This window comes from Pteronotus mesoamericanus, unplaced genomic scaffold, assembly GCF_021234165.1.
Source record: "Pteronotus mesoamericanus isolate MK-2021 breed Mesoamerican mustached bat unplaced genomic scaffold, CSHL_Meso_final contig_73, whole genome shotgun sequence".
In the NCBI taxonomy this organism is placed as follows: Eukaryota; Metazoa; Chordata; class Mammalia; order Chiroptera; family Mormoopidae; genus Pteronotus; species Pteronotus mesoamericanus.
Genome location: NW_026555245.1, coordinates 3062166 through 3350523, shown reverse-complemented (window position 1 = coordinate 3350523; position 288358 = coordinate 3062166). Strand labels below are relative to the sequence as shown.

General features: G+C 38.0%; 1 protein-coding gene and 1 pseudogene across 4 annotated transcripts; one reads left to right on the top strand and one right to left on the bottom strand.

Annotated features, from left to right (window-relative positions):
* The first annotated feature begins 3767 nt into the window (after positions 1-3767).
* On the top strand, positions 3768-4591 carry LOC129078481 (nucleophosmin-like; annotated as a pseudogene).
* An 89411-nt stretch (positions 4592-94002) lies between these two features.
* On the bottom strand, positions 94003-241098 carry AGTPBP1 (ATP/GTP binding carboxypeptidase 1). 4 transcript variants are annotated; one of them, XM_054582946.1, is made up of 26 exons: positions 240896-240981; positions 222428-222492; positions 204882-205006; positions 199408-199475; positions 195616-195679; positions 195075-195221; positions 192980-193111; positions 190642-190735; positions 184053-184090; positions 181145-181353; positions 179427-179604; positions 166220-166317; positions 164000-164116; positions 149919-150634; positions 142600-142683; positions 140956-141042; positions 140722-140870; positions 122126-122213; positions 119551-119695; positions 116316-116469; positions 115036-115216; positions 113614-113743; positions 112201-112332; positions 109741-109917; positions 106537-106697; positions 98379-99054 (listed from the first exon to the last, which is right to left on the bottom strand). In XM_054582946.1, the coding sequence occupies exons 2-26, from the start codon at positions 222457-222459 to the stop codon at positions 98880-98882; spliced, it is 3681 nt and encodes a 1226-aa protein (XP_054438921.1). In that variant the 5' UTR covers positions 222460-222492; positions 240896-240981; the 3' UTR covers positions 98379-98879. The 4 variants fall into 4 exon arrangements, with proteins under 4 accessions (XP_054438920.1, XP_054438921.1, XP_054438922.1 ...); XM_054582947.1 differs by lacking the exon at positions 240896-240981 and adding an exon at positions 240712-240869; XM_054582945.1 differs by lacking the exons at positions 98379-99054; positions 222428-222492 and adding an exon at positions 94003-94596 and having other exon boundaries at positions 240896-241098.
* Between the last annotated feature and the right edge of the window lie 47260 nt (positions 241099-288358).

Sequence of the window (288358 nt, the reverse complement as noted above, 5' to 3'; positions counted from 1 at the left end):
TCATTGGTGAATAGTAAACAGAGCTCAATTGGTAAATAAAGATGGAACCGAATGCAGAAATGTGCTAAGAATCAATGAGATCATGTATGTGGAAACCAATATGTATTGCAAGGTGTATGTCTACATTAGCTAATTTAACTGGACTTCTCATTCCCCAGACTCTCTTTAATAGATTTAGACACCATAGAGATATGTGTTTATTCACTCCTGATGAAGGAAGATAATTCTCCCAAGGGCCATAGCTTGAACACTGGCCAGAAGTTTGGAAACTCCATACCCTCTCTGTTGGCTTCCCGCTCTTTCATTTGACATGGCTTCAAGCCCCACTGAGAGCTGTCCTTCCCTAACTTTATTCAGATTCTACTCACAGGCACTAGCTGCTTTTGATAGGACCTCCAAGAGCTTTCACACAAAACCAAGCAAGACTGGGAGAGATATAGTGCTGGCCTTCTATGGGTAAGGGGTCAGCAATCTAATGTGCAGATCTGTGGTTGAGGATCCAATTCCAGTAAAGGATACAGCCCCTGCAGGGATAGTGTTCAAAATGGCCACATTTCCCTAAAAAGTGATTTTAAAACACTCTTTTTTAAAAGATTTTATTTATTTGTTTTTAGAGAGGGGAAGGTAAGGAGAAAGAAACAGAGAGAAACATCAATGTGTGGTTGCCTCTTGCACGTCCCCTAAGCATGAGCTCTAGACTGGGAATCGAACCAGTGACTCTTTGGTTCACAGGCCGGCACTCAGTCCACTGAGCCACACCAGCCAGGGCCCTAATTAAAACCATGTGAGGCCCTGGCTTTACAGTGATGACTGTGTGCCTGTGTGTGCTTGTGTGTGATTAGAATATTTGAAGTTTGTCAAAAAATTTGATTGGCTTCGGCTATCTTTTGCAAGGTGTTCCGCTTGTCATTTTGGAGAAAGGACAGTAACAGTTTTAATTATTGGAAAGCTCCATTAAATAAATTGTAAAGAGACATGGAGAAGCAGATAAAGTTGAATTTTGCTTACTCAACTGCCACAATTCAGAGGTGTCGGGGTAGGAGAGTATTTCCTTACCTTACCATTTCCCATCCCAAAGTGAATGTTGAGTCTCAGGTTGAAAGATAAAACAATATCACCTTGTTAGCAACACTCACTTGAAAAAGAACCCAAAACCTACCCAGGAGAGAACTCTAAGGAACCTAAGTTCCACTGGAATATTCCAATAATTGGAATACAATACCGCTGGGACTTTTCAAAGTACTTGAGTTGAACATAAAGAACTTACCCAATCCCCTCTTTGTACAGGTAAGGAATCTGAGACCCAGAAGACAGGTCACATAGCAAGCCCATGGCAATGCTGAGAGGTGAACCCAGCCTCATGTTTTCGGGCAGGTCCTGTCTCCACTGGACCATATCACATTCACCAAGCTATGGTTGTAAAGGGTTATTCACAAAGTAATGCTCACTGCTTTCAGTCTTTGGTTACTGTAGGTTCCCTTCAGAAACGTGTCACACTCCATCTCCTTTCCTCTCTCTAAGTCTGCTTGGGCTGCTGTATGTATTTTATATAATACACATATAAAAATATATGTAAATTATATAAATACATATAGACTGCATGGCTTAAACAACAGAAATTTATTTTCTCACATTTATGGAAGCTAGAAGCCCCAGATCAAGGATCTACAGAGCCAGAGTCGGGCGAGAGCTCTCTTCTTGCGTTGTAGATGTCCACCTTCTCACATGCCCTCTCCTCTGTGCATGCTCATGTAGGGGGAGAGAGAGACACGTGTCTCTCATCCTTCTTATAAATCTACCAATTCTATAGGACTGGGACCAATCTTAAGGCCTCATTTAACTTTACCACTAAAAGCTTTATTTCCAAATATACATGAATCTGGAGGAGGGGGACTCACAATTCAGTCCATAGTGCTTTCCCAAACCACTACTTAGGAATCTGATTTTATAACCCTTGAATTCCAGCTAAGCATTTGAAAAACATCAAATTGTATTAACAATACCATTTATTGTTTTCAAATACAGCAGGAGCAGGACAATTGCTACAACATTTATTCTTCCAGAGAACGCAAAGTATGCAATTAACTCAACACATCTGACCCTAATTTACTATGTCTAAGTAAAGTGAGTCTTGAGCATCTGTTTTCTGATTAAGGAAAACAAACAATTCAGTGTACCACTTTTTAATTTTAATAATGTCTGGATACAATATAACAACTATTGTATGTTTTGATGTACTGTTAAACTTGTTAAAGTGAGACTCAACTCGCATTGTTTTCACTGGCTACCAGGCTGCCAATTAAATACTGACCAGCCCCTGAGCTGAGTGTCTGATTGCAAAGCTCAGCAACCTCATTACTGATAAGGTTAACTTAATCAGTTACTTTTGCTAAGTGCCTATGAGTCATTCCCAAAATTCAAAACACAAACACAAAACACAAGCGGAAGCATTTCCCAAATGTGTGGTATTCCTCACGCCTCTCTCTGTCTACCATTTCCCCTGGCCTAGTCACGTACTTGCAAAACATCTCTGTCTACTGGCAACCAGTTTCATTTTATGAAAAATAAACTTAGAATCTCAAAAACAGGAGTAACAAGATGTGCCCTTTTTTACCTATTTGCAAATCTGGTATAGCTCCATGCATTTGTATGCTGTAGGGATAGTCCTCCAATCCAACAACTGGAAATGTGTTCTCAAGTTTGAAGCTCTGAAAAAAAAAAGGAAAATAAAAGACCAAGTTTAACTCTTATGTGGGAAACAATCTGTTCTGCAGCTGGCATTGTTTGGAGATGGGCAACATGGAAGAAACTTTGTTTGTGGTCACAGGTGTGTGAGACTCTGCAACCCAACCATCTGGGAGCCCCTGGTGTGAGGGCAGAACCGCAGAGTCCCTAGAGGAGGTTGAGCCGCTTCCTCCTCATCATCATCCCCTCAGGAGAACTTTTTCCACAAACTATCACTCTGACAACTGACTGAAATATATACATTCTTCTCATGGGCCTCAGGGAAAACACAACATGAGCATAAATGTAATTGTTCTAGGAGTCAAAAATAAATAAAGTTGGGTGTGCCAGACAGCATTATGGTGATGGCTCTCTTACTTAGAATTTGTGGAACCCAAGGCCTATCTTGACATTTAAGCTATTAAATGGTGATACTCACAGTTGGGCTCCAAGCCCAGGTGTGGATAACTATGTTTAGCAAGTACAGACATGTTTAATACAAATGTGTTCACTATAGAAATATAACAGTTCTTATTGGTCAGTAACCATCCTAGTGGCTATTTTACAAACTTAAATTAGAATGTAGTATTTAGAGTTGTATCCTGAAATAAAACCGTTCACCAAAATAAATTGTAAGTTTAAGATAAAACAATAAAAGGACTAGAAGAAAAAATGGACAGGTATTATATGATCTAAGGATAGCATGGTCTTTTTAAGTATGATACTAATGGTAGAAATTACAGCAGCAGTAAATTTGGCTGTCCAAAAACTAAAAGCAATTAAACAAATTAATGAAAAAAAACAATAATAGCCACAAACATCATGAACACTGAAAAGTATATCAACAAAATTTGAAAGCTTACAACCAAGAGAAAAAATGTTGAGAACATAGAAAAAAATAAAAAGTGAGTATACTTAATGTACACAAAGCAATTTATATCCATAAAAACTCTGGTGTGATTCAGTCCTGCACAATTGTCCCCTGGAACAGTCATTGTTTGTCTATATTCACCTTATCTCCCACCAAGTGTGCGCCACTATCCATGGACAATTAGATAGAGATGAACGTGAGCTCCCTGAGGTCTCGGAACTATTGTCCAGCTGTAAACTAAAGGCTGACAAAGATTATCATTTTAAGGTGAGTAATGATGAAAATGAGCACCAGTTATCTTTAAGAATGGTCCATTTAGGGACTGGTGCAAAGGGTAAATACAGACTGTTGAAGCAGAAGCAATGAATTACAAAGGCAGTCCAATTAAAGGAACACTGGCAACTTTGAAAATATCTGTACAATGAATGGCTTCCCTGAGGGACAATGAAATAATACCCCCTAAGGCTTATGGTTGAAGGATGGCTCAGGGCTTGTGCATGTTAATGGATAGCACGTATGGAAGATGCAGAGTCAGAAGACAGAGAAGGTGAAACTCCTAAGTATATCTTCCACAGAAAAAGTGAAACTAGCTGCTGAAGATGATGGTGGTGGTGGTGGTGGTGGTGGTGGTGGCGGCGGAGAGAGAGAAGGAGGAGGAGAAGGAGAGGGAAGAAAAGAGCTCCAGGGAAGGAATCTATATGATACTCCAGACAAAATGCACAAAATTCAAACCAGAATAAGAATGACTCAAAATCATCAACACCAAGATCAAAAGTTAAGAATCCTTCAAAAAACAGAGAAAAACTCCTAAAATGCCCAAAGGACCTAATTCTGTAGAAGACATTAAAGCAAATATGCAAGCAAGTAGAAAAAGGTGGTTTTCCTCCCAAAGTGGAAGCGAAGTTCATCAGTTATACATAGAATTGCTTCCAAATGACTGGCCATGTGGCTCTTCAAGATCTTTGGCAGCAGAGGGAGACTCTCTTGAGAAAATAGCTTAAACAGCTTGTTAAAAACATCCATCTTATTTAATTTCTGTAACAGTTGATATCTGGCTGTTCTTTTTATAATGCAGAGTTAGAACATTCCCTACCTTGTCTGATAAATGCTGTCCAGGTTCCATTGCCAAGAATGTGTTGTCCAAAAGGACTGTTTGGTTTTTAAAGATGGAACTCCACCCTTCACTTGGTTTTAAATATATATGGAATGTTATGATAAGACATAGTAGCAGCAGTGTCAGACAAATGGAAATGATAAGGAGACAAAACTATATATATATATATAAAATAAACTCCATTTTTTAAAAAAATCAATGAGAAAAAGATGAGCACGCCAATAGAAAAATATAATAATCAAAGAATATCATCAGAAAATTTACAAACACAGAAACCCAAATATTTGTTTTTTATAAAATTATAAAATCTTTAGTAATAAAAATAAAAAATAAATGTATATAATTTTTATTTATCAAATTAACAACTTAAAAAGAAATAATGGAACTCATTCTTGAAAGGATAGAGAGAGCCCTATAAACCTGATAATGGATCTGGTCTTTTTCTGGGTTGATATGTCGTCAATAGAAATCAAAAGTCCCCAAATTTGCATTTCATTTGGCATTGAAATTCCAAACATAACTTATGGAATAATTGTAGATAAATGTAAAAATGAAGTTAAAACATTCATCAGAGTGTTGTTTATAAGAGAAATGATATTGGGTAAATTAACTAAAGAACATCTGTACAATAGAATATTGGTCAGTGATTTAAAATTACATTGGAAAGGTATTCATGGAAAAAGTTGTATGGTAAGTTACTAAACAATATGATCCTATATTTTATAAACATTTAATATGTATGTATAAATAGATAAGTGTTATATGCTCATAGAAAAAGACTAAAAGAATATAAACTAAAATGTCAGCGGTGAGTATCTATAATGAGATCACGGATGATATTTATTTTGTTCTGTTTCCTTTTCCATAGTTTCTAATTTTCTTCAGATAACTTGTAACCTTCTATAACAATATCAAATGTTGTTTATTTAATAGTATTTTACAAGTTTAAAGGAAAAACTAACAGTCCTACAAGCTTATTTTTCTCCCACCAAACAAAATGGCTTTCATTTACTCCTTCCAAAGATCATGCTGCCTCCCTCTCTCCCCAATCTGTGTCCAACTCTGAAATAATTTCCTTCACATCATGAAAAAATTATCCGAAACCCCAAGCTCACTCATTCAATTAACTCCCTACCTCTTCCTTACTCAATATTCAATTAACATTGAATCCCTTTAAGTCTTGCTATTTTAAAACATACTCTGGCTAATCTGTTTTTTTAAACAGCCAGTTCTTCTTTTTACTTCTGAGCCTTCTAACATCTGAAGGCAAGAGGGCATTTGTCAACAAGGCCCTCCATTGCCCTACACAGCAACACCTCACCTAGCCTCCAGCGTCCATTCTCAAAAGTCCAGTCGGGGGTATAAAGCAGCATGGAACAACTGAGAAGCTTCCAACTTACAGCAGGCAGTGTGCTGAGGAAAGCAGGGCATGGCGTAATATGCATGAAATGCCTGATACAGGTAGAGGTCAAAATCTTTTTAAAAATGAATCACCCCACATAGTTGTGTAGGAAGCACCCTGCAACCCAGGCTGCGCTGTATGGGGTTCTGGCCCCTGTCTGCAGTCAGCCCCATCTGTGACTTCAGACAAGCTTAATTGCTCTGGGCAGTAGTTACATCATTTCTAAAACTATGGCATCATTTCTAAGATGACATCTAATGTGATGGATGTTCATGTCCTTTTCAGCCCAAATTATGTTACTCTAACAAGTCATTTAACTCTGTATAGCCAGCCAATCCCCCTTAAAGTAGCTCATAGCCCAATATCACTATAAATACATTTCTTTTCATTGCTGTGCATACAGAAGACATTTAGCTTACCTCACAAACTATTTCAACATTCTTCACATCTTATGATAATAGATTTCTTTGGCCATATTCCTCTGGTTCCTTCATCCTTCATTTTCTTTTCTAGCCCATCCATCTTCCCACATTGATTCAGGCTATTATGAGTCACTTATTTATCTCTGCAGACTAGGGATTCGCCCTTTATTTTTTTAATTTAAGGGAAGTCTGTCATTTGAAATGCTTTGATCTATTACAACTATTACATATGTTGTTATTTCAAGGTAAAAAAGAAGGAAGTCAGAAAACAGAAGAGCAAGAATGGTAAAATATATCATGTAGGTGGCCCAAGAATGGGACTGACTTCCTGTGAAGTTTGCAAACCAAAACACAGACCACCTCCCTGACTCCCTGATCAGGACCAAAAACAAAAAACAAAACAAAACAAAAAAAACTGAGCGCTGGTGAGGGTGTGGATCACTTGTACATCCCTGCTGGGAATGCACAATGGCACAGACACTCCAGAAAAGAGTGGGGCAGTTTCTCACAAAAATAACATACACTTACCATATGGCTTAACAATTTTATTCCTGAGCATTTATGCCACAGAAATGGAAACTTACATTCACATGAAAACCCATATGTAGATGTTTAGAGCAGCTTTATCCAACTGAAATGTCCTTCAGAGGATAAATGGTTCAAGAAACTGTGGTACCTCCAAACCAGGAAATACCACTCTGTAATAAAAAGGAACAAACTATTGATATATTCAACAACTTGGATGGATCTGAAGATATACTTAGTAAAAAAGGTTACACCTTCATGATTTCATTTACACAACATTCTTGACATGACAAAATTATACAGATGGACACGAGATGAATGGTTGCCAGGGTTTGTGGGGGAGGGGGAGAAGGTGGCTGTAGAGGGGAGCACAGGGATCCTTGCAAAGAAAATACCTTATATCTTCAAAGTGGCAGTGGCCACACAAATCTACACAGGTGGTAAAATTACATCAAACTAAATATACACAAATGAATGCACATAAAACTGGTGAAATCCAGATAAGTTCACTGGATTGTGTCAATATCATCAACATAAATTTCCTGGTTTTTATACGGTACTGTAATTACACAAGATGTTGAGAAGAGACACATACAGACAGAGATCAATGCTAACAGCACATACATAAACAATAAAGAGCTAGAATAAACTTACAGTATTTAATTTTTCCTGTAAAGTTTTATCATCAAATGGAAATGTGAATCTCTCCTGGAGTCCACATTCCCCAAAATTTTAAATTATTCCTAACTTTAGGTGTTCTATTTTGTAGTGGTTGTCATGGTGATGCTTAAAGAAAAGAAGAACTATAAAGTGCTATACAAAGATCCTATTTTCTCAAGTAGCTGGATTAGCATTTCCTTAGCATAGCATATGCCATTGGTTCCCCACCACATGGCTTAGCCAACCTGAGAGGTCACCTGCACAGAGAATTGGCACGGAGTTAACACTTCAGGAACAGCCTTCAAGCAGTAAAGGACAAGGGCTGGTGGGTAATGCTGCATCTTCCTCCCCAGCAGTGGAACGAACCTGAGGTGTAATCTATACCATCTCTCAAAGGATCCCCAGTAGGACTGAACGTCAGGTGCCCACAACAGTAATTTGCTCATGAGCGCACCTTTTATAGGTTCTTCCTTCTTTCCTGTCTTACCCTCGCCTCTCCCTCATTCCATCTTCCAAATAAGCCACTTGGACCCAATTCCTTGTTTCAGGGTCTGCTTTGGAAAATGCAGAAGCTCACAGTGAGGACACTTGGCTGCAGATTCCAGAGCCTGACCTCTGAGATTTCACTTTCCCTGATCAATACCAGACTCAAAAACAGACTGCCACAAACTTCCTAGGGATTTAACAACATACAATTTGTTTATTTAAAACTGATGACAATGCCCTCAAGTAAAGACAGTCTTGGGCATTTCTGCAGCTTCTCTTCCATTTGCTGGTAACAACTATGGACATTGGCCATGAGGCTGCTTGTTTAACAACCAGCTAGAAAGCCTTTTTCTCCACATTTGTTGAAGCAAATTTGCATTCAGTGCACATGTCTTTAGAAAGCTGACATACTTGGGTTCTAGATTCTAGAAGAAGACCATCGGGACCCACAAACCCAGCAGTGCCATCAAAAAGACTGAGGTGTTGGCCAGTTTCCAAGAGTTCACCTAAGTGACTTATGAAAGTCAACTTACAGCAAACTTTGGTCCTCAAAATGAAGGAAATGAAAGGAGGCTTTGAGATCCTGAAAATCCTGCTAAGTATAGCCCACCTAGACTAATAACCAGCTATAGTCCTTTTAATTAGCATCTCAAGTCTCTCAATTTTGGCTGATATCAAGGCTACCTCCAACTGGTACCATTTTCAATGGTTCTGCTATAAATATGTTTATGTCTGTGTGTGGCTAATTAAATAGACAAACATCTAAATACACTTTTAGAGACTTGGAGATAGAGTAGCTGAAAGGAAAATAGGCTTCAAGTCTGAATATTTAGAACCCAGCTCTGCCTCTACTTGGGGGTAAAGGAGGAGATATTTTGGCTCATCTCTTGCACTTCCTGGGTCTCTGTTTATCATCAAAATGAAGGGTTTGAATTAGATGAGAGGGTAAAACCAAGCTCTGTTGCAGTTTGACAAGTCTTTGATTCTAGACAATGTTTTTGTTCAGCAGAGATAGGATCCACTGATAGTACTACTATCCATGCACTGATTCATTTAACATTTACCAAACATCCTCTATGTAGCAAGCACTGCGTAAGGGACACAAAAATGCCACCATGCATGAAGTTAGGCCTGCTCCAGCCTCTGACAACATTCAGATTCTCACCTTCCCCTTCCCTTCAGGTTGGCTTCATATGTTCCACATTCAATGTCCCAGGATACCCTATCTAACAAGACAGATAAAACCTGTCTATATGTTAGTGGTGGCAGGCAACAGGGGATGGCTGTCACCAGGAATTGCCCACCCACCAAGATGACGCACAATAGAAAATTGCCTTAACAGGAGATCAGAGTTCTCAAAGAGGGGGACTTGGATGTTAGATGACACATGTCATCCCCATCTGCCTCCCTGAGCTCTCTGACACACAATGCAAATACGTATGTGCATCAGTAGGGGTGGGGGAGGAGGAGCAGAATCATAACCTTCATCCAGTTCTCTATGACTCTGCCTTAGGCAAAAGGAAGTTGAGTCCTAGGGTCTTTCGCACTAGCGGAAGATTGCTTTGCACTTCATTTTTCATAATGTTGTCACTTGAGGCACAGCCGTTAAGAAGCTTCTCAAGAATCAGAAAGTACAGATTGGGATCGCCTTTCTGGCTCTGACAGTCATTGCCTTGTCATCACCACGTCCTCTAAGAGGCCAGCAGAGAAAATGTTCAGGATGATATTCAGGACAAGGGAGGCATTCAGTGCCCAGGTCATGGGGTGCATGGGAAACTCGCCAGTGTTTTGTGGATGAACAACACTGTCTACCCAGTTGGCAGAGGATTTGGCTTCCTCTGATGTAATGGCATCAGGCTGCCATAGGTCCTTACACTTCTCATTGGAAGTTCTCTGTTTCCACCACTGCCCTTTGCTCCAACTCCCCTCTCACTAAGTAAATAATCAGTGTAATCGGAAGGCCAACATAAAAGAAACTTTGACATTTGCTCAACCCTCAAGCAACCAAACCTAAACTTGGTACAGTAATGCAAAGAACTTAAAATAACCAAAACGAGTTTGAAAAATATGTCAAAGTGATCAAATTATACTTTTAAAATATGTGTAGTTTATTTTAATTATATCTCTATAGAACTTTTTTTAAATGAGGGAAAATGCCATCTGGTATCGTGAACATCCCAGATAGAAGCCTGTACAAAGACTCGGCCGTGACATCATTTGTGGCTGTGTCCCTCCCAGACTCCACCCACCCAGAGGTAAGCATTAGCCTGTGTTTGGTGGTTATCATTTACTTGCTGTGAATGATGCTATGTAAACTTGCTATGGTGGTTTACGATAGATGTAGCTTAATTCTCTCAGTTTTTTACCTTTGTGTAAAAAAGTCATGTTCAACACATTCTTCTGCGACTTGCTTTTCTTGTTCTAGTGTTTGTTAGTAATATGCATGCATGTTGATGTGTGTAGTGTCAGTACATCTCTTTTCACTGCTGTATAGTATTCCAAAATGTTTTTATTCATTTTCATCTTAATGTATATTTGTATTGTCTCCAGTGTTCCACTGTTTCAAACATCACTGTCCTGAATTCATGCACAAGAATTTCTCCTGGGTACATACTTAATTATAGACTTCCCAGTCACAGCATATGTGTAACTCCCCCTTTACTGAATAATATGAAACTACTTTCCAAGTATTTGTATCAATTGACCATCTCACCAGTAGAGTAAAAGAGACCTGGTTGCTTTACATTATCAACAACACCTAACAAATGCAGGTTTTCCAATCTAAGCACCACATGTTAGTCTTTAGTTTGCATTTCCAGAGATTATTTCTTTGCATATCAGTTCTCCCTATGAGACGTTCCAATCCTGAAAGGCAGGAAGCATGCATAATTTAGCTTGGTGGATCTAGCATGTAGCAAAGTGGAAAGCTCACAGGGCCATTAATGTTAGTGAAATGAATAAATGATGCAGGCTCCTGGGCTTCCTGATCCACAGGCTCAAAAGGGAGCAAAATAAGAAGCCAGGATGTGGCCCTGGCTGGTGCGGCTTAGTTTGTTGGAGCGTCCTCCTGTGACTGAGAGGTTTCGGGTCCTATCCCCCACCCATGCACATACGATCCCTAGTCTGGCCATGCATGACCCCCAGTTCTGGCACATACAGAAAGCAACAAATAGATGTTCCCCTCTCACTTCCTCTCTCTCTAAAAACAATAAAAAAGTGTTTTGGGGTGAGGATTAAAAAAAATTTTTTTAAAGAAGCAGCAGCAGCTAGGGTGTGGAAGAAAGAAGGGCAGCAGATGGTTGGCTAATCCCATCACTTGCCAGGTAAGAGCTCACAGACCATGGCAGAAGAGGACACACACAGGGAAACACAGCACAGAGCCGCGCAAATCCTCTGTCACATGCATTTGGACCTCCTGTTAGAATAGTAAGTGGGGTCAAAAATGGAGGAGGAAATGATGCTACTTTATCATCTCTCTCTGCTTAATAGAGTGATTTGCACCCAGGACCAAGAACAGGAATTACAGGATCCTCCGCCACCTTGACCACCTTCCTCATCTAGGGACAATTTATTTGATATCTCCCTCCATTTCTCAGGCAGAAACCAAAGATGGGTCCCTTCTGGAGGTTGGACGGATGCTAAGTAAATCCTTTGAGATCTTGAAATCAGTCATCCAGCAATGCTGGTACTGGACAAAGCCTTCATGGCACCCACTCAGCTGCAGTGTTAGCCTCCCACCACCTGCCTTTTCCACTTGGTCCTCCCCAGCCACCAATGGCACATTCCTGGCAGCTGCCTCTTTGCAGAAATCTGCACCAAAATTAAACACATCAAACTGTCAGCCCCGTTGTGGGACTGCTCCCATGTCAGCCCATGTCATGACAACTGATGATAGAAATGCTGCTATTCAGGCTTCATGGGGAGCGGCTGTTTCCTTTTATAAATCTCTTTAAAAAGAAGCCTGAGCAAGGCGCTTGCTGTGCGGGGCAATGCAGGATGCTGAGGCAGGAAGGCAGGCTCTGTACCTGCTGGAGGCGGCACTTCCTCTGGAATTTCAGAGGGTGGCCAGGGTGGAGGGCAGGGTTCCCAGAGGCACAGCCTAAGGAGGGAGGGAAGAAGGGAGGGAGGGAGCGAGGGACTAGCTGGAGTCACCTCTTCTCCTTCTTGGGTCCTCCTTTAAACACCACCCATCACGTGCCTCTTTGTAAGTCCAATGTTGTGGCTGACTTAAAACTCAGTCTTGCATTCTCAGGAGGGTAGAGGGATGCCCATCATTTTGAGGGTCTTTGTCCCAGGACAACTCCAAAGCTTCCAAGAAATGGAGGCTTGTCTCCTCCAACCCCTCTGAAGGCACTGGCTTTGATGGCACCAAGGGGAGGGCAGAGTGAAGCTGCAGGCTTCTTATCCCAAACACAGACAAGCGCCCCTCTGACAGGCCCATGACTCAGGACTGCTCAGCGACATAAAACCTGGGGGGAAACAACATTAACTGAATCCCTGCTGCTTTCAGCCACCCTGGCCCCTGCCCAGGAACACACACACACACACACGAACACAGTGTGTATATTTGTGATGACTTAATGGCCCATGACACAGATGAAGCATATTCACATTCAGCATCTGAGCATTGAAGTGATAGGAAACTTAGCATCTCTCACTCTCTTTCCCCTCAATTTAGGAAGGAAGAAACTAAAGCCCAGAGAAGTCAAGTGACTTTTCCAAAATTGTTCAGCTTGTATTTGTCAACATCCAGGTTTTAAGCCAGCTCCAGGGGTTTCTGCAGACATAAGAAGAGACTGAAGAATGATGACAGGATGACAATACAACACTAGCACAAGCAACATGATGACAATACAATACTAGCTTTCATTTATTGAGGACACATCATATACCACACACTGTTCTAAGGGTCTCATGTTAATTGACATATTTACCTCTCACAGAAACTCTTGTGAGTAGACAATAGTCCTCTCATCTTCATATTTATGGATGAGCAACCTGAGGACTGAGAGTTTATATAACTGTTTCAAGTCATACAGCCCCTAAGTGTCAGAGCCCATTTGAAGGTCAGGGCCACCCCAAATCATGCCTTTAATCCTGTGGGTGTACTGGATGGAGGTCAAGAGATGAGCACTCTAGACCCACCTCTGCCATAGGCAAGTTGACTCACTCCAATTGTCCCCAGTGACTTCCAAAGAGGGCAACATTTTGGGCCTGGCTCCATTACAGGTGTGTGATGTTGAGCAAGTGTGCAGCAAGGGTTAGATGTTCAAACCCTGCACATTTTAAAGGCCTAACTGGCCCGGGACTAGCTTCTGGGAAATAACCACTGACTGATAAGAGTTTCTCTGCATGCCTGGGTCCTCAGGCCACACCTGACAGTTAATGCTATCAGTGTGATTTCCTGTTGGGACCTTGGACCACACTCCATCAGTCTGACCTCTGAGGGGTGGGCTGGAGACTGCATAGTTATGGTCAGTCATGTGGGTACCACAAGCCTACGTGACTGACCCCCGAGTAAGTGTCCTGGACACCAAGGCCTGAGTGAGCTTCTTCCCTGGTTAGCAGAACTTTGTATGTGCTGTCACACCTTATAGCTGAGGGAATTCACTGTCCCTGAACAACACAGGGAGACAACTACTCAAAGCTCACCGCTGGATTTTCCTGGACTCTGTGCCCTATGACACTCTTTCTTTTGCTGATTTTAATCTGAATCCTTTCTCTGTAATCAATTGCAACCACAAGTATTAACAGTTTTTCTGATTCCTGTGAGTCCTTCTATCCAATTATCAAGCCAGAGTGTGTATTTAATGATCCTTGACACACAAGTCAACTCACCCCTCTGGCCCTCGGTAGCTTCATATGTTAGATGAGGGAGCTGACCTACAGCCCTAGCTGATTTCCAAGGGTTCTTCTGCTCTGTCTTAAACCCTACTTCACAATTCTCTCTTTCTTTTTTTTTTTTTCTCATCTTGTGTGCCCTATTTGCAGTCTCATTTGCAGTCCCATTTGCACTAGGGATTTCCCTGCTGCTGGTCCCCACTGTCACTCCCAAACAGAAAAACTCTGTCTGTTTTTCTGACAGAGAAGAGGGCATCATCAAGTCTCAAAAAAAAAATGTGTTTCAAAGCCTGCTAGCTAAGCCCCAGTATCCATTGTCACCTCTGTCCCTAGTAATAAATCTTATTTTAGAGGGGTACCTAAAAATCAGGAATGAAGAATAAATTTCCCAGCTGGTATGAACTTAATGTTTGTGTCCTCCCAAAATGTATATGTTGAAACCCTACCAATGTGATGGTATTAGGAGGTACAATCTTTTTTTTCTTAATCTCAAGGACATACTTATTGACTTTAGAGAGGGAGAAGGGAGGGAGAGAGAGAGAGAGAGAGAAACATCGATGTGAGAGAGAAACATCAACTGGTTGCTTCTTGTACACACCCCAAATGGGGACCGAACCCGAAACCCAGATATGTGCCCTGACCAGGAATCAAACCCATTACTTTTCAGTTTGCAGGATGATCCTCCAACCAACCAAGCCACGTTGCCCAACTCAGGAGGTACAATCTTTGGGAATTAATACATGTTAAATGAGGTGATGAGGGTGAATGGGATGAGTGCCTTTGTAAGAGTCATGAGAGAGCTTGCTTCCCTTCCCTGCTCTCCTTCACATGAGGCCACGGGAAGTCTACAACCCACAAGAGGATCCTCTCCAGAACCCAATCATGCTGGCACCCTCGGACTTCCAGCTTTCAGAACTGTGAGAAAGAGATTTCCATTGTTTAGAAGTCACCCAGTCCATGGTATTTTTTTATAGCAGCCTGAACTAAGACACCAGCCTTCTTTGCAGCTAGAAGTGCTATGTGACTAGATATTGACCAATGGTGTGTGAGCAAAAGTGGAATGTGTGACTCCTGGAGAGGCCTTAATAGATGAGTACACCTCCTTCTTCTCCCTTCCTCCTTCCTGTGCCTTCAGTGCAGGCACAGATGGTGATGGTGGAGTCTGGAAGGCTTCCCTGCCCATCAGGAGGAAGCTGGGTTCTAGGGAAGGCCAAACAGGGAGATGGAAGGAGCCTGGATTCCATGAAGCCACCTGTCGGCACTGAACTATCTCCACCATATTTCTTTTTCATGAGAAACAAAGAGCATCCATCTTGTTGAAGCCATTATTATTTTGTATTTTCTGCCACCGCAGCTGAGCCTTTCCTAACCAATCTGATCCCATCTATTGCCTGTACAAGAAAGCAATGATGATTCATTTAAAAGCACTCTATTCATAATACTATCTTCTCATATTTCCTACAAATCAAATTACCAAGAGACCAATTGGATTTTTCAAGTCTTTCAAAATGTTCTTTTTAGATGTTCTTGGTATTAAATAGTAACAGAATTTAAATGGCATCAACAAAACACACAGACGTGACTGTGATGATATGTTACATAAATCTGTGAGGGAAAGAACCTCACCACAGCACACAGATGCAGCCGAAATGAGAAAACAACAAGCTGCGTCTCATAAATTTGCTTCTAGCTACTACCATCTTGTCCCAGGCAGCCACCTATTCAGACTGAGTACATCCTCCCTGTTTCTAGGGAAAGTAAAATTCAAACAGTTTGAGGAAGTAAAGGACTAGAAACTTTAATATTCTCATTTCCTAAACACCCACTGTCTCTAAACACTGAGCTCCCTGCAAACAGAAGGTGAAGCTGTATCTCATTTGTGGTTTATATCTCTTGTGCCAGAGCATAGTCCTGGGCGCTGAATAAGCTCAATGTCAGGGAGCCTGGCTTTGAGCCCCGCTCCATCAGCTACATGCAGGTGGTACTAACCACGGGATGAAAACTGAGCCCTTGAAAACATGCTTTTTGTAACCATTTATTGAGCCCCTAATATGTGTCAGGCACTGTGCCAAACATTTGACTTTCATCTTCTGTAATTTTTTACAGCAACTTTATGAAATATTAGTATTATCCCTAGTTTACAAAGGAAGCAAATGAGCCACAAAGTTCAATATCATGCCCAAAGTTATTCAGTTACCAAGAAGCAGACCAAGGATTTGAACTCAGGAGTCTGACTCCAGAGTCCATGCACTTAACCTCACTTCACTGTAAGTGGGAAGCATGACACAGATGTTGCTGCTGCTGTTGTTGTTACAGACTGCAAAGAAGGAAGGGAATTAACATTGGCAGGAAGTCTGTGTCTATGCCTGGATCAGAAATATGGTTGTCATTTTACCTACATTATTTCATTTCATTTACACAGACACTTATTCCCAGTGTATGGATAAGTTCACTGAGATTCAAGAAGGCTGAATAAATCCCCAAGACCTCGCAGCTGCAATGGTGGCATCTGGATTTAATTTCGGGTCTCCATGACTTCCAAGCCCATGCCTTTCCCAGTGCTCCCTCCTGCCCACCGCAGATGAAATGGCCTCCCACCATATGAGCTCCCACCAACTCTTCCTGAAGAGCTGACTTTTTTTTTATTCTAACAGAAGGCGATTGCCATGGGTGACAAAAGCTTTTTAGTTGTACTTATAAAATCACTTATACCCCAATCTTTCCAAAAATATTCGAAGCTACACAAAAGAACATGTAAAAGTTAATAAAGTAATTACTGTCAATAGGGAAAGAAGGTGTTGCTAATTGGTCTTGACAAAATCAGTTGGGCCTTGGTCTGGGACAGCCGTGGTTGCGGGTCTGCACTGGTAATCAGACTCGCAAAACACAGAGAGGCTCTACCCCAGTACATGGTTACTCAGCACTGTGGAAAAATGCCGAACACGAAATCCAGCAGGGGTAGCATTTTCAGCTCATCAGGAGGCCGCCCAAAGGCACCCCTTTCTCCCCCACCCATATGGGCAGGCATGGCAGCCAAAGATGAAAGTCAGATGTTGGGGGGCGGGGAGGCCACCTTGATTCAGAGCAGCATGGACCACCTTGACTTCCCACCAATCTCTTATACCACCCTCATCCTGTAGGCACAGGGTGTGCATGCCAACTCTCAGCTCCCCCAACCCAGATGAAGTTTCCCAAATCAGGGGTTTCACAGACACAACAGAGCCCATCTGCCTCACTTCTGTAGTTTCCACAGAACAACACTGTGAGAAGAAGAATATCTCTGAGGTCACCCAGGCTTGATGTCAACACTTGATTCTCAGGTATCACACTAAGAGGTAAGAACACTCAGAGAGGTATGTTGTACCATGTAAATTCTACATCAGCAAGAACTGAGCTGAGAGTAACAGAGCAACTAAACTAATGTTTCCTTAAACACGCAGGTTTGTTTTCCACAGAGCAGAAGTCCAGGGAGGCAGCCTGAGCTTGCACAGCCTCCGAGGGTGGACTTCTGAGGGTGTTGACTTCCATCCATGCTTGTTGCCCTGTGGTTGCCATAGAGATACTGCATCTCCTGGTCTCCCATCTGCAGGACAGGCAGAAGGAAGAACCTGTAACAGGAAGCAAAGGCTTTCTCCCAAATTCCCATCTAACATCTTCGCTCACCTCATTGGCCCTAGCTTGATTACATCCACACCATTAGCTGCAAGGGAGTGTGGGGAAAGTAAGTGTTCTTAGGTAGGCACAGAGCTGCCCCAAACAAAGTAGGGTTCAGTTAATAATGAATAAGAGAAGATTGGAAAGTGGGGAATTGGGCAGGTAATCTGCAGTTCCTGTCACATATGGCAAACTTGAACATAATTTGTCAAACCCAGCAGGCCCTGAACAAATTCAGGCCACCTGATTCATGCACTCAGGCCTCTTCCAGTGAGCAAACTCCCTCCCCCAGCTCCAGCCTCCCCCTCCTGCCCCACAACAGTGTGCTCACCAAACAAAGTTCTCTGTCCTCAGCACACACCCTCCCTCCCTATTCCCAAACTAGCCACCAGCCTTTTAGGGAAACCACCAAAGAATTTATATCCCAGGGTTCATTTTGGAGCTTCAGTAAGGGCTTGATTAGTGCAACAGGAATTGGGGGAGAATGCCCACGACCACAGCATTTCCCCCACAAAGTGGGGACCACCATTCCCTCAGAGAGGCCCCAGGATTTCTCAGTTTTCTTATTTTGCCAACCAGATACTAGGCCCTAAGTCATGCTTTGAACACACAGTGACTACCATGACCTAGATATTTCTCTGAATATCTCAGAGCTCCCTGCGGAGTCTACATTAACCTAGTCCAGTCAAAGTGGTCTTAGCAGGCAGTGAGCTCCTGGATGTGGGAGACAGCCAAGAGGTTGGCCAGTCCTTCCAAAAGGCGGCAGAGTGGGCATGTATTGGAGAAAGGATGGATGTTCCTTCCAACTACAAAAGTCAATGATTTGTATGTTTGTGGTGTTCTTTAGCTTCCCTCTTAAAATGGCACCAAGCAGAAATTGTGGGGCTCCCAAGAAAAGCAGCAAGAGTCACAGTGCTTGAAGATTGAGTTAAGGGAAATTTGGTAGTAAACTCATTTTGCAGTTGGCCAGGATGAAATTCTAGATGGTTCTCTTGGGTAGCAATTTAGAAGCTTTTTTTTAATGTCCTGAGAAGAGATGCCTCATAGCAACTTTGTGAAGGTAGTAAGTATGCATCTGGAGGTTGTCTCTCAAGGACTCCCCAAACCAGCTCAGATTTTAGAAGTTATGGATTAAAGGGATAAGAAAATATTGTGACTATGGTTAATTATATGATTGACAAAATAAAGCTAACCTCTCCTTTCCTTCAGGTTGGGGGCAGGGGGCCTGGAAATGGGAAGAGAAATCATTACTGAAGGCAAAAGAAGGCAGCCTTAGTGTAAAAATTTTAAAAATCTAATCCTAGAATTTTACAACCTAAAAGTTCTATGAGGGAGTTACACAAGTTCCTAACATACTGTGAATCAAACCCTCCTAATGTGCTTCTAAATCTTAATGTGCTCTAAATCAAATCAAACCTGCTTCTACACAAGTGGGTTCTAAACACACAAGAAATATTTGGGAAAGATAGATAAATAAATTTTTGGCTACTGGAGGAATATTTAAAAAATAATAACTCATATGTGGTAGAATGATTATAAACATGGCTTCTATAATTCATCATTCCGTATACCTACACCCTTTATCATGTGACCTGGAATCACCTCCTATCAAGAGATGGAGTCTATTTCTCCACCCTAGAATCCGGGCCAGGATCTTTGGCCAACAGAATGTGGCAGAAGGGATGGTGCATCATCTCCAAAACTGTGCCTCAAGAGACCTTGCTCATTTCTGCTCTCTTTCAGAATATTACTTCTGCCATGTGAACAGAGACAGGCTAGCCTGCTAAAGGATGAGTGACCTCATGGACAAGAGTCCACTGGTCCCAGCCAAGGCCATCCTACATCAACCTTCAGCCAGTCAGTCTCCAAACATGCGAGAAAGACCAGCTAAGGTTGCTGACTGACCCATAGGTGACCTCAGATTCATGGACTCCATCCAGGAGATGAAGAACCCATAGACTTGTAGGCAATAAGTTTTTATTCTTTGAAGCCTGGGTCAGCAAACTTTGTCCATAAAAAGCCAGATAGTAAATATTTTAGGCTTTACAAGCCACGCGTAGTCTCTATTGCATATTCTTTTAAAAAAAAAAAAACCTTGAGAAAAACAAAACAATTCTTAGCTCGTGAGTCCCACAAAAGTATACTGCGGGATGGGTTCGGCCATGGACAGCAGTTTTCCATCCCTTGCTTTGAGCCACTGAGCTTTGGAATGGTTTGTTACACAGTGATAGCTAACTAATATACCATGTAGTTTTGTTCACTATTATATCTTGTTTCCTTACAGACAGAGGCTAAACCATGAGGTTCATTGCCTCCTGGATGAAGAGGTTGGTTATAATTGGAAACCAAAAAAAAAAAAAAAAAAGCCATTGATCAACTTTGAGTCTCAAAGATAATTTTCTCAGTTACTTTAATAATACAATAGCCTGAAAAAACAGTCTTCATGATGAGAAAGATTTCCAAATTTCAGGAACTAGGGGCCAGTATTATGGGATTCCAGAGAAGGGTACCAGCATGTAATAATAGCAAAAAGTCAGATCAGACCAGTCTTACATGAGTGGAAGCTATTGCTGGAACAGACCAGAGCTATCATCATGTAGCAGAGATCAGCAAGAAGCCAGGGACAGAGTAAGTCTGCCCCTTTCTCTATGACCCTGTAGTCATGTAAACCCAATCCTCTAAACCTCTACATGTCATTCTAGGGAGATATAAAGAGAAGAAACAGGAAATAAGAAAGACTGAGCATTATCTGAGTCATGCCTACAGAGAATGAATAGACCATTTAAATCATTGATTTGGACTGAGTTTACTGGATTTGACTAAATTTAGCTTTCCCTTGCTATTCAGTAGATTGGAAACTTAAAAGAAAGATAGATTAGTTGTAAGAAACAATATGTCTGTTATGAATTGAATTATGCCCCCCAAAAAAGATATATTAAAATTCTTACCCCCAGCACTTGTGTGTAAATGTGACATTATTCAGGAATGGGGTCTTTACAGATGTAATCAAATTAAGGTCATTAGGGTGACCCCTAATCCAGTGTGACTGTCCTTATAATCAATACGATGTCCTTTTAAAAAGAGAAGAAGAGAGATACACAGGGGGAAGAAAGTCATGTGATGGTGGAGGTAAAGACTAAAATGATGCAGCAAGGAAATGCCAAGGGTTCTCAATGACACCAGAAGCTAAGAGAAAGGCTTGAAACAGAAGGCCCTGGGAGCCAAACTTGGTCCTGCCAGTACCTTGACTTCAGACTTCCAGCCTCCATAAATTTCTCTTATTTTAAACCACCCAGTCTGTGATACTTTCTTACATACAACAGCCACAAGAAACTAATACAGTCTATTCTTTTTTAAAGAAAGGAGCTGCATCTCTTAATTAACATCCATAATTATTTCCATGCTGTCCTTGAGTGTTCGTGAAAATCATCTCCAGAACGAACACTTCTGAACGCCGCTCTCAGAGATTCTGCTTCACTTTCTATAATGAAATCCAAGACAATATCTTTGGCAAGCACCTCCTAGAGATTCTGATGAAGCAGAGAGAAAAATCTTTCTCTGGAAACAGCCATGGAAAGACCCCAAAAGGTAAAGTGGCACAGAGCTTTCATTCATGCCCTGCCCGCCCAGGGAGCTGTCCCAGGGTGGAGATGGGCTAAAGCGGGAAAGCTTGTGCACAATGGTGCTTCTCACCTGTGCCATACCTTGGCGAGGAAGAAAAGCAGGGCAGAAGCAGCCTCGCCTCTGGCCCTCTCTCACCCTTCCCAAACTAGGAGGACCCTGGACAAGACTCTGAAGAAAGGCACCCCCTGGTGGCTATCTAGTTTTGCAGGTACCTCACTGGGCAGCCAGCCAGTAGCTAGCTAAATGTCCCCCACATAAATAGATGGCACTATATCAATAAAGCAGGGCAATGGAACAACTTATTGTGATCTTGACTCACATGGCAATAAATATGACATCGGAATACAGAAGCGGAACATCCACAGGAAATAGCAACTGCCTTTTATGGGTCTTAAATTTCATAACAGAAGAGAAAATCACTACCGGGCTCTGAAAAGCTGAAACCAGAGTCTTATTTTCTTTTAATCCGTTTCAAAAGAAAGCAAGACAAAATTGTTGAACACAGAGTTGAGCTGGGGGGAGGTCGAGGAGAGTCAAGCCATTTAGAAATAAAAGGGAAAAAATTTTGAGTAATGTAAATCAAAAGAAATTAAGATTTTTTAAAAAATGCATTGGATTTTTAAATGCAGCCAACATCTAGTATTAAAATAAACTGTGTTTTCTCCTTCCTACCCCGTCCAACTGATTAAATCACAAAATGGTAAGATAATGAATCTCAGAATTCAGTCCTGTGCCTCATCAATACCTGTCATTTGCAAGCATCTGTGAATTCCTTACAAAGTAATGTCATTACTTCACTGAACATCTCCTATGTGTCAGACTCTCATATATATTATCTCTAATCTGAAAAAGCCTACAAGGTAGATATTACTAATCATGCTTTTCAGGTGAACAACTGATGTTCAAAGGGGTCAAATAAGCTCAATAGCACTAAGTACAACTGGGGATTAGGGCCCAACCCTCCTGACTCCAGAGCTCAAGGATAATCTTCTCTGATACTCACTTTTCTGAAGAACTTGGAAGAGATCTTGGACCTCAATTTTCTGCAATCAAAACAATTCTGAGGACAGGGAATCCCACTAAATGGACATGCAGTATCTCATTCAGGTAATGAAAATGTTCTCAAACTGGGCTGTGCTGATGGTAAACTTACTAAAAATCATTTAATTGTACGCTTGAAAGGGGCAAAGTTTATGATATGCAAATTATACCTCAATGAAGCAAATAAAATACAATGTCCAAGAAGAATAATATATTGAAATCGAAAGTATAACAATGTGATATGAGTCTAAGGGAGGTAGATTTGTTTCCCCATAAACCGGGGAATAAAATTAAGGGTAGATCTGATGGAGAGACAAGTGCTCAGCACAGAACAGGCCCAACGTTTCATCATGAGGATAGTCTGACACCTTCAGATTCCCTCTGTGGCTGAATTTTTCTTCTCAGTTATAACCACTTTCCCACCAATATTTATGTATGGTTCCTTATTTCTCCCTTCCTACCAAAAAACCTGCTTGCAGACCTTTGGTTTATACTAACATGTAAATGACTGATTTGTGTTCAAAGGGCATCGCCTCTGGAGGAAATATGTAATTTTAAAACTCCAAATATTCAGTCATCCCCTCTCTGCTAAAAAACACAATGGCACATTTCACTTAGACATCCAAATCACTTCACAACCAACATGCAAATTATAAACCCATTATCGCATCTCCAATTATCCCACTAACCAGGCTGTCTCCCCATTCTAAGTTCCTATCTCCATTTGTCATTCACTTTTCCCTGGCCCCTGCCCCATCTGCTAACAGAAGTCTCAGCCACTCATAAACTCCCCCAGTTGCCGATTCTTCTGGAAAACCACAAGGATTATGTCCTGTGAGTTCTTGGATCATCTGAGGCTGTCACATGGCATCTACTATTTTTATCTTCTTCTGCTGCTCCAACCCACTCCATTAACTATACCTCATCCTCGGGGCACCAGCACCTATTTGCTATGGACCACCACTCCGGCCGTGCTGTTCCTTTGCCAGCCAGCAGCTTGCTCTTAATGGATGTTTATGTGTCCTCTGGACACAACTGCCCACCAGGGACCTCCAATGGCACATTGGCGACCTGGGACACCAGAGCTGTGTATGCTTTGTGTTGAAGTTGGAGAGCTCTCCCTCTCCATCCCTGCGCTCCCTGTTAGGAAGGTCCCAAGTCAGTCCTCTTCCTCCCTCCATCCCATGGAAAGAAATCCACCATTACAGCCAGGAGTGTTACCTGAACAAGATCTTCTACTCAGAAGAACCTCCAAACATATTGCTCTCCTTTAATAAATGGAATCACCAAATGGGCCATTTTTAACCTTGATGGACCAACCATCGAAGTGCTTTGCATTATGTCACCCAGAACAAAATCACCCTAGAGCCAGCTTTTAGAGTTCAACCTGCAGTGACCTGTCCCACTCCAGTGAAACCTCAGATTACCCCGGTGGCCAGGGGCCAGAGAAATTAACCCAAAATTGCTTTAGATAAACCAAGTGCTGGCAGGCATCAGAACAGGAGGGAGTGCTGCACAAAGCTCCTTATTAATGGGATTTCTTTAGGAAATCCAAGAATACATTTGCAAAGGTATTCCCAAAAGACAATTGACAGACAATTGTGTCAATTTTTTTTTTAAACAGTATATTAGCATTCTGGCAAGCTGCACTCCTTGTTGATCTGGATGGATTTTTTATTTTTGTCTCTTGCTTTCTCTTCTCTGAATTTAATCCTGGGCAACTCTCTGAGTCTTGCTTTTTAAATAAATTATTCTCTAGCAGCAAGCACTTCAAAAAAATCACAGTCAAAAGAAAACACAAAATTTGTTGATTACATCTGTGTCTCCCTGTGTTCTAAGGAGTCTAATGCTATCAGTTATAAGCCCTCCCTATGATCTGTTGGAAGCATGTATTTACTTGCATTTCCTCATTGTACTTATATACTTTCATTCTGGGGATTTCCAGTCCCCCTGTTATTAATTGCTCCTTTCTGTGCAGACAGGATTTGCAATATATTTTTTCCTAAACAGATTTCATGCTCTCATTTCAATTACTCTTTTGAGAAGGAAACCAGATGATGTTTTGGGGATTACCTACCATGTTTTAGGAAATGAGAAGAAAATGTGACCCCCAAGAAGTGTTATTGCGCCAAGATCCCACCCATCGGGACACCAGATGAAACAACTAAATACAGTTCCCTGCCCTGACACTCACAAGCTGACAATCCAGCGTCTCTGCAAAGGGGCCCAGGCAGAAGCAGACTTACAGCCACCAAGGAAAATCTCTCAAGCACCTTACACTCTGTGTGTCCTGCTCAAAGAGCACGCTGACATGGTTCTGACTTTGCAAAAGGCGAAAGTCTAGCTGGAGGCATCAAATCAACAGACAGGAAACAAGGAGGAAATAAAGTAGGGACGCTAAGCTACAGGGGGCCAATTCTTAGAAAATCAAGAGTTTGGAAAAATGAAGGTGGATCAGAGAAGACTTCAAGAAAAAGTAGGGCTTGAGCTGGGCCTTGAATGAGCAAGATCAAAAGAGGCAGAAGGGAATAGGAAAAGCACTTAGTGGGTGAGCAGTTAGAGAAAAGGTAGAAAGGACACTGGTACAAGTGGCAAGGAGAGATGGAATCAGTCAACAGCAGGAAGGAAAAGCAAGCCTGCTCAGACAGGGTGGAGAGCAGGATCAAATAACCACGACTTCTGAAGAGATGACAGTAGTCGTAAGGAAGCATGTGAGGCTGGGGGAGGGCGGTCTCCCAGGCCAGCAACCACGGGGAACTGTTGGAGGCCCTGACCCTCAGGCACAAGGAGAGAGTATGAGTACCAGGACCCGGAAAGGCAGCTCTCTGGAAAAGGACACCTGGCAACACCTGGGCTTTCATGGTGAGAGACAGTCCCTACCCCAAACAGAAGGCTGTGGGGAGAGAGCTGGGGGAAGGCCCAGCCTGACCAATCACAGCTGCTGCCATTCTCTAGTCGTTACTTGGTGTAAACTAAGATGAAGCAGATGCCTGAGAATCCGCTGGTGGCTCTAAAGATAACCAGTGGATACTTGGATGGAGAAGAGCAGAGAGTGGAGCAGGCAGATGAATCACCTGTAGGCAGTGCAACAAAGTCCTGTAGCAACTCTACCAAGACATCATAGCCTTCAGGCCAAATGTAGTAGATGAGGCCCCCTGAACAGGTGAACTACAGTCGGTCCCCTGGTTCCCCGAGTCTCTGCTCAAATATTTTAAATGAGCTGCCCCAAATGCCAAACATGTTCCAACACATCACCCCTGCTTAATTCCCTCACAGCACTCATCTGAAATGACTCTGTTCCCTTTGTCAGGTATTATCATCTGCTCCTGGGAGATGAGAGCTTCCCCCAGAACATCTCTTGTTGGTCACTGTTCTCCCAACACCAAGAACAAGTCTTCTTGGGGCCCCACCTGCTGAAATCCAGACAATGATTACTCATGGACAAGAACAAAACCCACAAGCCCAAGACAAACTGCTCTCAAACCAACCCCGAGTCTATAAAGGAGAAGCCAGGGAGAGGACAAGAAATGGGAAGGAGGGAAAAAGAAAAAACTTGTTTCCTTCCAAATGCCACAGGTGCTCACAGCAGGTGGTCAAAAATATGAGAGTTCAAGCTCTATGCCATCTCTTTAATGGCAAGCTGGAGGGAGCTACGAATTTGGCAACCCAGTCACCGCCTAAGTGGCCCATCTTGCTGAAGCACCCGGGGCAGATCTTAGGGCTCAGTGAGCCTTTCCGGTTGGAGGGTCCCCGGCCATACATGGGTTTGTGCTGCACCCAGTTCCTGGGGGAGGAAGCTCTGTTCTGACATCAAACAGTCCGTCAGCATCACTGTTCCAGAAACTGCTGGCATGATGTGTGGGCCACACAAAGGTAGCGGGTAACGATTAGCTCATCTCTAATTATATGGGATTTACGATTAGGCAGCAAGTTTATTTTGGAACATGGCAATAACAAGACGCACAGCACTGGCGAGGACGAGGGGGTGGAGTTCTAGATTGCCCTTTAGAATATAATAGCTTGTCATTACCATGGAAACCAGCTCCCTGGGAGTTTGCAGGCACCTTATTCTATAATTATAAGAGAGATCTGATAAGGGCTGGGGGGATGGTGGGGTGTGCGTGTGTGTGTGTGTGTTTCTTTATAAATTGTATTCGGTGGCTGAAAATAGAAGAACCTGGAGAACAAAGCTGTTATTAACCACCATCTGCTAAGAGGCGGCTATACTTCAGCTGCCTGAAGAGCCTCTTCCTGTAAGTTCTGCACATGTGCCCAGAATGCCAGTGGTCCACCAGGACTCAACATGCCCAAAATAGGAGGGTACATCCAGGCACACCAGGTGAGAACGTGGCTGTAGGCTGAAATGGCTCGTTCCGGTGGTTCGGGATGAACAGGGCCCACTGTCCAAGAGCTGGCTGCTCATGTCCCCCACCCCAGGAATCTTCATGGTCTCCTTTCTTCTGCCCTCTTAACCCTCATTCCCAGATTCCAGGTCCAAGTGGAACCACAGCCACCCCAATCGTGGAACTTGAGCTTGAGCAAATGTCTTAAGCTTTCTGAACCTCTGTTCTTTGGAGATTAAAGGTTGCTAGGAGGACTAATCAAAATAATAAAGACAAGGGAGCATGTCTGGCAAACCATAAAGTTTGTCGTACACAGCTGGCCTCTCTGAAGAACCAAATCAAACTTGCTTTGGGAGAAAATCATTTAAAAAGCAAGCCCCCTATTTTCCGGTTGAATGATTTCATCAGTAATTCCACAGTAGATATTAAAGAAAACAGGAACACCCTGTTATAATAATTATACAAAAATACCTTCCATTTGTATAGCATTTTATAGCTTGAAAGTGTTTTCACCATGTTTTATTGCGGTTGTATGTTGCCCTAATGGAGTGAGCGCACTCTGGGTTGATTCATTTATAAGGAGGCCCAGGCAGTTTGGAAAGCTTCCTCGCTAAAAGGCCTTCCTTTTTTAAAATGGGGCCACAGTCATTAAAAACTGGAGCCTACCAGTGTTGAGCATGGCTATGTATGTTAAGGGCTCTCAGTCAATAAAAGCACCAGGAGCTGTTTTCTAAAGCTATTCAAACTCTGAAGAGTTCATCCAGTTGGCCTCTAAAAGCAGGAAATGAGTGAGAAGACTAGAGAATGCTCCATTCTCTTCATGACCATAGTCAGCCTGTTGTCTGGAATTAATATTCTTTAAAAGCCACAGACACATTTGGGAGGGAATACCACTATCATGCTTCTTCTACTATTATATACAGCGCCCATGGATCACCCCATCACTTTTGGAAGCAGGGGAGTGTTCACTGCTTATTGTCTGACAACTGTTAGGATTCCACATGGTTCCAAGCAGTAGAATCCCAAATGAATGGGGGCTAAAATGAGATTATAATGTATTTATTTCTCAAGTAAAGCTCCAGAGGTAAACAGTCCAGAGCTGATATAGGAACTCTGCTCACGGACCCAGTTCACCATTCACTATCTCTATGGCCGGGCCTCATCCTCATGGTCCATCAAGGCAGCTAGAGTACTGGTTCTCATGCCCACACTCCAGGGAGCTGGATGGAGAAGACACAAAGAACAGGGGGACAAGAAGTGCAAGCTGCCTACCTTTTAAAGAAGGTTCTTAGGAGCTTCCATACAATAATCCTGCTCACATTCCATCCCATCTGCTTACAGTCAGGGGTTCTAGAAGTGGGGGGGTGCCTGTTAGGGGACAACCAGCAGTCTCCACCAATGTCTTTTACACTTTGACTCTGCCCCTACATCACTTTTCAGCAGGTGACACAACTGAGGTCAGCCTCAATTACAGGTTCAACTACGTGGAGCCAGGAAGTTTCTCCATGGCCTGAGCTAGCCTGAGGCCCTTGAAATAAGTTACTCAGCAAACACCATCTACACTCATGGATGCACACCTGCATTATAGGAGGGAAGGTGTAGTTCAAACCCCACTCCTACCCTCAAGGAACTTACCTTCTTTTGTGGTCCTCCTCTTCATTTCTCATCAGAAGATACCAGAACCTCAAAATCCAGAGTTGACAATAGCCAGAAACCCAACCCACGCTGATCTAAGCAAAAGCAGCGACTTACAGGAAAGATGATGGGATATCTCACAGGAGGCTAAAAAACAGGAACACACCATCTGGGCCTCAGGAGGACTGGAACGAGGCACTGCAAAGCCATGCAGGCTCTCGCTCAGCATGTGGATCTTGCTTGCTGATGGCCTGCTTTTCTCATGGAGGGCACAGTGGAGCTGCCAGTAGCTTCAAAGGTTTGTCTGACAGCTTCAGCCACTTATGAGAAAAAGTGACCAGATGTTCTCCTTGGCTCAAAGCTGGAAAACACCAGGAAGCCCAGCTTAGTCAGAAGTTGACCCCAATATTGTCAGGTGTACCCAGCTGGGCAGGGCCAGCTGAACCACATGGTTGGGGCAGGACAGGGAAGTTCTCCCAAACAGGTAGTTGGTATAACAGCTTAAACCAATGGGTATCCATGGCAACAGTCAGTCTCCAAGCTCCAATCATTGGCTTTCACAACAGGTCAAAATTCTCTGGGAAACAGCCACAGAGCAGTTGTCAGTGCTCGTTTATGAGACTCTGCCCACCAGGTTTCCAGGGACTCCGTAGCACCTCTTAACCTACTTACGTTCCCTGAAGAAATAAGCTCTCTTCCCATCACTCCAAAGGACAGATGTGTGAGCCCTTCCAGGGAATGATGGCCTTGTCCAGGGAATGTGCACCGCCAAATCAGCGAGATGTCAGACGTTCAGGAAGGTATCAAAGTAGATCATTTTGTCCTCCACCATGAATTTCAAAACAGACACAGGAAAGAGGCCTCTTAAAAAAGTGAGCCCAAACGCAGTCCCATCTGCCCAGGAGAACGTGGTACCTGGGTTGACATATGTCTCAAGATGATTAAGCCCCAGAAGGTACTCTGAAAATCCTCTGCATTTCCATCTCACCATTCAACAACAGAGAATCATGGAAAGCAGGTCAAACTAATCACTTGTGAAAATTTTGTTAAATGTATCCTCTTCCTAGAATGATTGACCCCCATGGCTGTCATCTCGATATGCTACATTAAATGGCCCCTGAGGTCATACGAGACAGGTCATTTTCAGAACAGTTCCCGGGACACTTGGGATTTCATCTTCCATCATTTTTTTTCAGTTCTTTTCAAGAGTAAGAAAAACAGAAAGGTTAAACATATCAATTCCATCACCCAAGTATTCATTATTAAGCCATATCTGTGGCTGTAGCCAGAACCTCTCTGCTTTTTCCTAAGTAGCTCCCCTCAAAAAAGCTTTGCTACTAATCCTCAGATCCCGGAACAGCATTCCCCTAACAGCCGCATCACTTAGTGACAATGCAGCAAATGAAAACCAGAGGTTACTGGAGGCGCTCACTTCTTTGCAAAAACTCAGGGCCCTGCGTTGGACAGCTTAGCCAGGCTGCGCCATGTGACCTTCAGCAGCTGAGCTTTCCTTCACCAGGGAGAGTCATGGCAGTCAGCTTCGGGAAAGCAACACCGAGTTCTGCCCAAGCTTCAAGCCACAGCTCCACTGCTTTCTATGAAACCCAAATTTACGTAACCTTTTTCATCCTTGCTGACCGCTAAAATAGAATACTGCCTACCTCCAGGGTTCGATGTTAGTATGTGAAAGTATTTTGAAACTGCAGGTTTTGAACAGCAGACAAAATGAAATGTGTTCAATTCTCTGGTATCATAATAAACACAGGTATTACAGACATAGCTAGTGGAATGAAGTATTGCTTACAAGAAGACCTAATGCAAAGAGACAACAACCTATATGGCTTTTCCAATTGCTAACGAGAATAAAAATCACAGGTCAGCCATCAGAAACAGGGCCAGCAATAGACTTCCAGTTCCCCAATTCCCATCTTCTTTGTTTTCTTTCTGGAGAAGCTACCTCATTGAGCTCCTGCAAGGGCCAAACCATCTCTATTTATGAATTAAATGGGCTTTTTTTGTTTGTTTAAAAATTGAAGGCATGATATTAAAAAATCCCTTTTTCACTTTGCATCACTGCTGCCTACTCCTAATGTATAAATTCTCAAAATAAAATCCATTTCACTTTCACTTTTAAAAACCTCTTGTATCTGCCTTGTCTCTGGCCTTTGAAGCCAAGTGACATACCTTTGAGCCAAGGACACACACACACACACACACGGGAGAGCTGTGGACACCCACATTCACCCACAACAAACACTGTGAGCTTCTCTCCTTTGTCTCTCACCTGCTTTCTCCTCAAAACCTCATCTCCACCTGTCAGTGACCTCCTGGCTCTTCAATTCCACCTTCGATATTGCCTCTAGACTTTGCAACTTGTTTGTTCAGAAAATATTTATTGAGTGCCTGCCCCGTGCCAGGCACTGTTTGTTCATGGTGAACAGACTCCTGGAAAACCTGTGGCCCCCTTGAATCTCAGGGTCTCACTGACTCCCGATTCCTAATGTTTGAATCTTGGTTTTCAATGTTTGAATAGTGGGTTCTGATCTGTCCGGACCTGGCATGGTTTGGTCTCTTGGGCCTCAAATGTCAATGGCATCGTCAAGGAAAGAAGAATTTGAACATAAATGCCACATGGAACTTTCAAGAAACCAGGTTTAATAAAATCCAATAAACTATAACAGGCATACAAATCCTGAAAATACAGGCACTTCAGTTACCACAGCCTGCTTCCAGGGACTATCAATAGAAAATTGTCAGTCAAGGTCATCTCAAGCCTTCTGATCCCTCTTCTAGACCAACAAGCCGGGCTGGGTTCCTTCCCCTCAAAATTATCTTGGATTTATCTTTTTGGCCCCACAGGCTATTCTCAAAATTCCTTCTTTAAAGCAGGAGTTCTAAGTAATTGAAACACCAAATTTACTTGTGTTCAATTTCTAGCAATTTTGATGCTCTCTCTACCTCTGAACAGTAGTTTGGGGTTCAAAAAAATTAAGTAAAGACCTTCATTTCTGGTACCAGTTTGAAAATTAGCCACTAGGTGGTAGGTTTTGTCAGTTTGCTTTTCTATACTTTAAAATGGTTTTTAGTTTGGCACGATGTAGAATGTTAAAAAGAGTAGCAGAACTTTCAGGTTAAGTGGAAGGCCAGCTAGTGACTATCGATGTAAATGTCCCAAGCAGCACATCAAACACTTATAAAAGCAAGAGATGCAAAGTTGCTATAACACTGGAAACAAAGGAAAATAATTCTCCAAGAAGAATTTACACTAACCAAAGTACAGATGAAGCCCTGGAGCGGGGTGGGGCAGGGGGGAGCAGGGAAAGGAAATCAAAAGAGATGTATGTACCCCCATTTCACTGCAAACATCTACCTCAGGGACATGAGGCCTTTGCTGCCCATAAAGCTGGTAGCCTCTTCCTACTGTAATGAAACCACTTTCGGAAATGACTGTGTTTGTTTCATAGTGTAGAAGTCATTAGTGCTGCATACCAGTATTTCTCTCTCTCCTCCTAAGTATACGATCAGATTGCACTTTCCCAACCCCCTGAAGATTAAACATAGACATGTGACTCACTTTGGCCAGAGAAAAGTGAAATATGTCACTTGTGCATGGACGATTTAGCAGCCACTGCACAATTAGCCGCACTCTTTTTGCCTCTGCTAAGGTAACCAGACTCCCTTCAGATGGTGGCTGCACCATCAGCCTGGATTCTGGAGTGATCCTGAAATACCACAGTGCATATTCAGCAGAAGTGAGAAACAAACCTGTAGTGTTACGGTGCTGGGCGTTGGGGGTTGTTTGTTACTGTAGCATGGCCTTGCCTATGCTGATTGCTACTCATATATCCTGAATTTTGCCAGATATTCCTCACAAAATATGTGAACCCCAGTGGATGCAAGGGTGAGAAATATGTATTTCATCTTTTAAGAAATCAAAATTATTTACATTTTGTAATATTTGCATTTTTAAAACTGTTCTTTTGTTCTATAACCACTATATAGTGCAAGAGTTGGCAAATTTGTCCATAAAGGACCAGAAAGTACAGCAATCAAAGCTGAAGAATAAATTAATTTCAACAGTTTCAGAGTTTCTGTTAATTAAATAACTGCGCTGGCTCCACAGGGAGAGAAATGGTATAGTCAAACTAAGAACTTCATTATAAAGGGAATTAGGGAGGAGGTGTTTTTTTTCCTAAGTGAAAGCCATCAAGTATTTTTTATTTGATCATGCTGGATATTTACTCTAAGAAATGCAGCATGTGCTAAGGCCACAAAAATGCAATATAAAAAATCATCCAAAAAACACATTTCCCTGGATACTTAGCATAAATATTTAATGTTTCTTTTTGTAAAAATTTTCAACTAAATATACTGGAAAATAATTTCTTATACAATGTGGATGTAATAACCTTTTTCAAAAAAAGTAACAATTTTTATCAAGTACTTAAATTTTCTCATAATGAAAGAAAGGGCCAATTTTCTTATTTTGAGCAGTGAATACATGACTGCAGAAATAAGTGAGTAAAATAGAGATGGGATTCTGGAACTATTGGTTATTGCAGAAGGATGTATTATTGCCAAGAATTCTTTCTTCCTCCCTCATCTTTGCCAAAGTCCTCCACAGTTCAGCTCCCCATTCCATTCATGTGGGGCTCAGCCGTGTGACTTGCTCTGGCCAATGGAATGTAGGCAGAAGTAACTCTGGCATTTTAGAGCAGAAGCCTTTAACCACCTCAGAACTGAAATAGAGTTTGTACCTACTAGTAGGACTGCTGAATTATAGGGATGTTTATGTTCAACTTTATGAAAAGCATACTTTAAAATATATATATATATAAAAAACAGAATTTAGAAGAATTTTTTAGATGTCAAAATTACAAACTCAAAACAAGAAAAAAGAGATAAAAAGTAGTCCATAATCCAAAATCTGATGAGGGTAGGAAGAAAACATAGACCAATCTCACTTATGAATATAGATTTAAAATCATAAATAAAATATAAGCAATTTCAATATAAAAGTACATAATGATAATGCACCATTATCAAGTTGACTTTACTCCAGGAAGGCAAGCATGATTAAATATTAAGAAAAAATGCATATAATTTATAAAAGGAGTCAAAACATAAAAGTATATGATTATTTCAATCAGTATTGAAAAGGTATTTGATAATATTCAGAATCTACTTCTTTTTTTTAAAAGACCTCTTTATGAACCAATACTAGAAAAATGGATTTTTAGCATGATGAAAAAGATCCACATTAAATTAGAAAAAAAGAATAGAATGCTTGCTTTCATTATTCAAACTAGTTTGGAGATTTCTAATATGTATTAAGAAAGTGAAAGTGAGGTATAGTATCTAAAGGAGACAAAAATTAAAAAGACAAGAACTTATTTGGAGAAGACATGATTTGCAAATGATTTTTCACCTAGATAACACAAAACTAAAAATCTGCTACTATCTAATTACCAATGAAAAATATCACCGTAATGGGGACAGACATACATACCAGCACTTGCAGGGTGTTCACAAAGACAATTTGTCCTACAATATTGGCAGTGTCTGTAGTGGAGCAACAGGCAGCATTAAAACGTGGTCATTTCTTCAGAGAAAACAGGCAAGTCACCTCCCCTTTCTCGTGCTCACAGATACAACATTATTGGATGAAACAGGGGGTGGAACTGTTTAACATTTACATCATTATCTCTTTCCTTTTCTCCTTCTGCCTCTACTTTTTTCCTGTCAGAGCAGACATTTGAATTCATGCACTTCAAATGCATAATATTCTGACATCATTATAAATAAAACCATATCTAATTATGCCCGTATGTAGATTCCGCTTTTACTTGATGCCAAGCTTGATGTAAAATTCAGCCCTGCTACAAATCCCACCTCCCAACAAATTATCTTCTCACACCAACAAAATTATTGATAAAAATTAGAATTTGCTAGGACGTTGACTGTGGGAGAGGCTGTTGGGTAGAATAACAGAGGTATATGGGAACTCTCTGTACTTTCCACTCAACATTACTGTGAACCTATACTGCTCTAAATATAAATTTTATTAATTAAAAAACTAGAATTTTCTAATCATGTAGCAAAATTTAAGAATTGACACTACATAGGACACATAATTTCTACCGGCACTAGCCATCTACAGCCAGGACCCCAGCTCTTGGCCCAGTTCTGGCTTCTTCCAGCTAAATCCACTTCCATGATTTGGGGTCTGCAGAGTCAAGGAGCCATCCTCTCTAGAGCTCACATTCTAGAATTTTCCTTTGTCCCTTCTACCATCTCTCTTCTTTTCTGCCCCTCCAGCATTCTTCTCCTTCTCTTATTTCATTTTTTATTATGACCAGAAAAGCTTCTCTTTACTTTCATGAAACCTAAAATCCAGCCACACGCTCATTTCGACCATCAGCAGGCTGTCACAGTTTTTTTGCAGTAAAACCAAGCTGTAGATTAGCTGCTGAGATGCTAAAATATTCTTTACCTAATTTACATATATAAGCATCAATTCTTTTTACATATCAGTATTAATTTGTTAGAAATATTAAGGAAAAGCATCCTTTCACATGTTCACAAGATACAATAACTAGAATTAAAATCAACAGAAAATGTGCAAGATTTATATGAAAAAAATCACAAACCTTTACTGAAGTTCCTGAAAGGCGCAAAAACGGGGGAGATATACTGTAGTTCAGATTAGAAGCTATTATATTATAAAGACAACAATTATCCCCAAATTAACATCTAATGGAATGAAACTTCAATAAATTTGCTGATAATTATACTTTTTGATTTTTTATTTTAAATAATAAAAGTAAATCGAATAATAAAATATTTAGATTATCCCGTAGTGAAGAAGGCCTCAGAAGCATAGAATACAATCCCAAAGCAACCTAAGAATCTCAGTAGGTTGAACTCATAAAAATTTAGTATTTCTGCATTAAAAATACCATATGAAAAAGTAAGAAAATGAAAATGTAAATGACAAGCTAAAATAAATTTACAACACCATAAAAAAAAAAGAATTGATATAAGTGGTATTTTTATTCAATAAAGTAAGTAACTAAAATTAAAGAAATTAATATAGAACATGAACAGGTCACAAAAACAGCCAAGAAAAATATGAAGTATTGGCCAACTTCAATAATAATAAAAATACAGCATTCTTAAAATAAGATATAATTTTCCTTTATCACTCAGCAAAGATTTAAAAGACGAGCATTCTCAAGGATTCAGGAATTACACATTCTCATACACCATCAGTGGGTGTAAAGTATGTATAGAATTTTTAAAGTTACTTTGCAGTACACATAAAATCCATAAACTGTTCATAACATTTGACTTCAGAGTCCTTCTTGCAGGAATTTATTCCAAATTAATAGTTATTTAAAAGGTATAATTATCTGAGCAAAAGAATTACTGTCTTGACTTTGATGAATAGTCAAAAGTTAGAAAAGACTTGAATGTCCATCATCAGTACAGGAATGGTAAATGAAGTGAGGTATAACCATGCAGTGTACTATTATGCAGCCATGAAAAGTGATGGTGCAGGGCCCAGCAGTGCAGCAACCAGGTGTCCACCCTCTGCACTGCAAGCACCGCCAAGATGCCCAAGAGCAAGGGCGATCCAGCTCAAGGGGCACTAAAGCAACTCTACAGGGTCAGTGCACTGGTCCACCAATTATTTCTGCAAATGTTGAAAGTAAGTCACAGAAATTCAACAAGAAAGAATCAGCCTTTAGAGTGCCAACAAATCAAAGCAAAGAGGAGCTGAAGGAAGAGGCTGGAGTGAGCCACAAAGAAATTAGTGACTAATCTGCGGAAAACAGAACAAAGAGGAGAGTTCACCCTATGATAAATATCATATCCCAAGTCTTCTCCATGATCCCTGTATGTCCTGTATTGTTCAACTGTTTTTTAAAGGAAAGGAATTTAGAAGCTCTAGAAATAATCATTAAGAATTTTTTACATATTTATATAAGTGTAAATACTTTTTCCTAAAAGCTCAAATCAGATGTAGTTGTTAATTTTTCTGCAAAACCAGGAATTAGAGAAATAATGAATTAAGGACACCTTTGATATCTTGTTCACCAATTACTATCTCATGGGCTCAGGGTGAGGAGGGTCATACCTTATAATATGAAGCCTAAGTAACTGCAACTCAAGCATAATCACTCACTTGGCACATCTCAAACATTTCAAATTGCTAGTCTTCTATACCCACGTTGTCCCTTGGTAGAATTATTTTCTAAGGAAACTCTTCCCTTATCTTCACTCTCCATCAGACTTGAATGCCCTTTGTGACATCTTTGGTCTCAGAGGCCCAGTTTATACTACAGCTTTGCTAATATGCTGTAAAAGATCAGACTTTTTTTTAGTATTTTGTAAATGTGATATTAAATCATGAATTAGTAGAACTTTAGACCTAACAACTTATCAATATTTTATTATATCAGTACTGATATCCTCTTTTTAAGAACAATTTACATCCAAATTTTAACTTAAGTGACCAGATAATTTTTAAGAAAAGGATTGCAACTGTGTTTTTAGATTGTTAATGCCTGTATAAGAATTATGTATAGATTCTTATGTGTATAGATTCTTATACGTAAGAATTGTGTATAGAGAGTGTACTGCCTGTGAACAGATCAGGCGGGAACCAATCAAACCTCAACCATTAAAAAAAAAGGTATATACATACTATATCTCATTGATTCTAAGAATCACATTTTTTGCATGGGTCCTGCTGTCCTAACTGCTTGGACATGCGCGAACTGAACTCCAGCAAAGCTTTTATATGATTGTGGGTGTAGCTGTGCCTACCCACTCCCATTTGTGCATACGTATTTGGGTAAGCAGGCACAAAATCCAAAATGTCAACAGGAATTATGGAAAAACAAGTGACTTTTACTTTCTTACTCATGCTCTGCTGTGTGTGAATATTTTTTACAGTGAGCGTTTTCTTTCTCTTGCATCTTCTTTGAACAGCAATTACACTTCACAGAACTGCTGCACATAATAATCAAGGATGTGCACAACAAGTCAGCTATTACAATGCTCCTCACATTTCATGTCTTGTACCCAGTATTTTCATTTCTGAGAATCTAGCCTAAAAAAGTAATTTGAGATGTGGACAAATATTTATGTGAAATGTTTTTCAGCATAGTGTTTTATAAAATACCAAACAGTTCTAATAACATGGGATAGTTAGATAAATTATTATACATTCATATGGTGAATATAGACTCTAACGTGGGCGTAGATTTTGAAGAATATGAGATGACATAGGAGATACTTACTAACACTGTCAAATGAAAATGTGTAGTACAAAACTCTAAATGCAGTATAAACCAAATAAAATATGCATAAAATAAATATATGAAATATATATGCAAGTAAAAAAGAAGATGTCCATAAAAATGTTTACAGTGGTTACTCCTGACTGAAATTATAATTTTTTAATTACCTTTCTGTATTTTCCAAATTCTCTAAAATGAGTATTATGTATTTGGTAAATTTCACAAAGCCATTTTTTTTAATCACCGCAGTCACAGACACTTATCCAGAGAGCAAACGTCTACACCAAAACAGAATCTTAATTCTAGAAAGAAACACAGGCAGTGCTCCAGGCCCAGCGTGGTAGCCCTTATACTCGCAGTAACTGAATGATGGCTTGTTACTTAGACCCTCTTGGGTTCATTTAAATGTAGTCCTATTACACCTGTTCCTCTAGTTTCCTTGCCCAAAACCCTGATGGAGACAGGCAGAGGAATTCAGTTGTCAAAACATACAATTAGTAAAAGTGAGGGAGATGAGAGGAAAAAAATGCTAGGTATTTTAGGCTTGTTTAGTCAGAAGGCATAGAAACCTATAAACCTGAGGACAAGAGTGAATTAAAACAATCCATATCCAGAATGTGATTCAAGTCATTAAAAAGTTCTATATATAACACTCCTCTGTTTAAAAGCTTCAAGTTAATAACATTTCATAGAAATGAGCAGTCACAGAAGTTAGACCAAAGAATTTTTTGCTTCTTTTAATTGCACAACATTTATTTTTATAGATTAATATTGTACTACCATATTTATGTATTTATATATAGAAAGCACATGCAAAAATTAAATTTTTAAAGTTTGCAACCATGTTTTACATCCAAATGAGTCATCTTATGTATTGCTCTGGTTCAGAATTCAGCAAATTAATGTTTATGGTGTTATAGTTTATTCACATTTTTATTACTAAACACTTTATTAAAACACAAGATTAATTAAGAAAATTATTTTATTCACATTTTAACTCAGAATTTTCCTATTAAAAAGAGGGAGGTGGAAGAAAGCAATGGCTGGCCAGTAATTTACCTATTTGCCACCTTATGATTCTCCTGGCAATCTTATAAGAGAGCAAAAGGACAGACATATCTCTAGGCTAGTAATATTAGATGATTAAAAGAGGCAAATTTTCATACATAATTAATCAATAGACTCCCTATCTCTTAAGAACAAAAGAATAGGTCATCTTCACAATACCTACCCTGTTACACTTTAAGGATTCTATGTCATCTATAGTCACAAATTTTCCTCAATATAAGCATCTAGGAAATGTAAACATAAAGGAAAGCAATTTTGTAATAATAATAACATTCATATTATAAATCACTACATAAATATATACACAGAAAATATATATATTTAATATGAAATATATATATAATGTGTATAGGACTCACACATTAGCATATATATATATTCCAAGGTATGGACATTTAAACTTAGAAATGATTATGGACAAAGATGAATTATCATGAAGAATTGAACCAATACTTACAATAATGTTTTTCCCAAAAGTAGCAGTTATGGAGAAATTATGGGGGAAAGTAAGTCTTCTTGGTAAGAGGTATTTACTTAGTTCTTTAAATATTACATGAATGGCTGAATAGTTAATGATTATCATTTACTAGTATCTGCGAAAAAAGTTTTACATTTTATGTATGTTATCCTCATGTTTCTAAAGTACGAAAGATACCTTTTGACAAAGCAGTTCTGTGATGAATTAAGTTTAGGAGAAACTTTCCTTTCTTGGAAATTGGATGTATCATTAGCATATCAAAGATCCTGAGAAGGCCCATGGCAAAAAATCTTTACCCAGTCTAGAATTGTCTAACATAGAATTGATCAAATGTATTTGATCACGAAACCCCTTCTTCTCCGCCATCTTCTAATATCTCATGAAACTCGTGTTCCTGGGACTCTGTGACGATACTTAGGGAAGCTTTATCTCCAAATTCAAATATAATGAAATTGACATGGAGAAGCTGGGTGGCCAAGATTTCACAGCCAGTAGGAGGCAGAGCAGGAATAGGTGCCCAGGCCTCTGACCCACAACCATGATCTTCCCCTGACAAGTTGTCTCTCATTCACTTTATGATTAATAATAAAATAACCCAGTGGAGAGGGAATCTACAAATACTCATTTAAAAAATATAGTCTCCTTGTTTTGTGATCTTTTCTGATTTTTTCATCTGAAAGTGAGTCTGGTCTGGTCAATAACCCAAATTATTGACGAAAAAATGAAGGACTTGTAGTAGAAAAATAAATGCCTTATGAAAATTGAAAAAGGAAGAAGAGGGTACTTTATTCTGAAAACTATTAGTTTTTCTTTCCTTTAAAAAAAATTGAATTGTAAGCATTTTTTCAAATAATGAAATGAACAAGGTACATACTTCATATTCCAAAAACCAATTCTTAAAACTATACAATGCAAAGAAGTAAAACAGCAATCACGGTGCTGATCAGTGGGCTTTTTCATGTAGATGAATCATGTCAAATGGCTCAAATATCAACATCTTTGTACTTCTCAACAAAAAAAAAAAAAAGGAGGAGAAAAACAACTTTAAATATTAACAAAACTCTTACTGAGTTCCTGCGATAGGTCAAGTACTTTATACACATTATCTCATTTAATTCTCAGCATGACCCTGCAAGGTGCATGTTCTTGTTCTCTTTTGAAAGACAGGAAAACAAACGCTCCCAGAGTTAACCTCGAGGTTAGGAGCTGGGAGCCCTGCAGTCAACGTGCCTCAGTTTAAAGCCTGCCTCTCCCTTCTGTCTGATCTCCGCGATGGACTTCTCTGTCTTTATTTGTAAAATGGGGACAATAATCCTCAAAGAGAGATTTTCGGGATTAAACAAGCCTCTGTAAATGTAGGTTCTTCCTGTTTTTCAGTAAATTTCACAAGTCCTCAGACTGGACGCTTACTATCTCTCAAAGCAGCAACCAGCTCCCTTCACCTTCTGAACTTAATATCTTGTAAGCGTTTCACATCTCCGTTCCAAGGCAGTGCACAGGTGACACTTCAGACCACGTCAACCAGGTTGTGAAAGGAGTGCCCGTCGGCACTCGGTGCCTGGAGTGCATCACTTTTACCCGCTGCTGGAAACCGCGGAGCCGGGACGCTTGGTTCCGAAGTGCAGGCTGGATGCTTGGACACACCCCTGAGACAAACGACTTGCAAAGTTTCTCATGGGACGCACCCATGAGAAAAACTGGCAAGGTCTGCATAACCTGCATAGATGTGAATCAACCAAGTGCGTGCCTGAAAGCATGGCACGTCCAAAAACAAACAAAAACATTTAGCAAGAAAAAACGGAGAATCTTGTCTTTAACATGCTAAACTTCAGTTTGCTGTAGTTTTGCGAAGGTGATAAGGCAGAAACATCAAAAAAAGTATTCAAAAAGCTGACTATGACCAGGAAGAAAATTCACTTCAGCTAAGCAAACATGTATTGAGTCTTACTTGATCAGACCCTGGCAGATGCAAAGGATGGTAGAACTAGACTTTTAAGTGGTTTACAATTGGACTTCCTATTAAATTTGGCAGGTTGCACACCTGTGTCCCCTCTCTGAATACCTCTAAAATTACTGTAAAAGAATTTTCAAAATGAAGAAATGAATTTTATACCTACCCTCTCAGCTCATCCTCCTCCTCATTCTCAACTAAAGGCCTCACTTCACAGTTTATGAAAAACTCCCCAAATTCCCATCAGCACATATACCCTCTCCACCTGCTGTAGCATCTGCACCCATGGGCTCTTCCTTCCTGTTGCTGAAAAGGAGCTGAGCGAGGGCACCTAAGGCCACCTTTTAGTTGTGAAGCTCCCCCTGCTGTGAGTTAATTAGGGGAACCCTCCAAGATTCTCACCTGTCCTATGTCGTCATTTTTCCTCTCCCTTGGGCCATCCCATCAGGATGCCTGGTAGTCTTCTTCCTCTGTTCCTACCCTATCTATCCATACAAAAGGGCTGCAAAGCCACCTTACATGCTATTTTATTCCAATTCCTCTCCCTTTTAAGGCCCACTCCAATCAAGCTTTCTAGCCCACAAGCTTAGCGTGATCACCAATTACACCCATGTGGCTAACTCCAAAAGTCAGTTCTGTCCTTTCCTTACATGGCAGAATTTATCACTCCCTCCAGCTTGATACATTTCCTTCCCTTTGCTTCTCCAACACCACACTCTCCTGACCTCTGCTCTGTCCTCCTATTCAGGGGCAATGTAGAGACCACATGTTGAACATGGTGACATCCAAAGATGGAAGGAGCTCAGGTTCCTGAATGTATGGAGAACAACCTCTTCCCCTGATGACTGACATTGGGAAATATACCTTTATTTTATTAAGCTAGCATGATAGGGAGGTTGTTTATTGTAGCAGCTGGCATAACTTAGCCTGACTAATATACTCAATCACTGTAATAGAAAGGCAATGAAAAACTTAACAAATCAAGAAATAGGAAATGAAGCAAATTATTTAGATATATGAATGTATATAGCAAAAGGAACAGGTAAAAGAGGTGAAAGTGGTACACCCAAGGAATGGAACTAAGGTGGGGAGGGGTAGGTGACTGCTGGTTTTCATTGTAAACCTAATAATAAAACTGAACTTTTAACTACACGTATGCATAATTTAAATAAAAATATAAATTATCAATCTAGAAGAGGTCAAAAAGGTCTAGAAGCAGATGAGTATAGATAATTACAGAATACATACTATAAATATCCCAAGTGAAGCATGATGTGTTATGAGCGAAACAAAAAAAAAAAAAAAAAAAAGCTCTTAAAATGAATCAAATACATTTGAGTACAATAAAAGTTGTGTTCAATTCAATTCAGTTCAGTTCTTTTGTTGTAGATTTTGAATATGAAGGCTTCCCAGAGGGTAGAAAATTTGGGAGCATTTTCTTTTCTTTCTTTGGAGGAGTGTAAGAGGAAGATATTTTAAATAGTAAGTGGAAGAAGGCAAAAAATCAGGGCTCTGCCAGCACATACTATTTTTGTGTGTGTATTTTTTTAAGCACCCCTTCCTCGAGATAACATTCATCTGTTGGAAAATTGCCTTTAGTGTACTTATCTTGTTAGAATGAGACACTTTACTGACATCTGGTGGATAAGCATCATAATAAATATTCAAGTTCAAATACTCCTACCTGCACAGTGATTGCTCTCCTTAGATGTGTGACTTGTTCCATGCACAAATGGCACAACTCATGCTTTGAGCATCATACTTCCTAAAATACCTGTTGACTGCCCCAGACTTGCAGACTCTGGCCCCTCAGTTGTTCCTATCTTGCTAACTCCTCTCTCCTTCTCCTTTCTCTCCTTTTCCTCTCTGGCCCTCCTGTTTAAGAGTGCCTCTCCCTTCTCGAAAATATCACCCCTTTTGTCTGCAGAGCAAAGGCCTTGGTTTCAGCAGACACCTAAACCTTCAGTCCTTCACCTTCTACTGAGAGCTTTATCCAAAACTAAGATGTAAATCCAGAGCGTGTTATTCATAAAAAAAAAAAAAAAAAAAAAAAACAACTATTTTCACCTCAGAATAGATGCAGGCCACAGTTCAGTATGTCTTTTAGCTCAAGGCTTGTGCACTCTTATGGGGTCCTGGGCTAGGGGGGCGTTAGGGGGGCAGGACGTGGGACGCTGCTCCAGACAGAGCTTTGCCCTGACGCCCTCCAGCTCCACCATGAAGACCATAAACGCTACTTACTTGGAAGAGGGTACTCACCACACCCAGTTGGGTGATTTTCAAGCTCCTGACTCCACCAGGGGTTAGAAAATCAATGGGTGTGCTTTCTTTACCACTTCCCTTGGGAATCTGAGCAAGTTTAGCTGATGGTTACTCAGAGCTCCTGAACCAGCTCAGTTAATTAAAAGGGAAGCCTTACTTATTTTTTTCTCCGCTTTTTTTCAGTTCCAGTTTACTCAATGGATTAGCTGATACATATCTGCAGAAAAACATACTTCATTTTTTCAAGCCTTTCTTTCCCTTTTTGGAAAATTGAATGAACCAGCCTATGCTTTGGGACTGTAGAGTGACCCAATCCCCGTTACATGCATGGTTTGATGTCACCAATATTCTGTATTGCTTTCTAAAACCAACAACCCTGGTTGGAGTAACAGATATATCTCCACTGAATACATTTTTTCCTGTCCATATCCCCTAACACTGAAGGGAAATGAGTTGCCTTCTTGAACCTCCCCATCTATTTTGTACCTAACATTTATGCTTCTTATTACCTGTACCTTTTCCTTCATTCTCCCCCCTTCTGCTCCCCACTGATAACCCTTCATGTGATCTCTATTTCTGTGATTCTGTTCCTATTCTAGTTGTTTGCTTAGTTTGTTTTTGTTTTGTTTTTTAGGTTCAGTTGTTGATAGTTGTGAGTTGTTGTCATTTTACTGTTCATAGTTTTGATCTTCTTTTTCTTAGATAAGCCCCTTTAACATTTCATATAATAAGGGCTTGGTGAGATTAACTCCTTTAACTTTACCTTATACTGGAAGCATTTTATCAGCCCTTCCATTCTAAATTATAGCTTTGCTGGAAAAAGTACTCTTGGATGTAGGTCTTTGCTTTTAATGACTTTGAATACTTCTTTCCAGCCTCTTCTTGCCTTCAAGATTTCTTCTGAGAAATCAGCTGATAGTTTTATGGGAACTCCTTTGTAGGTAACTGTCTCCTTTTCTCTTGCTGTTTTTAAAATTATTTTGATTCTTAAACATCCTGGTCTCTAAAAACAGACTGAATCCAGGGAGCGTTGTCTCCAAACCAGGTACAATATAAACTCAAATGTCTCTAGGCAATTTCCTAACATTCTGTTGAGTTTGAGTCCTGGAAAATTTTTAAGAAACTGGAATAATTTAGTCCAGAAAGAGAAAGAAGCCAGGGAATGTTTGAATGTCTTCAGATATAAAAAGAGTTATTATAAGCATCTTATTCTTCATTATGTCCAATAAAATTAACATCACTTGCAATTACATGGCAATCAGTTGAAGAAAGATTTTAAATGCGTGGGTGAGTAAGCTTTGGAAGGCCCTCCTCATTCAAACTAGAGAGCTTGTTGCTTTGCTGGAAGCCCCAGAAGGCAGGAGAATGACACAGCCCTCTGAGCTCCCTAAAGCCATAAGAGTCTACACTGCTCATTCCACAAATGCTTGATTGGGTGTCTGAATTAGCCAGACTAGTAAGACTAGAACTATAGAATTACTCAACTAGAACTTTGCCTGAAGGAAGCTCTCATGCTGCCGGTGGAATCCAGTTTGTGCAATCCTCTGATAGCAAGCTCAGTTTGTCCGACAGATAAGGAAAGTCACTCCCTTACACTGAATTCCTGCTGATCTGATCTTCTCTCAGACTCACCTGCCAATGTAAGTGTGGCTGTAATTTAGCCCAAATCATCAAACACCAGGATTCCATGCCCTCCCTGAGAAGACCCCTTGGCTTTTTGTTAGCCAGGCTGCATGGGAGGAAGGCCTTTTAAGTGTCCTCGAAGTACCTTTAATTAGATTATGCATTAGGGATGATTTAGGAGTGATATAGGGAAAGAAATCCGACCACTCATTAGGAAATTCAATGCTGATCTGTCTCTTCTGCAGCTGTAGTCGAAGCTTTGCCTACCTATGCAGGATCACAAGATTTGTAAGAAATCAGAGCAAGTGTAATCAAGACTGCACATACTTAAATGTGTCAATATTATCCATCCTCCTTAGCCCTCTTAGAATTAGGTTGATAATATCATGCTTAATTAATGAGAATTTTTCATAGGTCCTGTATCAGTCGGGGTTCCAGCAGGAATGACACAGCATGCTGAAATTAGGATAATTCAAGAAACAGTAAATAAAAAGAACAGTATAAAGTTATGTAGCAGAACCATAAGGAATAATGCAGTCCCCCTAGACTAGCAGCATTGAGACCAGACACTTGGATCTCAAGGGAGGAAGATGGAGAGTGTTTACTGACCAGACGGTGAAAGTCTTGTAGAGGATGCCATCAAGACAGGAGCTGTGATCTTCTGTCAAAGGACACAGCTATCCAAGCAGTGTATAGGGTGCAGGGATCCAAAAAAACAAATACCCCAGCCTCACTCTCCTCCCTCCTTTTCCATTGGCTGAAACTAAGCAGGAACTGGGAGGCAAGGAAGTCCATTGGTTCAGTCCAGAGCATCACCATGAGGAAGAGAGCAGGGCAGAGTACATGTGGTCTTCCTCTTTTTCTGCTGCTTTCTATTTTTCTAGCATTATGATAATTTCCAAGGAACCCTGTCTTCTTAGGTGCCCAAAGTAGAACAGCTTCAGTTTCGTCATTTTTGCCTATAGTGAGGTTTCAGGCTTAATTTGTTATCAGACCCACTTGTTCATCTTTCTGGTGGCCCAGTGTGTCCATAGAGCTCTCGTCCAATACCGTGTTTCAAATGAATCATTTTTTTCTTGTATCAACTTTCTTTGCTGTTGAACTTTCACATCAATACATTGTATACCTACTAACTGGGAATGTGAGGGTGTGGATAACCTTAGCCTTGGTCTCCAATGACACATCTTTGCTCTTGATCTTACCTAATTCTTCCATTACAGTGCTCCCAAGTCTCAGACTTCTCTTGAATTCTTGGCTGCATTCTCCACTTGAATTCATGACTGAACTGTGGCAAGCAAAATCTATAACAATTTCAGTGTTTCACTGTTCATGTTAAAGTTGTGTGTTTCTTCTATAGTCATTCTTCAAATGCAGTCCTGCTTTGGCACTTTCTTCTTTCACTTTCATCAGAAGTCATTTCAGATCTTTGTTTATTTCTGTCAGTAAAACCATAGGATCTTATCTCAAGTTACTGAAATTTCTTCCACCAGTTTTCACTCCTCCTTCCGCTGAGTCTGGCCCAGTTTTTATATAATATATTCTGCATACAGATTTAAAAATAAGGAGATAAAATACACCCTTGTCTGACACCTTCATTTATAGGAAACCATTCTGTCTCTCCATATTCTGACAGTGGCTTCCTGTCCACAAAACAGGTTAAACCTCAAGACAATCAAGTGCTGAGGCACAACCATTTCTTCCAGAGCAACCCACAGCTTTTCATGATTGACACAGTCGAAGGCTTTTATGTTGACTAACCTTCTTCTGAAACCCTTTGGAACACTCCAGTATCCAACAAATGTTAGCTCTCAAGTGCCTCTTCGTTTTCTGAATTCAGCTTATTTAATTTAGCATAATGCCCTCCAGTTTCATCCATGTTATTGCAAATGATAGTATTTTCTTTTTTTATGACTGATTGATATTTTACATATATATAAAACCTCTTTTTATCTATTCATCCATCAATGGACACAGGTTATTTCCATGTCTTGGCTACTGTAAATAATGCTGCACTGAACACAGGGGTGCATATATCTTCTCAAGATAGTAATTTAATTTCCTTCAGACAAATACCCAGAAGTATAACTGCTGCATGATATGGTAGTTGTACTTTTAATTTTTTGAGGAGCATCATATCATTTTCCATTGTGTCTCCACCAGTTTACATTCCCACCAACAGTATGTTTCCTCCACAGCTTTACCAACACTTGCTGTTTTTTATCTTGTTAATAATTGCCATTCTCACAGATGTAGGTAATATCTCATTGTGGTTTTGATTTTCATTTCCATGATGATTAGTTATGCTGAGTACCTTTTCATCTACCTACTGACCACTTATATGTCTTCTTAGTAAAAATGTCTACTCAGCTCCTTTGCTCATTTTTAATCAAATTCTTTGAGTTGTATGAGTTTTTTAATATATTATAGATAGTAACCTCTTATTAGATATATAATTTGCAAATATTTTCTCCCATTCCAGATTGCATATTCATTTTGTTGATGTTTTCCTTTGCTGTGTAGATGCTTTTTAGTTTGATGTAGTCCTATTTATTTATTTTTTCCTTTGTTCCCTTTGCTTTTGAGTCAAATCCAAAAGAAAATTATGATGTCAAGTGTTCTGGGGTTTCTGATTTTTCGTTTTCTGCTCTAATTAGATTTAAAGACATCAACAACTCTTTCCAGTGGTACAAAGAGGACTGGTATTTAGTTAAGCAACAAAACCAATCATTGTTTGCAACACATTCTCTTAGTTAGCTCTGCTCTCTGTCAACTAAAACTGTTCTGTTTCTTGAAATGTTTGTTCCAGACCTAAGATTAGAAATCACACTATTCTTCCAATAGTGCGCCTGCAGACTAAAGTTCACACTAAAATATAAGATTTTAATTTGATTTCTTAAACATTCATTTAACTTTTATCTTTATAAACGTATACATAATTTTCTAATTGTTTTTGTTTTCTTTTTCTGGTTCATCCATGCTCATGATTAATCCCATTATTTCATGCCGTTTGATATCTACGTACCCAGAGCTCTTTCTAAGGAAAAGCACTCTGCCCACATTCCCTGCCACCTAAGTTAAGAGCACTTGACCCTTTTACCACTTGGTCTTTGCAGGTTGGACTAGCAATGAATGCCTAACTTAAGGGCACTCAACCCAAAAGCTTGTCAGCAAATATGACATGATCAAGCCTAAGAGAAATTGGACTGAGCTGACTTTCTCTTTCTGGAAGTCAAACTGGGGATATCTGAGACACTGATAATCCCTTGAAAACTAAAGTTATTGGGGGAACATAAACTATGTATAAACAGAGCAAGTCTGCCCCCAGATGGCACAGAATAAATAAAGCACTGGTAGTTCAGAATTTATACTTCCACCAGAGAGTAAAAAATTACCAACAGAGAAATTGCCTCTGGGAAACGGCTTTTGAAAATTGCAGTCTTAGCACAAGTTGACCTTCTGTCTACAAATGCCATCCCATGGGGTCTTGTCTGCTAATTCACTGCCCTTCCAACCATCTGAGGAACATTTCTCATAGAAGCACCCTGAAGAACCTCCAATGCAGAGAGAAAAACATCTCAACAACAATATTTCCAGGGGAACCTCACAGAAGGAAGAGCTGTTGAAGTAAAAATGGACAGTAGAGCTGCTCTTAGGGAAATTGGTATCTTTGGAAGAATATTGGGACAAGAGAACGTTGAAGTGGTCGCTGAGGCTCCAGACAAGGAAAAGAAATTATAAGTGAACACAGAAAGAACAGGCTGGAAGCTCCACTATGAAATTAATTGGACAATAAACAAGCTTCCTAAAAAGTGTGAAATGTGAACACATGGTATGCCCTGAGCAAGTGTTTGAGATGCCTAAGTGTCATCTTTGTGATGGAGCTTTGTGAGTAGGGAGGACTCAAAGAAATTCTCAGAGTGAGTCAGCATAGATCGTTCAAAGCCTTGCTCGCATCAGCTAGAGCTTGTCTTCACAACAGTGTACACTGAAATCTGAAACAGAGAGGAAAATGGTTTAAAGCCCCTTTATGATTCTAACAACTTCAACATATGAGGTCTGTCCAGAAGGTATACAGGCATGTAATATGAAAAATAGAGACATTTATTGAAGAAAATACAAGATACAAGAAACATTGTACATAGGACAATGACGCCTCAGTCCCCTTCAAAGTGAGGTGCCTTGGGACTTCACACGGTTCTAATTGCCATCAGCTGCCCTGTCATATTTTCTGAAACGACATCGATGGTCTGAAATCTCTTCCCTTTCAAAGGTGATTTTAGTTTTAGGAAAAGCAAGAAGTCGCAGGGTGCCAACTCTGGCCTGCACAGGGGCTGAGATACCTGGGTGATTTGAGGTTTCACAAAAAAACTCTGCAGGAAACATGATGCATGAGTGAGCATGCTGTCATGATGAGGCTGCCAATCACCAGCTTCCTATAGCTGCGGCCTTCTGAATCATCCAAATAGTTTCCATGGAGGAATGTTCAAGCTTAACACAAAATTTAATGCACATTCATTGTTCTGCTCACTCAGTCATTTTGAATGTGACGGCCACACACTGCATATGTTCACTCACTGGCATCTAGTATCCCCACTGACTAATACAGTGAAGTTATCATTGTTCATGCATGTGCATTCCAGTTTACTGTCTTTGGCTGCCAGGTTACATCGAAGTCACGCAAATCGTTCTTGTTACAGTAACAATGGCTGGACTTTTTCTGGACAGGCCCCATAAAAGTCACTTAGGTTTAGCTGTGGGGAAGCCATGCCATACCTCACACATGGGACACCTGCAGTTGCCAGTGCCCATGGCCATTGCCAGCAGTGTGACATCAGGACACAGGTGCATAAGGGCATGCCACCTTTTATGGCAAGCTCAGAAGAGAAATTTTTGAATTAATAACAAAAAGAGAACTATAAATTTGAAGATCCACTTCGGGATTCTATAAGGGGTTGTGCTAAAAGCATTTCCAAACAACTTATGAAAGGCGATCTTGTTCCTAGAATCATAGCTGAGGAACTGCTAGATAGTCAGTGGTTAGCCTGCAATCCACCTTCTCTGGCAAGATCAACCAATATGCAGAAATAATGTAAAATTTAAAAGCAACTTGGAGACTGACAGGGAAAACACAGCACATCAAAAGAAAAGTGGAAGACTTCCAGTCAAGATGGCAGCATAGGTAAACACAGCTTACCTCCTAGCACAACCCCATCAAAATTACAACTAAATTATAGAACAAGCGTCATGCATAATGCACATAAATAAAGGTGAGTGGAAGTTTGAGAACTATGGAATTAAAGAAACCACATCCATCCAGACTGGTAGGAGAGGTGGAGACACAGAACTAGCTGGTCCTACATCTATGTGTGGTAGATAAAAATTCAGGAGGGATATCTCAGGAGTGAGGAGTCCCAGCCCCACACAAGGCTCCCAACCTAGGATTCCAGTGCCAGGAAGATAAGTTCCATGACTTCTGGCTGCAAAAACCAGTTTGGACTGAATCGGTGGAAGAAACTTCTGGAGTCCTAAGCAGTTCCTCTTCAAGAACCGCACATGAACTTACTCAGACTCCCTCTCTGCTCCAGCACAAGGGTAGCAGCTTGAAAGTCACCAGCAGCATACTGGGAGAAACTGAAGTGTCTGGCATCAAAGTAAGAGCTGGGGGACAGTTTTCCCCCAGACAGAAAAGCAGGCAGAGGCCATTATCCCTCTTCTAAACCTTCTCCCTACAGAAACATAAAGCCAGCAGGGAGGTGCAATATCTGAGACTCTATCAATCTGGCTAACACTATTTACCCCACCCAGGAGATCCCCTGAGGCTCCATCCCACCCAACTTATGGGAACCACCCAAGCTGTTAACAGGGACTTTTCCATATGAATGGTTGGTCTTGGCTCATGCTTCACAACTTCCTAAATCCTATCAAACAAGCAACAGCCAGCCTCAGTGAACCCTCAGGCCCCATTCCTCTTGCTAAGTGGCTCCAGACCCAGCCCTAGCAGCAGCCAGCCTACATTCACAGCTTGGCTTTGCCTGGGAATTTCCAAGACCAGCACAAGTAGCAGCCATCTCAGATTGCTTTATAGCCCAGGCAGGTGGCCCCAGGAAAAGCGCAGGAGGAGGTTCACCTTGACCTGCACCACCTGGGATATCCCAGAGCCTGCGCAACCAGTCAACAGCTACACACCATGTGGAAGCACCGCCTCCCTGTCCCTGCACAGCTGATCCTCCACAGAGGAAAGAGGTTGGTGGTCAAGGGTCACAGCCAATCCTTGTAGCTGACTTGCCTGAGTAAATCCTTCTTATTGACCTGCCAATGGCAATCAAGGCGCAACTACAAGAGGAGGGTATACTCAGTCCATGTGGAGGGCACCCCTCAAATACTCAGCCTGGGTGATAGGGGAGGCTGTGACCAGGACCCTACAGGACACATACTACATTAGGCCACGCTACCAAGACAAGGAGTCATAACAGCTCTACCTAATACATAGAAACAAACACAGGGAGGATGCCAAAATGAGGAGACAAAGAATTGTGGCCCAAATGAAAGAACAGATCAAAACTTCAGGGAGAAAAAAACTAAACAAAATGGAAATAAGCAATCTATCAGATGCAAAACACAGTTCAAAACACTGGATATAAGGATGCTCAAGGAACTTAGTGAAGACCTCAACAACTAACAAATGATCCAGTCAGAAATGAAAGATTTACTAATTGAAATAAAGAACAATTTACAGGGAAACAACAGTAGGGTAGAGTGGAAGCTGAGAAGCAAATCAATGATTTGGAACATAAGGAAGCAAAATACAACCAATCAGAACAAGAAGAAGAAAAACAAATGAGGATAGTGTAAACAGCATGTGGGACAACTTCAAGCATTCCAACATTCACATCATAGAAGTGCCAGAAAGAGAAGAGAAAGAGCAAGAAATTGGAAATATACTTGAAAAAATAATGAAAGAAAACTTCCATAATTTGGTGAAGGAAATAGACATGCAAGTCCAGGAAGCACAGAGAGTCCCAAACAAGATGGATACAAAGAGGCCCACTCCAAGACACATCATAATTAAAATGCCAAAGGTTAAAGATAAAGATACAATCTTAAAAGCAGCAAGAGAAAAGCAGTTCATTACCTATGGGGCATCCCCATAAAACTGTCAGCTGATTTCTCAAAAGAAACTTTGCAGGCTAGAAGGGATTGGCAAGAAATATTCAAAGTCATGAAAAGCAGGTACCTACAGCCAAGATTGCTCTATCCAGCAAAGATATCAATTAAAATCAAAGGGCAGATAAAGAGCGTCCCAGACAAGAAAAAAACTAAAGGAGTTCATCATCACAAAACCATTATTATATGAAATGTTAAAGGGACTCATTTAAGAAAAAGAGGATCAAAACTATGAACAATGAAATGGCAATAAATACATATCTATCAACAATTGAATCTAAAAAACAAACTAAGCAAACAAGAACAGAGACAGAATTATGGCTATAGAGAGTGTTTTGATGGTTGCCAGGTGGGTGGGGGAGGTGGAGAAAAAGGTGAAGAGGTGAGGGGATTAAGAAGTGCAAATTGGTAGTCACAGAATAGCCAGGGGGATGTAAAGTACAGTACAAGGAATGGAGTAGATGAAGAACTTATACACATGACCCATGGACATGAACAATAGTGTGGGGATTGCCTGAGGGAGTGGGGGTGCTTGATGGAGGAGGGCAAATGGGAAAAAATTGGAACAACTGTAATAGCATAATCAATAAAATACAACTTTTTTCAAAAATAAAGAAGAGCATCACTCTATTCTAGGACAGTTGAGAGGTTACCAACACAGGGAAAGTATCATTGGTTCTTAAGGCTTCAATTGAAGAGAAAGAAAACTAACCGTTTGCTTACGAAAATATTTCCTGCAACCAGCAAGAAGGCAAAGTGGACAGTTTGGACATGTTTTCTTGAGGTTCCACATAGCAAACTCTTTCCAGCAGGGCTCAAGAAAGAAATAGAGAAACCTCCTATGACTTTTCCAGTCAAGGAATGGCAACCAAAGGCACTACTAAATCTCATGCTCTGTGGAGAACCAAAAAGAAACGTTAGTGTTTCCTCCCATGCTGACTAATACAAGGACTGGCTGTACTCTCTACTGCTAAAATGAGAGGAAGAGAGGGGGAAGGATGAGACTATGCTGAACCTATGAGGGCCCCTGCACCTTACATGTTGCTTGTGTCAGTGTTAAATCCAAAATACCATAACCTGCATGTGTACCAAAGGACAGCCACCGAAAGGCTAGATGGATGGCTCTGGAAACAGCTAGGCCTGCTGGCAAAAAGGACAATGGCCCCTCTTCATTCATTTTTCATCAGATATCCATTGAGCACCTTCTCTGTATGCGCATCATGCTAGGTCTGGGAACATAATGGTCAATGAGTCAAAGGCCCTGCTCAACACATGGACATAGGTTTCAGCTGGAGAGTCAGCCCATGGGGAACAAGGAAATGGGATGAGGGAAGCACCTGGGGTTGAGTGGCCAAAAGACCCAAAGAGAACATATTTGAAATGAGACCTGGAAGTGCCAATCCTGCAAAGATCTCAGAGTGGAGAGTCCCAGACAGAAGAGCAGAAAGAGCAAAGGATTGGGGTGGCTGAGGTAAATAAGGAGGGGTCAAGGAGCAGAAAGAAGGCCAGTGTGGCTGAAATAGAAAGAATGCATGGTGTGAGAGAGGGCAGGACGTGAGCCTTGTGGGCTATGGTTGAATCGGTTCTAAAGTGTGATGGGAAGCCATTAAAGGGTTTTTATCAGGGAAGTGATTCATATTTTTAAGACTACTCTGACATGTGTGGAGAGCAGAGTGAAAGCAGTGAGACCAGGTACAGGGTTATTATAGTACCTCCAGAGTGAGCTGACACCAGCCTGGTAAAGTAAGAAGTAGAGAAGGTGTGGGAAAGTGGACCATTTTCACACCTATTGTTTAGGTAGCACTGAACCAACTTGCTAATGAATTGGATCTGTGACTATTGGGAGTGAGGGTAAGGGCAGGGGAAAGAATGACCTTGAACAAGGTGGATGATGAGGCCATTAATTAATGTGGGGAGGCTTAGAAGACAGATCAAGCTGGAGATCAAGACTCCCTTTGGCCACAGAAATTGAGGTGCTGTTGAGATATCCAAAAGAATACAAAGCAGTTCAACTGGTCTTTTGCATGGAGTAGTCAAGGCTGGATTTTATCAACTAGGAAGTGAATATAGAGAAGAGACAGAGTCTGGGTCCTCATACAGAGAGTGAGAGTGATGATTCCTGCCTGCTCTGCCTTAAAGATGGTCTTCCCTAAAATGAAACGAGGTGAGGGCACACTCCTCTTCCAAAGTCAAGGATCATCGCTAAGTTGCAAACACCACCAAACCATTCCTTCTTCTCAGAAATAAGATGGCTGATGAAGATTCTCCAATGTGAAAGGCTCTCCTATGGTACAGAAGCTGGAAGGGGTGGCAGAGTGGCCTGAGCCTTCTCTCCAGGACCAGCTGGCTTCTCTAAGCTTTAGCCTCATTTCAATGACCCTGGGATGACTAAAAATGGGCTGGTCTTTTCCCCACCCTGCCCTCATTCTTTGAAGCCATCACCATGGCATCAAAATATGTAGCAAACAGAGGCCACCACGCTGTTGAGATGCTCATGAAGCCATTGGGCAGTTGGCCTGAGAAATGTGAGTAATGCCAGTGCTTCCTCTTCTCAAACCCTATTGGCACACTTTTTCCCCATGGAAGGTTTCATTTTGTAATTGCCAGATGTTCTTTTGTTATCTATGAAAATGACAAAATCTTGTTTCTAAAGATTTAATTATTTTTAGAGAGAGGGGGAGGGAGGGAGAAACAGAGGAAGAGAAATATCAATCGGTTGACTTTTGGAAACCCGCAACTGGTGACCAGACCCACAACCCAGGCATGTGGCCTGACTGAGAATCATACTGGTGACTTTTTGGTTAATAGGCCAGTGCTCAATCCACTGAGCCACACCAGCCAAGGCAAAATCTTTTTATTTTCTTTGTTTGTATACCACACACATACACACACACAATTTTTCCATCTAGCTGCAAAGCAGAAAACATTTTTTTCTTTCACTTTCATCTCTTCTTTCCCTTTGAATGCAGATGAAGCATGGAAAATTTCCAATCAAAGAAATAATTCCTCCCAAAGCTGTGATGCAAATGAGGAGGGGTGGTAATGATGTACACCTGGATGCAATGCTAAACACTCATCATTGTCGTCTGGGGAAGCAAACACTGGCCTAGGAAGCCAGCCACCTGCACTTTACTCACACCTCCACAACTTGTCCAGGCTTTCAGCTGCCTTGGACTTCATCTCCCACCCTTCTAACGAAGAGGATGAATGCATTCATTCTCTCCTGAAAAAGGCTGTAGAAAGAGCATTTGAGAATCCACTGCATGTGGTTCTGTGGTCTGAGTCACTTGAAGATGGAAAACGTAGAAATGAGAGGATGGAAATATGAAATATGAGCTTTAGGAAAGAGCCTTCTTTGATCTCACTTGGTGATTAAATAAATCAACATCATTCACTCAACACAAGTATTTCCTACTCACTCTATCAAAAACTATGCATAGATACATCATGTGTCTATGTACATCCATTTACACAGACACACACACAAACTTTTTATATAAAATTATACACAAGGAGGCTGTGGGTTGCATGTATGTTAAATATCTAGAAATCTTTTCTGAACTCCTAACCTATACCAGGGCCTAAGCTAAGTACTATGCATTCAAAAATGAATAATGCACAAAATGCCTTTTCTTGTGAAATTCACTAATAGTGATTACAGACTTCTAAATATCTCAGCTTGCTTATCAGGTATAATATTGGACCTTTCTTCAGATTTAGAAAACATTCATAGGATAGACAGAACCACATTATCTAACAGAAGATATGCAGGCTGAATAGTGCTCCCAAATATATCCATGTTCTAACTCCCAGAACCTGTGACTATGTCACATTACATGGCAGAAGGGACTTTGCAGAAGTGATCAAGTTAAGGACCTCAATATGGGAGATGATCCAGGGTTATCTGGGTGGGCCCAGTGTGTAATCACAAAGGTCCTCAGAAGAGGGCAGCAGGAGGATAGGAGTCAGAAAAAAGGGAGGTGGGATGACAAGCAAAAGTCAGAATGATGGATTTGAAGATGGAGGAGTAGGTGGCCTATAGAAGATGGGAAAGGCCAGGAATGGATTCTCACCCCAAGATTTACAGGCAGTGCAGCCCTACCAACATCTTCATTCAGTCTTCTGACCTGTAAAACTGAGAGAGAATAAATTTGTGTGTGTGTTTTTTTAAGGCACTAAATTTATGATAATCAGTTATAAAAGCAATAGGAAACTAATACAAAAGATTAGTAAGGGATTCTTGGGAGAGATGAGATTTGGGTTTGAAAACTAAGTTGAATGTCTCTGGAAGCCAATGCAATGGTGACAGTTGGGCCACCAGACAGGACACCATGCCAGCAGTGGATACAGGAGTGGGTAATAGCATGCATGTTAGAGGCTTTGCTTTAATTTTTATCTTGTTCTGATGGAAGAGCTTAGTGGAGAGACAAGGAGGTGACACCACACAGACTTTGAATGGGGAATATCAGTGATCTATGGCTACAATTGTGCTGCATAACAAACCACCCCAAAACTGTGGCTTCAAACACCATCCATTCATCATTTTTCACAAATCATTTGGGTCACCTGTGTGGTTCTACTAATCTGAGCAGACTTAGCTGATGTTGCTGGACTTGCTCATGTATCTGTGCTTGGATAGACAGCAGGTTCACTGTGGTCTGGTTGGTCCAGCCTGGCCTCAGCTCAGAGCTCTTGCTTTTTTCCATATGTCTCTCACATCCTTTTAAGGGGCTAGGTTGAGTAAATTCTCTTAGTAGTAACAGAGGTCAAAAAAGAAAATCAGCAGAAATTTTAAATGCACTCTTTCAACCTTCTGTTTGCATACAGACTACTATCATCCCATTGGCAAGAGCAAGTCACATGTACATTAGTTTGCGAGGGTTATCAGATTGAAGTACCACTGATGGTAGCTTAAATGACAGATATTTATTTCCTTACAATTCTGAGGCTAGAAGTCCAAGACCAAGGTGTTGGTATGGTTGGATTCTTCTGAAACCTTTGGCTTGTAGGCGACTCTCTTCTCTCTGTGTCTTCACACAGTTGTCCTTCAATGTATGCCTGCATCCTAATTTCCTCTTTTTATAAGGACACAAGTCACATTGGATTAGATCTTACCCTAATGACTTCATTTTAACATAACCCCTTTAAAAATCCTATCTCCAAATACAGTCACATTCTGAGGTATTGGTGGTTAGGACTTCAACATATGGATTTTGAGGGGACACAATCCAGCCTATAAGATATGGCAAGGTGCAGACTCATTGTGGAAAGGGGCTACCAAAAAGCATGGACCCTGGGAAGCATGAAATTTGAAATCATTAATGTAATCAATCTACCACATGAGGAATTGAGAATTTTTATTTGGATGAATTACATGATCAGAAGTCTATAGATTTTTAAATGGGAAGTGTAATGATTAAAAAATGTACTTAAGGAAATTATAGTTCCAAATATATTTCTTGCTACCCAGAATGTTGATTTACAGAATATTAATAAAAGTGGATTCTAAATGCCATGGCTCTGATTCAACATAATGATTTTAGTTACGTGTTGCATAGTAGCCCAAAATTTAGTGGCTTAAACAATGAGTTATTGAAATTGTGGAGAAATCACCTGGAACAAATAACTGAACAATAGCAAGAGAGAAGCCTTATAACCTCAGACAGACAGAAGAATCAGCTTTAGCACAACCTAACTGGTAAGGAGTGTGGTAGAGACTCGAGAAGGCAGGTACGGTGCCCATGGGTGGCAGCACCAGAAGGACATTGAAATGACCAGATAAGAGTGGGGTCTAAACCATAAACTGGGATCTCCACGCTACAGCACCAGAGCCCAAAAAGTACACAGATAACAAGCTGCAAAACACAGCAGGGTTGCTCTCTACCAGAGACAGGGAGCTAGGAATGCAAAGAGCCATTTATAGGGCCAACACATAAATTTTTATTTGCAGCCACTTACCCTGGTCTCCAGCAAAGGTGGGGCAAAGTGGGCTACAGAAGCCTGAAGACTGGGGAAGGAAGCTTTGGGGAGAGAACTGAGAGAGTAGCAGGCAGGATCCTGGTGCTGACTCATCCTCCATGTGGCAGCAGCCATCTTGCTCAGGCAGACCTCTCCCCTAAGTGGCGGCAGCATGAGAGGACACAATAGCTCCGCCCCCAGGAGAGACTTGTTCCTGGCCTGGTTGTGTTAAAGCCTGACAGCTGAGTACAGAGCAGCAGCCACAGATAATAGATCCCTGGCTAAAGAGGGTGCACACTTGTCTAGAGGCACTTGAGGAGCGACTGGAGATGGAGGTTTTGGGGAGAGAACAGAGTAGCTATTGGGCTCCCGGTGCTGACTCCTCCCCCATATGGCAGCAGCCATCTGGCTCAGGCAGACCACTCCCCTGAGTGGCAGCAGCATGACAGGACCCAATAACCCCACCCCCAGGAGGGACTGTGCAGCACCCTGAGCAGTTGAAGCCAGCCTGAGTGCAGAGTGACTAGATTAACAACTGCAGGAGACAGCCACAGACAGTCGATTCCTGGAAGTCTTGAACAGACTGCCTAAGGTCAGATAGGGTCCACATCTGACGTCATCAGAGGCAGATCCAGAAAGAAAAAACAGCAGTCTCCTACGACAGAAGTTCACACCACAAAGTCAAGAAATCAAGACACATCAATTTAAGAAGCAGAGGCAAAAAAGAAGAGTCTCACAAATAATGGAAAGCAAAGAAACACCCCCCTATTGAAGAGAAAGGAAGAATCCCCAGAAAGAGAACTAAATGAAATAGAGGCAAGTAAACTATCAGATATTGAGTTCAAAATAACAGTTCTAAGGAAACTCAGTGAGGTCAGGAGCTTAGAGAGAATTACCAAAAACTACAGGGAAACTATGAAGAACTTACTGCAAACTATATCAGCATGAAAAAGGACATAGAAACTATCAATAAGAGATAAGAGGAAATGAAAAATACAATTTCTGAATTGAAGAACACAGTAGAAGGAATCAAAAGCAGGCTTGATGAAGCAGAGGATCGTATCAGTGAGCTGGAGGACAAGGTAGAAAAAAGCCCCAGGAAGAGCAAGAAAATGAAAAAAGACAAAAAAAAATGAAGAGGCATTTAGGGAAATGCAGGACAACCTGAAACATAATAATATCTGTGTAATTGGGATACCAGAAGAAGAAGAGGAGCAAGGGATAGAGAACCTGTTTGAAAAAGTAATGATGGAAAACTTCCCTAACTGGAGAGGAGAAAAAGTCACACAAGTCCAGGAAGCACAGAGGGTCCCATTCAAAGGGAACCCAATGTGGCCCACTCCAAGACACATCATAATTAAAATGGTAAATATCAAAGACAAACAGAGAATCCTAAAGGCAGCAAGCAAGAAAAAGGTAGTAACATATCAGGGAGCCCTGATATAGCCAGCAGCTGACTTCTCAAGAGAAACACTGCAAGCCAGAAGGGAATGGCAAGAAATATTCTGAGTCACGAAAAACAAAGGTATGCAACCAAGACTGCTCTACCCAGCAAGGCTCTGAATTAAAATGGAAGGTAAAATAAGGAGTTTCCCAGACAAAAGAATGCTAAAAGAATACACCTCCACCAAACCAGCATTGCAAAATATGCTAAAGGGACTGCTTTAAGGAAATGAAGAAAAACAGTCTATGAATACCCAGTTTCTTTCACAGTTGCCAATACTTGATATTACCAGTATTTTTAATACTTATTAATCTGATGGTGACAATTATGTTATTTTGTTACTTTATTTTTTGTTGAAACTAAACCTGTTTTTGTATATTTCTTGCCTGTTTCTATTATTTTTAAAAAAGCTTTAAATGACTTTTTGGTATTCTTTATCCATTTTTTGACTAAATGTTTGTAGGATTTTTTTCCCTTAAAAAAAAAAGCTATTAACACTTTTTTAGATGTGTCGCAAATACTTTCCTATCCTATTACTTGTCCTTTAACTTTTTTATATGTATACTACTATATAGTCTTAAATTTTTAATATAGTAATATTGTTAATATTTTACTTTATAGCTTCTGGGTTTGAATATTTTACTTCAGGGTAAGAAAAATATTGTTTTGTATTTTCTCCTAAACTCCTTAGATTTTACATATTGATTTTTAACTCACCTGAATATTTTTTTTGTATAATGTGTGAAATAGGGCTCTATATTTGTTTTATTCCAAGGAATAGTGGTCCATGCACCTTATTTGTTAAATAAGCCTTATTTTCTCTATTGATTTGAAATGTCAGTTTAATCATATATTACATTGTTAGAGAGATATAGACATTTGTTTCTAGAATGCTCATTTTATTTCATTCATCTACTTGATTATTTCTGTGCTGGTGTCATATTGTTTTAATTGCTGAGACTTTATAATGGATTTAAATTTTTTAATATTTTATAATGGATCTTGACATTAAAATAAATAAATAATTAATAAATAAATAAAATCTGCATTTTAAAAACAATGTGACAACACAGATGGCACTGGAGAATATTAGGCTAAGTGAAATAAGCCAGCCAGTGAAAGACAAATACCATATGATCTCACCTATAAGTGGAATCTACTCAACAAAATAAACTAATGAACAAAATAAACCACAGGCATGGAAATATGGAGCAGACTGAAAGAGACCAGAGGGGATGGGGAAGGAGGACAATGGTGGAAAGAAGGAGAAGGGACTAGACAAAGAACATGTATGAATGACCCATCGACATGGACAACAGAGTAGGAATTGACTGTGAGAGAGCAGGGCGGGGTGGGGTCAGTGGAGGAGGGCAAAGGGGGAAAAATTGAGAAAATTGTAATAGAATAAACATGATTTAAAAATAAAAAGTTTTTTAAAAATGAGTTATTAAGATTTCATAGTTTTGTGCATCAGGAACTTGGGATGTACAAGCAAGTCACCTCAGAACACCCAGAGAGAGTATTCCAAGAGAAAGAATGTGGGAGCTTGCAGTTTTTTAAGGCGTGGGCCCAGAATCAGCACAGGGTACCCTCTGCTGCACTCTATTGGTCAAAGCAGTCTTGCAAACACTATCAATCTATTCATGTCTAAAATCCTGTTGCTTCCTCAGGAGAACAGGGTCTGAGTAGCTAAGTTTACATGTTGCCCTTTTTGCACATGTTTGAGACGGGCTTTTGTAATCAGACAGGCAATACTTCAAACCTAGGGAATAGTACTGGATCTGGAAGGTGGCTGTGTAGCCTATTCTCAGTCCTGCTGTGGATTCTCAGTCTCGAAGAGCAAACTACACATCTGTGCATTGCATCCAGGCCCACTGTTTCCCAGTGTGGGCTCCCGCATTCTTGGGTGCTACCAGCAGCAGTGGCCTCAGACCTTTTCAGGGGTGGAAAGAATGAAAGGGCCAAACTTTTCTGGCCCTTCCCTCTTGGTGTGGTCATTCTACTACACTCTCCCCCAATAAAGGAGTGAGGGGACAGGAGAGCATTTTGCCAGCCCTCTCCTGAGGGTGAGACCTAGCTCATGGAAGGTTTCTTCTCTCCACTCTCTCCTCTCAAAAGTGCTCACTTCATCACAACTTCCTCACCTACTTCCCATGGTCAAAAGAGAGAGGCAGTTAATCTTTCCCAGTATAAGTATACACACTAGAACTTATGCTTGGTGTTGGGTTCCCCCAAAGCAGACTCTGAGACAAGGATTTAAGTGCAAGAAGTTAAATTGAGAGGTAATTCCAGGAAGCACCAGTAGTGGAGTGGGAAAGGGGAGGAAGCCAAGAGAGGATGTTAATGAGCAGATCCCCATTGTGGGCAACCTGGCTCACTCTTGTTGGGGTCCTTTGGGGATGCTATAGAGCATGCCTCAGAGTTGGCCCACCCACAGGGTGGAAAATGGGATATTTTCCTTCCAGCCCTCGTCCATCACAACTGAAGGCACAGTTGGTGCTACCAGGGCACCAACCCCTACTGCACATTGGGCCTTTGCCAAGCATGGGCTCAAGAGCCAGAGACAGCCTCAGGCAGAGGAGCAGGTGCCTGCGTAGGAAGCTGTGGGCACATGCGGCACAGGGACAGTAAGTGTTGAGGCAGTAACGATGGGCTACCAACAGAGTCTGCCACAAACTCATATCCAGGGACCCACATTAGACCTCACATCATGGCTAGTTTAACCAATTACATCACTGAGATTTTTTTAATCAAATAAGAAAAAAATCAAATTTTTAATATTGTATGGGTCTTTAACAAAATAAAATAAGTTTGAACAATACAGAAATATATAAAATCAAAAATAAAATTCACTCTCATCCCTTTGTCTCTACTTCATTCTGCAGAGGTACCCACTCAACCCTTTCTGTTTTAAATGGTTGGTTATAATCATCCCTTTAAATCATGTACTTAGACAGAAGTACTCATAATCCAAGGACAATAGGCACTGGAAAAAGCCACTTACAGGGAATCCATTTAAAACAGATCAAAATTTCACAGTAAATGGTGATTAGGAGATTATCTTGAAAACTGAAACTAAAATTATAAAAATAAATGTGTTTTATTTAATAAAACATAATGGCTACTTTTTCTAATTCGTAAAAATGAATCAAGCATGTAAAGGGTTTGGGGAATAATTTTTCAGACAAAATTGTGCAATAGCAGGATACAACACTCATCATTTCATATTTGACTTTCACAGTTCATAGAATGGTCATTTTCGCAAAGAGCATATGAAGATTTCATAGATGTTCCCCAAACTTCTCTTTGTTTTGTGATATTCAAACCCACTCCCTCCCAGTGACTGCACTGTACGGTTGATACCCTGGTCATGTTTTCCCTCCCTTGTTGTCAACCAACCTCACTCCCTCCATCTTATCTAAGATTTGCGATTGACTGAGTTAAGGTGATGGGGGAGATGACTGCAAGTGTCAGGAAAGGAGGTCTTCTTAGTGGAAACTAATTTATCAATATTCATATAATTTTGAATTATACAACCTCATAACTACGGAGACCAATATAATGAATATTCAGATTACAGGGACCACTGTATCTCCCCGGCTTCATTCATCAATTATGGACAACAGCTATGGACATTCCCACTAGGAAAGATGGGAAATTATTGCCCTTAAATGTCAGCTGCACCCCCATGCCCTGTACCTCTTGATTTCTGTTATATAATCTTAGTTCTTCTAGGTTTGCCTTTATAATTTTTCAATAGACTATTTCCTGATCTAGAAAGATGACTCTGCCCCTGTTGACTCCGCCCCTGAGAACCACTGTCCTAGGCCACTGGCAGAGCTTGCTCCGTGGACCAAGGAACAGAGAGACAAGTATACTTGAAACGGCCTCGCTTCACCTGGGGATGGTCAGCCCTGACATCCAAGGCAGTTGAAATTGAACTTGATTCAAACTGGCTCTCTAGACCTGGTCTATTTTCAGTTCCTTGGGAAAACTGAGGTAGCTGACTCTGCCCAAAATACCCATGCGTGTGCAGGGCGGGGAAAAAATCTTTGATGGGACAGTCTATTAAAAAAATAAAAGTTACTGTTGATCATAATTTTCAAACTAATGTTTCTATACTGTAAACTGAGTTAAATCTAAACTCTAAAATAACAGTAACTTCCAGGGCAGTAGTCCTCAAACCTGTTAACATATCCGAACACCTGAGGAACCTGATTTCCAAGCCCCACTTCTGGCTTCGGGGAGGGGGCAGGGGAATCAGCCTTTTTATCTGGAGCCCCAGGATTCTGATCCTTCTGGAGCTATTGCAGCCCAAGCCCTCCAAAGGACACTTAGGGACACCTCCTCTAGAGGGGGTCAGTTATCTGGCTAGGCCACAAGTGCAGGATGTGGGAGGAGGAGGGAGGACAAAAGAGGGAACCGATATTCACTGGGGGCCTCTCACGCAACAAGCTCCAGGCCAGGCTCTCTAGACACGCTATTCCCCATATTCTGCACACCACCACCACCAAGTGTGAGTTATCAGTGTCGGTTCCCACTCTACAGATAACAAAACAGAAGTTCAGTGAGGTCAGACAAATCATTCAGGTCATTTAGCTGATAAATGGTAAAGCCAAGATTTGAACCCACATATCTTGATTAAGCAAGACCACTTCTGGGGACAGAAGTGGAGTAGAGGGTGTTAAAGGTTGAATTGTGTCCCCTCAAATTCCATATACTAGAACCCTAATTCCTGGTACCTCAGAATATGACTTTAGTTGGCTATAGGACATTTAAAGGGGCAATTAAGGTTAAATGAGGTCATTAGGGGGGATCCTAATCCAATAGGACTGGCAACCTCATAAGAGGAAAGGACGCCAGGTACACACTGCTACAGAGGAAATGGCATATGAGGGCACAGGGGAAAGAAGACCATGTACAAGCCAAAGGGAGAGAGGCCTCAGGAGAAACCAACGCTGCCAACACCTTGTTCTTAGACTTTCAGCATCCAGAGCTGTGAGAAAATAAATTTCTGTTGTTTAAGCCACCCAGTCTGTGCTGTTTTGTTATGGCAGCCCTAGCCAACAAATACAGGGGAAAATAGAAAAGGAAAGAAGGAAGAAGAGAAAGCAAGGGAAAATTAAAAGGGGGAAGAAGAACAAGAGAAAGTGTTCACTCTTGAGTTCACTGGGGACTTGGGGGAGGAGCTTGCATGTCATGAATTGGTGGAAGGAAAAGAACATGAACAAAACATTAAGGAAATCTCTCTTAACCATTGACAGGGAAGCCTCTAGAATGAGCTGTGCCTAGACACAAGCTTTACACACTCATTCCTGTCCCTCCAACAAGGATGCTGACCCCCAACAAGGATGGCCTTTGTTTTACCCCATCCCCCTCTTAACATGACAGATGCCCCCAAAAGGACAGGGTCAAAAGGAAATCATGCTGAATTCCTACCAAAGAGTCAGATTCTGTTTTTCAAATGGGTTTCTAAATCCATCATGGAATAAGCGTTCAGCTCTGCATATTTTTCCTAATCTTGGAGCCCTATTTTTTCCGCCTGCCCTCACCTGTTTCTAGTTCTAACTTCAAAGCTCCAGGAAGGTTTAAAGAAGTGAATTGAAGACAAACTCCTTTGTCTCCATCAAAAGATCCCACAAAGCAGCAGCTGCTTCCCCACAGAGGATGCTGATTGCTGGCATTTAACACCATGTCAGCTGGGAGAGGCCCATGCTGGGGGCTGAAGCACCTGCCAAGGTGTGTTCACAGCAGATGCTTAGATCTTGCTTTAATGTCATCTAATCATTTGAGGGAGCAGAGCTTGAAAAAGATTCTGTCCAAGGATGTAGAGGGCTGAGCCCCTCACACTAAGAGCTGAGAAAGTGATGTCTTCAAAAACAGGATAAATTCGTGACCACAGAGTATCTTTCATGCTCGGGAAGAGAGGATGGTTGGTGGGGTTTTTTTCTTTTTACTTTGCACTAGAGATTCTGAGATAACAGATGGGAAAGGACCATTTATTGCAATATTAGTCTGTGTTTGGCTAGCCCTTGTTTTCCCTCTGAGAACCAAGCAGGCAGCCATGCCTTTCTTGCCCCCAGACTTTAGAGAAGGGACCTGCTATAGGGAAAACAGAAGTTGCCTATGCACCTTTGACCTTTTGTTTCTCTGAAACGGGGTCCTTGAGAGCATGTCTGAGTTTGGTAGCCTCCAAAGCAGGCCCTGAGACAAGGATGTCTGTGCACATAGTTATCTGGGAGGTGATGTCAAGAGGTACTGTAGGGATGTGGGGAAAGTGAAGGGGAGGTGGGAATTGACGTGTTATCAATGTTGGTGAAATACTGGGATGTGATGTGAATGACGCCTCTGAGATATCCCAAGCAAGAGTCAAAGTGTCTGGGGTATTCAGCCACCAAATCCCATCCATCGCTGACTGGGGGAGCTCCCAGGGCAGGGGCATTAGCAGTGCAGTGTTCTAGCCCACCCTGTGAGCAGACAGGGGGCTACCATGGTCGGAGGTAGGCAGAGTCCACGCGCACTTGCAGTTGGAAATGGGATTCCATGGACTCGGGAATAATGAGGCCTGGGGGAACTTGGGTGGGACACCACAGTCCCTGCCACAGGGGTTATGCTAAGGGTCGAGGGAGACGTGAGTGCCTTTGGGGACCATGAGAAAGAAGAGTTCCTAGGAATGAAAGGTCACGGAGAACTCACAGGCTTCACGTGTAGGGTAGTCAGGACCTAAGGCTGTGGGCCCCAGAGAGGCGACAGGGTTGAACTGACCATCCCGTGTTTGTCTTCCACATTTGGGGCCCAGGAATTACTCCTGGTTCTGGTGTCTAGCCTCCTTAGGTGACCTTCATAACTGTCGATCAGAACGGATGCCTGATCAATCATAACAGACACTCAACCAATCAGGACCAAAAGTATCCGTGCACAATGAGTGTACCGCTGGAACAGCTCTAGCAGTAGGCAAACCCAGACCTACACACAGGCATGAGGTCAGTGAGCTCTGGCTGCCAGCCCCAGCCTCCACTTTCTACCTCCTTTTCTCTTCCTCCCATCCTTTCTTTCAGCAACCCAATGCCTTCATGTGGCCCAGGGTTCTTTGTTTCAGAATTCTCACTCGGGAAAGGCTTATTTAACCGTCATTTATACCATAATATGAATTAAAATACTAACCTATCTGAACAGTAAACTTCATCCTGACTGGAAGAAAAGGCAGAATCTCCATGAGAGACGTTCACAACAGAGGAACTTTGCCCTGAAATAACTCCACAGTGGCAGTCCGCAAGGGTAGGCAGTAAAGCCGGCCAACATCTTCTAGTGTTTTTAGGGAAATTATTGTATGTCCTTGTGTCCTTCACATATCAAAGTCTTCATGGGCGCCTTAGTTACCAACTCAGCTCTTCCTTGGTACCCTACCCACACATAACACAGTCTCACCAGAAACCAGCTCTATGTTTTATTCCTACACTACCCGATGAGAAATCTCAAACCTATTCTAAGCAGAAACCCTGCTTTTACAAGACCATGCAGCCAGGTTCCAAGGATTGCCCTGCATGCGCCTTCAGTTTTTTTGACTGAGGCTGAGAGTTGCCGAGGGGTGAGGAAGAATTCCTGCCTGATCCTCCGCAGCAGCGTCTCTTGCATTGGCCCCTCCTCTCAGCTCCCGCAGCCACAGCTCACCTGAGGTGCAGCTCATCTAAATCAATCCCAAAACCCCCACAAGCTTCTCCACCCCCTTTCCAGCCATGACCCATAACTCTGTCCTAGATTTCACTGCAGAATTTTCTTCTGAAACCACAGCCTGAAAGTAAGCCATTCCTTCCATTGGACCCTTGAGGGGGTTCCCACTGCCCATAAGTTCCGAGTGATTGAAACTGGCTTCAAAGTCATGGAAGAACAAGTGCCAGTCAGTCTTTCTACACTCTTCTCCTTCCCAGTTTCCCAGAATGCATGGAACAAACCACCCTAACCTCAGTGTGTAAAACAACAATTTAACCTGCTCATGGATTCTGTTGGTCAGGAACCAGACGGACACAGAGGGACAGCTTACCTCTTCTGCCCGATCTGGGGCATCACCTGGGAAGACTTGGAGGCTGGGGTGACCTAGTATCAGGAGTTGGGACTCATCTGAATGGGCAGGGAGGAGGACAGGACCAGAGCATCTACATTGGGTGGCTTCCTAACTCAGCATGGCGTCGGACTTCTTATGTGGGGTTTGGGGCTCCATGCACAAGTGTTCCCACGCACACAGGGCAGAAACTGCAACTTCTTTTATGGTCTAGCCTCACAGATCTGGCATTGTCTTTTACACAGCATTTTACACAGCTATATAGAGGGTACCAGTCATAGCTTCAGAGGGGAGAAGAGCATGGGCTATGGCGGATATTATTGGGATCACTTTTGGCAATGGTATCTGCCCCAAAACCTCACAGCCACATGATACCGCTAGCTGTTAGCCAAACATGCCCACACTCTCCCGCCCTTTATCTATTATCTGCACCTGTCTAAACCTGGCCCACCCTCCAAGACTCACCACAAGTGCTTCCTCCTCCATGAAGCCAGTGCCCCAACCAGAAGGAAGCTCTTCTTCCTCAGCCACTCCCCACACTGTAGCTATTTTCCTCAGGTGCCTATGCTCCTGTCTTGTGTCCTACATGTCTGGACATGCTCTGGATCCTTCTGGCCATCAGGGTTGATGCTCCATTTCTCCTTATAGTCCCTCTGTGTCTGGGAATTGAAGTTACCTACAGGTGACGCAAACCTCATGATTTTTTCAAGAGCACACACCATGAGAGGCCAGTGTGACCAGAACAATGTGTGCTGGCTATGTGGTTGTTGGCAAAGTGTGTCCCTGGAAAGTTTATCAGTCTTTAAATGCAGCCCAACCCTGGCCTACCTCCAGCTGGTGAGCTCGGGAGAACAAGCTGGACGAGCCATACATTGTCACATATACTGCCCCAGCCCATATTTCCACCCACGGCTCCTTAAATACAATGTTCTGAAACAAGGTTCCCTAACCTTCTAGGCCAGACAGACATCCCCTCTGGGGTTGCACAGGGCAGGCTGGCACACAGAGCTCTTGGCTGTACAAATTCTGGGGTCCCAAGGCACCTTGGATTATTAGTCTTAGATGTCTTTCCACCTGGGCAATGGCATCCATGTGCAGATTATAGCTACTCCACCTTTTATTCCCCCAGCTTTATTGAGGTATAATTGGCAAATAAAATTATAAGATATTGGAAGTGTACATTGTGATGACTTGACATACATATACATTGTGGAAGAAATCCTCACATCTATTTACTTATTCCACCTTCTTGACCTAGGTTGGCAAGCTGCACCCAGTTGGGGGCTGGGGGAAAATCCCAGCCATCGCCTGTTTTGGCAAATGAAGCTTATTGGAACACAGGCACGCCCATTTATTGCACTTTGTCATCTGTGGCTGCTTTCCTGCTGCAGTAGCAGAGGTGAGGAGTATGACAGAGATGATATGGACCACGAAGTCTAAAATAGTTAATGTCTGGTCCTTTACCAAAAAACGTCTGCTGACCCACACTCAAGGCAATCGTAGATGACTTCATGGTTCCCCAGGCTAGAGATGGGCAGCAGGTAGGAAAAGTCCGAGCTGGCTTGTCTTACCTCCCACTCCATGCAACCTGAGACACAGCCCAGGAGTTCAATTAAAAGAAAAAGAGGCTTCAGAAAGCCCACAGGAGAGAGTCCCACATGCTGGATCAAAGACATACCAAGGAAGAGAATCCTAGGCCCACGGGGCCACCAGCCTCTATTTTTCTCATCTCTCCCTACAAAAAGGAGCAAGCTCCCTTTCCCTGCCTCTGCTAAGAGCTGGGATTGGAGATGTGTTAAAGGAAAACTCAGAGAAACAAACAAAAAAATGAGAGTCCAATCAACTCAACAAGAACTGCCTCCAGACTCAGAACCTCCAAACCCCCTCAAGCCAGGTTGGGTGCCCATGAAAGCTGGGTCGCCAGCATAAGATTCAGGTCCACTACACAAGATCCTGGTTCCCTGGGGCCCTTTGTCACCTCAAATCACAGCTAGCACCACTGTCCCAGGTGACTGTACAAAGGGACGCTTCTATTCCCTGAGCCCAGAGAACACTCAGACGTGTTCCTCCTCAGGTGACCATTCACCTTTTTCTTAAGGAAGGAAGCTTGAGAATTCTAGCCCATAAGATTTTCAAAATACGTAATGAGTTCCAAGGACAACTCTGTCACATGCCAGCTTTGTAACCTCAAGCAAATGGCATAAGTCTCCTGAGCCTTTTTCTTTTCTGGAAATGGGACAATAATACCAACCTCGTAAGGTGAAATGATATAGATGAGACCCTCACTTGAATAATTGGTGCACAGAATGAGTGAGGACTTTGAACAAATGGGAAGAGTGACACATGTACAGCAAGGAATGGTTCATTCTTTCACAGTACCCCTAGGAAATATGACTATCATCTCCCTTTTATCCTATTTCCCTCAGTTTACCCTTATTTATCCCCATAAGAATTTCTTTCCCTTTTTACTCCATTATCAAGACAATAAAAATATGAAATATACTTGTAAATTAAATTCATATTTAATTACATTTATTAAAACATAAAATTTGTCAGGACCCTCTTACATTCCTGCTTCCTTTCTTTCTTACCTCACACCAAAATTAACCCCCATATATGGAGCCAAATTTATTTATGCTCAATAAACATATGTTAGATCTATCTGAGAAAAGTCCAGCCATTATTAATATAACGAGAATGGTTTGTGCAACATGGATGCAACATAGTAGCCAAGGAGAGTGGACTGGAATGCACATGCATGAACAATGATGACTTCACTGTACTAGTCAGTTGGGGTAGTAGATGCCATTGAGTGACAATGTGTATTGTGTGGTCATTACATTCGAAATGACTGAGCAAGTAGAGCAATGAGTGTGCATGAAATTTTGCAGTAAGTTTGAACATTTCTCCATGGAAACTATTCCAATTATTCAGAAGGCTGTAGCTATGGGCAACTGGTGATTGACAGCCTCATCACAACAACATGTACACTTATGCATCACATTTCATGAAGAGTGTTTTGGTGAACCATCCCATCACCTCGGTGGCTCAGCCCTGCCACAGCTCCACTTTGGTGCCTTGTGACTTCTGGCTTTTCCCAAAACTAAAATCACCTTTGAAAGGGAAGAGACTTTAGACTGTCAGTGAAATTCAAGAAAATATGACAGGGCAACTGATGATGTTTGGGAAAACTGCATGAGGTCCCAAGGTGCCTACTTTGAAGGGGACTGAGGCAACATTGTCCTATGTACAATGTTTCTTGTATCTTGTATCTTCTTCAACAAACGCCTCTATTTTTCTTATTATATGGCTGTATCTCTTCTGGACAGATCTCATATATGTACACCTGGTTTGCATAAGGAAATGACTAAATAAAATTTTAAAAATACCGGAACTAAGTGTACACAGATGAGGGTTCAAGTCTTTGCTTTAGCACAAACAATTTGAATCACCTTTGTAGAGTCATTTGACCTTGATGGGCCTCACTTTAACCATCAACAATAAGGGATTTGGACTAAAGACTGTTTGTTATATCTGGTTATATTACAGTATACCCAATTTGAGAAAAAGGTTGGGACAAAAGGAGCTTGAGAAGAATGTGCATTCTGCTGTTGAATGAAGTAGTCCATAGAAGTCAATTACAACCAGCTAATTTAGGTGTTGTTGAGATCAACTACGTACTCAGTGATTTCCTGCCTGCTGGAGCCGTCTGCCTCTGACCGAAGGGTGTCGATGTCTCCAACTATAATGGTAAGGTCACATATTTCTCTTTGCAATTCTATCAGTTTTTGCCTCAGATAGTTTAATGCTCTGTTGTTAGATGCATACATATTAAAAATTTTTATCTGTTCTTGGAGAATTGAGTCTTTTATCATTATGTAATAGCCTGCTTTATCCTAGTAACTTTGCTTGCCCTGAAGTCTGATCTGTCTGAAATTACTATAGCAACTTATGCTTTCTCTTGACTGGTGTTGGCATGATATATCTTTCTCCACCCCTCTACTCTTAATCTATATGTGTGAGTTTCATACAAACAGCATATAGTTGTGTCTTGTTTTTTTATCCACTAGGATAATCTCTGTACATTTAAACCATTGATGTTCAAAGTGATTACAGATATAATTAGATTAATATCTACTATATTGTTTCTGTCTTCCAGTTGCTGACTTTATTCTTTGTTCCTATTGTCTTTCACTCTTCTTCTGCCTTTTGTGGTTTTAACTGAGTATTTTATATTATTTTATTTTTTTTATTTTCTTAGTATACATGTTGTACTTTTTTTTAGTGATCAATTCAAATACCCAGGAATCAAGTGCTTGAAATTCAGAAGCATCTGTCAATTCGCCTCATCTTAACAGCCATGCTCAGCCTCCAGGTCTCAGCTGGATTTCTCTACGAACTCAGGTTCAGATTTTTTTCTTTTGTACTCACTTGATGGAACAATAAAATCCTGGCCTGCACATAAAACCTTTTTCTTCAGCTGATACTGCATTCTGGATAACTGAGAATTGGAGCAAACATTTTTATTCCAAGTTTTAAGTCTTTCTCCTACTCAAATACTTGCACAGGAATGGTCATAGCAGCATTACTCATAATAGATGAACAATAAAAACAATTCAAACATACAACGGATAAAAAAATTTTGTTGATCTATATAATGGAATATTAAGCAGCAATGAAAGGAAACAGAGTACCGAAACACAATGAGACATGGATGGACTTCAAAACACTTTTCTAAGTAAGATAAATCAAACATAAGAAACTGTATATTGTATTGTTCCATTGATATAAACTTTCCAGAAATGACAAGTCTACAGAGGCCAAGTAGATTAATGGTTGCCTGGGGTATGAGAAGGGAGTAATGGGGATTAACAGTAAATGTGTGTTAGAAATATTATTAGGGTGATGGAATATTCTATAAGTGATTTGTGGTGATGGTTGAACCACAAATCACTAGGTAAATTTACTTTGAATTTTCACTTGAATTGAATTAAATCATTGAAAATCATTGAATTGTACACTTGAAGTAGATGAATTATATTATACGTAATATGTGCCTCAATAAAGTATATTTTTAAATTCTAACATTCACAAGACTTTATTTTAAAATCCTTTTCGCATGACTGACTCCAGCCTCAATCAGTGGGGTGAACCATATTGTACTTTCATCTGATTATTGCTGAAGGTTTTACACTCAAGATGCAGAAGCTTCAAACACAGAGCTGATACTTTGAATCCCTTAAGACCTACCCAGAAAGATGTTTTTATTAACACGTCTCCAGCTTTAACCCATCTGCAAAATGTTCGTCTTTCTGCAGGCTGAGTTCTAATTGATTGGGATTCTTAACATATTTTCTTCCCTCTTCCTGCAGAAGCTCATCTTGAGGAAAGAGGGACAGACAGACAGAAGCATTTGAGGCAACCTAAGATGGAGGTCCTATCCCTTCCTGCACTCCTAGCACATAGTAGGAGCTCCATATGCATGAAGCTGAAGAGAAAGGCAGGGCATTTGTATTCCATTTGGGAAACATTCATGGCCCATCCCTTGAGCACCTCCGAGCAGAGCAGCTGGCTAAACAGCACCAGTGAGTCAAATTTGTGTTCGTAGAGGGAAACAAATAATTAAAACAGATCAAAGACTTGACGTGATAATTAGAAACATGCTCATCACTGTTCAGTCACTGCTGAGGATCTCCAGTCTCAAAGATGGAGAAAAAGCCTCAGGCACACCTCTGCCGCCACCCCTTGGGTTTACTTTTATTTTTCTACTGAGTGTGTTTAATATTTCAGCTTGCCATATTTGCAACCAAAGGATCAGTCAGTCCCCTTCTTTCTCAGTCTGTTGGCTTCTTACACATCTTTAAATCAAGTTCAAATGACAAGTTTTCTAGGAAGCTGGTCATTATCCCTCGGAACACAGGCTCACAGCTGCTGGAGCACTTCCTCCGCTCTGCTTTGTTCTGTAGCCAGGGCGAGGCTGCTGACTCCACCACCAGATCCACTCCACGAGGGCAAAGCCTGTGTCACTCACCTCCAGGGTTTTCTGTGTCGCCTCCCACACCCCGGTGCCCAGCGTGTGCGCAGTAAGGCTCACTCAGACACACACCACTGATGCCACAGTCTCTCTGCCACTGTTTACAGCACCATGAACACATCCATGTTGCCTTGGATGTTCAGCCTCCACTCACCCCTCAATTCAGAGCAAAGAAAAACATTAACACCTATTATTGCCTCTACCTGCCAGTTCACACCTACTTCCTTCTTGCCTATAAGAGGAGATCCCTTCCCATCTACTTTTAAGCCTTCACTGGCTCCTCATGACTCAGGTTCATGTCCATAATACTCAGTGTGGCATTCAAGACCTGAAGGCACCACCCTGAGGCTTCCTGCCATCCCCCACCCTGCATTGCAGCCACACCAGACTGCTTGCCTCTTCTTACGTCCACCACAGCTGATCCAGCTCTGTGCCTCTACACGTGCTTTTTTTCTCCTTCTTGTGTTTCAAGATCCAGCCCCAAACCATTCTCTCCAGCTTCCTTCCCCCAGTGCTCACAGCAAAATCGCAAATCTAGCCTTCCCTATCCTGCCCATGCTGTCGCTCTGTGTTTGGGCGTCTGTGTCTCCATCCAAATTATAAGGATTTGAGGATCCCAAAGCAGGGGATTTGCTTTGCTCATCTTCACATTGTAGTGCCTGGCACAATGCCTGGCACATGGTAGAGGTTTTAATATTATTCTGTTAAGGTAAAGCAAACAAATCAGGAGAGGACTGCCATGAAAGAGATATGGTTTATTATTCTCCGTTCCCAAGAGAAGAGGGCACACCATGCCCTGGGAGCAAGGGGTCACATGAAGAATCACCAGAGTTGGTCAGGGGGCAGAAGGGGTGAGGCGAAAACATGAACAAGGGACTTCATTGTGGTTTCCACAGGAGAAAACAGGCAAGGCAGGATAAACAGGCCTGGGATTAGCTTGATGGAATAGTTTTTAGAGGATGCTGGGGTATTGGGGCTCTCCCTAATTATGTGGCATCTGGCCTTGAAGTAACAGGGCAGATGGAGCCCAGGTTGGTGTGGCTTAGTTGGTTGGAGCGTCATCCAGTAACTGAAAGTCTGTGGGTTCCATTCCTGGTGAGGGCACATAGCTGGGTTGAGGGTTCAGTCCCCCCGTTGGGCGTGTATGGAAAGCAACTGATCAATGATTCTCTATTACATACATATTTCTCTACCTCCCTTCCTCTCTCTCTAAAAAGCAATGAAAAACTATCCTCAGGTAAGGATTAAAAAAAAAATCGGGCAGATGGATAGCGGCCTCAAGGGTGAGAATCCAATAAGGGAGGTGGTTGAGGATGTAGGCTCTGTATCAATTGCTTTGTATTTGAAAAGCACGCCTCTGGGAGGAGGAGTCCTCCTGAGGATGTGGGAGGTAATGAGGAAGACGAAACGCCAAAGCAAGTTGAGTCAGGCATAGCATCACCTTGTCCAGAACAAGTGTGTTCAAAATATGCGTGCGGAGCAAAGATTACAGTACCTTTTTCTGAACCTTACAGAATCAAGTTTACAGAAGCTAGAAACAGGGTTATATAGTAGATGCTTTAAAAAGGTAGAAATAATGACCAAATAAATAGATGGATGTGTGGGTGGACAGATAGGTAGATAAACAGATGAAGAGTAGAGGGTGATGGATGGATGAATGGTTGAGTGGGTACATAAATGGTGGGTGGGTGGTGATGAATAGGTAGATGGATAAATGGCTCACATGCTAATAGTTTTAGGTAGTCAAGAGGGCTCACTGGAGCATTTCAATTTTGCATCCTTTAGATTTTTGCACACCTCAAATATGGGAGAATTAGCATTTGTCCATAAAACAATTCTCAGGAAATCTGGAAAAATAACAAGTTTTCTTTCATAGCCTGGCTATAACACATATTTTACAGACACCATTTAATCATATTTTTTTCCTTCTAGTTATGAATAAAGATAAAACTCATAGTTCTAAGTTCAAGGTAGGGGAAAAATGTATGTTCACCATCCCAGTAAATGCAATAAAAATTGCAATACTGCAGTTTTGAAGAGTTCATTTGTGCTGACAGAGTCCCAGAACTGGAGTGATATGTTCAAGGTTGGAAATAAAGAGGATTTGAGGAAACTGAGCCTCCCAGTGGGTTAGCAGCTTCAGGTGGCTAAGCTGATTTCAGGTGACTACACCCCAAGTCCCTGATGCCTGCTGCCCAACCATCTCTCCCTCTCCCCCTCACACTCTCTCTCTCTCTCTCTCTCACTCACTCTTTTTCTCTTCAGTTGCAATTGCCATATTTTTGCCACCAATTAACACATTACTGATGATTTCAAACCTAATGTGAAGATGTTTCAAAAGGAGGCCACACTCTGGAAACAGCAGAAACCCAGCTCTCAGAGGCATCCCAGAAATACCCCTGTAGTACATCCTCCACTTTAATCTGTTTTATGTGATTATAGGGTGATTTTAACTTTTTTAGGTTGGCATCACCAGTCTCATTAAAAAAACATCCTGCCAGCTTACATACACTCAGTTAATATAAATCCAAACCAACACAAAAGGAAAAGAAGATTGCTTTTATAAGATGGGAGATGTCGAACCACTGCCATTACTGAAATCTCATTTGCAAGGGTTTGGGTTCTGCTATTGGAAAAGCGTTAGAGGACATTTGCAATGCTCGGAAGGCCAATGTGAGGCTGAGATTTCCACCGCTCCCAGAAAGAAAGCCACAGGGGCTCATGTAGCTTGGCCTTCAGCTGGGAGCTAATAAAAAATGGGGAAATAAAACACACTATTGCCGTCAGTAGAAGAGAAATGATACTCAGTTAAGCAGGCCAGCAAGTTTATTGCCTGTTTCTCAGGCCCAGTTCATTAAGCGTCGCTGTTGAAAACCTCGGTGGTTCCAAGTTCTAAATGAAGTGGACTCTCCTGGCAACGAGAGACTCGGGGAACTTCAGACTGAACCTTCACTTAGTTTTTTCCCCACGGGGTGTCAGAAGCAAGGCGACAGCACAGGGAGCAGATGCCGGGCGGTCGGCGTGAGCAGGCCCTCGCTACGGAGACCGCGACAGCCCTGCCCAGGCGCGGAGGCGTGGCGGAGGCGCTGAGAGGCCTTCGGCTGCCACCACCACCACCCTCTGAGGCCCGCAACACAGGATCACACCTTCCCCCACTTCGGTAGTTCCCCGCCCGTGTTCTTGGTGCTGGGCAGATTGTGGCCGCAGTGCCGCAGCGGCAGCGACCGCCTCCCCAGCTGCCCGCGTTCCTTCTTTCTGCGCTGACAGGGCCCCTGCGCCAGGGGCCCTTTGAGTGTCCTCTGCAGAAAAATTTGCTAACTTGCAGGAAAACTTCTAAGTTTAAAAACAACAACAACAACAACAACAACAACAAAAACCCGCTCCGGTCTCTCAAAATTCCTTGAAGAATTTTTAATTTAAGCCCCAATGCCTCTTGAAAATATAGTCCCTGGTGATTGTAACATATAAGCCAGTATTGAGAGCCCAGAATATTATCTCTATATAGTACTAGAACAGTCGTTATGCTGAAAGAATATTTTGCATGTAGAGGATTAGTTCGAATATGGCTAGATATTAGATGATACAAAATTATTAACTTTCTTAGGTGTGATAATACTACTGTGATTGTTTGGAAATTTTAAATTCACACTCACAGAGACAGAGACAGATAAATCGTACATGCTAAAGGGAAATAACTGAATCTAGACAGAAGGTATGTAGGTGTTCATTGTACTACTATTTCAACTTTTCTCACAGTTTAAACATTTTCATAACAAAAAGCTGAAATAAGGAAACAGATAAATAGTACTATTATTGATAATAAAATATTATAACTACAATTCATAATAACTAGGAAAAATAAAAATCTTTATTACATAAAGATTTCCCTTATCAACGTATACTAATTATTCTGAAAACTAAGAGAAGATGACCCCAGAAAATGACAAAGAATTAGGGTGTGACGGTCTTACTCCACAGGGTTGGGTGTTATTTGCATAAACTTCAAGAAGGAGACTTTAGGAATGTTCCTCAAAAACAATTTCCCCAGCAATTCCACTGCTAAAAATTTAGTCTGAGCAATAAAGAAACAAAGGGGCTAAGACGTACATATAAGGGTGTCCAATTCAGCCCAGTGTATAAAAGAAAAAACAACTGGCAACCAACCAGGGGCTAGACAGCCACGTGGTGGAATAATACTGAGCCATCACTATGCAGGATGCAGACCTATAGATGTGAACCCTGGGAGATGTCTGCAGTGGACAGGGCAGGTTAGGTGTAGACAGGCAGACAGATACAGACAGGCAGGATGATGATGATGATGATGATGATGATGATGATGGTATTTAATCTTTGTTTCCAGCAAAAAAAAATAATAATAATGATTTATTCCTTTTGTAATTAGGGAGAAAAGGGCCACTTCCATTTGGGAAGCAAGAGGACACATTCCTGGTTACCCAGAGTAAATCAAATGGGGCACAGCATGTGCCACACGGCCCTGCCTGTCCCATGAGGAAGAAGGACCATTTCTGACCAAGTTCCTGGTCTCATCCCTGGTGGAATATGTCCACCAGGACCCCTTCCAGGGACTAATGAGTTAACCGACTGTGCAGAGTTCTCAGGCTTCTCAGAAAGAAGAGCACGCAGCATTATTATTTCCTCTTTCTCTCTAGGCATGCCAGGCTGCATTTCATAGTTTGATTGAAATTGTGCCATCCAGTCTGTCTTTCCACAAACAAATGGAATATTCTGAGCTTCCAGCATTTGGAGGCACACAGCTTGCATCTTTTTATGAAGAAAAATAAACATTGTGTATAGTAACAACTAAGCTATGATGGATAAAACATGCCTGGGGTCCAGAATCCCTTGCGCAGCCCAGGCGGCAGACTCATGGCAGGTGAGGATCCGCGGGGCGGTGATGGGGAACCAGCCGTGGCCTGGGAGACGCGTGGGAGCTGTGTGTGGACGTGCCTTTGGGCAGCACACCCTTATCAGGTCATGTCCCCACCACTCCTGAAGAACAAAAGGCACATGTTGTTTATTCCAATAGTGATAGTCAGTAGTGGCGTCCAATTCTCTCTAAGCTTCCAGTCACAACTCCAGTCATTGAGGTTCATCCCTTCCCCCGGACATCCTCAGCTGCTCTGGGCATAAGAAGGGATTGAAAACCACTCACACGTGATTTTCTAATTCATTCCTTGGGACATCTGAGCAGTGGCTTTCAAAGGGCAACCCCTGTACCAGCAGCATCCACACCGGTGGGGGCTTGTGAGAAACACACCCCAGCCTTTATTCATGCTTGTCCCCACGTCACTTAGGCCAATGACCCACGCCTAAAGCTGGACGAGCAGGTGAGGCAAGCTGGTCTGAATACAAATGCCAACAGGAGGCAGGAGCATCAACTTATAAGAAAAGTCACCATTTTCTTAACGATCATGTTGTCATAACTGTTTCTCATCACCAAGGTCACCAAACAGTCCATTTTTGAGGACCTTGCTTCCATAAAAAGTAGCCACTGAGCTATAGTTACTACATGAGCAGTGGACAGAAGTGGGGAGGCAGCTGGGTCAGTTTCCAGGTTTTGCATGATAGTCGAGAAACTGTCACCTACCCTCACCAAAGCTGACCCAATCTGCTCTCTCTGGGAGGAAGGGGCAGGTGCGACTACCCACCCCAGGCTCTGAAAGAAGGGCCCTCTCCCTCCCACTCGTGACTGCTTCCCCTCCTCCTCCCTGGGAGTGTCCTAGGAAAACATCACATTTCCTTTAAAGAGATAATCCACTATCTCCAGTCTCTGTTATAAGCAAACAAAGAAGAAACCCAGGCCAGGGGGCAAAAGTGAAATAAGATATTAAAGAATACAGTTCTCACCAAGAAGCCTACAAGTGCCAGGCCATGACCCCGGGAGGGTCATTGATTGGCACCTAAACCCCAAAGCAGGCCTGGGCTGTCTGGGGGTCCTGGCCAACAGCGATCGACCTACCCCTGTCTGACAATTCATAACCCCAGATGAAACTTCCCAAAGAGGCCTGGCCCCTGCGGGGATTATGCCAGGATCTCATGCCTCTGCAAATAAAACCTCTGAAGACAAATGGACTCCCCCCCCCAGCCCAAAGGGAGCAGAGCAAGACATAGTTCTGTTCTTCCTCCCTCTTCACCATACCTTCCTGGGACTTTATTTCTTCTGAGTGTTCTTTCTCACTTAAAGGCAGCAGGCTGGAGCAGCCTGGGGAGACTTCTGTAACCTGTTCCCTAGTACACACCATGGGAATAAAGCATGGTAGAGTAAACAAAGTCAAAGAAAAGGAAAGATGAGAACTAATATTTGTTTAACCTAGTATGTAATGTGCACTGTAGTAGTAATTTTTATTCATTACCATAGCAATACCCACAACAATCTTCTGAAGTAGGTATCACCCGACACTACAAATGACATGATTGAAGATCAGAGAGGTCCAGTATCTTGTTCAGGACTGCAGAGCAGAGGCAGGAAATCCTAATATGATCACGCTTTTTGGGGGGCGGGGATTTTTGGGTTTTTCCCCCTGCTTTAATGTAGCTGGCCTTCTACTCCTCTGGAATTTGGGGTCACCCTCAGGAGAAGGCCCTTCCTCCCCGCCACCCTCTCACCCACTCCCAGGGCCCTGGCTTGCGAGAGCACTCTTGTCTGTTTGACAAACCACAGGAGATACAGCTGCTCCAGGCACAGTTGGAGCTGCAAAGTTTTTTTGGAGTGAGAGGTTTAAAACTCACCTTTTTGTGAGTGATCCCAACTCCAAGAAAAACAAAAACCAGAATTCCTCAGCTGTGACCTGTGGGAATATTTGGACACTTTCCCCAGCATGTGACATCATTTTCCTTCCAGACATCAATGTTAAAAATAGCCCGGAAAACCCTTTGAACTATTGTCTCCTTAAAACACAATATGGATTGCGTGTGTGTGTTTACCGCTCTGAAGGAACGCTTTGTGACACGGGACAAGCAGTGAGACTGCTCCTGGCCTGATAGACGCTCGGGGCAGCCACAGACTAGTTGAATTTAAACTAACCAGACACACGTACACACACATGTACACACAAACACAGGCATACATTCGCACAGCCTGCTCTTACATGGTACAACCTTTCCCAACTGGCTGCTAACAGTCTTTTCCACAGGCCTGTGAGGCAAATAAATTGAGCAAGACTCAGCACGAAGTCCACTTTTCTCTCCTATTCAGGGACACAATCAGCAGAATTTTAAGAAGCTGCCATCTTAAAATCTCTGATGGCTCTTCTGTCAAGATGGGCCCAGCACAATTTGTTCAAGAAAGAGTTGCTTAGGTGACTCTTCTGGCTCTGTGAAGGGGAGGCAGTCAGCGCCTCCACCTGGGGCCTCAGCAAGGGCCTCCCCTTCTGGAACCACTTCTACCAGGGAAGGTACGAGGACACCTGGGAGCACAGGCATGGGGAACTGCCTGGAGTCTTTGTGAATCACGCTGTTAGAGCCTCTCAGTGGGACTGGAACGCTCTGGCCACGGCCCCCTGGCAGGATAGAAACAAGCGCCCCAGAGGAAAACGGGCCTCTGACCGGTAAGCCCAGCTGGACCTGCAGCAGCTGGCTGTGGCCCTTCTCGGGCAGGTGCCCCGCCACAAAACCAGCAAACCTCAACCAAGTGCGCAAGTGGCTTCTTTCCTCAGAGAACCACGGAGGCTGGCCAGGGCTTTGAGCAAAGGCCTGTTACAGCCTTGAGCACATCAACCCTGAAGGAGGGTTTTTAACAGTAATACAATGTAGTACAGTAACAGGCAAAAAAAAACACAAGATTCCCCAGTTTGTTTTTTTTTTGGAGGGGTGTTATTGGAGGTGGGCTGGAAAGGAAGGCCTGATGTTTGGAAACATGACTGATCTCCTTAAGCTGAACAAACGCCAGGTGGCAGGGATACTCTGAGAAAGGTTCTAGATGTTCTGTGAGGTGGGCAGGTGTGTGTCCACAGCCCGCTGTGAATATTAAGGGACGACATCACCGTGTCTGCATCTGTGCCCCAAGCTGGTAAAGCAGGACATTCAGGTTACACCCAGGGCCTCACACTCATCCCCTAGTAGAGAGAGAAAGATTGGAGTGACCCCCTGCTTAGACGTATCCCCTCTCTAAAGACAGAGCGCTATGACTGCTTCTGGGAAAGGGTAAGTTTAAACTGCAGAAATGAGCCCATGGAGGGTGCCAGATAAAATGCAGGATGTCTGATTAAATTTGAGTTTTGGATAAATAATGAATAAGTTCTTAGTGTAAGTATGTCCCAACTATCACACTGTTGTATGTCTGAAATTCAAGTTTAACTGGCAACCCAAGCCTTTTTGCACAATCTGCTGTGGGTCTCTTTTAGCTGCATCCTTCTCATAGAAGCAACAGAGCCCTTCACCCTCTTCCTGGGAATCAGAGAACATGCTGGGGCCAGGCATGGGTAGAGGTGGGGAACGGGTATGGATGTTTTTATTTAGTCAAGAGAGGAGGAGAATAAAAAGAACTGACACCTTAGGGAAGTAAGTTTGGAGGTGAAGGTGGCCCGTGGAAGCTGTGGATTTGAATTGCTACCATTCTTTGTGCCCTGCTAGCCCTACTTAATAATCTCATCTGTTAAGTTTTTTAACTCTTTTCTCCCCAAGCTTAAATCGATGGTAACCGGGGCCTGAGGTGCCATGACTAAGCGCCGCAGCCACCGGCTGGCCGCCCCGGCAAGGCCTCCACTCCCAGGCCCTTCCCACTGGCAGATAACCACGTCCACCCCACATCCACAGCAGAGATGACCGAACGGGAGGAGCAGCTCTTCCTCCCACCACAGCAGAAGCAGAGTCAATGGCCTGAAGGTCTCCAAGAGATCAGGGCATGCGCCCCATGGGAAGCTGTCACAGCTTCGCCTCATCTTGGAATTCTTGGGTCACATTGGGTGAGACCCAATACACCAGCTAGTTGAACAATTTGAGTGCCGCCATGCCCACAACCAGCAGGACGTAGGGCCCAGTAGGACGTAGCGGCCAGCAGAAGAGTCTGCCTGAGTGTGTGCAAAAGCATCTAGAGATGCCAGCCTGGGTCAGCTCTGGGGCCACTCACAGCTGCAGATGCTCTCTCCTCCCGACCACCCCCACCAACCGCCCCTCCCAGGAGTCCCAGGAGAGGAAGAGAAGCCTTAGGTTTGAAGTGACTTTAAGGAGCCGCTATCTGCTCCCACTTCCAATCTCTGCTTGCGTCCCTGCAGAGATGGAGAGCTCACTCCTTCTTGGTCAGCGTATTCTACCTCCAGTCATTTCCTTATATTGAGTTCAAACCTGTCGGCCTTTACACTTTCACCCAGAACTCATCGGGGCCGTATGGAGCCTGTGTCATCTTTCTACTGTATGCTGTACCGATGTAGTGAACAGATCTCAAGTCTACAGAGTTACAGGCATGGAAGTTTTATTTTTTCCCAATGATTATCTTTAGTCGTATTGTGTCAAATCTCTCAATTCCTTCCCTTGATGGCATTTTGACTTCAGACCATAGATTTAACCTCAAATTCAATTGAAGCCTCATCTTCTCCCTTCCTCAAGTGCTAGTTTGAGACAGACCCTGAATGTGTGCAGGGAAGGCCTCGAGCTCCGGGTCGAACTCTGAGTCACCTCCTGGTCTTCGGGGCAGCACAGCTCTGGGGAGCTGGGGCGAGGAGCCGGGAGAGGGAGATGAGCAAGTGTTTCTTTAGTTCATTGGGTCCCAACGTAGTGCTTTTCCTGTTGGTTGCCTGTGCTTCTCAGGCTGAGAGTTTGGGATATGACTTGGCCCCGCTGCAGACCGCCCTGTTGGCTGCCACAGCTGTTCCAGACCTAAAGGCGGGTGTTTTGGGAGGTGAGCAGCTGAGTCCCCCAGGGGGCCCTGTGGAGAACCCCTCATGGCAGAGTTCCCCATGGTCTCGCTAGCGCCTTCCGCTCGTGCCACCAGCACACATGCCAAGGCCCTTGTGCTGGGCTGTGCTCTCAGATGGGACACTGGATGGCCATCTCCAGCCCAGCCGCGCCCACAGCTCCTCCTCCCTGGACCCCACGTCTCCTCTTCGGTCCACTGGTTCAGAGAATTTTGTTCGTCAGTTGTCCCATATGTGCTGACAGCATGCGTATGCTCACACTTGGTGAAGACAGCCAGAAAATTCCACCTTACTGACGTGAAAATGCCAAAATGGCCAAGACCACTCCAATAGAAATGCAACATTGTAGTAGAATCAAAAATGAAGGAAAATAACGTACGGACGAGAGCGCTATGGAGTTGTGGAATTCACTCCTGAGAACATCTACATGTTATAAACAGCTCCATGCAAACATGGGCCCCAAAACTGGCTGAGCTGTTTGGGCACCAGTAAGTCAGGCAACTTCCCAGACTGGGCAGTCATAAAGGACATAAAGCGTTGGCCGCCTGATGACCTCATTAGTGGGTGTTCATCTCTTTCCCCCCAACACTTAAACCAAACTATTATTCCACACTGATCTCATAGAAAGTCTGAAAATTCAACCTGTTCTGCACAATTTGACTTTAACTGAGGAAAGTGAATTTTCCTCATTCTCATATTCTCTTAACTCCAAAGGAGATTAAAATAAACTTCCCATATACTCACAAACAAATAAAAAGCATCACCTTGAAGTTGAAGCCAAACATGAAAACACTGAGCTCAAGCAAGAGGGGAGGTGGTTAGTGTTGTTTATTAAAGTGGTCCTGTTTCAGCTTCATGAGATGGAAAGAACTCATCACAGGGCAGCGAGGCGGCTGGCTTCCAGCTCTTTTCTCTCCTCTCTTTTCTCCAGTTCCCTCCTCAGGATTAGTTTTCTATTGCTACAAATGTAGCAGATTAAAATGACTCCAAGGGGCCGGGTTAAAGCAGCGCAAATATATTATGTCAGAGGATCTTTCAGTCAGAAGCCTGGCCCCTGTGTGAGGTAGCTGGTTCTGTGTGTGGGATGGAACCACACGAGACTGAAATCAAGGTGTCAGCAGGGCTGCAAGGCTCTGGGAATGAGCCTGCATCTCAGTTCAGTCAAGTTGTTGGCAGATATCCCTTCCTTGCGGGACTGAAGGCCCCAATTCCTTGCTTTGGGTCACCGCTGCCCGCTGCTCCTTGAGCTCGCCACATTTTCCCGTGGCCTCCATCCTCCACCTCCAAGGCCAGCAACAGCACTTCAGATCCCTCTGACTTCTCTTTCTGCCTCATCTTTCTGACACGTCCCCCTTCTCTTCTGCTTTTCAGGGTTCATGTTATTACACGGGGCCCACCTGGGCAATCCTGGGCAATGCGACTGTTGTAAGGTCAGCCGCTGCAGAACCCTAGCTATCTCTGCAAATTCTCTTTGCTGTTACCTAGTGTTTAGGGGACTAACTAGGGGACAGGAATCTTGGGGGAACATCTTGAGAATTCTACCTACCACACTCTCCTTTCCCTCCCATTTATTTTTTTTAAATCCTTACCCAAGAATATGTTTATTGATTTGAGAGAGAGAGGAAGGAGAGGTGAGAGAAGAAAGGGGGGCAGAGAGAGAGATTGAGAAGCATCAATGTGAAAGAGAAACATCGGTTGGCTGCTTCCCATATGCACTCTCACCGGGGACTGAACCCACAACATTTTGGTGTACAAAACAACAATGTTCCAACTAACTGAGCCACCCAGCCAGGGCTACTCTTGTTCTTTAATTTCATTTTCTTTGCATACAGACAGAGACCCAAGCAATTTTAATACAAATTTCACCCTCCCTCTACTCTTCTGTTTTGAGGGGAATTTGAGTGGCAGCATCTCGGCCGTGGCAGGAAAAGTGCTGGAGCGGCCACCTAAGCGAGGACTTCGCCTCAGCCCAGCGTGTGCGAATGGATGGCCCGCACAGTTCACGTCTATCTGCCTGTGGCTTGGTTTCCTCTGCACTGCAACAGAGGTGATTTCACACTTAGAGTTTTTACAATTTATGAGATAAGGAGGTCTTTGGAAATGCTTTGTGACTCTAAGCTGGTTTGCACAGGTGTGCCGCACACACAGAAACACACAAAAACTTGGTTCAGTTCCAGCATCACCTGTTGTGAACTCCTCAGTAGCTAAGTTAATGTGATTGCCCAAAATACCTTCCATTTATAAACAAAAACCAGAGTAACCTATCTAATACATACATGTTTTAATAGATAAAGTTGGGCCAAATCACAGAGCCGAGGGACCTTAGGATCTTTTACTTTATAGACTAACAAGCTGAATTCCAAGGAAATGTGCTCTTTGCTGCAGGTCTGACCAGAGTGCATGAGTAGACAAGCTGGCTCCCGATTCCGTTCTCTCCACTTCCCTTGGCTGACTCTCCACAGGGAGTCACTCAGCAAATTCATTCATCAGGAATGTGTTTGCAGGTCTGGTGAGAAGGAAAATTATTTATCAATTTCTCTAAGACCTGCTAGCCTCAGAGAACTTCATTCTGTGACAATATTAACGTAGCCTAGCATCCTTAGTTGAAATGCTGAGATCCATAATTTGCATATACTTGTTAAACTCAAGCGCCGATGCCTTAGAAGTAGCAGTGACGTTGGTGTGATGACCGTGTTCGTCTCCCTTCCGGCTCCTGGGGCAGGCTGCACGAGGCCCGGGCTCCGAGGGAGGTGGCTCCCGCTCTGAGGGCACCTACAGGGCTCGTTACCCAGGGCAGCTAGTGGCCAGAGGGGACTGGGAGTCAGGTACAGGCTCTTCCAAAAAGGGGGTTGAGAGACAAGTCTAAGAAATCCAACTGGTTGTCAGATCCAAAAGTGAAATCAGGGATGTATACCCTTCCGATTGTTTTTTATCTTTCTAATATGTAAAGCTAACCCTGTCACTTAAGATCCATCTGTAGCTCCCCACTGACCTACGGATACAAACTCCATAGCATAGCTTCCAAGTTCAGAGGCCCCCTTCGCCCTCCTCACTCACCCACGGCCCGGCCAGCCTCTTCTCACCTTGTTCCCTCCGCCTGGGACACCCAAGCCCCTAGTGTCCCCCCTGCCCGCATGCCCCCACTGCCATCTCCCCGGTTTCATAATCCCCAGCATTCTCTAGGATCCGGCTGGTCCCACATCATCGCACCCTCCCAGAGGCCCACTTCCGGGGTTAGCCCTTCGTTCCCTTGTGCCCCTTCGGCACTTTGTCCCTTCCCCAGGCATCATGTTCTTCCTGTCTCACATCACTGTTTATTGAAATCAGGCCTGTCTCCTCCATGGGACTCCAGGTTCCTTGTGACAAGGACCACGTATTATTCACTTTGCATTCATTTTCACCTACTCTGGTGCTGTGCACATCAGCAGTTGATAAAAGTTTGACAAGTGAATGAGTGAATGAATGCTCTCAATTAAACACTGCCAAGCTCACAGGCAGTTCTTCTAGGTGTCTCAAATCCCACAGTACCTGGAATTTCTACTTCACAAATAGAACAATAAACCACTGAGGCAAGAGGAAAGAAAAACTTTTTTCTTTTTTTGCTAGGTCTACAGACAATACGAAGTATAACTTCTCAAACAAACTAAACAAAAGAAAAAAAAACAGGAACATCAAACATACAGCTTTGAAAAAGGAAAAAAAAAAGAAAAACAAGTCCTGAAGTATCGGCTACAATTCTGAAAAATAATCAAAATCGTAACCAGTATTTGGGCAATATCCTGACATTTTGTGTCTTTCAAAATACAAAATGTACCAACATAACCGCCGATCAGGCAACCAGTGTCACTGAAAAATCCATTATTGAATCCCATTTGCCCAGATTTCTCATTTCACATGAGCTATCATCTTCCTGCTCTCTTATGCCTCCACTTAAAAGCCTCATTATTAGGCATGGGGAGTGCCGATTTGGATGGGTAGAGTGTTTGCAATTATATTTTAAGGCGCTTCCCAAAGCTCTAAAGTCAAAGCTATAAATGACAGGATGGGCGATGTAATTGTCAACAGAATACGAAACTTGTCTGAAATTAGAGTCAGCTCTGCTCATCCTTAAAGGACGCCTTAAAGGACGTGCCAGCAGAGCCCACACATTGGAAAGGATCTGATGAGGGGGGTTCTAGAGAAGAGTCAGAAAGGTGGGTGGCCTCAGGCAAGTCACGGAACCTCTCTTGGACTCAGTTTGCTCATCTAAGAAAGAATGGGACTCAATAACTTCTGAGAGCCTTTTCAGCACTAAAGATTCCATGAAGGGCCGAGAAATTCTGAAATCCTAAGTAGAATAAATGAAGAGTCAAATGGGCCACTGCCCACAGAGTTACTGAGCTGCTCTTCTGTGCTGGGCTTTGTGCCTGACACCCTACCAATGTGGGTATTTGGAACCTCACAAGCTGTGACAGTAGTATTTGGTGAATTAATTATGTGGATATTAACCCTCCACCCAATGCAAACTGATTTTGAGTTAGAAAAGTAGAGCCGTGAAAGGGCCCCCTCGGCCCTACGGGTTATCTAAGTCAGGTCCCGCTACCCAGCGTGAGGGGCTCCTGAGCCTGCAGCGGACCCTGCCCCCCTCCGGTGAGAACCCTGAAGAAGGGGAATATTAATTTTCCCAGGAACATTATGGCCCAGTTTCATCAACAAAGACATCAAAATGGGGACATGAGTCGAACAAAGAGGCAACAGTTCAATTACTCTCGAGTTTGTGCTTCTTGGTAGTTCACTAAATCAAGTGCCTCCTATTTCCGTGAGCCTACGGATGTCATTGACCCCAAATGAAGAGGCAATTCTAGACAGTTTTAAGCTAGATATAAAGACATAGAATATCTCTTCCTTTCCTTCCCTCTCTTTGTTATGAATATGCATTCTTTTCTTGTGGGAACAGAGCACACTGAACTCCTGAGTTGTACCATTGTCCTTCAATCGGTTGCTACTATTACTTTGGGTCTTTATAACCTCACAAGCTGTAACTGTAATACTTGGTGAATTAGCTAAATGGACAATAAATCCTCCACCCAATGCAGACCAACTGCAACTTAGAAAAGCAGACCCATGAAAGCACATCCTCTGTCCCTTTGAAAAAATTCAGATAATTTGAAACAATCTTCACTTAAAAAGATGCAGGGCTGTCGCGCTGGGACAACAAAACAAGCCTGTGGAGCTGCAGAACATACGGGTGGTGCTGACAACACAAAAGGTTAAAGGCTAACACCATCTCTGGGAAGGCCTACAGGGAACTTAGACTTCTGAGTGTTACATCTGCCCCTTGTAAATTCCTAGGCAAGTGGCTTTGACTTGGTATAGGGGCTATTTAAATATTAACATACCTTTCTGCATCTATTGATATGATCATATGATTTTTATTTTTAAAAAATCCAGCCCCCATTTATGACAAAAACTCTCAGCAAAGTGGGAATACAGGGAATATACCTGAACACAATAAAGGCTATATATGAAAAGCCTACAATCCACATCATACTCAATGGGCAAAAACAAAAAGCATTTCCCTTAAGATCAGGAACAAGAAGGGATGTCCACTTTTCATCCCTTCTTATTCAACATAGTGATGGAAGTTCTATCCACAGTAATCAGAAAAGAAAAAGAAATAAAAGACATCCAAATTGGAAAGAAGGAAGTAAAACTGTCATTATTCACAGATGACATGATATTGTACATAGAAAACCCTCAAGACTCCACCAAAAAACTACTAGATTTAATCAAAGAATCCAGCAATGTAGCAGGATACAAAACTAATATCCAGAAATCAGTGGCACTTTTATACACTAATAATGAACTCTCAGAAAGAGAAACTAAGAAAATAATCCCATTTACCAATTCAATGACAACAAAAACAAGGTACCTAGGAATAAACTTAACCAAGGAGGTAAAAGACCTGTACTCAGAAAACTATAGGACATTGAAGAAAGAAACAAAAGAAGATACAAACAAGTGGAAGCATATACTGTGTTCATGAATTGGAAGAATTAAGATTGTTAAATTGTCCATACTACCCAAAGCAACTATAGATTCAGTGCAACTCCTATTAGAACACTAATGGCATATTTTACAGATCTAGTATAAATATTCCAAAAATTTATATGGAACCAAAAAAGACCTAGCCTCAGCAATCTTGAGAAAGAACAAAGTTGGAGGGATCAAAATACTGGATACCAAACTAGGAAGCATTGTAACAAATATTAACACACCAAAAAAATTAAAGGCAAAGTCTTGCTCTGCTATGTCTAGCTTCTACCCATTTGTCTTCCTACCTGGACCTGTAATATGACATTTTTGAAATGACTTTACCCTAAGTCTGTAAAAATAAGTTTCACTGTTCCTGTACACGTTGACATTCATATACAATGCAGAACGTCAGTTCTCTGGGCAGCAGGCTGGCCTGCTCTGAGGTCAGAGGGCTGTCGTTGCCTGCTGACTCGGCATTTGTTTCTGCCCATTCTCCTCCGAGCCCTGTGATCCCTCCCAAATGTGGGAGACTCCTGTTAAAAAATTACTGAACTTCAGTGCTACAAACTTTAGGTTTTTTTTAATCCTCACTGGAGGATATTTTTTTCATTGCTTTTAGAGAGAGAGAGAAAAAAAGAGAGAAACATCAATTGGTTGCCTTTTCATATGCACCCTGACTGGGGATCAGACTCAGAACCTGGGTGTGTGCCCTGACTTGGAATCAAACCCGCAGCCTTTCAGTCTATGGGATGGTGCTCCAGCCGAGCCACACCAGCCAGGGTTTGGTGATACAAACTTAATACTTCATGAAGCAGACAGTCTCCATTTAGAGAACTGCAAAATGGGGCAGAAAGCAGAAAAGCTTTTATAGGAAAAGAACAAGGAAGAGAAAAATAAAAAATACCTGATTGGCTGGGGCCACAGCATCACGGTTGTTTGGGGTGAAAAGAAACAAGAAAATACAGAGCCCAGAGCTGGCTTGGCGTTTGCAGATTGACTAACTGGATATGCTGTGTTTCTGGCCAAGCAAAGCGTTTATAGGGACACAAGGTGTTGGTTTGCTGATGTGGCACCTCGGGCAGAAGTGGCACCATCTTGGGCCTAGAAATTTATTTCAACACCCCCTACAGCTGCCATCTGTAGGTGTCCCTACCCCCAGGTTCCACTCATAGACGGCACCTGTAGGGTGATCGGGTATTACCAGTCATTAGAGTCCATGGCTGGTCGCCATCACAGCTACCCCGACACTATCCGTTCAGTGCACCCCTGGAATGCATCTTAGGTGCAGCAGGACATGCTGCAGAGTATGGTACTTCCCCCAAGAAGGAGCACTCACAACCTATTAATCAGTGCTTTCTTACCATATGGATTTGAGAGAGTAAACAGTAGCACTGAAGATACTTATTTTGGAAACATGTATTTGTTACTTTTTCCCCATCCCTGAAACTTTTCCCAATTAACCATGTTCTCTCCATTCCAATCAAGACAACAGTTGTATACAGTTGTATACCTATTTTTTCTCCTTGTTTTAACATCAACAACAGAAGGTTTATGATGGGTAGGATTAGGGAGCCGGACCACGCAGCGGCTGAATTGCTACTGGAATCTCGCCATGCTTACTCAGAGAGAGACACGTGCAGGGGGACACACCATAAACAGAACTGCTGAGTAGTTCACTGTGAAGGACCAGGAGGCCATCCTGCTGCAGAGTCCAAGTTAGTGAGGTCCTGAGCTTGACTGAAGTGTCCCACTGTCGATGTTTCTTGGGGGCGACCGCAACATGGCAGGCCCACATCTAAAAGCCCACTGTTGAACCATATTGGCCATAAAACGTGCTTTCCAGTGAGACACTGTGGAATCCGGGATGGCAACTTTGTAAAACCCCTGATGGTAGTTTTCAGTAGCCACTGATCTGCTTGACTTAAATAAGAATCAACTGATTTTCCAACATTTACTGGCTGTGTCATCTTTAGCAAGGCAAGTTTCTACCTCTGTAAAACGGGGGTGATAATTTCTATCCCAGGGTTGTTGTGAAGCTTTAATAGGGACATGTGTATACATTGGTGCCTGGAGCATAGTTGGCACCCTGTAAATGCCAACCTTTCTTACCATCAAAACCAGAAGTCACGATTTTATTTACTCTAAGTAGTGAACTGATTGGCATGATTTGGAGTGGACTAAAAAGTTTCGTAGCCCTGGCCAGACGGCTTGGTTGGAGCATCGTCCTATACACCAAAAGGGCTGCAGGGTCAGTCCCCAGTCAGGGCACATATGGGAGGCAACCGATCAATGTTTCTCACATCGACGTTTCATTCTCCCCCCCCCCACCCCCCGCACTTCTTCTCTCTCTCTCTTTCCTTTTCTCTCTAAATTCAATGAACATGTCCTTCGGTAAGGATTTAAAGAAAGTTATGTAAATTTGATGGACTTAACTATAAAGTGAAACCTCCCATAGCACATTAACTAGAAGTAAAACCGTGTCGGATCCTAGAGCTCTCTTCCTCCTTTAGCTGGGCCTACAAACCCTAAGAATTCCCCATAATAGATGTTTTCTACAAGGCAGGTAAGAGTGCACCTTGTCAAAATGGTTTCGGAGCCAGTGACCCAGCTTTCTGGTTCTTAACTTCCACACTCACACCCTCAGGATTACGCACCTCAGAGGGTAAAAGACACTAAGCATAGTCAACCAATAAATAAAAAGTCTATAAAAATTTTGCCAATATCTTGATCATAAACTAAAACAAAATTAAACTGTTTCGGTCATCTTATTCTTATTTTGTATTATAAAAAAATTGTATTTCTCTAATATTAAATCTAAAAGAACAGGTAAATATGGCCTTATTTCTAAGGCTTACTTCTTGGCCCTGCCGGTTAAAGTGATAACGGAGATAAAGAATAAACTATCTCCTCAATGAAAACATAAATCCCTTAAAGAAAATGAAGTGAAAAGTTACTTTAAGTCTGTGAAACAAATATAGATGAGACAAAGTTTTTTTTCCCCCCTCACCATCATAGATACAAACACAGCCTTTCCAAGCCTTAATTGAAACCAGAAAAGATAGAGAAAGGCTTGTACTAAACCATTACCTATTTTGTTAAACGTAAAATAAAAAGACCCAAGGGTCTCTTTCCTTTTAAAAAAATAAAAAATAAAACGGTTAGAAATGAACACTGGATGTACTGCCTTCCTCCTAACCACCCATAAAAATACTTATTTGGAAAATATGAGAATCATTCCATGGGCTAAGAGAGAAAATGTTTCCATTGAGATCATTCTCATAAAGCACTCAGGAGAGTACTTAGCATACTAGATATTGCCAGGTTTAACTCTCCCCACCTTCCTTAGGGACTCTATCTGTGGTATGTGGTGATAAAACAGGTGCATGCTTGTCCAGTCACCAAACCATTTCTCCAAGGCTGGCAAGGCTGGCAAGGCTGGCGGGGCTGGCTCGCCGCAGAGGGCACCCAGGCCAGCGCTCAGCTGCCTGTGAGGAAGCACGGGGTCAGCAGAGGGCACAGAGGATCAGGTCTGAACCCCGCTTCCACTGCACACTAGCAAGTCCAGGTAAATGAGGTGGCCAGTCCAAGCCTCATGTTTCTCACAAATTAAATGGAAATGCTAATGATATGTTTATTAATAGCATTTCTGAGATGCTCAAGTTAACTTTTAGGAAAGCACTTCTTAAATTGTAAAGAGCTATTTAAATGCTCTTTATCTATGAATCTTGTGTGAATGAAAGGCAGGGATTTGCAGTTCTAATCAGTGGGTGGATGGAAATAGCTTTGAAATTGGTAACTGAATTACACCAAAACATCATCCCATTGTTTTTGCTCATTGGTTTAACTGGTGTAACTCAACAAAGGAATCTCTGATCCCTCTCAGCTTGCTCCCTGGGTCTATCCTGTTGTTAGGATGCCCCAATAAGGAGGTCCTCACTTTCAATGCACACCATGTGTGCCCGCCATTGCTACTAGAGAGAACGTACTTTCAAGATACTGAAAAGTCTGCTCTTGGGACAGTATTATCTCTGAAACCACTGACAAGTGCCGTGACTGGAATCGATGAGTTTCAAGCAGGCAATGATAAAAATACGGTTCATTTCTAGTCAACTTTTCTGATACAAAATAAAAATTAGTTTGTCTGACAAATCTGAGTGGACACCGAATGTTTTTGCCTTCTCAGTGACCCTTTGGGCAAAACAACTTCTGGTTCCCTCTGAACTTCCCTTAGGACGTGTGCTGTGGGTGGAGCCACCCCTCAGGGATGGACACTAAGGTTGCTGGCTTTTCAGAGAGGTTTCAGACATACAAACCTGTGTAACAGACATGCCTTTTCCAATAACAGAAAATCCAATTGAACAGTTTAAACAATGAGGGCCATTGGTAAGTCCATGTAACTGACACAATCCAGTTTCACTTGCAGCTCGACACGGGGCTCAAACGATAAAAGGATCCAGTGTCTCTTGATGTCCTGGCTCTTTTCCTTCAATGTTGGGTCTTCTCAGGAGTGCTCTCCACTCAAGGATGCCTGGTGGCCGCCAGCAGCTCTAGCCTTCCTTTCACAGGAAGGGCCTTTGTTCTGGCATTACCTTTCAAAGTCCTGATGTGTATTCATTCTTCAATCAGCTTGGATCATGTGCCAGCTCCAGACCAGCAGATAGAACAAGGTGACTGGTCAGCTCAGGCCGTGTGCTTCACCCCTGTAGTCGGTGGCCTCAGACACACAAATGTTAAACAATGGCTCGGCCAAGGGGGAGAATGGATATCTGGGAAACCACCACACTATGTCCGCTCCATCCTGTGAGTGATCTGGGTTTTAGCACATGTGACAGTGATTTGGTTTTTTGTTTTCATCCCGTGTAGCTCTTCAGTATGGGTAAATAAGGACTGGCAAAGGTAGTTACGCACTGGACATCCCTCTCTCTACATTAAATGCAAATTATAATCCTTCAGATTTTAAAATTTATCTTTTTATATGAAATTATCCAATTGATTCACTCTGTTCAAGTGCCCACATTCTGAAAGAAAAAGGAAACATGAAATGTTAAACATTTCTAAGAATTACTGAGGAAAACAGAAGAAAAAACAATCACATAGATGATATTAAGGGAAAGTATAATAATAAAATCATGACACTGTAAAGAGTAGATAACTTGACTTTAGTAAATATTTTGCACTGGACATGAAAATATACTTCCAGTCTTAAAATTCCCTACTTAATTACACCTTCAGGGAGAGAAAAAGCTTACAGAGAAGCCAACCTATTTTCACAGGTGCAGACTTTACTTTTATTTAACTCTAGCTTTTTCTATATTAATTTTCAATTATGAGCATCTTTGCCTTTTATCATTTCTTTGCATTTGCCATTTGCCACAAATCTTTATGTGACTTAAACGTACATTAAAAACATTCGTCCCCAGATTTTTCCTATTGCTCACCTCTTCTACTTGGCACTCTATCAATGATGTCTTTGAGGAGGAGAGTCCTACATTTGGTATTGTAAAAGTAAACATTTTTAAATATCTGGAATGAAATCTCTTCGGCCTTTTTAAGGTGTCTGGGCTTACAAATAAAAGAGTTCCTCAATCCATCTCCATTTCACAGCGGTTTGTGAGTATAAATGCACATACACAGAATCACTTCAGCACTCAACAGTGTCAACCATGTCCCAGACTCCAAAACCTCTCTGTCCTGCATGATACCTCAAATAAAAGGGCTGTTCACTTCGATTTAGGCATTGCGTATTTAGCAACCTCCAACTGAAAAAGAGTTTAATGACTCCATGCCCCCAGCAACCAGCCAAGCTCTAAATAAGTAATAAGACTTGACAGAAGGTACCAGAGGGTCAAAAGAGACTGTAAAGGAGATTTATGAGACAGAATGGGAAGCAGTAGGTCTAAGCTACCATTCAGGGTCTAGAAAGAGGAGGGAGGGCACTGAAGGAAGACTTCCCTTTGGCCAGTGTCAACCCAGTATAGGTGAGTGCTTTGTAAATATCATCAGAATGAAAAACAACTGAAATGTGACATTTCAAGAAGTAAACCTCAAAAAAAAATTCTCATAAACAAGACTTTCTTCTGAGTTTCCTTTTTTCTATGCAGGAATTTAAACGCACTTTAACTAGAAAAATATGTACTTAATAATTGTATAAGGTAGAAGGGCCTTTCAATGAAAGTACTGCTTCAACAGGTTTTTCCTAATGGAAATAACTAAGATTTACATGTGGCTACTGAACCCTCACCAAAATAGGAGGAAAAAACTCACTGACTTTCAATTAATGTTTTATAATAATTAAAATGCATCGAAAACAAAAGGATTTATAAAGATACATTTACAGTTTCATGGCTGTCATTTATTTCTGGATCACACACAAAAACAATTCCATTAGTACATTTATTATATTATCCATCTCAGTGCTCATAATAATATGGTCATCTTTATTTGGATATTTGAAGTTTAAAAGTATTGTATTCATTGCTGTTAGTACGTTACCTGAAGAGCAACTCTAGCTTACTTATTTTCATTAGGATTCAGACAAATACCACACAGAAACTAGAAAAAGCCAGCAGAGATAATTAATGTAGGACACAAATCTTGTGGTCAAACATTATGACTGCAATGAAGGAAGAGCCCACCCCAGGTTTTGGCGTCCTGCCTTGCCTATATACAGTTCACAAACTCATGAGAGATCCTCGAGCTTTTAACAGTTCTCACTCTTTGGGAAAAGGCAAAGGGTACTGTCTCCTTTTGTGGTAAGAACACAAGGCTAGTGGTCAGAAGACCTGGGCTAAAACCCTGGCACTGCGCAAATAACCCTGTGACTGGGTGTCTATTTTCTTGATTCTACAAATTAGTTTGATCTCTATCATCTCCAGTGCTAATTTCCAATTCACAGATCCTCTGATTCTTAGGAGAACTGTGGTCATGAAAGAGCACATCAGATTGGACCAGTCTTCTCAGTGTGGTTCCTACAGCAACATCACTGGAGAGTGTTTAAGAAATGCCAGTGGAGGGGCCCGCCCCAGATCTACATAACCAGTAATCTCTGGTTTCAGATGCAAGTCCTCCAGGGGATTCTGATGTCCGCTATACAGTTGGAGAACCACAGGATTAGACCAAAACTACATTTAAGAAATTCACTGTGGTGCCCAACACAAGGTAAATAAATCTAAATTCTATCACTAGACACAATTTATCAGCTATGCATTAATTTTCAGGCTTATGGCAAACATTCTTTGAAAATTCTGAAAGGACATAGCCAGAGAGAGAAGATTTAGGGCAAGTTTACCTGATAATGGCCAATGAAACTTAGTTTTACCCCTAGTTAGGAAAGGTAGGATTTTCAATTATTTCTCATGTTTCCAAAGCTATTTATTGTTTAAGGAAAAAAAATAATTTCTAACTATATATACTTTCTCCTTAATCCTGTGAATATTTATTTAATAAAAGACATATTCAGATTTATAACATATGTGAAAAGATGAACTTCATCACTACAAAATATTGTAACAGTACATGGCAAAAGGTTTTCATACTGCTTAACATAATAAATTGAAGTTTTGAGTTATTCTGAGTATTATACTAACTCTAGTTGCTTTCCATAATGACTACTATGGTTTTTAATTTCCAATGTTATAAGAACCAGGAAAAATTCAAAATATGGATTTAGTGACCTCATAATCTACTCTGAAAAATTATAATTAGATATTTAATCATTTCATGTACAAAATATATAAATAACTATAAATTATTAAATTATTAAATAAATAAAACTTTACCTTGCTAGAGTAACCTGATCTCTCCTAAATCACCACACACTAAAAGGTTTTCTTCAAAATCACAATTTATTTAGTCTTTATTTTCTGAGATTAATAAGAATTAGGCTATTTAGAGAAAAAAGACCTCTTTATCCACTGCTCCATGCCATTTTTAAATATGGTTCCCATAACACTAAAAAAAGCTACGCTGTGGGTGACATGCCTCAAATAATACAATGATAATCACTGATTTGGAAAATGCAAAAAATTTGAAACAAACTTTTTGTAATTTCTTTCCAATAATTACAGGTTTAGTAAAAAGAGACAGACAAATCAAATCAGGAATAAGCAAAGATAACATGCCAAAACCTAAGCACCAGCAAGAAGCTGTTAATGAGGTATCTTTCTGGATTTATTTTGTTACAACAGAAACTTAGTTCTTAAAGCATTTATCCAAAGTCACTAGACTTGTTTCATTTTATTTGAAAACCAAGTCATTCCTGCAGCAGGGCAGCTTAAACTGGGAAAGATGTCACTACAAAAAAAAAAAAAAAAAAAGGCTTAAGTTCACTGCAGTCATTTAGGACTCAGACAGCAGTCAGTATGCCCTAAATGAATTTACTTCCGTGAATCTAATAACATAGCACAGCTCAGGAAATGCTAAATAAGCTTATATACAACTAAACCTTTAACACTGTGTTGTATCCTCACTGCATTTTTAAAGCTTCTTAACAAAGTGATTGTAGTGATAAACTTTAGGTGCACTCATGAGACTCAATTTTAGACAAAAGAGCTGCTCAAACACATCTTTTATGATAGCAGAGGTACACCCATACCATGAAACGCAACACAGGTAAATTAGGCATTTTTAAACAAAACTTTATCAATGTGTTCAAATGTTGGACTTTTATAATATTTTCACTAAGATTCTATAAACCAATAATCTAAACTGGTTAAAAAGGATGACGAAATGAATGCAACATTTAATATAGTTTTTATTTGTTTAATTTGGTAAACGTAGAATGTAATGGTTTCAAGGCAAATTCTGGATTATTTCAGTCACAACTCAACGGTTAACATGATTCAGAAGAACAGTCTTATCTTCAATATCTACCCATCCCTACACAGACACATCTATAGAAATCCATGTACATATATATTAGTTTTCAAAAGCTCAGGATTTTCAACAACTCTAGAATTTAGATTTTATATTCTCACACACTTTAAAATTATCCATTTGATGCAGTATATAACCATGAGGAGATAAAAATTCATGCAATGATACTCAGGTTTTTCTTAAAAAGAGTAAATCCAATATTTGATAATTCAATGCTATATAAAGTGCATTGAATAGCTTAAATAAAACAAATGCCAATTTTATCATGAATTAATAACATATTTATTATCTTGAAACCAAACAGGCCCAAGTTTCTTTTTGTCTTTATGAGTCAGCTCTCTATAAACTCATTTCTTTCAAACTTCCTGTGTAATAAAAATCAAGATATTTCATTTCTTCTTTGCATTTACAAGAGATGGCAGAGGGCTCAAGATAAGTATGTTCTTGATGATTCAGAGTCAGAAAGGACTTCTTCTTGAGTAGAAGGTTCATAATCTGCATTTTCAGCTAATTCAATATCTAACTCATCATTACTTTCTGCACTGTAATCAACTTCTTCAAGGAATCGAGGTTCATCTTCATCCAAAACATAAGTGGTAGGGCTGTAGCCAAAGCACACAGAACATACAAGGCCTCATTAGATTTTTCAGGTTCTAATATTTGAACACACTGGATTAACTTTGATTTGAATATAATAATACTGGTGGGTTGACTTTTAAAATGTTACCCAAATGAACAAGTTAAGAGATTTACAAATATAACAGTTGAAACCTCCTTGCATTGATAAGAAAGGGTGAAATGTTATGTTAATTTTTAATTATATTACAAGAGTGTCACACACCATATAATTACATACCAACAACAACAAAAAAAAAACGATAGGTTCTCTCATTAGGTTATGTCTTTGAGAGGCTTCATCAATTTGCAGGCTTAAAAATTCTATCTTAATCACTGTAAATCAAGCAACAGATAATTTCAATAGGCTTTATAAGAAACTGTATTTAATTGGTTCCTCCTTCCATTGGTCAGTAATGCACTGACACTACTTACTCTAAGCCTGTACAGTGATTATTTGCCATAAAAATATATAGCTATCCTCACAGTTACTACTGGTCAAGAATAAAAATGGAAAACAAGTAAACACTCCATACCCAGATTCAGTACTTTCTCTAGGGAAACAGAGTAAGTAAGATGTTTTCTTAGAAACACTCAGTGCTTCTAAATATTTCATTAGGTACATTGGGATTAAGACAACCTTTCCACTAGGGTAATATATTATTTCCTCTTCACAAAATAACAGTATGCTGATTTTCCCCACTTGGGAGATTTTGTGTGTGCGTGCACACACACACACACAGAGACACCCATGCACACACATGCACACGCCCCATATCAAAGAAACACTACAGCAACATTTCAATGTCCTCATTTTGTGACCCAAAATATCTTAACTTCATATAGAGGTATGTTTGTTTATATCCCACCTGTTTCCAAGGGATTTCCCATTCCTGATTCAATTAAAAGCTACAAAATCAGAAATTAAAAAGGAACAATAATCTGTTAAAATAAGCAGAGAAGCAGATGTCACTATACATCTAAAATGAAAGAGTTCCTGCAACTGAACATTAAATTTGGTTCAGGTATCTGGAAATCTGGGCAAGAAAGACAAGTGAATGGATTATACGGTTCTAATTTTATGGGAAGAGAAAGCAAAAGTCATCTGGTGAGAGTATTCCTTTTCCTAGAATTGCTTTAATTTTGTTCATTGAAGAGAAAAATATATTGGAAAATCATCCTGATCTTATATACAGCAAAATCGCTCTTACAAGTACTGTGATAGAGCAGTCCTGATAAACCAAGCTGAGTGGCTTGGAGGTTGTTTACAACAACCTCACATGCACAAGAACAAGCGCACAGCTTTCAATTATGCAACTAAAATAGTTATCATGACTCTGTATATCTTTAGGGGAAAAAAGTAAAATTACAAGAAAAAATTATTTGCCTTTTAAAATGACAATTACTCCATTTTGAAAAAAATTTAACTCATTCCTTCTGCTTGACTTTGGTATTTCAAATTCACAGGGTGTCCCAAGGTAATTCTTAGAATAGATAGAAGACTACCTAAAACAAAGGAGGAAGGAAGAGGTAAGTGCGGAGAGAGAGCAAGTAAAGACGAATCTCTTCCTGCGCACTTGCTTGTTTTCCTCCTGGAGACTGTCATAACAAAAAGGAATGATCATGGAAAGAGAAGGAAGGAAACAGATTTGCTCAAAGCCATGGAGTACACTAGTACAGGGGCTGGGCAAACCAAGCCGGACTTTAGAGGCTGACTCCACAGTGATGAGGCACAGTGGCCAGGGTGGCGCAGATGCCCAAAGCATCACGGACTTTCCCCACAAGCTGGAAGAGTAACAAGTCCATGCAGCGGGTGGGTGGGTAGGTAGGTGAGAAAGCAAGCATCATTCAGACCTACAGAGTGCAGAATTCTACATACCCTGCTCCATTTGTTGCAGGACGCTCCGCCGCTACAAGGGCGTCAGAAAAAGGACCATTTTACATGGGAAGCTGGATACTAGAAAATTAATCAACCTGAACTAGGGAAAAGGGATTAAAGAAAGAGCCTAGTCGTATAAACTGTAAGTCAATGAGGAAACAGGAGAAAAGTAGTATGATTTAGGAGCAAGAAAGATGCCCAGGATCAAGCCCAAAAGCTCCCTGACAGCAAGGAGACTTGGATGAATGCTGGTATCAGATATTGATAAGCACTTTTAAGATGAGAGAAGCACACCTGGAAGGCAAGCTCTTGGAAATTTAAAAGAAATTCCATAATAAGGAATGCTGAGGCTGGATCCAGGTAATAATTTGATCCAGTCAGTTCTGGATCTTGGTTCATGCACATGCTGACTATGACGTGAACTCCATTCATGTTCAGGCATTGCCCATTCTTATACCCAGGAGGGGACCAGGGTCATGCTCTTATTCCACTTGTAACCCAGACCGGCCCTGATATTTGACTCTTGCTTCTACAGATCCTAATAAAAATCACATTCCTAGCCTGTAGCCGAAGTATACAGAGTGCACCCGGCAATGGTGATGAGGCCGTCAGCGCTAACTTATGTACACGTGTGTTTACAGGTGGAGGGGAAGCAGGAGCGGTGACAGGGCGGAGCGACCAGCTCTAGGTCGAAGGAACTGGACGAATACTAAGATGGGGAAAGGGAGGGAACATTAAACCCCCATCACTCCACTGAAAGCCGCCTTCTACTGCTCTTCCAGTTGCTACTTTCCAGTCCATTTTTGTCTAAATCTCTCTGCTGTGCTTAACTGTGGTGGAAATTCTGACACTCTTCTGTCTCCTCTCAATGTCAATCGAGTGCTCTTCATCCCTTGGGTATACCTCAAAAACAGGCTCTTATACAAATGCTCTGTTCTTTCTTATATGCGTGCCCTCTTTCAGTGAGCTCATAAACTTTAATTTACATTGTGATCATTTCCAAATCCAAATTCCTAGCCCCAACTTCTTCCTTGAACTCGGACACATGGTCTTGCTAGTATAGTCGCATGGCTGTCTTATGTGAACCTTGTGAATGTCACATCCTTGCAACCGAACTCATTGTTCTCCCCATCAAGCCTGAGGTTTCTCAGTATGAATCACTCAGGGGGTCAAAAAAGCAAAATTCTCAGCAAGCACATCCTGCCAGTCAATTTCCAGACCACTCCTTGCCTCCCAAGTCTTCATTGACATTGTTTCCTCTGCTTGAGACATACTTCCCACCTTTCTTCTCCGCACCACTCATATTTCTTTCAAACCACAGTTTATGCTCAGCTTTAGATGATCCTTCCTTTCTTAAGGCCCATCTTGGGATAAGAGCCCTTTCTCTATATTCCCTTTGTACACTGCACAAACATTCTGTCTCATCACTTCTCAGATGCAGCTGAAACCATCTATTTGTGGGCATCCGTTCTCAGTACTAAATCCTAAGCATTTTAAGGTCAGGAGCTGTGACTTGGCCGTCTTATACCACCTGTCAGCTCCCAGAAGCACCTGACAGATTGCAGGCCCTAAAGGAATGCCTGCTGCACTCTTTACAAGAAGCCACAAGCCCACAAGATCACTGACTTTCATATTACCCCATCCCACGGGTAATAAACAAAAAGATCTCAAGACACAAGTCCAATCACAACAATTCAGCTTTACTTTTATTAATAATACCAACATATGTTTTATGCACTTTACAATTTACGGACTACCTCCAGACACATGATCTCACAATAGCCTTAACCTAAGAGCAAGACTTTAAGATAATTTACCCTAGGATTATTAAATAATTAATCCCCTTCCATTAGCAGATAGGGATTCAAATATTATCTCAATCATAAAAAATGTCTAATCAGCATTTATTCTTTCACATTGCTATTACTTTGTCTTCCCACCACTATTTCCTCATTTCCCTTGTTTTCTTCATATAAGTTTACTCTTTGCCCTGTTACTGCTTCATTCTCTGAAAGCTATACTATATACACCTGCTTTAACATCCTTCTATTCTGGATTTTTGTTCTTCAAGTAAACATGACTATGCCAAAAACAATTCAGTAAGAAACATTTAATTCTAAGAGAATAGCATTTTGGTCCAAAAACAAATCCTCCTCCTACTTCTTCAAGAAAAATATGAAAACCTTCACCTAAAGAGCCTTCTCACAAGATGAAGACACTGAAATTCTCCACCATACAGCATCATTATTATGCAGAAAGGTTTATAATTGCAACTAGTTTCTTTTTTTAAATCTTTATTGTATTTTTTCCCATTACTCTTTGGGCCCCTTATACCCCCTGTCCCCAGCAACCACCACACTGTTGTCCACGTCCATGAGTCCTTTTTCCTTTTCGCTCATTCCCTCCACCCCCTAACCTCACCCTCTCCCCACTTAGCTGTCATCTGCTCTCCACCTATAAGTCTGTCTCTGTTTTGCTTGCTAGTCCAGTTTGTTCATTAGATTCCACATATGAGTGAAATCATATGGTATTTGTCTTTCTCTGACTGGCTTATTTCCCTGCTCTCCAGGTCCATCCATACTGTCGTAAAGGGTAAAATTTTCTTTTTTATGGCCGAGCAGTATTCCATTGTGTAAATGTTTCACAGTTCTTTTATCCACTCATCTATTTATTGACACTTGGGCTGCTTCCATATATTGGAGATTGTACATAACGCTGCAATAAACATAGGGGTGCTTATGTTCTTTCAAATTAGTGTTTTGGGTTCCTTCAGATATACTGCCTGAAGTGGGATGGCTGGGTAGAAAGGCAGATCCATTTTTAATTTTTTGAGGTATCTCCATACTGCTTTCCACAGTGGCTGCACCAGTCTGCATTCCCACCAATAGTGCAGAAGGCTTCCCCTTCCTCCATATGCTCACCAGTACCTGTTGTTATTGACTTATTAATGACAGCCATTCTGACGGGTGTGAGATGGTATCTCACTGTGGTTTTAAGTTGCAATTCTCTGATGATTAGTGATGTTGAGCATCTTTTCATATATGTATTGACCATCTGTATGTCCTCTTTGGAGAAGTATCTGTTCAGGTCCTTGTCACATTTTTTAACTGTGTTGTTTATTTTTTTGGTGTTGAGTTTTGTAAGTACTTCATAAATTTTGGACATTAACCCCTTATCAGATGTATTGGCAAATATGTTCTCCTCTTCTGTATAACTGCACTATCTTCTAATGATAGGAAAATCTGTGCTTCATTCAAATTCAAAGTATACAGGCTATCCTTACATTAAACTAGTAAACAGTGGACAAAATTAAATCCAAATAATTCATCACCATCTTTTCATGTACAGCCATCTACTTCCATTAGATCTGCCTGGCCATCCAAGATATCCAAATGTAGATCTTCAGCTCTGGTGCCTGTACAAGCATGAAAGAAACAAAACACTCCATATGGAGTGAGAAATTCTCTTGTGTTCTACGCTTCTTCTAACCAGCTGCATGACCCTGAGCAAGTCAGTCTCTCCAAACAACAGTTTTTCTCAAGTGTAAAGCCAAGATAAACAAGTAGGACTATGTCAAACTAAAAAGTATTGCACAGCAAAGGAATCTATCAAGAAAATGAAAAGAAAGGCAACCTATGGAATGGGAGAAAATACTTGCAAACCACATTATCTCATATGGGTGTTACATCCAAAATATACAAGGAACTCATACAATTCAAAAGGAAAAAGAAACAGAAAACAAAAATAAAAAATAACCCAATTTAAAAATGGGAAAAAGACCTAAGTAGACATTTTTCCAAAGAAGACATACAAATGGCCAACAGGTACATGAAAAGGCACTCAACATCACTAATCATCAGGTAAATACAGATCAAAATGACAATGAAATATTAGTTCACATGTGTTAGGATGGCTATTATCCCAAAGATAAGAGATAACAAATGACAGTGAGGATGTACAGTAAAGGGAATCTCTGTGCTCTGTTCATGGAAATGTAAACTGGTATAGCCACTATGAAAAAGTGTGGAGGTTCTTCAAGAAATTAGAACTACCATATGATCCAGCAATCCCATTTCTGAGTATATATCCAAAGGGAGCAATATCACTATCTCAAAGAGAGATCTGTACACCAATGGTGAAAGTAGTACTATTCACAATAGCCAAGTATGGAAACAACCTAAGTGTCTGTTGAGGGATAGGTGGATAAAAAAAATGTGGTATACAGATATACAATGGAGTACTATTCAGCCTTAAAAAAGAAAAAACATCTTTTAATTTGCTACAACATGGATGAACCTAGAGGTCATTATGCTAAATGAAATAAGCCAGACAAGGAAAACACTGCATGGTGTCATTTAAATGTGAAATCTAAAAAAAAAAAATTGGAACTCACAGAAACAGAGTAAAGTGGTTGCCAGGGGTTGAGGGTGGGGACATAGGGAGAGGCTGGTAAAAGGGCAGAGACTTCAGTTGTAAGATGAGTAAGGCCTGAGGAAATGATGGTGACTACTGTTGATAATACTAGCTTGTATAATTGACACTTACTAAGAGAGTAGAACTTAAATATTCTCACATATATACACAACACACACAAAAATATCAACATGTGAGGTAATGGATGGATATGTTAGTAACTCAATAGCAGAAATCATTTCACAATGCATAAATATATCAAATCACCACACTGTATATTTTAAATATCTTACAATTTTATTTGTGAATTATACCTCAGTGAAGCTGGGGGAAAAAGAATACATGAAATAACTTAAAAGATTTCTAAACATCCATGAGAACAACTAACAATTTTTATGTTAGTTTCCATTATTGTTTAACAGGCACTTTCAAGGGTAGAAAATTCAGGTGATCACTCTGTCAATTATCACATTATGAAAGACGGAGTTCTAATTAATGTTTTACTATACTGAAAATTGCCAAAATGATATACATAACAGAGCATGACAATAATTAAATCTCATGAGAAGTCAATATCTAAAAACTAAAATGAAGGTTCTGTATAAAGGGAGTGTTCTTACTCATACACATCAAACTATAAAATGCTAAGTTCTGATATTATAATTAAGAACTATGGTACTGAATTATCTCTGATCCTATAGCTGACCAAATTTTATATATAGTGAATTTCAGAAACAAAAATTTACCTATTTAGAAGAGTATTTGGCAGATGTAGTTAAATTTTCAAAGGGACAATAAATTAGCTGTTTCTAGTACATGCAACCAGAGGTTTATTGGAAAGTTATCTGATATGTCTAGAGAGCAACAAAATAAAATCTGTTTTAAAGTATGAATCCTAACTCCAAGCCCTCTTAATTTAGATATTAGGTCATATAAGTACTGTTTTCCATTAAAAACAACATTCAAAATATGACTATTTCATTCAAATATCAATGTTAAAAGAATCAAGAATATTATCACAATCTGGAACAAATATTAAATGTGTAAATTTTATTACAGTAATCTTAAAAATGTTCTTGGCTGTCAAAATCTCTGCACCTTTCCTATGTTTAACTAACTTAATGAAGTCCAACAGTATACTACAAGGTAACAACAGAATAAAATAAGTGTGTCTTACCTAGTTACTTTGCAACTCGATTCAATCAAGTCATTTTCAAAGTCAAGCAGGCTGGAAGGCATATTATATTCCAATGGGGATGTCAGTCTTTTCAAACGCAATAGACCAACACAAAATTTTGCTCCCATCTCTTCCAGTTCTCGAGTACCAATCTGTAAACCCTGGAAATAAAGCAATACTATATATGTAATAGGAGGTTTGCTATATCATCCTGCTGTTTCTCATTAATATTACATAAAAGGAACTTATAACTGTATTAATAAAATTAGAAGATTATTATTCTGTACGGAGCTAGGGCTCAAAAACACAATGCCTTAACAATATGAGATACTGTGAGTCACAAAGGAAACTGTCTTAAAAAACCATTTCTAAACTGTCCTTAATCACCAAAACACTGGGGAAAAAAAAAATACATAAACATTTTGTGTTTATATTACTCTTGGAATGCACATGTGAAAATATATTTTTACAAGATCTTGCTAATATATTTTGCAATCAACTACTTGGGATGCCAATGCTGAAATATTACAGTGTTAAAAACCAAGGCTCCAATTTGTATACTTGAACATTACCTTAAAGGTACTTTTACTGTATGATAAACAAAAGAAAGGTAACTGTGTAAAAAAAAAAAAATCAAACAAGTCTAAGCCAATGAGGTAGTATTAAAGTAAGTTCCTACTGTTCTATGTCAAATAAGAATGCCCTTTGTCTACTAAAGCAAAGAGAAAAATTTTACCACAACCCCCATAACCCTTTTTTACAGAAGAGTTTTCTAATAAACAATATAAGGTTTAGAGGGTGCGGGGGGAAGGTTGTGGGGGAAGGTACAGGGAACAAGAAGCTTAAATTTACAGGACTAAAAGCTCAGGATAATCAAAGAGAATAAATTGTAAAAACTATTACTTAACCTACATGCCTTTAGAATAACTGATTGACAGATTGATATTTAAAGAGTTTGGCCATCTCCAAATACTCTAGAAAACATTACCTGTCTTTATTAGAACATTCAATTGCCTTCTTAATTTAAAATCTTTAGAAAGATTATGCTTATTTCTAAATTAGTTCACAGAAAATTATAAGAACATTTACAGCCTAAAATACAGTAATAAGTAATGTAAGAACATTCTTCAGGGTGAAATCTTTTTAAAAAATATAATTAGAATCACACAACTTATTAGCTAATATTAATAAGTTTGAAAAGTATACATTATATGCATATGGGGGGACAGAGGTAGATGGGAATTCTGTACTTGCCACTCGGTTTTTCATTGAACCTGAAACTACTCTAAAAAACAAATGTTTATAATCAAAAAAGGTAAAAAAATATATATATATATTATCAAAGCACTGAATTTTTAAATATATTTCATTGTGTAAACAGCAGAAAGAAAGAAAGAGCTACTACCTTTCGTGACAGCATGGATGGAACTGGAGAGCATTATGCTAAGCAAAGCAAGCAGAGAGTGAAAGACAAATACTATATGATCTCACCTATAGGTGGAACCTAATCAACAAAACAAACAAGCAAGAAAAATATAACCAGCAACACTGAAAGAAAAAACAAACTGACAGTAATGAGAGGGGAAGGAGGTGGGTAATGGGGAAAAGAAGGGGAAGGGTCAAATCAAGGACTCATGGACAAAGCAAAAGTGGGGAAGGACTGAGGGTGGGAAGGGGAACGTGGTGGCAGGAAAATGGAGACAAATGTATTTGAACAATAAATAAAAAACAATTTTTTTAAATATTTTATTTAATTTTAGAGGGGAAGGGAGGAAGAGAGGGAAAGAAACAGTGATGTGGAAGAGATACATTGACCGGCTGCCTCTTGCACACCCCCAACAGAGTACCTGGCTTGCAACCCAGGCATGGGCCCTGATTGGGAATTGAACCAGTAACCATTGGGTTCACAGGCCGGAGCTCAATCCACTGAGCCACACCAGCCAGGGCCAAAGCACTGAATTTTAGACATAAAACAGAAAAAAACTTGGCTTAGTAAGACACACTTGTCCATAGGAGTTTTAATAAGCTTTGGCAAAGTAGTCCACTAAAGCACTGATTAGCGGCCAGAGTTCGGGGGCTGGGATGGTGCTTTGCTACATTTTATCTCTCACCACCATCATACCCTTAGAAACTACAAGTCACCATTTTACAATATTTGGAGAAAATTCAAAAGATATTATTATACTTTGGAAGAGTATACTGTGGTCAACCTCAAACAGAAAGCACTGAAATGTCATTAAGTTCTACTCTCCCAGCCCCAAAAGTTTGAATGTCAGCTACAAAACCTAAACGACTCTCTTCCAGCTTGTTACAAACCACTTAAATATTCTGAAATCAACCAACTGGAAGATTTTTACCTCCTTTCAAACATAAAGTTATAATCATCATTATGTGAGGTCTAGGAAAATCACTATTAGATTTAGTTTCCTCTTGCCCTGTGTGAAAAAACCCAAACCAAAACAAAACAGAATGAGTAGAATAAATAACAGGACACCTAAAAATCTTTCTGTGCTGAGGCAAGAAAGATATTAAGGTTTGGTCTTGCTTATCTGAAGTCCAATTCATTGCCCATTAAGTTCTCAATATTTAAAATTAAAAAGTTCAAAGTCACCTAACATTTTATTAGTCTTTCATTTCAAAAGAAAAGTTTAAACTCAGCTTATTTCCAATAAAAGTCTATGGCACTACAGAAGAGCAGTTCTTAGTAAAAAAAAAAAAATTATATATATATATATATATATATATATATATATATATAGTGAAGGGATATGCATTTAGAAGTCTCACACAAACAGCTAAATATAAAAACTTTATAAATAAGTATAATGTATTTATTTCTAAATGCATAAAAATATATTTACATACAACAAATTAAAATGATAGAAAATTTTTATTAATAATGTACTATGTGCACAACTAATTATAATTTACTAATCAGTATTTAAATGTGTACCACAATATGCTTTCTTAAAAATTATGAATGTAAATAGACTCAAGACTTTGTGAGAATCCAAAGCAAGCTATTTAAGAGAAATTTTTTAAATGTTTTTAAGACTACATATGATTCAATTTCATTATTACCAATTACATATAACTCAGTAAAACAAACATGTTGTTGAATATATATTTGAAAAGCATTGGATTATATACATGAAGAAAAGTCTTCAAATATTTTTTATGGCTAGAAATCCTGAAATGTTTTACCTTATATTTTCCCTGATCACAGCCACACAAAGTGCTCTCCATGGTATAGCTTCTCTGTACTCCTATCTCCCTCCAAACTACAACACGTGCTGTGGATTCTTTAGATTTTTCCACTACAAAGCTACAGCTGCTCATGCAAAATGCTGGGGCAATATGGCTCAGTATCTTCGGCAAAGTCTGCAAAGATAAGAATAATAGTATTACAAGAAGGTTTTTTTAACTTAAAATTGTTAAATTTTTTAATCTTTAAAAATGTTCATGAAAGCACAGTGATTAGAGCAGGGTTACATCAAAATAATTCTCTTGCTAATTTAGAACTTTCTGCTTTCCTAGACAAATAATCAGAAAATGGAATGGAAAAAAATACCACATTTATAGTAGCAACAAATAAGCAGAATAAAACCATGTAAGAAAAACCATGTTTAAAAATATGAAAACATGTTTAAAAAACAAAGAAACTTAGATTTGCCACTAAAATGTCAATCATCCTAAATTAATCAATAAAGCTAAGACAATCACAATCGAAATGCCCACATTTTTTACAACTAAAAATTAGTCTTAAATTCACCAGAAAGTGTAAGTATGGTAATGCACCCTGAGGAATTCTGAAAGAAAAGGCTATGACTGGGGAAATAATCCAACAGATGTTAATCTAAATTATATGTCTAAGGTTAAGTTAAACTGTGTTGCTGGTATAGGAATAGATATATCTCTAGAAAGAAATATATCTGGTTCAAAATTAGAGCCCAAGCTATCTGCTATATTTAGTAGTAGTAGTAGTATTTGAGAAAACACTTATCATTCACTAATGCTGACACAACTGGATAGACATTGAGGGGAAAAAAAGCAGTCACTATTCATTAAATTAAATTCTAATTAGATTGAGAATTTAAATGTAAAATTTTAAAATGAAACTAAAAACAGTAAACATAGAACTATCCTTTTAAATCTTGGAAAGAGATAATTCTTTCTAAGTCTCAAAACCCAGATGCTATTTTTTTAAATTCAACAAATATGATAAAATTTTAAATTACTGCACATCATAAACAAATAAAATCTTTAATATACTTGTTAAACACATAAAGATTCAAAAAGTGTAATAACTAGATGACCACCACCACAAAATCAAGCAGGGAATATGAGAAAAGGTTGTTTTACAAAAGAGAGAAAAAATCATAATTGGACAAATATATGAAAAAAATCTGACCTCAAAATTACAGATATGAAAATTAAAACCATCAGATACATTTTTTTAATCTGGCAAAGATAATAGTACTACACAATTACGGTGTGGAGAAATAGCACTATCATTCATTATATTGGGGGGTTTCCATTTGTGCAATCTTTATGAAGGACAATTTGACAATATTAATCAAATGACCACCAACAGGGGATGACTGAATAAATAGATTTTGGTACATCCATACAGCAAAAACAAAAATGCACAATGGAAATCTTGTATAACTGTCAAAGAGACTAAAACAGATCTCCATGTGAGGACCGGGAATGATGGCCAACAAACAGGATGCGACAAAGCAGGTTGCTGCCCTGACCTCATGGCTCGCTTGGGCGGGGCACCACCCCCCACACCAAAAGGCTGTCGTAGGTCCGACCTCAGAGCCAGGGCACATATGGGAGGTAATCTCTCAATTTTTCTCTTTCACATCAATGGTTCTTTCTCTCTCTCTTCCTCTCTCTAAAGTCAATAAACATATTCTCAGGTAAGGATTTAAAAAAAAAGTTGCTGTGGAGCATTGGAAACAATAAAAACAAAACAAACAAAAACATATACTCTATGTATAGATTTATGAATGAATGTGCTCAGAATGGTAAAACTAATTACTTAATAATTAATTGAGAGATGACTTGCAATTACTACTTTGTATTCCTGGAGTGCTTCTATTTTTAATATAACTGATCATTTTATTTACTTGGAAAAGGGGAAGGGGAGAGAGAACCATAAAGAAAATGTACTTTGAAGTTCTGCTAAGGGCAGTGGTATGTTACTGACACATTTATTAAAAATAACCTGTGGTCCTCGTTTAGGCATAAATATAGTGGGAGAGGCTCTGGGACAAAATGGAAAGCACACAGGACTTGAAGCAGTAAGAGCTCATTTCAGTCCTCAGCAATACCTCAAAACATACCCCTACATGTAAAATCACTGGTATGCAACAGATGGCTTTATAAAATCGCCAGAGAAAATATATACTGTTTAATAAATGGTTATAGATGGTGAAACTAAAATTAGATCTCTACATCTCATATAAAAGAAATTCCAAATACATTAAATATCTAAATTTGAAAAGCAAAAAAAATTTGAACATTTAAAATGAAAAGTATGAAACAACAGCAAAATGGCAACATGAAATGAATCTGAGTACCATATATGTTAAATTATTTCTGTATCTGTATGCATGTTTGAAACTCAAAAACTCCTGACTTATCTGTAGTAATTACCCTGTATCCCACGTCTTCCACAATATCACATGAAGTTGCATTAGCATTGGTATGCCACACTGTCTCTTTGATGCTGCAGCCATACATAAATACATTCTTCTTTCGGGAGTGGCCATGATAATCACAATAAACCTTGAAAAGATAATATATTTTAAGAATTAAAAACCTTCAAATTCCTAGAATGTCACATAAATCTAGTTAATATGAAGCCAATAAACAAGTCTGTGTTCCTTGGTCCTTTTATTGTAACTGAGCAATCAATAAAAATAGTAATATTTAGTTTTGGAATTGGGAAGAAATCTATAATTACTAGAATGGCTAGAAAGTCTTTTACAAGTACTGCATCAAACCATGAATTCCACTCTTTCTTTTATATCTACTATTCACCATTTTATTTTTTAATTTTTTAAAAAATATTTTATTCATTTATTTATTTTAGAGAAAGGGGAAGAGAGAGAGAAAGAGGAGAGAAACACTGATGTGTGAGAAAAACATCAGTCGGCTGCCTCTCATAAGCGCCCCAGCCAGGACCAGGTCCACAATCTGGGCATGTGCCCTGACCAGGAATCAAACTGGAGACCTTTCAGTTTGTGAGACAATGCTCAAGCAACTGAGCCATGCCAGTCAGGGCAATTCACCATTTTAAAAAATAATAAATTCAATTATAGGTCAAATCTACAACTGCTCCAGGGGCTGTTAAAATATTTATCTAATTTTAAAAAACATGAAAATGCTTTTCAATGTAATTTTTAAGAGCATTATTTATCTAATAAAAAACCATTATAATGGTTTCAATTTAATTTTAAGAGCATTCTTTTAAAATGAAAAATGAAGTATAGACTCACATGCCAATTTTGCCCCTCTGCAAAGTGTTTCTATCTTCCCAAAGGAAAACTAACTCATTAAAACACTAATAGAATGGAAATATTCTAAACAAAAGCTGTTGAAAACAGAGAAAGCTACATACACAGTTCTGTGGAGTCTCTCACCTTCCCTATACTACCTTTCCGACTTGTGTATACTCAAGACTTACCAGTTTCAGAGTTGACTAAAGAGTTCAGATATAAACTTCTACTAGTTTGGGAATTTGGAAAATACTGTTATTTTAGTGTTGTTCAAACAGTGACATTAAATACCCAAAACTTAGAACCAGGAGTTATCAATATTCATAAACAAAAAAAAAGGAGCTCATAAGAATTACAAAAAATAAATCCAATAAGAATACGAATAAACTGTATTAATCTGACACTATAATTAATACATGAGTGACTGATTTAAAAAAAGATATTTTCAAGAAACTGTTACTGAAATTAACACTTAGCTTTTATTACCAGAAAATAATGTACAAAATACTAGGCCATTAACCAATAAAATGATGTCATTGTGCAAAGTACAAACAAATACTGCACTTACCAGTGGTAAACGCTTCACTGCAGCCAGATACTGTAGTAGCCCTTTAGTGTGGTAAATTGTAGGATGTAAATCTGGATTTGGGCTTTGCCACTGTCTATTCAAATCCTCTCCACTTAAAGAACAGCGGTGGCTGAACATAAGTAAGCACAGTGATAGACAAACACAATAAATTCTTTTATATATATTTGATTTCATTTTATGATTCTATTCCAGTAAGTATTTCAAATTGGTATAAACAGTGGGGTCAACAAAATCCATAGTTTAGTCACTCAATAATCATTTTTAAGCATTTGCTATGTCCAAGATCCTGTGTTACATGCACTTAAAAGTAGTAAGCTTTCAGATTCAGAGATCAAAATTTTCAAACTATAGAAAAAATTAATTCTCCATTCTGGGATTTTATTCCATACTCTATGAAAATTAATAGTCATATTTTCCATTCTGACTACATAATAATTTGTTTTACTAACATTTTGTATTTTGATTGTATTAGTTATTTTTAAAAGTGTGATCTGGGATCTCCTAAGATAACTATATGAAAAGTATACATTCTTGTAAAAATTCAAATATATTTTCATTTAATTGTAGGTATTAAGTATTAAAGCCATTAAGCAAAAATTCAAGCAATCAGAAGGTGATAACAGAAATATAAACAATTCTAACTGGTCAATATGTTCTGAATTAAAACAAGACAAAATTTCATTTTAGTTTCATTACCATATCTAAAAATAAATTATCCTTTTTTATTGAAAAATTTCCTAAAACATGGGAAAGGTTCATGTTACATTTATTGAATAGACTATGATACCCTCACCTTTGGAGATTCTCATGTCAAAACCCATCTTTCAGAAGCACTAAAAAGACCTTGTCCAATTGCCACAATAAATGAACTATACTAACAATAAGCTACCTTTACTTAAAAAGTAGTATCTTCTAGTGTCTCCAGTCTGAAGAATTCCTTCTGTCAGAAACTATACTTCCTCATATCAGGAAGAAGTTAGCAGATAGAGCCAATACTCTATACATCAGTGGAAAGAGGTTCCAGAAGATTCTAAATTTTACAACAAACTAAGATTGTGCCATTTACAAAATTAAAAAAGAAAAGAATATAAAAGGATGTGTTAAAAAAAAAATCTTTCTCATATCCTCACCCTGTAACTTTTCTAAAATAATCAAGCAAGATAGACATTTTACAAAATTGTATTATCATGAATACAGAATTTTTAAATACCATACTACTAATATACACAATATATTTTCATTTAAAAAAAATTTTAAGTGAATTCCACACCAAAATTTTCTTTCTTCTAGAAAAATCACTAGACTTGTTTTTCAAATTTACCTGGATGATATTATTTCAACAACATTATACAGGACCACCACAATAATCTATATTACTTCTGTAACTATTGCTTAACTTACTTTCCATTGATGACACCATCTGGATTTAGCATAGGGACAATTTTAAAAATATAGCATTCTCGTAAGCTCTGAGCAGTAGGGTTATTACTCATGAGATACTCCAATGTTCCTTTCATTACCCAACTTGCATTAGTTTCTCCAGGATGTACCCGAGCAGATAAGAAAACGTAAGGGCGATTTCCTAAAGTACACATAAAATCTCAAATTAAAACGAACAACTATTAAAAGGTTTGTATGATGTTTGACTTTGGGGCTTTAGAAGTATTTCTACTCAACTGTGAATTCTAATATAATTCCATAGAACTCACCGTGCACCTGCTATAAACAAGCACTGTACTAGGCCCTATAGAGGAAACAGATATAAAACCCACATAAGCCATGCCCTAAAGGAGTTCATAATATAAACATTAATCAATAAGTACTATTTGAGTCACTTATTTCCCAATGATTAACCTAACATATAAATTAGTTCTTTAATATAATTTTGGTTTTATAGGGAACAAGCAGTTGGGGAAGTTTTAAATATAAATATATTTTTCATAAAGTCACTGGGAAAAGAAGTAAAATATAATCTTATCCCTGTTTTGTTTCTTGCCACAAGGTACATTTTATTTTCATTAATCATACAAATAATTCTCTTATCCCTGTATTATAGTCATTATTAAGTACAGAAAAAAGGTTTATGTGCTCAGAGATATACAAAGAAAAATACTTTCACTTTACACGTAGCTGTACCTATCTACAAAATAATACTCAGCTCACCTGCTCCGGTTTTCATTCGTAGCAAGCTCTTTCTTTCCTGAAAATACTTAACCTTTTTATCAAAATTAGAACAGTTTTCTTAAGTTTTTCTATCACAGCAGTACATTTGAGGCAACTTTTAAAACAATAAATGGCAGAGGAAATCAAGTAGCTATTCAGTGCTAGCATTAAATTTCTCATGATTTTATTTATAAATAAAACTAGCTATTAATTTTCAGTTGATGGTATTATTACATAAACTCTCAAAATAATTTGTTATATTATAACTTGGGTATGACTTCCAAGAATAAGAACTACAAAGAATTAGTATCAAAAGAGACCTTAGAGATCATCTCATGCAGTGCTCTCATTTTCGAGATGAGGAAACTGAGGCCCAGAAGGAGGCCCAGGGGGGAGGCAGTAACAGGACCAAGACTTCTCATACCTATTCCTAGTGCTATTGCCCTTATAAAATACACATAAAGCAAAGAAAAATAAGTAAGAATGACTGGTATTTTGAGTAAAGAAGACAGACTTACTGAACTGACAGATATGTTCATAATAATTAGACTCTGGCATTGCTGTTATAGTCACCAAGGGACAGCTGTTTCCAGACAGGGTTTCACATAACACGTCTTTTCGAAAATAGATTTGCTGAGGGTTGTGTGCCGATTCCAATTTTTGAAGATGCATCTTAATAAAAATTTAAAAATATGTAATAATTTAAAAACTCCTTATGATAAATAGAAATAAATGTATCTATATATCCACGTAACCAAAAATCAATCTAATGAACAAAATAAACCAACACACAAAATAGAAATAGACCCACAGATATAGAAGACAGACTGACAGCTATTAGATGGGAGGGGATTGAGGGCTGGGTGAAAAAGGTGAAGGGATTAAGGGGAAAAAAGACCTCATAAATACAGACAACAGCATGACGATTACCAGAGGGAAGGCGGGGGGCGGGGGGGACAGGGGAAGAAGAGGATAAAAGGGGGATAAATGGTGATGGAAGGAGAACTGACCCGGGGTGGTGAACACCATACAATATACAGATGATGTACTACAATTGTATATGAAATCTATAAAATTTTATTAACTAATGTCACCCCAATAAATTCAATTTAAAAAAATGTGAGTCAGTCAGATTCCTAATCCTTTCTCTGGGACCCCAGGGGCCAGATATAGTTCAAGCACTAGTATTTGAGGAACTCAAGAAAGAGAACAGATACAGTGCGTATACCACTGAGTGTGCAATACCACCAAAAGGGGCAGCAGCAGCAGCCTATAACATTATTTCTATAAGCACATTATTATTTCTACAGCAAAAAATATACAGCATTACTCCAAGTGGAATCAATATTCTAAATAAGCTCACATCAATTTGGGACAGGCTTTGCTGCCAAATGGATTATGAAAAAGCTTTTGATTTTCTCAAAGCCTTCTGAATTTAGCAATGTAAAATATGCAAAATAAAAATTATGTTCAACAAATTTTTTTTTACTAACTTTCCCGATTTCAAGATTAATATAGGTTCATTGTAAAATGTATGGAAGATACAGAAAGTACAAAGAAAAAATGTTAAATACCCATAATTGCATCACTTAGATTACTACTAACAAGTGTCAATGTATATAAACAAAATGTAACTACACACGCCTTTTTATAACCTGTTTTTATCACTTAATAATTTAAACATACATATATATATTCATAATTAGGAAAACTATACCATAACATTAGTATGTGGTCGTACCAAATATAAATTGTTCAATCCCTCACTTTAAGACACTTAGTTGGTTTCCAAACTTTTGCCTATGCTCATTCACATAGTCACTATTTACTGTGTGGTCATTATTTCTGTGCCAGAACTGGTGCCAGGCACTGAGGCCATAACAGTGCATGGACCCTACCCTACGGACCACGTGGAGTCCTGTGAGAGCCTGTAATAAGGGGAGGGGGGCCCAGCTGAGTCTGAGCAGTGAGGAAAGCTCCCCTGAAAAAAAAAAAGTACATTAAAAATGATATCCAAAGGATGAATGAAGAAGACAGAGAAGCATGCTACAGGCAGAGAAAAGTGTAGGAAGAAGGCAAACTAAAAAGGAAGAGAGCATTTCAAAGAACGGAAAAAGATTCATTATAGCTAGACCAGAAAGAAATGGTAGAAGTAGAGAATTTAACATAGAATGAAGGACTTGGAAGCCAGTTTTTCCTAAAGGGTAGTATATGTACTACTGGTAATTGGCATAACTAAGAGATAAATAGATAGCCTTTAAAAAATGTAATAGGTACACATTTTATTGTGACTTAGAAAAACATCTACATATTAAACTTGTAATTCCCTGGATATTAAGTTAGGATAAGGATAAACTTTAAAGAGTAAATTATTTTAAAGTCTATTTAATAATAAATAGTAAGTAAATAATAGCTCATACATTATGTGGACATGGCAAAAATTGAGGAAGATAGTAGAGGAATGACTCAATGAACCACAGTAAGGATTTTAGATTTTGTATAAATGGCTAGAGAAATCACTAAGGCATTTTAAGCAAGGGAGGTACATGATTACATTTGCCATCAAAGAGCCTTCTTGCTACAGCGTGGAAAAACGGTAAAGAGGAAAGGGGATTAAGGTGAATTTTAGGACACTGGTCAGAAAAAAGGTGGCAGAAGTCCAATGAGAAACAATGCAACTGCCTGGAAAAAGTCATGGAATTAAAAGAAAGTAGGGGAATTCAGAATATGTCAGAAAGGTAAACATCAGTAAAAGAACAGTAAAACATGACCCCGTAAATAACAACACTATATAATCTGATGCTATGTTATTCAGCACAGAGAGATACCTGATTATACCTCTATTATAGGTTGTAACCTTTCATTTTAAATTTTATTTTTTAAATATATTTTATTGATCATGCTATTACAGTTGTCCCAATTTTTCTCCCTTTGTCCCCCTCTGCCAGGGACCCCCATTCCCTCCAGCACAACTATCAACAACTGAATGTAGGTTGCAACCTTTTTTAAAATAAAGTGAGCCTCATTTAGTGTTCTCAGGCTTGATATCTTTTCTGCTCTATGGACTATGCTTTTCTCTCATTTTCCCCTCTCTAATAATTTGGAAGCTTGTTCCTAATTACAGTGCTCCAATTTCTTTTTGGGTAAACTGATCATATCATCATGATCTTTGATCATGAGGACAGACATTCTCTTCTAAGAATAAATCTACCATGGTAATTACTTGAATTCATTTGTTTTATTTTGTTTTACAATATAAATAATCAAAACTCTCAAGAGTACCCACAAAACAATTCTCATACCCCAAAGTATAAGCAATCTGCATCTAGGACTCCATGTAAAACTATTAGAAGAAATTCCCTACAGAAAACTTGAACTACATCCACCTTTTTCTGTTGTTAGATTTTCTATCAGATTATTAATGCTTCTCATTAAACAACTGGAACTCTTATCTAGTTAAAATCTGAATATCATGGAATCTTAAGATAACAGCAGATTTCTACCCAAAGATAGAAATTAAAAATGATGTCAAATTTCCTTAGTATTGATTTCTACTAAATAAAAATAAAGATTACATTACCATTCATACCCTTCAATGTTTTCACCAAATGTTGTATTATTATCTAAAATTTTCAACACAGGATCTTTTTCTTATTTTATTAAGAAAATTGATCGAAGCAATTTTTCTTCTATTATCTGACACATACACATATAACTCAACAATAGTCATAATACAACTTAACGAGTTCTCACCTGTAAAGTTGAATATGTATATGGGTAGTGATAAGCAAAGTAGCAAACGTCATCTTTATGTGGAAAATTAACAGTGAATGTAATTGTATAGTAGGATTTTCCCTTTTGCCCACCTGCAGCAACTGAACTTCTTGAGAAGTGATTTCTGCAATAGAAAAGCATATAACATTTATTTCATACACACAAAATTTCTGATTTCCCTTGCTATTTTATTGAACAGAACTTCAGGGGGAAAAATCGTTTGGAAAAAGTGTAACTCAAGTACTCTATAAAAACAGACTTGAGCTCCAAGCAGTGTGGTTCAGTTGGTTGGGCATCTTCCCGCAAACCGAAAGGTTGCTGGTTTGATTCCCAGTCAGGGCACATGCCTGGGGTTACTTTCCAGACTTCACATATCACTGACATATGTTGAGCTAAAAATGCTTTGTCCATCACCTGAATTTCTAAAATTCCAAATCAACTTGTATTATTTAAGCTACAAACTGAAGAAAAGCCACAACCTGTAGATTATTTATACATATACATAGGCCTTAAAGGAATTTTGAAACTGGTGTAGTCTTCATTAGCTGAACCATTACATCTTGAATAGATACTCAACGACAAGGAGCTACAGGTTGAAGAAAATGCGAAATAAGTTCCAGAATACACCCAAACAACTCTCTTCCTCCAAAAGTTTAACGTCTAATTGGAAAGTTTTTAATTATACCACATTATATCTAAGTGGCAGTTTATAGGTTTTATTCTCTCATGTGGGATGAAGGCAGTTTTATTCTATTTTAAAGATAAGATAAACAAGCATCAAAGGACTTGACTGATGTAAAAAGCTAAGACACAATGCAAAAATAAGTTTTAATCCCTCATTCACTATCTAGATTTCAAGCTTTGAGAAAGCAACTAGAAAAGTGCTGGTTACAAAGAAAGTGATTAGTAAATGTTGAATTGAGACTGAATTCCAATTCCAGAGTTGGAAATAGCCAAAAGAAAAAAAAACTAAACAAACAAAAATCCTTGCCATTACCCGTTACATACAACAACGACCTGCCATGCTACAGCCACTAACTTTACAATGTAAAAAAGAAAAGCATTCATTGAATGATGATTATTTCTATTGTGCAAAAGAAGAGAAACGTGAAAGAATACTTTTGAAAGACACTGTTTCACCATTTAACAGTCAAAATTATTCTTCCAAAATCTAAACAAGCACTCTCCGGATCATCACTCCCTCACTCCAACTTCAAGAAATAAATAAGAACACTTTTATATTAGCCTACCATTAAAATAAATATGAAATTTATTCAGGTACAGATGAATTACATATAACCTTGTATTTCTGTTCCTCGTTTATTTATGATTTATCTTGCTAATAAAAGTCAGAGCAAAACCCTACTGACATGAATTCCAAGGAACCCTTTCTTTCCCATGAAGTAACAGCAATTAAGACCTAGTTGTTTCCAGAGTCATGTCATAAACCATTAGAAACAGTTTAATTTTAGAAGTCTTCTTCTAACTGATATAACTATATCAATGCTAGTTAAGCACAATATAAAAAAATCAAAACCCCCTAAACAAAAATGTCAGGATTAATAACAGACAGGAAACAGAGATGTCAACTGCCTTCAGTAGTGGAAGTCATCAGGAAAATATTACATGCAGAAACAGAGTAAAATGGGAAGCAAGATATATGAGAATTCTAGATTATTTAGAGTCAAGTTGAAGAATAATCCAATTACGCCATTGAAGCAATAAATGATTTCTAGCACTTTGATTTCTATCTCTGTACGTAATTCACCTATTTGACATGAAAGCTGAACTGAATAAACTTCCATAACTGTGGAATACATCTCCAGGTAAAATATTTTAGAAATTAAAATGTAAATATTTATGCACAGAAAAAAGACTGTACTTAATATCATCAGAAAAAGCCACTACAAATTATTTCCTAGAATTTCTAATTTCATTTTTAGTCAATGAAGTTGCTAGTTTTAAAGCTAAAAAAGTTCAGAACACATAGTTATCTAAGCAGTAGAGACAAAGACTTGGACCTAAACTATCTGTCTACAAAATACATTTTACAATTGACCCTTGAACATGGGTTAGGGGCACCAACACTCTGCGCAGTCAAAAATCCAAGTATAACTTTTGACTCCCCAAAACCTTAACTATACCAGTTGTCCCTCGCTACTTATGGGGCACTGGTTTCAAGACCCCTGTGTATACCAAATTCAGCAGACACTCAAGCCTCCTATGTAAAATCACATAGATCAATGTATACATATACAGTTGGCCCTCCAAATCTGCAGACTCCCAACTACAGAACGAAAACAGTACAGGTATTTACTGTAAAAAATCCACATAAACGTGGATCTGTGCAATTCAAACAAGTGTTATTAAAGGGTCAACTGTATTTCCACTAAGTATGCCCCCTAAATTGATGTCAAATTTTAAAGGACTGAAGCACATTACCACAATTCAAAGAATGCAGTAATAACTCTATTTTTCAATCTTTAAATTGAAATAGAATGAAGTTAATATCCCCTTCTGTAAACTGATATCCTATTATCTTTAGAATACTTACTTATAGTAACAAATGTCCGTCCCCACACGAGTCCACCATGGTCTGGCATTTAAAGCTTCCTGAACTGAATACATGAGTGGCTGCATACCTTTGACAGAAAGAAATGGGGGGGAAAAGAGAAAATTCTTTCAAAATTTTTGAGGTACAATTAATCTACCCACTGTAGAAAGTATCAAACATTCAGAAAGCTAAAGGAAAACACGTTTCTGGTTTCTTATATGTATTTTTTTAATCTGAGAAATTTCTTTAAAATCTCATAAATCAATCAATGATGTACCTTAATTTCCAGTTAAACTAAAATAGATTACAACTTTAATGAGTGAAAAATCATTAAACTTTTTTATTACCTTTTCTATAGATTAAAATAACAAGGAATATATACATATATATGCATATACACATATATATATCCTACAGTAAGTAAAAGAGTTAAAAATACAAACATGAGGAAATAACTCCATAGTTCTCCATGGATTATCTACACTGAGGTAAAGGGAAAAAAAATGCCAGCCACCAAAGCATGACTGTTTTCTTCCCCAACTCTCTCCACACAAGTATGTGTTAATAGCAGGTAAGAGGAGGGGGAACTGTTAACTAAAACCGGATTAAATATATGGTATATTTTCTCTGGTAGTTTTAGAAATATACTTTCCACATGAACGTTAAAACCACCTTATCTCATTTTATAAAAGAATGTACTAGGTTTTTAACTTGAAATAATGAAATTCATGTTAATTTTGGAAAGGATGACCATTTTTAAGATGCACTTTGACTTTCCTTAAATCCTAAATTAAAGATATAATCATTTTCTTAATTTTCTTGCTACAGAACCATTTTGTTAAACTTATCAGGATATCTATTTAGTCTTTAGTCATCTCTCGGGTTTTTTAGGTATGTAAATCATACCATTTGTAATTTAAAAGATTTTATCTCCTCTTCTGGTGTTTATATCAGTTACTTCATTTTCTACTTTTACTGTATTTAGAGAAATGAAACCTCAACAATTCTGAATATAGTGGTAAGAACAAACAACTCTGTCTTGTTCATGACTTTAATCAAGCTGTTTTGCCATTTGATAGAATATTTGTCAATTTTTTTTTTACAAAGTAACTAACATTTATATAATACAAAGGGCAAATAATTTTTTGTTTTGATCTGCCAGACACTGCTCTAAGTACTTTCACATATGTGAAGTCTCTGAATCTTCACAATCCTCTGTGGTAGGGGCTATGATTATTCCCATAATTTAAGTAACTTCTTCTATAATTCTTATTACACTTAATTATTTTATCAAATGCCTTTTCAACATCCACTAATAGAATTACATGATTTTTCTCCTTTAACCTATTAATGCAATAACTTATGTTGATAGGTTTCCTACTGTGAACTATCTTTGTATTCCAAGAAGATATTCTTTTACTAGCATTATGATTAGATTAGCTAAAATCTCATTTAGAATTTCTGTAAGAATTGGCCTTTTTGTTTTAATTACCTTTATTTACCAAGTATTAATATAAGATTACACTAGTTTCAGAAAAATATATTAGTAAGTTGTCAGTAATTTATTGGAATAAACAAAAATAAAATCTATTTTTTAAAAAGGCAAATATAATTCAGCTGAAATGCCATCTTGACATGGCACCTAATACATTTTTTATTTCCTTGGGAACAGTTATAGTCTGTTCAGAATCATTACTTTTTATTAATCAATTTCAGTATTTCTATGTTTTGTTTTATTTCTATTTTTAAAATAGAATTAAAATAGAATTATTAAAAGCAGTATTTTTAAAGTGGTATTTAAAATAGTATTTCTATTTTTAAAAATTTTCTTTTTCTTTTCCTTTTTTCCTAATATCTGAAGTTGGGTACTTAGTTTCCTAATTTTCAGTCTTTTTTTATTTTAAATAATACAAGCTGTTAAAGGCTTTTAATTTTCCTCTGAATACCAGTTAGCTATGTCCCATAAGTCTATACTGTGTTCTCCTATGCAGTACCTTCTAGATCAGAGCTATCCAATTGAACTTTCTCCCAAGATGGAAATGTTCTATGCCTGCACTGTGCAATATAGCAACCACTAGCCTGCACGGCTATTAAACACAGAAAGTGAGCTTTAGAGCATTAAAGAACTGAATTTTAAATTTCTAATTAATTTGGTGACCCAAGATGGCAGAAGAGTAAATGGAAGCTACACTAACCTCCTCCCAGGACCAATCCGGAATTACCACTAAATTGTAGAGAAATCATCCTGAATAACCAATGGAACACTAGCTGGAAAGGAACCTTATAACCACAGACAGAAGAAACCGCATCACCACAACAAGACTCACAAGGAGTGCAGAGGAGGCCTGAGAGGGCCGGCTGGTTACTCAACAGTGAAAGGGTCAACAATGAGATCAACAAGGAAATCAAAAATACCATGAAAATACAAGAATCCAAAATCTGTGGGACAATGAGATCAAGGAGGAAATCAAAAACACCTTGAAACAAATGAGGACACAACAATCCAAAATCTGTGGGACACAGGGAAAGAAATCCTAAGAGGAAATTCATAGCATTTCAGCCTTGTCTAAAAAGAAAACCCCTCAAATAAACAATGTAACTTTACCCTTGCAGGAACTTTTAAAAGAACAAATGAAGCCCAAAATGAGTAGAAAAAAAGGAAATAAAAACGGTTGGTGCAGAAATAAAAGAAATAGAATCTAAAAAAAAATACAAAAGATCAATGAATCCAAGAGCGGGTTCTTTGAAAAGATAAACAAGACTGACAAACCTCTAACCAGACTCTTCATGAGAAAAAGTTAGAGAATCCAAATAAATAAAATTGGAAATGATAGAGGATAAATAACAACTGGCACCGAAGAAATACAAAGGACTGTAAGGAAATATTATCAAAACTCTATGCCAACAAACTGGACAACCTGGATGAAGTGGATAAATTCCTAGAAACATACAATCTTCCAAAACTAAATCAGGAAGAATCAGGGAATATGAATAGACAGATTACACCTAGTAAAACTGAAGCAGTAAGCAAAAAACTCCCAACAAACAAAAACCCTGCACCAGATGGCTTCACAGGTGAATTTTACCAAACATTTCAAGAAGAACTTACACCTCTCTTTCTCAAACTATTTCAAAAAATTCAAGACAAGAGATGGCTCCAAGCTCATTTTACAAGGCCAGCGTTATCCCAATTCCAAAACCAGATAAAGACACTACAAAAAAAAGAAAATTATAGGCCAATATCCCTGATGAACATGGACACTAAAACCCTCAACAAAATATTAGCAAATCAAATACAGCTATGCACCAAAAAGGTCATACACCATGATCAAGTGGGATTTATTCCAGGAATGCAAGGTTAGTACAGCTTTCACAAATCAATAGATGGGATTCACCATATAAACAAAGAGGATAAAAACCACATGATCACATCAATAGATGCAGAAAAGGCATTTGATAAAATCCAGCACCCATTAATGATAAAAACTCTCAGCAAAGCGGGAATATAAGGAACATACCTAACATAATAATGGATATATATGACAATCCCACTGCCAGCATCATACTCAACAGGCAAAAACTACAAGCATTCCCCTTAATATGAGGAAAAAGACAGGGATGTCTGCTTTTAGCTCTCTTATTCAACGAAGGACTGGAAGTCCTAGCCATAGCAATCAGACAAGATGAAGAAATAAAAAGCATCCAAACTGGAAAGGAAGAAGTAAAACTGTTTTTATTTGCAGATGACATGATACTGTACATAGAGAATCCCAAAGATTCCACCAAGGAACTACCAGAACTGATAAATGAATTAGCAAAGTAGCAGGATACAAAATTAATATCCAGAAATCAGCTACATTTTTATATGCCAATAATGAACTAACAGAAAGGGAAATTAAGAAAACAATCCCATTGTTACAAAAAGAATAAAATACCAGGGAATAAACTTAACCAAGAATGTAAAAGGCCTGTACTCATAAAATTATAAGAGAATAAAGAAAGAAATTGAAGGAGATATAAAAAAGTGGAAGCATATTCCATGTTCATGGATACAAAGAATTAACATCATTAAAATATTGAGACTACCCAAAGCAATCTAGAGATTCAATGCAATTCCTATCAAGATTCCAATGACGTTGTTTCACAGAACTGGAACAAGTATTTCAAAAATTTGTATGGAACCACAAAAGGCCCTGCATAGCAACAGTGATCCTGAAAAACAAGAACTAAGTTGTAGGAGTCATGCTACCTAATACCAAACTATACTATAAGGCCATAGTAATCAAAACAGCATGGTACTGGCATAAAAACAGACACATAGGTCAATGAAACAGAATATAAAGCCCGGAAATAAACCCACACTTTCACAGTCCATTAATATTCAACAGAGGAAGCAAGCACACAAAATGGGCTCCAGATAGTTTATTCAATAAATGGTGTTGGGAAAATTGTACCGCCATGTGCAGAAAAATGAAACAAGACCACCTTCTCACATTACAAACAAGAATAAATTCAAAATGGATCAAAGACTTAAATGTTAGGCCCAAAACCATAAAAAATAGGCAGCAAAATCTTGGACACTGCTTGTAGCAATTTTTTATTGGATGCATCTCCCTAGGCACAGGAAACAAAAGAAAAAAATAAATAAATGGGACTACATCAAACCAAAAAGTTTTTGCACAGCAAAGGAAATCATCAACAAAATAAAAAGACAACCCTCAGAACTGGAGGACAAAGTCACCAATACATCTAATAAGGGGTCAATATCCAAAATTTATAAAGTACTCACAAAACTCAACACCAAAAATACAAATGACCCAATTAAAAAATGGGCAAAGGACCTGAATAGACACTACTCCAAAGGAGATACATAGATGGCCAACAGACATATGAAAAGATGCTCAATATCACTGTCATCAGAAAAATGTAAATTAAAACCACAATGAGATATCATCTCACACCTGTCACAATGGCTATCATCAGTAAGTCAGCAAACAACAAGTGCTGGAGAGGATGTGGCGAAAGGGGAACCCTTTGCATTGTCGGTGTGAATGCAGGCTCGTGCAGCCACTGTGGCAAGCAATATGAAGATACCACAAAAATTGAAAACAGATCTGCCTTTTGACCAAGCTATCCCACTTCTGGGAATATATCTAAAGGAACCCAAAACACTAATTTGAAAGAACATAAGCACCCCTATGTTCATTGCAGCATTATTTACAATTGCCAAGATATGGGAGCAGCCCAGGTGTCCATCAGTAGGTGAGTGGCTAAAACAACTGTGGGACATTTACACAATAGAATGTTACTCAGCCGTAAAAAAGAAAATTTTACCCTTTGTGACAGTATAGATGGACCTTGGAGAACATTATGCTAAATAAAATAAGCTGGTCAAAGAAAGAAAAGTACCATATGATTTCACTCATATGTGGAATCTAATGAACAAACTGAACTAACAAGCACAAGAGAAAGGGACTCAGAAAGAAGGATGACAGCTAAGTAAGGGGAGACGTTACGGGGGTGCGGAAACTGAACAAAAAGGAAAAAGGACTCATGGACGTGGACTACAGTGTAGTGATCGCAGGGTGAGGTGGCTATAAGGGGACCAAATGGTAATGGGAAAAAACATTATAAAAAAATTTAATTTCCAATTAATTTAAATTTACATATTTAGCCATACACTGGACAGCATAGTTCTATATAATTTCTAACATCAATTTTAAATTTTCTCTTCAGGTTTTTTTTTTTTTAGGAAAAATATTACATATTTCCAAGTACCCATTTTAGTTCAGCTTTTTGTTGATTTGTACTACTACTATTTATCACAGACAAGACAATCTATAAAATCTCTGGTCTCTTAAAGATAATCCAGCTATATGGCTTATTTCAAAGTTGGTAACAGAGTAGATCTTAAAAGTGCTCATCACAAGAAAAAAATTGATCATTTTGCAAGTATACAAATAATGAATCATTATGTTGTACATCTAACAATAACGTTATATGCCAATTATATCTCAATTTAAAAAAATATTTGTGGTTATTATAGCACCTTCAAGGATTGCAACTTGTAATTATATATCTATTCAGTTCTTTTGACCCTGAATTTTTCTTTGTGTGACATTAATATTACCACTTTTGCTTCATTTAATTTGCATTTGCCTATTCTATCTCTGCCCAATCATTTTCAACTTTTCTGTTATTTAATTAACACACACACAGATACCCTTTCTCTCTCTACCACCCCTCCCTTAATTGCTTAATTTTCAACATATGATTTTTGAGGACATTTTAGCTCATTCATAATTAGTAATAACAGACATACATTTCATTTCATTACTTCCATTTTATTTTCTTTCTGCTATATATTAAATATTTCTTATTTTTCTTTACCTTTTCATTTTACTGGCCTGTTTGCATTTCTCCACATCTCCATTTTTCTTGCATCATCTAGAAAGCTTTCTATTTTGCTTCACCTCTGAATTTTATGATTAATATTTCTCTGATAGTTTATCAAATTAAATAAGCAATCCCACCAAGACAAGTTAACTTTCACTTCTCCCATATCACTCCCTTAGAATGCTTTTACCTAACACATTTTATAAATTCCAAGTCTTCTATCTTGAGACCATTTTCCTCATTTATTTTTCTCAGAGAGGGTTCACGGTTAGCATATTTTCTGATTTCGACATACACAAAGATGTAGTTGGTGGTGGTGACAAACAAAACGACAGATTTTGCTAAAGAAATTTATTTGGCTATCTTCTCCCTTCCAGTGCCACAGATGAGAAGTCCAATAGTAATCTAATTTTTCACATGCGGAACAACAGTCATTAACAGCATGCAATCTGCAACCAGATTACCTGCATTTGAATTCCAGCTTCATCACATCAGATGCATGATTCTGGGAAGATTACTAAACCATTTATGCCCCTTTTTCTCTTCTGTAAAATGAGGGTAACAACCTCGCTGGGCTTTTTGTTGTGTAGATTAAGAGGATCGCCTGTGCTAGCACTTAAAGAAGGCCTGGCACGTAGTAAATATTCAATAAGTATTAGCTGTTGTATTATTACCATTATTTTATTAACCAGTTCTTTTAAAGTGGATGTATGTTAAAATTTTCTCTTTGTATTACTTGAAATTCAGGTATTTCACTGGTACATAAAAGATGCCTGTCTTTCTATCGTAGCTGGTGTGGCTCAGTGGATTGAGTGCCAGCCTGCGAACCAAAGGGTTGTGGTTACATTCCCAGTCAGAGCACATGCCTGGGTTGCCAGCCTGGTCCCCAGTAGGGGGCATGTGAGTGGCAACCACGCATTGATGTTTCCCCCTTTGTCTCCCTCCCTTCCCCACACTCTAAAAATAGATACAATCTTTTAAAAAAAAAAAATTCCTGTCTTTCTTATTTCTTCCTAGGATTCAGTGAGCCATTTCAAACAAACTTTAAACTCCTGCAGATACACAAAACTCCTAACGGTTAATGGTAGTTAAGGTGGAACAAGGTTCAGGTTGAGGTCAAAGGGCTCAGTACATTCATCTGAAGTGTTCTACTTTTATAAAAGACAATGTATTTTTATATTACTTTTTAAAAAATAGTTAATTTTGGGCAGTGAAGGGAGCCGTATTTACAAATTCTGACTATAATAAAAACCATATGAACAAAACAGGCTGCCCTAATAAGAATAAATCAAATGCAGTAACTGAGACTGAATAAACCACAGTCTATTCAATGCAATATAGACAGGGTATGTTTGAGTAATTGATTTAGTAGTCATTAGCCAAAGGATAAAACCTTTATGTATATAAAACAAATATACTAAGAATTGTCCATCTTGTCATTTGAATACAGACAAAAAAAATATTTAAATTGCCACGGTGAAGCCAACATGCAATGACAATGGCCTTTAATAATATCCAAGTAAAACCCAAAGTTGTATTGAGTACATGTTCAATAAGAGATGCAAACACAAAGAAAGACAATGTATTTTGGGCCCTAAACATCAAATATATGAATCACTGATTCATAAAATTTTCAAGTTGAAGCTAATACCCTCATTTAACAGATAAGAGAGACAAGAAAAAATGTTAATGGAGCCTGAATAACCTGAAGGCACCTATTACAAGCTGCATATGTTTTCTGGGCTCAGTGACTCTATGGAGAAAGAATACATGTTGCTAATATGGCTAGTATTACAGCAGAGACTTACACTAAAAATAGGAAGCTCGGATTCTTAGAGGATAATGGCAGCCACCTGAATCTCACCGGCTAGATCTTGGGCAACATGAAAGTCAAATCAATAAAGATAGCAACAAATTATAACCCACTGAGTAAAACAGGAAAAGTTCTATAGTGATATTAATATACTGAAAGCTTGAAAAGAGACAAGATATGCACATAGTTTCAAAGTACCTCCACACAAAATATTAATTACAAAGAGAAATAACTTTACAGTGGCAAAGACTTGCAAACACCAACTTAAGTGACAAAATCATTAATATGAGTAAAGGACACAGTCCTCTGTCACCAGAACACCTCACTTCTGTGATATTTCTGCCACAGATGCCTAACAAATCAAATCATGGGGGCATGAAACAACTCCATATTGGGACCCATTCTACAAAATGAGTCCTATAATTTTCAAGCGTCAAGGTCATGAACATTAAAGACTGAAAAACTATTCCTGGCTAAAATAGGATAGAGAGACTTACCAACTAAATGCAGTATGTGTTTTGAACTGAATTCTCTTGCTATTACGGATATTACTGATGAAACAGGTGAAACCTAAGTGGCTGGGAGGCGGTCTAAGGGCTAGATGTAATTCATGGGTCAATGATAATTCCCTGATATTAAGAGTTTTGCTGTAGTTGTACAGAAAAATGCCACTGTCTATAGAAAATATACTGGAAGAATTTTAAGGTGATAGGGCATCATTACAGATGCTCAACATATGGCTAAAGGGTATAGGTGTCCTGTTAAGTTTCAAATTATTTCAAAATAAACTATTTAGAGAAGTTGATTATAAAATGAACCAGTCTTCTTGACATATATTTCATGGATGTTCATTTTATGTTCCTAATGGGATCTTCTTCATAGTTCATCTATCTATTGCCTCATTCATTTAATATTCATTGAACATGTATTAAATGCCACACTATAAATACAGTGGTCAGCAATGGAGACACTTTTCCTGATCTCAGGAAATTTACAAAAAATGGTGAGGAGGGAAGGGAAGGTATTAATCAACTGTACACATAAACAACATAAAACTTTAAAAAGTACCTAAAAGTAAAAATAACAAGGAACATTTATCAAGTGGACTAATCCAGTCTGGAGAGTCAGGGAAGACTTCCAGAGTGGAGACGCAGCTCAGCTCAACTTCAAAGTATGGAATTAACTAATGCAGGCAATGGGGAATGCTACATACTAGACTCCAAATTCTATTTTGTTGCCTGGTTCCACACATGTTCAATTTTATGTGTGAAGGTACTTAAAAATCTTCATTTATATGGGAGACAGTGGATGGAGTAAAGGGAACAAGAGAAAAAGTAAGTGCCGGAGGAGCCAAAAAGGAAGCTTGTGATAAAAGCTCTTAGTTTTACTAAAATGCAAGACTGCCATCTGGTGGTAACTTGAGCAAACCTCTTTCAAGTAATATATTTCACAGTGACATAAATTCTCAAACATAAATTCACAAACAGATCATTCGTGTAAAAAAAGAAAAAAAACTCTAAGAATTTAACAGAACATCCTAAAAAGTCCCCAGAAAAGGACAACTTGGAGAAAAAAAAACAACAGTAATTCATCCTCTTTTGGGGGGCACTGCCAAAGAACAAGACCTCTTTTGGGCACCAAAATATTGTCCAACCAGTATGTCCCAATCAAGAAAAGAAAAAAAAAATACAGACAATAAGCTACTTTCCTAATTAATATCTATTATTTCCTGATTTCAATCATGTATAGCAATTTAAAAATCCTTCTGGCTGAACAAGTCCTACTGCAAATATTTTTGGTCATCGGTACCATCTCCAAAATGAATTCAAAATGAACCTGATGACAATAACATTAAGTATATAGCTAGTTATAATTTCTTAAAATCTTTAAATCCAGTTTACTAAAATATTGGTTGCTTCCCTCTTCCAACTCTATTCATGTTAAGACAAACCAAAGTTTATGTTGTATTAATGTAAATCTTATGATAGAGTTTCATTAAAAAAAAAATACATCTACCTAACAGCTCCTTCTACAGCTTTTACCAACTTCCTAGTTAAATATTTACAGATATGTAGAAAGAAAAAGGAAATTCAACAGGCAACCTCTTGTCAGAATCTGGGAGGAATCTATACTAAATTTAAGGCAGTATGGAACAAGACTGAGAAAAATCCAATGTAGAATATGCCCCATGATCTATTTTTTATACAAATATTTTAGATTGCCACAACTAAAAGAAGTGTTGCACTACACCTTTGTAGGGTCAATACATGGCCTTTCTCCCTCCTATGACTGAGGACTAGTCAGAGGGTCTCTGGCCAGAAGGAATGTGTATCATCTTGGGAATGGATTGAAACTCCTTCCTTATCTCTTTCTGGAAGCAGCTTCTAGTCCTGTAACTGCTTCTTGACCTTTTCTATCTTGACCTTTTCTTACCTACACACTGAGGTAATGTAGCTCCAGGACACACATAGCTTTGTGCAACCTGGACCCATACTGCCTTTGTCTGGGACCCCTTGAAATGAACCTCAGGCTGAAGGAGGTGCCAGCTCTCTTGCACCAACGCCCCTCCCGCCCCAGAGGTGCACTCCCCTGTAATGTGAGTAGTAATCGGCATGCCCACATTGGCTAGTCCACCAGGTGGTTTTTTCCGAATATCATGAACACTTAAGCAGCTCCGTGTTTTGGGGCTCCTGTACTACAACCTTTAAGTCCCTTCAAGAATAACAGATAAAGAAAACAATAAAACGAAAAAACAGCATAAAAAACAAAACATATCATTATAAAGAGAATTTTTAATAGGTTAAAATCACATATTAAAAGATAAGGGTCAAACAACAAAATGTAACTTCTGTTTTCAAGAAACAAGATACAAAGTATTAAGCAAATTCAAAACAAAAGAATATAAAAATAGAATTCAAGGCAAAGAAAGATACTTTGAGTAGAATAATTATGACTATTTCATACTGTTAAAGGGTATACACAAAAATAATATTGGAAAAGTGAAACACTATGTGCCAAATAATTCTGCTTTAAAATGAAAAAAAATTCTTTAAATGAGGGCTTCACAGAAACACATCAGAACCGAAAAACTAAGTTTCTTTTAAGTCTGAGTCAGAGAAGGCAAAAATAAAAAAGACACAAAACTGAATAAACAGATTTATAATAAATTCACAGTATCTATTAAATTATACTGCCAACAAAGAATACATATTATGTTCCAAGTGTTCATGAAAACAAAAACTTATCAGATATTAAGCCATAAAAAAATTATCACGCATCATAAATTTCACATCTGTGAACAAAACTGATGAAATTTAAAAGTAATTAGAAAAATTTTAACCAAAATAATTTAACCAACTAAAAAAAAAAAACCTTTACCAAATAAGTGAGTCAAAAAAGATGCCAAAACTACATACAATTAGAGGTAACCTAGAAAATAACAAGGAGTTCTTCAGATCTGGAGGGGTGGGAGATAGAGAATTAAGCTGTTGTGAAGAGTAAATTCATGCCCTGGCTGGTGTGGTTTAGTAGACTGAGTGCCAGGCTGCAAACAAATCAAAGGGTTGCCAGTTCAATTCCCAGTCAAAGCACACACCTGGGTTGCAGGCCAGGTCCCCAGTAGGGGGCATTTGAGAGGCAAACACACATTAATGTTTCTCTCATTCTCCCTCCCTTCCCCTCTCTAAAAATAAATAAATAAAATCTTTTTTTAAAAAAAGAGTAAATTAAAAATCTAAATGCTTAATCATTAAACAAAAATAAATTTAATAAACTAAAAATTAGGAAGAAAAAACCTGCAGAGAAGAGGGAAATTAATACATTTTTAAAAAAATACTTTTAAAGGAAATAATGAATAAAACCAAAAACCAGGTTTTTATACTAAAATAAAACAAATTATTTTTAAACACAGACAAAAAAAAACAAACAAGCAAGGAAACAAGGAAGTACACATACTGATATTATCAAATAGAAATCTCTGCTAGTGAATTTTGAAAATGTAAATGTCACTTACATAAGAAAATAGAAATTTTCAAAATTGCCTCAGAAATAGAAAACTAAACTACTGAATCACAGAAAACTGAAAAAGTTATCCAAATACTTCCTCTCCCACCAAAAAAGAGGTACAGAATCAGACAGATTTAGAGCCAAGTTCTTTCCAAATTTCATGAAAACATATAAATGCCTTTTAAACTATTCCAGAACACAGGGTGGGGAAATTTTTTTCCCGCATTTCTTTTTAGTTTTGTTAGTGGACAAAGATAGCTCTCCAGGAAGGAAAGTGACTTGTCTCAAGACTTATGACCAATGATGTAAAAACTTTAAACAAAATACTAACAAGTCAAAAAAAAGTTCTATATTAAAAGATTAATTTACATGTCAAAGTGGACTTACTTCTGAAGCCCAAATAAGCTTAATATTAGGAACATTATTAATATATTATAGCACAATAACAGGTCAAAGCATATTTGATAAACACAAAAAATAAAATAGTTCTGATTTTTAAAACAGTAAAAATAGAAATTCTACGTATCTCAAAACAAGAGCTAACATACTTAATGTGAATACTAGTGTATTCACACTAAGGTCAAAAGAAAACAAGGATACCTACTGTCTCTTTTTTATTTTAAACATTCTCAGTTCTATCCAAAAGCAATGAAAACAATGAAAGATACATACTATGGATAGGGAGAAATTACAGGAACCTACCAACAAAATTCAAAGTATCAACTGTGAAAATATGAGAATAAGAAAGTTCAGTAAGGAGGCTGATTTTCAAGTAAGCATATAAATACCAATAGCTTTCTTAATTATAAATGATTTTGAAAATAGAAAGGAGCATTCTTTCATAACAAACAAAAAATACATAAAATATTTATGAATGAAGGTAAATATAAATACTGTATTTTGCCTTGTATAATGCATTTTTGTGCCCAAATTCTTGAGGGAAAAATTAGGGTGCACATTATACATGGGTAGCATAAATTCCGTATCTATATAAATGTTTTTAATTCCTTTATTTATGCTTATGTATTAAAAGTGTAACTCCTTTAAAATTCTTTTATAATACAAAAGTCGTAAAATGCCTTTATAATACAAAAAACAATTATCTAAATATAAATTTTAAAAATTGAATTAAAAAATTAAAATGAAAGTTGGTTTTTTTCTCTGAACATTTGGGCCAAAAACGTGGGTGTGTATTATACATAGGAGTGCATTATACACAGCAAAATACAGTATACTGAACTTATGAAAAATGTATAGAACTAAAAACTTAGGTGATGGAATAAAAAACTTGAATGAACAAAATTATTCACTATGTTTCTAAGTAGCACAACTTAATACAATAAAAATTTCAATTCCTCCCAAATTATTCTACAAATTTAATGCAAGGGAATTTTTCTGGCACTTGATAAATTTATTCTGAATTATTCAGAATAAACTATTTAGGAAAAATAAATAAGTAGGAAAAGTCTTTAAATTGTTTTTGAAAAAGACTACACAATAATAAACTATATAATAAAGTCAAAATAATTTAAAAACCAAAATGATACTACAGCAACAAGTATGTTATACTAAACTAAAAGGTCAGAATAATTACAATCAAGTAGTACTAAAGCAACAAGCCACCAAACAAATGCTAATGTATAGCTAAAACACAGTTTCTGAGAACTGTGTTTCAATCCAAAGGGAACATATATTTTGACTAAAAGGTTAAAATAATTCAACCCAAATTCAAAAGTCAGGGACTATAAGTAAAAGTGTTACCTTTCCAATGAGTTTCTAATCTAATCTAATTTTACAAACCTGACCATTTTCTATAACAGCTACAAAAGAAGCAGCAATGTACAATGTCTTCCAAGTTTTCCACCCTTCTTTTACTAGCAGATCAGGAACAGAGTTGCAAATGAGTTATAAATATGAATGTCTGACAAATATCTCAATAAATTTATTAAAAACATTTTAAAACTTTGGAGAAGGAATAAATTTCAGCTTCACCACTAATGATACGATTTAGACCCCAATTCATTAAATATACGAAAATAAATCCTGGATGGGTTAAGTTAAATATAAACACTGAAGGCATACTATCAAATGCACTTCAAAAAAGGCTGAACTAATTTAATACTCCTACCAGTACTGTAAGTATCCATCTTCCCTATTCTTCAGCAACATATGTTCATTTTCTTTGAGAAATTCTACTAGGAGGAATTTATGACAAAAAAATAATCAGAAACATAGGCAAAAACAAAAATTACAAATATCTACTGCAGAACAGCTTCTAATTTTGAAAAGTTGAAAACGAAATTTCCATCAATTTGTTATTATTTAAATAATTACTGTACATTACTCAACAGAATATTGTACAGATATTAGCAATGATGTTGCTGAAAATATTTAATAGCATGTGAAAGGTTTTTAAATAAATTGTGTGGTAAAAAATATCTAGTTTGCAAACAAACTTTAATACTGAAATCCAAAATTTACAAAAGGGTAAAATTTAAATTTAAAATTATGTGAATATGAATAAATTTAAGGATAATAAAATACTAAACAGTAGATTTTCTCTTTTCTTTCCTTCCTTAGAATCTTTTAAAGTATTTTTAATTTAATAAGTTTCCTATATTAAAAATCCACTTTCATAATCAGGAAAAAAAACACATTTACACCTAGCAGATGAAAAATTCCACTTCTGTGAATTTGTAACTAAATAATAATATACACGAATATTTAGTTAAATGCTTATCTCAGCATTATTTAAAATACGAAATAGTGTAATTAAAAACAACTCACATTTCCAACAAAGAAAGGTTTGGATAAATAAGTTAAAGTACCTGCATAGGATGTCCATTAAACTGTTTCAGATAAATATTCAATGACCAGAAAAAATGTTGATAATATGTTTGGTTAAAACACAGATTATGAAATCACATAGGTTATGACTCTCATTTTTGAAAATAAATATATAATTATGTATATGTAAAAATCATATATTGCATTATAAAAAAGGCTGGAAGAAAACAACAAATGTTAAAGTGATTATCTCTGAATTGATATGTTGTTGATAGTTTTAATTTTCTTCGTAACACAAATCTGTTTTCCAAATTCTCCACAAAGTGAGTTTGGAAAGTGTGATATACATATAAGAATATCCAAAGGACAAGGGGTAAGAAGGAGGAGAAATTTTTTTTTAATGTAGCCATCTGTCTCATTGTTTTAGTTTTAGCTGTAGAATTATACTCATTTTAAATTTAAAATAGCACTAAATGAAGAGATTATTTCATTTATAATACGGAAGTACAGATCTTTTCAAAATATAAAGCATTCCAAAATGTATGCTTTCAATTTAAAAAACTAAAATTTTTAATGAAGTTTAAAATACTAAGAGTATTATTTTACAAAAGTGTAAAAATGTAATTAGTAAAAACGCCATCCACCTTAGCACTGCAAGTTGAAAATTGGCCTGATTATCATTTCAACAATAAATATGCCTGTATATATTTTACTCTTAAGGAGCACTCAAAATACAAATACAATTACCTTTACTCAACTGTCTTTTTCTCCTTTAAATATTATGTTAGCAGTACACTTAGACGTTAAATAGGGAAAACACAAGAATCTTTACTTGTTTTGGTATTTTGAATGAGTTAATTAAGGTAATATTTGATGTTATATGAACATTTAAGGTCAACAAATGTTTCTAAGAAGGATGATATTCAATGATTAGTGGTTACACTTAAAAAATCAAAAATAATAGATTATCAAAAATATTCATATAGCTATTCATGCAAATCAATAAAAACACTGAATCCTTAAAATTAGATTACTTAAAATATTTTCAAGACATTTAAAAATATTTACACAGAAACAGACCCATAGATAGAGAGCAGGCTGATGGCTGGGAAAGGGTGGAGGGATCAAGCAAAACAGAAAAAGAACTCACGGACACGGACGACAGTGTGTGTGGTGATTTTGGTGTGGGGCTGGGAGTGGATGGAGGTGGAAAGGGGAATAAATGGTAGTGGAAAGAATACAACAAATAATAAACTATTTAAAAATTTTTTAAATGTTTATAACTAAACCAGGTATTATGCTACCTAATCTTTTATAATTACACTAAATTAGTGAATCTGACTAAAGCTTTCATGCCATACATATAAAGTAATTATCTAGAGCATACAATTGTCTATTTTCCACATAAATAATGGCAATTAGGACCAATCTCTTCAATTCCTGAAAGCTTCAATTTTCAGAAATGCCACCTTAAAGAGCATCATCATATTCATGTCTTTAACAGCTTAGATAGAACATTTATTTGAAACAGATGCTATGGTATCTCATGCCTTAGTTGTTAAAAGCTTTTCTTCCTGCCCTGTGATGTTGTTCAGTTGGCTGGAGTGTCAACCTGTAACAAAAAGGCTGCTGATTCGATCCCTGATCCAGGCACATTCGAGAGCAAGGCCAATCAATCAATGCTTCTCTCCAGCATCAATGTTTCTTTCTCTCCCTTCCTTTCCCCCTTTCTCTCTCTCCAAAAGCAATGAAAAAAATGTCCTTGGGTGAGGATTTAAAAAAAAAAAAAAAAAAAAGCTTTTCATCCTTATAACAAATAACCTGAGACCGCTGAGATTTTGAAACTAATCATGCATAATATATATTTCTCCTCAACCCCCAATGTAAGTGGGTTTTTGATGCCAGAAAAAGAATTATTTTCTTTTACCCAAAAATTATCAGATTTAATACTTGAAAATTGATGTTTCAATTTTAAATTACTGATTTTAAGTTTATACAATTATATTATTTTCCACTGATTTAATATTTGACTATAAAGACTGGTGCCTGACAAATAACTCTTAGTTTTATATTTATTGAAGTACTAAATACATAGCCTTAAATTAGGCTATAAATTTAATATTATTGCTGGTAGAACACCAGAGTTTTTAAAAATTGCCTCAGGAGAAAAATAGAGAAGGCCAATGAAACAAAAAGCTAGTTCTTTATAAATGTCAATAAAATTGACAAGCCAGTAGCAAGGCTGACAAAAAAAAAAAAAAAAAAAAGGACCCAATTACTATTATCAGGAATGAAATATGGGATATCATTAGAGACCCTGCACACATCAAAAGGACAGTAAGGGAATACTTTAAACAACTCTACACATATTTGACAATTTAGAAGAAATGGATGAATTCCTAAAAAGCACAAACTACCACAACTCACTCAAGATAAAATAGATAATGTGAATAACCCTAAAACTATTAAAGAAACTGAATTTCTAATTTAAAAGACTAACAAAAACAGAAATCTTCAGGCCCAAATAATTTCACTGGAGAATACCACATGTTTTAAGAATCAATACCAAATCTCTACAAACCCTTCCAGGAACTAAGAGGGGAGAACATTTCCCTAATACTATTATAAGCTCAGTACTACCATGATACGCCAAAACCAGGTACAGTAAAAAATAAAATAAAATAAACTATTGCTCAGTATTCCTCCTGAATATAAATACAAAAATTCTTAACAAAATATTACCAAGCATACACAGTGACCAAGTGAGGTTTATTACATGGATTAAAAAGGGCTGGTTCAATATTCAAAAATCAATGTGCTATATTAACAAGAAGAAAAATCACATGATCAAATTCAACTGATGCAGAAAAGTATATGACAAAATTCAATATCCATTCACAATAAAGTCTCCGAAAACTAATACTGTAAAGAGACTTCCTCAACTAGATTTAAAAATTTAAAGAAAACTACAGCTAACATCACGCTGAATGGTGAACTTTTAAAAGAGTAGCACAAGGCTTTGTGGTGATGGAAGTATTCTGTATCTTGAGTGCAGTGACATTTACAAGAATCTATAAATGTGATAAAAATGGAACAGAATTATACACCCACATAGTACCGATGTCAAATCCCGGCTTTGGTACTGGACTAAAATCATGTATGATGTTATCATTGGAGGAGTCAGTGAAGAGGCCTTGGAAACTTCCTACAACTTCTATAATCTTTTAACTTTCTATGAATCTATTCAAAATAAAAATTTTAAAAAGACTGCTTTATGCAATTCTCTTCTAGGTGACCTGACATGAATACTTGATTTTAAGCAGCATACATAATAAATTTTTAGTGGTATTCAATCTGGATGAAATCAACCATACTCATTACATTTCAAAGGGTTTGCCCATAAGGGTAACTCTCCACCAACAAAGCAAAGATTAGTTTATTTCAAATAATGCATAATAAATATTTGAATTTTGAGAACCACAGAACACAAAAGAACACAAACTTTTTTTAAAAGTTAGTAATATTTTTCAAAAAATTTCTGTCCTACAGATATGATACTTCTATGTCCTCTAAATTAGGAAAGAAACAGTCTTACCATAATTAAACTGACTGTTGGACTTTTCACAGTTAATGATGTTAAACCTGTAAGCAACACCTGGTCGCATTCCACTGACTTCAAAGTAAAACCACTGATGATAATGATTACTATTTATATCTGAGTTCAGAATAAGATCGTATTCATTTCTGAAAAGAGAAAATAAAGAAATCTGATGAAAATGAATAAAGTATCTGTACACTTACAAAAATGAGAAAATTTTAAATGACTTACTTTCTAATTTGAATTACTTTGCGCAGATTCCCAGATTCAAATTTGGAGTTAAACTTCAAAATATCTCCATCTTCTGGAATGGTGTAACTAAATAAAAATTTTAAAGTATAATAAAATACACTGCAGTTAAGCAGGTGAGCAATAATATAAACAAAAACAAACTACAGATTAAAAATATACCACTATTACTACCTCACCCTCATTATTTTTAAACCAAAGAAACATAACCAACCCAAGCAAAACACAAACTCTGGGTAATATTTATAGACAAAAACATTATAATTACAAGTAGAGATTTGTTCCTACATTTATAGTAAATCTTAATAAAACTAAGAATTTTTGCCTCAGTGAATGTCATTTCTAAATATATGCTAGTGATTATATTAAAAAGGCCAGACTTACTTTTTAAAATGTATATGACCTGTACTAAGTACTAATAATTCTAACAAACTAAGCATTTCTCAAGTGCAAATATTATTATAAATTTAGATAACTACATTATCTATTATCTTTTTTAATTAGCACCCAAAAAGGGGACAGTATTATCCTCATTTTACATATTCATTAAGTAAATACTTACTGAGCACCTATTACGAGATACATACTGTTCACAGTTTCCCTAATTGAATACAAATTCTTGCTCTTCTAGAGCTTACATCTATAAGGGGAAAACTAAGACTCCAAAAAGCTCAAAGATTTTGTCCAAATCATTTCAGTTAGAAATAGCACAATACACCACACTCAGGATGCTTGAGTTTCTGTTTTTACTACATCTGTCTGGTCTACCTGGCACAGATTTACACAAATGTTGAAATAACTAAAAGATAGGAATAAGAAGATGTTTTTCATTTTTAAGAATATTACTTCAGATTCAGTCATTATCTTTGATATAGCTTTCCCCTTATCTAACAAAAATCTTTGCAAAGTGCTTTACTTCCTCCAAATAAGTAAAATACAAAATTTTCCAAAAAGATTAGAATGTTAAAAAGAAGGAAAATCCACTGAAGCCTAATTAAATTTCTCATTTGAGAAATGAATGACTAATAGCCACATTCATCACTTGTAATTTTCATTTATCACTTTTATTTAAACCCTAAAATGTAGTATTAGTGATAATCCTAAATTGTAAATGACACTAACAAATCAAGGATCACAAACAAATGGTTTCAAAGCTCAGGCTAGTAACTTCAAGGTCTGGATCAGTTTATAGAGAGTAAGAGACAAAGAATAGTAGAGGCTATGGGGAATCGGTGACCTTCTATTCCTTCTAAAGGGGATGGTAATCTACTCTCCTAAGGATATGAAGGATCAATATTATAGTACAAAATTACAGCATTTCATAGGAAATCTCCACTCTTAAGTGGAAGTAATTTTAGTTTTTTAAAAACATAGCATCAACTTGTGACCTTTACCTTATTATATCCATTAAAAGTTCACCAAAGAACAAATAAAAGCTTGTTGATATACGCAATGTAAGTCAATATGATTAATATTACATTACCATTATATCCCTGTAAAAGCTGAAAATACAGTGACAGTAAACTAGGTAGAAGTTAAGATATTTTTTATCTTTTAAAAATAACACTGACAGTTTACAGTAATAAACTAATAAAAATAGAACAACAAAAAAAAAATCAGACTTACTTTGGATTATCTAAGTCATATACCACTCGATCTATGATATCACTCTGATGTATTAGCCTCTCAATATCTTGGGCGATTTTTGTCCTAAAATCATAAAAGAGAAGTTTGACCAAAATTCATTGATATATGCCAAAGCACAACTTAACTGCAGAGTACTGGATTTTTAAAAAGTGTAAAATGACAAAAATTTCTTAAAATAAAAATGATCATTTCTTTATATATTTTTGTACAAAAATATTATCACTATAAAATAAAAAAAATCAGTATTTTTAAAGTCTGGGCTCTGGAAAATAAACCTGGAATGTCTATTATGATTTTCTACATAGAAATGGTATGGATCCACTCTAGCCCTTAGCCAAGTAATTTTGTACACATGATAGTAGCATTATTAGAATCAGTAAAAATCTGAAAAGCCAGAGGTTATATAAGGAGATTTTTAAAACCCACTCTCACTGGTACTGAGCTAAAAAGCAATTGGCAACCCGCCTGCACGTTCTGCAGAATCTGTTCTCTTCTACAGCTGGAGAGGAAATGTTCAGGGGAGGGAAACACCTGTGTCAGGGAGCAGAGGGTGGTCCCTGCATCTCCAGGATCTCTAGGTCTGATCTCTCCCTGAAATAGTCCAACAAAATGGACACCAACTGGAGTATTCCTAAAATCCCTGCCACTGTCCTAAAAGACAAAGCCACACACGGACCCCATGATCTTTCCATCAGTATTCAAGAGAAGGAAGGCAACAGTCACTGAAAGTGGCACCAAACTGCAGATAAAACAGAACAGATCTGGATCACAAAGCCCAGTGCCTGAAACTCCAGGCAGAGTGGTCACAAAAGCTATGGTGGGAAGGTGCCTGCTAGTGTTAGTTAATACACAGCTGCTTCTCATAGTAGAGTAGTAAAGAGAGATATGTTGTAAAATCCCCAGTGGATGCCTCAAACCACTGATAGCACTGAACCCTAAATATATATGTAAATAATATATGTATTATGTACACACCTAGGATAAAGTTTAGTTTATAAATCAGACACAGTAAGAGACTGACAACAATAACTGATAACAACATAGAATTATAACAATATATTGTAATAAATATGTGAATATGCTGTCTCTCTTGATCTATCTTATTGTACTATTAATTCACCTTTTCACTTAAAGGAAGCACTTTACAGCTCCTCTTTGACATATTCAAATTGCCAGTATCACTACTCTTGTATTTTGGGGCCATTACTAAGGAAAATAAGGATGACTTGAACACGAGCACTGCGATACTGCGACACTCGACTTGCTAACTGAGAGGGCTACTAAGTGACTAACGGGCAGGGAGCATACACACAGCGTGGGGTGAATTCAGCGTGATGAATTCACTGGACCGCACTGGACAGAAGATTATCACATCCCGACAGGACGGCGGAGCAAGACAGCACAAGACCTCATCCCCCTAACTCAGAACGGTGTGCTATTTAAAACTTACGAATTGTTTATTTCTGATATTTTCCATTCAATATTCTCAGACCAAGGCTGACTACAGGTAACTGAAACCAAGGAAAGCGAAACCAGGGCTAAGGAGGGAGTGCTCCATCAACTATTCTTAATGAGGAGGCCAGTTACGTAACTAATTTAAATTTCTCAATTGTTTCAGTTAAAAATTGGTAATACAGATCAGAACTGTGGTTAATCCATTTATTGAGAAAGCAAAGTAAAAAGAGTTTGCTATAATGATTACAGTAACAAAATTTCAAGAACATCCTCCACATGGGAAGTCTCCTTAACTTCAGGCAGATGTGAGACTAGTCTCCTGCACAAAGATCCTCCTCCTCTGTGATTAAAGTGTATTCACTCTCATGTAAGTTAGAAATCTAACAAAATAAGCCAAGAACTTATTCTAATAAAGAACTAAAAATTTTCAGTAAAATATTTAAAAAATGTAATAAACACATGAAAAAAAGCATACTAAAAGTTTTTACAAGTGTAACTAAAATTCTTCATCTAGTAGTTATACAATTAAATATATTTTTAATTTGTAGTCTCCCCAAAAAAACTCATCACTGACAAAGCAGTACATTGAGAAAAAAAACCTATTATCAAAATATTATTACTTTCAAATGCCAAATTCTTTCTAAAGAAACCTTTCAAGAAGTTATTAATTATTAATTAATATTATATTAATAAACATCACCCAGACCTTCAACAATGAAAGAGGTGGCACTTACACATACTCTGATATACCATACCAAAAAAAAAAAAAATGATCAAGTATGGGTAAATGATTAAATACATCCACTTGTCAGCATAATTTATTAAACAAGATTGGTACATACCACAAAAGTGCAAAAATTAACAAGTTTAATTGTTTTAAAAGAAAAATAGCATTAAAAAGCAGATATACCGTATTTTGCCATGTATAATGCATTCCCGTGTACACTGTGCACCCACGTTTTTGGCCCAAACTTTCAGAGGAAAAAAAAAATCATTTGTTTTAATTTAATTCAATTTTTTATTTATTTATATTCAGAAACAAAACCGGTTATCATATTCCAAGATATTATTTTATGCATATCGTTACTGCTTTCTAGAGTTACATTTTTAATGCACAAGGATAAATGAAAGAATTTAAAACATTTATATAAACATGGAATTCGTACTACCCATGTCTAATGCTCATGCTTATGCTTTCCTCAATAGTTTGGGCAAAAAGTGTGCATTTTACATGGCAAAAAACAGTAACAGCCCAGTTCTACAGCAATGTTTCCATGACGTAAAATAGGGTACAAAAGCAGAAACATACAGGCCAGCATATGATGCAACTGGGTGAGGCTGACTGGGCGGCAATGTGGAAAACTGAGGAGCACAGGTTCTGTCTAAAAACAAACTCATTATTGCCAAGTAGAAAAGAGGTTAGGTTGTGATACTACAACTTTTTAAGAAACACCAGAAAGCTGGATTTCTACCTGGAATTTCCCAAATTTTAAATGTTGGCAATGAGTTTTAAAAAAACGCTCTGCAAGTGAAGCCAAAGTCATGTACAAGCTGAATACAGCCTAGAGACTCCTGGTTTTTGACTTCTGAGACTGTATTTTAGGGGACACAATTGTCCATTTATATTAAACTAAACCTAAAGTTAATACTTGAGGAAAATATTTGCCCTGCCCTCAGCCCTCATTAATAAAGAAAAAATGGTCTTTTATTCAGACATGTATTTGTGTTAAGCAGCATGAGTTTCATAAAAAGCTATCAGTCCTGGTCGATGTGGCTCAGTGGATTGAGCACCGGTCTGCGAAACGGAAGGTTACCAGTTCAATTCCTGGTCAGGGTACATGCCTGGGCTGTGGGCCAGGCCCACAACTGGGTGCATGCAAGAGGCAACCGATTGATGTTTCTCTCCCTTTCTTTTTCCCTCCCTTCCCCTCTCTCTAAAAATAAATAAAAATCCTTTTAAAAAGGTATCAATCCCTCTTTCCTTTACCTCAGCTGCCTATTAAAATAAATGACTCTCCAGTCTAAACAAAACAATAAATGTTTTCCAGGTACCCTCAGGGAATATAACCTCAAACTTACTGACATTCAATCTTTATCAAAGGTATGGCTCAGAAGAAAAAAAATTGTGCAGGACAGTCTGAAAAATGTGCAGACCATTTAGACCAGAAAAACACTCGCATGATCTGTGACCAATGCAAAACTGTACTTTGTTAGGTTTCAACCAGTGCAGAGCAATGTTACAAAAACAATTCAGTACACCTCACTGTTATGTTTACCATAAAGATATTCTGAAAAACGGTGTTCATTACTTAAGTGTTCTGTGAGGATCCAGAGAAGATAGTCTTTACAGACAGTATTACAGCCACATATACTTGAGCACTACATTCATGTGCTGCTTAATGACAGATGCATCATTGGGCGATTTCATCACTGCAAACATCAGAGTGCACTTACACAAACTTACATGGCATAGCCTACTACTGTAATTGTATGTGCTATACTTTCATACCATTGGCAGCGCAGTCATGATGATGTTTAAACCAGCATCACAACAAACCTGTAAGTAATGCATCACGCAACGACGTTATTATTGCTATGACATCATTAGGCAATAGGACTATTTCAGCTCCATTAAAATCTTATAGAACCACCATGATAAAGGGGATTTCAGTGTTTTTATTTCCTTGAGCCCAATCTCCTTTGCACTTAACTTGCATACCAACGCACTACCTGAAAAACATACATACCAACTCCCATTGACCTTTTGATCTTTCATCATGCTGTTTAGTATCAAAATATACCTTAAAGCTCTGGTTTAAATAATAGACAAATTCAGGAATATATTACACTGTGTAATGAGGTAGTTAAAAAAAAAAATCAACTACTTCAGGAAAAAGTCCTACAGGTGGCCCAATATACTCAAAAAGTTGAACTCTAATCTGTAGGTTAGATCTGTAGAGTGATCACAAGGTCCATGTTTCAGGGATGAGGTGACAGAAGTCATCATAAATATTGTGAGAGGAGAGGGTTGCAGAAGAGCCACAGTATTTCCCAGACTGTAAAGTTTCCTCCACTGTCAGGACAGGCCCAGTCCTGGGGAAAGAGCAAGTAGAGCTTGAGACCACAGTGGAATAATATTCTCTAAAAGACCCAGCCAGGCAGGGACAAAGTCCAACACCTGAAATAGCTGCGGGGAGAAGGAAGGAGGAGGAAGAAGGAAAGAAAGAAAGTAGGGAGGGGAAGGAGGAGGAAGGAAAGGAGGGAAGGAAACACTAGACTGAGAAAAGCTTTCAAAGCACGCAGTCCATGAAGAAAAATAAGGATCACTGTTAGCTAAAATTAAGGCTGAGAATCAGAAACTTACATAATAGATATGCCTATTCCACAGTTCTCCTTCCTTCTGATCTTTCCTCAGATATTATAAGCTAGTAAGAAGAACCCAACCTTTCAGACTGAAGCAATGTAATAAGGAAACTGTTTCTGAGCATTTAAAGAAACTTAATGCTCTGGCCAAGTAGCTCAGTTGGTTAGAGCGTCATTTCGGTACCTCAAGGTTGTGAGTTTGATTCCTAGTCAGGGCATATACAAGAATCAGTCAGTGTTTCTCTCTTCTCTGTCCCTCACTTTCCTTTCTCTCCTTCTAAAAATCAATTTTTTAAGAAGTCTATTATCAATTAAAAAATAATATATAAATAAAGAAGTGCCTTCTGTGGTCAGTGTGACACTGAGGAGGTAGAAAGCCTTAGAGGTGATACTAAGAAGGACTTTTCTCCTTTTTACAGTGACTGATGTCACTGACTGATCCTGGCTCACTCCAGATGCATTAGGTAACGTCCTTCGAAACACAAAAGCCAAGACACAACCAGATGTACAAGAGATTTATTGGGGGAAATGTGCACAGAACAAAGAAGAAAGGGATTAGCAGTAGGTGAGGAGGGCTTTCAAGTCTGTGCAAAAAGCATGTGTGACACCCAGAGAGGAGAACACACCGAGCAGGAAGAGCCACGGACTGCAGTGCAGCTCTGCAACAGTATCAACCATGCCGACACAGCACGCCAAGGCAAAGACTGACACAGCGCACCAGGGCAAAGACTGCCTATCAGCAGACCCCTGCATGGGTCAAGAATGGATCCACTCTAGTGACCCTGCTTGGTCGACCAATGGCCTCAGCATGAAAGCTACTACAGATCCCAAAGGTATGGTGGCTGAAGGCTATGGGCAACTATTCCTGTGTGCCAGATACAAGAATCTAAAGTAACCCGCTGACACCACAGCTTGTAGTTAACTTGTACCCTTGCTATGTACGTCATGGAAAGACTGTACCCACTTTGACGATCAGGACTTCTAACCCTGCAGAGCTCAGAAGTACAGGAACAGAAAGCATAAACTTCCCCACCCCTGGGACATGGCACACTATATTAAGGAGGACTATTTGTTTTCTGTTACCACCTCCTATTTCCCAGCCTCATTCTTCCTATTGGGGAAACAAAACCATATTACTAATTCAGTGCATGTAACCGATCCTGAGCTGGAGCCTCATCTGTGCCTTTTGAAGGCCATTCCAACACTCTAAGAGGCCAACTGCCTCTGGATGGTGCAGTCTGTGATACAACCAGTAGATGCCAAGGAACAGGCCCACTCCCACACACCTCTCCCAGCAAAGTAAGTCCCCTATCCTGATGCTACGCTGTATGTGATTCCACACCTGTGGATCAAGGAGCCAACTGGTAGCATTAAACATATACTAAGTTGCCAAGTAAAAATGATTAATTATACTACATGCTAAAGATTGTAAAAAAAAGGCACAGATATTTCCTTAAAAGTGCTTTTAGTCTATAGAGAATCAAATACTCAAAGTAAGGTCTTTTTTTATCATTACTTCTTATGCTAATGACAAGAGCATACAAAGGTTTTTAGGTACTGGTATGCCATTATCACAAAATCTTAACCATAGTCACTGAAAATAGTCAAGCCACACCAAAAATGTATTCATATGCCAAATATTCACTACCTGGCAATAGTTAATACTATCTATCATCTCTAAAATTAATTGGTACAATTCACTAACTTTAGTTACTATTTTTATGAATCCCAAATTTTTATGCTATATAGTTCCAATTCAAAATTTCACAACAAAATAGTAATGTCCATATTGCTATTTTTAAATCATATATCTAAATCAAGTTAAAAAGATATTCAAATTATAAAATTAATGTTACTAAAGTAATATTTATTCAGAGGTTACTAATTAATTTTTTACATTTTTAGATTCAATCTAAAGTTTCTAAATTTTTTATTTAGAAATAAAAAATTTCACTCTGACCCATGTCGCTCAATTGGTTGGGCATCATTCCACAAAGCAAAAGGTCACTGGTTTAATTCCCAGGCAGGGTACATGCCTGTGTACACGTTCAGTCCCCAGTCAGGGAGCATACAAGAGACAACTGATGGATGTTTCTCTCTCACATCAATGTTTCTCACCCTCTCTTTCCCCCTCCCTTCCCCTCTCTCTAAAAATAAATAAATAAACTATTTTTTAAAAAGGGAAAATCTCTAAATTGTCCCAGCAATGTCAGTCCCCTGTCCTGATGCTATGTTGTATGTGATTCCATAATGTGGCCAGGTTTATTATGCTGGTTTCATCTGAGTAAGTAATGAGCTTAGAAAATAAAGTAAACGCACAAGGACAATTTCAAAACAACGTAAAACTCCCAAAGCTGGATAAAAATTAAAATAATTTAAATTCAAAATAATTTTCTTATTACTAAATACCCAGTTTTCTAAGCACAGCCCTTATTTCAACAATGGTCTTATTTAGAGGGAAGAAGGAATCTGCAACTCACCTTTGTACACCATAAGGCCTTTCTAAAATAGGCTCTTTGAATGGAGGTGGAATGTGACCAAAATAATCAGGATAGGCCACTTCTGAATATTCTGGAACAGACTTTGTATTTTTTACAATCTCAATATAGAGATCTGAGTCGTGGAGGGTTGGTCCATCAGAGACTTCAACTGATGCTTGTTCCACTGATGAAGTAGACTCAGTATCGTCATCATCCTCAGTTTCGACTCCAGTACAGCAAAGCTTCCCTAGCTGAACTGTTCTTCCCTCAAACAGAACATTTCCACAAGCAGCCACGTGTGGACACGCTTTAGGGCACGTAACGACGGTAAGAGGGAGATTGTAGTCCTTCTTCATTCCTGCAGTACAACCTGGAGCTGTTTGAGAAGGAATATTCTGCAATGTAATTCGGTCCAAGGCCTTCACAATATCATTGTTGAAGCCATGGACTGATGAAATAGTTCTATTTTGATCACCTAGCTGCTGTTGTAATGTTCTGTCATTATCGTTAACATCTTCTTTTGCCAGATCCATAAAGGCAGGTTTCTTATCACCTTCATCTCCTTTGGGAGACACATTGGCCTTCATTACAACTCCTTTTCTTAAACTGCCTGACTTGCCCGCAGCTTCCTCTCCTGCTGTAGGGACAACAATAGGACCACGTACTTTTCCCTCAAACACTAAAGGCTTTGGTTCTTTGGAGATTAAGTCATAGTCCTTTGAAAATAAAAAATATGTTTTAACTTTTATCTGTAAATATTAAAACGTATTAACAAAACTAAGACCATATTCATTTCATATGCTGCTTTAAAAGTCTAATATGTAAAAATTTTAAAGTTGGATAATACAGTATATTTTAATCTCACTAATAAAAGACACATTACAGGGCAGGGCAAAATTAGTTTTACAACTGTTTGTATGAAAAATAATATAACAACAAATGATACAAGAATAAACTCTATGTTACATGTACTCATAATTGTACACCTCCTTTTGCTCCACTCTGTATTTAACCACAACAAAATTCATTATACTTATTTTACTTTTCCTATTATAAAAATAATTCCTATATATAACAAAAATATGGAGAATTTTTTATAAGTAAAAAATGTAAAAAAAGTAAAAAAAAAGAAATTAAAATCATCCAAAATCCTCTTAAAGAAATCACAACCAAACTGTTACTCACTAATTCAACAAATACACCTGTGCCTGTTTTGTGCCAAGCACTGTTTCAGGAACTTAAAACTCATCACTTAAAAAACACAAAACAACTCTTCCCTTTTGCAGCTTACATTCTTCTAAAGAAGGAGGGGAGAAGACTGTCAACACAACAAGTAATAAACATGATACAAATATATTTTATGGAGTATCAAAGGGTAAAGTGTTATAGCAAAAAAAGAAGGGGGGGGATTACTATGAGTTGAAAGTGCCAGGGGAGCAGAGCTGGGTTGCAATTTTAAATGCCACTGATTAGGGAAACCTCACTGAAATGAAATATAAGCAAAGACAGTGCACAGGACCCAGAGTGGACAAAAGTCTGGTGTGTTCAAAGAACATTAAGGAGGTTAGCATAACTGGAACACAATGAGCAAGATGACTTCAAAAGGTAAAAGAGAGCCAGATATTGTACGGCTTTGCAGGCTACTGTAGGAATTTTGGTTTTTATTTTGAGAGTTTTGAGAAGAGTTTTTTCAGGTCCTATGCGAAAATAACTCACAAATTCCAAAAGACAATGAATTCAAAACAAGAGTTAAAAACAGAGTCCCCATACTTAGTCAACACTACTGGGAAAATGCAAAGCCCTGAGGCTTAAAAAAAAATTCCTAGAAGTGACCAGAAAAAACTTCTTATAAAGTTAAAACATACACTTATCATATCTACTACCCAGCATTTCATTTGTAGGTATTTATTTACCCAAAAGAAATTAAGGAATATTTTCACAAAAAGCTTTGTATACTGATTTTAGTATCAACTTTATTCATAATAACCCAGAACGGCTAACATTCCAATATTCATCAGTAAGAGAATGGAAGAAGAAATTGTGGTATAATCATACAATGAAATATTATCCAGCAATACAGAAAAAATCACGTATCATGTAATACTGTGGGTGAAACTGAAAAACATATGCTGAACAAAAGAAGCCTTACACAGAAAAGCACACACTATATGATTCCAATTGTGAGAAGTTCTGTAACAGGCAAAATTAACCTAGAGTGACAGACAGCAGGTCAGTATTTCCCTGGGCAGGAGATAACAAGATTGAATAAAAGGGCCTAGACAGACCTTCTGGGGTGACAGAAATAATTCTGTATCTTGACTGGGTTGATAGTTACAGAGTTGTGTAAATCTGTAAAAACTTGTTGAGCTTAAATGTATATAATTTATTGCATATAAATTAAACTTCAATAAATTGATTTTAATAAATAAGCCAGAAAAAAAAATGAGACTAAATTTCAAAAGTGAGTACAAAACAAAGACATATTCTGACCAAAGGACAGAAACAGAGATAGTCAAACACTAAAAGACACATTTCAGACAAAAGGAAAATAATTGAGACAGGTCTGCAAAACACGAGTAAATGACAAAAAGGCAGTAAAAATGTGAGTAAATCTTAAAAAGTGAATGTAAAACACAAAGCATCATCATATGGTGTTTTTAAAAGCTAGAGTTATAAGCTTATTGGGGAGGTGATTATAGTTAAAGTATTCTAAATTTCCTTTTTAAAGTAAGAGAAAGAGGAAAAGAAGGCCCTGACTAACTTCAGAATTTAGTAAATATATGTTTCATGTCAAGAGTAACAAATTTTTGCATATATGTCAATACTCAAACTTACACTTTAAATGAATGCAGTTTCTCATATGTAAATTGTACCTCAACAAAGTTTACAATAAAAAGTTACAAGACTGTATAGCTTTCAAATTAATAAGGGTAAAACAAGAAAAAAATCCAGATGAAGGTAAGGAAAGAGACAAAAACAGAGAAAAACAAATGAAAATGCAAAATACAATCTCATGAAGATAAACCCAAATATAAGAATAATGTTATGTACATGATATGCCCTAGTTAATGACAAAGACTCAGACTATATTTTTTTAATCCAACTATATGCTGTTTAAAAGATACACACCTAAGGATATCAAAGTAAATTAAAAAGATTTATTTTGAAAGTAAAAAGATTTTAAAAGATACTAGGGATATAACCAAAATTAATGTAACTGCATTAATATATTTAAAAACCTTTTTGCCTTAAAGTCTTAGAGATAACGAGAGTCACTTCATAAAAATAAAAAATTCAAAAGGAAATCAACTTACATTATACACAATAAATAGTAAGCCTCAAAAATATGTAACAAAAATTGAAAGACCTGCACAGTAACTGATATCACAGGAATACAGATCCATAAAAATAGAAAAGAAGCTATCAACACAATTAACAATTTTTTTTTAATAGGCACATATACAACCATGTCTAACAAGCACAGAATTCTTTCAAGGACAAAAGAAATAACAAAACTTGACAAAATTTAAAACCATAAAATAAGCCTCAAAAGTGTCAAGGGATTATAGGAATAAAGAATTATGTCCTCTTACCCTATAACGCTTTGCAGGAAATAAAATTTAAAGCCAACTCTGACATTACCAGCGAATCAAAGGAAAAAATCATAATGGAAATAAAGTTTCAAAACAAAAGATAATAAAAATACTAAAAATCAAAACTTATGTGATACAGCTAAAACAGGAATTAAAATTTATCACCTAAAAATGCAAATGGTGGAAAAGAAGGCTGAAAAGTACTACATGCCTATCTTAAAATGTTAATATTACAAAATAAAATAATTTTTTTTAAAAAAGAACAAAAGCTGAGAAAATCAAGACATAGCACTGTGAGAATATTGTTTGGAAATATGGAGATTAACTTCAAAAATATGCTAAAAGTGGCTGTAGAAAATAGCAAGTGAGAAGGGGACAACAGTTTTCCTGAACAAACTGTGAAAACTGTCTGACTCTTAATACTCTGACCATGTATACATAACTTTAATAAAAATCAAAAACCAATTAAAAGAGAGAAAAAAAGAAAAAGAAAAATAACAAAAGTCCATATGGTAAATGTCAGTCATCATGCATGCTATCACAGATTTAAAAAAGAAAAAAAAGGGCTCTGAGGAAAAGATGGCGGAGGAGTGAATGGGAGTCACGCTGACCTCCTCCCCCGAAGACCAAACTGGAATTGCGACTAAATAGTGGAGTAATCACCTGGAAAACAATGGAACGATCGTGGGAGGGGAGCCTTGGAGCCGCGGACAGACAGTGGATTCAACTCTCACACATCCCAACGGGTGAGAAGTGCAGTGGAGGCTCGAGAGAGTGGGCTGGGTGCCCACGGGCACTGGCACCAGAGGGACATTGAAACGGCCAGTTAGCTCCCTCCGAGAAGAACGGGATCTGAATCATAAACAGGGAGCTCTAAACTCCAGCAGCTAAAACCAAGAAAATCCAAACAAAACGCAACCCCGAAAAGCTTAGGGGCGCTCTCTGCCAGAGACAGGTGGCTGGGAATGCAAAGAGACATTTAAAGGGCCAACGCAAAAGTTGCAGTGGCAATCACCCTCCTTGATCTCTGAGGTAGAGGCGGTAGCAGGGTGGACTGGTGCCTGGGAAAAGACTGGTGAGGAAAACTTTGTGAAGAGAACTGAGACGGCAGCCGGTGGAGCCCAGGGGATAACAAACCTCCCACTCTGCACCTACCATCTCGCTCAGGCATAAGGGAATCAATTAACCTGCCTTTTGTGCGCTTTGCACACAGCTTGTACACCTGTGAGCTCCGGGACTGAGTGCAGACTGGCTGGGAGAGCCTTGAGGAGAAACTGGAGACAGAGACATTGGGGAAAGAACGGGAGGAGGAACCGGGGAGTCCCGACTCCCTCCCCGTTCTGTAGTCTCCATTGTGGGCTGGAAAGGCAAACCCCCAAAGAGGCAGAAGCGGGGCGCGCATGAACCAGACTGCCTGCGATTGAAACGCAGTCCACACAGGGGTTGGATCCTTGGCCGAAGGGGTCACAGAACTGATCAGAGACCCCTGAGGAGAGACTGCAAATGGAGGCGTTGGGGACAGAATGGGAGGAAGAACCGGGGAGTCCCGACTACTTCTCCTTTACGTAGTCTCTACTGCGCAGGAAGAAGCCACACCCCCAAAGAGCCAAAAGCCAAAAAGCACACAACAGACACCTCAAAACCACCCAGTGCAGGCGCGCACACTTGCGCCGAGTGGCCGGTGAGGGTTGGTGAGCGTGTGTGTGTGGACCCGCGCAGGCTGGCCGGGGCTCGCACGGGCTGGCGAGGGCTCCCACAGGTTGGCACCAACATGGCCTGCAAGGGAGTGCACAGAGCCGGGAGGGCAGGCGTAAATTGACCCGCCCAGCCCGCGATTGCGGATCGGCTCACAGAATTAGTAGATCCAGGGCCGAAGGGGTCACAGAGCTGCCCAGAGTCCCTAGAGGCGAGACCGGAGACAGGATTAACCAGAGGGTCCTGGAGCTGACTTCCTCCCATTTCCGTAGTCTCCATTTGGCAAGGGCAAGCAATGCACCCAAAGAGCCAAAAACGGGGAAAGCACACAATAGAAGACCCTAAACTGACCAGTTCCAGGGTGCTCACCTCCCAGGGGGGCCAGACGAGTACACGAGGTCGCAAATAAGCCCCCTGGGCTGGGGCAAGCACGGGCAAGCCCAGGTGGGCAGGGGATCCTGCCAGGCCTGGGAACGCGATCAGGGAGCTGGCAGCAGAGTGCAGAGCGATCCACAGAAATAGTCCATCCTTGGCCAAAGAGGTCACAGACCTGCGCAAAGCATGGGTCAGACACACACAGTAGACTCCTGGAACGCTCAAACAAACGACCCAAGGTCATATAGGGTCAACAACTGACATCATCAGAGGCAGGCCCAGAAAGAAAAGTAAAGGGAAAAATGAAAAAGAACCACCTAATACCATAGAAGTTTAACCCACAAAGTCAGGGAATCTAAAGACGGCCCAATTGAAGCAGAAGCATAAATAAATAAATTAATTAATTAATTAATTAATTAAATAAATAACTTAACAGACTCTCACAAAATGGGAAGAAAAAGAAGTTCCCCCCAAATGAGTGGAAAAGGGGACTCCTCAAAGAGAGAGCTAAATGAAATAGAGGCAAGGGAACTATCACATATTGAATTCAAAACAATGGTTCAAAGGAAGCTCAATGAGCTCAGCCAGCTCAAAGATAACTATGAGAAACTGCAGAGAAACTATCAGGATCTTACAACAAACTATATCAACCTGGAAAAGGACCTAGAAACTATGAAGAAGGCACAAGAATACCATTTCTGAATTGAAGAACACGGTAGAAGGAATTCAAAGCAGGCTGGATGAAGCTGAGGATCAAATCAGTGAGATGGAGGATAAGGTAGAAAAAAGCTCCCAGAAAGAACAAGAAATGAAAAAAAGACTCAAAAGGAATGAAGAGGCATTTAGGGAAATGCAGGACAACCTGAAACGCAATAATATCCGTATAATAGGGATACCAGAAGGAGAAGAAGAGGAGCAAGGGATAGAGAACCTCCTTGAAAAAGTAATGATGGAAAATTTCCCTAATTTGAGGAGAGAAAGGCTCTCATGCATCCAGGAGGCACAGAGGACCCCACTCAAGAGCGCCCCAAGGAGGTCCACTCCAAGGCACATCATTAAAATGGCAACTATCAAAGACAAAGAGAGAATTCTCAAGGCAGCAAGGGAGAAGGAGAAAGTAACATACAAGGGGGCCCCGATATGCCTAGGAGCTGACTTCTCAACAGAAACACTACAAGCCAGAAGGGAATCGCAACAAATATTCCAAGTCATGAAAAGCAAGGGCCTACAGCCAAGGCTGCTCTACCCAGCAAGGCTCTCAATTAAAATAGGAGGGGAAATACAGAGTTTCCCAGACAAGAGAAGACTAAAAGAATACATCTCTACCAAACCAGCACTCCAAGATATGCTAAGGGGACTGGTTTAAGCAGATGAAGGAAAAGAATGAGACAGAGAGGAACACAGGTACAAAGAGAAAAGATGAGTAAGTTTCTATCAGTAATATCTCTCAACGTGAATGGACTAAATGCCCCAGTCAAAAGACACAGGGTAGCTGAATGGATAAGAAAACATGACCCACACATATGCTGCCTACAAGAGACCCACCTCAGAGCAAAAGACCTACACAGATTGAAAGTAAAGGGATGGAAAAAAAATATTCCAAGCAAATGGGCAAGAGAAAAAGGCCGGGGTTGCCATACTTGTATCAGACAAAGTAGACTTCAAAACAAAGGCCATAAAAAGAGACCCAGAGGGGCACTTTATACTACTTAAAGGAAGAATCTATCAAGAAGACATAAACACTGTAAACTTATATGCTCCCAATATAGGAGCCCCCAAGTCTATAAGGAAATTGTTGGATGACTTCCAAAAAGATACAGACAGCAACACACTGATAGTAGGGGATTTCAACACCCCACTGTCAAAAATGGACAGATCTTCCAAACAAAACATTAATAAACATATTGTGGCGCTGAATGATGCATTGAATCAAATAGACTTAACTGACATATATACAACCTTACATCCCAAAGAAAAAAAATACACATTCTTCTCAAATGCTCACGGCAGTTTTTCAAAGATAGACCACATGACAGGACACAAAGCAAACCTCAGCACATTCAGGAAAACTGAAATAATACCAAACTTTTTCTCAGACCACAAGGGCTTGAAACTGGAAATCAACCTCAAAGAGAAACTTCAAAAACTTGCAAACTCATGGAGACTGAACAGTAGACTATTAAACAATGAATGGGTCAATAATGAGAGAAGAGAAGAAATCAAAAAATTTCTGGAAACAAATGAAAATGAACAGACAACAGTCCAAAACCTATGGGATACAGCAAAGGCAGTCCTGAGAGGGAAGTTGATAGCAATACAGGCTTACCTAAAAAAGTAAGAAACATTTCAAATAAAAGACCTAACACTACAACTTCAAGAACTGGAGAGACAACAACAAATAAATCCCAGAGCAAGTAGAAGGAAGGAAATAGTCAAGATTAGAGCAGAACTGAATGACATAGAGATAAAAAGAACAATTCAAAGGATCAACCAGTCCAGAAGCTGGTTCTTTGAAAAGATAAATAAAATTGACAAGCCTTTAAGTAGACTCATTAAGAATAAAAGGGAGAGGACCCAAATTAATAATATCAGAAATGAAAGAGGAGAAATAACAACTGATACCACAGAAATACAAAGGACTGTAAGAAACTGCTATGAACAATTATATGCCAAGAAATTCGAAAACCTTGGTGAAATGGACAAATTTTTAGAAAAGTATAATCTTCCAACACTGAAGGAGGAAGAAACAGAAAGCTTGAACAGACCGATAACAGCTGGGGAAATTGAAGCAGTAATCAAGAAACTCCCGGCACACAGAAGCCCACGGCCGGACGGTTTCACAGGAGAATTTTACAAAACATTTAAGGAAGAGCTAACCCCTGTCCTTCTCAGACTATTCCAAAAAATCCAAGAGAAGGGAAGACTCCCAGACTCATTCTATGAGCCCAGCACCACCCTGATCCCAAAACCAGATAAAGACCCTACAAAGAAAGAAAACTACAGGCCAATTTCACTCATGAACATAGATGCTAAAATCCTCAACAAAATATTGGCAAACCGCATCCAGCAATACATTAAAAAGATTATCCACCACATTCAAGTGGGATTCATCCCAGGCACGCAGGGATGGTTCAATATACGCATATCAGCAAACGTGATACATCACAAAATAAAAGAAAAGACAAAAACCACATGATCATCTCGATAGACGCAGAAAAAGCATTCGATAAGGTACAGCACCCATTTATGATCAAAACACTCAGCAAAATGGGAATCAATGGGGCATTCCTCAACATAATAAAGGCCATATATGAAAAACCTACAGCCAATATCATACTCAACGGGCAAAAACTGAAAGCTTTCCCACTAAGATCGGGAACATGACAAGGATGTCCGGCTCTCACCGCTTCTTTTCAACATCGTATTGGAAGTCCTAGCCACAGCGGTCAGACAAGAGAAAGAGATAAAAGGCATCCAAATAGGAAAGGAGGAAGTAAAGCTATCATTGTCTGCAGATGACATGATAGTGTACATAGAGAACCCTGTAGACTCTACCAAAAAACTCCTCAACCTAATAAGTGAATTTGGCAAAGCAGTAGGATACAAGTCAATATTCAGAAATTGAAGGCGTTTTTGTACACCAGCAATGAAATAGAAGAAGAAATCAGGAAAAAAAATACCATTCGGTATAGCAACAAGAAAAATAAAGTACCTAGGAATAAATTTAACCAAAGAGGTAAAAGACCTGAATGCAGAAAACTATACAACACTGAAGAAAGAAATTAAGGAAGACAGAAATAAATGGAAGCATATACCGTGCTCATGGATTGGAAGAATTAATATCATCAAAATGTCCATACTACCCAAAGCAATTTATAGATTCAATGCAATCCCTATTAAGATACCAATGACATATTTCACAGAAATAGAACAGACATTTCAAAAATTTATATGGAACCATAAAGGACCCCGAATAGCCGCAGCAATTTTGAGAAAGAAAAACAAAGTAGGAGGGATCACAATACCGGACATCAAACTATACTACAAAGCCACTATACTCAAAACAATCTGGTACTGGCACAAGAACAGATCCATAGACCAGTGGAACAGAATAGAAAGCCCAGAAATAAGCCCAGGTCTCTATGGGCATCTAATATTTGACAAAGGGGGCAGAAGCATAAAATGGAGCAATAAAAGCCTCTTCAACAAATGGTGTTGGGAGAGCTGGACAGCTACATGCAAAAAATTGAAATTGGATCATGAGCTGACACCATACACAAAAATAAACTCAAGATGGATAAAAGACTTAAATATAAGTCACAACACCATAAAAGTCCTAGAGGAGAACATTGGCAGGAAACTCTCAGATAACCCACGCAGCAATTTTTTTACTGATATGTCTCCTAAAGCAAGGGACATAAAGGAAAGAATAAACAAGTGGGATCTCATCAAAATAAGAAGCTTCTGCACGGCAAAAGAAAACATCAGCAAAATGAAAAGGGAGCCAACCGTATGGGAAAATATATTCACCAACGATACATCAGATAGAGGTTTGATCTCCAAGATACATAAATAACACTCGACTCCACTCCAAGACAACAAACAATCCAATCAAAAAATGGGCAAAGGACCTGGGAGATGCTTTTCCAAGGAGGAGATACAGAGGGCCCAGAGGCATTTGAAAGGATGCTCAGCATCACTAGCCATCAGAGAAATGCAGATCAAAACCACCATGAGGTAACACCTCACACCGGTCAGAATGGCCATCATAAACAGATCCACAAACAACAGGTGCTGGCGAGGCTGTGGAGAAAAGGGAACCCTAGTCCACTGTTGGTGGGAATGCAGATTGGTGCAGCCATTGTGGAAGGCAGTGTGGAATTTCCTCAAAAACCTGAAAATGGAACTGCCTTTTGACCCAGTGATTCCCCTGCTGGGACTATACCCTAAGAATCCCAAAATGCCAATTCAAAAGAACCTATGCACCCCAATGTTCATAGCAGCACAATTTACAATAGCCAAGTGTTGGAAGCAACCTAAATGCCCATTAGTAGTTGATTGGACCAAAAAATTATGGTACATTTACACAATGGAATACTACGCAGCAGAAAGAAAAAAAGAACTACTAAACTTCGCGACAGCATGGATGGAACTTGAGAGCATTTTGCTAAGTGAAATAAGCCAGGGGGTGAAAGACAAATACCGTATGATCTCACCTATAAGCGGAACCTAACCAACAATACAAAAATGCAAGGAAAATAAGACCAGCAACATTGAAAGGAAAAGAAACCAACAGAGACAAGAGGGAAGAAGGGAGGGGGGTGGGGAAAAGGAAGGGAAGGGGAAAGTCAAGGAACATATAGCAAGGACTCATGGACAAAACCAAAGGGGAAGAGCTGAGGGAGGGAGGGAGGGGGCAAGGGAAAGTGGTGGGGGGAGGGAGGGAGGGAGGAAGGGAAGGGAAGGGAAGGGAAGGGAAGGGAAGGGAAGGGGAGGGAGGGAGGGAGGGAGGGAAGGGAAGGAAGATAAGTGCCTCTGTGCCAGGCACTGTTCTAAGCTCTGTAAAGAACCCCCCCCAAAAAAAAAAGCTGTGAAAATGCAAAATTTTGACACTTCCCATATTGTGCCATCATGAAACAAAAGCAAATGAAACTGTAATTGTCATTATGAATAAATAATCATAGTTTTCAAAGCATGCAAGTTTCCCTCAGAAAGTACGTTGATAATTACTTTAGTAACTCCATATGTGTTGCCTTCAAATGCATTCACTTTGCTTCCATCTGGCCACTGAATAACAGATCTAACACATCTGGAAACAAAGTGGGTGGTGTTCAGGTTTCAAACACATACATCAAGTAATTTTAAGCTTAACTGGTTGATGTTGAAATTGACATGCAAATCAAAGTGTAAAGTCCTTATATGAATTTCATTTATGTTTATCTCATGACCTGCCGGTATTTGATATAATGATGGCTGGAAAAAAATTCTTTCAAACACTTCCTATCTAGCACCAACTGGTATTTTTAATTCTCAAAAGTACATTACTTAAATACTGCTGTCTATATGTAGCTGCAACACAGACTTCAAAAAACAGACTAAAGGCCCTGGCCAGGTAGCTTAGTTGGTTAGAGTGTCGACCTGATATACCAAGGTTGCAGGTTTGGTCCCTGATCAGGATATATGTAAGAATCAACCAATGAATGCATAAATAAATGGAACAAATCAATGTTTCTCTCTCTCTCTTGCACTCTCTCTCCTCCCATTCCTCTCTCTAAAAATCAATAAATAAAAATGTTTAAAAACTAGATACCAAAGTATTTGAACAGCGTATTCCTCTGAAACCTAAAAATCAGATAGTCAAGTGTCAACACAACTACTTTAGTAACCATTTCCCATTATGTAAATAAAAGATAATGTGCTATTTCCTCCAACCATGCTATAGAAATAGAGGTAACTATTCTACGTAAAACTTTATGGCAAAATAAAAAATGTATTAACTATGTACTATCTGAAATATTGAAGTAGCATATTTTGCTTAAACACAATAAAAAAGAGTATTTACTTGGGAAGATTTTCCAGAGATTTCTCACTGAGACAAATCTGCCTTTACCATCTGACCCTGAACACACCAAGTTAGACCAAAATAGAAACCTGTTCTAGCAGCGGCCAAAACAAAGGGCAAGTTGGTCAGCTGTTCATAGATAGCTACCAAGCAAGAAACCGTCAAGGGTAACCTACTGCAGGTGACAAACTAATAGGCAGACATACAAGAAGACCTCATCATTGTAGCCTGCGAGAAAAAAAGAACTGTCTTGCGAAAGAATTAAGAATCAAAATTCTGGCCTTCACACCCACTAAAAAATTGTTCCTCTCTATTCCTACCATTTTTAATCACATTATATAGTTCTCATACGCATACAGAGAAGAAAATGGGTGATTCCTTCACATAATAATCAATTTCTTCCCCAAATCTCTTCCACAATGCTTTTTTGCTTTGAGTTAACAGTATTTGTTATCTCTGTGATTTTATTTCTAAGTAGTTCTCACCTGGTCAGAAAGTGCTAAAAGAGCAGCCAGATACTTCCTATAGGTTGACTGTAAGAAAATCACTCTGTATCCTTTTCCAAATGCCCCTTTCTATCTTCTTTTTTTCTCCTTTTTAACACCCTCTCTTTCATTCCTGCTTTTTTTTAGTATGGCTGATTTCAGAGTATCTTCCCATACCCCAAATATATGGGGCTGGGGGGAACCAAGACACTGGGGAAGGGGCAAGGAGGGCAACTGGGTGGTTCTTCTGCAGCCAAACTGGTAAGTTCCCAAAGAAAAACCTGAATAATGAGAACTGTGAAATGTAAACATTAGCTAGCAAGTATTTCTCTTATTTCTCACATATGACCTCACCTTAAAGTCTTTTTATTTCAGCAACTGGGAACTATCAATATATGGAATTTAGGGGCATGGGGGTTTGTAGCAAGATATAAATAAATCTGACATTATCTGCTTCAAACTCTTTATTTTACAGTTCAAGACCCTACACGCTTTCAGACTCATCCAAAGATCTACCACAAGCAAACAGCACAGTCAGAATAAGACACTAGATCTAATAACTGTCATCATCAATCAGCTTTACTTGCTGTTTAATCCAGGCTGAATAATTGTATTCCAGTAAAAAAAAAAAAAAAAAAATGAGGGTAAGAAATGTTAACAAGAAGTCACTCTCCCTATGAATCAACTTGGATTTAAAGACTTTGAGTTGCCTTCCTCTCTCCCAGACATTCCAAAATTCTACAATCACTTTCAAGAAAAAAAATTCATCATGCATAAACTATACATACTTTAAATTTAGCAGCTTCTTAGCTCTCATCTCCCCTTAGCTGAATGCAACTGATACAAAGACAACTTTAAAATAAGATTTTGAAATGCCATTTTAAAGAATAATTGTTATTTTTTTAATATACATATATTTTTTATCCTCACTTGAGGACTTCTTTTTCATTGCTTTTAGAGAAAGAGGAAGGGAGAGAAAGACACACTCGTGCAAGAGAGAAGCATCAATTGGTTGCCTCCTGTACACACCAGAACGGGGACTCGAACCTGCAACCTAGGTATGTGCCCTGACTGGGAACCAAACCCACAACATTTTAGTTTTGGAACTACACCCCAGCCAACTGAGCCACAATGGCCAGGGCTAGAATATTTTTTAAGGAGTAAAACACTATGTCAATTAAATGAACTAGTCCCCTCATTTTACTGATAAGCAATTTATACCCAGAATGTTGAAGTAATTGTCCAATGTCACTCAGAAAAGCAATACTACCTTCATTTTGGAGAAATGAAAACAGTGATTATACACCGAAGGGAGGAAAAAAATTTTCTTTCTTAAAATCAGGTAAAATGCTGAATTTTCTATATTTATACCTGAAAATCATCAACAAGCTCAGGGAAAAGGTGTTCATACATTTTAAGTTCTTCTATTGTTCGTCCTGGTTCTTGCTGGGGCTTTAGTTTGTTAATATCTGTTTCAATATCATCATTCTGAAAGAGTAAAAATGGCATGTCACCAGTTAAGAAAAATAAAAATTACAGAATACATTTCAGATTTAAAGATTTCCAAATTATTAATTACATGTAATTACCGAATGATTACTGAATAAAGCCTATACTAATTTTAGTGTAAATTAAAATTTGCTTGTATTTTTGGGTTGTTGTGTTTTCACTGTTTTGGTTATTTTGATTTTGTCAAAGGTTATTCTAATAATAACATGGTATTTGGGCTCCTTAAGATAGAAAAACTAGTGTCAAAGGCAAGACTAAAGTATGTTTCCCCATTCTCCCCAATTGTCATAATTTTGCTGATATTAAAGGAAAACTTAAGTACTAAATTGAAAAACATAAGTATATGATGGTGTTGGTGATAATCAAAATAACTAACATTTACTGGGCACTGAAAATATATGAAGCACTATGCTAAGGATTTTAAGTATATTATCTAATTTAATTTGCGTAAGAACACTACGAAGTAAAAGCATCATTACCTCCACTTAACTGAGGAGGAAAAAGATAGAGTTTAAGGGGCTTGCTCAAAATTACACAGCTTGCAAACAGAGGAGCCAGAAGGTCATAGTAGTCAGAGACGCCAGAGCATACACTGTTAGTCAACATAATGCATTGCCCCAAGGGAGGGTAATGATTACCATGCACTCGTATTTCACAGTCAATAAAGTGCCCTTAAAAAAAACTCAGTGTCGCTATTCACTCTGTTTTTCAGGGAAAAGAAAAGGAGTGGAACAGCCAGAAATTATCTCCATGACCCTTTGGGAAAGAAGATGGTAAGTTTAAAGGAGAAATATGACCTCAGAGAAACAAGGTATGTATCCAGGAGCAACTTGGTCTGTATCTGTTTAAAGAGCTAAGTAATGTACACCATGCTGTGAAGACAAGCGTCAGTTTACCTACTACCCAAGCTATTCTCTAGGGCCCTCAACAACTCTGGCCTCACACAATGCAAACTCATTACCACCTTCATTGTTGGTTAGAGAGAGACAATTATACCTCCTAATAATTTTCAATTGGTATTGACTGTAAGAGAAATTCTGCATTTCTCTTACTACCACAGTTAACTACTTATATTTTGGCCTTATTCTACTATGCTTCAATCCTTAAGATGCTTTATATACATGCACCTGACTATAAATATAGTCATTTCCTAAATATAATACATTTCTTATTAATAAGTAATTTAAAAAGAAAAACATACTACGTATTTCTTGTATTTCATATTCAGGAATTTAATTATTTTTTGTATAACCAATACAAAGATTTTCCCCCTTGCCATAAATAATAAAGACTGGCTTTACTTAAAGAGTATCATCTTAATTACTGTATCATTATTGTGTAATTATTATTACATGAATATGTAATTTCATATATCTTAAATTATGCATTGATGAATCAAATATATAAATTCCTTGATTAACATCTAATAAAGTAGACAAATGCTTTCAAAGTAACAAAAAATTTTACAGAGGCATTATATTCTTTAGCCATACTAGATCAATATTCAATATTATTTTTTTGAAAATATAGCCTTATATGGGTGGCTCTCTACTGTAGGAAAACAAAAAAGAATTGACCTGTAAATAGTATTAAATCTTCCAATCCATAAACATGTTATATCTATCCATTTCTTCAGATCATCTATGATTTCTTTAATGAGTGTTTTGTGATTGTCAAGATAAAAATTTCTGCATATATTATATAAGATATATACCTAAGTGATGAATGGTTTGGTGCTTTTGTAATTGGTACTTCAAAGTGCTTTTTCACTTTCTACATCTTCATCGATAATTCATATAAATATAATTCTAATATATTTTATATTTATATACAGAATAAAAACTCCTTTAATATTAAAAAAATGAATTTACCTGTAAAACAAACATGGTGAGAAAAGAATGCATTGGTCCTTTTCAGACCAATGCATTCAATGCAACATCATTTTCTCTTTCAATATCTTACTGTCCATAGTCGGCCGTGATAAAAAGATGTGAACAGAACAAATTAATCTATCATGAGCTATATTTATTTAGCTAATCTTTGTTTTACAACTGTGTATACAAGAGAGAAATTTATACTAACCTTAAAATTTTGATCTAGGTCATCTTCATTTTCAGTTTCATTTTCAGCTTCTAAATCATTATCATCGTTGTCATCACTTTCATCTACTACGTCATCCACTGTGATACAAAATGTGCTATAAGTAAGTAGGTCAGAGGTGAGCATTCTACAACATGCACATCGAAAGGTACAATGTTTTTATTTATATGTATATATGTGTATTTCAATCACCAAAGGAAAATTAAATGAAATTTCTTATTAAAAATATCAATAAGGCTGTCCCAGTTGTTGAAAACCCTATGAGATAAAGTGAAAACGCTTTAAAATTTGGAGAAATGAATGAGTTTTTTACTAATGTTTTGTTTTTAAGATTTAATAATGTCTGATGTTGCAACAGACTGAATGAGGCATTTTTTTCCTCTTCATGCTATATCTGAATAACTTATTTCATCCCTTTTACAATTCAGTTCCTATTTATACGTGTCAATGACTACCATGTGCCAGGTACTGTGCTGTACGCTGGGAATTTTTTAAAAGGCCTGTAAATACAGTCCCTTCTCTCAGGGGAGCTCATGAGGTTAAAAAGTAGAAGTGAGTAAATAAATAATTATATTTAAAAAGATACACATTAATGAAGGCATATACTTAAAAATGCTATGGGAAAGCAAGGGATGGAATAAACTAACTGCAAACTGCTTGGGGCCAAGGGGCCATCAGTAGTCATTTAACAGTACAGGCAATGACTCGGCAATAACACGAAAATACAGCGGCTTTTTAAGTACGGGTGGATAGTGTGAATTTAAAAAAGAAAGAAAAAATGCTAAAATAAAAAAACTTAGATGATATCATTGGGAAATGATACGTTAAACATGACAACATTTATGCTTGGGAAAGTACTAATAGAGGCAAATAAGAATGAGAAAATGAATGTAGTAGGCCATGTAGTTTAGACTTTTAACCTGTAGAAGATAAACACTGAGGATTTTGAAGAGGAGAATGAATGAATTCAACTCATGTTTTGCAAAAGATCACTTGGGCAGATGTGAGAGAGGGGGCACGTATGTGGAGGGACACCAATTAATGCAGGAAAAGGCAATAATTGTCAGTAATGGGAATGAAGAATGAATATGCATTAGAGAAAAACTGAGGGAAGAGAATGTGAAAGGACATGAGGACCACAGATGTGGGGGAGATGAGGAAGGAAGTAGAAGAGTCATTTTGAGAGTACTGGAGTAAATAACTGAGTGCTTAAAAAAAAGTAGAGAATATTTTGAAAAGGGCACTTCTCTAAACGTTTATAACTTTATAGAGAAATAATTAACAAACTGCATATATTTAAAGTGTACAAGTGATGACTGATATACCTATACATTTTTAAATTATTACCAAGACAAAGATAATTAACACATCCATCACCTCACATAGTTAACATTGTTAACACCTTGTGTGTTTGTGTGTGTGTGAATGCTTAATATTTACTCTCAAGAAGCAACTTACATCAATACACGACTGGATATAAAGTTGTGGTATGTATATACAATGGAATATTAGTCAGTCACACAGAAGAATGAAATCTTACCATTTGCAACAGCATGGATAGACCTAGAAGGTATTATGCTAAGTGAAAGAAGTCAGAGAAAGACAAACAACACATGGTTTCACTTACATGTGGAACAAAATACACAACTAAAATAAACAAATAAAATACAGACTCATAGCTGTAGAGAACAGATTGATGGCTTCCAGAGCAGAGAGAGTTTGGAGACTCGGTGAAAAACATGAAGGGATTAAGAACTACAAATAGATAACTACATAATAGTCGCAGGCATGTAAAGTAAACATCAGGAATATAGTCAATAATATTTTAATAACTACGTATGGTACCAGATGGATATTTGAAATATCAGGGGATCACTTCCTACAGTATATGACTGGCTAACCACTACGTTGTACACCTGAAACTAATACAAAATAATATTGAATATAAACTGTAATTGAAATTTTTTTAATTAAAAAATTTACTTGAAAACTTCCAGGTATAAAATACCAGGTTATTAACTATAGTCACCAAGCTGTACTTTAGAGCCTCAGAATTTAATCTTCTTAAAACTGAAAAATTTGTACCCTTTGGCTTCACTGCCCCATTACCACTCTCCCAACTCCTGGCATCCAACATTCTATTCTTTGTTTCTATGAATCAGCTGTTGTTTTCTAAGGTTCCACATATAAGTAATACCATATAGTATTACTTATATTACCAGGTTAGTATTATATAAGTATTACTTATATAAGCATTACTTATATTTCACTTTAGCATATTACCCTCCAGATTCATCCATGTTGTCGCAAATGGCAGAAATTCCTATTTTTTATTGGTTGAATAATATTCATACATATCTACCTCATATATATATCTACCTCATATATAGATGTAGCTATAGATATAGATACAGATACAATCTTTTTCCATATTCACTCATCTATTGACCATCAGTGTGCTTTCAAGTCTTCACTATTGTGAATAATGCTGCAATGAGCATAGGTGCGCAGATATTTCCTCAAGATGATTTTGATTTCTTTTGGACATATACCCATGAGTGTGACTCCTGGACCATATAAGTAGGTCTATTTGTAATTTCTTAAGGAGCTTACACATTGTTTTCCATTATTTGCTCTACCATTTTACATTCCCACCAGTAATTTATATGGGCTCAGTTTTCTCCACATTGTTGCCAATATCTGCTCTCTTGTCTTTTTCACAATAGCCATTCTAACAGGTGTGAGGTGATATCCCACTGTCACTTTAATTTGTATTTCTCTGAAGACTGGTGATGATGAGCACGTTTTTGCACCCCTATCAGGTGTTAGTGCACTTTGGGAAAACGTCTGTTCGGGTCCTTTGCCCATTTTTAAATTGGATTTTTTTGTTTTTGTACTAGTCAGCTATAGGAGTTATTTATATATTCTAGATATTAGCCCCTTATCAAATACATGGTTTACAAATATTGTATTGTTTCCTTTGCAGTGCTGAACCTTTTTTTTTTATATAGTCCCACTTGTTTATTTTAGTCTATTGCCAGTGCTTTTGGTGTCTTAACAAAGAAATCACTGCCATTACCAATGTCAAGAATCTTTTTTCCTAGGTTTTCTTCTGGAAGTTTTAGTTTTAGGTCTTATATATAAACATTTGATCCATTTCAAGTTAAATTTTGTCAGTGGTATAAAATAGTGGTAGAGTTTCATTTTTTTCTTGTGGCTCGCATCTAGTTTTCCCAAAAACCATTTATTAAAAAGAATGTCTTTTCCCCATTGTGTTTGTGATGCCCTTAACAAAAACTCGTTGACAATATGTGTAGCTTTGTACCTGGGTCCTCTACTCTGCTCCATGGTCTGTCTATGTGCCTACTTTATTTCAATACCATACCATTTTGATTACCAAAGCTTTCTAGTAGTTTGAAATCAAGAACTGTGATGCCTCCAGCTTTCTTCTTCTTTCCCAGGATTGCTTTGGCTATTTGGAGTCTTTTGTAGTTTCATACAAATTTTAAATTTTGTTCTATTTTTGTGAAAAGAAAGCTATTGGATTTTCAAGAAATTGCATTAAATCTGTAGACCACCTTGAATACTACGAACATTTTCCCACTAATTCTCCTATCCAAGAACAAAGGCTCTTTCCATTTATCTGTGCACTCTACAGTCTTTCACCACCATCTTATAGTTTTCAGTGTACAGGTTTTTCAAATCCATGGTAAAATTTATTCCTAAATATTTTATACTTTTTGGTGCTATTGTAAATGTGACTACACTCTTAATTTCTTTCAGACAGCTCATTGTTAGTGTGTAGAAATGCAACTGATTTGTGTATATTGATTTTGTACCTAGATATTTTACTAAATTCATTAACTCTAACCAATTTTGGAGGGGGGGACTTCAGGGTTTTTTGTAAGATCACATCATCTACAGAGATCATTTATTCTTCCTTTCTGATTTAGGTATCTTTTATTTCCTTTCCCAGCCTAACTGCTATAACTAGGATAGTCAGTATTATGTTAAATAGAAATAGCAAAAGTGGACACCCTGGTCATGTTCCTGACCTTAGAAAAACTTTTAGCTTTTCACCACCGAGTATGATGCTAGCTGTGGGGTTGACACATGCACTCTTTATTATGATGAGGACCATTCCTTCTATACCTAATTTGTTATGCATTTTTATCATGAAAGGCTTTTCAATTTTGTCAAATACTTTTTCAGCATCTACTGAGATGATCACAGAATTTTTATCCTCCTGTTAATGTTTCACATTACATTTGTGAGTGTTGAAACATCCTTGCATCCCAGAGATGAATCCGACTTGATTACAGTATATGATTCTTTTTGTTTGTGAATTCAGTATGCTAGTATTGTGTTGAGAATGTCTGCATCTATGTTCATCATGAACATGAATACTGGCCTGTAACTTTCTTTTCTTGTAGTGTCCTTGTCTGGCTTTCGTATCAGCGTAATGCTGGCTCCATAAAATGAGTCTGGAAGTGTTCCTTCCTCTTCAATTTTTTGGAAGAGTTTGAGAATTCTCTTTAAATGCTTGGTAGATTTCACTGTGAAGCCATCTGGTCACGGAATTTTGTTGAAATGTTTTGAATTACTGATTGAATCTCCTTACTAGTAGTTGAAATGTTCAGATTTTCTATTTCTTTCTGATTCAGTCTTGGTAGGTTTTGTGTTTCTAGGAATTTATTCATTTCTTCTAGGATGTCCAATTCGTTGGAGTGTAACTGTTCATGATAGTCTCTTATAATCCTTTATATTTCTATGTTATCAGTTGTAATGTCTCCTCTTTCATTTGTACTTTATTAATTTTTTCTTAATCTAGCTAATGGTTTGTCAATTTTATGTTTTTAAAAAACCAACTTTTAGTTGTGTTAATCTTTTCTATTTGTCTTTATTTCATCTATTTCTGCTCTCATCTTTGTTATTTCCCTCCTTCTGCTAACTTTTCCTTAAATCTGTTAAAACTTGTTTTGTGACCCAACATATAATCTAACCTGGAGAATGTTGTGTGTTTGCCTGAGAAGAATGTATATTCTGCCGCTACTGGATGGAATTTTCTATATATGTCTGTTAGGTTCATTTGGTCTAAAGTGTTATTCAAGTCCCTTATTTCCTTATTTTCTGTCTGGATTATCCATCTATTGTTGAAAGTCAGGTACTGAAATCCCCACTATAACTGCATTGATGTTTACTTCTCCAATCAGATCTACTGCTTAATATATTTAGGTGTTCCAATAATGAGTACATATGTTTACAATTATTATATCCTCTTGATGAATTGATCCCTTATCATTACATAATAAACTTCTTTGTCTCTTGCTACAGTTATTTTTTTTTTACTTAGAGTCTATTTTGTATCAAGTAACTATAGCTTACCTTCTCTATTACAGTTTCCATTCACATGGAATATCTTTTCCCATCCCTTCATTTTCAGCCTATGAGCACCCTTAAAGCTTAAATGAGTCTCATGTAGGCAGAGTACAGCTGGATGGTTTTATTAATCCATTCAGCGTAGTATTCTGTATCTTTCAACTGAAAAATTTAAACTTTAAATTTAGAATAATTTTAAGTAAGGACTTATTATTGCCATTTTGTTCATTGCTTTGTGATTGTTTTATAGTTCCTTTGTTCCTTTCCTCCTCTCCTGCTGTCTTTTCTTTTTATTATTTATCTATTATATATAATAAGATTTTGCTTTGTCATTAGCATTACACTTTCATAATACATTTTATAGTTACTTATAATTGTCTATTTTAGCTGATAACTAAACTTCAATTGCGTAACAACATTCTACCATTTACTTGTCCTACCCACAATGTATGTTGTTGATATCCCAATTTACATCCTTTATATTGTATACCCATTAACAAAATATTATAGCTATATTTATTAACACTTTGTCTCTTAACCCATATGCTAGAATTCAAAGTGATTTATACACCACCATTTCAATACCAGTGTATTTTGAATTTGATTATACACACACATACATAAACACATACACACACACATATTTACTACTGGTAAATTTTATACTTTCATGTTTTCATGTTACAAATTAGTATCCATTTGTTCGGCTTGAAGAACTCACTTTAGCATTTCTTGAAAGGTGTGTCCAGTAGTGACAAATTCCCTCAGCTTTCCTTTTTCTGGGAAAATCTTCACCTCTCTCTCATTTCTGAAGGACAACTTTACAGGATAAAGTATTCTAGTTTGGTAGCTTTTTTCTTTGAGCACTTTGAATACAGGGTGGGCAAAAGTAGGTTTAGCCTTGGTCAGATGGCTCAGTTGACTGGAGTGTCAAACCTGCAAAAGGTTGCAGGTTTGATACCCAGTCGGGGGTCAGGGAACAGAGATAGACTGTGAGTCCTATCCCTGGTCGGAGCTCATACAAGAAGCACTCAATCAATATTTTTCTCTCACATCAACCTTCCTTTGTCCCTCTCCCTTCCTCCTGCTCTAAAATCAATTTTAAAAAATAAACATATCCTCTGGTGAGGATTTTTTAAAAGTTTACAACTGTTTATATGGAAAAATAAACAATAATTAATAAATAATATCACAAGAATAACCTCTGTGTTTCACATACAACTATAAATCTACTTTTGCCCCACTCTGTATATGATCCCAACTATCTCCTGGCCTGCAAAGTCTCTGCTGAGAAATCTGCTAATCACCTTATGAGGATTACCTTTTATGTGATGTCTTTTTCTCTTGCAGCTTTCAAAATTCCCCATCTTTGATTTCTGAGAGTTTGATTATAATGTTTCAGTGAAGATCTCTCTGGAATGACTCCGTTTAGGAACCTTTGAGCTTCATGTACATAAGTGGCCATCTCCCTACCCCGATTTGGTAAGTTTTCACCAAACCAACCATTATATCTTTAAATAAGTTTCCTGTCCCTTTTGCTCTCTCTTTTCCTTCTGGAATTCCCATAATACATATATTGTTTCACTCCATGGTGTCCCATTACTCACACAGGCTCTCTTCACTCTTTTTCATTCTAATTTCTTTTTTCTCCTCTGATTAAAGAGAACTGTCTTCGACTTCACAGATTCTTTCTTCTATTTGATTGTGTCTAACATTAAAGTTCACTATCACATTTTTTCATTTCACTATTTTCTTCAGGTCCACAATTTCCATTTGGTTCTTTTATGATTTGTTTCTCATTGCTGAATTTCTCATTTAGTTCATGTACTGTTTTACTAAATTCATTGAGTTCTCTGTTTTCTCTTCAATTATCTGAACTTTCTTAAAATAATTATTTTGAGTACTTTTTCAGATAACTTGCAGACCTCCCTTTCTTTGGGATCAATTACTGGAAAATCATTGCATTACTTTAGTAGTATCCTGTTTCCTTGCTTTTTCATGTTTCTGATGGGTTTTGTGTTGATGTCTACATATTTGAGTCCACAGTCACTTCTTCCAGAGTTTTTGGAATGCCTTGCGTTGGGAAAGACTTTACCTGAAGGTGGCTGGGAGAGCACCAGCTGGATAAAATGCAGCATCTTGGGAAAGCACAGCGGCATGATCTCCATACAGCTCCCGAAACTGAGGTCAGTGTCAGCACAGACTACTGGGGTTTTCTGTGGTCAATACAGCAGAGGTCCTGCAGATGGCAGTGGTGGCTGGGATATTGGAGTCTTCATAAGCAAAGTCTGCTGGTATCTCCTTATTCTCTATTCTTCGCCCACAGGAAGAAGTTCTACGCAATGGGATTCCTCTTGATGCCTCATCTGGTGTGCTGCCACTCAGAAGAGCAGCACATCTGGGGTCCTGGGATTGGGTGGATGCAAACTACCAGTGTCTGGGGCACAGGTGCACTTGCTGCAGCAGTGGCATTTGTGTCTAGGGTGCAAGAATATGCAGATCTCTTGTTAAAGAGGATCCGGGTCTCAGGGGCTCACTGCAGTGACTCAAATCAGGGGGAGATGCAACAGCAGCACAGATCCACAGTGACAGCTCCACTTCCAGTGAGTAAATGCAGCAGGTAAGGATACCAGGAAGCTCCATCAATAGGGATCAGCTTTAGTTAAGACTTGAGAGACCTTGGTAACAAAGGCTACAAATGTCCACAGCAGTAAGACTTGCTAGGGTTCTCCTGTTCTCCTTTTCCTTGTGAGATGAAAATCCTCTGAGGGGGCATGCACCCCAACTCCCATCCCAGTGCAGAGCTGCTCTTGGCTCAGGCATAGGGTGACATAGATAGAATGCTTCCTATGCTTCTCTATGTGGTGATCCTCAGTTTTTGAGTTCTGCAGGGCATTTAATGTTTCTTCACTGCAGTCCAGAAATATCCCTAAAATATTTTCATCAATTTATAGTTGGTTGGAGGTTTTTTGTTGTGGTATTTGTGAAGGAGACAAGTGTTGGGACCTTCTACCCCTCTTACTGACAACACCTTCTTTAGATTCTCTTTGACTTCCATTTCCAATGTGATTCATCTTAGCAAAGAATATAAACTCTTCCCAACTCCTCACATATCTGCCCCCAGCTCCTTCCTTGTAGTAACAGAACCTCTGAGTTTTAGCTAGATGTTATAGATTCCAGCCTCCTTTGCAGTAGATACAGTCACAGGACCAATATTTGGCCAATGGTATGTGAGTCACAATAGTAAATACAACTTCCAGGTCATGTGGTTCAAAAAGAAAATTTCTCTCTCTCAATTTTCTTTCATCACCCTTTTCCACATGCTCGGTGAGGAAACCACCACAGGATATGATAAAAACAAAAAGAACCCACTTCCTTTGATGACCTAGTGGAAAAGAGGCTTACTGCCTCTTCTACCTTGTTGCAGTGCAGCAAAGGGGCTCTGAGACAAAATCCCTAATTCAAATACTGGACTCCTCCACTTACTAGCTATCTGACCTTGAGCAAGCTCCATAAATTAACTGTGTCTTATTTTCCTCATCTATACAATGGAGATAGGTACCCACTCACAGTGTTCTTGTAAGCATTAAAGGAATTAATATATGTAATGTGCTATAAAAATATGTTAGTACTTTTGTTGCTTGAGTGACTATTGTACTATATTGAATCATTTTGTAAAAACAACTCAGTCTATCCTAATACAGTTACTAAGCTTATTCAAATTCTCTTGGAAATAGAGAGCAAAAAAATAAGTATTCATATAGTATATAGTAATCTGGATCTATTTATGCCAATGTACTTGCAGCAGTTAGTCACAATTAAATAAGGGAAGAATTGACACTTGGAGAAAAAACTGTTAGGAAAAAAGGAAGAAAGGAATTAATTCAGAAAATCCTACTGCAAATAAGAAAGATGACTGGTTGGATAGGGAGAAGGGAAAATGCAATTCAGCATCAGAGATGAAATATGTTTTAATTTTTAATAAAATCTTTAAATATTTTCCTTTCTATGGTATTTTTCTCTGGTTTTATACTCCAGATGTGAAATGCCATGTGCTTCCAGGAGTCAGAGACCTTCCTCTCTATGCTAATGATCTATTCATGTACTATTTCCAATAAATAATTATTATAGCCTAATTATACAATTAAAATCAAGGAATATAAATCATTCCTTGTTGTTAAGTTTTCAAAATATCCTTGACTCATTTACACTAAAAACAATATAGGGGAATACTCAAATGCTTCTCAATAGGAAACTAGTTAGATAAATTTTACTCTATCAGTGTAACAAAAAATAATGAGTCAGCACTTTTAGTAAGGTTTTAGAAAGTATATTCCAAGGGATTAATTTTGTTGTTACTTTGCTCCTGTTAATGTGATTTACTTTCCCTTTATGTTTTCTATCTAGTTTTTGTTGATATATATGAGAAAACACACAAACAGAAAAGCTACTGAATTTTATTCATTTATCTTATAAATAGTATTTTATTTAACTTTTATTTTGTCTAACGTATGTTTTATAATTGATTTGCTTGTATTTTCTACATAGACACTAACATCCTTCACACACACTAATTAACTTTACCTCACTCTTTTAATGACTACAGCCTTTCCTTTCCATGTCTTATTTAGCTAGAGCTTTGAAAACAATATTAACTAATAATGGTTGAGAGACGCATCATTTAACATTTCATTACCATTTGTGATGCTGACTATTGATCTGAGTTAGATAATACTTAGCTTGTTTGGGAAATATTTCTGGATTTCTAAAGAAATTTTATTTGTAACTAATAATGATTTTTATTAAACCTCTTCATGGTATTTACTAAGACATCATTGGTTTTCTTCCTCTGGTGTACTAATAAATCTTATTAATTAAAATCTTAATATTAAAATAAACTTACTTTCCTAAAAATAATCCTTATTTTGTCAAGGTGTCCTACACATGTAAAAGGTGTTCAATTTGCTTTTATTTTCGGATTTTTATAGTTATCTTCATGAGTGACAATTATCTATAGGTTGTTTCAGGTTATTCCAACAGATTTTTATTTCAGTATCATGCTAGCTTCTTTTTTCTTTTTTGTTTTCTTTGCTTTGGAAAAGGAAGCATAGAAAATTTTCTTGGAAATTGAGGGAGCTCATTTATAATGTCACCAGCATTTGGTAACGACTACATATTTAACTGAAGGTTTTCTACTATTTCAGTACATTTTAGCTATTCATATTTTCCTAAAATGTTACTCATTTCAATCATATTTTCAAATGTAGTAACAGGAGTTGTCTTTAGCATCCACTTCAGTTGGTTGAACCTTCTCTATTTAGTTTGCCAAGAAGTTAGAGGTAAATTAAAAATCGCCCACTAAATTGTCTCTGCTTATTATTAAAATCATAATAGCTTCCTATCTTTCCTTTGGCATTAGACACATGTTATTGTCTAGTTTAAAATAATCTTTGCTGTCTTGTTTTAAAAATCATGTTCAGTATTTATATTTTTGTATGGTAGCAATACTGCCTTCCTCACCTCTTTTGAGCTGGGAATAACATACACATTTGCCAATCTGTTTACTTTCATGCTTTCCATTTAAATGTTTTAAGAGCCTCCAGTATGAATCAATTACTCAGATTTTGCTTTTTAACCCAATCTGAAAGTTTCTTTTTTTAATAGGAATATTTTATCCATTTAGATATCTTATTACTAAAACTGACTTGCTTGTTCTTGCTTTGTATTTAGCACTCTTAGGATTTTGTGCATCTTTGAAATTTCCTTGCTTTTCTTTAGCAGCGATAGACCCATTCAAGAAATTTTTTCCAAGAAAAAAACATAAATAATTTTACATAAAATTTCAAAGTAGTGTTCATAGTCTCTGAAATCCATCCATGGATTCCTATGTTTAACACATCCCATCCTAAGGATCTACTTGGTATTACATAATTAACAATTCATGATGTTGAATACAGTTACTCTGCCACCATGTCTTTCTGCGTTCTTGACATCTTAATTCATCACTGGCCTGGCTGAAGTATTATTTCACGTTAATTACTTCAGGAAGGGTACTTAGATAATATACTTCCATACCCTTACATATCCAAGAATATGTCACCTTCGCATATGGTGAGCAACTAATAAGGATTCAGAAATCTTCAATCAAAACTCTTCTTCCAAATCTCTGTAGATGCTGCCTATCTTTTGGCATTTAATATACAAGGAAGTAAGTGTTGAGGCCAACTCAATTCATTCATCAACCTATGTTAAATAAAAGCACACTTATTATGTCTCATGCAACCTAATGGATGTTGAGGATAAAATGAAGGAAAAAAAAACAGTCCTGAGGAAGGTGTAAAAAATGAAATCAATGTAAAGCTCCATTTGTAATTCAGTGATCCATTATATCAGTCTGAGATGAGTCAGAAAAAAGGCCCTCAAAAAAAAATGTCCTTTTTTGCACTAGAAGTCAGCTTTCTCTATACATGTGATTATTCTAGACACTGTATAAAGAACACTAGGAGGTACCTCCTATGTCCCTCCCAGTGTTACTACCTGCCACATCATAGACAAGTGTCACCAGCTTTCTGCCTGTTAGAATGACCTCTTAAACCCCATAATCCTACACTGACATACAGGAGAGAAAGAGATTCCAAAAGTTTTTTTATTGTGCCTCCAAATTAGCTGTTAACTGAACCTCAACTTGAGTCAGAGATACTGCATTTCATATTAAAGTGGGTAAAGAGTTGACATTCTCCTTAATTTATTCACATCTCTATCATGTTTGTTGCATGTTCTATGTTTGTTACATGAGAATGCAAGTTTTTAGATTCAGTACAGATTTTCCCATATTTTTAATTTTAAGTAGAATGAGAAGAAGGAATAAAACAGTTATTTTTACTTAGCTATTTTACTTAAGTCTCAGACTTAGTCTTAGACTTTTAAATCTTTTACAGGGAGTTTCTGAATAATCCATTTTGATATTCTGTGCAAACTTAACTTGTACTTTGTGTAGATTAAACTTGTACTTAAATAATTAAAGATTTTAAAATAAAATCATAAATGTGTACTCTGTGATAAATACCATTGATAAATCTGTATCAAGAATAATAAAACTAATTATAATTACTTCTCTTAAATTACTTATTCCAAATAACTGTTTTTAAACATAAAGCACCTTCAATTTTTTTTTTCAAAAAAGTGATCAAGTGACAAGAAAATACTTTTAAAAATTCTATTAATAGGCTGGACAACTTCCTCTTTTCCATTTCCTAGATCTTATCAAAAAAATTCTACTTTTTCCCCAGATTAAAAAGTTTAAATTCTTACTTCCTTTATTACGTACCTACAGTACTATATGGAAAATGGCAAACAGCCAACTTCTGATAATTTCATACATTAAGTGCAACATTCTTGGTGATTAGATCGGTTTACTTTCACTGATTTAAAAAACTGAAGTTCATGAAAAAGCTAAAAATGTAAGTCCAAATATAATTACCTACACATCTAATGCTTACATTATTATACTTTGAAATTTCATATAAACTATCAAGTGATGTTCCTATGTGATGCTTACATTTTTTCAGTTTCACCAGATAACTGGCTTATATTTTTATAACAAATCCCACACAGCTTCCCTTAATTACTAGCTCTCTCAATTTCTTGTATTTAAAGAAATACTTATTAACTAAAATATAATGTGGAAGTTTATTGTGTTCATTAAGGTCTTCTCTTGCCAAGGCGTTGGACACACACACAAAGGAAAAAGTCAACAGAGTCACACAATCCCAAGGAACACTGAAAACCAGCAGGAAGTCTGTGGTCCTACCTTCAGGGGGTAAACTGTAGAGCTGAGCCACAGGTCCAGCCACAGGAATAACTGGCAACTGGAAATGGAAAGAACTTTTAATCGTTGGGAGCGGCAGGCGATTTTTAGGGAAACACTTCCTCATTATCAGACTGGAGGTGTTGACAAGAGGATCAAGGGTCCTGACTGCCAAACATTCCTGTTTTTTTAGGAAAAGAAAATAAAAAATAATGTGCCTTTAGTAAATAATTGAACCAAACTTACATTACTTCAGAAAGTAATACATTAATAATTTTCAAGAGATAAATATTACAAAAACAGTATTTTAACATAATATAATTATAAAACAGCTTTAACTACTCAGAAGTTTCTCTTTGTAAGTAAGGACCTCATCTGGTAAGTTTAGTAGTACTTTTCCTTAAATATTTTAACTAAGCAGAAATCAGTACCATCCTCGGTACCAAAAGTCACCAAAGTACTAAGAAACACCTATGAAGGACTTCGGTGCATTTAGGAAACCTAGCACACAATTTTAAAAAATAAGAGAAAGATAGTAAGAAAGTAAAAAAGAAGCAAAAAGGAACATGTGCTTGGCTGAAATTTTCTCAGAATTTTATCAGTTATCATCAATAACACCTCTAATAAGTTGGCTGCTCAATTACAAAAAACAGTCTGAATATCATGGTTTTAAGTTTTAAGAGTTTAATTTGCTGCCCTGGTATCTAATTAATCTTGTGAAGGACTACTACATAGGGGATTTGAAACTATATCATAACACTATTGTTATTATTGAAAACTGACATTTAGATGGCACTCTGATATCCTGTAAAATTTTCAAAACAAATCTTCATACCTAGTCTGTCAAAACAGATGAGAAATTAAAGCTCAGAAATGTCAAGCGGCATGACCAAAGTCACCCAACTCTTCCTCACATATTAAATATCCATCACTGCCTATATTAAAAATAATAAAAACAAGTATATATGGCTGATAAGAAAAACAAAGCTAAGTGTAAACATAAAGTGTGTGTTCTTATGTCTTTACTCTCACAGAAAGAGACTGTTAGTTGTGTTTAAGAACAAGCAGGCACAAGCAGGATAACTGGCTGGAATTTTCAAAGACAGTTTTCTTTCTAATAATTACAGCCCACTGAAAACAAACGAATGCATTGTAACATGCCCATTTCCCACAGCTGACAGTCTTCTCCAGATGCTGGAACAAATCTTGCTAAAGATATTGTCAAGAAGGTTTATACTTACAATAGCAGACAGAACTAGAAACCCTAACTCCAGGTTTCACTTTTTTAACTTCTCCATTTTAAAATGCTCTATAAATAATAATAAAGAAAATGGGGGAAAAATGCTCTATCCAGAAGGAAGAACACTAACAATCAACAGAATTGGATTACAAATTGTAAAACATCCATAAATACCTTAGGAGGGAAACAGGGAAATAGCCAACTGCCCATCTTATAGAAAGCATGGCTATATGGAATCCCTTCTTGCCCAGTGGTTAGACTTTTTTATCTTCTTTCTACCTATGGGGAAGAATCTCACATTGCAGATATATGCACTAGGCACTTTCTCCAACTCAGTCCATGGTCACATGTGAGAAATGATTATACGTTTTGGTTTTCAATTTTTAAAAAATATATTTCTCATACTTTTGGGGTATTTTCAGAAATATTAAGAATCAAATCATATTATTAATACATAATCACAGTAATAGAAAAAACTCACTTGCGAAGTGTTATAGAGAATTTTCATCCCATTGGCATCAATAAATGCTTTTCTTCCCAACTTGATGTTTGTAACACTTTTTAAACTCTGTAAAATTCCTTTCCGAATGAGCATGTTTCTATGCCGATTATCATGGCGGTGCCAATCTACATAAATTGTTAAAAGGACTTGGACATATCCTCTGTCTACAGCTCTCCTGGCATTTGTTTCTTTAACAAAAGAAAATTGAGAAAGAATATTTTTTAAGTGACAGGAGGAAGTGGTAGAAGAACCAAACTGAAAATATAACCACAATATTGTAATGAACTCTTAAAATTCTTCATTTTATGAATATCAAAAAATGGCAACCATATATTTAAATATTTTTATCTAACAAGATAAATATAGTAAGTTTCAGATGGTAAATTATTATATTTTCCAGAAACCTGCCCATATATTGTTTTGTGGTTAATAAATAACAGAATATATTTAATACAATTAGGGCTGTATCTTTTAAATGTTAATACTAACAGAAGTCTTCATGTATTTTAAAACTAATGAATATACTGATTTTGATTATAATAAATGGAATATATAAGCCTTTAACCTACTGTGAATAGGATTTTGTTAAAATCAATTATCATTATTGTAACTTCTATTACAAACTTTGTGTTTCCACTGAGGTTAACTATATTGGATTGTAGCTCCTATTATAAACTTAGTGTTTCCATTGATATCCATGCCATAATAATTCTAAGTTAAAAAATACATATAGAACTTTTAGTAAATAAATATAAGAAGCATTATGTAATTAGGAGACAGTACTTTCTAATCATTAATTTTTTTAATGTAATGAAACTACATAAAAGGGATTTTTTGTAAATGGTCAATTTTATTGGGATAGAATTAGCAGTAATCCACTAATTTGACCTATTTTATTATTTTTTTAAGCGCTAATATTTAAGACTGTTAACCAAATAGGTGTATTTAATTAAGATGGCAGCAAGGGAATCCTATTCTTAATAATTCTTAAGCCACCCAGCATCACTGGGTCAACCTATTATAAGAGCACAAAATAAAGTGTAATACCAACCCATCTGAGGTTGTTCAGTTTCGAAGAAATACCCATCCCTTCCTAATCTAAATTGACCCTGCCTTATGACATGGACACTATAATAATGCAACAGTAAAGTTCTGCTCCTTTTAATTGCCTCAAAGAAATACTTGTTTCCAACTGTGCTAATATGTACCTAAAACATAAAATTTAAGACAGTGAAATCAACATTATCAATGCCCTCTCAGAACGTATGCTCATACATTAGAGAACTGGAAGAAACTCCCAGGGTGGGAAAAGGGTGGGGGATTCTTACTTTACAGTTTTGAAACCTCTATTGTGCTTACCAGAGCTGGTTTTTAAGGCTGTGGCTATTTATAGTATCAGTTAAATAGTTTTGGCTGGCAATAGTTTAATGTATTTTAAATGAATATAGACACTTTGTTCACACCAGTTGGCATATATAATTAGTTTACTAGCTATGAATATGTTTGTAAAAAACATTATGATCAATGTTAACTCCTGTTACAAACTGTCTCCACTGTAATTCTCAATAGCCTAAATTGTATTTATAAGGAATATTGAAACTTTTTATTGAAGTTCAAATAAAAAAACTTGCCCATAAATCAAACACAGGTGCTGAATGACCCTAAAGAAAAGTGAACAGAGCTGTCTGCAACTGAGCACAAGTAAAACAAGTTTAGTAAACGACATTTTATTCATGTGTTCAGGACACCTAATTTACAATCAGCCTATGTCTCTCCTTCCCTCTCCAGTTACAACTAGGAATACAACTTGGGATTCCCTTTAGACTGCAGCATCTAATCAATGCCCCAGTGATGGTAACTAAGCTGCCTGTCTTTCTGCACTGTGTATATATTCTTTATACTCTCTCATGATTATTCCAATAATTTAAGTATCCTTTTAAAGTAAATTTCTTTCCCCTTCCCCCAAAAAAATGCTCCAAAATGCCATAGTGCATTTAAAAATAGACCTCTAGTATATAATACTAATACGTAAGGTGATTTTTTAAATTTAATAAATCATTACCAAATATCAGATATACCAACTAGTCACTTGCTACTATTCAAATAAATAGTTCTGGTCATTCAAACTTAAGGAGAGGTTGGTCTACCCTATATAGACAATTCTGGAGAAAAACAAAACTGAAAGCCATCAATACAGACCTTTATGAGTAAAATGTTATTGTGATTAAATAAATGTTAATCAACCAATGACAATAGGGGTGCTAATGAAACTTACTTAAAATAGAGATACTGAGTATCTTGGAGAGGAAAAAAACATGTAATGTAGATGATTACTCTTCCAAGATACCATAATAAGACACATTTATTCCAATTCTTCAATTTTGAAGACAGTGCTTTAGTCTGTCAATTAATTTAGTAAATTGTAAATTTGTATTAGTAACCATCTTAATGTTATAAATTTGAATTTATGGTAGAAATAAAATTTCTAATAAAAGGGTTCTAAATTAAAAACATGTGCGTTACACATAGAATAATTATTCAAGACAGTCTTCACAGTAAACATTTTCAGTACTATGTTAACTTCAGTTTTTAAAAATAAATACTTTCATAATATTTACATATTACTCTCCTCTACCAACAGGGCTTTATGTTTATAGTAATAAGATAGAAAAAGAAAGTCAACATATTTAAACAAATTGTAGCTCAATAAACATAAATGACATTAGTTATGACATATCAACTGTACTAAAAGATAAAATCAACTCTGACATTAAATTATTATAAGTGAGGTTTATAACTATAGACTAAATCCACATTTCCAGTTTAACACTGTAGATAAAATATTTGAAAAAACAGTATCTAGTATTTCTAGTATTTAAAAACTTACTTGATTTTAGCAATGCAGCAAGAGTGTCTAAAGCAACCCTGTCAACATGAGAAAACACAAACAACAACAAAACTAGTAAAATTAATCTACAATAGTAAATTCATACAATCTTTTCAGGTTAGTAATTATTATCTATTCCAAAAGTCATTCCTGTTATAGTTAATTACATGTGGTGTTTCTCCATTTCATCTCGCTCTTCAGGTTAGACCTGAATATATAGGAAGATGAAATAGCAACAGAAAAGCACCCAAAAAAATTTTAAAGAAAAAAAAATAACAACATCTAAGTCTTTATATCCGAGGTCAGATGAATAAAATCAATAACTGTACTTGTATACAACCCTAACAGAGTTCACACAGGAATGTAATTAGGAATCACAAAGAAATTAAAAACAAGTTTCACACAAAAAAATTCTTAACTATAAAATTCTATAGATACTTGTAGCTATCTGACTGTAAAATATTTTAGCTCTATCAAACAATAATCCTAATATTTAAGGTGATAATAAATATTGGAACTAGAATGTTTAGGGAGAAGTAGTAGGAGCCCTTAACATTTTTCAGTCATGAGGCAGCAATGAGAATAATGAACCTAATTAATATCTAAAAAACTTTATTGCCCATTAGGGAATCAAGAAATAGCCCCCAAGATTGAAGGTACTTACATTTTCTTTAAACATAAACACTCAGTTACACACAGTGAAATCAACTGCCATGAATCAGTTCTAAATGTGCACGTAAATATCACTATGGAGAATCTATAATTCTCATAGTGTTTTAAAAGAATTACTAAAGAAATGACTAAACTTAATTTCAGTAACTTTAAAAATATAAGGCTACATACTACAGTACCTCTTAGTAAGATTTCAACAATTGTATTTGCATAAAAATATGTACATTGTCAAACTTAAGCATTTCACACATCATTAAGCATTTGTTGAATGCCTACTAGATACCCACAAAAGCAGGTTCTTCATGGTTATAAAGTTAGGAAACAAATTTATCTCTTCCACAGATAATTTTACAATCTAGGTAACGTAATAAAATGTAAACATTTGTGAAAAAGCTACCCAAGAAATTAAGACCAAAAACAAAGCTGCATTTACTAGTGGTGAAGGAGACACAGCAAGACCAGTGAGTTAAGGTAGAGAACATAATCACTTAGAAGATTGAAGATGGATACTGGTTCATAGTAGAACCTGAAACAATAATCACAAGTATACACACATGGAGAGAACCCATGTGATGATGGAGGCAGGGATTGAAATACTGAAGGAGTAGGCACTGAGTAAGTTTTCATCGAGAATAAATGCATATTACTGCCACCCTCTAGAGCAGTGATTTTCAACCTTTTTCATCTCACGGCACACATAAACTAATTCTGTGGCACATTATATTTTTTGCTAATCTGGCAAAAAATTAGGGATAATTCTGATTCATTCACATTGGACAGCTATTGTTGTGTTGGCTGTTTGGGGGGTTTTTATTTGACAACCTAAGGGAAAAGCAGGCCATGCCCATGACTAAACAGTCAGGGAGTGAACGTTTTAAACAATCTTGCGGCACACCAGTGTGCCTGCTACAGCACACCAGTTGAAAATCACTCCTCTAGAGAAAGTTAAGTTACACTTTAGTTCACTGACACAAATAAAGCAGCCATATAAAGCTTTACTTATAACATTTGTAAAATAAAAACAAAAGTATATGCATTTAAAAATATTATAAACTCATACCTGTAACTTCTTTAAAAACAATGTGAAGTTTTAGTAATAATGAGTTAAAAGTAAATAAAAATTAGCCCTGGCTAGTGTGGCTCAATGGACTGAGCGCCAGCCTGTGAACCAAAGTGTTGCCAGTTCAATTCCCTGACAGGGCACATGCCTGGGCTCCAGGCCAGGTCCCCGGCAGGGGGCACGCGAAATGCAACCAGGTATTGCTGTTTCTCTCCCTCTCTTTCTCCCTCCCTTCCCCTCTCTAAAAATAAATAAAATCTTTAAAAAACAAAAAGTAAATGAAAACTATAAAATTGCATACTAAGTTTTCACAGCACTGAATCACTATTAAGAAACATTCCATAATCTTTTAATTGTGCAATAAAATGTACGTAAGATTGTACGTACAGTTTTTAAATTGGTCGAAATTAAATACAGAACTAAATGGATCTTCCAAGAGAAACAGCAATTTATAAAAAATAAAATGAAAAAGACTTATTCAGCAAGAACTGATCAATGCCAGAAACTGTTATAGGTGCCTCATAAATAGTTTAATCCCTAAAACAGTTCTGGTCCATAGAATTGACACATTTTATAAATAAGGAAACTAAAGATTTCAGAGTATAATTTACTTAGAATCACAGAAAAACTAAGTGATATGAAAAGTAAATTTCTCTTGTTGAATTTCTCTGTTGAGAAAGAAAATTATGAAATCAGAAATGTCAGTCTCCTCCAAAGAGACATGTTGAATGAAGCCCTATCCTCCAGTTTCAGATTCAGATGTAACTTTATTTGAAAAAGGATTACTACAGATGTAATTAAGATGAGGTCATAATGGAGTAAGCAGCTCTTAATCCATAATGACTTGTACCCTTATAAGAAAAGGGAAGACTATTTAAAGACAAACACACAAGGAGAGAACCCATGTAATGACAGAGACAGAAGTTGAAATGCTGCAGATACAAACTAAGGAACAGGAGAGACTGCCAGCAATCCACCAAAAGGTAGGAAGAAACAAGGATGGATTATTCCACTCAGGTCTTAGAAGAGCCACTGGCAGTGCTGACTAGTTGATGTTCGACTTCTAGCCTCCAGAACTGTAAGGCGATAAATTTGTTATTTTACGCCATCTAATTTGTACTAGGTATTTTAATCACAACAGCCCTAGGAAACTAATACAATCACTTAGATGCAATCAGTTGGAGTGCAGTCATAGGATTTTTCCATTACAGCTAAGTCTTCATTCAAAATTATAAAAATCAGAGAGTACTTTCAGAAAAAGTCTTTCTCCCTGCTGGCAGTTGTTTGTAAAACACCTGAAACAAATCAAAGTGCTCCTGATAGTTTCTAATCCTTGATGTTTATTCTTCGAGACTGATACAACTAGAACATGAACCCCGTTCTTTCTAACTCCAAAGCCAGTTCTGACTCTGTGCTTGTTCCATAGCTCCACTAGATTTTTTAAAAAATAATAATAATAAGGATGAAGTTTGGTGCAAAGTTGCCTTGATACTTTTACCAATATGTTACTTAAATGATATTTTTAAAAACTTCAGTACGAAGGAATTTCTGAAGTTCTACAACACGGATAAGCCAGTACGAATTTATAATACAAAAATTACAAATGAATTTTAGATAGATTGTTTGAAACATATAATCTGTATCATATTAACTGATTAGAACTTCTCAGTACCAATATTTTATACCTCTTCATGTATTTTTCCAATCTTCATATGTCACACACAATCACACAACCAAGAATGGCTTAGAAAGCAGCCTGTGGCTTGTCCGTGTAGGAGCAGTGAAGGAAAGTGCAGGCGCTCATGAAGTTACATAAGGTAGGGGTCAGTACATGCAGTAATTTCCAAACCTGCTGCACCTCAAAAACAGTTACAATAACTTCCAGAGTTGTTTCCTTCTGGATTAACAGTGTTTAAATCCAAAACATAAAACTGGAAAGGAAAGGAAATCCTAAAGAAAAGCATGACCCTTCAAACATAAAGAAAATCCCTTAATCTTCTTCCATGACATTTTAGGGCATTAAAAGGAAGAACTATGATACAAATGCCAGATGTCAAGATTTTTTTTAATTTAGGGGGGAGGCCCTAAGGTAATAAAAAGATAAGATACAGACATTTGGTCAATGAATGATTTTTCTTTTTAAAGTAAAAAATGAAGTTTTAAAATTTGTTTTTCTTTTCAAAATACAAACAAAAAAGAATTAAAGGATAATTGATGTAACAATATTCCTTTCTCAGAAGTTTAGACCCACCAGTTTGTACTTGGTTTTGGATATTTTCCATATTGTATATCATAAAGATATATGTGAAATGTTTCTACTAGGGACATTTTATATTAAAGTTGGTAACTTGGTTACAACAGAATAATGTAGACATTAAGTAGAATATCAGAACCATTATATAAAAAATAAATTATAAAGTACTTTAGAGACTAAGGGAGGTAATGGCATATAAATAAAAATAAAGAATGTATTTTAGTATTAACTAGGATTCATTTGCACGCACATTACCACATTACCTACCTAAACTAATTACACTTCATTAATATAAGCATTGTGCTAATTACAGGAATTATCTCATTAAACCCTGACAACAACCTTATGATATTGGCACTAATATTACCATTTTACAGCTGGGCCACAATAAGTCACGTAACTTAACTATGTATGATGGAGCCAGTAAGTGACAGAGCTAACACGCAAACCCATTCGCCCTGCCTCCAGAGCCCACTCACTACACTAACCAATCCCTTATGTTTTACGAATTGTGATACAATCGTTTTCTTTGCCTTGTTATATTTCATCAGATGCTCTAGGACTGTGTATGATTTTTGCACAAATATGTTAAGTCATCCCACCAAATAATATGTAATAAATAATTATATGTGCAGTTAGTTCCCATTTTAAAAAAGGATACAAGCTAAAATACTTAACCTTTATTAAGTAAGGGTAAAAAGACTGAAAATATTCTGAACCTTATTTGTTGAATATAACCAAATAATGTGGACAAGTTTTTCCTTATAAAAGAATTATAGCTAATGAAAGTGGGGGGAAAATGAGAAAATTATAAAAGTCACTGTTTTCCAACCCCTAAAGAAAAAATAATCTAGGTAATGTCATGAAATATTACTAAATTATTAGGTGAAAAGTGGAGGGATCACATTAACTCAATGATCTTAAGTGATGCAAAACAGAGTATCTATCACTGCCTATGAAATAATTCTGAACAGAATAAAAAGAACTCAAATCTAATCAAGCCTCCAGCTCTATCAGTCTATAGAAAATTTGAGGGATATACCTACATGTTTAAATGACCCAGGATACAGTCATCTTAATCCACAATGTTGGGACATTCTATAAGACAGCACTCAGGTCCTTCAACAAATAACAAAATAGAACCAAAAAATGGGGAACTGTTACTGATTTTAAAAGATTGTACGACATAGTAATCAAATAGAATATATAGACTTTATTTAAATCCTAATTGTGAACAAGCCACTGCAAAAAAATACATACTTTTTAGATAATTAGAAAATAGGAGATGATATTAAGGAATTATTATATTACTGGGCAAAGAAATTACATTGTGGTAATACTAAAAGTAAAAAGCTCTGTGTCTAATAGTAAAAACACAAAAAAATTAACAGAACAAATGTAATGGGTATTTGTTTTAAAATACCTCAGGGAAAAAAAGGAGGGGGACAGGAAAGGGAAAGACAAAATAAAAATGACAGAATGTGGATTATTGCTGAAACTGAATGATAAGTATATCAGGGTTTATTATTCAATTCTTTCTATTTTTGTGTAGGTTTGGAAATTTCCTAAATATAATGAGGAATAATGTGCGAACCTCATCTGATTCCTGATTCAAACAAACAAACTATAAAAGGGCATTTTGAGACACCTGGAGAAAACTGAAACACAAACTGGATTTTAGATTATATTAAGAAATTAATTTTTTGAGTATGGTTACAGTATAGTGGTCTTTCTTTTAAGTCCCTATTTAGTTGAGATATACTAAAGTGCTTAGGGGAAAAATTAGAAAATATCTGAGATTTGCTTACAGAAATTCATATATATACATATGAATTATATATATATGAATTTATATACACACACACATATGACATCTAGGATTTGCTTAAAAATACCCCAACAAAAATAAAGAAAAACATGGAAGGAAAAAAATGAAAGGAAAATGACAAAATGTTCTAACTACATATAATAACTAATTAATATAACTATTAAAGGTAACTAATTGGTTTACTATAATGTAAACACTATGAATATTTGAAAACTTCCATATAAAATTTTTTTAAATGATGACTTCTAATATACCTTAGGACAATACTAAATATAACCAAGCAACTGGAAACTGCTTTTATTTTCTGAGGTTGAAAGACCTACAAATGTTTTCAAAATAAGAAAAAAGAATGACATTATTTTGGCAAAAAAAAAAATGTATAAATTAAAAATAAATATGTTCAGATAATTGTGAGAATGAAGTAGTCATTAAAGATTGCAAAATTCATAGGAAATATAGTAGGCACTCAATAAATGTTTCTGAACAAATGATACTCTATAAATGATCTTATTTCCTCTTATAGTATCTAGAAATGTTCAAAGTCTAAATTTCCGTAACACTATATTTAATGAATTTAAAGTTTTCTAATTTTGATATACTTTTGAAGATTAAATTGTATACTGAAGAAAATCTTCATCATAATAAAATCACTATTTAAGAACTAAGAAAGGACCCTAGGTACAATTTAACTCTACTGTTCATTGTCCAGATCAAGATGAGGAGACCCAGAATAGTAAAGGATATCTATCTCTTTATACTCAAAACATTTACTCACTTCATAAGACCCGAATTCTTCTTACTAAATGGCCCGATGATTTTAAACATCAGTTCCACAACTCCATTTTTCCCTAAGAATACTGAATTCACAGCTGGAAGGGGGAGAAAAAATTTTAATGACTTAAAAATCTTGGTAAGTAGCAATATGTATACTTGGCGCTACATAGTCAAAAACGTATACTAATTGTTTAATAAATGTAACTCATGTCCCTCATAGAATCCACCTTAGCCAATCACTTAAAAATATTTTTTGCTTTATTTTTATGGGAAGTTGCAGGAATTTCTGAAAGAAGTTATATAAAATAAAATGTTACTACTAAAAGTATTCCTTATTTAAGTTGCTTCATTTGTTTCTTCAATAAATGTAGTGAACTCTACTAAAATACAAGATCATAGGGATTGACAGACAAAAAAAAAAAAACATAGCCTGCACACAGGGAACAGTTTAGAGGAGAATGACAAAAACGGTAAACAAATAAATACTAAATTACTTTTTTAATAGATTAAGAGTTTTCGACCATTTAGGTGACAAGAGTGGAAGGGTGGAGGAGTCCCTAAACCACAGTGAAATAGAGGGCACTTCTGAAGAAATTGATGCGTGGGTTCAGTCTTTACAAATGAGGCGGAGTTAGCTAGGATAGGGGTTGTAGTAGGGACGGATGTGGCTCTGGAAAATCTCTGGAGATATGAACATGGATAATAGAATAGTAGTTAATGAACACCATGGATATGAGCAGTTAAACACAGAGTATCAGACAAAGACACACCAGTGGAAAGATGAGCTGGGAAAAGAAGGTAAGCAATTATAAAGGACCCTGAAAGTTGTTCATTCTTTCAACTATAGGGAATTGCCCTAAAGAAACATTTACTGGAAAATAATAGATCAAAAGCATTGTGTGTGAAATAACACCAACACTGATAATAAGTGGATAAAACATACGTTTTGACAACGTATGGAATTGTGAATGCTATTAAAATAAGATCTGCATTTTAATTACAGGTCAGATCTCACAGCACTCGGGAAAAAAGATGTGAGAGAGACATTAGGAGGCAGTGTGCTGGTGGACAGGTAACAAGGACCTTAGTTAAACAGTTGCAGTAGGGAAAAAGTTTCACACAGAAGATGAAATTAGTTAATCAGAAAACTGTGCCGAATATTTTCAGCTCTGAACAAACATAAAAAATTATAGATAAACCACTTATTAGCGTTCTAGAGGTTAATTCAATAAAATGCCACCAAAAATGTAGCTCCATAAGTTTTGTATAGTAATTTTAATTTCCTCTGTATTTGTTTAGTATTCCATTATCCCTTCTAATTTTGTCTGTGCTGTCTTCCTCTTTCCTTAATTGGAGTGTTCTGTGGTTAATCTGTTTTATTTTTAATCCAATTGTTTTATTTTTTTTTAGATCAGCTGTTTCTTATTTTCTAAGTTTTTTTTTCTTTACTATTTCATTTCCCTTCTTTCTTTCTGTTTACTGCTCTGTTCCTAACTTCTTTGGTTAGATATCCCATTCATTCATTTCCTTATATGCTTTTTAATTATAACAGTGTTAATTATTTACATATTCAAAACTATTTTCCTCTGAGCACACCTGTGGCCATATTGTCAAGGTACAGACATAAGATATACACACACACACATATAAATACACACACATATATATGTACACACATATCTACTATTTTTATAATTTTGCAGTGATATTCTATAATAAGTGCATTTTACACTTTCTATTTCAGTTGTTTTGTTAATCACCCCAATTCCACAGTCAGGGAATAGAAAGAAAATACACACCTTATGGGTTTGGGAACCAGTATGAGTAAGAGAGACAGAGACAGAGAGTGTGTGGGGATGGGGGTGTGTTAGAAGGCATTTCACCTGAAGCTTTCTCTTGGTAATTCCTCTTCTTTCCAGCCTCCTCAGGGACTCCTGTACTATTTATTTACTGTTCTGCTACTTCCCTATTGGTTGCTGAAGATCATTAGCTCCAGGTGACCATGCAACCACATGCCTTCCTTCTCAGCTTTCCTCTCATTAATGAAAATCCAAATAGACACAGCAGTTTTTCGAGCTGCCAACACCCTCACATTCTCCCACGTATTTACCATGAGCTGCCTGCTCTCCCCATCACTAGACGCTTAATGACAATTCTCAAGATTTTGTCAATTCACCTTCTTACCCCACCTCAATTTCATGGTAGTGGGGCTAGGTACTAAAAAGCCATATTAAATACTCTTACCTTGTCCACAAATTTTAGAGATGTATGGGGTTAAGTTTTCATTTTCTGTAACTTCAAAACACTGAGTTAACTAAAAACTGCTCTGAAATACTCACAGTTTGCAGAATATACTCGTAAAAGCTGAAGACAAGGCAAAACCAAGCGATGATTCTGCAAATTCTGCTTGACCAAATTCAGGGTTATATTCAGAGTTCCATTAATTCTAGATTTTATTCCAAATTTCTTGTCTGTTTTTAAAAAAAAGAACACAATTTATTCATATGTGACTTTGGAGGAAGTCATAAAGCAGTGAGATTTTAAGAACTTATGAATTCCTATTATCAAATATAAAACTGACCTGAAATATCTAAGATTATAATCATTTTCCTGTATGACTTTAAAAATACTCCTAATACTTCTGAAATGTGGCTTCAAAGAAAGTACTAAGGAGCAGAGGGATATAGGTCAGAATAGCACGAAAGACTGTCATGAAAGGAGGAACTTAACTGATCACAACACGTATTAGTCTGCCTATTTCAACATATTCAAAGGAACACTACCATATGGTTAACAATTACATGTCCATTGCCAATTATTATTTACTTAATATTACCAGAATTCTTTTAAGACTTAAATCAATCAAAAATAAACACATTATGTAGAAAATAATCTAGCAAATATTACCAAATAAATTTCTAAAGGGATCTAATTCTTAACACAGAAAAGGAAGAGAAGGAAAGGTCTTGTTTTTCATTCTCACAAAATGATTAAATCAGTAAAAACAATCTGGATCACAGGAATTTAAGAATTTTAAGATTTTAAACCAAAAAAGTATGCAGGACTAGCAAACAGAGTCATTTTATCAACAATGGGAATTTTAAGTCAAAAAGGACTAAATATCCCTGCAGGAAAATTACTCTCACCTCAAAAGAAAAAAAAAAAGCGAATACAAAAATAACTAAAGAAATTACTGCATACTGTCCTTAAATGACAAAAATGGAAAATTAGGACAAATAATAATAGAAATAGCACAAATTGAAAAGTATAAAGGAAAATAAAATAAATGAGCTACAACTTAAAGGGGATATTAAAGAAATACAAATATAAATACATCCATGTCTTAATTTAACTTCATGAAAAGAAAAAGAAAGATAATCTGGTTCTAAATAAAGAAGTATGCTGTAATAATATTCACCAATAAGTAAGATTTTCTCTTTTCATTTTCAGCAAAAATCTCAGAAGCCCTTAAGTCTCAAACATAAGAGTTAAAGAAAAATAAACAGTTAACAACGTATTTCTTGAATAAACTGCATATATGTTTAATAAGTCTTGAAGCCCCCTAAAATACCTCAAAAATTAAAATTTTCTTCAAGGATGCTTTAAGACAACACTTGTTAAAAGTAATATGTAAGTATTTATACAATACATATGATATCCATGCAATATTAATACATAAGCTATATATACATACATATTTAGAATCAGCACTTAACCAAATACTTCAAAGTTTAAAACCCATTTGTATGCCACAAGGCAACAGCAGAACTCTTAAAAGTCACTATTCAAAGAGCTCAGGGAATCATAGAGAATTACAAACTGAACTTAGGTTCTAGCCAAAGGACTGCTTTTTTCTGTTGAGCTAACCTAAATCAGCTTCTTCCTTTGTTTCATATTCTGCGTTTTCTCAATTTTTATTTCTTAATATTTTGCATGCCTTACTACCGTAATAAACAGTCTTAAAATTTTTTATATCTCTTTTGGTCTTCTTAACTAGACTGTTAAGTTTTTTGGGCATTAAGACCATGCAGTAAAACTATGGCTGTTAATGAAAAGCAAACACATTTTACTTCCATGCTCATCAAAGCATTCCTATTTATGCTTCCTTCTTCTAGCCTCAACAATATCCATGTCGTGTGTATCCTTTACACACACACACACATACACACACGCAGACACACACAGACACCAAGACACACTTGTGTCATTTTGGCCTAAATTTCTTCTTTTTTCCACCACATACAATGGAATTCCTCATGAATTTAGGAATCTCAATTCTTGCAGATCACTAACTGACTTTAGAGAACACTCCATGAGTAAGGCCAGGGAAAAGCCTAGCATTTTAGATTTAAAAATTTACCAGTTTCAAAGCACAGAGAATCCATGTCACAAGGATACTACTAGATTTTATAATCATGTGAATGAAACCCTTACCTTTTGGTCCAATCTTTGCAAGGATAGAATGAATCTGCACCATTAATTCCTCATTTGGGGGAGATTCTTTGCTGGCATTCATAAGTAGCTGTAACAATATTTGGGAACCACCTTTGGCCACTAAGAAACTAGCTCTTCGACCTCCACCTAAACAATTTTTAAAAAATTGTTTAAACAGCAAATTTTCCCATATCATATCAGATATCACAAGTTATTAGCATTCAAGAAATATTTAAAGTAATGGCTTCTGAAATCAAACAGATACCATACAAATTTTTGTTTTATTTCATTTATTTTAGTTAGAAAATAGTACAGAGAGTAAATATAAGGAATGCCAAAATTCTATGTTCAAGCCTTCAGGGGTAGTTTGAGGAACACTGGAAGATACCAAAATCAAAGCAACAACAAGTGTATGACCTGTCAGTTTCCAAATTCCAATACTCAAAATAGCGTCTAAGAGACTATCAGAGAATTCCTCGAAAAGTACACAACACATTGTTGATCGCTATTTATAAATAGAAATTGAGACAAAAAAACTTACCAGCTGACACCAGCTCAACAAGAATGCTTAAGATATTAATTGTAGTTTGAAGATCTTTCGTGTTCTGAAATAGACAGTTTATTTGCTTTATTAAGCCACTGTTAATTCGTAATTTCCAAATTTTTTTCTTCCTATTGGGAACCACCTACGTTTTACAGGAGACCTTTCTAATTTCTCTAAGAACAAATGTTTCAGGTTTCTACTAGTCTCACTTATCACTTCAGTCTCTCCTTGTCCGTAAGAATTTCTGCCAATAATCTGAGCTATTATTTTCATAGTGTCAACATTTTTACAAGAGGAATTTGTCATTTGGTTTATCTTCTCCCAAACAGACAATACAAATAAATCAATCAAAATGTAAAAGTAACTACAATGTCTAAATGGTGCCTACCCAGTCACCTAGCTCCCTTCTCAAAAGGCAACTGCTTATCAGTTCTACATACCTACCTAAACATAATATGCACTCATAAAAGAAATCCATATATTATAAATAGATGCGTATAAACAGGTTTCTCCAAATACTGCCCTATGTAGATACTGTTTTGTACAGTGATATTTGTATATATCAGTAAACAGTTTCTTCATTCTTTTTAAGGACTACAGAAAATATTCCATTACATGGCTAAGCCATCGTTTATGTAACCACTGTTTATGTAGCAAATGAGATTTTTAAAAATCTTTTGCTATTAAAAAAATTGCAATAAAAACTACATATACTTACATGGGACTAATTACAGCTATATCTGGGATAAACTACTGAAATTTCTGGGTCAAAGAATATGAGTATTTTGATAGATATTACTAAATTCCCCTTCATAGAGCAATGTACACTCTACCAACAATATAGAGAAGGAACTATTTCCCAAAGATTGCACAACCAATCTAATTTAAAAAAATGTTTGAACACTGTACTTCATATTTCTCTTATTAAAAGCAATGTTTGAATTGGGAAAAAAAACACACACAGACAACAGAAGCATGGCATATTCAAGTAACTGCCTCACCTCCAGAGTAGAGAATTTTACAATGTCATATAGAGGACATTCTGAATTGCTGTGCATCAGTAACTGGCGTAGGACTCTTACTCTTCCTCTTTCCAAAAGGAAATTGAGTGTTGTCTCTATATAAGCATTTTAGCTCACAGACTGATGGAACCAAAAAGCTCCATCCAGACCCGATGGGGGACCGTACATAACCAGAGACCCTTGTCTTAGCATTGTAGGTGTTAATTGGACCACTGACTCAATGAGGAGGAATTTGGAATTAGGGGACAGATGTTTATTAAAGAGAAGGTAATGAAAAAAATACAATAAAAATTTTTTTAAAAAAAGAGACAGAGAGAGAAGCATGGATTGTGGCAGCACTACTGCTCTGTGTTTGGCAAAACTGATTTCATCTTCTTCTTAGATTCAGAGCCAAACCACATTTTCCAGCCCTTTTGCATTGGGTTGACCAAAAAGTTCATTTGGGTTTTTCCATAGGATGGGCTCTAACAGTGCTTAGTTGTCTTGAACTTCATTTGAAACAATTTTGTTAGATTGCATTGTGACAGCTGTCATATCATTATGCCCTTAAAAAAAATCAAAATTGGTGAATTTTTGTGTCACCATTTTAATATTATCGATGGAAGAAAATATGCAACATTTCCAGTATATTATGTTTTATTATTTCAAGAAAGGTAAACAACACAACTGAAATGCCAAAATAAGATTTGTGCAGTGTATAGAGAAAGTGCTATGACTGATTGAACATGTCAAAAGTGGTTTGTGAAGTTTCATGCTAGAGATTTCTCGCTGGACAATGCTCCACGGTTGGGTAGACCAGTTGAAGTTCATAGCGACTAAATTGAGACATTAACTGAAAACAATCAAAGTTATAACACGCAGGAGACAGCCAACATACTCAAAATACCCAAATCAATAAAGTTATTGGTGAAAATGAAAAATGCATCTTTTACTTTATGGAAAAAACTAAATGGATTTTTTAGCCAATTAGGTTTCAGCTGTGTGACTGATCTCAGGCTATTGTAACCTGAATGGAAGTTGCACTGTTATATCTAGGCCTTATCGAGACAGGTCTCCCAAATGTAATTTGCCACCTCCTACCTCTGTTGACCTTAATAATTTGTGACATGAGCAAACAGGGGAGAAAAAACCAAAATGATGCTCAATCTTAAGTGCAATTTGTGTTTCTTTTGCTGGGAACTATCTGTTTATAACTTTTAAATATTTTCATATTGGGTTGAGTTTTCCCTTAGTAATTTGTGGAGGTTCTTTATATGTTAAAGAAATTATACAAATTGGCCCTAGCTGGTGTGGCTCTATTGGTTGGAGCATCATCCCATAAACAGAAAGGTCACAGGTTCGATTCGTGGTCAGGAGATATGCCTGGATTATGGATTCAGTCCCTGGTATATGAGAGATGACTGATCAATGATCCTCTCTTACATCTACATTTCTCTCCCTTTCTCTGTCCCTCCCTTCCCTTCTTTCTAAAATCAATGGGCATGTCCTCAGGGAAGGATTTAAAAAAAAACTATACAAGTTGAATTATTTTTCCTCAGTTTGCCTAGTGTCTGGTGTTTTTTCCCCATGCACTTTTGTTGATGTAGTTGAATTTATCAATCTTTTCTTTCACAGCTCCTTTGTTTTACTTAGAAAAGCCTTCTCTATTGTGAAATTATTTTAAAATTCCTCTCATTACTTCCTCTAGTACTAAGATTTTATTTTCCATGCTTAGGTATTTGCTTGATATGGAATTTATTTTGGTGTAGGAAGTTAGGATCAAACATTATGCCTTCCTGCATGGCTACCAATTTGTCCCAGCTCCACTTATTAAGTAATCATTCTATCCTTCATTGATTTGAAATGCTACCTTCTATTAAGTAGTACTAAATTCCCATAAGCATTTTAATTTAGTTTTGGATTTTTTTATTCTATTACACTGATGTCTATCACTTACTCACATATAATTTCTAAAGTTTTATAATGTTCTCTGATATTTGGTGGGACTGGTGCTTTCTCATTTCTCTTCTTTCTAGAAAGAAGAGAAATAGCCTTTCTTTTCTTGCTTATTATTTTCCCATTGAACTAGAGGAAAAAAAACCAGTATCTTTACTGAGACTGTTTTAAACTGACAGATCAATTTAGAATAACAGCTTTATGTCATTTTTGATAGGAAGTAATTCCTATCAACAAACATGTACTCACTCCTTGTTCTTTTTTTCTAGTTCTATTGAGATATATTTTGATATATAACATTGTGTAAATTTAAGGTGTACAACGGTACTTACCTCCTGTTATTAATACTGCACTGAATAAAATATAATGATTTGAATATATCCTGATGTTCCACGCAAAACTTTTACACTGACACAGAAATTTAATTATTATAAACATAATAGTTATTCAACCAATATAAGTAGTAAATTAAATCACAAATATATACCAGCTGACATAACAAAATAAATGAGAATTTCTAATACCAATCATTTACTTTAAGCTAAAGACTTATCTCCAGCTAATGGTTTATTTTCTATTACCAACTAGAATGGCATGTAAAGATTTTTTAAAAATATATGTTTATCATGATAACTATAGGGTAATGTACTTAGCAGTTTACCTAATATATATTATAAAGTTTTTATCACCATTCAAAATGTTAATTTAAAACATAAAACAAACTTCCATTCATTGGCTTCACCTCTAGGATAAAAATTCTATACTTCATTTATATTTCTTTCTTCAGTACTGGTTGATATTAATAGTTATATAAAGTCGGTAAGTGATTTACCTCTAATGTTGACAGTAGAACCTCCACTCCTGTAGAACCTTTGGCTGTCATTTCTCTCCTTGTTTTTTCTGAAAAGCAGAAAAAAGAATTTCTTCTAAAACATAAAATAAAATTACATGTAGTTTTATTAGACAGCTAACATAGAATAAACAAGTCTCCGTGGGTCCAATAAACATTCTAAATTGGTTCTTATGTGTTCCTTCCTCTGATGTTGCTAATTCTACTCTCTGGAGACTTCCAGGTTCACGAGATCTTCCCCGTACTTCATCACGGCTCCTATTAGGTACTAGGTGACTCCCTGGATGTCCATCTGAAATCTTAAAATCACTAACATAGTGCCAGTACCAGAACTGGAGGTGAGAAAGGAGTGTAATGTCAGGCCCTCTTTTTCATCTTCCTTCCATCAAACTGATAAAAACAGAAATCTAGTACCATTTTAAATGTTTTCATTGAATTAGTACTATTTTAAAATTCTGAATCATACAATAACAAAATTAAAGCTTCTCCACAATTATTCTCCTTTGATTAACAAAAGAAAGGTAGATCACAGGTCAACATTTAAGAAAGGAACCAGTATTTACTACTGTGTTTGTTTTACCACATGCCTCATTTATGACTCACTGTGCCCCCATCCCGGGAAAAAAACTACTTTTCATACATCAAAAATTTAAATTCAGAAAGAAAAAATCTGCACTAAGTCATCAAGCAACTAAGAGACCAGGTGACCCAAAGATGCTTCTGAATCCAAAGCTTCCAGTCTTTCCTGATTTAATACATTTATTTTGAGTCACAGGAATTATTCTTTGAACAAGACTGTTGCAAAAGATATTTACTTCCCTTCTCCAACTTTTCACACCTAAATATTAGTGTCAGAAACTCTTTTAATACAGGATGAAAATGTCCATTTCACATTTTGAGATTTTTAAAAGAGAGCACAATCTATTCTAAATACAGCACATATACAATAAAGTTCAAGAGCCTGGTAGTACCAAATTTGTTCCATATGGGGATAGTCAAGGGTATTTTAGAACATAACAATGAGCACTGAAGCCCTGATGAGCGGGGCAGGGGGGGTGGAGTGATACCTGGCCTTCAGAATGTTCTATTTCTGCCCAAAGCAAATCCTGTTCAGCTTCCCTTGTGCATGAGCAAAGAGTTACATGTGGTATAGTTCTAACACATGCAAATTATACATCTTCAATTTCATAAGAACATGAAACATGGAATGTCCAATACAAGCCACAAAATCTCAGAACTGGTTGAAACTTAAGAAATCATTAGTCAGATATCCTTCTGAAAATTAAGTTACTCTAAATTAGAAGTTATTAAAAATAGGGACTAATGTACTAATGTACTGCAGAGAGATCATGGTATAATGTTATTATGGCAACTATCAATATTCCCTACAATATAAATATGCTGGATATTAGATTCATATTTATTTTTAAACTAAGAATCTCATGCTATCATCCATCATCTCAGGTCCAGATACCATCCTTTCTACCTATTCATGAGTAGAGATTCAACTTCTATTGACATACTGTTTATATTTCCACATATTTAACAAGCCTGATTTTATATTGCCTCCCCCTCTATCTCCCACTCTTCTTTCTTTCTCAGTGAGGCTCCTCAAACAAACAGTCTGTACTCCCTGTCATTACTTCCTTTGCCACTCACATTACAAGATATTATAATCTTCTTTCTAACCTCACCACTTAAAAGTACTCCTTATGACCAATAACTTATTATCAAATCAAAAATGTCTTTATTTTAACTAACCTCTCTGTTACTTAACATTGCTGACTACTGCTTCCTCTCTTGGCCTTTTTTTTTTTTTAAACAGAGTCCATCTGAGTTCTTAAACCACTACATGCTTTCTTCAACACCTTTAATGATCAAAATGTTATATTTAGCAGACAAAAATTTTAAAGCACCTATTATAACTATGATCAATGACAATAAGAAAAATAACCTCACAACCAATTAAAAGAAATAAAACCATAGCAGGATATACAAATCATTTATCAAGAAAATGCACATTTTAGGAAAGAAAAATATAATTACTGAAATAATCAGAGAGACATAATGGCAGAATGCAGAGGAAAGAGGCAGTGGACTTGAAGATACAAAATCAGAAATCATCAAGTCTAAACAAGAGCATTAAGATTGAAAAATCTGAGCCTCAAAAGGCTGCTGAAACAATCTCCAAAAGTCCAACATATGTATAATTGCAGTCCCAGAAAAATAGAGAATGAGTAAGTAAAAAAATTTGAACAACCAAAACTTCCCCAAATTTGGTAAAAACACAAGTGTACAGATTCAGGAAGTTCGCAAATTCCAAGCAGAATAAATATTAAGGAAACGACACCCAAACTTTTCAAAACCAAAACTAAAGGAAAATCCTGAAATCAACCAGAGGAAAAAATATATATTACTTTCAGAAAAACAAAGATTCAAAAACAGCAGATGTCTCATTTGAAATTATGGAAACCACAAAATAGTGGAAGCACTATTTTAAGTACACTGTATAGTACTGAAAGACAAAAACTGTCAACACAGATTTCTGCATCAAGTAAAAACAGCCTTCAAGAAATAGGCAAAATAAACCCACTGTCAGATAAAAGAAAAAAAAATGATCTTCCACAGCAGACCTGAGCTACTAGAAATGCTGGAGGAAATTCTATAGGCAAAAGGGAAATGACACCAGATCAAACTCACATCTTTAGAAAAAAATAAAGAGCTTTAGAAATGGTAAATATCTGATAAATATAAAAACTCTTTTTCTTCTTAATGTCTTTAAAATATACACAACTGTGTAAAACAAAAACTGTCTTACAGTGTTTATAATGTATATAGATGTGATACATATAAAAACTATAGCTGAAGTGGTAAATATAAATAGATCTATAAGGTCCCAAGGCAGAAACAAAGAATAAAAACAAAAAGTGTACAAACCTAAGTCTAAACAACATTACAATAAACGTTAACAAAGTAAGTGCTAAAATGAAAAGGCAGAGAATGTCAAACTGCTGTCTATAGAAGACAGAGTTTAGGTTCAAAGATACAAATAGGTTCAAAGAAAAAGAATGGGAAAAGTTATAGCATGCAAACAACAACCATAAGAAAGCTGGAGGGGCTATACTATTATCAGAAAAAATAAACATCAAGACAAAAAAAACTACCTGAGATAAAGAAGCACATTCCATAATGATAAGATGGTAAATTCATCAAGACAACATAAAAATTATAATTGTGAATGCACTTAATCATTTTCACAGGACACTCTCATAGTCACATATAAAATGCAGATAACTCTCCAGGACACAAATCTCAGCCTTCTCCCTCCCTTCGTTCAAAGCTACTGAATTTTTCACTTTTTTCCCCCTAACTTCTTTACAAGGCATAAAACAATAATTATAACATTGTATTATTGGGTTTCTAACAAGTATAAATATAACACATATAACAACAATAACAGGAGTGAAAAAAATAGTGATATATTAGAAAAAAGTTTCAATGTTTTCCCAGAATTGTTAGTCTTAATCTAAAATTCATTTTAATACAATGCATATTGTAATCCCTTCAGGAACCACTAAGAAAATAACAAAAAAAAAAAATTTTTTTTTTTAATTTTTTTTTTAGGTTACAAAAATCAATGCTCTACCCAGGTAATTCAGTTGGTTGGAGTGCCACCCTGATACACCAAGGTTGTGAGTTTGATAGTCAGTCAGGGCACATACAAGAAACAACCAATGAATGCATAAATAGGTGGAACAACAAATGGATGTTTCTGTCTGTCTATCTCTCTCAAAAATCAATAAATAAATCTAAAAATCAACAGATTGCACAAAAGAAGACAGTAAAAGATGAGGAATGTAAAAAGGGAAAATCTTTCACTACTAACTCATATTGTGTTGACTGGTTAATCTAAGGTACTCTAAACAGTCATTGTATTACACAACCCCAGGAGTCAATATTAGGAGTTAGACTCCCCAGTGGTGCTGGCAAAGTGGAGAGAAGGGCAGTCTGGAAATGGCATGGCTGGGGGCATTTTTAGCAGTAATGTTCAAGTTAAGAGCTTCCAGGCTGTAATGGGAAGTCTACAGTAGTGGAAGCAGTGTACCCAAATGTTATCTATAGATCTGAGGGATGTTGTGTGTTGGTTTTTTGTTTTGTTTTTAGAATAATACAGTGAATATACTTGGTACATCTATCTTTGCACTAATACAATGAACATCCTTGTACATCTATCGGCCTTAGTTGATAAGCGTATTTCCAAAGGCTAGAATATAGTACAGTGACTTTCTGAATTAAAAGGTGCAGGTATTTTAGATTTTGCTAAAAACAAGTACAATCTATTAGAGACCTTGCGTGAGTTTGGGAGTACTGTCAACTACCCTCTACACACATGGGTTGCACAGGAGAAAATTATCAAAAAAAATCAAAGGTCTCTGACAACAAAGAAGGATTAATAGATACTAAAGCTCCTAAACACAGTAAATGCCTACTAAACATCTTACTTCAATGACCTGAACTTCCATAATAACAAAATAAAAAATTGAACATAGAATATTAAATGTGAATTGTCTGGATCTTAATTTTAACAGAATGCCTCAGTGTCACTGTTACATATTAAGGTAGCTGGGTGTTACCTTTATGTAAAAAAGAAAACTCAGGTTTGTTGTTGTTTTTTTAATCAAGTACATGTTTTAGAAACAAATTCCTTTTTTGAGAATCAGTTGAGGTATATCTCCTCTTATTAAACCATTTTACATTCCTGAAATTAGTGTTCTTTTGCACTGATATTTATCTCTTAATGTATAATCAGACTTAATTCACTAATATTTGGAATTTTTCACATTTATGTAACCTAAGTGCAAAATCAACACTTTTTTTCTCTTGTACTCTATCAATATTTTGATACCAATGCAGTAATACTAGCTTCATATAATAAAGATATCATTTATTGAATATTTTTACCATTCTTTTTACATTCTCCTCATATAAAACTCATAATAATTACTCATAAACTCATAAAACCATAATAATAATAGATATCTCTTATCTCTATTTCAGAAATGGTACAGCTAATTCCTGGAGATTCAAAACCTCCCTAAGGTCACCCAGCCATTGAATGACAGAGTCTGCATTTCAAAGTGGGAACCACACTAACAACCAATGTTATATGTTATCTGGAATATTTTGTCAACATCCTAGAACAAGCAGCACTAGAATTAGGTGTTTGAATATTGATGGGTGGTGGGGGAGAAATTCATACATAAGTAAAATCATCAGTTTTTAGAAACAATGCTTTGAAGATTAATCTCTTCCAGTTATTCCATTTTCTACTTCTTGAGCCTATTTGAGAAAGTTCAATTTTTACAGAAAATCATCTACCAAAAGTTTAAATATTCTTAGCATCCACTTTTAAAGAAATTAAAAAAGCATTCCAAAAACAAGAAATTAAAGCTTACCTTGACTTTGAACCAGATGAAGAATTTTTGATGTGACATATCGGGCAGTATCTGATTCTGTAGATTCAGCATTGATCTTCTCCAGCTGAGCCAGGAGTCCAACAATCCGAGAATTATTGGTAAGGCTAAAAAGAATATTACTTTAAATTAGGGTATATAAAGACCACTGTTTTTATACTAAGTGAAATGGGAAGTGTATGCGCACAAGAGTGATGCACTCTGACTTGCATTTCAAGGACTCTATTTGGCTGATATATTGAAACTCAAAGAACAACCCCTCCTCCTAATCCCAGGCTTCCTGAATTTTCAATGTATTTACTCCATCCATTAATATTTCTGATTCACCATCTTCTCTCCCTTTCAACTGGATCATACACATCAGCACGCTAATATGATCTAGGAGCTCTCACTAGCTACCCCGTTTCTCTCCTACACCCTGAATGTCTGGATTTTCTCTCTCAATTTCCTCACATAATGTTTACTTTTTCAAACTACTAGTTTGCCTTCAGCACCCTGAGGTCTTCCCAAAACCTCCTGGTTGCTTCTTTCCTCATCATACTCAGTATCTCAGTCCTATCCAAATCAGACAGTGCCCTCTTTCTAAAAACACTTTCTTCTTTGGGCCTCAATAACTCCATTCTCTCCTGATTTTCTTCTTATCACCATACTTCTTCCAGATGTCCTCCATTGGCTGTTCCTCTGACAAACCTCGACCAGAGGTATCCAATCTTTGGGCATCTCTGGGGCCACACTAGAAGAGTTGTCTTGGGCAACACATTAAATACATTGTGACATGTAATCACCAAAAAAAATCTCATAATATTTTAAGTAAATTTACAATTTTGTGTTGGGCCACATTCGTAGCCATACTGGGCCGCATATGTCCTGTGGGCCGCAGGTTGGAAACCCCTGCATCTAGACCCTGACATCTCCCCCTACGGCTCTATCCTGATACCCAGCTCTCATCTCTTCACTCGCTCCACTCTTCTGCTCTGAGTGGTCTCATCTAATCCCACAGCTGTAATTATCATTTATATACTGCCTGGTTCCTACATTCAACTCCAGCCTCAGTTTCTGATAGTTTACCCAATCTAACAAGCCCAACATAAAAAAGTTTCCTTCTCTGAGCCTATTCTTTTCCCAGTCTTTCCCAAACTCACATGAAACCATCAGCTGCTCAAGACAAAAATACAGACCTCCTTTCCCACAGACCAACCCAAAACCAGCTGCATTTCTACAATATCTCAAATCTTTCTGCTTCTCTACCCATGTCTGCTATTACTATCCAAATCCAAGCAATCACCATCTCTCACTAGATTACAGCTTCCTAACTAGTCTGCTTTCATTCCTGCTGCCCAAAAATCTATTTCACAGTAAGTTTTTTTAACTTTTTATTTTGAAATAATTATAAAGACTCACAAGAAATTGCAAAACTAGTACAGTGATCCCTGACCTTTCACCAAGTTTCCTCAATGGTTAAATTTTACCTAACTACAGAACAACAGCAAAACCAAGAAACTGACACTGGATCAGAGTAAAATCTTTAAGGATATGTACAATACATCATTAAGAGTTTTAACACATACACACTGAATACAATATATTCTTTAATGTGTGTGCATATATATAATACATAAGAAAATGTTTCATAGAGAGACAAACACGCATAGAAATGATGAATATCAAATTCAGATAAGGGAGATTAATGTTATTAGACAATTGTACACATCGTATTTTTAAGCTTTATTTCTTGGGTGACTGGTACATAGATGTTCATTATATTATGCTCTATCTTTTTGGTTTTCAAATATATTTCATATTTTTAAATAAAGAATTTAACATTTTTATATATTTTCTTTTTCTTCCAATATTTCATAAGAGAGAAATGATTCCTTAAAACTGTTATTGTAAATCTGAATGAGCAAAAACATTAACATTATGGAAAATACCAAACATGAACAAAAGAAGACAAAACAGAATAGTGAACCATCATGTACCCATGACCCAACTTCAACAATTATCAATTCATGGACAATCTTCTTTCACACATGCCTACCTGTAGGCACACACAACCCACTGGCTAATTCTGAAGCAAATCGCAGAGAGATCATTTCCTATATAAATACTTGGCATTATCTATTTCTAAAAAAATTCTGAGCCAAGTCTCTTCTTATTGAGAGCTCTAGTTCTTTTTGGTAAGCAATGGTATTAAGATACCACAGACTGCATACTAGGGAAAATACATCTAAAAACAGTTCCATGATCCATATTTAAAAGAAATTTGCATTATGGAAACCAAAATTCAAAAATATAATAATTGAGTGTGTTTTTCTAATTTTATTCAATTATTTTTCTTTTACAGGTCATGTATTAGTATTTTCAGTAACTAATAAATTGATTTTAAAAATTCAAAAACATACAAAACAATCTAAGCATAACATATATCCATTCCAGATTAAAGGCGTTTGGTCAGTAACTCTTAAAATTTTAAATTAAATTATACCACTATTAAAAAATAAAACTTTCCTCTAAGTTTCATCTAAGTGATTCCTTTCTGAGACTCATATTTCAAATAACAAATGGTGGATGAATATATTTTTTGAAGGAAGGCAAGCAAGTGGAAATTCAGAACATAGGCATATCAATTTCCCTCTCTAGCTCTACCTTTTTCTTCTACAAAATAAAAATTGAGCAAAATAATCTAGCCACCACCTACTCAGCTCTAAAACCTATAGGCAATTGACACTAATGTCGAGAGAATCACAGGATGAACACCAGAGGGCAGCTCTACCATCTGAATTAATTTTTTGACTTGGAAAAAAAAAAAAACTGTACAGCTTTTCAATGAACAATGTGAGCTACACTACAAAGCAGAAATTTTTTAAATAAAGAGATGCTTCTTCCCTGTCTTAATTTTTTTAAATGAATCAAAATGAGGCAAAGACCAACCTCCAGAGGTTCCACTTATAATTTTAATTATTTTACAGTGAGAAAATCATGAAATTAAAAATATGATCAATGGGAAATACTGTATCAAGTTAACTCCCAAATGTATATTTTAAAGATATTACCACTCAAATATTTGTTTCAGTAGGGTGGTCTCCTACTGCTTTTGATTTCTTGGGTATTACAAAAGTCCCAATGCTGTACAGATATTTTCTTTGCAACAAATAATTTCCCAAGCAAATGCAATGGCTATACAACCTATTTTGAAATTATGAATAAATTTTATTACCTTTTCCACTTTAAAACATAAATTAACTGCAGGAAATAAAGATGTTCTCATAAATAAGATAAAAACATCTGGCAGAAAAATTTCCATAAAAATATACAAACGTTTTAGGCTTAAACAGAATGCATAAAAATTAAGATTTAATTTCAAATATGGTTTTTTCCCAAAACGCATTATCACCTTTCAGAAATGTTTCTCATTTATTACTATTTTTTAAACTTCCTTTTTCTTTTAATTAATTTTGCTTTAATTACATTTTTACTGTTTCTCCTAAAATCCTAAACACGTAACTTTATTCTCCATCATAAATCAAAGGACATGAAAAAGAGAAATTTCATTATCATTCTTCTGTAGAAATATTTAAATATGTAAGGAAAACAATATTCTAACTGAAAGAGAACAATACTTCTTTGACTACTTCTAATGCAATAATTAAACACAATAAAGTCTAGCTCAATTGAGAATGGCAAGATGGCAGTGGAGAATTTATTGTGCACCACCTCCCGGAACCAAGCTGAAAATAAAAATAAAGAGGGGGAACATCCAGCGCTGGCTGGTGTGGCTTAGCGGACTGAGTTCCGGCCTGCGAACCAAAGGGTCGCCACTTCAATTCTCAGTCAGGGCACATGCCTACAGGTCCCCAGTAGGCAAGGTGTGTGATGTTTCTCTCCCTCTTTCTCCCTTCCCCTCTCTCTAAAATTAAATAAATAAAAATTTTTAAAAAATGCTAAAATTCCTTTTAAAAAAATAAAGAGGGGAACATCCACCTGAAATAAATAATTGAAGACTACCTGAAGACTACGTAAACAATTTAATCAAGGACAAACAGAAATCACCTGGAGACTGGTAGCAAGGGCAAAAACGCAAAAGAGGCTGACACCACCTTTACGGGGGTTGGGCAAAGGTTGCCACTGAGCTGTGGGAGCTTCCCTGGGAGAGAGGTGAAGCCTGGACCCCATACCAGGCTCCCAAGCACAGAGCACCAGTGATGGGATCACCCGCCCACACAGCATCCAGCAGTGGAAGACCTCAGGTTTTTTGTTCACTGGAGAGAGACAGAGCCCACAAGAGACAAAGGTACCTTTTTCTTTTTTTCCTTTCTTTTGTTCTAAGGATTTTGCGTTCCCAGCCACTCACCCTGGGCTGAGGCAAAGGGAGGGCAGCACAGTCTGGAGCCACACGAGGAGAGCCTGCAGTGGGAGGCTTGGGGGAGAGGTGTGAGGGAACAGAAGCTGGGTTGGTGCCAGGATACACCACCATACCACAGCAGCCATTATTATTGAGAAGAGCAAGCCCCTCCCAGGAGAAAAAGACTTACCCTACCCTGTAGGAAACCCATCGCCCCTACCCTCTGGAACCTTGCTCACAACACCCTGCATCTTTTTTTCTTCTTTCTTACTTTCCCCAACCTGCATCTTACCTCCTGCTATGGAGACAGCAACATAAGCAGGATCAGGGGAGGTAAAGACTAGCTTTAGGTCACAGCCACTCCATATATTTTCCCAGGAATCAGACTGGTGTTTTCCCTCACAGGAGAGCCTAGAAACACCTTCCTGGTTTCTAGCAGACCCAAACTCTGGGCCCTAGAGGCCCCACCTGACACCTATTAGGGGCTTTGCCCTGCCAAGTTCAGGGAAATAATCTGGGACAGACTCAGACATGTGGCGTGGGGGTGGGAGAACACACACACTACGCTCCCTGAAGTCTGAATGGGACCTCTCACAGGAGACTCAGGGGTCCCATCCTCCCAATCCACCAGAAGCCCTCTCAGAAACAGACAGGTCAGTGGCTAGACTAAGACCAAGGGCAGGACTGCAGGTAGAGAGGTAGGTGGAGGCAGCTGCAGCGGTGCCTTTGGTAGTTAGTAAACCCACCCCTGTGCCCTATGCTGATAAAAACCCAGACTTACAGAGCAGCCAGGCCCATCCCAGCTGCAGCCAAGCCCAGAGGAATCAGCCACAAACTATGCATTGAGTGATTCTTCAAACAAGCTGCCTACAGCTAGCTATGGACAGCATCTGACATTGGCTTTCACCGGCTTCAGATAACATCAGAGTTGTATCCAGAGGGAGAACCCGGCAGGCAAACACTGAACTCTGCTAAGATGAAATCTTTGATATTTTTCATTATTTTCATTACACTTTCCTTAGCATAGCTTTTTATCGTTTTTTCTTTAATTTTATTTTTATCGTTCTTTCAAATCTCATATTTTACTCTTCCATTTCTTCTTTCCGTTTTGCCTTCTTCCTTTTTTCATTTTTTTAACTTTATTTATTTCCCTTTCTTTGTTCTTTTGTGGTGATTTCCTGTTTCTATTCCTTACTCTTATGGTTTCTCTTCCTTATATCCTCTCATACACATTTTTCTTTCCTTTATTCTAATTTTCCTTGTAACATTCTATTTCTCTTTACACTTTCATTATTTTTTGCTCTTTTGTCATTGATTTTGCTGCTGCTGTTAGGTTTGTTTTTGGTTTTGGTTTTGGTTTTGTTTTGGGGGGGTTTGCTTGTGTGAGTTTTGTTTTCTGTGTTGTTTTGCTTTGTCCTGTCAGCACCAATACAACAGCATAAAAGACATGGTTGGGGTTGAGCCTCTCAGCCAGCCAGCCAGCCAGAGGGGAGAGCCCACCAACAAATAGGCCAACAACAATCAAGACAAAAAAACAAAAGCAGAGCACAAATAAACTGCACAAGGGGCATTCCTAGAGCATCTAGCTAAGTAAATCAAGGAGCCTGCACCACTGATACCCACAGATTCCCACACAGAAAGCCACCCCATGAAGATAGGGAATCAAATCAGATCTATCTAATACATAGAAACAAACAAGAACAGCTAAAATGGGAAGACAAAGAAACAACCCCCAAATGAAAGAAAAGGAAGAACCCCTACAAAAAAGAGCTAACTGAAACTGAGGCAAGCAATTTATCAGACATAAAGTTCAAAGTGATTGTTATCAGGATGCTCAAGGAACTAAGTGAGAATTTTAAGGAACTTGGGGAGAAGTACATCAGCATGAAAAAAGACAGAGTCCATGAATAAGAACCATTCTCAAACACAAGATCACTCTCAAAGATAGACCACATGGTAGGATACAGGATAAGTCTTAACAAATTCAAGAAAATGAACATATCAAACATTTTCTTGGATCAAAATGGCATGAAACTCGAAATCAACCTCAGTAAAGCCAATTGGAAATAAAGAATGCAATATCTAAAATAAAAAATACACTAGAAGGAATTAAAAGCAGGCTAGAGGAAGCAAAGGATCAAATCAGCAAGTTGGAAGGCAAGGTGGGAAAAAACACCCAATCAGAGCAACAGAAAGAAAAAAAGACTTCAAAAGAACAAGGATGGTTTAAGGTAACCCTTGGCTTCATTTTTAGCTTAATACAGAAGTTAATGTAGGCCAAGTCAGAAGTTCTCAACTTTGGAAGAAAACTCGTACTACCTCTGTACTCTTAAAATTACTGGAGACCCCCAAAGAGCTATTATTTTTGCAGGACATAATAGGAATAAACCTGACAAACAACATAAAAGACCTGTACACCAAAAACTACAAAATACTGCCAGAAGAAATTAAAGAAGATCACAAATAAAAGAGATATACCATGTTCGAGGATAAGCAGACTCAATGTTAAAAGTCAATTCTCCCCAAACTTATCTATAGAATAAATCAAAATCACAGCAAACTACTATGTAGAAATTGTCAAACTGATGCAAAAAAAATCCTATGGAAATACAAAGGAACCTAAAAAAGGGCAAACTTTGAAAAAAAAGAACAAAGTTGGTGGACTAATACAATTTCAAGAACCATTATAAAGCTACAGCAATCCAGGCAGTGAGGTAATGTCAGTAAGACAGCCCTCTAGATCAATGCAACAAAACAGAGTCCAAAAACAGATCCATGCATACGTGGGCAGCTGATTTTTGACAAAGGAACCAAGGCAATTCAATGGAGAAAGAATAGTCATTCCAAAAATGGTGCTAGAACAACTAGATATACATATGCCAAAAAGAACTTTAGTCATACCTCACACCATGTATAAAGCTTAACTCAGAGTTGAGCACAGACCTAAATGTTAAAACTACGAAACTTCTAGAAGAAAACTTTGGTAAACATGGATTATGCATGTATTTATTACATACAACTCTAAAAGCATTATCCATTAAAGAACAAATAAATAAAATGTACATCACCTAATTTAAAAACTTCTAAACTTTAAAAGACTATGTTTAAAATATGAAAAGTCAAGACTGGGAGAAAATGTCTATAAATCTATTAAAGGAATTGTATGTATAACACATAAAAACTTCTAAAACTCAATAATAAAAACAAATCAATTTTTAAAAAGGGAGATTCAGAAAGATACTTCACCAAATAAGATATGCTGAAAGCAAGTAAGTACATGAAAAGATGCTCAACATCATTAGTAATTATGGAAATTCAAATTAAAAGCAGAATGAGATATCAATACACCCCTACTATAATGGCTACAATGTTAAAACAATGGCCATAAGAATTTAAAAACTTAAAAAGAATAACCATACCAAGTGTTGGTGAGAATGTAAAAAACTAGTCAACAAACTCACAACTATCAACAAATGAACCTAAAAAACAAAAAGAACAAACTAAGCAAACAACTAGAACAGGGACAGAATCACAGAAAGGGAGATCACATGGAGGGTTATCAGTAGGAGTTGGAGTAGGAGTGTTGGGGAAAAAGTACAGAGAATAAGAAGCATAATTGGTAGGCACAAAATAGACGAAGGGAGGTTAAGAATAGTATAGGAAATGGAGAAGCCAAAGAACTTATATGTGCAAACCATGGACAAAAACTAAGGGTGGAACTGCTGGAGGGAGGGGGGGTTGTAGGGCAGAGGGGGAGAAAAGGGAGGAAAAAATGGAACTGTTACAGCATAATCAATAAAATATACTTTAAAAAAGAATGTAAAAAACTAGAATTTTCACATACTACTAGAAGAAGTGTAAGATGTAATGTCTTTGGCAGTTTAGTAGGCTGTTGGTAGGTTCCTAAAAAGAAACATAGACCTACTATGTTATTCATTGCAATCCTAGGTATTTGACCAAGAGAAAAGAAAGCATAAGGCCAAATAAAAACTAGTATTGTGATAAAAACTAGCCTTATTTGTGATAGCTAAAAACTGGAAACAAAACAACCCAAATGTTCACAATATGAATAAACAAATTGCAGTATATCTACTCAAGAAAATACTACTTAGTAATCTTAATAAGTATAATTATCATTGAGACACACTACAAGAGAAGAATCTCAAAATAACTATGCTGGGTAAAAGGAGCCAGTCACACACCCCTATGTCCCAGCCCCACATCTCAAAAAGACATACAGTATAATTCCGTTTATATAAAGTTCTAGAAACACAAAAAAAGAAAGTAGATCAGTGATTGCCTCAAGTGAGGGATGGGGCAGGAAGGAAGGATTACAAAAGGGTAACAGGAAACGAATGATGAATACTTTAGTATTTTGACTGAGAGGATAGTTTCACAGATATACATAGTCCAAACTTACCAAACTGTACTATGTATTTGTTGTACAATAATTATATCTCAATAAAGTTTAGAAAAATCACAGATGGCTTTAATAAGTACTTTTGGTACAATGGATAAGACAGAAACAAAACCAGAATGGTTAAAGAGTGTGAAATGAAATATAGATTGCATTTATACACTATTTTAAATTTTTTGGCTTTTAAGGGAATCATATAAATTGAGTAGTAACAAAAGAACACAGTCTATAAACATTGGAAATCCCAGATCATTTTTAAATGGTAAGAAATGAAGGAGTTAAAGATTCAAGACAAAGAATAAATAAAAGTTAAAAGACCCTGAGATGGAAGGAAGGGGGTAAAATCTAGAACAGAGGCGACAGAGTTAGTCTTTGACAAGAAAAGAGATATCCTCTGTTGCAATAAATAACAGGAGGGTAAGCAAAGGGTGGAATCAAAGGAAGCATGTAAATCTGGTTTAACGAGAATAAGGATATGGTGAACACACAATACAATACACAGACAATGCATTATAGAATTGTACACTTGAAAGTTATAATTTTCTTAACCATTGTCACCCCAATAAATTCAATAAAAATGTTTTAAAAGTATTACAAGAATAATCGATTTATTATCTCTAAATATCATGAGAGATGGTCATTTGCTGAGGGTATATATCTGAAGATTTCAAAGGTTTGAAAGGTAAAAAAAGTACAGCTCAGTGGATTAAGCGCAAGTCTGCAAACCAAAGAGTTGTCAGTTCAGTTCCAGGGTACATGCCTGGCTTGCGGGCCAGGTCTCCCTCCCTTCCCATCTCTCTAAAAATAAATAAGTTAAATATTTTAAAAAAGGAAAAACCCATCATTTGTGATGACTCCTAGATGGCGGAGGAGTGAATGGAAGTCACCCTGACCTCCTCTCAGAACCAAGCTGGAATTACAACTAAATTTAGAGAAATCACCCAGAACAAACAACTGAACAATAGCAAGAGAGAAGCCTTATAACCTCAGACAGACAGAACAATCAGCTTTAGCACAACCTGACTGGTAAGGAGGGCAATGGAGAGACTCAAGAGGGCTGGCGGGGCACCCACAGGCAGCAGCTCAAGAAGGATATTTAAATGGCCAGCTGGATCCCCCCTGAGAAGAGTTGGATCTAAACCACAAGCAGGGATCCCCAGCCTACAGCACCACAGCCCAAAAAGTACACAGATAACAGCCAGCTGAGAAAAGTGGCAGGGTTGCCCCCTGCCAGAGATGGCTGGCTGGAGATGCAAAGAGCCATTTAAAGGGCCAATGCATGAATTTTTATTCGCACCCACTCATCCTAAGCTCTGGCAAAGGTGGAAGCAGAGTGGGCTAGAGATGCCTGAAGAGAAACTGGGAAAGGAAGCTTTGGGGAGGGAACTAAGGGAATAGCCGGAGGGATCCCAGTGCTGACGCATCCCCCATACGACAGCAACCATCTTGCAAAGGCAGACCAGTCGCCTGAATGGCAGCAGCAAGAGAAGAAACAATAGCCCTGCCCCCAGGCTGTGGTGCCTAAACCTGACTGCTGAGTGTAGAGTGATGAGATTAACAACTGAACGAGACAGCCACAGACAGTAGGTTCCTGGAAGTCTCCAACAGACTGCCTAAGGTCAACATCTGACATCATCAGAGGCAAATCCAGAAAGAAAAAAACAGCGGTAAATAGTATAGGCTACCGAGACAAAATGTGGTCTTCTTTGTGATTTGCAGTATCTTCTTTATTACATAGCTTTTTAATATCCATTTTGGGTCCATCAAGTTTGTGCATGTTAAGTCATTAGATTTTACACTAATACTTTATTTCTCTCTTGTAATAGTCTCAATCTCTTCACAGCCTTATTAATATTGGTTCATTTGCTATTGATAGTGGGATTGGCAGAGGAGAGTTATTTCTGTGGCTGTGGATTTCTTTCCAGAGCTTTGTAGTTTTGTTCTGATATCACTTACACAAAAACACACAAGATGTGGTAGACAGAGTGACCCAAAGTCAACCACCTGGAGGGTATGACCCACCAAAGAACAACCAAAAAACAACCAAAATCCAGTTATTCCAGAGGGCCTACATAAATGGCACAAAAGGCATCCATAGAGCAGCAAGTTCAGGAGATTAAGGAGACTTCACGACTGAATCTCACAGGTCTCCTACCATAGAAGTTCACACCTCAAAGTAAGGAAGTCAAGACACATCAATTTAAGAAGCAGAAACAGAAGAAGAAGAGCCTCACAAAGAATAGGAAGACAAAGAAACACTCCCCAATCAGAAGGAAAGGAGGAATTCCTAGAAAGAGAACTAAACGAAATAGAGGCAAGTAAACTATCAGGCATTGAGTCCAAAACAATGGTTCTAAAAAGCTCAGTGAGCTCAGTTAGCTCAGAGAGAATTACCAAAAACCTACAGAGAAACTACAAGGCACTTACTATAAACTGTATCAGCATAAAAAAGGACAACGAAACTATCAACAAGAGGCAAGAGGAAATTAATAATACAGTTTCTGAACTGAAGAATATAGTAGAAGGAATCAAAAGCAGGCTAGATGAAGCAGAGGATCAAATCAGTGAGCTGAAGAACAAGGTAGAAGAAAGCTCCCAGAAGGAGGAGGAAAATGAAAAAAAGACTCAAAAAGAATAAAGAGGTGTTTAGGGAAATTCAAGACAACCTGAAACCTGTAGTAATATCCATAATATAGAGATACCAGGAGAAGAGGAGGAGCAAAGGATAGAGAACCTGTTTGAAAACTTCCCTAATTGGAGGAGAGAAAAAGTCACACAAGCCCAGGAAGCACAGAGGGTCCCATTCAAGAGGAACCCAACGAGGCCCACTCCAAGACACATCATCATCATTAAAATGGCAAATATCAAAGACAAACAGAATCCTAAAGGCAGCAAGGGAGAAACAGAGAGTAACATACAAGGGAGCCCCGATATGGCTAGCAGCTGACGTGTCAACAGAAACACTATAAGCCATAAGGGAATGACAAGAAATATTCCAAGCCATGAAAAGCCAAGGCCTGCAACCAAGGCTACTCTACCCAGCAAGGCTCTCAATTAAAATGGAAGGTGAAATCAGGAGTTTCACAGACAAAAGAAAGCTAAAAGAATACACCTCCACCAAATCAGCACTGTAGGATATACTAAAGGGACTGCTTTAAGAAGATGAAAAAAAAGACTGAGAAAGTGAGGAACACAGGTGCAAAGGGAAAAAATGAATAAGTACCTATCAACAATAACTTTAAATATAAATGGCTTAAATACTCCACTCAAAAGACATAGGGTAGCTCAATGGATTAGAAAACATGCCCCACACATATGCTGCCTATAAGAGACCCACCTCAGAACACAGGACCTACACAGACTGAGAGTAAAGGGATGGAAAAAGATTCCAAGTAAATGGACAGGGGAAAAAAGCCAGCGTAGCCATACTTATATCAAACAAAACAAATTTGAAAACAAAGGCCATAAAAAGAGACCCAGAAGGACACTTCATAATACTCAAAGGAAGAACTCATCAAGAAGACATAAACATTGTAAACTTATATGCACCCAACATAGGAGCACTCAAATATATAAGGAAAATTGTGGAGGACTTCAAGAAATATATAGACAGCAATACACTGATAATAGGGGATTTTAAAACCCAACTGTCAGCAATGGATAGATCTCCTAAACAAAATACCAAGAAAGCTATTGTGGAACTGAATGGCGCATTAGATCAAAAGGACTTTACTGACATATACAGAACCTTTCATCCAAAAGAAGCAAAATATACATTCTTTTCAAATGCACAAGGAATACTTTCAAAGACTGACAACATGATAGGACACAAATAAAGCCTTAACAAATTCAAGGAAATTGAAACCATAACAAGCATTTTCTCAGACCACAAGGGCTTGAAACTACAAACCAACCTAAAGGAAAAAACTCAAAAACACTCAAACTCATGGAGACTGAACAGCATGCTATTAAACAATGAATGGGTCAATAATGAGATCAAAGAAGAAATCGAAAAGTTTCTGGAAACAAATGAAAATGAACATGCACTGTCCAAAACCTATGAAACATGGCGAGGGCAGTCCTGAGAGGGAATTTCATAGCAATACAGGCCTACCTAAGAGACAGAAACATTTCAAATAAACAACCTAATCCTACAGCTTCAAGAACTGGAGAAACAACAACAAACAAAACCCCGAGCGAGTACAAGGAAGGAAATAATCAAGATCAGAGCAGAAATTAATGACATAGAGACTAAAAGAACAAGTCCAGGAGCTGCTCTTTGAAAACATAAACAGCCGACAAGCTTTTAAGCCGACTCATCAAGAAAAAAACGGAGAGGACCCAAATAAATATTAGAAATGAAAGAGAAGAAACAAAGGATTCTAAGAAATTACTATGAATAATTATATGCCAACAAATTTGAAAACCTCCATGAAATGGACAAATTTCTAGAAAAAAATGACCTTCCAACCCTGAATGAAGAAGCAGAAAGCCTGAACAGACTGATAACAGCTGGTGAAATTGAAGCAGTCATCAAAAAACTCCGGGCACGCAAAAGCCCTGAACTGGACAGCTTCACAGGACAATTTCACAAAACATTTAAGGAAGACCTAACCTCTGTCCTTCTCAGGTTATTCAAAAAAATCCAAGAAGGATGACTCCCAAGCTCTTTTTATGAGGCCAGTATCATCCTAATCCCAAAACCAGGTAAAGACATGACAAAGAAAGAAAACTACAGGCCAATATCACTGGTGAACACAGATGCTAAAATCGTCAACAAAATATTGACAAACCTCATCCAGCAATACATTAAAAACATCATCCACGATGATCAAGTGGGAGTCATCCCAAGGATGCAAAGAAGGTTCAATATTCACAAATCAATAAACATAATACGTCACATAAGCAAAAGGAAAGACAAGTCATGTGATCATATCCATAGATGCAGAAAAATCATTTGATAAGGTACAGCATCTGTTTATGATCAAAACACTCAGCAAAGTGGGACTAAAGGGGACATACCCCAACGTAATAAAGGCCATATATGAAAAATCTACAGCCAACATCATACTCAACGGGAAAACACTAAAAGCTTTCCCACTGAGATCAGGAACAAGACATGGTTGCCCACTTTCACCACTTCTATTCCACATAGTATTGGAAATCCTGGCCACAGCAATCAGACCAGAAAAAGAAATAAAAGGTATCCAAATTAGAAAGGAGAAAGTAAAACTGTCATTGTTTGCAGATGACATGATAGTGTACACAAAGAACTCAATAGAATCCACCAAAAAACTACTCAATCTAATAAGTGAATTTGGCAAAACAGCAGGATACAAAGTCAATATTCAGAAATTGAAGGCATTTTTGTTCACCAACAATTAAACACCTCAATCAGAAATCAGGAAAAAATATCCCATTTGCTATAGCAACTAGAAAAATAAAGTACCGAGGAATAAACTTAACCAAGGAGGTAAAAGACCTGTACTCAGAAAACTACACAATACTGAAGAAAGAAATTAAGGAAGACACAAATAAATGGAAGCATATAACGTGTTCATGGATTGGAAGAATTAACATCATCAAAATGTCCATACTACCCAAAGCAATTTATACATTCAACACAATTCCTATTAAAATACCAATGACATATTTCACAGATATAGAACAGACATTTCAAAAATTTATATGGAACCTCAAATGACCCTGAATACCTGCGGCAATTTTGAGAAAGAACAAAGTAGGAGGGGTCACAATACCTGACATCAAACTATATTATAAGGCCACTGTCATCAAAACAGTCTGGTATTGGCATAAGAACACACACATAGATTGATGGAACAAAATAGAGAGCCCAGAAATAAACCCATGTCTCTACGGTCAATTAATATTCAACAAAAGGGTCAGGAGCATAAAATGGAGTAAAAATAGCCTCTTCAACAAATGGTGTTGGGAGATCTGGACAGCTACATGCAAAAAAATGAAATTTGACCACCAACTTACACCATACACAAAAATAAACTCAAGATGGATAAAAGACTTAAATATAAGTCATGACACCATAAAAGGCCTAGAGGAGAACACAGGCAGGAAACTCTCAGACATCCCACACAGCAATATTTTCACCAATATGTCCCCTAGAGCAAGGTACATAAAGGAAAGAATAAACAAATGGGACTTCATCAAAATAGGAAGCTTTTGCACGGCTAAAGAGAACATCAGCAAAATGAAAAGGGAACCTACTGTATGGGAAAATATATTTGCTAATGATACCTCAGACAAGGGTTTGATCTCCAAAATATATAAAGAACTCACACAACTCCACTCCAGGGAGACAAACAATCCTGTTAAAAAATGGGCAAAGGACATGAACAGACACTTCTCTAAGGAGCACATATACAGGGCCCAGAAACACAGGAAAGGATGCTCAGCATTCTAGCCATCAGAGAGATGCAAATTAAAACCACAATGAGATAGCACTTCACATCAGTCAGAATGGCCATCAGAAACACATCAACAAACAACAAGTTCTGGTGAGGTTGTGGAGAAAAGGAAACCCTAGTTCACTGTTGGTGGGAATGCAGACTGGTGCAGCCACTGTGGAAAACAGTTTGGAATTTCCTCAAAAAGATAAAAATGGAACTGCCTTTTGGCCCTGAGATTCCACTGCTGAGATTATACCCTAATAATCCCAAAACACCAAGTCAAATGCACCCCAATGTTCATAGCAGCACAGTTCACAATAGCCAAGTGCTGGAAGCACCCTAAGTGCCCATCAATAAATGAGTGGATCAAAAAACTATGGTACATTTACACAATGGAATACTACTCAGCAGAAAAGAAGAAAGAGCTACTACCCTTTGTGGCAGCATGGATGGAACTGGGGAGCATTATGCTAAGCAAAATAAGTACAGGGGTGAAAGACAAATACCATATGATCTCACCTATAGGTGGAACCTAACCAACAAAACAAACAAACAAGAAAAACAGAACCAGCAACTAAAAGAAAAAAACAAACCAACAGTAACGGGGCAGGGGGTGGTGGAGGGAGGGTGGTAATAGTGAAAAGGAGGAGAAGGGTTAAGTCAATGAACATGTATAAAGACCCATGGTGAAAGCTAAAGTGGGGAAAGATTGAGGGTGGGAGTGGGTGAGGCAAGGGAAAGTGGTGGCGGGAAAATGGTGACAAATGTATTTGAACAATAAAAAAATTCAAAAATAATTTAAAGAAAGAATATTTTTAAAAAAGAAAGTAAGTATAAAATAGTCATTACAAAAATTGGCAAATGAACTTTCCAGTGAACCACAGTAATAAGATTGTTGGGCTCAGTTCAACTTGCTAAAATAATTTTTAGTGATATCTGTCAAGTTAGTTCATCTTCCAACATCATTCAGCTATTCAACAAAGATTTATCCAACAAAAGAACTTTGTCCAATGGGTGTGAATAAAAGAAACACACACACACAAAGTGAGATAAAGACATTTCAGGTATTTGCAAGAGTGTAATAACAGACAATCAATTCTACACTGGGTAAAAAGGAGATAAATGAGGGGAAAAAAAGGTAAATAGATCAGAGCTCTGGAAAAAGCATAACCCGTGCAACACAGACATTTGCACAAACGAGCTAGAGGGATAAGACTATTGTTGGAGGATAAAAAGTCTGAATTAGTCCTTAAAAATGAGAATGTTGCTGGTGATAACATTTAGGGCATGGCCATGATAATGGTGAATGGGATGTAGAGAAAAATTCTGCTTGTTGTATCTATAAGACATGCTTATTTCATTTAAATCAGCACCCACTCACATGGTCTTTAAACTGCCAATCCAATCCTTCCAATTACAACCTTGTCTAAACTCACCAAGCATCAATATTCCTTCCACCCCTCCAGATTTGCTAAGAAACAAGAAAGTCCACAGTACAGATACTTTAAGTCAGGGGTCAGTTAAACTTTTTCTGTAAAGGGCCAGATAATATATATTTTAGATACTCAGAGCCATGTAGTATTACTTGTTCTGTCACAACTACTCAACTTTGCCACTGTAGTACAAAAGTGACCAGACAACATATAAATAAATGAGCATGTTCACTAAAACTTTACTTATGTACACTGAAATTTGAATTTCATATAATATTCATGTATCACAACATATTATTCTTTTCATTTTCCCAACTATTTAGAAATATATTAAGTCATTCGTAGCTCACAGGCCATATAAAAACAAGAGGCAGGCCAAATGTGGTCCATGGATCACAGCTTACTGACTCAAGCTTTACCTGAAAAGTTAAATATTAATAAAACTATATAAATACAGTTGACTCCTGAACAATGCAGAGGTTATGGGTGTTAACACCCGCCCCCCGTGTGCAGTTGAAAACTCACATATAATTTTTGACTCCCCAAAACTTTAGCTGTCCCTTTGTATCCAAGGAAGATTGGTTCCAGGCCACACTCTCCCTCAGCAGATACCAAAATTTGCCGATGCTCAAGCCCCCTATATAAAACAGCATAGATCAGGGTATACACGCAGCCCTCTGCATCCACAGAAACCCAGCTATAGAATGAAAACGGTACAGGTATTTATTTTTTAAAAATCCATGTATAAGTGGATCTACCCAGTTCAAACACATGTTGTTCAAAGGTCAACTGTATAACATACTGTTATTTAAACATAAATAATATTTTTTTAAGTAATGAGTTTCAAATAACTGCTTCATGTGTTATTTCTGTAATTTATACACACTGGTACTTAAAATTACAGTACCTACCTTTTTTCTGATACCCCTTTTAACTTGCTCATCTTGAGTTACTTTATTTCACCATTTCAGATAATCTAAAAAAAAAAAAAAAAGTTAAACATAATTCTGTTTTCTATACTTTAGATGTCATAAAAGCTATACAACTTAAAGTTTTTATTATGAGAAACACAAGATAACACTGGAAACCAAAGAAGAATGTTTGAGTTCTATGTGCTTCTGGCAAGTCACTTCAAAGTACGGTATGTGCCTATTACCTAAAATTAACCAGTAAAATGTTACCAAAATCCTGGAGCTAAAAAAATGCCAAAACCCAACCTAATACAGTTTACTGTCTAGCGTTAAGATTTCTTTGGAGACAAAATTATCCTTCCCTTTCTAATACTCCTTTTTAAAATACTCAAACCAACCATAGAATTCTGGTATTAGTGTACTTATTGTCCCCTATTCATGCAGTGGCAAATACTCGTAATTATGCATGATTATTTCTATATAAGAACACTTTTAAAAATTAATAGCAAACTGTTCAGAGTAAAAACCTACAACATCATCTCATTTAATGTACTTAATGCATGTTCTATCAATACAGGGTTCATCTTTACAAAGCACATACTACATATTTTAAAATCTTAAATCTTGATTCATAAAATTTTGGTAATTTTTCCAATTTTGCAACTCTTCACCCAAAAATGCCCTTTAACTTTATATATCAATGTTTACTGAAGCAGAATTTTGTGGCATCACTAAAAAAAGGAAAAAGGCTACCACCAATTCAACAAATTAATCACGTACCTATCACTATTTAGTAACGCTGTATATTTAAAAGAAAACAAACATGATAAAGAGCAGGCATAGGTATGAGAAGATATAGATATTCTGGATGTTTTTTTCCAATAACAAAGAGCTTTTACTTCAACAAAGCATCATGTTTTTATTATTCTTACTAACTCAATTATAAAAGAGGAAACCTATTTTGGGTTATGTATAAAAATTATGTGGTCTGTTTTTAAAATTTTCTACTCTTTCTAAAATTCTAAAATTTTAAAATTCTAAAAATTCTAAAATTTTCTACTCTTTCATTCAACTGACTTTTTAAAAAAATGACTAGAAAGTCAAAATAACTTTCCCAATATCCAAATTAATTACGACTTACTATATATACGGAGGGGCTAGGGGCAGCAGGGGAGGATCCTCTTTGTTTTCAAAAGTGCTATTGTTGCCAGGCATCAACAGAAGTTACTTCTTGTTGAGTGGTACAACTTTCTCTAAAACTACATTAGCAGCACATCTCACAAAAAGTTCACTGTAAATTCTGAGTTGCAAAGATTAATGTTGGGCACTTACATGATTTCTATTTCAACAGTTAAGAAACAAACTTTCAGCTCACAATAAAATAATAGTTTAACCACAGGCATTTCTCTCCACACCCTCCTGGGACTAGATTAAAGTAGACAGTAAAGAAATAAAGTTATGTTGGACCTTGGCTGGGTAGCTCAGTTGGCTGAAGAATCATTCCAATTACAACATGGTTGTCAGTTCAATCCCCACATATAAGAATCAACCAATGATTGCATAAATAAGTGGAACAACAAATCTCTCTCTCCCTCTCTTTCTTCCCCTCTCTAAAATCAATTTTTTAAAAATTTGAGTTTTTTCAAATTCTCATATATTCAAATTATGTCTTAAGCAGTATTTTTATTAACATTATTTTGGTTTATAATTTTTAGTAGCTTTGTTATTTAACATTCTCAACAATTTTCACATTGCAAATGGTAATAAAAATCAACTTACATGTGGTACTGACAAACAAACAGATGAATGCAACAGGACTGAAGTCTAGAAATAACCACATGTATCTATGGCCAACTGATTTTGACACAGGTGCCAAGTACATTCAATTACAAAAGAACAGACTGTTCTTTGCTGATACAACTGGATTTCCATACATAAAGGAATGAAGTTGGATGCCTACTCACACATTATATAAAAAGTAAGTCAAAATGAATCAACAACCTAAAAATCAGCACTATAACTCTTTGAAGAAAAGATGTGGCTAAATTTGCATGACATTGGATTTGGCAATAGATTCTTAGTTATTATAACAAAAGCACAGAAATAGAAGAAAAAAAGATAAATTGGACTTCAAAATTTTAAATTTTTTTCCACCAAAGGATATTAAGAAAGTGGAGACAACCTACAGAATGAGAGAAAATGCTTTCATATCACATATGTGATAAGGGATACAGAACTCCTATAACTCAACAACCGAAAGACAACCCAATTTAAAAATGGGCAACAGTCTCGATTTCCCCTACGAATCCCAAAACACCAACTCAAAAGAACCTATGCACCCCAATGTTCATAGCAGCACAGTTCACAATAGCCAAGTGTTGGAAGCAACCTAAATGCCCATCAGTAGATGAGTGGATCAAAAAACTATGGTACATTTACACAATGGAATACTACGCAGCAGAAAGAAGAAAAAGAACTATTACCCTTCACGATAACATGGATGGAACTAGAGAGCATTATGCTAAGTGAAATAAGCCAGGGGGGCAAAAGACAAATACCATATGATCTCACCTATAAGTGGACCCTAACCAACAAAACAAACAAGTGAGGAAAATATAACCAGCAACATTGAAAGAAAAATAAAACCAACAGAGTCAAGAGGGAAGAGGGGGTGGGGGAAGGGAAGGGAAGGGTCAATTCAAGGAACATGTATAAAGGACCCATGGACAAAGCCAAAATGGGGAAGGATTGAAGAAGGGAGGTGGGGGAGGCGGTGGCAGAAAGGTGGAGACAAATGTATTTGAACAAAAAATAAAAGTTTAAAAAATAAATAAATATAATACTCTAAATAAATTATTATATAAATAAAAATTAAAATGGACAACAGACTTGAATAAACATTTCTCCAAAGCAAATGTACAAATAGTCAATGAGCATATAAAAAGATGTTCAACATCACCAGTCTTTGGGAAATGCAAATCAAAATCTCAGTATTATTCATACATACTTTGATGTCTATAATCTAAAAAGTGGAAAATCACAAAAGATGTCGAGAATGGAGATAAACTGGAACCCTCATATGCTTCTGATGGGAACGTAAAATGGTGCAACCACAGTGGAAAACAGTTTGGCAGTTCCTCCAAAACCTAAGTATAGAATTTCTACATGGCCACGCAATTCTACTCCTAGTTATATACCCAAAATAACTGAAAACAGGGACTCAAACATATTATTGTATGTCAATGTTCATAGCAGCATTATTCACAATAGCTGAAAAGTAGCAACAACCCAGTATCCACTAAAAGATGAATGGACTAAAAGTGTGGTATGTAAGTACAGTGGAATATTATTCTGCCATAAAAAGTAATTTTCCTGCCATAACTGGTGTGACTCAGTTGATCAGGCATCATCCCGCAAAGCAAAAGGTCGCCATTTCAATTCTGGGTCAGAACACTTGCCTGGGTTTCAGGTTCCGTTCCCCAAAGGGGCACATATGGGAGTCAACCAATTGATGTTTTTCCCTCACAGTGATGTTTCTCTCCCTCTCTTCCTCCCTTCCCACCTCTCTAAAAATAAATAAATAAAGCGCTTTGAAAAAGAAAAAAGGAATATTCGGATGCATGCTACATATATTAACCTTGAAAACACTGTGCTAAGTGAAATAAGCCAGAAACAAAACAACAACAAATATTGTATGCTTTGCTTCTACTTACATGAAAAGATCTAGAATAGGTAAATTTATAGAAATACAAAGATTAAAGGTTACCTCAAGCTGCAAGTAAGGGAGAATGGGTAGTCACTGCTTAATGGTAATTACAGAGTTTCTATTAGAGGTAACGAAAAATTTTGTAAATAGGAGCGATGGCTGCACAACATTGTGAATGTAATTAATGTCACTGAATTATAAGCTTAAAATTATAAGATTAAAATGGTTTAGTTTTATTTATTTATTTTTAGAGAGAGGGAATGGGAAAGAGAAAGAGGAGAGAAACACTGACGTGTGAGAGACACATCGATCGGCTGCCTCTTGCACACCCCCAGCTGGAGACCTGGCTGCAATCCAGGCATGTGCCCTGACTGGGAATCGAACCAGCGACCATTCAGTTCTCAGGCCTGCACTCAATCCACTGAGCCACACCAGCCAGGGTGAGCCTAAAATAGTTTATATGGTAAATTTTATGATAAATATATTTTACTACAACAAAAATTACCAAAAAACATTAGCTTACAATATATATTTAAACTAAGACTATCAAGCCTATCTTTAAAATTAACAAAACAAAACAAAAAAAAACTGAATCCAGTTATTTAACATAAATTTATTACTTTTATCATATGAGTCTTTAAAAATCATGAAAAGCAGCTTAGTTTCCAGAATGGTAAACTAAGTTAATTACTTGTTTGTTTTTCAAATAAGGTTGGTTAAAGTCTTTTTTTGTTTGCTTTAAATAAAAATACTCTTGCACATACCATATACACAGGCAATACTTTACTAATATATAATAAAAATCTGTGGTGAAACCCATATGCCTTCTTGAATAAAGTAAATATAAAATGGGAAATTTAAGAAAAGGAAAATCTTTTTTTTTCTATCTGCATAACTACCTCACATCAGGGTTTATATCCTTTGTGGTGATAGAGATCCACACAAGAGTAGACTAATTAGATGGCCAAAATAATTAGATACACAGAAAAATTATTCTCTATCAGAAAAGCTGTAGCGATCATTACTGAAGTACTTTATTATAAGACTTAATACTTTAAAAAAAAATAAAATAAAAAATAAAGACCTAAGATTTCCAAACACTGCCCTGATAGCTTTGAGCTTCACAGGGCCCTAAAGGCCTAACGAGAGTCCTCCCACGCCTGCCATATGTGCCCCATCCAGTGGGAAAGGCTCCTTACCCGCTAGTTTCACTGTGAGCCAAACCAGCTGTACTGAGTTCAGTTCAAAACTGAACTAGTTTTAGTTCCCTGCCAGCTGTCAAAATTATTCAAACAAACTAATCCCAAATTCCCATAGTAAAGGTATGGGAGGGCTACTTCATCCTCTTGTTACTACAACGCCTGTCTCCCACAGGCCCTGCAGCTGGTTCACTCTATTATCAAGTGCCATCCTCTCCCATGCTGTGAGTATTTGTGACTAACAAATTGCTGTCAATCTCATCTTACCAGTGTGAGGTAGTACCCATTTCATACTATTTAGGACAGACGATCCCTACTTCACTAATGGATTGAATTGGAGGTGATAAGAACTATTATTGTATCTAAACCTTTCTGTTCAAACTAATATCACAGCTATAGATGTTATCATTTTTATAGAGGAGTTCCCTGAGACCTAAAAATGATTTCCTGGCTCCTCCAGTGTAGAAAGACTGAGGAAGGCTAAAGGCCAGTCTAGTCTCTTGTAGGATGGGCAGGTGCCAAGAAGAACAGGTCCAGTTCCAGCCTACTTCTGTAACTGATAAGTATAGCAAAACATTTCTGATCACTATAGCCTCCTGAACACAAGAGTTTCCTGATTTTAAGACATGTTTGTGATCCCAGCAATGAAAATCTAGGAGCAATTTCACAATTACACATGAGGCCTCTTAATCTAAAAGAAACAATACCACTTTTGGTTTCTCAGTTCTGTGCAGATTTTGGGAGTTGTTCCTTGAAGCTCAACTTAAGACTCTCTTTACAGTTCTCTGAACAGGTCTGTAAACTATTTACTACCTGTGCCAGACAATTTATTGCCCCTCATCTCCAAATTAACCTTTTGCCTATTCTGTGAAAATGGATGTATGAGGTCTGTCCAGAAAAGGTCCAGCCATTGTTAATATAATGAGAATGTTTTGTGCGACATTGATGTAACCTTGGAGGCAAGGAGAGTAGAATAGAATGCACAGGTGTGAACAATGACAACTTCACTGTATTAGTGGGGGCAGCAGACACTGTTGAGTGAGCATGTGTACTGTGTGGCTGTCACATTCAAAATGACTGAGGAGTAGAGCAACGAATCTGCATCAAATTTTACATTAAGCTTGAATATTCCTCCACGGAAACTACTTGAATGATTCAGAAGATCCTAGCTATGGGCAACTGGTGACTGGCAGCCTCATCACAACAACGCACCTGCTCACGCATCACATCTCATGCAGAGTTTTGTGGTAAAACATCGTATCAGCCAGATAATTCAGCCCCAGTACAGCCCAGATTTGGTGCTCTGCTACTTCCAGCTTTTCCTAAAACTAAAATCACCTTTCAAAGAGATTTCAGACTGTTTATGGGATTCAAAAAAATACTTCAGGGCAGCTGATGGTAACTGGGAGAACTGAGTGAGATCCTAAAGTACATACTTTGAAGGGGACTGAGGTGTCATTATCCTATGTACAATGTTTCTTGTATCTTCTTCAATAAATGTCTCTATTTTTCTATAGTATGTGTATAGTAAATGTCTCTCTTTTCTATATTTTTCTGGACAGACCTCATGCTGTCAAAATATCCATTTCTTTGCCAGCTAACACAATACTAAGCTTTTTCAAGAGGGCACAGGAAACACATTGCAGGTGAAAGAATTTTGCTTCTGGTTCCAGTGAGCTCAGACTCCTTCAACAAGGACCCACACTCCTGCAACGAGGGTGGCTTCTCCAGCAGCAGGCTCCTGCAGCACATGCAGCTTCTGCAGCAGAAGGCCAGGCAGTTTTTGCAGCACAGTGACTCTGGTGAGACATCTTCCCATGAAGTTTTTCCTGGCACCCTGGAGGGTGCCTATCCAGCAAATTCACCATCCACAGCTACTTGCCTTGAACTTGTCCTTTTCCAACAAGGTCTAGACCTCAGTGGGGGAGGGAGATCCACTCTATCTCAGCCTTGGGAGTAGTAACTACTCTTTGTATTAGCTATTCCTATATTCCTTAGAGTTACCTTTACTTCTTACTGGTAAGTCCCTCATTGCTCCAATCCCCTGTAACAGTCAATAATTCTTTATATAAATCTTTCCCTATTAAATTACTGTGTGGTTTCTGTCTCCTGACTGAACTAGATTAATATTGTACATCCCAACAATTCTCTAAGCTATTTATTATCCTATGGTAAATAAACGCTCTATGCTTAAGGCATCTGAAATAGATTCTGTTCTTTACAACTGAATCTTCACTGTTCTCTTTTTCAGTAAAGAATTTTGTGGAGAAGAAATTATACCATATCCTCAGAGATTAGATAAATCTGTGACATCATTTTTTTAAGTTAGGAAATGATACTAATCATGCACAGCCAGAGTTAAGAATGGCTACTGAAGAGTACAGTCCTAGGTCAGTCTAATAAATACTTTAATTGTAATACTAATTCTATCTTAGACTATTATCATTCCTGTTATGCCTAACTGCTATTTAAAAACTTAGTCTATAATGAGATAATACATCGCACCTAGTAAAGTGGCTATAATAAATAATAAACGATTAAGATAATAAGTGTTAACAAGAATGTGAAGAAACTAGGACCTTCATATATTGCTGATGGTATCATAAAATAGAACAGCTAAAATGGAAACAGTCTAGCAGTGCCTTAAAAGGCTAAATATAAAGTGTCCAAATGACTCAGATACTCCATTTCTAGGTATATACCCCCCAAAATGAAAACCTATATCCACACAAAAACTTGTACACAAATATTCACAGCATTATTCATAATAACAAAAAAGTGGAAACGTAAATTTCCAACAATCAGTAAGTGAAAAAAATGTGATATATCCATATAATGGACTACTATTCAGTGATAAAAAGAAACAAAATACTAATATGTGCTACCTAGGTGAAACATGAAAATACTACGTCGTTAACAATTCTAAAAGTAACACACAAAAAAAATTATGTTAACTGAAAAAAGCCTGTCATCAAACAATATCATTATATGACTTCCATTTATATGAAATATCCAGGATAAGTAATCTATAGAGACAGACTACTGGTTACCTCGGACTATGAGAGATGGATGTAGGAGGAGAGGCTAAAGGGGTGTGGGGTTTCTTTCTGAGGTAATAAAAATGTTCTAAAGTTAATTGTGATAACTGTCCCACAACTCTGTGAATATACTAAAAGTCAATGAATTGCATACTTTAAATGGGACAATTATATGGTTAAATTATATCACAATAAAGCTTTTTCTAAAAAATACAAGCTCAGTCTCTGCAGGAACTTTCATAATTCAACCATTTCTAAATTAGGATTTGAGATTTACATGCTCTGTACCTCAATGCCAACATCCCATGATAAAATACTATGTACTTTTGCACAAAAGCAAAACTTTTGACCCACCTGGGTCTTTGGGAGGCAGTATTCTGAGTTACTTATCCAACAGAAGTTTAAAACAAAAAAGCTGCATTAACAATTTAAGTCTACAGTATTCATTACCTTATTTTGGAAAAGGGGTCTGTATGAGTTGATTTTCTGTATTTAAATATGGCATGTACTAAAATTATATGTGGGTATTTGACTTTAGCAGAAAATTATACAGGAAAATAAATCAACTTCCTCAAAGCTAGCTCATACACAAAAAAAGCAAGCAATTTTGTATACTCTAGCTCAAGAAAAGTATTGGTCACAGGGTTGGGCCTGCTCTGTATCTGGGCCAGCAGGGTTTGTTCAGTGTTGGTTCCTGGAGGGAGCCCACTGGGTAGAATTTTAAAGGACTGGAGTACATGCAATTATTATGTAATGTCCAGGTATTGATTTATTACTGTAATACTGTGTGGCCTATACATGTTTTGCATTATGGGGAAAGGTTCCCTAGGTTACTGTACCATTATGCAATTGGAACAGTATTGCCAAGTTACACAAATGGGATGAAATCCATTATGTCAAGGCATTTATGTTGTTGCATAATAGAATTTAACCAGAGACAGAACTCCACTTGATGGGGCAGAAAAGGGAAGGGGCCTTGAAATCTCTTCCTGATAGTAAGACAAGGAAGAAAAGGAGAATGAGGCAATAACACAGGGGACACAGGGTTAGCAGCAGGAGGACCCACCTCGCCACACCCACCAGCTACTCCTAAAATAGGGCCCAGGGAGCCAACGGTCCCACCCCTGTATGATGAAGGATGGACCTGCCCCTTGAAGACCTGTCAGGGCACCCAGTTTGGCCAGGGAGCCTCCCTATCCAGAGCAAGGACAAAGCAGCAAGACAAAGAGCCAGAGGGCCACCACACCTAGGGACTTTGATCCGCTGCTTAGACTTGTCAAAATTTAAACCCCAGTATACAGAGCAAGATGAGGAACGGGCCCATGAATGGGGATTCACTAACACTGACCCCAATTCCATACGGAAGATCAATGCCCATGGTATAATCTCACGCCCTGAAGCTGTAGTGTATCCCACCCCAAACACCTACATGAAGGGGCACATTATGGAAGAAATGCTTTGATGGACCTTATTAGGCCACGTTTGAAGGAAATGCTTTGATGGAACTCATTAGGCCTCTTTTGAAGGGCCCTCATTTGCAAAGAACCAGTCAGAGGATTACCCAAGCCTACCAAGTATGTGCCAAAAACAATCCTAAGAACACACCCCCGCAGAAGTACAATATACAGAGTTATGCCCATTTGAGGACTAGCAAGAACACTTTATAAAGATGCCTAAAACCAGAGGGAATTTTTGTTAGTTTCTGTAGACACTTTTTCTGGATCGCTAGAACTAAGAAGGTGACTGGGGTAGTGAAACTTCTACTTAAAGAAATAATTCCTAGGTTTGGAGTTCCTCGCAGCATTCAGAGGGACAATGAACCATCTTTCACTTCCGAGATCTCCCAGAAGGTTGGACAAGCACTGCAAATACAATGGAAATTACATGCATCTTGGAGGCCTCAATCCACGGGAAAGACAGAGAAAATGAACCACCCAATAAAGAAGACCCTGGCAAAAATATGCCAGGAAACCCATTTGAAATGGGACCAGGCACTCCCCACTGCCTTGCTCCAAATGAGGGTGGCACCCAGAAGTGGGCTTAAGTTAAGCCATTTTGAAATAATTTACAGGAGACCCTTCCAAATCTCAATTTTGGGAATGTCCCCCGGCCCCCCACCCCTTGATTTGGAGGAGACAAAAATTAAGCAATATGTATAACATTTAGGGCAAACACTAACCACTCTTCACAAGTTTGCTCACTGCAGGTCCACATACCCATCTGATGAGCCCTGGCACCTGTTCCAGCCAGGAGACCAAGTCTTAACTAAAGACCTAGGAGACTCAAGGTCCTGAACAGCAGCTCTCCGAGCAATGGACTGGTCCCTATGATGTCCTACTAACAACATACTCTTCTCTAAAGTTCACAGGAATTAAGCCTTGCATCCACCACACACAGATAAGACAAGCACCACCTGAGGAGGATTCAAACCCTGCTGCCATGGTTGATGCTGAAATGGACAGCTGGACCTGCACTCCAGCAGATTTGAAATTTCTCTTTTGGAAGAAAACAGTGGACCCCAATGCAAAGTGACAATGTTCCTTTACTTTATCTACGTGTTTGCAAATCTAGGGACTTCTGGCTGCTTGATCCTGAGTTAGGGTATGGTCCTTCCCATTGTTAAAAAGAACAAGGATTGAAAGGAAGTTACGGTTTTTTCTGCATGTGTATTGAAAGTTGTGAGAGTTTTAACTTGAAATGAGGGAGACCTCAGTTTATGGTTACAGTTATTCTTTGCTTGCCTTCTGATCTTGTGGGTACAGGGGGGAACTTACCTGTTTTCCTTATACCCAGATCCTCTATCTCTGCCATTTGGGCTTCATGCCATTTGGACCCCATCAGGGTCGTCTGCAGCACTGCTTGGTGTAAGAGAATGTCTCTGCCATTTGGGATGTGTGCCATCTGGACATAGAAGAGGTTGTCTGTGGGGCCAGCTGGTGGGACTAGTTGGTGTGAGACAAGATTCTAAGGGTAGTTCCAGTCCCCCTACCTTTTTCTGGAACTGTCTTCGCTTTGGATTTTTGTTTCTGTTTTGAAAAGATCTTTTTTAAAAAGAAACAGGTTTCTAAGGGTTACAACTTCACAGGAAGTTAAGCATATAAGGCATAGAGATAAAATTTTGATAGGTAATGGAAGGACAAGGATTTTCCTTTTTGCTTTGTATTTTCTCCCTAACTGATCGCTGTAGAAATTTGGATGATAAATGTGGGTAATCTGGGGAGGGGAATCAGGTTTTAAGGAAAAACACAATGCTCAGCTGTGAATACTGGACTTTAGTGCCAATAACTGTTCTTAAGGTTTGCTTTCACTTAGAAGTTTTAAACTAGTTTGCCTTAGCACCTGATGGCAGCGCCTGAGGTGTTCAATTTACAGACATGAAGGATTTGTCAAACTGTCACTGCTTGGTATCATTCCAACAAAGGCCTTGCAGCTGAACATCTTCTCAAAAGACAGTCTGCAGACTCAGAGATGGTGTAGGCCCCACCCAAGAGTTGGTGAAGTATGGGGTGGCCTATAGGCTTCATTTTGAAACTGGTTTTCTTCTCTGCCTTAATGGTTTGGACAGAAAAGGTCCGTAGTGTTGAAAGGGGGGAATCACAGAATAATCTCCCTCAGCCCAAGTTAAACACAGTGTGCAAAAGGGCTTCAGACAGGCGTGACCACCTTGCATCCCCCCTTCCTCCAAGGAAGCCTCTCTTTCTTAAGAGTGGAACATTATAGAATTAGTCGCTACTTTTGTTATTTAGATGTTGTGGCCCTGATTGTGCCTTCTAACCCTCCTGCCGAATATGTCACCTCCAGAATACAGTAAGGTTGCCAACCTGCCCAACAACGTCACCCTTTGGACATCATGCACACCGCTTCCAGGGACAACTAACTGACCTGCACCTCACAAGATCCTTCTTCCTGGCACGAAGACTCCCCTCCACTCCAGACCCCCTTTTGTCAGGGACCTCTGGATTAGGGCACAGGTAGACTACGCTCCTGGCCAGCATGACATAATTGCAGAAAAACAAGACCTTCATCCATCTGCCCTTGGAAGGTTGTAAGTGTTCAGAGTATTAAACGGGGTTATTTTAAAGGGGAACTCCCCTCGAAAATGGGGGAGGGGTGGGAAGCACCAGGGACCGTGCATGAGCTTATGTTGTCCTGGCACTTTTCAATCAGCTCCCCAAGATGGTCCAGTCGGCCAATGGGGTCTCGGGTTCCCAGGGTGGCAGGAGACCACGTGGTCCAGGGATATTCCGGGCATCCCACCCTCAATGCTCCCGGAACTCAGGAGGCACAGGGAAGAGGGAAGGGGAGGAAGCCCAGGCTGGCAGGCTGTGGGTGCTGTGTGGCTGAGTGGCAAGCCCCACACCCCTCCTAGCCATGGGAAGCCTCGGCAGCAACTGCCAGCCCACCACCTACACACACTCTTCCGACGCAGGCCCCATCAGTGGCAGAGCTGCTGCTGCCACCGCTCCACCCACTCCAGCCCAGGCAGGGCCTCAGACCCGCCACGCAAACATGCAGGAAGGTGCTTAGCCAGTCAATGCTTTGCACCCCCGACAGCTCGGCAGCCATGTGGCCAGGTGGTTGCTTGCCTGCCTGGCCCGCAACTTGCACGAAGGAGCCACGGCATGTCTATTGCTGAAGCCAGTGGGCACCCCGGCCAGTCCTGGAAGGTGTCTGGCTAGGAGCACAGTTGCATCAGTGAGATGACACGGAAGACATGAGGAGTAAGGGCTGAACTGACAAGTAGAAGCTAAAGAAAGTGCAGCTCACACAGGTTCCAAATGATGCCTGGAGCAAACCATGACCATAAGCATGCTTCAGCCACCTGCATTTTCCCAAGGACAGTACTTTTAAAGGGAATGGGAATTTCAGGTGCTGCCTAAGACCGGTCTGGCCTGGCAACTGGTGGCAGGGTTATTTTCTTTGGTTTACAAGGGAATGGGTTTTGGGGCAGAAACTTGCCTTTAATTTCAAACTGTATGTTCATTAAATAAAACATTCCTTTTCCTCTCTCCCAAACTGTCTCCAGAGTTTTGCCTGTTGGCAACAAGCAGTCAGACACCCACTAGCTGGTTCTGTAACCAGAGCATTGTCCCAACACTCTTATGCCAAGGTTGTTGGTTCGATCCCCAGTCAGGGCACATATAAGAATCAACCAATAAATGTATAAGTAAATTAAACAAAAAAAAAATCAATGGTTTTTTTTTTCTTTCTCTTTCTCTCTTCCTCGATTCTCTCTCTCTAAAAATCAATGAATTGAAAAAAAGAAACACTGCTCCAATCAACAATGATAACTTTTGCTATTAAATACTACATATTGTTCCTGCTGGAGTGGTGCACCAAACAGAAAAAGACCATAGTTAAAGAATATCTGGCCCTGGCCAGTGTGGGTCACTTGGAGCATCCTCCTGTAAACCAAAAGGTCATGGGTTCAAAGGTCATGGGTTCAATGCCTGGTCAGGGCACATGCCAAGGTTGCAGCTCAGCCCCTGGTCACAGTCAGACAACCAATCGATGTTTTCTCTCTCACATCAAAGTTTCTCTCCCTCTCTCTCATGCTCCCTTCCCTCTTTAAGCATGTCCTTGGGTAAAGATTAGAAAAAGAATATCTCTGGTTCAGCCACAGGAAATTGGGGAAACAGTTACACTGAATACACATCATCTTTTGTTGGCTTTCTCTAATTGTTTCAACATCTGAAAGGAATAAATCAATTTTCAAGAACATAAGGGAGCTACTATTATTCCCCCACACCCGCTACGTCAATGTGATGGAAAATGCAATCCTGAGTATTTAACAAGGAACAATACAGAGAATATACTCAAACCATTGGCAACATCATTAAAGGAAAAAGTGAGAAACTCTGAGGGAAGGAGGTAAAAAAATATCTGTGATGTTAGTACAGAAAAGAGGAGTACCATTCCCAGCAGCAGGCAGATAAAGATAATTACCATTTAAATTAGGAAAATATATATATTGAACATGGCCTGTGTATATTGACCTACTCTAAATTACGAAATTTGACATTTTCATCTAGTAGTTACCTTACGCATGTGACATCCAATTATTAGCCCAATCTGCAAACAGACTAATTTATTTCACACATATTACTGTCATTAACTTTATCAAATAATGTAGGTAAGAATAAACCTATAAAGATTATACTTTTTACCTTTCTTCATCATGTATCCTCATTAAAAACACAAGTTTGGACGGTTTGCACTTACTCCACAAAAGATATTTTGGCACTTACAAAAGGTTTAATTTCTGCTATGTGATGCTTTAGTTATACCAGAAGTTATAATAAGGGTTTACTGTTGGGGAAGTAGAATCCCACTACACTTCAATTTAACTAGTTTATTTAAAAATAACCCTCCCCCCAACTCAAGATTCCAAATGACTATTTTTAAACTTAAACTGTCAAAATTCCTAAATCTATATAGTTGCTAGATGAGATTAAAATTCTTACCTTGAAATATTTTCTTTGCCTCTAACCTAACTCTGACCCGTTAAAATGGTTTTTTTTGTTTGTTTTAAGGAAAGTACCGCAGCCAAAGTCAACTTCCACTAACATTCTCAATAAGGATCAAAATACACAAGATAGGAGGAACCCAGAAAGCCATAAATCATATAAAAAACAAAGAGCAAAATTACATTAGTCCCTCCTTATCAGTAATTACTTTAAATGTAAATAAATGCTCCAATCTAAAAGCAGAGATTAGAATGGATTGGGGGGGAACAGGGGCATGATCCAACAATGTGCTCTCCACAAGATTTACTTTAGAAATAGGCTGAAAGTGAAAAGATGGAAAAAGATAGTCCATGCAAATTGTAATCTAAAGACAGCAGAGGTGGCTATACTAATATCATACAAAAAAGACATCAGATTAAAAAAAAAATGGTGTAAAAGACAAAGAAGGATATTATATGGTAATAAAAAGTTCAAGAGAGCAAGAAGATAGAACAAGTATAAACATCACACACCTAATAACTAAACTATCAAAATAAATGAAGCAAAAAATGATGGAATGCAAGGGAAAAATAGACAATTCTACAATAACAGTTGGAGGCTTCAGTTCTGAATAATGGATGGAAAAAAACAGACAAAACAGAGCACTTAACACAATAAACCAACTAGACATACATACACTGTACCCAACAGCAGAATACACATTCTTCTCAAATGCACATTGGACATTCTCTAGTATACACTATATGTTAGGCCACAGATTAAGTCTCAAGAGATCTTTTCTTTAAATAGATATATACAAAGTACTTCTCCAACCAAAGGATAAAGTTAGGAATCAGTAAGAGAAGGAAAACTGGAAAATTCATAAGTTTATAGAAATTAAATAACACACTCTCCACCAATGGGACAAAGTAGGAATAGCAAGGAAAATTAAAAATATTTAACAGACAAATAAAAATAAAAACACAATATACCAAAATTTATAGAACCAGAGAAAGCAGTGCTCATTAGGAAATTTATAGCTATAAACACATTGAAAAAGAGATAGTTCTCAAACAACCTAACTTTACAGTTTAAGGAACTAGAAAAAGAACTAAACCCAAAGCCAATAGGAGGAAGAAAATAATTTTTAAATATTATATCAGAGATAAATGAAATAGAGACTAGAAAAAATGAGAAAAGAGCAATGAAACCAAAAGCTGGCTCTCTGAATACATTAGTAAAATTGAGAAACTTTTAGCACATTTATTAAGAAAACAGAGGACTCAAAAGCTCTTTAAGGAGTTCAATAATTTTTTAAGAGTGTAAAGGTCCCAAAACTAAAAGTTTTAAAACGTCTAATTTAAAGATCATACTACTACTATCAGATCCCTGCAAACCAAGAACAAGAAGTACATAAAATCATTAATTTAAAAAAAAATTTTTCCTAAGAAAATTACATGAAAGCTGAAAAGGCAATATCAAATCAAAACTAACCTCACTCCGTGTAATACTAATAAGACACACATAAAAAAAAAAAAAAAACGCTTAGAGGAAAGTGGTTTTGTATACACTGGAAATATGTAATATACTGATCAAATAAAAATATATATAACCATCAATAGTTTGGTAATTTTTTCATAGCTCATGACAGTCAAAGAAATGCAATCACATACTCAGAAACAGGTGATTAAAATAGCAGCCGCCACCACCACGAGGGAGACAATCCAAGGTTCTGAGAGAAGGGACAAACAGTGATACTTCAGCAGCTCTCCGGCCGCATCTCAGGACACCCCACTCATGCTCCAGCTGTTCTATTTAAAACTAAATTACATGCTTCCAAGGCAGGACAGTGAGATTCAGCTCTCATTGAGCACCGCCCCCCCAAAAAAAAAGTGAATGGGTTTTAGTGGAATCAATCAGCACTAATAATGTTCCATCAGCCCAAAGTCCTTCTTCAGCTTACTAGACCCCTTCAAAGACTAAAGACAAGCAGTAACAGTAATATTTACTGACCTATGTGCCAGGCTAATCATTTTGCATGTATCAACTCATTTAATGTTCAATGTCTTAAGCGTGTAACTGCCATTATTCCATTTTTTGCAGCTGAGAAAACTGAAACACAAAGAGAATAAATAACTTGCTTCTAAAGCAAAGCCATGCTTCAAACGCAGCCAGTATAGTTCTGAGGCCCAACTCCCTAGTCACCACACTACAGGATGAAGGCACTGCAACCAGCGATAATATACAAAGCTTCAAAGTCATGCCCACTCTACCCTCTGTCTCCCAGAAGCTCCCAACTTGCAAATAATCCTCTGACAGGTTCATTTATCACAACTGATGTTCACCTTCCAAGTACTATGGGACTTCAACCAAGAAGAGTAGATTTTGTATGGTGAGTACTATGGAGAATTTTTTTAACCAAATTGTAGAATATAATACAAATTAGATAATTTCACAAGTCTTGAATCTCCTTTCCCTCCGCTATTATAAAAGATGAAACCATTACACAGGATTCTAGTTAGCCTGTTCTAAAGAGAATAATGCTTCAATTCAAGTCAGTAAAAATCCCTCTTCACAGTGTTTTGCAGTGTTGGCTAATTACAAGGGTAACTCTCAGTCTACCCCCTTCATTTCAGAGTTCAGAGTGAGACTGCAGTTCTAAATATGTGCCCAAGCAATTCAAGCCAGAGTTCTAAGGTCATTAAAAATGAACTTAAAACTTCATTGTAGAACTTAAGAAAAATGGAATGGGAAACTGAACAGGTCATATTATAACACTGCTTAAGGATGAGAAACAAGGAGTGGATAAGACTCACAGCAATTACACAAGACACCCTTATAGATGTGCCAGAGTTTGGTTTTGTTTTAACTTTTGGCACATGTTTTATTTAAAGTGCCTTAAATAAACGACTACTTTTTTGGTCTACTGAACTGAAAACATTCCACAATACAATTACAAAAATAACTTCCTAGTTTTCTCAGGGAAAAAGACAATCCAGAAGAGGAATGCAGAGGCTAAAGAAAGAGATGATTTGATTTACATAAAGATTACAACATGGACACGAAAAATAAGTGAAAATAAGTAATCAAGAAGTGCTGAAAAGTATTAGGTCATCAACAGTCCTAGACCTTCAGACACTTAAGCCAGCTATCTGAAAACAAGAAATGGGCTTGAAGTTACCATCATTCATATCGAGTATACTAAGACGTATTAAAACTTCATTCTATAATGGGTAATGCCCAGGAAAGGAAATCAACGGATTCAAAACTACTCTGGTACAAACAGGCTTAAACGACACGGGGGAGGAGGGACAAGCAAGCCTTCGCGTAGGGGATGCACGAGTCCTTGAATACTCGCAATTAAGAACAAGCAACTCAGGAATAAAGGCTGTTGGGAAACTCTGCAGAGTCATCAAGGGCAATCTGATTCAGGTTCACATCAAACCCACAACGCGACAAGTTGTAAACAGAGACACACTGCAGGCCAAACACCCACTGAAAGGAGGCAAAACTCGTCATCGCCGGGGTCACACCACACCCACCCCACCTGACGCTTGGCACATCTAGGGGGTCGGTGCTGGGCTAGGGACTGGAGTAGGAGGAGAAGCAGGGCGCGCACCAGCCCACGACCCGTCGCCCCTCCTCGGCTCGGCTCTGCTCTGCACCACGGCGACTGGCGCTCGGGGCCCTAGAGAAAGGGCAGGGCACAAGGGCCGCCTCTACTCAGAGACCGCGCCGAGGACCCTCCTTGGGAGGAGGGGAGTGGGTGGAAGGGCGACCAGGTGTTGGTGGGTGGGAGCAGGATGGAGCGTTTTCCAGAACAACCAAAGCCCCAGCCCATCAGGGATTTCCCTCAAGATCCTGTCCACCTCCCCAAAGACATGCGTTACACAACCTGTCAGGTGAGGGTCGAGGGGGTGCCAGGGCGCAGACCGCAGCAGGCCCGGAGTCGCTCTTCCCCCGGCTTCTCCCACCCCCAAGACACCGCGGCCCGGGGAGAGCAGAGGGACACCCGGCGGCGGGAAAGCCGCGGCCGAGCGTCGGCCGGCGGGACGCGCGGACGGTAGCGGGGCGCTCACCAGCTTAGAAGGAGGTGCTTAGCAGGAAATGGGCTGAACCACACCACCTGGCTCGGCGCAGGCAGTGCAGGCGGCTGATCTACGGACGCACCGCAAACTCCTCTCCGCCCGCCGCCGGGTGTTTTCATACAAACCCCGGTGGCAGGCGAGGCAGAGACGGCGGCGCCAGCGGAGGAACCTTCCCGCATCCCGGGCAACGTCAGCGCGGCGCCCCGCCCACCGCACGCCTCGGCCAGCTAGCTCACGCGCGCGGGGAGGGAGCGAGAAGGACGGAGCGCGCGTGTGCGCGGGCGGGGGAAACGCGCTCCGAGGGGAGGGCGGGGCACGCGCGTGGGTGGGGGCGGGGAGTGCGCGTAGCCTAGAAAGGAGAGCGCGCGCCGGTATTGGCAGGGTAGGGCTGGGGAGGCTCGGCCATTTGGCTGGAGGGGGCTTTGCGCGAGCCCTGGGCCCCCGTCCACTACAGCTGCCGCCCAACCGAACAAAACGGGTTGCCCGGTGGATAACCACTTTCCGCAAATCACCTTTCTGTACGCTCCCAGTTAGAGCCCCCGCCTTTTCCCGGAACTAAACCCACGCCCACCCCTATTACCAGTTAGATGCCCCGGACGAGCGGTTCTTAACTCTCCCCACGTGGTACCAGGTCACATCAGTCCCTGGGGGACGTGATAACGCTTAGCTATTTCCTGACCTCAAGGAGAATCCATAATAAGACGCTTAGAGACAAGCAGTTTCCCCAACTGGGTTCCCAGAGCACAACTAAATTGCACCTTGTGGCCAACCCTAAATTTCAAGCCTAGTGCAGCAGGGAAGAAAATAGCATGCTGACTTATTTTTTGCTATTTTGTATTGTGCCTGCATATATGGTCACGAAAATGACAATGCTAAATTGGCCACTGAAAGCAAAGACGGAATGTTTTATCTGAGGAAGTTCTGTTTCAGAAAAACTAAATACTGATACACCCCCTTCTGTGTTTACTGTAATATATATTTAATAAATACATTTTCCCCAAGAGCCTGGGTCATGTTTCCTGCTGTTTATAGTAGCTGACAAAGAATGTAACATTATTACAGCCACCTAGGGCAGGGATTTTCAACTGGTGAGCCTGCTGCAGGAGGCACAAAATTTTTTAAAATATGCAGTACCTCACTAGTCAGGGGCACTGATCTCCTTTCCCTTAAATTTTAAAATAAAACAACAGCCAACACAGTAATGGTCATCTGGTATGATTGAATCAAAATTATACCTTTTAATATGGTCAGATCAGCAAAAAATGTAACACTTTTTGGGGTGCTGCAGAATTTTAGTAATTAGTTTATGAGTGTCATGAGATGAAAAACGTTGAAAATCGCTGAGACAGGGAAATATATTGAAAGTTCTTAGGGTCTTATTTTCTTACCATCATGTTTAAATGAGATCGGGCAGGTGTAAGGGAGTTTCAACAAGTAATTGAAGGTGTACCAGGAGAGCTGCTTGCAGCTTGCCCTGCCCAGATAGATGTCTTTACTAGAATAAACACGAAACTATCATCTTTTAAATGCCAAAGTGTCACTGTAAGCGCAAAAAAATAGGTTATGGTATTTTATATAATTTTAAAACTTACCACCCCAGACAAACCAGTCTGAAAGCATTATCTGAGAACGCCTAATTATTGAAGATATTTAACATTTTACAGAAATTAAATATATGTAATACATATGAAACTTTATTCAAACAGTATTGAGTGGCATTATAGAAAGATATAAATGCAAATGCCTGCATTTGTAGATTTTGAATTCCATTTTTCAAAGCATTGTTAGTGTGGTTTGATAGCCAGAACACAGACCCAGTAGATGAACACACACAACTAGGTAGAAAGTAGAGCCAATCTTGTTGGTCAGTGTTTTCCACTATTTTAAACAGCTTCCTTAAAATATTTTACTATGATATATAAAACTAAACATAAATAATTGATGTAGATAAGAGTCTAACCTTATAATGATGCTCATTTAACTAGGATTCCTCATTACAGTCCAGCCAGTGCCTTGCAGGTAATTAAAAAACACTTAATTATTTTAATTTCACAATAGTCAGGGAAGAAAAAGGTGACCATTGGAGCCCAGCCAGCTATCTCTTTGTCTTCTTTTGCTGATTTTTCTCACTTGTATACATTTAATAGAGTAACATACTGTTGCCCACGTATGTTTAGCGATTTAGTGTTTTCTGTAAGTCAGCCAGGCAACTGCTCAGCTAGTTGCCTATTAAGCAACCCAACACCAAGGAATAGATGAGAGTCACACAAGGTATCTATGCCATTCACTCAGCCTTTATTGTATGCAGTTCACTCAAAGTGGAACATCAACATACATCAATATCCTACTCATACTCTTAACAATCTAAAAGAAATATAACACACACACATAGCAATCAATGGGGGAAAACAAACCCGAGTCCAGAGCCTCAGTCAACAGGTCTGGGAGACAGCATGGTGGGCAAGGGAGCCATCAGCGTTTTGCAAGGAAGAGCTGGTCTCACAGGTTGAAGAGGGTACAGCCTGGATCCAGCAGAGCAGAGCCTCCGGCAGCAGATGTCAAGGGAAACCACCATGATGTGGAGCAGCACCCTGGTGTAAGGAACTCAGCTGTCTCAGCAGTGGTCTGAAGCCTGCCTCAGTTAGACGCTTGAGAATGGTGCACTCCTCTGCTCTGGGTCTCTTTTTTTTTCTTTTTTTCTTTCTTAAATGTATATTGATTTTATTTATTTTTAAATGTTGAAGTTAATTATAAAATATTTTTAAAAATTTAAAACCATTATGAAGTCTCAGCAATTAAACCAACATGACACCAGCACAGAAATAATCAAGTAGATCAATGAAATATAATGAGCATTCTAGAGACAAACGTATATATCTGATTAATATATGTATTATTAAGTTGATATTTCAAATCAATGGGTAAAATAAGGCTTATTCAACAAATAAGGTGCATGGACCACTATTACTTGAAATAAAACAAATACAAAGCCCTGTTTCACAGATTATATAAGAAATATTCAGGTGAGTTAAAAATCAATATGTAGAATATAAGGAGTTTCAGAAGAAAATAGAATTAATATTTTTCATGACCTGAAGTAAAATATTCAACCCCAGAAGCTATTAATATTGACATTATGACATTAAACATTTAACTATATAGTAATATACATATAAAAAAAGTTAAAGGACAAGGAATAGAATAGAAAAGTATTTGCAACCCATCTAAAACATGGTAAATAGGTTTTTTGTTTCTTGTGTTTTTTTTTTTTTAGGGAAAAAAGTTCTACAAACCTTTAATCAATAAATGGATAAAAAATACCCAAAAGTCATTTAAAGCTTTTAGGGGAAAAAAATAATAGAAATAAGCAAGAAATATACTAAAACAGGTTAACTTTCAACAAATAGTAAAGGAACAATTAAAATAACATCATTGTCACAATCAGATTAATGAGTATTAAAAATATTGGTAATATCAAGTATTGGCAACTGTGAAAGGAACTGGATATTCGTTGAAACTTTTTCTTCATCTTAAAGCAGTCCCTTTAGCATATTTTGCAATGCTGGTTTGGTGGAGGTGTATTCTTTTAGCATTCTTTTGTCTGGGAAACTCTTTATTTCGCCTTCCATTTTAATCGAGAGCCTTGCTGCAGAGAGCAGTCTTGGTTGCAGGCCTCTGCTTTTCATGACTTGGAATATTTCTTGCCATTCCCTTCTGGCTTGCAGTGTTTCTGTTGAGAAGTCAGATGCTAGCCACATTGGGGCTCCTTTATATCTTATTACCTCTTTCTCTCTTGCTTGCTTTAGGATTCTCTGTTTGTCTTTGATATTTGCCATTTTAATGATGATGTGTCTTGGAGTGGGCCTCATTGGGTTCCTCTTGAATGGGACCCTCTGTGCTTCCTGGACGTGTGTGACTTTTTCTCTCCTCCAGTTAGGGAAGTTTTCCATCATTACTTTTTCAAACAGGTTCTCTATCCCTTCCTCATCGTCTTCTCCTTCTGGTATCCCTATTATAAGGATATTATTACGTTTCAGGTTGTCCTGCATTTCTCTAAATGCCTCTTCATTCTTTTTGAGTCTTTTTTCCTTTTCTTGCTCTTTCTGGGAACTTTTTTCTACCTTGTCCTCCAGCTCGCTGATTCGGTCCTCGGCTTCATCTAGCCTGCTTTGGATTCCTTCTACTGTGTTCTTCAATTCAGAAATTGTATTCTTCATTTCCTCTTGTCTCGTATTGACAGTTTCTATGTTCTTTTTCATGCTGATAGAGTTTGCAGTAAGTTCCTCGTAGTTTCCCTGTAGTTTTTGGTAATTCTCTCTGAGCTCACTGAGTTCATTGAGCTTCCTCAGAACCATTGTTTGGAACTCAATATCTGATAGTTTACTTGCCTCTATTTCATTTAGTTGTCTTTGTGGGGATTCCTCCTTTCCCTTCGAGCAGGGTGTGTTTGTCTTCCCATTATTTGTGAGACTCTTCCCTTTTGCTTCTGCTTCTTAAGTTGATCTGTCTTGATTTCCTGATTTTGTGGCGTGAACTTCTATGGTTGGACACCACTGGTTTTACTCTCTGGATCTGCCTCTGATGACGTCAGATGTTGACCCTGTCTGACTTTAGTCAGTCTGTTCCAGACTTCCAGTAATCTATTGTTTGTGGCTGCCTCCTTCAGCTGTTAATCTCATCACTCTGCACTGAGCAGGGCACCTTAGACAGCTCAGGGCAGGGCAGAGTCCCTCCTGGGGGTGGGGTTATTGGGTCCTTTCACACTGCTGCCCTATGCGGGAGGCATCCACACTGGGATCCTGCTGGTTACTCTCTCCATTCTCTCCCCAAAGCCTCTGTCCCCAGTCTCCTCAAGTGTCGCCAGCCCTCTCTGTGCCCCCTTCAGCCAGGGATCTACTGTCTGTGGCGGCCACTCTGCACTCAGCAGGCGGCTTAAACAGCACAGGGTGGGGTGGAATCTCATCTGGGGGCGGAGCTATTGGGTCCTTTGACGCTGGTGCCGCTCAGGGGGAGTAACCTCTTCCTGAGCAAAATGGCTGCTGCCACTGGGGGATGAGTCAGCACTGAGATCCTGCCGGCTACTCTCTCGGTTCTCTCCTCAAAGCCTCTTTCCCCAGTCTCTCCTCAGACGTCTCTAGCCCACTCTGCCCCGGCCTTTGCCGGAGACCAGGGTTAGTGGCTGCAAATAAAAATGTTGTGTTGGCCCTATAGAAGGCTCTTTGTGTCTCCAGCCACCTGTCTCTGGCAGAAAACAATCCTGCCGCTTTTTGCAGCTGGCTGTTTTCTGTGCACTTTTTGGGCTCTGGTGCTGTGGCCTAGAGATCCCCGCTTTTGGTTTAGACCCCGCTCTTCTCAGGGGGATCCAATTGGCCATTTCAATATCCTTCTGGTGCTGCCACCCTTGGGCGCCCCACCCGCCTTCTCAGGTCTGTATCACACTCCTTACCAGTTAGATTGTGCTAAAGCTGATTCTTCTGTCTCCGTGGTTATAAGGCTCCTCTCTCGCTCTTGTTCAGTTGTTTGTTCCAGGTGATTTCTCCACAATTTACTTGTAATTCCACATTTGTCCTGGGAGGAGGTCAGTGGAACTTCCACTCACTCCTTAGCCATCTTGATTCTCCTCTGGGTCTCTTGATAAGTGTCTTGGCACCCCAATGATGAGTGGACACTTTCCCCAGAAGCATATCTGTGGGTGGTCCTGCTCTGTAGACATGGCTGTTCTCGTCACATGTGCAGATAACTTAAGCATGCCTTTTTGCCAGATGCGTCTGGCATGACTTAGGTAGTTTCCTTTTTGAACCAAAGTGTCATGGCTCACTGGCAGCTAACTTGGTTGACATGAGTGACGCCATTTTGTTTTATATACATTATCCTATCTTGACTGGACCAATGCTATTTTATTGGTCCTGCCCTCCACACATACAAAATCCAACAAACTTTATAAGAAAACTCTATAGCCATCAAGCTTAGAACAGCCATAGACCTCTCAAAAGTCTATAGCCATTTCCATCTGGAACCATACATGCCAGGAGCACAAGCTTGGCTGTGAACTTTCTGTAACACAAGTAGTCCTCTGTAGTTGTATGATTGTTGTAACTATTCAATATTATTCAACAATCACCAATTTATCAAGCACCTCTTAATGTGGTAGAAACAGTACTCACGATAATGCTCAACAAAGTACCTAATAGCTGTTCCGTAACAAACTGAAATGTTTATCACAAATAGACCATGGAGCAGAAATGCTGTAGGAACAACGTGAGCTGAATCTATATGAATGTGGTATGGCCGGCAAATGGAGGGAAACAACCCTAGCATTTCACACAATGGAGTCATTCCGGAGGCAAAGACTTTTACAGTGACAAATGGTTTCCAGTAGTCATGTGGTAGACTGTGAATGATATATGATTCAGGGACTAAAGAGTTGAGTTTAAAGATCCATATCTGTAAACCACTACACCCTCACTTTCTCGATGTGTGATATGGAACTTAAATATTCCTGCCAAATCTAAAGTTTTAAAATTTAGATGCTATTTGATCTACTTACAGAAATTTATCCTAAAGAAATAACCAGGGAAGTATACTGAGATTTAGCTATAAGGATGACTATTCCAAGTGGTATTGTAAACTATCTTTAACGTTCAACAGAAGGCACCTAGTTAAACACATTATTGTACATCTATAATATAGATCACTAGGAAGCCATTACAAATGATGTGGTAAATCAGGACTTGTTAACCAGGGGTCCAATGAATTTAATTCATGAACAGATGTGAAATTACCTTGAGGCTAATGAAGTGACGAGCTAAGATGGCTTTCTTAGCCCCTTATTTATGTAGGTCCCTGTGAGTACTAAATTGCTGAGAGTCAAAGAATTTTCCAGATGATAAGGGGAAGCCAGGTTGCAATCCAGAAGCATTTATACATGAGTATTTCTGGTAGTTTTCCTTAATAGATCTCATTTAAAAGGGACCTAGATCTCCAAACGCCTAGGAAGATATTGTGATTTCTCATTCTAAAATGAATATCCATATAAATAATTTATATATATTTACATGTGATTTTTTTTCTTTTAGAGAGCCTACCCACAGTGTGTGAAAAAGGCAATTTCCCATTATTTTCAAGTCAGTTTCTCAATCCTGCAGGCTAAACAAGTGTTTTGTTTTACTTCTTAATAAGCAAAAATAATAAACATTTGAACAAAAATCACAAATACTGTAAGTACTCTTTTTCTTATTTAATAAAACTGTTCAGCATTTCCAAAAGACTACCTACTTAACAATAAACTGATTTGAAAACATTAAAGAATTTTTTCATACCAGCTAAGCATTAAATTAGATTGAAACGTAGAAATGGAGAGTCAAAATTAAATTCACTTTCTCACATTTAAGAAATACTATTCAATGTCAAATATAGTGTTATTAAATGAGAAAAACAAGTTGTTGAACTGCATGGATTGTATGATCCCATTTGTATTTCTTTAAATCACCACTATAGGAAATATTGTACACATAGAGTTTCATGAACAGACTTCTATAAAGGAGAATACCATTCTGTTGACCAGAATTACTTGGTGCCAGGTTGGGGTAAGTGTTGCCACTTCATATATTTTGCATTGTTTAAATGTTTTAAAAGAAATCATGCAACCTAACAAAACAAAAACTAAAGTTGAACATAAAACAAATAAAAGAGAGTTTCCAATATTACATATATAAGCTTCAAATTGCACAAACCCTAAATCCTCCTCTGTGCATTTGCTGATAAATTTCAATAGTGTATTTGCAGGGTCTTCTTTTGGGGCTTAATAAATTTAGCTTTCATTAGATTAAAAGAGGTCCTAATTCAAAAGGATTAAAATCAGGGTTTAAGAGGTATACACTTAATGACATAAAAACATAGTCATGATATACTGTTAGGTAAATTAGCAGATTAAATGCCACATGATTCCATTTTTACAAAAAATATCTTTATATGTTTAAAAACTATACTGGAAGAATATACATTAAAGTTTGAACAATAATTATCACTTGATAGTGGGATTATAGATCATTAAAAAGTTATTATTTTTATTCCTCCATGTTTATAATATTTTCTACAATAAAAACATTTTAACAGAAAAAGTTATATTATTTAAATTATCATAACTAATTTGAAGATCATAGAGTAGATTATTAAAAGTTATATATGTAAAAGCAGATTGCAAAAGACACCTACAAAGACTAATTATTCTTTTGCAGGCTTAAAGCAGCCACAAAACCTGGGTACCAAAAGATTGCATTATCCTGAAACCAAAGGAGGACATTGGAAAGTCTCATTCACACATTAATCTCTCTGTCACACTCAACCTTGTAGACCAAACCTTATAAAACAAGAGTTTAAGCAAATATGAAGGATTTAGAGATCTTAATTACAAAGAAAAGCCATACAGAATTATCTTAGTGTATTCGGCTTCAGGTTTAAAAATAGGAAATAAATTCTCATGAATTCTTGAAGAAACATTACTTCCTATTTAGGATACGTGAAATTTAGGAATACCTCCCTCCTCTGAGGACTAGACCAGACTCTGACTCTTCTCATCACAATGAGATGGAAATTTCAAGACAATAGTTAATCATATTAATGAAAGCATTTATTTATTTTCTATCTGTTATTAGTCCTCAGGTTCAAGATCCAGATTTTGGATAAAGCACAGCAGTGACTCACTGGATGGCAGAGAAGTCTCTTGGGTGTTGTGGGGCAGAACTTCCTAGAAATCTGTCCTCTGGAACTTACTGGAAATCCAGCATCTAAGGTGCTGAGGAAAGCTATTCATAGGGAGGTATCTCATCAAAGACACTCCACTAGGAAACTGCCTGAAGGGTGCCAGCTACTGGCCACGGGGTACTGGTCGTCACTGTGCCCTACTGGGGGCCTGTCCTTCAACCCGGACATGTGCCCTAGACTGGGAATCGAACGGGCTACACGCCTTGGGTTGGCAGACTGGCGCTCAATCCACTGAACCACACCAGCCAGGGCAACTGTCACCAATCTTGCAATTCTGTTTCTTTTAAGTCCCTAACCCACCAGCCCAACAATTAATAACTACCCGTGAAGCAGTGTAGATCCACACTTCTGGCCATCTCTCATTCTAAATATACACAACCAAGTCCATTGCTCAAAGGTCTGCCCATTGGAAGGATTTTTCTTCACTGTTGTCCTCCAGGATCACCCCTGAGTGGAGCTGTAATGCGGCAGGTGTCCACTTTAGGAAGATTGCTTCTTTCCTTTGGGAATTCATTTCTCTTGATCCCTGTGGTAGGCAGAGTAATGCCCCCCACCAAAGATGTCCACATTCTAATCCCCAGAACCTGTAAATATATTACCTTACATGGCAAAGAGACTCTGAAGATCTGATTAGATTAAGCACCTCGAGATAGGAAGACTACTCCTAGTTTATTGTGAATTATCTGAGACCAATCCGATCATATGAGACCTTAAAAACAAAGAGCCTTTCCTGGCTGTGGTCAGAGGAAGACGTAGCTCCAGAAGATGGATCAGAGAGATGCAACATTTCTGGCTTTGAAGAAGGAGAAAGGAGGCAGGAGGTCATGAGCCAAGAAATGCGGTGGCCTCTAGAAACTGAAACGGGGAAAGAAAGGGATTCTCCCTACAACCTTCAGAAAGGAATGCAGCCCTATCAAAACCTTAACTTTAGCTCAGTAAGACCTATCGTTAGACTTTTAATCTACAGAACTATACTATAATAAATGTGTGTTACTTTAAGCCACTAAGGCTGTGATAATTTGTTGCAGTAGCAATAGAAAACTCATCCCACCATCATGCTGGCTATACATAAATAATGAGAACTACCATATCTACACTGGTATGTAGATATGTTACATACCTAAACACACATTACACGTTCCATGATACACATTACACATTACCTACTCACCTCTAAATGTGATTATGCTGGGATTTTTTTTCTTTTTAACTTTCTAGACAGAAAATATAGATTCTTTATTTCTGAAATGCAGAAAGTATTATTGTTATGCAATTATCATCTTGCCAGCTGCAACCCCCAAGATCAAGGTAATTCATTTTCTAAGTGAAAGCACTCTTACAGAAACCAGCATAGAGTAGGGGCTTAATTCATGTTTGCTGATGATTATGACAATAGTAATGACCATACAGAAGATGATTTCTCTAGCCACAAAGGAAAATAAAGCATAAAAACAAAACAACAGAACATTTTTTAAAAAATTCTAGTGGATTGAAAATGTTTGAGCTCTACTTCCACACAAAAACAAGAAAACTTCTTCTAAATTAGCTGTTACACTTTACAGATGTGCTTGTATATGCTCAAGATAGCTCTGAAAAATAAACAAGACACTGATAACAATGGTTGCCTCTGGGAAGGACTGGTAAGCTGTGGGAGAGAGACTTTTATGTTTATTGAATAATTATACTTTTAGATTGTATTTTTTTAATACCTACTAAAACAACCACTTGATTTTTTTTAAAATATGAAGCTTTTACATTAGCTTTTATTTAGAATTTTATATAAAGAAGAGGCCTTTCTTGTAGATCAACTCTTACCCATGTATAGCAGATGAGGAAACTATGATGAGAACTAGTCAAGTGCCATTATTTTGTGAACTCAAGTTTTAAAACTTCTCTTTTAAAAAAAGGTATGTGTATGTGGGTGAATTTTATGTGTACATATAAAGAGCTAGAATATACACCATAAGAGTGACCATCTTTAGATGATGAATAAAGAGATTTTCATTTTCCTCTTTTTGCTTTTGTCATTTTCTAAATTTTAATTAGAGATATCAGGCTCACATTCTTAATCAGAAGAGGAGCCATTTTAAAAGACAAAAATTTCCAATGACTCAAGCCCGGCTCACCCAATTGACTCATGTTCCAGTTGCCAGTAGCAAAGAGAACATCACCCAGCTGTTTCTTGTAAGAGACAGCTATCAGAAAGGAGGACCTGCTGACCACCCTGATCAAAATCTCAGAAGAATTCTTCACCACTGGGTCCGGTCCTTAACCTGGTTAGTCAAGAGATTTAAATTTCCCGTCAGTGCATCCCAAATTTATCAGTTCATAGGAAACTGAGGTTAACTAAACTTACAAGTAGCTGAATTATACCCAAAAAATAATTTGTTGAAGATAGGGATGTGCTTTTCTGGTGAACAAAGAGCTCTGACCTTTTAATTTTGATTGTTATTTTTGTTTGTTTGTTTGTTTGTTTGTTTTAGCAGTAGTATGCCTTCTCCAAGCAACTGTTCTGTTTGATATTTTTGCGGATGACCAATATGTAAAACAGAGAAAATGAAGCAGCTTTGGTTGCAGATAGATGATGGACCTACTCAGCCTCATGTGATGCTTCTCCTTCCTCCCCAGATGTCCCTTAAGAGGGCTCCTTAAAATCCCCAGGACTTCAAGGAATATCATTTCACACAAAGTCTTCTACTGGTACCAAACAAATAAACAACAGGCTATTTATTGAGCATAAATCTGAAGCAAGGGGAATTGGAGGAATACTAAATCCAGGTTCTGGGAAATGCCTGAGGAACTTTTCTAGTTCCACAACACATCCCTCTCTAAGAAGATGAGAATATACATTTTCCTGACAGAATCTTTCTGCCTTCAACAGCACTAGACAATGGTGAACTGGTAAACCAGCTATCTGAAAATAAAATAAAACAAAAAACCCTGGTCTATAGCAATTACCCATTTCAATGATATAAAAACTCCCACCATGACTGGTTTCAAGCTGTCAACAGAATTTAATGACAGCTTGCAAAATTCCTGATTATTTAACAATCAAGTCTACACCTGCACTGCTGACTCCAGCAAAACATTGCTATGTACATGTGTATGTACTGCATGCAGAACATGACCTGCTGTTTCTTTATTTGCTGACATATTTGAGCTGTAATATAATTTATTAGGCTATAGCTTTCTCTGCTATTGTTCCTATCTTGATGATATATCTAGATCACCTTTATAAAATGTAGGAGTTTCCTGAATCTTTAACAATCACGTATCTACACACCATTTCTGGATGGTTTCTATAATACGCAAAACTACTTGGCATGTGTCATTCCTTACCAGTTCTGCTCAGAGGGCAAGCAGTGATTCTGACAAACTGTAGTCATCTCTTTGGCTTAGTGATGATTTCATACCTTATAGGTCCTTCCTGCCAGTACGAATCATGCTACTGTTTATTCCTGGAAATGAGATGGACAATTTTTAATAAATGCAGTGTTTGGATGGCCATGGAAGAAGTAGACCTGAACAAATAATTGGTTTTGTGCTTTTTTACTATTTATTATCCATATGTTCTAGTTTGATCCTAAGAACCTGGATGACCAGTTCTGCCTTCGATGATAAAGCATTTTTCCTTGATTCAGTTTTTCACACAATTGTGTAAGATTACCATCTTGTGCAGAGTCACAAATATTATAAAGTACTTCTGTTCATTTCCTCAGCAATGTTATCTAGCATTAGTGATGGATGTGAAGCAAAGAAAACTTAAAATAACTGCCTACCAAAATATCTATCAAAATATCTGTCTATCAAAATACCCAACGTTGGGTTCAATACCTCAAGTTACCTGAAACTGTCAGCGTAGGAGTCACTCCTTTGAGGTAAATTATAATTCCCCAAAGGAACTTATAGCTATGAAATATTTAACCTGTGTGGGAGATGTCTTAGCAGTGAGAAACACAATTTTTAGACATTTATAAATTTAATGAAAAGGAAATGTGCCACAAAAGAGAGATTATCTCCAAGGGCTGGGAGGAAAGTTGGGAGCTTGGAAGAATGCTGTGGGCAGCTCTGGGAGGAGCAAGGCATGGTGAGCTCTGAAAGTGACCAGAGACACATAGTAAGAGGAGGTGAAAGAGGAAGACAGACTTTAATTCTATGACTGTTCTTTTCTCCTACTGCTGGCTTTGGTTATAGCACATATATGATCCTGGAAAACAAATGACAGCGTTGCTTTTTCTCACTGAAGAGCTTAAAATTCCACTGGCACTGCAGCTGAAACTGAAAAGTGTATGAGAACACTATGAAGACATAGCAGCCCAGTACCTAGTCCTTTCCTCTATGAATTAGCAGCAATCATGAGTATTAGTCAACTGATTATGCCTGGAAAGGTGCCAGCGTGTAACAGGATCAGGTATCATTAACGATTACAGGAAGACAAAAGAAGGCAGTAGCTAAAAGGAATGTGAGCTGGGCATGCAGCCTGGAGCAACTGGAAAGCCAAATCATAATACGTGCAAAATCAATCCTTCCAGTCACTCTTTCAGAGACTCCCTTATTGCCAAGAAAGGTTTAATTCAATTAGCAAAGACCTGGGGGGGAGGGGAAAAGCCTGGATGGATATTCTTAGTTCCAAAGCAAAGTTATTTTAAGAGAATCATCATAATCCACTTGCTTCAGAACCTAAGCCCATCTTGGATATGCTCCCTGAAACAGTACATAAATAAATAAATAAATAAATAAATAAATAAATAAATAAATAAAACAAACTCTGTCCCACATCTTATGTCTCTGCACATAACCTTCCATAAACATTACTGCTGCTCCCTATACCAACCCCTCCCCGGCTTCCACTGCCTCTCTGCTTCCACAGTCCAGTCTGTCTTCTGTATTCTTCCACAAGCATATCTAGCCCAAGAAGTCTTATATTATACCCTCCATTATTTGATCAACCACTGGGAAAGCATCCCCTTCCAACACCCTATGTGATTGCTTGATACCCCCACAGTGTGTCATCACCATTGTGGACAAAATCCTGTAAATTTTTAATTCTACATATGAAGAGACTGAAACTCAGAGAATGTAAGTAACTTACTCATGGTCACACAGCCAGAAGGAAGAGCAGCTATAATAGCTATTATTTATTAGGTATTTATCACATGCTGAAACTGTACTGAGCAATTTATATGCATTCTCTTAGACTCCTAGGGCTCAGCTCTGGATTTAGTACTCTCTGCACTATATATAAACTATATTTATAGTTAATATGAAAAATTCTATAGTACAAGTCAATGTAAAACACTGTGGAGGTGCATAGCAGCTTTTTTCATAATAGCCAGAAAACTGGAAACAACCAAAATGTCCATCAACAGGTGAATGGTTAAATTGTGGTTTATCCACATGTTGAAATATTAGTCACAAAAGGAACAAACAACTGATGCAGACAACAACATAGACAAATCTCAAAAATATTATCCTGAGCAAAATAAGCCAGAGATAAGAGAATACAAATTGTTCGATTCTACTTACCTGAAATTATGGAAAACACAAATCTATAGTGACAGAAAGCAGATCAGTGATTGCTTAGGGCTAGGTTGGCAGGGAGGGGAGACAACTAACTGAAAAAAGCATTGAGAGAACTTTGGGATGGGCAGAGGAGGGCAAAGGGGGAAAAACTGGGACAACTGTAATAGAATAACAATAAAAAGGGATTTAAAAAAGAAATACTGTATATATTGTGGTGATGGATACACAGTTATATACATTTGTACAAAAAAATTGAGCTATACACTAAAAATGGGTGCAAATTCATTGTATGTAAATTATTTCTTGATAAAGCAATGGTAAAAGGAGAGGGAATGAATAAAAGCAGAGGAAGTGGCTGGTTCCCCTGGGTGGCTAAAGAAGGTTAAACAAAGGAGGTAAATGATGAGTAGAAATCAGGTAAAGAGCTTTGACGGATAAATAGAAATCACCAAGAGTGAGGGAAGACATGGAAGTGAAAAATGGACCAATAGGCTTTCCAGACGTAAACAAAGGATGAGGGAGTTGGGGGCCCTGGACCAAGAGCACTGGGAAAGGAGCTTACAGTGATAAGAGGCGCCATCTCTGAATGGAGTCAGTGGGAGAAACCCCGATTCAGTAACTGCTCCTGGGTAAGCCATGATACCTCTCTGGACCTTGGTTCTCTCCTAAAACCGAAGAGAGAGAAAATAAACAAACTGAAAGTCTGGGCTACACAATCTCTAAGGTAGTAAACGGCCTACAGGCAAGCTCACCATCATCTGGTTAAAGCCCCCAGCCCTTAGGGCAGCTGGAGCCCCTGGGTCTGTCACTTGCACCCACAAAACTCCATATCCATTTTTGTTGGAAACATCCTGTCTGGTTTCAGGAACCGTAACCCTGCCGAGACGCAGGAGGGCCCCAAGGCTGGAAATAGTCAAGGAGGCCTTGGGAAAACAGGCCACTGAGGAGACAATAACCTGTCCCCAGTGGCAGGGGCATAGCTCCTGCCTCTCTGCTTGGCCCTGTGATGGTTGCTTGTTGATGCGGGTAAGTTTCTCTCATGTGGAGATAACGACCTAAGACAGACATCAACCGGTATGGGAAGCAGACAAGAAATTGGGGGACATGGAGAAAGGGCAAAACGGTCTGCACCCCTCGGCTTGGCTTGGACATGGCCAGAGTCCTCATTCTATCGGAAAGCAGTCTCTTTGTCTCTTGGCGGCTCCCTACCCCTGCCTGGCTAAGGCTCAAAACAATCCTGGAGTCAGTCCTAAACTGGATCTGGCAGTTCCGAGGGAAATCAGGCCTAAAAGTAAATTCTTTAAAGTATGCTTTGTTTTTCCCTCAGAAGCTATAGCCACCTCACGCTGGGAAGGAAATTTACATTATTCACAGATCTTAACCCTATACCCTTTGGTCTCTTCTGTTTACTACGCTCTTATGTTTAGTCATCTCTCTTGTTTACTAGTCTCCTCTCTGACCCGCGTGAATCGGTGTGTTCCTGCCATTTGTTTTCTTCAAAACATCTCCTATTCTCTGTAAACATTAACATACGGATATAACAAGATAACCTGTGCATTCCTGTTAACTTAGCCCCACTGATAACCCTTTCAATAAAAGCCTTTGAACAAAGGGACTTGGGGCCTTCCCCACTAGGGGGATGTGCCATGTCCCCTCTCCTGGCAAACAGGGAAGTGTTCGCGATGACTCATGTTTATTCCCCCCATCTGTGACATACCCGGGACAGGCTCTGCGGGATTCAGAGACCCCAGTCCCATCTCAGCTGGCCCGGGATGGTAACCCTCAGATCCCGGAGCACAGTGCTTCCCGCGACATGCTCTGTCCCCCCAGGGCAGTTCTTCCCCAGATCAGGAGAAGGGGCAGCCCACAACGCTCCCCCATGCACCACGAGACATTCTGACTTTAAAAATGAATATGATTACTCATTTGTTTTATCTCAAAGTACACATATTAAGGTCTCAGAATAATAGTACTAATACTACCTCTGTCATAGGTTGGGTCCTCCGGAAGTACACACTGAGATGGAGTTTAGGATACATGAGAAAGGAAAGGGGAGGAAGCAGAACTTGGCAGAAGCCAGATAAGTGTAATGCAATGTGATCAAGTCCTTCAAAACTTTGGCCAACCCAGCAGAGAATCCTGGAATGAATTGTGCCCTTCATTGATGCTGCTTGTTGAGCTGAACTGGCTAAACCTTTGCATTCCTGTCCTACTTGGTCACCAGATATAGGCTGCACCAGGTGAGGCATACATTGGGCAAGGTGGCTCTGAACTTGAAGTCAATCCTGAAGGAGCTGATAGACTAAGGTTGTTCACTAACCATTCTCCCTTCCTTGAGGGGGGAGCTGAGTGGCACTTCTCCCTGTCTACGAAAGCCTTCAACAGTACAATAACTGAAAAATGGGTTAGGATTATTTTTATAGTTCTTTTTGTCCTTAGGGTATATACCTATAGATAGATATATGTAATCCAATTACTGTATTTTAAAGACATAACTGTATGAAGTTATGCCATCAATTGGATGTTTTTAAGTCCTTTTGTTTATATTTTAATTTTACATTCAATTTTATATTATGATTATATAAAACATTTACATGGTTCCGAAATCAAATATATGAACAAAATATATTTAAAGAACTTTACCTTCTAATTCTATTCTGTAAGTAACCTGTTATTTTTTTAATTTAGTCCTTTATCTTTCCATTTTATTGTTAATTTTAAATCAGTTAAGTAATTTTAAATAAAACAAATCATTCTGTTTGCTAATCACATAAATTTTGTTAAGTCTTAACATTTGTCTAAGACTTCATTGTTTAGAGAAGTTTTCTTTGGTTCATGAATGCTTTGTGTCAGGGGCTTCCAGAGGAAAATGCACCATGAAGTCTCTTTATGGACCTATTCTCAAGTGGGATGTGATTCTCCTCCCCTAAAAATTACAAAGACTTAGGCAATTTTTACTTTTTGCATCCAAGCCATCATTTAGGGGTATGCATGCCAGTGTATTGCAGTGAGCCTTCTGAAAAATGAAGGAAGTGCCATAGATTAGCTTACCCTTCTTTCCAACTGTTATTTGGCTCAGGTCCCTCTATTCATACTTGGTTCCACTCCAATAGCTAAATTAAATGAATATGAATTTGTTATTCACTTCCACAATGCAGTACATATGATTTGGAACATAGTTACTGGATGCTGGGGGAGATACAACAAAAGACAAAATCCAGTGCCTGACTCTAGCAGCTAGGGATCAAGTAGATTTTTAAAAAGCTATTCCAACAAACTCCCAGCATTTTTTCTTCTTTGAAAACAGCCATACTTTGCATAGAATTTATATTTTCTAGGAAACTTCATCAAATATAAGGTTTTGAACCAGAGTCTGCAAATAGATTAAAAGGCTTCTGCTTCTTTGTCTTCAGATGACTGCTGACAAACAGCCTTCGGACTTTAGGATTACACCGATGGCTTTCTAAAACCATACCTATAATTCTTCAACATTTCTGTGCACAGTGATAGCAATAAGGCAATATACAATGGCTCCCTCCAACAGAGAATGTTTCCACTGTGAACAGAGCCTAGGGGAAAACAAGCTAAACATGCTGTCAGAAAGATTTACGTAATTTTTCCACATAGCAGCAGCTGCTTTCTCTCTGAGGTTTTGAACTAGACTCTCCAGAGAACCTTCTCTAAAACAAAGCTAGTTGAAACAGTTTCACAAAGAATCTACAAAAAAACAATAAGCCTCACAAAATATCTTGTTTCTAAAACCTCATAATTAGGAAATAAACTAAAGAAAAAGCAAAGTGATTTTTTTTTAAATGTTGTCAACCCTCTGAAAATTAAGGATGAAAAGGTCTGTCATTTTAAAATTTGGGTTCTGTGGACAGGAAGGTATTATTTGGGTGTTTTTAAAGGAGGTCATAGCAAATATACAATTGGAATTATAAATCCAAATTGCATGTCTTATAAACATTCACTTTCTAGCTGCTACAAACATAAAATAGATGATAATACTAATGCTATTATGATACTACTGAATAATTTTTGAATATAGTGAATACCTCTTGTACTACATCAGGGGACAGTAAACTATGCCCTGTAGGCTAAATCCAGGCACGATCTGGATTTAGGACCTTAAAAATGCCAAAAATACCCTTCCAAAAATATACCAAAAATATATGAACCTATGAATATACATTATTTGGGGAAATGATTAAGAATCTTGTAATGAGGAGGTAATCCTGGATTATCTAGTGGGCCCTAAAATTCATCACATGTATCCTTATAAAAGGGACACAAAGACAAAAGATATACAAAAAGAAGGAGGTGATGTGACAGTGGAGGCAGAGATTGGAGTGATGTAACCACAAGGAATGCCTGAAGCCAGCAGAAGCTGGAAGAGGCAAAGAAGGAACTCTCCCCTAGAACCTCCAGATGAAGTACCACACAAGCAGCATACTGATTTAGACCTCTGGCCTCCAGAATTTCACTCGTGTTTGCAACCCAGTTGTGGTAATTTGTTATGCAGCCACAGTAAACTAAAGCGCGCACACGTATATACCTATGTATATACATACATGTGTGAATATTTCTATTGGTAATCACCTGTATTCATATTAAGTTAAATGTAAATTTTTTTAATCTGAGTTCTGACTGCTGTCTCCAACTCTAATTCATTACCATATGGATCATTCTAGCCTCTAGCCTCCTACCCTGGCTGACCTTTAAAATTCTCACTTCCACAGTAAAAAAACCTGGCTCCCAATCTGTCATCAATTTATTTTACTTTTCAAGTCCAGTATTCATGTACGGCAGTATCAGAATTCCCAGTTCCTCAAAGGAAACAATTTTATCATCTAGAGCACAGTACTATGTGCAGTTTTTTTTTTTTTTTTTTTTTTACCTTTTGATTTACAGATGCCATTCATTTCCAAAGTTATTTAGGATAACTGCCCTCCCACACCCACTCCCTTCAGTAAGGTTGTTCCACGTATTTGTAATAGAGTTAGAGTCTCTTGTCCCTGACTTCCAATTTTTTTTTTTAATACTCACCCAAAGGCATGCTTATTGATTCTAGAGAAAAGGAAAAGGAGGAAGACAGAGAAGGAGAGAAACAATGACATGAGAGAAAAACATTCATCAGTTGCCTCCTGTGTGCGTCCTGACCTGGGACAGAACAGGAAACCTAGGCAGGTGCCCTGACCAGGAATCGAACCTGCAAATTTTTGGTCTACTGGATGACAACCAACCAACCGAGCCATACAGGCCAAGGTCCAAATTGGCCTTTTAAATTTGCATACATTACAATTTGCCTTTCATGTTGTAGGTTCTGTAGGTTTTGACAAATGCATAATGTTTTGTATTTACCACCACGGTATCATAAGAAGAGTTTCCCTGTTCTAAAAATCCCCTGTGCTCCACCTACTCTTACCCTCTCCCCAAGCCCCTGGAAACAACTGATTTTTTTACTACTATCTCTATAATTTTACCTTTTCCAGAATGTCATACAATATGTAGCCTTTTCAGATTGCATTCTTTCACTTACTAATGTGCATGTCCTGCTGTTCCTCAGTAATAACATTTCTTTTTATTGATGAATAATATTCCATTGGACGTACATAGCATAGCTGTTTTTGTGCAACTTAAATGGGTAAATACCTAGTAGTGTGATTGTTGGATTGTATGGTAAGACTTTGTGTAGCTTAAGGATGTTATTTTGTATGCATACTCTGATTCTAGAAAACAAAAGCATGTCACTGATAGCCTTACTCTTTTAGGTAAGAGAGTCTAGTCACTGCATTTTAGGATCTGATTGTCTTCTCTGTGTTTTTTTATTCTCCATGTCATTTTATTGCATTAACAATAAAATCCTACCCCTTTGGAAGACCAATTTGAAATAACAAAAGCTCTGAATTAGATAGTTTTCAAAATAATTCTCTATCTTTCATATAAGTAGAGTGAGGAAATTAATGGTCAAGTTTGCACTGACTCATAAACTCCTCGTTGATTTACAAAGGAACTACTTTTATCTAACAGATAAGAATAATCAAATGTAAGACAATATATGTAACTAGATTTGAATACTTTGTGAAAGCAATTCATTGATTAATATGCACCTAACATTCTTTGCAGTTTTATTAGGATTACAAGCTTGCCTGTTCTCTTCCCCACCACCGACAGGGCGACCTATGCGCCTGCAGTCTGCCCCCACCACTCCCCTTATGCATAAGCAATGCTATATGTCCCCTCCCAACCTCCTTGAAGTCAGGGACCATGAGCTTTTCAATCCTAATTCTTAGCCCAATGTCTGACATATATTGGCCACTCAATAATTATAAGTTCATTAGGAGGATGGATGGATAATCTTGAAACTAGAAAGAACACTATGTAGGAGTAAGAGTATCTTGCAGATAAATAACCATCATCCCAGACCTAGTCTGGACTATCACATATTCTGAATCAGTAGAGTATGAATTCATAAGAAAACTGTTGAAGAATTTGTGTCTCCACACTCAGTTCTTTTAGATTTGACTTTCACACATTATTTATTGTCTTTTATGAACTCAGCAATGTACAGTCAAACACAACCTGTACAATTTATCCCCCAATCACAAGAAGGCCAGCTTTACACCTCTGGTAATTGACTACCTGAATGCCAGGTACTTTGTGGGCTGACAGGATTCCACAAAGACCAAGCAAGCCAGAAGATGTCTGGGAAAATGGACACATTTTCAAAAAGTCAGAGAAATGTGAGATTAGTGAAGAGAAAACTGCAGGAGATCCTTAAAGGCTTTGCAGCCAGGACAAGAGAAAACCACAGTAGAGCAGAGACAGTAAGGCTGGAGACCAGATGGAGACAGCCTTTCATCTCAGCTGAGGTGAACCACAGTGGGAGGCTCAACCATCTGAGAGGCACGTTTGTCGGCAATCTGTAGAGATTCAGGAGCTGACCTTGACAATGCACGTAAAAGGAAAAGTGAGACATTGTATTTCAGGATTTCTCAAATTTTAATGTGCATGCAAATCACCTTGGAATCCTATTAAACTGGTGATTCTCATTCAGGGAGTATGAATAAGATCTTCATTGTGGATCAGGAGATCTGGGGTGGGGGCAAAGAGTCTGCATTTCCAAGAAGCAACGAGATGATCTGTGCTGCTGGTCCACTGACTACACCTTAACTGTGTAGTCAGTGGACCAGCAGCTGTGTTTGACTGAATTTCAACTGAAATTCTTAAGAAATCTCTGTATTCAGCTGAGTTTATCTGGAATTAAATTTTCTAATATCAGGCAGAAACAGGGACTTGAGATAAAAAATAAGTTCAGTTTTAGGAAAATAAAAAGGCTACATTTTTATACACCTGATTTTATTGCTTGAGAATCCAGGCTTACCACCACTATTACTCTTCAGTCTCCAGGTCAAATTCACCCTCCTCCCTGAAGCCCTTCCAGATAGTTCCCTGATAGAAATGAACTATTCTTGAGAATCCATCTCCCATGCGCTATGGACTGAATGATTTTGTCCTCCACAACATCAATATCTTAAAATCTAATCCCCAAAAGTAATGGTATTTGGAGGTGGGGAACCTATGGCTGATAATTAGGTTATGAGGGTGGAGGCCTCATGAATAGAATTAGAATACAGAGAGATAACTTGCCTTTTTTTCAGCTGTGTGAAGATGCAATACGAAGTCAGCCACCTACCTCCCAGAAGAGAGCCCTCACCAGAATCTGTCCATGCCTCCACCCTGATCTGGGATTTCCAACCTTCAGAACTATAAGAAATGAATTTATGTAGTTGATAAACCACACAGTTTACAGTATCTTGTTATAGCAGCCTTAGATGACTGAGACATCATGTTAACATTTTAGTATATATTTTGTGTATTTCATGCATTATAGTTATTTACTATAAAGGCAGAGGTGTGGAGTTTTCTTTCTCTTTTTTCCTACGCAGAGCAGCTCATAGAAAAATTCTTGTTGATTGTTCCTTGAATTGAAAATGTTGGTTTAACATAGATTAGCGATAGAACGGGAATAGTATCTCAAAAACTGAATGCTTCATAAAATTGAATAATTAATCCAAAAGCATTTGAAAAAAACAGAAATGAAAGCAGTGACCTTTGGTTGAAAACCTCTCTAAGCAGCGGAAGAAAATGTTCTCAGAGTTTGAGGAATAAAGATGATTCAGCTGAAACAAATCCAGAGTTCTTTGGATAATTATTTAAACTTTAAGACAGCTAAAAGACTTTTATTTTCAGTAAATCTAAAATTGTGTTGTAAATATTATAAAGTTAATAATATCTATAACATGCAAAGTTTTAAAAATATTATCAAAGCTACTTTATACCTCACAGAAATATGTCAAGTTTCAGTTTTCTTTTGGTAATGGTACTTTTAAAAAAAAGGTACAGTAGAATTGTTTCATACATGGAAGTTAGGTTCTAATGTAAAAGAACAAAACTGAGTTTAGCCAAAAAGTCCTGTATAAAATCCTTTACGTTGCTAACTAAATATTTTATATATATAGTACTCCTTCCTTATCAGTGGAGGATATGTTTCAAGATCCCCAGTAGATGCCTGAAACCGCAGATAGTGCTAAATTCTACATATACTATGTTTTTTCCTATACATAAATACCTATGATAAAATTTAACATAAATTAGGTACAGTAAGAGATTAACTTAGTTATTTTATCAATAACTACTGATAAAATAGAACAATTATAACAATATAATGTAATAAAAGTTATGTGATTGTGGCATTGCTAAATAAGAGTTACTTGAACACAAAAACTGTGATACCTTGACAGTCATCTAATAACCATGACTATTAAACCAAAAGGTTTTCATTAACAGAGAGACATGTAAACTGTGCATTATCTGCTTACAAGCAAACATATGATGGAAAAAAAAAAGAAGGCAAACCACCATGGACATATTTCTGAAAAAAGTGACAGCTCCTCAAGAAGAGCCTCAGGACATACGGATAGCCAATAGACATATGAAAATATGCTCAATATTACTGATCAATATCATCAGAAAAATGCAAATTAAAACCACAATGAGATACCATCTCACACCTGTCAGAATGGCTATCATCAATAAATCAACAAACAAGTGCTGGCGAGGATGTGGACAAAGGGAAACCTTAGTGCACTGTTGGTGAGATTGCACACTGGTGCAGCAACTGTGGAAAGCAGTACAGAGATACCTCAAAAAGTTAAAAATGAAACTGCCTGGGGAAGTGGTTTTTGCAGATGTGGGTTTGTTTCCTGGGCTTTGTGGTTTTGTTCTGGCAGCATTTACACAAAAACACACAAGATGTGGTAGACAGAGTGACCCAAAGTCATCCAGCTGGAGTGTAGGACCCACTAAAGAACGGCCAAAAAAAACCAAAACACAATTACTTCCAGAGAGCCCACATACATGGTATAAAAAGCATCCAGAGAGTAGCAAGTTCAGGAGATCAAGGATACTGCACCACTGAATCTTACAGGTCTCCTACCAAAGAAGTTCATACCTCAAAGTCAGGAAGTCAAGACACATCAATTTAAGAAGCAGAAGCAAAAAAGAAGAGTCTCACAAAGAATGGAAAGACAAAGAAACACCCCCAGTCAAAGGAAAGGAGGAATCCCCAGAAAGAAAACTAAATGAAGGAGAGACAAATAAACTATCAGGTATTGAGTTGAAAACAATGGTTCTAAGGAAGTTCAAGAAGCTCAGTGAACTTGGAGACAATTACCAAAAACCCCAGGGAAACTATGAGGAACTTACTGCAAACTATATCAGCATGAAAAAGGACATTGAAACTATCAACAAGAGGCAAGAGGATACAGTTTATGAATTGAAGAATGCAGTAGAAGGAATCAAAAGCAGGCTAGATGAAGCAGAGGATCGAATCAGTGGGCTGAAGAACAAGGTAGAAGAAATCTCCCAGAAAGAGAAGGAAAATGAAAAAAAGACTCAAAAAGAATGAAGAGGTGTTTAGGGAAATTCAAGACAACCTGAAACCTGTAGTAATATCCATAATATAGAGATACCAGGAGAAGAGGAGGAGCAAAGGATAGAGAACCTGTTTGAAAACTTCCCTAATTGGAGGAGAGAAAAAGTCACACAAGCCCAGGAAGCACAGAGGGTCCCATTCAAGAGGAACCCAACGAGGCCCACTCCAAGACACATCATCATTAAAATGGCAAATATCAAAAACAAACAGAGAATCCTAAAGGCAGCAAGGGAGAAACAGAGAGTAACATACAAGGGAGCCCCGATATGGCTAGCAGCTGACTTCTCAACAGAAACACTATAAGCCAGAAGGGAATAACAAGAAATATTCCAAGTCATGAAAAGCCAAGGCCTGCAACCAAGGCTACTCTACCCTGCAAGGCTCTCAATTAAAATGGAAGGTGAAATCAGGAGTTTCACAGACAAAAGAAAGCTAAAAGAATACACCTCCACCAAATCAGCACTGCAAGATATGCTAAAGGGACTGCTTTAGGAAGATGAAGAAAAAGACTGAGAAAGTGAGGAACACAGGTGCAAAGGGAAAAAATGAATAAGTACCTATCAACAATAACTTTAAATGTAAATGGCTTAAATACTCCACTCAAAAGACATAGAGTAGCTCAATGGATTAGAAAACATGCGCCACACATACGCTGCCTATAAGAGACCCACCTCAGAACACAGGACCTACACAGACTGAGAGTAAAGGGATGGAAAAAAAGATTCCAAGTAAATGGACAGGGGAAAAAAGCTGGGGTAGCCATACTTATATCATACAAAACAAATTTGAAAACAAAGGCCATAAAAAGAGACCCAGAAGGACACTTCATAATACACAAAGGAAGAACTCATCAAGAAGACACAAACATTGTAAACTTATATGCACCCACCATAGGAGCACTCAAATATATAAGGAAAATCTTGGAGGACTTCAAGAAAGATATAAACAGAAACACACTGTTAGCAGGGGATTTTAACACTCCACTGTCAACTATGGATAGATCTTCCAAACAAAACATCAACAAGGATATTGTGACACTGAATGACACATTAGGTCAAATGGACTTAACTGATTATATATACATAGATCCATTCATGCCAAATAAGCAAAATACACATTCTTTTCAAACGCACGTAGAAAATTTTCAAAAATAGACCACAAGATAGGACACAAAACAAGCCTCAACAAATTCAAGAAAATTGAAATCATAACAAGCATTTTCTAAGACCACAAAAGCTTAAAACTAGAAACCAACCTCAAGGAAAAAAACTCAAAAATACTCAAACTCATGGAGACTAAACAGCATGCTATTAAACAATGAATGGGTCAATAATGAGATCAAAGAAGAAATCAAAAAGTTTCTGGAAACAAATGAAAATGAACACATAGCAATTCGAAACCTATGGGACACAGCAAAAGCAGTCCTGAGAAGGAAGTTCATAACAATATAGAGCTACCTAAAAAAAAAAAAAAAAAAAACATTTCAAATAATCAACCTAATCCTACTGCTTCAAGAACTGGAAAAACGAAAACAAAGCTCAGAGCGGGTATAAGGAAGGAAATAATCAGTATCAGAGCAGAACTGAATGACATAGAGGCTAAAAGAACAATTCAAAGGATCGATAAATCCAGGAGCTGGTTTTTTGTAAAGACAAACAAAATCAACAAGTCTTTTATGTGACTCATCAGGAAAAAAAAGGAGAAGACTGAAATAAATAATATCAAAAATAAAAGAGAAGAAATTACGATTGATAACACAGAAATACAAAGGATTGTAAGAAATTACTATGAATAATTATATGCCAATAAATTTGAAAACCTCAATGAAATGGACAAATTTGTAGAAAAACATAACCTTCCAACACTGAATGAAGAAGAAGCAGAAAGCCTGAACAGACCAATAACAGATGGTGAAATTGAAGCAGTCATCAAAAAACTCTGGGGACACAAAAACCCTTGATCAGATGGTTTCACAGGAGAATTTTACAAAACATTTAAGGAAGACCTAACCTCTGACCTTCTCGGACTATTCCAAAAAAAAGAAGAAGAAGGAAGACTCCCAGACCCTTTTTATGAGGCCAGCATCATCCCAATCCCAAAACCAGATAAAGACACACGCAAAAAAAGGAAATTACAGGCCAATATCGCTGATGAACATAGATGCTAAAATCCTTAACAAAATATTGGCAAACTGCATCCAGCAATACATTAATCTCACATGATCAAGTGAGATTCATCCCAGGGATACAAGGATGATACAATATTTGCAAATCAATAAACGTAATATATCACATAAGCAAAAGGAAAAACAAAAATCACATGATGCTATCCATAGATGAGGAAAAGTCATTTGATAAGGTACAGCATCCATTTATGATAAAAACACTCAGCAAAGTGGGAATAAAGGGGGCATACCTCAACATAATAAAGGCCATACATGAAAAATCTACAGCCAACATCATACTCAATGGGCAAAAACTAAAAGCTTTCCCACTAAGATCAGGAACAAGACAAGATTGTCCGCTTTCACCAATTCTATTCAACATAGTATTGGAAGTCATAGCCACAGCAATCAGATAAGAAAAAGAAATAAAAGGCATCCAAATTGGAAAGGAGGAAATAAAACTGTTTTGTTTGCTGATGACATGATAGTGTACATAGAGAACCCTACAGACTCCACCAAAAAACTCCCTGACCTAATAAGTGAATTTGGCAAAACAGATAGATACAAAGTTAATATTCTGAAATCAAAGGCACTTTTGTACAGCAACAATGAAATATCAGAATCAGAAATCAGGGGAAAAAATCCCATTTGCTATAGCAACAAGAAAAATAAAGTACCTAGGAATAAACTTAATCAAGGAGGTAAAAGAAAGAATAAGGAGGTATACTCAGAAAATGATACACTAAAGAAAGAAATTAAAGAAGACACAAAGGAATGGAAGCATATACCATGTTCATGGATTGGAAGAATTAACATCATCAAAATGTTCATACTACCCAAAGCAATTTACAGATATAATGCAATCCCTATTAAAACAAGTAACATATTTCACAGATATAGAACAAATATTTCAAAAATTTATATGGAACCATAAATGACCCTGAATGGCTGCAGCAATTTTGAGAAAGAACAAAGTAGGAGGGATCACAGTACCTGACATCAAAATATATTACAAGGCCACTGTCATCAAAACAGTCTGGTACTGGCATAAGAACATACACATAGATAGATGGAACAGAATAGAGAGTCCAGAAATAAACCCATGTGTCTATGGTCAATTAATATTTGACAAAAGGGGCAAAAGCCTAAAATGGACTATCCCATTTCACATGGTTTTGGGAAAGCTGAACAGCTACATGCAAAAAAATTAAATTTGACCACCAACTTACACCATACACAAAAGTAAGCTCAAGACTTAAATATAAGTCGTGACACCATAGAAGTCCTAGAGGAGAACACAGGCAGGAAACTCTCAGACATCCCACACAGCAATATTTTCACCAATATGTCCCCTATAGCAAGGGGCATGAAGAAAAGAATAAACAAATGGGAATTCATCAAAATAAGAAGTTTCTGAATGGCTAAAGAAAACAGCAGCAAAATGAAAAGGGAACCTACTGTATGGGAAAATGTATTTGCCAATGATACGTCAGACAAGGGTTTGCTCTCCAAAATATATAAAGAACTCACATGACTCCACTCCAGGGAGACAAACAATCCAGTTAAAAAATGGGCAAAGGACCTGAACAGACACTTCTCTAAGGAGCACATACACAGGGCCCAGAAACACATGAAAGGATGCTCAGTATTCTAGCCATCAGCGAGATACAAATTAAAACCACGGTGAGACACCACTTCACATGGGTCAGAATGGCCATCGGAAACAAATCAACAAACAAGTTCTGGCGAGGTTATGGAGGAAAGGGAACCCTAGCACACTGTTGGTGGGAATGCAGACTGGTGCAGCCACTGTGGAAAAGAGTTTGGAGTTTCCTCAAAAAGCTCAAAATGGAACTGCCTTTTGACCCAGCAATTCCAATGCTAGGATTATACCCGAAGAATCCTGAAACACCAATTCAAAAGAACCTGTGCACCCCAATGTTCGTAGCAGCACAGTTCACAATAGCCAAGTGCTGGAAGCACCCTAAGTGCCCATCAATAAATGAGTGGATCAAAAAACTATGGTACATTTACACAATGGAATACGATGCAGCAGAAAGGAAGAAAGAGCTACTACCCTTTGTGACAGCATGGATGGAACTGGGGAGCATCATGCTACGCAAAATAAGGAAAGGGATAAAAGACAAATACCATATGATCTCACCTATAAGTAGAACCTAATCAACAAAACAAGGAAGAAAAACATAACCAGCAACATTAAAAAAAAAAACACCACAGTAACAAGAGGGGAGGAGGGAGGGTGGTAATGGGGAAAAGAAGGGGAAGGGTCAAGTCAAGGAACATGTATAAAGGACCCATGGAGAAAGCCAAAGTGGGGTGGGAGGCGGGGGTGGGTGTGGCCGGGGAAAGTGGTGGCTGGAAAATGGAGACAAATGTATTTGAACAATTAAAAAAAAATATGAAGGACTCATGGACAAAACCAAAGGGGAAGAGCTAAGGGAGGGAAGGAGGGAGGGGGCAAGGGAAAGTGGTGGGGGGTAGGCAGAGACAAATGTATTTGAAAAAATAAATTAAAATTAAATTTAAAAAAATAATTAAAAAAGAATGAATGAAACTGCCTTATGGCCTAGCAATTCCACTTCTGGGAATTTATCTGAAGAAAATTTCAACACTAATTCAAAAGAATATAAGCACCACTATGTTCACTGCAGCATTATTTACAATAGGAAAGATTTGGAAGTAGCCCAAGTATCTATCAGCAGACGAATGGATAAAACACTTACGGTACATTTACACAGTGGACTATTAGTTGACCATGTAAAAGAAGAAAATTTTACCCTTTGTGAAAGCATGGATGGACCTGGAGAACATTATGCTATGTGAAATAAAGCCAATCAGAGAAAGAAAGACAAATACCATTTGATCTCACTCACAGGTGAACAAGCAAAATAGGGACAGACACATAGATAGAGAGCAGGACGATGGCTCTGGCAGAGTGGGGCAGGGTGTTGTGTGGTGGAGGAATCAAGTAAAAATAAAAGGACTCATGGACATGGACAACAGGGCAACGGTGTGGTGATTGTGGGGGGAGCAGAGTGAGTGGAGGGGGAAGAGGGATAAATGGTAGTGGGAAAAAATACAATAAGAAAATACAGAGTATAAAACAAAAAATATATAGGGAAAAAAGAAAAAAAGAAGAAGAAGAGCTTAAGCCAGGTCCTTCAGGAGGTATTCCAGAAGTCAGCATTAGTATCATAGGAGATGACAGCTCTGTGTGTGTCATTGCCCCTGAAGGCCTTCCAGAGGGACAAGATATGGAGGTGGAAGACAGTGATGTTGATGCTCCTGATGACCCCATATAGGCCTAGGCTATTGAGTGTGTTTGTGTCTTAGTTTTTAACAGGAAAAAAGTTTAAAAAGTAAAAAAAAAATTAGTCAAGAAAATATTTTAGAATAAAAATATTTTAAAAAGATGCCCTGGCTGGTGTGTCTCAGTGGATTGAGCGCCAGCCTGGGAACCAAAGGGTCGCTGGTTTGCTTCCCAGTCAGGGCACATGCCTGGGTTGCGGGCCAGGTCCTCAGTAGGAGGAGCACGAGAGGCAACCACACATTTATGTTTCTCTCCTTCTTTCTCTTTCCCTTCCCCTCTATCTAAAAATAAATAAATCTTTAAAAAAAAGAAAATATTTTTCTACATCTGTACAATGTGCTTATGTTTTAAGTTGTTATGACAGAAGACAAAAATCTCTTTTAATTAAAAAATTTATACAGTAAAAAGTTACAATAAACTAAGGTTAATTTATTACTGAATACAGAAAAATATTTGTATAAATTTAGTGTTGCTTAAGGGTATAGTGTTTATAAGGTCTATAGTAGGGTACAGTAATGTCCTAGGCTTTCACATTCACCATTCATTCACTGACTCATCCAGAACAACTTCCAGTCCTGCAAGTGCCATACATAGTAAATGCCCTATATAGATAAGCCATTTTATCTTTTATGTCATATTTTTACTGTATCTTTTCTATGTTTAGATACACAAATATTTATTTACCAGGTATAACAGTTGCCTATAGTACTAAGTACAGTATCATGCTGGACAGGTTTATAGCCCAGGGGCAATAGGCTATATCATATAGCCCAGGTGTGCAGTGAGCTACACCATCTAGATCTGGATGTTCACACAACAAAATTTTCTAGGAATGTATCCCACTGTCCTCTAGTGATGCATGATTATATCTATGAATAGCTAGCAGTTCCTGCCATCCCACCTCAGAAAACCATGCATAATTACAATTATTTGGGAAGCTATCTTCTAGGTGTGAGAATCATTCAGGTTGGAAAGCAGATGAGCATTTCTCTTTGTAAGATTTGAATCTGAAGAGTGAGTTTGCTTCCACTGTTAGTGAATTGAGAACATGGAGAGACACCCAGGCACACAATCAGCGCAAAGGAGATTGCCTTTCTTCAGCAACAGGGACTGCTGCCACCTGGAGGATGAATGGTCAAGTGAAAACCTGGTTCACTGGACACTAAAGAACACCTGTGGGAACACATTCTCTCTTGTAGAACTTCAACTGCTGTTGAAATGGCACATGGACACAAATCTTTTTCTTCTCTAAATCCTAACCAAGCAACCCAAAGCTGGTTCAGAACTAATCTCTGCTTCTTGCCCTCAAAAGAAAGAAATACATCTCATAAAAATACATAAATGAACCAAGTCAAGCTGTGGGAAAAAGCTTTGAGTACTAGTAACAATGTTTTGCAGAGGGACTTTGAAATCTTTGCACTAAGACCTGGAAGAATGGGCACATTTATTATGTTGACTCTTCCAATCCATGAACACAGTATGTTTCTCAATTTGTTTAGATCTTCCTTGATTTCTTTCATTAGAATTTTATGGTTTTCAGTATACAAGCTCTGTACATCTTAGTTAGATTATACTGCTGGTGTATAGAAATACAATTGATTTTTATATATTTATTTTGTATTTCACACTTTGCTGAATGTATTTATTAGTTCTAGGAACATATTTGTGTAGCCTGTGGGAGTCTCTACATAGATGATCATCTCAACTGCAAATAAGGACAGTTTTACTTTTTTCTATTCCAAGCAGTGTGCCTTTTATCTCCTTTTATTGACTTATTACACTGGATAAAAATTCCCGCACTATGTTGAATGAGTGATGAGAGCAGACATTCTTACCTGTTCCCAATCTTGGGGCAAAGTTATTCCTTTTGATGTCTGCAGGATCTGTAGTGATATCATCTGCTTCATTTCTAATATTGGTAATTCATCAATTTTATTTATCTTTTCATATTACTATCCCATTATTTCCTTTATTTTCATGATCATTTTTCTTTCAATTTCATTGGTTTCTGATTATCTTTATTACTTTTTCCCTATGCCTTCTTTGATTTATTTTTGCTGTATTTCTATATTCCTGGGAGCGCAGATTATTGATTTGAGACTTCTATTTTACTGTGTACATTTAGTGCTGTATATCTGCTCTTATCACTGCTTTACCTATGTCCACAAATTTGGATAATGCCATTTTCACTTGGTTCACTGCATTTTAAAATTTCTTTTCATTTTTGATCCATGGATTATTTAGAAATGTGTTATTTCATTTCCAACTGTTTAGAAAGTTTTCTGTTATTCACTTATAGTTTGATTTCACTCTAGTCAAGGAAAACACTCTGTATGATTCCAATTCTTTTAAAATTGTTTATGTTAGTAGTTGCTAGCCCGGGATATAGTCTACCTTGATATATTTGCCATGAACACTTGAAAATAATATGTATTCTGTTTGGTGGAATATTCTATATTATTTAGATCCTGATATGTTGGTGTGGATTTCTTTAGGTTAGGTTTATCTTTTTTGAGGCTCACTCAGATTCTTTATGTGCCTTGTCAGATTTTGGAATTTTCCAGCCATTATTTCTTTGAATACCTTTTCAGGCCGACCTTTTCCCTCCTTCCAAGACTCCAGTGACACAAAAGTTAGATCTTTAGTTGTAGTCTCACAAATCCTTGACCAAAAGAGTGCTAACATAGTTCTTAAATTCTAAGTAGAGGCCTGGGGTAAGGTATAACAGGATACCGCTAGTTCTACAGATTAGGTGCTTGAGAAAAAGATGGTCTTTTCTTTTGGAAACTTGTGTGGGAAAATCTACCTGAAGGGAAAGACATCCTCGTATCTCTCTAAGTGGAATCAACATAACCTAACTTTAACAAATGGTAAAACGTCAGCCAATGACTACATTTCATTGGTCATCAAATAATGGATTTAGTGAAGAGAAGCTGAAACTAATGAATAAACTAAGGAATGGTGCATTGATTGTGTTAGTGTGTGCTATCCTTATCTTTGATTACATAAGAGCTAACTATATAATATGGACAACAGTATTTTTCTTTATTTGTTCCTCAGTTACCGAGGTGTTTTCAAAACAGAGAAATATTTTTGACAACCCAATTTATCACATATACTAAACATTACAATGCATGCAAAGAAACTATTAGATGAATTACTGAAAATAAAACATTGATTTTTACTGTGGAATGGTTTCAATGTACATTTGTATCAGTCATGTGGATTGCCCTTTCAAAGATAAGAAGAGAATTGAAGAGAGGAAAATTTCATTTATAGAGTAAGATGAGTGACTAATCTCTGTTGAATAAGAATAAAAAATTGCTCCAAACTGAAGCAACTCTCATTCAAGTCACATAATTTTCTGTCTAGACTCCCTAACTTTGGATAGCATATAAATTTTTAAGAAATAGAGAGAATGCTGTATTTGCATACAAATATTGGTATTTTTTCCAAATTTAGCTATTCTGTGCAAGAAAACTATCTGAGGAGCTGACAAAACATATTTGAATAATGGAATTTAAGGTTATAAAAGATTATATGTCTGATGCTTACACTGCAATCTATAAATAATTGCAAGTTAATTATTTTTGTATATTAGTACAAATATTTCAGTGAAACATTGAGACTCATTTAGCTTCTTATGTATTTATTTAGCTGACTCTCCCATTGACACTTTCTAATTAATTAATTTGTTCAACAGATTTGCTATGTGCCAGGCAGGCACTGCTCTAGACATTGGGGATATAGCAGTGAACAATATGGGTACAGTCCTTGTCCTTGGAGAGATTCCATTCTTGGTAGGAGGCAAGAAATAACTGTGCAAATGAATGAACAACATAATTACAAATAGTGATTGGCAATGGGACAAAATGATATAATAAAGAGTGATGTAAAGGTGCAATATTAGCTGGTCAGAAAAGGCCTTGAGGACGTGGTATTTGACCTGAGACAGAAATGATGCAAGGGAGGGAGACATGCTCATAAAAACCTTCATTCACTCCAATGTGGATAATATACTCATATATAAATGAATACTGCAGCACTAGCGTAATGCCTTATTCCTTATAGCTGGCTGATGCTCAAAAACATGTTCTCCTGAAAAACTCACATTTACAATAAAATACAATTGTAGTTATATTGCCATGCAAACTATGGGCAAGTTTAGCTTCTGCTTCAAGATGCTATAGTCTGATGTCTGGATTGGGGGGTCCCCGAGGACTACAGGAAGAAGTAGGAATTACTAATTTCTATTTCTGGTTTAACTAGTCAGTTTCAATTACTAGAGCCTCATGAAATGCTGTTTGTGCAAACGCATCTTTGTCTGCACTCATGTCATTTGATTTTAAGTTGGGATACAGGCTACTTAACAATACAAAAAAGTGGACAACCGAGGATCTTTCACAGGTCTCAGACATATCTTTCTTAAATATTTCTACTTGTTCTCACTGTGGTTATGAAATTATTGGTATAGTCAAAAAACAGAAGTACAATGTGCTCTTGTCCAAAATATTTCAGTTGGTAAACTTTCACAGAAACATATGTGCCAGGACACATTTGTATCTTTAAATCTCCCTCTAATATTATTTTAAAACAACACTTTATAGAAATTTTAAGAAATAGTATGATTTCGTAAGTGCTTTAAATGATTCAAAAAGTATGAAATAGCTCAAATTAAATTGAACTTATTTACATTTCCTCAAAAGATAAGACCAAAAATTATTCCAAGAGGATTTTGTTTTTGGAAAAGTCATTATTCAACTGTTTCAGTAACAAGGTTGTAAAGGGAAGCAAAATTAATAAAAGAGAGGAGATGCCACATGATCTAGTATATTTCAGACAGGTAATGGATGAGGGAAAAAAATTAACGAGGATGATTAAGACATGAGGGGAGCTTCAAAAGATAATAAATTAACAATCAAAGGACTAAGAAAGGTCTCTTGAGAAATCTGATGACATTCGTATTTTTGCAAAAATACTTGTGCTGTGAAAGTCAATTATGAAGGATGGTATCTCTCACTATCTTATAAAAATCAATACTTGAATTATTCTTTATTGTTCTATTATTTGATGCTTAGTTGAAATTATAATTTAAATTTTCTTCAACAAAAGAACAAGTTTTTATATTTTCTTAGTTTTAGGTTTCAGTATAAATTTCCAAATTAATCTTTTTTCCACTACTTTTATGAGTTTTTTTCCATTCAAACTTATCTCACTTTAGAGAACTCTTTCCGGTGCTAGTTGTCCCTGATACTGAACATCTACGCTAATTACAAAGGATTCTATATTCCTTAACCAGGTTCTCACTTGTACCTGCAGCCTTGGTTCTCTCTTGCAAGTAATATATTTGTCACATAATAACCAAAGGGCAGATGCATGGAGGCATATTATATGTCTGCTAATGATTCATAATAATTCTTCCACTGTCACCTCTTTCTAAAACCCAGAAGGAACTAGAGGAATTAGTGCACTATCGCTGACATTTACTATGCTGCATCATATCCTAATAAATCTCAAATCTAAAATTAGTAGCAGCTACTAATTTCTGTCTCTCAGTGTCTTCCGACTGGTGTCAGGGACTGGCCACCACATCACACCCAGGAGAGGAAGTTATTCATCAATTTAAGGAAATTACCATATTCCTGTTTATAATGCGCATGTCTCTTATTGAATGGTCTTTACATGTATGATGAGAATAACTCCTTCAGCCTAGGCAAGTAACTCAGTTGGTTAGATGGTAGTCCTGATACACCAAAGTTGTGGGTTTGATCCCCAGTCAGGGCACATACAAGAAACAACCAATGAATGCATAAATAAGTGGGACAACAAATTGAGGGCATGCTCTCTCTCTTGCTTTAAAATCAACAAATTTAAAAAGAAAAGATTAAATAGAGAATACAGCTTCTTCAGGTACTGCTCATTTCCTTGTTATCTTCTGTTTTCTTCAGGTTTAAAAGACACATATAACGCTAACTAAGTACTTACTCTAACTCATTTAACTCTCAGAACTGCCTTGCAAGGTAGGTACTGTTGTTAATACCCACCCTTTTTTATGTAGATCCATCTATAGACCAAATTAATGGCAGAGCCAGGATTTGAACACAGGGAGTTTCAGACTTAAAGCCTGTGCTCTTAACCTCTAAGCTTACTCCTTTCTTTTCTACTACCTTGCCTCTAGCTTAGGATTTTTTTTTTTTTTTTTTTTTTTTTTTTAGAAGTAAATGCTGTATTTGTATACCTGCGGAACAATAGGCCTGAACAAATGCTGACTTGACATATTGCTCTGAATAACCTGCTGGCATTCATCAGTGATGCCAGAAAGAAATTTCAGATATCTCTTAATGCTACAAGATACAGATTAAACTGTAACTTTTCTAAGGCTTGAAGGAAATGTCTGTCTGAATAGATGCTTTTCCATACCTTGAAGGTCTAAATCCTAGGCTTACCCTTCACTTATCCTTTGCTCCAAAAAAGTGTGGAATGGAAGGACAGATGGACAGCTGGTTGCTCCAAAGAAACACAGACCTGTTAACCCTTGGCCCCTATCCCCTTCTTTTAGCACTGTATGGGACTCCACTTCTTTCTTTTTTCTACACACTCTCTGCTGGACCTATGTGGTTTATTATGCTGTGTTCATTTAGTTTATAGACTCTCAATATTATTGCTTTTCACATTGTCTGTTTTCTACTGCTTGACATTATTTTTATTAAATTACCAGTTTACTTTATTCTCCTTTTTACTTATCTTTGCTTTTAAAATTAAAATTATGCCTGTATTGTATCATGCCTTATTTTTTTTACATCTCTTCAGTCATTCTATCTTTTGTTATGTATCTCTCTTCCTTGCCATTTTAGTTTCACAGTATGCTGTTTAGATGATTTTGTAGAACTTTTTTTTATCTTATTTCTTACTCCTACAAATGATAAGCAGGAAGCGCAGACAAAAGGGGCATAGTGTGAGATCTCCTTTCATTCTAAAGGGAGGACAGATATCTCTTGAGTTAGGCCTGCAGTGACCAGTCCAATCTTTACAACACACTTTTAAAATATTAACTTCTGATGTCGTTTCAAAGGTTCTAAACTATCTGTACCTTTAATGAAATCTTTCCTGTTTTTTTACTGTAATATAGCTAATGTTTTTTTCTCTCAAAATCTTCAAACTTAAATTTAGCTTGTGACTTCACTCTGAACTTATTTGTGGGAGGATGGAGAGAAAGTAGGACAGGTATTTTCTTGGTAATTTTTAATATGTTGATATAATTTTTAAATTGCAGAAATATTCTAATAATATTACAAAATTCACCTGTAATCCTTTAACACATAAGCCAATTGCTTACATTTTGACCCATTTGCTTTATAATTTTCTCTCTATATATCATACACACATAAACCCCGCCATATTCAGAGTTTATTTCTTATGAACAAGGATATCCTCTTAAATAATAATAAAATAATCAAAATCAGTAAAATTATCATTGATGCAATAATATTGTTTAATCCACATTTAACTTTTGACAACTGTCCTAATTATGTCCTTTTTAGCAATCATACCCTCCACCTCCTCTGCCAGGTTCAGTCTAAGATGACACTTAGCTGCTATGTCTTCTTTAAACTGGAACCATTCTTCAGTCTTACTTCATTTTTCATGATTTTGATATCTTTGACAAGTACAGACCAGTTATTCTTGGTAGAATGTGCCTCACTTTGAGCTCCTCTAATGTTTTCTTGTTATTAAACTCAAGTTATGCATTTCTGGCAAAAATACCAGAGCAATGATGTTATATTCTTCTTGGTGCATATCAGGAAACGCATAATGTTGGTTTGTTCTATTTTAGTAAGATTAATTTTGATCTGTTGGTTACAGTCATCCTGTATTTTGAATATAGAAGGCAAAGGCCTTTGGCTATGAGGAAAATGCTTCAAAAATTTCACTCTTTATTGTAAATTATTTTAAACTTGCTTAAACTGATGTAAGTTACATCCTGATCATTAAAAAAATGTGAACTAAAATGACTGGCATGATTACTAACATGAATTTCTCTCTCGATATTCCAAACAAGCTTTTTAATTGTGTTCAGTGTATCATACAAACATTTAAATTCTAAGTCATTAAACAGAAGAATCCTATATTTCTACAGGCCAAAATTCTATTCTCTACCATCTTCCAATCTCCAGGAGAACTCTCTGCATTGGCCATTTTCAATATTTCAAATATGTCCATGTAGTAACTTCTTATCCAGCTATTGCACATGGACTTAAGAATTACTATAAATGTTACCAAACAAAGTGGAATTCACCACCTACCTTCACACTGGCAAACTCTGGAGGCAGAGGTTTGGTGAAAAAGGAAGAGTCTTTTATTCAAAAGCTACATAAGTTGGAATCAGTGGCAGGCTTCTGCCTAAGGGTCCATTCCCTTTAAAACCAAAGAGAATATTGTCCAAAGGAAAATAATCCTGCCACTCTTTGCCAGGCCAGGCCAGTCCTTGGCTGGGCCCAGAGCTCCTTCTCCCATTTGAAAATACTGACCTCTGGATAGTGCAGGCGGCTTAGCAGGTTCCTGGTCACAGTCCCGCTTTAGGCGTCTTCTGGAGTCTGTGCACATCAGCTTGTGTGCTGCCCCCTTCTCTGCTACTGTCTGCCGGCCCGGCCCGGTGCCTGCGCCGAGTCCCTCCAGCCCTCTGCTCGCCAGGGCATCCTTGCGCTTGGCCAAGCAGGACCACGCAGCGCAGCACCAGTTGCCCGCACCGCCACTGCTTCTCGTGCCGGGAAAGGCCCAGGAATGCTGCCAGACCACGCAGTCTCCAGGACCCACCAGCCCAGGGACGCTTGGGGCCCCAAGCGAGGGACAAAAAGGGGCGAGCCTCTGCACATCCTCCCTTTAAAAGTCCAGGCCCAAAATCCTACGTGCTCTGGAAGAGTCCTGCTTTTCTAGTCAATCCCGGCTAAATTGGCAGATCTGCACCTTCCCCAGATCTCTTGAGTAGGGCTTTTCTGTTTGTCCATTGTTTGTCAGCAGAGAGTCTCTGCCTAGGGCATACGGGGGGGGGGGGGGGGGGGGCGGGGTATGGAAATCCCTCACGTGCTGGCTGTGGCTTCCCTGGTGCCTCTGGAGCTTCCTGACGGCTCCCTTATCAGGGGAAGGCAGGCTGTCCCTTGCAGCTTCGAGGTTCTCTCCCCTCTGCCCAGCAATCTGGCCAAATCCCCCTTGTGACATGAACTCTTGTCCATCTGGCTGTCCACTTCATACCTCCTCATTCACTCACAGCCCACTGATTCCATCTCACCTGGCCTGTTTCTTGGTTCCATCTTTTGGGTCATGCAGTTTGGCCTGCCAGAATGGAAACCAAATGCCTCCTTATTGCAAGCTTGTTTGCCAAGGGGAGGGAGGCAGGCGGGCTAGGGAATGAAACAACCCCCCTTTCTTCCTTCAACAAGTAACCTGCCCAAGCAAGGATACTCAGCTAATGAAGTGTCAGGTTCAAAACCAGTGCCCTTAACAGTATCTACCTTGAGGTTCAGCCTTGAGACACAGGCAAGGACAGAGTGCTTCATGGTTACTTCCCTACTCCCACCAGCTGCATGAAAACCCAAGCTGGGTCCGGCATCATGCCAGACCCAGGAATGGAGGTTGTTCTCTCCAGCTTCAAAATACACCCAACCTGAACATCTGCTTCCTCCCCTTGGTTCCTAAAGTTTGTTCCCACCAGCTAAACCCACCCATTCAACCTTTCAATGGTAGTAGAAGGATAAGACTGAGGACACAGGGAGGAGGAGGATTTGTCAGCTTGTTTTTCTCTCTTTTCCCAGTGTCTTGTAGCTAAGATGTTTTTTTGGAGGCTAGAGTAAGTGATTGAGGAGGAAATGGACTTTTGCCTATTCAAGCAAAAAAGTAGTATTTAATTTCTGAATAACATTCTTCAAACAAGGCATATTCCAAAGTGAAATGATGGGATTCCGTGCCAGCTTCATTCTGACATAATTTTCACTAAACTGGTTCACCTCCCATCAAGTTAGCTTTTGAGAGGTTTTTCCCCATGTGCTTTCTTCTGGGGCTTTCCCCTCTAGGAGTAGAGGTAAGAAATACCAGGCTCCAGGAGACTCATCAGCCCAGGAGGGTGTTATTTTGTTTTTTGTTTTTTTGTTTTTTTGTTTTAAATCATAGAAGTAGAGGCTTTTGTAGATTTCTTGAACAAGTAATATACAGGTCACTCACTAACTGAACTGGGTCTGTCTGGGACCCCAAAATCCATTAGAAATCCCTCTATGGATTTGAAAAAAAATAATATGCATTATCCAATCCTGTAAATTCTTTGATTCCTTCTGGATTTACTGAAGGAAAAAAAAAGTGGCAGAGATAAATCTTAGCCAGTCACGCCACTGTCACTTAACATGACATTTGATAGCTGAGCTTTTGTGATTATGCAATCAAAACATGTGTCTTCTGACCTTCATTCATCTTCCCAGTGAATGAAAATAGTACGTCTCAGTGTTTCCATTCCTTCTGCCAAAGTGCATACAGATTCTTTAGACATCAGATCCTGATCTGAGCCTTCTAAACTTGGTATTCTTTAAAGGAGGAAGACTGGTTTGTGTAAAAATAACTGCATGAGAAGTCAGAATGCCTGATTTAAAATTCCTACTCTCATGTTGGGGCCTGTAACTTAATCTCCATAAATGGAGATAATAACACCTAATTTACAATCCTGTAAATCTTAAATGAATTTATGTAAAGTGCCTGGCCTTTAATGAACTTTGGTTTGTTGAAAGTTTTCCACTCCTAAACTCCAATGTATACCTGCTTTAATGAAGCTTTTGCCAGTATTGCACACACAAAAAATTCTAAATTATGAGAAGTATTTTCCCAGGAGTCATTTTTAGGTGGAAGATAGATGAATTGATGAAGAAATCACCAGGATGAGCCATTCAATATTGACTCCGCATGCCATTCAATCAACTACCCTATTTCTTGGCTCACTTTATAACAAAATTCCTCTAAGGACTGTCTCTATCCATTTATCAGTTTTGAAATTTCGCTCTGATCTAGTCAAGTGTTGCTTCCTCCCGTTTAGTTCCTCCATGCAGACCACATGTAAGTGCTTCTGATCTGACAGTCTTTTTCTGCCCTGTGCTTCTTCGTGCCTTTCTTCTTTTCCCAAATCCAAAATCTGTGCTGTTCCAAAATCCAGGCAGGAGTCAACTGATGTTTTGGTCATTTGCATGAGACACTGAGAGAGCCCACAGATAGGGCTATGAAACTATTTTTTCCACCTAATGAGCTGTTACAGAAGGGAAATTACCTTGTGTGCATGTGTGTCAGTAAAGCTCCCAGAAACGGAGTATGGTGTACCAGCCTAAAGCTTCACAAAGATAGGCATTGGCCTCACCTGGAAGGCTTGTGAAAACACAGATTGCTGAGCTCCACCTCCAGAGTTTTTAATTGAGTAGGTCTGAGGTGGGGCCTGAGAACTTGTATTTCTAACAAGTTCCCAGGTGAGGCTGAAGCTGCTGGTGTAGGGAGCACACTTTGAGAACCACTGACTACATAAAGTAATAGAAAACAGAGGCTTGGGGTGGGGAGATGGAGGAAATTTACTGATATTTAGAGCAATTGCTTTCCTTCTGGTTTGTGAAAAGTAAGTTTCATCCTTTTTCCTGATAGCTCTCCCCTGGGGCCAACAAACCAATTTCTGCTCTCAACTTCAGAAAGTTGTCAGATTTCAATTGACTTTGGCTTACTCTGAAAAGAACTCAGGGATGCAAGTGTGTTTCATTTCCAGATGGTAGGAGTTTGAGAAAGTTAGAGTTCAGAGACAACCTTCTATTTAAATATTAGATTTTAGCAATCAGAATCAAAGAGGAGAGTTCCAATATAAAAAAGGTGAATTATGTAGGGAGGGAAATAACTATTACACAACTTTAAGAAACAAGAATTATCTAGGAATGGGGTGTAGTATTTTGTGAGAGTTCTTATATAGCCCTAATGTTTTTAGTAACATAATATTTAAGACTATGGGTAACTCAGTAATATTGAAATAAAAATGTTTAGTATCCTTCTCTAGGCTAGAGGGCTAGAACTCCATTCATGTCCTGCCTGTAATTTTTTTCCTACTTTCAAACAACTTAAGTGCTTGGAGGGAAACACAGAGAATTGTTTGTAGCAGCTCTTTAAGTCCTTATTATTAAATGATTTAGAAACATATAGGTATGGGAGCCAATAACATGTCAATTTGTGAATTTTGCATTCCTTTCTTCCCCTCCTTTGCCAAGAACTATGCTGTAGTCAGCCAGACACTGTCCCAGAGTCTCTGTAGGCCTGCTCCTGGGTGCCCTTTTGTGCTTTTTGAAGAGGCAGCAAATGGGACTTCTTATGATCAAATTCCATGATTGCTAATCATGTGTCCACTTGGCCACAGGATGTCCAGGCATTTGGTCAAAAATTATTCTGGGTGTGTCTGTAGGTGTTTCTGGATGTGATTAACTGTTGAGCTAGTAAACTCAATAAAGTAGATTGCACTCCTAAAGGAGCTGGGGACGCAGCGGGTGGGGGCTCATCCAATCAACTGAAGGCCTGAATAGAATGAAAAGGCTTATCCTTATTTGTACCCCCATGAGGAAGGGGGAACTTCTCCTACCTGACTGCATTCAGATGTGAAGCATCAGTTTTGTTCAGCCTTCAGACTCTAACTCAAACATTGGCTCTTCCTGAGTCTTGAGCCTGCTGGAACTACAGCATTGCCTCTCTTGGTTTTCCAGCTTGCTAACTGCAGATTTGGGGACTTAGCTCCCATAATCACATGAGCTACAAATTCTTTATTTATTTATTCTTATTGTATTTTTTCCATTATCATTTCTCCCCCCTATATCTTCTTCCACCTCCACCCACACCCCCCCCAGCCCTGCAATTACCACACTGTTGTCCTTGTCCCTGACTTCTTTCCCTTTCTTATTCTATTTTGAAGGATACCTCCGCCCCGCCCCCAGCTGTTGCCTGCTCTCTATCTTTGAGTCTGTCTCTATTTTACTTGTTAGTTGAGTTTGTTCATTAGATATAAATTCTTTAAAATAAATAAACACACACATCATACATCCTATTAGTTCTATTTCTCTGAAGAATCCTGATTAATAAAACCACAGATGATCCCACCCTCAACACAGCTTGGCCATTGAAGTCTTGGGGGGTACCTGACGAGGAGACCAGCAAGAGGAAGGAGCCCTGTGATTCCTTAATGTGGACTGCACTTGGAATAAAACCTGAGCCTTGTCTTCAGTAAATTAATGCTTCTTCAGGATAATCCTCATTTTAGGCTAAATCTAGGCTATCCCAGCTAAACTCACAGTAGGAATCAATGATTTAGTCTCTCCAATTTATGATTTTGCCAATTTTTTTCTACAGCAGCGGTTCTCAAGCTTGGCTACACAATAGAATCACCTGTAATGTTTCTAGAAATGTCATTACCCTAACCATACCGCAGACCAACTACATTAATTTCTGGAGGGGAAGTTTGGCCATCAGTTTTTAAAGCCCCCTGGTGATTCCAGTCTGCAGCTAATGCTAAACCTCTGAGTCCAGAACATCCTAGATTCGCTAAAAACTAAATATCATCTAAATTGCAATTGTGAGTCCCAATATTCCTTTATATGTAATGTTCAAGCCTACTTGACAAACTGAATTCAAAAGAGCAATAAATATTTGATAACTGATCCTTCTTCATTACTCAGGGTTACGTCATTTTGTAAATTAAAGCTTATGAACATCTTGAAGATACCTCACTTAATTCTTAATCCAAACCTAAAATATGGGTAGTGTCACGACTACTCCCAAAATAGTAAAACTGAATCTGAGGATGTTATGACTTGCAAAGTTCATGTAGGTAGTAAATGGTGAAGTCAGAATTAGATCTTAGATATTAGTGGACCCAAATTTATTAATATTAATAAATATTATCTATTAATATAGTAAAATAGTACATTCCTCTGTGACCTGAGAAATTGCTCTTTTCACTTTGCAGTGAACTCTGGATGCCTACTGGGAGATATGCAATAGATAATGTGAAATAAAACAATTCTCAAAACTAATGGGTTATTGGCAAGTTAGTAACCTAAATAGGGTGGGCTGGGCAGAGGAGGGCAAAGGGGGAAAAATTGGGACAACTGTAATAGAATAACAATAAAAAAGATTAAAAAATAAAGTAACAAATAAAATTTCTTAATGAAATAGCCATGTTCAAAATACTCGTTGATTCTTCCTTCCCCTGAGTCTTGACCCTGGGTGGGGGGGGGGGGGGGGCAAGGGAAGGTGGTGGGGGGAAGGCAGAGGCAAATGTATTTGAAAAAATGAATAAATAAATAAATAAAATTATATTATAATAAAAAAAATACTCGTTGAAATACTACATTCATAAAACAATTATTCAGTTGCTGCTGGGTTTTTTCCAGACTTTTTCTATCTTGAGAATCTGTCATGGAAATATCACATCTTATTTAAACAGAAATTGCCTTCCTTATCTTGATAACCTGTATTTTCTATATGCTTGGTTCTTGGTTATCAGCAAATACAAAATTCATCCCCACATAAGTGTTTACCATCTTTTTGTATGATTATATCTTTATGTCCCTTCCCTCTTACTCTGTGGCCTTTCCTGGGAGTGGCAGAGATTATCTCACTTATTCCTGTAACTTCAGGAGTATAGAAAAATGATCTCATTTCATACTAAACCAAAAACCTAAAAGACATCTTGGTGTTACAGGTGATGAACTTGAAGTTTAGCCAGGAAAAGTAACTTTACTATTTAACTATTTCGCTTGTAAATGTCAGAGGAAGAACTGAAGCTCAGCTTCACATAGTTCTAATGACCATGCAATCTCTACCACTTACCCTTTGCAGAAGACCCTCCCAAACTTATATTTCCCTAATTTTCCCCTGGAGAGTCTATTGTCCTAAGGACTTCCCTCCAGCCCAGTCTGAGAACTTCAGTCCACACAGATAATAACTCGATGGGCTCTCCTAGAATGTAACCCTTCAAGTTAATTCTCCATCAATGATTTTTTTGTTTGTTTGTTTTCTAGTGCCAACTATGGTACCAATCTTAGATGAGGTAACACGCAGTGGACCACATTAGTTTGTCTTCCAGTGGATGGTAGCTCTTAGTCTAAGACCAAGGCTGGTATATATAGTATATACAGTAGGTGCTACTTGAAGGGACTCTTCTGAATTTAGTTGTGAATATCACAGTGGAAAGCTAAGCTAAAGTGACCAGTGTTGCAAATTTGACCAGAAACTAGATACTTGTTTTTACCTTTGAGGATCCTGTGTGCCTGACTCGCAGAGAAACCAGATAATTACTGAAGGTCTCCCACCACTGTCCAAGGTCAGACATGCCTTTCTCTGGGTCACGGTATACAGTTCTTCCTATATTGGCGGTTAGCCATTTAGGTATGTTCTGGCCTGGATGGGGAGAAATGCAGAGGGAGCAGAGGCAGGAACTAAACATAACTCTGCTCTGTTTTCTCTCTGTCTGAAAACTATGAACTCTGACTTTTGGAGTTGTGTAAATGAACACCCTCCTCAACTTATTTGACCTATGGAATTCTCTGGGGGGTATTAGGCCATTTCACCCAACAGGAACCAATCCAGTGACCTCACATTGCTACTGTCCCAAGAATAGCTTCAGTGTAAGAAGACACCATAGTTGATCATGCTCCCCAGGGAAGCCCAATAGTCTGTGCTCTGGAGGTTGAGGTGGGGCTATAAAAAATGCGCCGCTTCACAAGTCACCCATTTTTTGCTACCTAACCACTTGAAAATCAACATACGCCTACTTAACTGGAATTTTTGAAATACTATCGCCTGCAGCAGGGCCTCTGGGCCTTGTGGGTAGCCACAAATCTCTCCAGTGGTCCCAGGCTGGCCACAAAAAAATATGCCTTACAGGGAGCATGACTTCTGCTTCGGAAAGTGTGGCTGTTCCAGAAATTTGAGTTCTGACCAAGAATATTTTTTGACTCTCAGAGCTGGAATCCCCAGCCCTCTAAGACTTTACTTTTAAAAAATATTATATTAATGCACAATTTACATACCACAAATTTCACTCATTTTAAGGGGATGCACTTCAATTATTTTCAGTGAACTTAGAGTTACGAAACCATCACCATAACCCAATTGTAGAACATTTTCAACATCCCAAAAACATCCCTCATGAACATTTTCAGTCACTCTCCTTTCCAACTACCCTAAATACTTTTTTTAAAAAGCAGCTTTATTGACATATAATTCATATGTCATAATATTCACCCATTTAAAGTGTACAATTCAATGGTATTTTAGTATACTCAGAGCAACCATCAGCACAGTCAATTTTAGAACATTTTCATTACCTCAACAAAGAAACCCTGTAAACCCAGGGGTCCCCAACCCCAGGCCACTGACTGGTACCAGTCTATGGCCTGTTAGGAACCGGGCTGCACAGCAGGAGGTGTGCTGTGGGCTACAGAGCAAAGCTTTGTCTGTATTTACAGCCGCTCCCCATCGCTAGCGTTACCATCTGAGCTCCACCTCCTGTCAGATCAGCAGCAGCATTAGATTCTCAGAGGAGCCCGAACCCTGATGTGAACTGCTCCTGTGAGGGACCTAGGCTGCACGCTCCTGAGGAGAATCTAATGTCTGACGGTCTGAGATGGAGCTGAGGCGGTGATGCTAGCGCTGGCGAGCAGCTGCAAATACAGATTATCATTGGCAAAAGGTTTGACTGCACAGAGACCATCCTGAAACCATCTCCCTACCCTGGTCTGTGGAAAAATTATCTTTCATGAAACCAGTCCCTGGTGCCAAAAAGGCTGGGGAGTGCTACTGCATCCCTTAGCAATCACCCTCTATTCTTTTATCTCCTCTAGCCTTATGCAACTACTAATCTACTTTATAGATTTGCAAATTCTGAATATTTCATCTACACTGAATCATATACTTTGTTGTCTTTTGTGACTGGCTTATTTAATGTAGCCTAATGTATTCTTTTTTAAAATTTTTTATTGAATTAATTTGGGGCTACATTGGTTAATAAAATTATATGGGTTTTAAGTACACATATCATCTGTATATTGTATTGTGTGTTCACCACCCAAAGTCAAATCCATGTGTGGGTCTCCTATCATCATGATTTACTCCCCCTTTACTCTTTTCTATCTGCTCTCACCGTCCCTTTTCCTTTAGTAATCACCACATTGTTGTCTGTAAGTTGTCCTTTTTTTTTTTTTTGCTTAATCCCTTTACCTGTTTTACCCAGCCCCCAATGCCCCATCCCTTCTCACAGCTGTCAGTCTGTTCCCTGCATCTATGAGTCTGTTTCTGTTTTGTTTGTTCGTTTATTTTGTTCATTAGATTCTACATGTAAGTGAAATTATATGGTATTTTTCTTTCTCTGGTTTATTTTACTTAGCACAATACTCTCCAGGTCTATCCATGCTGCCACAAAAGGAAAGATTTCCTTCTTTTTTTGAGCTGAGTAGTATTCTATTGTGTAAATGTACTACAGCTTTTTTAGTTATCTGTTTCATTGTGATTTCTGTGTGTAGACGGATGTGTCTCATAGCTTAAATTCTCCTGGAGCCTTGAAGTTATGATGCTTCTTCAAATTCTTTAGTATAATTTCAAATATTCCACACTCTTATGCTGACATTA

What these genes read in the sequence shown, in the direction of transcription:
- AGTPBP1 (XM_054582944.1), bottom strand. Translation starts at nt 241,083, where the DNA reads ATGCGGGAAGGTTCCTCCGCTGGCGCCGCCGTCTCTGCCTCGCCTGCC. An exon ending in AAGCACCTCCTTCTAAGCTG is followed by an intron (nt 205,007 to 240,895) that starts GTGAGCGCCCCG and finishes TATTCTTTTTAG; the next exon opens with CCTTACCAATAATTCTCGGA. An exon ending in TGGAAGACGTGGGATACAGG is followed by an intron (nt 109,918 to 112,200) that starts GTAATTACTACA and finishes TTATCTTTGCAG; the next exon opens with ACTTTGCCGAAGATACTGAG.